General features: G+C 35.6%; 1 protein-coding gene and 1 long non-coding RNA gene across 2 annotated transcripts; one reads left to right on the forward strand and one right to left on the reverse strand.

Annotated features, from left to right (window-relative positions):
- Positions 1 to 60010: 60010 nt before the first annotated feature.
- Positions 60011 to 209519, forward strand: LOC133102562 (uncharacterized). The gene is made up of 3 exons (XR_009702991.1): positions 60011 to 60128; positions 164166 to 164310; positions 209454 to 209519. It is a non-coding gene; the product is annotated as an uncharacterized LOC133102562 (long non-coding RNA).
- Positions 99691 to 100033, reverse strand: LOC133102080 (metallothionein-1E). Its single transcript, XM_061207028.1, has one exon. It carries the CDS (start codon positions 99967 to 99969, stop codon positions 99784 to 99786), a length of 186 nt encoding a protein of 61 aa, XP_061063011.1. The 5' UTR covers positions 99970 to 100033; the 3' UTR covers positions 99691 to 99783.
- Positions 209520 to 288358: the final 78839 nt, after the last annotated feature.

Raw genomic sequence — 288358 nt, forward strand, 5'->3', positions numbered from 1 at the left:
GTTTTTCTATGCAAGCACCATTATTAAACATGAAAAAGTTAAAGTTACTTGAATCAAAAATAATCTTTTCTCACTTGTTATATCAATTTTATGAAGTTAAAATGAGAATTATTCTTTATTCCACGCAAAGTTTGAAGAGAAGCCATTATTGCTCTTGCTATCTCAGACCTGGAAAAAGTTTATTATGATAAAAACTTTAAATTAAAGCAAGAGAATACAATGACCCATAAGTAGATAAAAATGGTGTCCCTTAGCTTATTCTTAAAGTTATTCTTAGGAATTTATTGGAATTATATATATATATATGTATACATATTTATACATTTCTTTTAATTAGTGATGTTATCAGATTTAACTATAACTTTTATTATGGAAATGACTGCAATATTATATGGCAGATGATATTACCTTTTTACAAGAAATGATTACAGGATTTGAATATAACAGACTCTGAGATGACTTGCCAGAGTGCAAGTGCATAAAGATGATATTCTCCCAAATAATACAGTGCCTTAAAACAGCTTTCCTAAGACCATGCAAGTGTTTAGCTATCTAGTGACTAGGGATTTAACAAGAAAAGGGTAACGTCTTTGATTCCAAACTGGTTTGGATTTAACTTAATTGAGTTGTTTAATAATGTTTTCTTTTAAATAGGAGGAGACATTTTCTCTGCAAATTCTAATCCTTTGGCTCTGCTATCATGTAGGATCTGCTATTAAGCTAGCTTGACATTTCACTTCTAATTCCTGGGCAAAGATTGCAGCAGTTTAGCTTGTGCAGAAAGGCACATGTTTTTTCGCTGTTGACATTTCACTTGATCATTTACTATCTCTTTGAAAAAGTGACCTCCCAGCTTTGCTCTTTATCTCTTCTCTCTGTCAATTTTTGCCTCTCTCAGTCTCTGTCCTCTGGAAACCCTTTCATAAACAAGTGCAGCCCTGCCCAGCTACCGAGCTAATTCTAATCTGAGCAAGAAATGCATTAAAGCTTATAAATCCACCAAGCCTGGAATTATTCCTGCTATTATCTGGGGCTTCAAACTAAACTGCACAATCTTTGCCCCAGAGGGAGGCATTACCTTTATTATTCTGGTCAGGAAACAAATCTGCCCCTGCCCCGGAGACACTAACTTCCTGAGTGCTCAGTAAATTGAATGGAGCTTGTCCTTACAGATGGACTTAATTCGTACAACTGATTTTCTGCTTAGATTTTCCTGTCTAGGATAAATTTCTGCCCCAAGCATACTCTCCTTGACTGGAGCCCTTACATCTTACCTAATTTTGCTAATCTCCTTCACCAAGATGCTAGTCTTTTCCTTTCTCCCAATCATCCCTGCCTTATGTCCTGTTGTGAATGGGCTGATGACATGGACCCCAGACCCCAAGGACTGCATTTGAATCAGACTTAGATATGAATATATGCAAACATGCACCAAGTACAACTTCATCACACCTCTTTGGGCTTTTGTCAGACTGTCCAGTAAACCTCACAATCTATTTTATTTAGATTTTTTCCTCAGATACCGTTGCTGGGGGGCAATTCTTCATAGCATTTCTATATGACTGTGACAGCTTTTGTTTCACGCTATCTTTTAAAGGTTGTTTGTATATCAAACAGTCTTAGAAGATAAAGTCTCAATATACCCTATAGAGGTAGAGGGCAGATTTGTTTCCTGAACAGGATAGTAAAAATTTTATCTCCCTCTTGGACAAACAATGACACTGTTATCTGGCATCACTCTTTATAAGACTGAAGATTTTCCTGAACTCGAGGTTCAACAAACACAACTGTCTGCCCAGCATCCACCAGGGCCTCTCTACACCACCCTATGGTGTTTGGGGGTGGGGGGAGAACTGACTTAAACATGAAACTCATACTGCTTGCTGTGCTGTGAGTGAAAAAGCCCTTTGTCTTTGACCCAGGAGTCTCATGTCTTCTGCTAGCATGTGTGAAACTGAGAAAGGCTAAAATCTCAGACTCTTCACAGGTTTTGCACCTATTCACCCCTTTTTCTGTGGAGTGGAAAGAATGCAGACTTTAGAGTAAATTGTACCAGAATTCAAATTCAGTCACTTACCTGCTTTGTGATCGCATACAAATTAATAAGCCCTGTCAGTCTCCTCATTCATAACATGAGCTAACGTTGTTAAGGATTAGAAAGTGCATGTATATAGAAATGTATATGTGTATACAGCTTTGCATATTTCACGGCTCATAGAGGTAAGGATTGAAGCCAGGACATCTGGTTCTCAAAGCCACGTTCTTTCCACTGTGCCACATGGATGTGATAGGAAATACCATTTGCTATATGGACTAACCCTCTTTTCTTTCTCCTGTTTCACTAATTTCAGACATAACTATTAAAAATACACTTCACTGTTTCTAGTTAATTTTTCACTAGATATTTTCAGAGAAAAGGAGGTATTTATATTAATTTGGAAGTATTGGTTGAATTGAGGATCTTGCTTCCTGGAAAATGACATTTTGCATACATTATACATTTCCCCTTAAAATTTAAAGAACTGTAATCCTTTAAAAACTTCGCCTCTTCCTCTTCTGTTGTATTACAGATGATATCCAGACAGATTTTGCATTTAACTTTTACTGGTTGAAATTTTCAAAGTACTGTTCTGCTCTTGCCAAAATATTCCCACTTTGCAATCATTCACTTAGCCCTAAAACCTCCTCAAACCTACAAAGCTGATCAGATATGTTGTGTGACTAATTGAACCTCTTAAAACATAGTAATATTTTTAGAGAAAACTCTTGCACTTCTTCTCAGGAAGTCATGTATTCCATACAGTTGCATATCATTAGTATGATGCCATTTTAGAGACATGTGAAAAAATTAATTAGATTGTTCATTCTACATTAAGGTATATCATACCTATAATAAAGATCAAATTAGAAGTGTTTATATCATCTATTTTATTTAACATGGGTCTCCTTTAGAGTCCTGTTCAGTTAGTACCCTCCCTGCATCTCAGTCTTCTCTTTCAATGAAAGTTATGAAGGCAGCATTTGCCTTTCCTTAAATTATTAAACTCCTTTCTTTATTCAAGGAATTTTTGTAATCTCATTTCCTTGTCTGGCTACGACTTGGGAAAGTAAGTATGTTTCCTTAGTTTGTCCCTAACTAAATATGCAATTTCTTATGATTTCTGTAACTATCCTACCATATACATTTAGATATGAAAAATACAGATATATTTATCTGTCAATTCACATAATGATTCTGTTTCAATAATTTGCATAATGCTTAGCTCCATTATATCACTACTCTTTTGAATTTAATTATTGCTAAGTGGCTGAAATAATGTTCATTTAATTTCATCTGTTTATTTATTTGCAAACTGCCTATTCCAAAACATGACTAATGTTATCTATAAAAATATATATACTATAACTAAATATTAAATAAATAATAAATAAGAAAATTGGGGCAAACAGAAAAGAGCCACATATCTGGCTATAAGGTTTCACGCAAACAAAGCAAATTGAGCATTAGGATTCCTGTTCAATTAACTGTCCATGAAATAATAAAAAAATTATTTTCTCCTCATTACAAAAGTAATTTTTTCTTCTTAAATATGAACTGTACAATGTAATTAACAATGTTCTCAGCCAAATATTTATGCCAACTGTCTTAGTCTTCTCTGGATGCCATAACAAAATGCAACATACTGGGTGGCTTAAACAACAGGAATTTATTTCTCAGTTATGGAGGGTGGGAAGTCCAAGATGAAGGTGCTGATTCAGTTCCGGGGGAAGATTCTCTTCCTGGCTTACACAGGGCTGCCTTCTTGCTGTGTCCTCTCTTAGAGAGAGTTCTGGTGTCTCTTCCTCTTCTTTTAGGGTCACTATTGGATTAGGGTCCTACCCTTATGACCTCATTTAACGTTTATCATCTTCTAACAGGCTTTGTCTACAAATATAGTCATACTGGGAGGTTGGGGCTTCAACATACGAATTTTGGAGGGACACAGACATTCAGGACACAACAGCTATAGCAATATTTCATAAGACCATTTCTTATAAAATCCTTAAGTATAGGCCAAAGACAGTATCCCAAGTACATTTGGGTACATGTACAACTGGTGTTCATTTTGATAATAGCTAAATCTAAATTTGAAAACAACATAAATATTTACTAGCAGGATATGAACTAAAGAAATTTTGATATTTTCATACAATAACTTTTATGTAATTATTAAGACTCTATCTTCAGAGAATCCTTAATTAGGTGGGTAATCATGAAATGAATGTTAGTGAAAGAGTGAGGATGCAATCTGTTTCTGTCTTCCATATCCCAACTGTAGTAATGTGTAGAGGAAACACAAGAACAAAAGATTAACAGTGATTAACTCTGGGAAGAGAAATCTGAAGTGATTTTATTTTCTTCTTTATACTTAAAAAAAAGTTCCCACTTACAGTGATTACACATAATGTTTATATAATCAGTGATGGAAAACAGTAGATGTTAAAAAACAAATCATCTGACTTCTGACCATGAAAGAAATCCAACTACTGGCACAACATTTAAGGCACCATGACCTATTCCTAATCATCCTTTCTGCCTTTCCTTTCTCTTCATAGATCCCATCCCCTGGTCAAACTAAATTTCTTGCTGTTAGATGAATAGGTATTCATGCTTCTTTAACCTCTGTGCTCATGCTGTTAAGCTCTGCTTCCACCACTAACTCTGCCCCTCACCTCTAACTGTTAAATTCTATCTAGTGATAATCTCCTCACTCTTCAGCAACTGAATGAATTGTCTTTACTTCCCTAAACTCCCCTTGAACACATCCTTCCTACAAACTTCCAGGTTACTTTTGGCTTTTTATAGCAGTAATCAACTTACAAGAAAACAGTATTCATATAAGTGAGTTTTTTCTCCCTTTAAACTCATAGTTCCTTAAGATCAATCTTTTCCTCCTCACTTTGTGTCCTTCATGGTGGTGCTCAGCATAGATATAGCAGATGTTTCAATTATCTACTGCGCTGCATAACAAACCATCCAAAACTTAGTGACTTAATAGCAGCAACTGTTTTATTTCTTTAGGACTTACCTGATCAGTTCTACTGCTCCACATGATGTTGGCTAGGACTACAGTCACCTGAGGGTTCAAATGGGCTGGAACAGACAAGATGGCTCACTCAAAACCTGGTCATTGATCCTGGCTGTAGGCTGAAAGCTCAGCAGGGCTGGTCTACCCGAATATCCTGGGCTCCTAACAGCATTGTGGCTGGATTGCAAGAGGAAGCATGCCAAGAACAAGAATTAATGCTCTGAGTCAGAAAACAAAAACTGCCAGTCCTCTTAAAGGCCAGGTCTGGAATTGTCACAGTGCATTTCTGCCACGTTCTATTGGTTGAGGTAGTCAGAGATCCAGCCTAGATCCAAGGAAAGGAGAAATAAGTGCTACCTCTCAATGAAATAAGTGACCAAGAATTTGCAGCCATTTTGAATGACCGCAGCAGGTAAACATGTTCATTTATTCAGCCAATATTATGGAACACCTATTATGAACATTATTTTAGGCACTGAGTTTAGAGCAATAAGAGAAAAAAAAAAAAAAAAGAGAGAAAAACCAAACAGGCATAACTCCCTGCTCATTGTGAGTTTTTACCAAGAAAAGAAAGGAAATAAAAAGTAAAATATATAATACATTAGAAGATGATAAGTACTATGAGTGAGGTGACCATGTTACAGTGTACCCATTGCCTATTTGTCCCCGTGTAAATATTAATAGCATCATTTTCCACTCTCAAAAGTATCTTGATTTGGGCAAAATTTTATTTGGCCATCCTAACTGTGGTGAAAAATGAAGCAGAGAAAGGCATAGGGAGTGTAGGGTATTGGAGTCTACGTTTACAAATAAGATGATCAATAAAAACATAACTGGGAAAGTGACATATGAGTAAAGATCTAAAAGAGGTAGGGAAGCAAAGTGTGTGAATATATTTATGTGCTTAAGCCCAGTGAAAATTTGCAATTTATAATGCAAATGAAGAAAAATTTTTTGTTGTACTTTGTAGGTAAAATTTTCAGGCTTTTGCTTCTTCTAAATTAGTATGTTCTGCAACTAATTTGATTAATCCAAGGTACTCAAGTCCCCCTAATTCTTATTTGTTTCTGGAAGTAAATTTGCATGTTACATAAAACTCACTTTGGTATTGGAACAGCTTCTGAAATGAATTAAATTCAATTTGGGCACATGCTTCCTTAACCAAAAATGAAAAAAGAGACCAAAGGAGCTACTTCTAAAAGCCACTTATAGATTTTGCAGCGTATGCTATTTGGAGAAAATTATGAAATATTAATGTTGTTCACCAGGGGGTGCTATAGTCATCTGAAATGAAGTACAGCAGCACAGCCCAACCTTCAGGTATTCCCAAGAGCTTAGACTTTGGAAACATAATTTTAAAAATGTTCTCCTTTTTTCATTTTTCTTTCCTTCTTTTCCATTCTCCTCATATTACCTCCAACTCCACAAAATGTATCACTTTAATGATGCTTTATGTCAGCCAATATTAAAATCAGTTGAGATCACTTGAGCCATAACTACTGATAGCAACCATGAATCATAAGCACATAAGTAATTCACAAAATGATGCAGGTATATCTAAGCAAGTATGATGTGCTGAAATACATTTCCTGCCTAAAACTTACCTTCACGTTTTTACCATGGAAAACACTAATATCTGGTTATTACACAATGTCCTCTAAATGAATAAATACATAATTATACAAATAAACAGATTTATGATGATGATAGTGTGCCTTTTGTCCATGGGGCTCAAAGTTTATATTCAAATGGGAGAATAAAAAGAACCGTTGCACCATAAATTACGGTAAATTATGAACCAGTTAAGTTACCTTTTCCCATAAGCCAGGATGACCTGGTTTTACTGCCCATAAATGTAAACAATAATAGTACTTATCTCAATAGGTTGTTTTGTGGATTATATAGGTAATCCACGTGAGACCTCTAACACGGTGCCCGGCACATGGTAAGTCATTATTGTTGGTTTTTGCAGATCTAGAGTTGGACTATCTGGGTTCAAATCCTGCTATACCACTTAATATCTGAGTAACACTGCATAGGTTATTTAATCCTTGTGTACCTCTTTTTTAAAAAAATTAAAATAGTGATAACCATAGCATTTATCTCAGATTTATTGAGATATTTAAATGAAACAATACACATAAAGCGTTTATCACAGGGCCTTTCTCAGTAAACACTCCATGATTATTATTACCAACTGTCTGTACCATTTGATCAACTACAACATCTTCTGTATTTCCCAGATTTTTCTGTTCCTTTAAAATACCCAGCCATGTTCTGTTTGATTTCTCTGATGCTGACTTTTCTTTCCTTGGTCTAAATTGTCTTTTCTTTGGTCTAAATTGTCTTTTCTTTGCTTACCCACATTTGGGTTCCCTTTCCAACCAAGTGATATGCTATCTGCCACTTGATCTTTAGGCATGGATGTTACCCAAGTGTCCTTGGACAGCTTCAGCAGTCCTTTCATGTGGTACTGAAATGTCTTCATTTCAATTCTTTACTGCCCTTTTCCCTAATTATCAAAGAAGTCATTTCCATTAAAAAAAATGATTTGGAAAGCTCACAGATGCACAATTGAGTAGAAAAAAAGGCAACCATTATATTAAGAGCATGCGTGGATTTGGCTCTGCCACTTGCTCACTGTAAGGTTTTGGATCACATGCTCTTTGGAAAGCCCGGGGCCCTTCCCAAGTGTCATGGTCACTTCAGGCTCCATCCAGCTTACCACCTTCAGCAGATTCTCATTTGAAGTTCTTCTTTGTATCTATCCGAACTTTGACCCATAGGTGAAATCAGTATCTGTCTTTGTGTTTCTCCCAAATACCCTTCTCTTATAAGAACTCTGCTTGTGTGAGACTCTAAGTGAAGGTCTTAGAGGACCAAACCGAGTTTACTTCGGCAAAGCTAAAGTAAATCCTAAAATTGAATATTAGAAATTCTTATTCTTTAAAGTTTCTGGGTGATTTCCTTATGTTATTTGGCTCTTTCTCCTACTACTTTTCCCCCCTTCTCTTCTAAATCTTATTTCTCCCATGAGAGAAAGAAAACAAGTTCTCCCACTCTCTCCGGCAGAATAACTTGACTCTCATCAAACATATTGAGTTTTCTATTTCACACTACTTTTCCCATATAAATAAAAAACCTTGTGAACAACATGTTAATGGCTACATATTATTCCATAATATTGAAATACATAATTTTCTTAATCAGCAATGGTTTGGACATGAAAATGTTTCATGTTTTTTTTACTAGTATGAATTAATCTGAAGTTAACACTTCTTTGTGAATACATTTTTGCTCACATCTCAGATTATTTCGAGAATACTTAGTTTAGTGTTTACTCATTAAAAGCTTGATAAAAATAATTTTTTTGCTGAAGAAATATTCTTAATTTAATAAAATACAATTATTAAAAACTTGGAAAAATTTCAGAGCATTTTATTATTTTTTTCTTACCTTTCATTTCAAAATCAGTTCCCACCTGTGCTGGTATTTCCTGAAAAATTGGCTTATTTTATATGTCATCTGTGGAAGTTTGCACTACCTGTGGTGATCATAAAACAGTAGGTACTATTAGCATATACAAAACACTGTATTTGTATTGTTTTCCTATCTTCCTTGCATATTATTATCTTGCCTTTTTTGGGATAATACATATTTCAACCCACAACTCATTTAGTCCCCCAGTCAAGAATTCCCCATCCCCCAGCTCTGTCTCCAGGCACAAGAAAGCCTTTCCCACTGTCCTTCACCAAGGGCTGCAGTAGCAGTGGACTTACTGGACAGGACACTTCCCTTTCCTCTTCCACAGGAGCACAAGGAAGGGTATTTACACCCAGTAGTAGTAATGGAGCATCATTGCGTGGCTGGGGCAGGCTGTGAGTGGAGGACAGGGGGAGGGGCCTCCTACCTGCTAACACTGCATTCCTGTTAATGCTCAAGAGGACTGGGGATAGTGGTAGAATTCTACTTGAAGTGACTGGAAAGTTCCCTATTCTAGTTTGCAGAAGTTGGTAGAGTTGAACACTCTTGCATTGTCTTTGGGGAATAATTTCCCCTGATTGACAATAGCCTGATATCTAGAAGATGATTCTTTCCAACTGTCACAGTATAGGGTAAAAATGGCACTGAAATGGCAAAAGGTAAATTATACTAATAATTAAGGTGTGATACAAGTGAAGTTGTTTCTATCTGTTGGCAAATAGCCTGTTTCACTTCTATTGCCCTTTCTTTCCATTCTGTACCCTGTATTTAAAGAAATAAGTAAGAAGGCAGTAGAAAATAATTCTAATTTCCAATCCAAATGTAGTACCACATAAGGGCTGCTATGAATACATGCTTTTTGCATTCTCCTTAGGCACACAGAAGGAGTCATTCTTCCTTGTACTCCATTTTGTCTAGGTGGTACATAGAATGTTAAAAAGACCAGGGATTCAGATCCCTGAAGACCTTCTACATTAAATTAATTGTGTACACTGGAATGAGCACATGAGAAGAATAACATGATTTTTCAGATCTTTCACAGTATGTGTAGATGAATGGTGTTTAATAGGCAATACTGTTAACTTCTCAACAACTCCCCCAAGAGTCTCTTCTGTGCTGGCCTTTTCCATCTGTCAGAATCAATGTGTTGCCAGACAAAGAACCCTGATTCATTTAGTGTATGCTGGTCACTCATTATACTGGCAATGAAGACTCTGGTTAGAAAGTTTATTAGATTTAGAGATTGATGATTGTTGAGGGCTGGAGTCTGAGTTTTATGAATGCTTTGTAGCTTTCAGCTTTAATGACTAACAAGGGAAGTATTCCTTAGGCCCCTGCTGTTAGATGACACAGGCATCAAAAAGAGACTCCTAATTAAAAAGAACCAGAACCATTTTGCTCTGAATTCTGGGGATTGGTTCACACAGTTTGGGAATGAACAGACTTTTTGCTTGAATCAAATCCAATAATTTTGTTTAGATTTGGAAGACCTCTTGGAATTTCTCTTCCAATCCTTAGTGGGCAAGTTAGAAACATTAGTAACATTTATCGGGGGGGGGGGGCCTCTTCCATTAGCTGAAGTGTGGGCTAGTGTTGGGAGCCAACATTCAGCAACCACAGGGGCTTTCTGGTACAGATCAGTGGTTGCCTGCCCCCGTAGCAGTGTCTGGCATTGCTATCTGCTAAATCAGAATTATATCTCCAACACTTGTCTGAAGTCTTCCTAAGAGCTACCCCATTTATAAGAATAAGAATAAGAGTAATGAAGATTCTAGAACAATGAGCACCTATTCTGTACCAGGCAATGCTCAGTTCTTTAAATATATAATCTTACTTTAATCTTCAATACATGCCACAAGATAACTAATAATATTATTTTTATTTTTTTATAGAGGGAGAAACAGAGATTTAGAGAGGTTTAAAAATGTATCCCAAGTTACTTAATAGGAGACAAAGTGAGGATTCCATTTTAAGTCTCTGATTCCAAAGCCCGTGCTTTTAGCTCCTGTGTTATATTACTTAAGTTTACCTAAATTGGTTGTATGATGAACTATAGTAATTGAAAGATTGAAGTTCCTGAAACTTCACATTAGTTATAGATTTAAATGTTTGCCTCCATGTGAATTTTCAAAACCTCTAGGACATTCACCTGAGTGTCAGCCTGTCTTGCTTCCGTGTTTCAGTGTTCCAAATCTGAGCAGAGGGAAATAGCTGAAGGCCAGTGTGATGCTCAAACTGGATAAACCTGCTGCATTGGCCTCTGGCTGAAGGCTTGAGAGAATAACAACACTGACAATTTTTGTTTTATAATGAGTATAATTATAATTTTAATAAACTTCAAGTGACTAAAATATCTTTCCTAGGGATCATAGCATCATTTAAAAATAATCTCTTTTTTTTTGTAGCATAATGTCTGTAGCTTTCACATATCTTTTTTCCTTATTATTCTTAGTGCTTTTATGGTCACAGAGGGTACATTACCACAGTGCCTTCTGAGGACAGAAGAGATCAGAAGAGTTTGGTTTTGACACTGATGCCAATTTAACCAAATAGGTTGAATACCCAACCTCTAAATTTGAAAATATAAACTGAAAAGTGTATAGTGTAGTGTGAGAATGTAGTGTGCAAAGTATATCTAACTTTTCTTATATTTGTCTTTGATGTACCTAATTAACAAAGTAAGAGAGCCTTACTCCTGGGAGGGCTTCTGAGGGTGTCATTGAATTTCACTTTTGGGCATTTTCAAAAATATAGGGAAAAGATCACCTAAAAGAAATGATTCATTCTTGTTGGATTGCATTATGGCATTACTTATATCTTGCTGTCAGTGCCATTTTAAAGTTTAGACCCTTCGATTGCTTGGATTACTAAGGTTAGCTAACAAGCTATTAGAAATGTAAACTTAAGAGAGAGTCATTTCCTAGGTTGTGAAAAAGGAAACTCTTTACCACCCTCTTCTTTTTCCATCTAGATTTTTGCTCTATTTAAAGGGTTGCATGTATATTATTTTACAAGGAAATGACAATGCCAAATGTCCTTCTTATATCAATTAAAGTCAACAAATTCATCTGGGACATTGACCTTGTACCAGACATTGAATGAGGTACAATGTCTACATTGGCTCCTGTCTCTTCTATCACTAGGATTAATAATCCTTTTCTATAGTTTTAGTCCCACCTCAGATTCCTGTTATAAGAGAGGAAGAAATGAAGAGTTTTCTTTGTTTTCTCTGAACCTAGTACCTTGGTACATATGTACCTGTCATACCCTCAAGTTTCCAAGTGCTAGGCTTTCTTTCTATGAGTTCCTTGTATTCTATGTGGGTTGCCCTTTACTGGGGCCTCTACCCACTAGCAGCCTCATACCTTGCACAGATCATCCAAGTTTGTGTGGGTTCTGGAGAGGATCTCATTTCCCTTCTGTTCCTTCCTCTCTGGGCTTACCTCTTGGTTAATTGAATGTACTTTCTTGACTTGCACTCTATAAAAACATTCATATTTGGTACCAAGTCTTCTGGCAGCAGCACTGAATACCTGTACTCCCAAATTTAGTTGTCCAAAATCTAAATTATAAATCTCCTAAGCCTTTGCTATTTTATTCTGCACTTACAAAGATTTCTATTTTTTAAAAAATCTGAACAAAACAGTATAATTTGTCCTTCAGTTAGATTGTAAATACTCTTCAGTAGTCTTCATTTCTTTAGTTAATTGTTTGCCACTTTTTGATCAAAGTTAAATGGAATGCTGAGTCTAAGTGTAATCATGTGTAATCATGATAAAATCCTTCGGTTTTGGTTATAATGATTTTACAGCACTCTTCTTCAACATGAAGTAAAATGAGGACTCTATTCCTAATTAGGACTTTAGGAAAATTTTGTGCAAGAACCTAGGAATTATTTTGAATCTTAGCCCTTCTTCTTTCTAATCATCTTTGTCTTAATCACACTGTTTCTTCTGTGTTATTTTCCTATTGCTTTGAATTTTCTGGAGAAACAAAAATTGCTTATGTGAAGGGATAACTATTTGGAGGGAAGTTTACTCAGTGGATCCAATGATCAATTTTGGGGTGGCATTAATTGCTTATATCTTAGTGATACAGAGGGGGTCTTGGTGGCAAGGCAACTTCTCGAGGGTGACAGATTGTCTTACAAAGATTGAGATCTAAAAATTAATGAAAAAATTTAAAATAACACATTAAGTATGTAGCAGAGGAAAAATTCTTCTCTACCTTCTTTGGGTCTCTGGCTATGCCAAAGAATTAAACTGACATAAGACAAATTAACAGGGCAAAATTATACAAATGTTATTGAATTTTTACATGCACATGGGAGCCTTCAAAAGAGAAAGCCTGAAGAAGTGACCAGAGCAGGAAGCTTTTACATCTTTTAGACAAAGAAGCAATACATTTGTGAAGAATTGACAAGACAAAGGGGTTTGAAGAAATAACCAGGAAGATAAGGGTTAGTTTAACAGCCTTTACAGCCCTAAATTTCCTGTCTCTGGTGATAAGGTTGTCTTCTATTCTCTGGGCACAGGGAGGGTGCCTTTCTCATAGAATATTTATCTCCTGTTTTCAGGAGTACAAAGGAAGGTCAGAATGACCTTCATGCACTGGCTGTTTCTTACGTACCTTTAATTCAAAATAATCAGTATACCAAAGTGACATATTTGGGGTTGCCATATTCTGAACCCCTTCGAGTATATTCTGTGCTCTGAGAACTCCAGTATTAAATTAAGTGGAGAGCTCTCTGTTGGAATAAAGGGAGATAAATGTGTTCTACACCCTGACCTCTGATCCACATGCATGACAATAAAGTTAGTCCTTGCCCTTTATTTGAATGCATTGAAATTATATATCTAAGAGTGGGTCTGCCAGTTAGCTCCTGGCAACAGGACAGGGATTCATGTGCTGCATGAGGAGATGAAGTACACGTGCTGAGCTCTGCGGACTCCTTCAGTCCTTTTGGCAGCAGGAACCAGGTCAGTGATACAACCATGCTGAACAATTGCTACTGCACAATTGAATATCCTGCTCTATACTTCCTGCATCATCTGTGGTCATTCACAGTAAGTCATATGGCCAAGTGTGATGTCAATGAGGCAGGAAAATATTATACTGCATTCACTGGCAAGCACTGCAGGTCACATGGCCTGCCTCTTAATTCTTGAAAACTAGTATTTCATGATCAGATATTTTATAGACTTTGGTTTCATTGTCTTTTAACAGTTATAGTATGAAAGAAAGCATACATCTATTGTTTAGTGTTCCCTTTCCTTTATAAAATATAGTATATATATATATCTCCATAAACAATGTATTTTAGTTTCACTTGTTCCTAAACTTCATAAAAATGGTTTCATACTGAATCACTAAATGTAGTTCTCTGTGGCTTAATGTCATATTTGGCTCAATATTATGTTATAAGTTATGTAATTTTGGTTTATTTTGGGCTCTTCATAATGTTTATGTGAATAGGTATGTCTGTTTCTCCTCCAATACAACCCTGTTTTAACTACTAATAAATGATAATAACTCAATGTTTTCCAGGACAAGAGTCCCCCCCCACCTTATTCTTCAGAAGTGTCTTGGTTAATCTTTGGGCTTTGCTTGTCCATATAAATTTTATAATCAGCTTGAAAAATTCTATGAAGAACTTTGTTGGGGTTTTGATAGGAATTGTATTAATTTTGCAAGTCTCTTTTTGTAAATTTGACATTTTTTGGAATATTGAAGCTTCCTCTCCACTAGCAAGTGATTAATAAATACAGTAAATGGGGAATTTTTTGTTTATGTCTTCATTAATGTTTTATAGTGCTCTATATAGAGTTATTGTACACTTTCTTAGGTATATTCTGAGATACCTTATATTTTATGCGTATCTATTTGTGTGTGTATTTAGATATAAAAAACATGTAGTATATATTTTATATAAATATAAACATATAAATATAGATTTAAATATATGTAATATATAAATATATTTTTGTGTTATACATAAAATATTTAAATTGTATCCACATAGTATAATTTAATTAATACTAATATATTGATTTTAAATCTGGCCAGTTTGCTAAGTGCTTATATTATTTAAAACAATTTTCTGGTAGATTATTTTGGGTTTTCTTTGGAGATAAAAGAATCAAATAATGTTTGAATAATAAAAATTTGTTTCTTACTCTTAAATCTTACTTTATCTTCATCTTTTCTTAATAAGCTTGCTAGGACGTCAACTCTAATGTTCAATGCTTTGTCTTTGATTTCAATCAAAGTTATGCTGCTAATTGCCATTAAAATATTTACTTTCGTTCTTTAAAGAAAACACTTTACTGAGGTATAACTTACATATGATAAAATCACACTTTAATAAGTATGATTTTTAGGTTTTAGAGTTGTGTAAATGTCTCCACAGTCTAGTTTTGGAACATTTCCATCAACCCAAAAGTTCCTTTGTTCACATTTGCAGTCAATCCCCACTCCCACCTTCACTACTAGGCAACCACTGATCTGTTTTTGTTGTCATAAATTTGTTTTTTCATACCATTTCACATAAATGGAATTATACAATATATAGTTCTTTTGTGTCTGGGTTTTTTATTCAACAATGTTTTTGAGGTTCATCCATGTGTAGCATGTTTTATTGCTGAATAGTATTTCATTGTATGAGAATACCACACTTAGTTTATCCATTCTTCAGTTGATGGACAATTGAATTATTTCTAGTTTTTGCTACTATAAATAATGTTGCTATGGACATTTGTGTATATGTATCTTTGTGTACATAATTTTTTATTTCTCTTGGGTAGATTCCTAGAAGTGGAATGGCTGGGTTGCATAAGTTTATGTTTAATATTTTAGGAAACTGCCAAACTAGTTTCGAAAGTGGTTGTACTATTTCACATTCACAAGTAATATATGAAGTTTCCAGTCTCTCCACATGCTTGCCAATACTTAGGTAAACTGGACTTCACCAAAATTAAAAACTTTGAGCTTCAAAGGATATTAACTCTTACAACTCAACAGTAAAATAAAAATAACCCATTTGAAAATGGGCAAAGAATTTGAATAAACATTTCTCTAAAGGAAATATACAAAGGCCAATAGGAACATGAAAAGATGGTCATATAATTATCCATTAAGGTAATGCAAATCAAGACCACAGTGAGATACTCCTTCAAATTCACTAGGATAACTGTAATAAAGACATACAGTAACGAGTGTTGGTAGGGATTTTGAAAATTGGAATCCTCATCCATTGCTGATGGGAATGTAAAATGATGTAGCAACTTTGGAAAACAGTTTGGCAGTTCATCAAAAAGTTAAGCATACAGTTACCTTAATATGCAGCAATTACACTCCTAAGTATATACTCAAGAGAAATGAAAACTTATTTTCACACAAAACTTGTACACAAATATTGATAGAATTATTCATGATAACCCAAAGTGGAAACAACCTAAATATCCAAAACCAGAATGGATAAAATATGGCATATTCATACAATGGAATATTTTCAGCAATGGAAAGAAATGAAGTACTGATACATCCTACAACATGGATGAACCTTGAAAATACCATGTGAAGTGAAAGAAGCCAGTCACTAAAGACCACATGTTGTATGATTGCGTTTATATGAAGTGTCCAGAAGAGGCAAATCTCTAGAGACCAAAAGTAGATTAGTGGTTGCCTAGGGCTGGAGAGAGTTGGGGATTACATAGGTAGTGATTTTTAGTACGTGTGGGTTTCTTTTTGGGCTAACGAACATGTTTTAAAATTAGATAATGCTAATGGTCACATAACTCTGTGAATATACTGAAAATCATGGAATTGCACACTTTAAAAGGATAAATTTAATAGTATGTGAATTATGGCTCAATAAAGCTATTATAAAAATCAATGGTTTATAAATATAAGGGTTTATTTCTGGACTGTCAATTCAGACCCATTGTATGCCTATCCCTGGGCTAATACCATACTTATATGATTACTGGTGCTTTATAGTAAGTTTTGAAACCAAATAGTTTTCCAACTGTGTTGTTCTTTTTCACAACTGTTTTTGGATATTCTATGTCATTTGCATTTCCATACAGATTTTAGGATTAGATTGTCAATTTCTACAAAAATGCCTACTACAGTTGATAAGGGGTGCATTGAATTTATAGATCAATTGGCAGTTACCATGTTGACAATACTAAGTCATCCAATTCATGGACATGGAATGTACCTTCATTTATTTAGATCTCTAATTATCTCAGCAATATGATATGATTTTCAGTATGCACGTCTTATACTGCTTTTGTTAAATTTATTCCTAGGTATTTTATTATATTAAATGCTATCATGAATGGTAATGTTTCCTTAATTTATTTTCAGTATTTTCATTGCTAGTATACTGAAATACAATTGACTTTTATTTATTGATCTTGTAGCAATAAAATGTGACCTTCCTTAACTTATTTATTAGTTCTAGTAGATTTTATATGTGTGGATTTTTTTGAGATTTTCTACAAACAAGACTATGTCATCTATGAATAAAACAGTTTTATACTTTTTCTTTTCCAATTTGGTTGCCCTTAATTTATTATTATCACCACTATCACCACCATCATGATCATGATCATGATCATGATCATGATCATCATCTAGTCTTAGAACCTCCAATGCAATGTTGAATAAAAGCAACAAGATCAGACAATATTGCCTTGTCCCCAGCCTTAGGAGGAAAGCACTCAGTCTTTCACTAAGAATGATGTTAGATGTGAAATTCTGTGTATGATTCCCCTTTATCAGGTTGAGAAATTTTCCTTCTGTACCCAATTTGTTGAGAGTTTTTATTATGAGTGGATGTTAGATTTATCTAATAATTTTTCTGTATCTATTGTGATCATAAGTTTTTAATCTTTCATTTTATTAATGAAGTATATTATATTAATTGATTTTCAATGTTAATGCATCCTTGCACCACTAGGATAAGTCCTTTTTATTATGCTGTTTCTTTTTATATATTGTATTTGTTTTGCCAATATTTTATTAAGGAGTTTTGGATCTTTCTTTATGAGTGATATTGGTCTGTAGTTTTCTTTCCTTGTGATGTCTTTGTCTTCATGCTTTGGTTTCAGAGTAATTGTTGTCAGAGTACCAATAACTATTGGTAGGTCTTCCCTTGGCTTGTATTTTCTGAGGAAGAATTGGTATTATCTATTTTTCAAATAGTTGATAAAGTTTCACCTGTGAAGTGGTCAAGCAGTCAAGCAGCAGTGCAGTGGCTAATCAGGCCACAAGTATTACTACTGCAGTTGTTAGGTTGACTTTTCACACATATTTCCATAAATTAGTCATATAAGAAGACAACAGCCCAAATGAATTCAGAGAGTTTATTACTTACACAGAAAACAAAAGTATGATCAGCAGAGTCTAGTCTCAACTCCCCACATCGCTAGTGCCATAGGATGACACAGAACCATAGTCCAGATGGCAGACAACACATGCAGTGTTGTCACTCAGTCATGGAGAAGTGGTCTCTAAAATATGAGCAAGCAGTTTTTTAAACTTCTGTAGAAGCCTGCAGCTATATCCTAAGGAAGGGCTGGGAGGGCAAGTTGGAAAGTTCTGTACTCAGCTGAAACCAGAGAGATGGATGAAAATGCCTGTGGCAGTGTTCCACAAGATAGGAATGAGAAATTGCCTTGTGACAACTCCTCAACAGACTTACCTCCTCTTGTTCCAGAAGAAATCATAGGACATTCCACCAAGACTTGGGTTAGACTGCAGTCAAGCCTTGCCTATGAGGCCTCCTACATGGCCTACATGGAAGCGTGTAAGGTTACTAGAGTGCTTTGGCAGAGCCTTTCTTATACAAAAATCCTAGTACTGGGCTTTTCTTTGTGGAAATATTTTTAATTACTAATTCAATTTCTTTGCTTATTTTAGGCCTATTCATAATTTCTATTTCCTCTTCAGTTAGAAAAAATATTTATTCAGTTAGTTTCGGTAATTTATGTCTTTCTAGGAATTTGTTCATTTCATCTAAGCTATCTAATTTGTTGGTTTAGCATTAATTTATAATCATTTTATTTCTGTAAGATTGGTAATAATGCCTCTCTTTCATTCCTGATACTGGTAATTAGCATCTGCTCTTTTTTTCTAGTTCAGTGTAGCAACAAGTTTGTCAATTTTGTTAATCTTTTCAAAGAACCAACTTTTTATTTCATTGTATTTTTTCCATTTTTCAGTTTTCTGTTTCAGTGATTTTTTTCTCCAATTATTATTACTTCTTTATGTTTATTTTGCTTCATTTATCTGGTATCTTTAGGTGGAAGCTTACGTTATTGATGTGAAATCTTTTTTCTTCTTTGATAAAAGCATTAAATGCTCTAAGCACAGCTTTAGCTGCATGCCATAAATTTTTATATGTTGTATTTTAATTTTATTGAATCTTGATTATTATCTTTAATGAGTGAAGTCTGATATTGGTTTTTATTTCCAGGGCAAGGCTAAAGATATCTGAAAGTACATTTTTGTGTGTAAGGTTTGGATTGATTGGGTCAAATGTTTGTGAGTGGCAAGGTTTTTGATACTCCCAGCTCGATTTTTAATCTTTATCCTGCTTTTCAATCAGAGCTAACAGACTGGAATGTTTCTGAGTGCCAAGAGCAGAAGAGTACAAGGTTTCTGCAGAACTTTGGAAAAGATGATTAACTACTTGACAAGAAATTTTTCTCATTCCAAACAATTGGATTGGATTAACTAGCACTTTGGTGAAGCTGTTCTGAGAAACCACTTTTCTTTTCCATTTTCTCCTGCTGCCACACATCTGAAGAGCGCAAAGTGTTCTAAGGCTATACATAGCCATGTGGGATAGTATTGTAATTAATACTGAGTTCTGAAGACCCTACTTTTGCTATTGAAATGATATCATATAGGAGAATAATGAACGTGCATTAAAAGGAGTGCAGTTACATTTGTTTTTGCCAATTTTCTTGATTTTTTTAGCAGATGCAGACTTGCTTCTATGGTGCTATAATATTTTAATGGTAAATATAAGCCTCGTGCTTGAGATCTGGCACAATACACCTTTGGAGGTGTTGCAGATACTACTCTTGTCTCAATGAAGAAGAACCTAGACCATAATCCTGCCTTCAACTATTGGGGCCACTTTGCTGAGACTAAACAGGGAAAGAGAGAAATCAGGGAATAGAGAAGATTTTGGACATTAAAACAAATTTTAATGGCACCATGAAAATATGAGAAGATAGATTTAATTTGTTGGAGAATGACTTCCTCTTGGCAATGGAGGAGATTTACGGCAGCAAACTCTAAGTGTTTTATATTGCTGATGTTGGCTAGGGGGTGAGTTGGTGAATGAGGTCACAGTGTGGTCCTTCAGTAAGATTAAAAAGAAAATAAACACTAGTATCTGTTGAACCCTTAATAAGGGTCAGGACTCCCCTAAGTGGTTCTTTAACCTGGTCTCTTTGCTGACTTCCCTCAATGAATGTTGTTTTACTTCTGTATCAGCACTTTTCACATTGAAACTCATATTTTAGTTATTTCTATGTGTAGTGTTTCCCCCCAGTATCACATCTTTAAGGGTAAGGGCCGGCTGTATTCACCTTTCGTCTCTCACAGTGTCAAGGACAATGCTTTGCATATAGCAAGTACTTAGTACATTCCTGTTAAATTGAATTGAAATAAACAAGACATCATAAGCTTGAATGACACATTTCAGATAGATATAAGCAGAAAACCATAAAAAAATGACATAGCAGAATTGCCAAGTGTTGTAGAGCAGCTCAAAATGTGGTATACTCAAACAAATGAACAAATAAACAAACAGTGCCTTAAAGTGTGTTCCAGGAATGAGGATAGCTTTAAAAGGATGACCCTCTTCTAGGTGAGAATATTGTCTCAGATAAAGCTATTTATGCTATCACCACATTGTATGATGTACATTGAATTTGTGAACCAAAATCCCTTAATTTCTAAAATGTCATGTTGTTCTGGAAATTGGAGCTGCCTAGATGATTAGTTGAATAACTAGTATTTTTGATAAGAAATTTCTATCTCCTATTCCAGGGTATATATACTATAGTAACTTTCCCACATGGACTTTATCATGCGGCCTCAAATTTGTGTCCTAGAGTTTGGAGCCTTGTAAAACATAGGAGAACCAAGCATTTAGCTTTTTTGTGTGTAATAATTCAGTTTTTGTTTTTACTTACCATGTTTTTTTTAACACAGAGATTAGATTTATAAAAATTTAAAGAGAAATTTTGTTCAACTATTTCTTTATGTGATACAAAGACAACTTGGTCTTTCTCTCTCTCTCTCTTTCTTTCTTTCCCCTTCCTTCCTTCCTTCCTTCCATCTTCCTTCCTTCCTACATTCCTTCCTTCCTTTCAGGCAGGGCTCAAGAGAAGTGTTGCTGTGTGGTATAGACAGAAAGAGCAAAGACCTGAGAGAAGATGTGAGTTTGAACTTGAGTTAAATGAATTATGGCAAATCGTATGTCCCTTCAGCTCCAGGATTTCGGTTTTCTCACTTGTAAAACAAGAGGGATTGAGCTAGAGACTCTTCTAGTTTGATTTTCTTTATTTTTAAGTAGGTGAACTTATAACACACTTCTGCAAATGATGGATCATGAACTCTGTGAAGATAACGTACATTTAGGCTAAAATATAAATGTACTGGTCTAAAATGTAAATGTATTGGAGTGTTCTTTAGGTTTTAAATTGTGAGCTTTTCCTTAAGTCATTGATTTGCTTTCTTTGCACTCAGTGTCCTCAACGTACATGATTTTTGTAACTGTTTCCCTTTTTCAGAAATAAAAAAACAAGATTGTTCCTAGTATCTTCAGGGATGATTAAATGTTCTGTGAAAAGAGTTTTGAAGGTGAAAAGCACTATGTAAATGCAAAATTTTATTATTATTCTTTGACTGTCAACAATGCTTTTCCCAAGTGCTTTTCTGGACTCAAAACATATTTATTGCACTTCTGTTGTCCAGTTCCTGCTCTGAAAAACTATTATTTTTAGCTGGCTAATAGCTTTTTATTCTTTAGCATAAAATTGTTTAGCTCAATAAAGTCTCAGCCAAGAAACCTGCGAAACAGCCAAATGTTTCCAAGTGGGGAACTTGTCACTATCTTGGCCATTCTTCACAATTTTTAAGTAATGTTATTTCATTGTTGATATAATAATGCTACATGAAAAAATTAAGCAAAATAGAAAACAACAAAAAAGCAAAATATCACCCCAAGGTTTTATAAACTCGAAATAACTACCATTAGCTTTAGGTAAATATTATTTCAGACAATTCTCTGTACTTGTGTGCCAATAGAGAGATATACATTCACTAACACACATACGCACAGGTAGTGATAATTTTTATAAAATGGGATCATATAATAATGCTAGTTTATATATGTCAATCCCAGTCTCCTAATTCATCCCACCCACCCCCTTTCCCCATTGGTATCCATACGTTTGTTCTCTACGTCTGTATCTCTATTTCTGCTTTGTAAATGAGATTGTCCATACCAATTTTTTCAGATTCCACATATATGCATTAATATATGATATTTGACATATATACACTACTGATACTATGTATAAAATAGATAGCTGGTGAGAACTCACTGTATAGCACAGGGAACTCTACTCAATGCTCTGTGGTGACTTAAATGAGAAGGAAATCCAAACAAGAGGGGATATATATACGTATAGCTGATCCACTTTGCCGTACAGTATAAACTAACACAATATTGTAAAGCAACTACACTCCAATAAAAAAAAAAATGGTAGTTTAGCAGTACTAAAATTAACTAAGGTTTTAACACAAAGAAAAATTAAATAAACGAATTAGTTTAAATAAATATTCTTTACCACAAGAGTTCAGAAAGATCCCACTGAAATTAAGAACAAGAGATTATAAAAGCATCAGTGTGGTGTCAAAATCTCTGTTTAATTTTTATATAGCATTATGTGACCTCTTATGTGAAAATAAGAAAGTGAGTTCTTCTATTGCCTCCATCCTCCTTATTTGATCTTCAGTGTTTTTATTATTTATATTATTCCTTTTTCTTTGTCAAATCTTCTAAAGCATTCTTTTTCTATAACATAAATCTCACTGATGTTTAGTTTTGTTTTTCCTGCATGTGGGGGTATTCAGTGCCCACCAAATACCATGATCATTTCCACTGAGATCTTTCTTTTGATTTGTCTTTTGGTTGGTTGGGCTTTTTACTTTTCTGGAAAGGCTCATAGGTGTTATATTCCATGACTTCTTAAATGTTTCAACTTGCCATTGTGATTGTTTCATTACTGTAGAAAATATTTATATTTTGTCTTTGAACATATTTTTTTGTGCCATTTGTTGCATATGCCATGCCACGTATACTGATTTCCTTGGCCTGGATCATCTTTTCCTTCTACGTGTATCACGTTCTCTCTACTTGGTTAAACTCTTAATCTATTTCCTTTACATACACTTGATAATCTCATGACTATTTGTATGTCTGTGGCTTGATGTTTATAATTTATTTTTGGTTTGCAAATGGTGTTTGAACTCTCTGTTTCTCTGGCTCTGGAGTTTCTCTTTTTATTTCATTTGATTGTTTATCTTAGCTTTGAGCTCTTATATTATTGAATTTATGTTCTTATTAAGTTCTTTTATAGCATGATGTATTTGTAGAGAATGATCTTCTTTTCATTGGGTTTGTTTGATTATTTGTTTTTCTAAAATAAATTCTTCATCTGGTTTTGCATGCCATGATCTTCCCTGACTTTTTTTTCCTTTATTTTTTTTTGGTGTAGTGTGCGTGTGTGTGTGTGTGTGTGTGTGTGTGTAATACTTTTCATTTAGCTTATGCTAAATAGCAGCAGCTCTGAACAGACCGTCTATTGGAACTGATTCAGGGAGTGGGTGGTTGTAATTTGCCTTTAACTACCATATTTGAGAACTATTCCTCCCAGAGAGCTGAGTTTTAGAGCCATGTCGTGGGAGGTCTAGCCACTTTTTCAGAGCCTGCTGGTGAGGATGGGCCAGGAAAGAGGTGATCTTGTTAAGGCCTGAATCCACTCTGTGTTGGATGGCCCTGGCCTCTGTTTTCTATTCGTAGATTTTGTCCTGTATCTAGTTATAGTTGTACTCTTAGTCCTGTGTCAGTATATTCTGGGATGTCAGATCATTTTCCCAATTCAGAGTGAAGCCCTATCAGATGGTGAGCCCTGAAGTTTCTTTTGCGTTTGCTCAGAGCCCAAGACCTAGTCTCTAATAATTTGGGCCTCTGTTCTTGAGGATTTTACCACAACTTCTTCCTAGTTTCTTTTGTCTCTATAGATTATGTGGTATTGGTGAGATTTGTCAGAAGTTGATTTTCCTTTTTCCACCAATACAGCTTCTGAGGCCCTGGTTAGGAGCCTTGCTCTTCTAGCCAGAATCCCATTTCTCTCCTTGGCCGTCATTTTCAAAGTTCATGGAATGAAGTTGGGTTTCTTTCACCATATGGTTACTACTGGTGAATTTCAAGGCACTTTTTCCCCTGTTGTGCATTTCATCAATTTTTGACAGATGATCAGTCTGCAATCTGACTTCACTCTCCCATCTATACCTCAGAATCTCCATTTTTTACATTTCAATCATCAATTAGATTTCTGAACACGCTAATAAAAACAATTACATTTTTGCCTGTTTCTAGAGACAAAAGCTGACTGTAGACCTTTACACAAATCTCCAAAGAACTGGCTAATTTTCCCCTTTACCTGCACTAATAGAGATTCGTTCTCTGGGGTCTGCTACTTCTTTATTTTTGGATTGTAAAGACTAATCTTCTCTTGTATAAACAATTACATTTCATATCAGATTAATATGCACATTGACTTTCCATGAACACCTACCTGATTAATTTGGTTAATATTTTAAACAATATCAATAATCTAGGACTTTCAATATCAATAATCTAGGACCTTATTGGGCCAAACCCTTAAATATACATGTTGCACAAGAAAATCTTTTCTATGGTTGCTATAGAAGAAACTTTATTGAATTCAGAATTAAAATTTAGATATGATTTGCTCTTTTATATTATTATGCTTATGCTGTTACTACCTATTTTGATATTTCAGAATAAGGATATTATTTTTGTTTTTAACTTTTAAAGTATCAGTTTAAGACTATGACAAAATGTTCTTTTTTTAGCTGATATTTGGTTTCTATTGTCTAGCAAGTTTGTAAGAGAATTTTTAGATTAAAACAAGTTCTACTCTGTTTAATAGGAGTGGTCCACAGTTATTATTGTTTAACTGGTCATTTCTGGTTTGGGCTGCATCTATGCTTTTACTTTTGAGGTTCTGTTACTTATATATATATTCAGATTGCAGAGGAAAACCGTTTATAACTCAAACATGTTTTGTATTTTTATTTGTTTACCTGAAATACTGAGAATTTCCAGAGCTTAGAGATACCCACACGTTGATATATGCCCCAAAAAATACATTCCAAAGGCAGCTACAGGTTTGGGTTCATTTGGTTGTATTTTAGAGAAACTGAGATTTATGACATGGTATAATAAAATCCTTCTACATCTTTGGGGAAGAATGTATGTGTGTGTGTAATTTCTCCCTTTGTGTATGTTACAGATTATGAGGAGACAAATAGCATGAACAATGTTTTTATTTTCATGATTTACATACTCCATTAAGATGTACATAGCCCTCCTCTTTACTTCTGCTACCATAGAACCTGTGTGGAAGGAACCTGACAAGACTGACAACCATATTCCCACCCAGTTCTACTTGCCTTATGTTACACTCTCATTAGCCATTACCATCTCTCTCCCTGCTGTACTCATATCACTTCTCTCTCACAAGTGTTTCTTCCATCTTTCTCTTTGCAATTAGCAATTACTCATACTCTGTTCCCCACATGTCTAAATAACCCCATTTCTGTACTTGCTTGTCTTATGTTTAAGAACAAATTTCCTCTTTTGATTATTATGTGTACCATTTTTTTCCCATCATCAGTATTTTTACACAGCAGTTGAATTCTTTCAAGTTCAGGTTAAAAATGTCAAAAGTCACTATTTGCCTAGTTAACATATAGTCTATATGATATTCCATAGTCAGTATATGATTATTGACTTTTTATTTTCTTTTATGATATCTTTGAAAGGTTGAGCAAATAAAAATATTTCTTCTTTCAGTTCCGTTAGGTCTGGATAAGACATGTTGAAATACTTATAGTCAAAAACCTTGCAGTGAAGCCACTATTTCTTTTTCTTAATCTTTTCCACTACCTGATAATGATATTTCAACAGTAAAGTCATTCCTTGAGTGCTCTCTCTAACCTTTATGCTTTTGAGCAGTCTTATGTAACAAGACAGGAAAGAAAACAGCAGCAGTTACGTTGTGAAAAAAAAAAATCACTATGCATGAAAGAATTTAAGCAGTGTTTATATTAACTTCTATTCCTATTTTTAAAGTAAGCATGGTGTTAGCACAATTTTAAATATCCAAATGCAAACAAAGTCAGTTCTTTTCTTTCTAAGTTTAGTGGAAATCCTTCCTAATACAGGATGGCTACTGTGACAACCTCATAAACTGGATTATACCTGCAGGTTATTATTTATATTTTACTGTGGTATTTCATAGATATTAGCATGTTGGTACTACTAGTAATAAGAATTGTTACAGAGTTCTGATATCTTTTATTTCAAATTGAAGAAACGTGGTCACTCATTGGCAGAAGAGATATAATGCAAAAGTAGTGATTAATCTTCTCATGAAACTCTAAATGAGACTGGCAATTATTACAATTAAGGATGAATAGATAAATCCTTAGTTGAATCCTTAGGATGTTAGTTATGTCTTCCACATCCCAGGTTCTATTTTTCCACTTTCTTGGGAGTAGAAATATATGTTATTGTCCAGAGGATCCTATCACTAGTGGTAGATGAAGGATAGACAGCCCTTGGTGCAGTGGCAGTACAGTTGTTAAAACATTCACAGTGGTGAACTAGGATACACTGGAATGTATACTGGCAAAAGGGAATTCATTAACAGGCTCACTGTATTAGGAATTTAGAAATATGAGAGGAATAGTAACTGTAATGACAAACTTGGTTGATGCTCTAGACAAAGATAAAGTGGAGAGTGGAGAGCAAGTATTCAACAATTCAAAGCTAAATATGAAAGCTAGGCAACCTCCTTGGGAGCATATAAAGAGACTATCATCACCTGCAATAAGAGGAAAGAGTAAGCTTAGGACCAAGACCAGGAATTAATTGTCAGAGTAGTTGAACACCAATGAAATTAAATTTCCTAGTAAAGCAGACTTGCTATGTGAACACTGAAGTACTAGTTGGGAAATGATGGGATACTGATAAATGTGGTGGGGAGATCTGAGCTGATGTCCTTGTAAATCTGGAAAGGCATGATTCCCCTGAACCCTCTGGACCCGTGTAAGTGACCTCCCTATAAGAAGCTGGGACTTCCTTCTTGCTTGGAAAGGAAGCCTAGACTTCGCCCCTGCAAGGCAACAGGTGTCAGCCTTAGGATCTTCCCTTTCCTTCTCTTGGGAATAGATAGTGCTTGATCAAGGTAGCTAGAAAATAAAGTTGGATAAGGGAGAGTTTACCAATTTGGGACTACTTTCCCAGGATACAGAATTTAACAGTCTGGCAAATATCCTTCTAGGAGGATGGCTTCTAGAAGCATAGAAAAAGCAATGGCCTATACCAGGAGATAGAAAACTTTTGCTGCTAGAGAGTGATAGTAGATATTTTAGGCTTTGCAGGCCAGACGGTCTCTGTTGCAACTGTTCAAATCTGTCATTGTCATGAAAAAGCAGCCATAAAACAATACATAAATGAATGAGTGGCTGTGTGTGTTTTCCAATAAAACTTGATTTACCAACACGGTAACAGGATGGTTTAGGTCTATTGTTTGCTGACCTCTGGCCTACATTAAGTGAGGTTCAGATGCCAGAATTTTCATGGCAGACTGTGGAAAATGTATGGTAAAAATTCAGACAAGTGTTTGTGATAGAGTGAATAAACTATGTTAAGCCCAGAAGACCCACCATAGGAATATGTCCATGGAAAAGTCCAGTGGTGGCCATCAGGAATGTGCTGGTGAGAGGGGCACCTGCATCACTTAGTAATTCAGTGGTGGCTTCTTTTAGCAGGCCAGGACTGAAGATAGGAATGCCACTGCGGAACACAGAGCACTGAGGATGAGGGGCATACTGAAACAATGAAGGCCAGGTGATAACATTTATGAATCAGGAACCAGGTATATGTAATTATCATAATGAGTGGCAAGGTTGGAGAGACAGCCTGGGTGCCTGAGCATGGAGATGCTTAGTAGAACTGGTATCTCTGACATTAAAAAAAAGGATAACCACCAGTTTACTGCTTGATCTGTACAAAGGTTTCAAGGGTAGATGATCAGGAAGCTAAGAGCAGTTGCTTCAGTTAAAAGTCATTATCCCTGGCCCTCAAGCAATTTCACACCTGGATTCCATTGACTGAAAGAGAGGCCAGATTCCATGGAGGAAGGACCCGGTAACACCATGGCAATGTACATGGTAATGTGTACCCAATTCTTTCCCCAAGGGGACCTATGGACACTTAATCAGGCAACTATAAAATATGGAAAAGGGAATGCCCAAACATTTTGGGAACTAGATACAGGGTCCAGGTTGCCATCATGATGCCCTGTTACAGTGGGAACATATGAAAGCCAGGCAATAAAATGCAATGGGCTTAGGCCTGGGTCCACAGATCTACTTAGTGGTCATTTCTTCAGTTTCTCATTGTGTAATTGGAATAAACATACTTGATAATTGGTACATTCCCCACATTGTCTCCATGAGCCTATAGTAGTAGAAAAGGTCAAATAGAATCGTTTAACTCTGTCTGCCATCCCCTGAACAAATAGTAAATTGTTCATAATATTTCATCTGAGGAGGACTCACGGTGATTAGCACCACCCTTAAAGACATAAAACCCCAGGATGGTGGTTCCCATTATATTTTGATTTACCTTACCAGTCTTATACCTGCTAAAACCTGGTGGATCCTTGAGGATGTTAGATTACCACAGACTCAATCAGGTAGTAGCCCCAGTTTTAGCTGCTGTGCCAGGTGTGATATTGTTGCCAGAGTACATTTTTACAACGTTGGGCACATTGTTTGTGGTGATTAATCTGGGAAATGCATTCCTTCCAGTCTTAACAGAAAAGAGGATCAGAAGGTTTACATCCACGTAAAACAGATTACAGAATACTTTTACCTTTTCCCCCAAGAGATGTAAACTCTCCTGCCCTGTGGCAAAACTCTTCTACTCTCTGCTAACCACACTCAGCCTGCTCAGCACTTCTCCATGTGCATTTCAGCCTCTTTAATCTATTCTCAACCTCTTAGCACCTTAACTTCTGTTACTTTTTAGCACTGTGACCTTCTGTATGATAGATGCATAACTTCTTCAGGCTTCATTTCTTCCTTAATAAATGGGAATAATAATTATGCTTCATAAATAAATGAGATCAGTTTTGTGTTAAAAGTTAGGTGAACATGGATAAGACTTAGTGACTCAGACTTTGTGAAATGTAATCAGGGTCTGTTTTAGTCAGCTTGGGCTGCTATAACAAAATGCCACAAACTGAATACCTTGTCAACAACACAAAATTCATTTCTCACAGCTCCGGAGGCTAAAAGTCCCACATCAGGGTGCCGGCATGGCTGGTTTCTGGTGAGAGCCCACTTCAGGGTTGCAGACTGCTGACTTCGTGTTGTATCCTCACATGGTGGAAAAGAAGAGCAAGCTAGCTCTCTAAACTCTTCTTATAAGGGCGCTAATCCCATTCATGAGGGCTCTACCCTCATGATCTAATTACCTCCCAAAAGCCTACCTCCAGATAGTATCACACTGGGATTAGGGGTTCAACACATGAATTTTGGGGGATCACAGTTAGTTCATAGCAGAATCTAACCAGGAAAAGAGAATGCACTTTAAGTAGCTACAGCAGAGGAAATTTAATGCAGGGAATTATTTACATAGGTAATGCTGGAGATGAGAACCAAACAAGGAATGCTGAGGATCCAGAAATTGGCAGCAGCAAAAGTGTTCATCACCACTAGCCTTGAAAGACAAAGGAATGAGATAAACTGATGCTCTTAGAGCTCAGGGGTTAGGTTGACTTAATGGAAACTGGAACCATGGTGGGCTTGTCTGGTGGGAGCTGAAGCCAAAGAGGAAATTCAGTCTATTTCAAAAGAGCTGACAAAAGCAAAGGATGGAGAGATGGAGAGAGAAATACTAGGGTTACTCCATTTCCCCTACCTTCCAGTATCTTGTCTCTCAGTGGCCAGAAGTCAGTTGACATTGAGCCAGGGAAACACCACCTGCAGAGGTCAGCCCAGAGCACAGGAAATATGTGAAGCCAACAGTGTTTTCATCTTTAGGAGGTCATGACATAAGGCTGCATCCTTGTGGGTAGGAGTGGGTGTGGGGTGTCCCATAGATGTGCTACTATTGCCACTATCAGCTCTTCTGGAATTAAGTTAATTCTGATTTAGGAAGGTGAGGAATTGAAAAAGAAAACTAATGGAATACTAATCAATAGGGAATGAATTTCAAATGCATTATGCTAAGTGAAAGATGCTAGACATAAAGAATATGTATACTGAGTGATTCCATTTATATAAAATTCTAGAAAAGGCAAAACAATAGTGATGGAAAGCAAATCAGTAGTTTCAAGGGGCCAGGGTATAGAGGGAGAGGAGTAACTGTAAAGGGGCGCAAGGAAAATTTTTTAGGATAATGAAAATGTTCTTTATCATAATTGTGGTGCTGGTTGTATAACGGCATATATTTCTCAAAATTTATCTAATAGCACATTTAAAATTGGTGAATTTTATTTTGTGTAAATTATAACTCAATAATGCTGACCAAAACAAATGAAATCAAATAGTTATATACATATATTCTTAATACATATATATTTTAAAGGGACATTAACTGATTTCTCAAACATGAAAACGTCTCCAAATTTATTATCATTTACTATTATGTTCTGTTCTTACAAACTCAGCGGATGGATTGCTATCATGTGGGAGACTAATTTTCTAACCCATCCTTTGATTATGTTAGAGAAATCAAAGGCCATTTTTTCTAAAGTCACATTTAGAACTTTGGTTCTAAAATATATACTCATCTGAATGGTTGAGAAGATCTTCCACTTTCCAACGAGCATTTTGTCATGGAAGCCCAGTTAGAGTATATGGTCCATATGAGCCACACATTTAGCATTTGACATCAGGTGCTTTAATTTTCTACACCATCTAAACAAGGCAAGTTAGAGGGAAAATGACTCTGTCAAGAACTCTGGATTCCACATGAAAGGCTTGTTTCATGAAATTATTTTCAGAATCAAACTACGTAACTCCATGACCTCCCTGGAGGGAAAACTTGAAGTACTCTTGCCTAAAATAGCGAAGTTGGACTTCTAAATGACAAACACATTGAAAATCTGGAAGAAACTGCTTGGGAGATTAAAACAAACATCACAAAGTACAGTGCATAGAAAAGAGCTGATTAAATTCAATATCATTATGAAAAAGATGGGTGGTACAATTTCAAAGCCTAATAATGTCGTGGACTGACTGGAATTTTTGGAAACATTACTTAATGGAATTTTGGCGAGGCTGATGGAGGAGTTGATTACAACTTAATGTCACATGGAACTTACTTTCAAATACCAGTACTGTAGGTAAGAGCCATAACATGGTATTAAAGAAACTCTGTGACTAGAGAAAACTCATTGTAGGGAGAGATTTGAACTCCTGATGTGGGAGAGGCTCTTTTGTCAGAAGGAAAATCCTGTCTCCTTGGGGCTAAGCCTGTAGACACAGAGAAGGAAGGGGAGCTGTTTGAAATATCAAAAAGGGCATAGTTATTGTTTCCTGTATAATTGTCAGTGACCCAACAAGAGCAACTTATCTGCTTTGACATATTGAAGGTACACAAAGACTGCTGGGGAGTCTTTTGACATCACTCAGACTCTGATCTTGCCTCTGAAATAAATTCAGAGGAACTTTTATGTTTCCTAGAACTGGAGAATTGGTATGAAGGTGCATGCTAACCATACTTTATCTATTTGGAATTGTTCTATCTTTCAGGAGTCTTCATGCTCTTCCATAATTTATTTCAGTCATAATGGGCATAATCAGCAGTTTGTCTTTTTGTAGATTTTTACCAATTTAAAATATATCATTAAATGTTATAATAAATATGAAGGGAGAGCTTTCTGAATTAATAGTGCTCAATAATATATTTTTTAATTGCACCTGAGTTTCCGGCATTATGAAAATATTTTCCAATGTCACTTCGGGGTCGTAAAGCTGTACTTAATCAGGAGAGTTAGGTCTTTGCCAATGGAGTTCGTAGAACTTTGTTATAATATCAGCGTGGTATTACAGTGGAGAGGTAAAATGTCATTTTTCAAGCTGTAATACAGAAACTTGATAGGCATGAAATTTTATCATTCTGAAACATGTTTTTGTTTAATCAGACTGTGACTTTAATCTAAGTGCCACAGTAATAGAATTTTAAATCAGTAAGTTATTCATCACTCACAAAAGGTCTATTGCTTAGGGAAAATATATAGGAAATCTTACTCACTGGATCCTTATTTCAAAACCTTTCTGTCATTGGATTGCGATTTTAAGTGCATTATGTTTTATGTCTTTGTATTCTATACAGCTCTGTTTTCTTTGAACACATAGCTGTTGTAGATGAGGCTGTCAGACTGAAAGGTAGAATGGATCTTGGGAGGTATTGGGGGAAAACCTGCACTGGGAAGCTGAACAGATGTACGGAATGTGTTTTAATCCCTCAAGTCTCTTCAGATGTCAATTGGTTTATGTTTCTGGACGCTATCTGTCAGATCACATTGAACTATCTCAGTTTTATATTCCCAGGGATTGATTTTATTAATGAAGAACATGCCAGAACCTGGGGTTATCTGCAATGAAAGATGATTTCTTCAGGCCTTGTGAGCTGAAAGATGACTGGATGACCATTTCTTCTCAAATGGAAGAAATTAAAGCTTGAGGCCGTAGTGTGAATACTTTTAACAGCAAGCTGAAAAAACAACTGGACACACTTCAGAACTTGCTGGCAAGTGTTTACAATCAACTGGAACAATTTCAGGGCACATTAGGAAAAGAAGGAGGAGGCCTGGACTGCTGCTGTGAGAAACTGGTGCACAGAGTTCTCATCTTACAGCAATTAAATGCCAAACATTCCCCCATCTATAGGGAGAATGATGTTGGGTTGAGTGAATGCTTAGAGTAAAATATGCATTACAGAAATAACAAACAGCAGATATGACTAGGAAGTAGGACGTATTCTGACCTGGCTTGTGAACTTTATGTTCAAACCTCTTACTGCTTTGTGTGCTGAAGGCAGTCAGACTTTAAATCCATCTATGACGTTAGAATTTAATTTCCAAGTTATACTCAGAAAACAAATGATTCATGTAGATTCAAAATCGGAATCACTGCTTATTTAAATAGAGACGAAGAGCATTTAATACACTGCCTGATGTCTGAATCACAACTGTTTTAGCCTATAGCTATTTCCCAAGGTTTCTTAATGCTTTAGTATTGGGGCAGGCTTTCTGTTGGAGCAGACAGCTTTGGTCAAGTGATCTTCTGCAGCCACGTGTGCTATGAGAATCCTACAGACACTCCAGGAACACCTAAACTCACAAGAATGAAGTTTTTATATACTTTTCTATAAATTATTAAATATTACTCGGTAAAGAGCCATTATTCTGTTATTCCCATTAAGCAAAGAAGGGTATTTCACTGAATCTAGAATAAGCTTATTTTTGTTTTTGTTGTCTTCTATTTTGTTTTCTGGTATAACTTAAGAATGATGTGTATCTGCCGTACACTCATAAACTCTATTAAAGTTAATTTACCACTTTCTCTAAAGCTGACATTTTTATCTAACTTGGACTTTTGACTCATTTTTATTCCAAAACATTTGAGAACAAAGGATGCTTTCCAAAAGAAAAATCTAGACTCCAATTCTGTTGAATAGTTTGCAGTTTACTTGCATTTTAATGTATAGGTTGAATTTTGTTCATTCCATAGCTTGTGTCTGCTGGAAATTAAAAAAAAAGAAAGCCTCCAAAACTTCAGATATGTTTTCTATTTATGTATAAAGAATCAAAACATCTTTCCTGAGTATCAGATATTTTAGAAAATACTCTACTTAAATCATTATGTATTGCTTTATTGAGCAGTCTGAACTGTGGGAAATTACCATGAGGCTTTCATTTGTTTCTCAATCACTGCCTGCAACCATGTGCCGTTGACTGTCCCATCTTTATTGTTACTTTCCAGCATAAAAAGCTGTCATCTTCTTAATTCTCATCTTTTTCTTTTGTTTACTCATCTCTTGAAGATTTGTCCCAAGAGACTTAAATCGGAGAAGAAATGTTTGTCTTTTCACTCTCTCCTCTTTCTTTTCTGTGTGTATGTGTGTGTGTGTTTCCTTTCCTTTGTTAAAAGAAAGGAGGAAGAAGATGGAGAGGGCTGAATGTCTATAACGGAACTCGAATTGTTTGACCTTTTGCCTTTTGATGCTCTTCTGGATAAGAGAGTTTGATGCCAATTCTCCTTTAGGGTGTATGTCTGAATTTCTTGGTGTGCCTTGTGTTTGGGAGTGGAGTCTGCCCATTTCAAGGTTCCCTGATGTGAGGGACCAAATCCCATTTTATTTTTTCCTAATTACTTCTTAGAGTCTGTTCCTGAATGTTCAGTGCAATAGGCCTATGTTGCCACCTTGGGCTTGGAACGTTCAACAGGGCTCAAGACTAGCTATCTTCCATGAGATCCACTTGACCTGCCTCCTTTCTGTTCCTCATGGTGGTAGTTCAGACTTTCCACAGCTGCCCCCTCTTCTGTTCTACCCTCTTCCCCCACGCCCCATTCTCCTTTTCCTTTGTTCAATACGATAATGAAAAAGATCAACAAGTCCACTTCATAAGCTAATGTCCAGCTAGGAATAAAATACCAGTTTCCTTGTTCTCTTTTTTTGCAGGCACCTCTTATGAATAATTGTCTTGAGTACCCTCTCCCCAAAATTGGCAATGGGAAAGGGAGGAAGAAAACAACAACCGTTCCCTACAATTCCAGCAATTTTATTCCAATTCCCCCTACTTTCCCCATCCCTGCTCATGCAACTAGAGGGAGGCGCTTGCGGAGATTACTAAGAACAGTGGGTTCAGCCACCACTTAGTAACTCCTGGAGGAAGGATTCCATTGTTTGCAGTTCTCTTTAGGTTGATTAGTATAGGATATCTCTTTGTAGCTCAGACCTGAATCTTAGTCACTAATTCCAGGGCAACAAAAACATCCCATTCATCATGTTGCTACACTTATAACATAGCAAAACAATTTTGTAGTATAGCTCTATATACCTAAGACATTATAAGTATACCTGTGATTGGTTGTGCTTATGTTCACTAGCAATCTCATATTGTTAATGAAAAATGACTGTAAACTTTTAAAGGTTATCCAGGGATGTGATTTTTTTTTTTTAAGCAGCTCTGATTTTTTTCTCCATCAGTCCACAATCCCCTCCACATCTGACACTAATGGCTGTTAACCATATTCTCAATGAAACGCCTCCTGTTCATTGTTCTGAGCATCCAGATGTAATACCTTTCAAATATTCTTTCAGTTGTTCGCCTGTACCCACTCTTTAACAAAAAAATGGATATGCCTTCTTCCTCGCTGTTATGGCTTACCATTCTTGACTGCTCTCTTTTAACTTAAGTTGCTGTAACACTGTGACTCCAGTTTGATTCAAACACATGTGTATTAGCCAGACTAATCCAGCTAATCTAATCTAAAAGGAACTTTCACAGAGCTTTCACCAACTTTAGAACACTGTCCTTTTTCAACGTTTACCTTAAAGACAAACTCTGCAACAACACTTTCAAGACTTCAACAGAGCTGTCATTTTCTATCTTTCCAATTTTTTTCCAGCCCTCTTTGCCTCTCAAGCTTTGCTTCAGGCATATGTGTATTCTCTTGTCTTCAGTGTCTCAGGTACACACACCTGTTCCTGTCTCTGTGTTTTAGCAAATACTTCCCCTCCTAATCAGAAAGCCTCCTAACTTCACTCACCTGCCCAAATAATGAGTTTTAAATATTATGCTCTGTCATGAGATATTTCTGGAAGGCTCTAGCTCATCGAGATCCTTTCTCAATTTCTACATATAGTAGGTAGACTTCATTTTGCTTGACTTTTCTTTCAATATGTTTCCTTCTATGTTTGTTCCTCCTTGGATTTGAGTGTTTTGACTCACTAAAACATTAATACTTACTAAGATTGGTGACCATATCTTATATTTCTTTGATAAATATACAATATAGTGCAGCAGAAAGAGCTCTTGGCCAGCCCTCAGAATAGCAACGTAGCCTTGGGAAATACTGCTTTACCTCTTAAACCTCAGTTCTCTGGTCTGTAAAGTAGGAAAGTAATGTCCTTTCTGTCTACTTTGAAAGATTATTAGAAGTTGCAAATAGGATGTGAAGAGCTTTTAAATCTGAAAACAATGTTTTGCCTATTATTTTAGATGCATTTGGAAAAGTCTGTCTAATCTTACCCTAAGTTCAATATAAAGAAAACTACAGTAGTTGGATGGAAATGGGGATTTTTGGTTTTGCACACTCAGAAGGACAAGTTGATTATATATTTCCAATGGAAAAAATTTCAGATTTGTTTGGAGAAATAAATTTATTTTATCTGTTTAGTAGACAAGGGTGTTGAAGCACACAGAAAAATTTTGTGTCTTATATAAGACCAATGGCAGAACTAGAAATACATAAATCTTGTAACTCTTGGGGATCTGATCATCTACTTAAATTTTTTATATGGTTGGAAAATGAAGAAAGCAACTAAAAGTCTGAAAAAAATTAGTTTTGAAATGTGGGGTTTTATACTTCATTAAATCTAAAATCTGTAATTTTTCTGAATTTAAAAATAATGTCCTCTATAGTTTTGTTTACCATGATTTGAAGACAAAGAGGGAGTTGATGATAATAAAAAAATTGTACAATATTCTGCCCTAATATTTCCTTATGGATTCTCATTTGTCTGGCATTATTTAAGGATGTTCCAGAGTTACATTTAGGGAGATCAACTTCTAATGGGACTTCCAGGTTTATAACTTACGAAAATTGACTGAAACATTTGAAGGGAATTAGGTATACTTTCTTCTCCTGTGACTAATAATTCAACTTAAAATGTGGAGAGCAGTGCACACCCAGAACTGTAACTACATAAATTTAGATCAAGTTGAATATTTATTTTCTTAACATTCTGCCTTGTTCTACTGAGGCTTGTGATACAATTCTCAGCAGAGAAACAAACAAATGCCAGGATATCCATACAGTATCATATCAGAATGGGAAAGAATGTGCTTTGTTTCACAACCTCTCCATAGTGGTAAAGTAACACTGTGACCAGGGTAAGGAAATGCTGACTCAGTGTTTCCCATCCTAGAATTTTAACAGCAATACCACAGACCTTCCTACACCCTTGCCAGGGAAAACTGCCTTTATTTGGCATAAATAATTGAAGTATATCTTATTGCTAAATTAGTATTCACTTCTAAATTCCTGAACATGTTTACCACAAACACTTTGTTCCTTCCAGCTTAAATAATATATTACTCTAGGGACTAATTCTGTGGCTTTTACTTAGGAAATATAGTCCCAGAAGTAAGTCAGTTCTATGCTGTAAATTTATTCTAGTTCCATCATTTTTTTTCCAAATTCTAATGCTGCTCTCAGATCATGTTGATAATGAAGATTTGTTGGAAGGCTACTGGATGTGATTATTGTTTGTATGTTTGAAATGGGATTTCGAGTTTAGATTGTTAACATAATTTTTTCATTAGTTTCCTGAATACATTTTTCTTAACACCTTTTAAAACAGACTTCTTTTACAGTAACTGACAGGTTTTTTTTATACTGAGAAGTAAAAATTGGTGAACAACTTTCTATATAAATTATTTCCCTTGCTCTAATCTGAGTACCTTTTATTTATTTATTTTTACTTTATTTTATTTTTTTAACATCTTTATTGGACTATAATTGCTTTACAATGGTGTGTTAGTTTCTGCTTTATAACAAAGTGAATCAGCTATACATATACATATATCTCCATATCACTTCCCTCTTGCGTTTCCCTCCCCCCACCCTCCATACCCCACCCCTCTAGGTGGTCACAAAGCACTGAGCTGATCTACCTGTGCTATGCAGCTGCTTTCCACTAGCTATCGGTTTTACCTGTGGTAGTGTATATATGTCCATGTCACTCTCTCAACTGGTCGCAGCTTACCCTTCCCTCTCCCCGTGTCCTCAAGTCCATTCTCCAGTAGGTCTGTGTCTTTATTCCCGTCCTGCCCCTAGGTTCTTCAAGACCATTTTTTTTTTTTTTTTTTAGTTTCCATATATATGTGTTAGCATATGGTATTTTTCTCTTTCTGACTTACTTCACTCTGTATGACAGACTGTAGGTCCATCCACCTCACTACAAATACCTCAATTTCGTTTCTTTTTATGGCTGAGTAATATTCCATTGTATATATGTGCCACATCTTCTTTATCCATTCATCTGTCAATGGACACTTAGGTTGCTTCCATGTCCTGGATACAGTAAATAGAGCTGCAATGAACATTGTGGTACATGACTCTTTTTGAATTATGGTTTTCTCAGGGTATATGTCCAGTAGTGGGATTGCTGGGTCGTATGGTAGTTCTATTTTTACTTTTTTAAAGAACCTCCATACTGTTCTCCATAGTGGCTGTATCAATTTACATTCCCACCAACAGTGCAAGAGGGTTCCCTTTTCTCTACACCCTCTCCAGCATTTATTGTTTGTAGATTTTTTGATGATGGCCATTCTGACTGGTGTGAGATGATATCTCATTGTAGTTTTGATTTGCATTTCTCTAATGATTAATGATGTTGAGCATTCTTTCACGTGTTTGTTGGCAATCTGTATACCTTCTTTGAAAATTTGTCTATTTAGGTCTTCTGCCCATTTTTGGATTGGGTTGTTTGTTTTTTTGATGTTGAGCTGCATGAGCTGCTTGTAAATTTTGGAGATTAATCCTTTGTCAGTTGCTTTGTTTGCAAATATTTTCTCCCATTCTGAGGGTTGTCTTTTTGTCTTGTTTATGGTTTCCTTTGCTGTGTGAAAGCTTTTAAGTTTCATTAGGTCTCATTTGTTTATTTTTGTTTTTATTTCCATTTCTCTAGGAGGTGAGTCAAAAAGGATCTTACTGTGATTTATGTCATAGAGTGTTATGCCTAAGTTTTCCTCTAAGAGTTTTATAGTGTCTGGCCTTACATTTACGTCTTTAATCCATTCTGAGTTTATTTTTGTGTATGGAGTTAGGGAGTGATCTAATTTCATTCTTTTACATGTAGCTGTCCAGTTTTCCCAGCACCACTTATTGAAGAGGCTGTCTTTTCTCCATTGTATATTCTTGCCTCCTTTATCAAAAATAAGGTGACCACATGTGTGTGGGTTTATCTCTGGGCTTTCTATCCTGTTCCATTGATCTATATTTCTCTTTTTGTGCCAGTACCATGCTGTCTTGATTACTGTAGCTTTGTAGTATAGTCTGAAGTCAGGGAGCGTTATTCCTCCAGCTCAGTTTTTCTTTCTCAAGATTGTTTTGGCTATTCAGGGTCTTTTGTGTTTCCATACAAATTGTGAAATTTTTTCTTCTAGTTCTGGAAAAATGCCATTGGTAGTTTGATAGGGATTGCACTGAATCTGTTGATTGCTTTTGGTAGTATAATCATTTTCACAATGTTGATTCTTCCAATCCAAGAACATGGTATATCTCTCCATCTATTTGTATCATCTTTAATTTCTTTCATCAGTGTCTTATAGTTTTCTGCCTGCAGGCTTTTGTCTCCTTAGCTGGGTTTATTTCTAGGTATTTTAGTCTTTTTCTTGCAATGGTAAATGGGATTGTTTCCTTAATTTCTGTTTCAGATGTTTCATCATTAGTGTATAGGAATGCAAGAGATTTCTGTGCATTAATTTTGTATCCTGCTACTTTACCAAATTCATTGATTAGCTCTAGTAGTTTTCTTGTAGCATCTTTAGGATTCTCAATGTATAGTATCATGTCATCTGCAAACAGTGACAACTTTACTTCTTCTTTTCCGATTTGGATTCCTTTTATTTCTTTTTCTTCTCTGATTGCTGTGGCTAAAACTTCCAAAACAATGTTGAATAATAGTGGTGAGAGTGAGCAACCTTGTCTTGTTCCTGATCTTAGTGGAAATGGTTTCAGTTTTTCACCATTGAGGATGATGTTGGATGTGGGTTTGTCATATATGTCCTTTATTATGTTGAGGTAAGTTCCCTCTATGCCTACTATCTGGAGGGTTTTTATCATAAATGGGTGTTGAATTTTGTCAGAAGCTTTTTCTGCATCTATTGTGATGATCATATGGTTTTTCTCCTTCAATTTGTTAATATGGTTTATCACACTGATTGATTTGCGTATATTGAAGAATCCTTGCATCCTGGGATAAACACCACTTGATCATGGTGTATGATCCTTTTAATGTGCTGTTGGATTCTGTTTGCTAGAATTTTGTTGAGAATTTTTGCATCTATGTTCATCAGTGATATTGGCCTGTAGTTTTCTTTCTTTGTGATCTCTCTGTCTGGTTTTGGTATCAGGGTGATGGTGGCCTTGTAGAATGAGTTTGGGAGTGTTCCTCCCTCTGCTATATTTTGGAAGAGTTTGAGAAGGACAGGTGTTAACTCTTCTCTAAATGTTTGCTAGAATTTGCCTGTGAAGCCATCTGGTACAGGGCTTTTGTTTGTGGAAGATTTTTAATCACAGTCTCAATTTCAGTGCTTGTTATTGGTCTGTTTATATTTTCTAATTCTTCCTGATTCAGTCTTGGAAGGTTGTGCTTTTCTAACAATTTGTCCATTTCTTCCAGGTTGTCCATTTTATTGGCATATAGTTGCTTGTAGTAATCTCTCATGATGCTTTATATTTCTGCGGTGTCAGTTGTTACTTCTCCTTTTTCATTTCTAATTCTATTGATTTGAGTCTTCTCCCTTATTTTCTTGATGAGTCTGGCTAATGGTTTATCATTTTTGTTTATCTTCTGAAAGAACCAACTTTTAGTTTTATTGATCTTTGCTATCGTTTCCTTCATTTCTTTTTCATTTATTTCTGATCTGATCTTTATGATTTCTTTCCTTCTGCTAACTTTGGGGTTTCTTTGTTCTTCTTTCTCTAATTGCTTTTGGTGTAAGGTTAGGTTGTTTATTTGAGATGTTTCTTGTTTCTCGAGGTAGGATTGTTTTGCTATAACCTTCCCTCTTAGAACTGCTTTTGCTGCGTCCCATAGGTTTTGGGTTGTCGTGTTTTCCTTGTCATTTGTTCCTAGCTATTTTTTGATTTCCTCTTTGATTTCTTCAGTGATCTCTTGGTTATTAAGTAATGTATTGTTTAACTTCCATGTGTTCTTATTTTTTACAGACTTTTTCCTGTAATTGATATGTAGTCTCATAGCTTTGTGGTCAGAAAGGATTCTTGATATGATTTCAATTTTCTTAAATTTACCAAGGCTTGATTTGTGACCCAAGATATGATGTATACTGGAGAAGGTTCCATGAGCACTTGAGAAGAAAGTGTATTCTGTTGTTTTTGGATGGAATGTTCTATAAGTATCAATTAAGTCCATCTTGTTTAATGTGTCATTTAAAGCTTGTGTTTCCTTATTTATTTTCATTTTGGATGATCTGTCCATTGATGAAAGTGGGGTGTTAAAGTCCCCTACTATGATTGTGTTACTGTCGATTTCTCCTTTTATGGCTGTTAGCATCTGCCTTATATATTGAGGTACTCTTATGTTGGGTGCATAAATATTTACAATTGTTAAATCTTCTTCTTGGATTCATCCCTTGATCATTATGTAGTGTCCTTCTTTGTCTCTTGTAATAGTCTTTATTTTAAAGTCTATTTTGTCTCATATGAGAATTGCTACTCCAGCTTTCTTTTGATTTCCATTTGCATGGAATATCTTTTTCCATCCCCTCACTTTCAGTCTGTATGTGTCCCTAGGTCTGAAGTGGGTCTCTTGTAGACAGCATATATACGGGTCTTGTTTTTGTATCCATTCAGCCAGTCTGTGTCTTTGGGTTGGAGCATTTAATCCATTTACATTTAAGGTAATTATCAATATGTATGTTCCTATTCCCATTTTCTTAATTGTTTTGGGTTTGTTATTGTTGGTCTTTTCCTCGTCTTGTGTTTCCTGCCTAGAGAAGTTTCTTTAGCATTTGTTGTAAAGCTGGTTTGGTGGTGCTGAACTCTCGCAGCTTTTGCTTGTCTGTAAAGTTTTTAATTTCTCCGTCAAACCTGAGTGAGATCCTTGCTGGTAGAGTTATCTTGGTTGTAGGTTTTTCCCTTTCATCACTTTAAATGTGTCCTGCCACTCCCTTCTGGCTTGCAGAGTTTCTGCTGAAAGATCAGCTGTTAACCTTATGGGGATACCCTTGTATGTTATTTGTTGTTTTTCCCTTGCTGCTTTTAAATTTTTTTCTTTGTATTTAATTTTTGATAGTTTGATTAATATGTGTCTTGGTGTGTTTCTCCTTGGATTTATCCTTTATGGGACTCTCTGCACTTCCTGGACTTGATTAACTATTTCCTTTCCCATATTAGGGAAGTTTTCAACTATAATTTCTTCAAATATTTTCTCAGTCCCTTTCTTTTTCTTTTCTTCTTCTGGGACCCCTATAATTCAAATGTTGGTGCATTTAATGTTGTCCCAGAGGTCCCTGAGACTGTCCTCAATTCTTTTCATTCTTTTTTCTTTATTCTGCTCTGCAGTAGTTATTTCCACTATTTTATCTTCCAGGTCACTTATCCATTCTTCTGCCTCAGTTATTCTGCTATTGATTCCTTGTAGAGAATTTTTAATTTCATTTATTGTGTTGTTCGTCATTGTTTGTTTGCTCTTTGGTTCTTCTAGGTGCTTGTTAAAAGTTTCTTGTACTTTCTCCATTCTACTTCCAAGATTTTGGATCATCTTTACTGTCATTATTCTGAATTATTTTTCAGGTAGACTGCCTGTTTCCTCTTCATTTGTTTGGTCTGGTGGGTTTTTACCTTGCTCCTTCATCTGCTATGTGTTTCTTTGTCTTCTCATTTTGCTTAACTTACTGTGTTTGGGGGTCTCCTTTTCACAGGCTGCAGGTTCGTAGTTCCTGTTGTTTTTGGTGTCTGCCCCTAGTGGCTAACGTTGGTTCAGTGGGTTGTGTAGGCTTCCTCGTTGAGAGGACTAGTTCCTGTGTTCTGGTGGATGAGGCTGGATCTTGTGTTTCTGGTGGGCAGATCCACGTCTGGTGGTGTGCTTTGGGGTGTCTGTGACCTTTTTATGATTTTAGGCAGTCTCTCTGTTAATGGGTGTGGTTGTGTTCCTGTCTTGCTAGTTGTTTGGCAAAGGGTGTCCAGCAGTGTAGCTTGCTAGTTGCTGAGCAGAGCTGGGTCTTGGTGTTGAGATGGAGATCTCTGGGAGAGCTTTTGCCATTTGATATTACATGGAGCTGGGAGGTATCTGGTGGACCAGTGTCCTGAACTCGGCTCTTCCACCTCAGAGGCACAGGCCTGACGCCTGGCCAGAGCACCAAGACCCTGTCATCCACACGGCTCAGAACAAAAGGGAGAAAAAAAGAAAGAAAGAAAGAAAAAATAAAATAAAGTTATTAAAATAAAAAATAATTATTAAAAATAAAAAAAATTTTAAAAAGTAATAAAAAAGAAAGGATGAAAGAAAGAAGAGCAACCAGACCAAAAAACAAATCCACCAATGATAACAAGCGCTAAAAACTATACTAAAAAAAAAAAAAAAAAAATGGACAGACAGAACCCTAGTACAAATGGTAAAAGCAAAGGTACGCAGACAAAATCACACACAGAGTCATACACATACACACTCACAAAAAGTGAAAAAGGGAAAAAATATATATATATTGTTTCTCCCAAAGTCCACCGCCACAGTTTGGGATGATTTGTTGTGTATTCAGGTATTCCACAGATGCAGGCACATCAAGTTGTTTGTGGAGATTTAATCCGCTGCTCCTGAGGCTGCTGGGAGAGATTTCCCTTTCTCTTCTTTGTTCGCACAGCTCCTGGGGTTCAGCTTTGGGTTTGGCCCCACCTCTGCGTGTAGGTCGCCTGAGGGCATCTGTTCTTGGCTCAGACAGGACGGGGTTAAAGGAGCAGCTGATTCGGGGGCTCTGGCTCGCTCAGGCCAGGGGGAGGGAGGGGTACGGATGCGGGGCGAGCCTGTAGCGGCAGAGGCCGGCGTGATGTTGCACCAGCCTGAGGCGCGCCGTGCGTTCTCCTGGGGAAGTTGTCCCTGGATCACGGGACCCTGGCAGTGGTGGGCTGCACAGGCTCCCGGGAGGGGCGGTGTGGATAGTGACCTGTGCTTGCACACAGGCTTCTTGGTGGTGGCAGCAGCAGCCTTAGCATCTCATGCCCATCTCTGGGGTCCGCGCTGATAGCCGCGGCTTGCGCCCGTGTCTGGAGCTCCTTTAAGCGGCGCTCTTAATCCCCTCTCCTCACGCACTGCAAAACAAAGAGGCAAGAAAAAGTCTCTTGCCTCTTCGGCAGCTCCAGACTTTTCCCGGACTCCCTCCCGGCAGCTGTGGCGCACTAGCCCCCTTAAGGTTGTGTTCACGCAGCCAACCCCAGTCCTCTCCCTGGGATCCGACCGAAGCCCGAGCCTCAGCTCCCAGTCCAAGCCCACCCCGGCGGGTGAGCAGACAAGCCTCTCGAGCTGGTGAGTGCTGGTCGGCACCGGTCCTCTGCGCGGGAATCTCTCCACTTTGCCCTGTTGCTGTGCTCTCCTCCGTGGCTCTGAAGCTACCCCCCTTTGCCACCCGCAGTCTCCGCCCGCAAAGGGCCTTCCTAGTGTGTGGAAACCTTTCCTCCTTTACAGCTCCCTCCCACTGGTGCAGGTCTCGTCCCTATGCTTTTGTCTCTGTTTTTTCTTTTTTCTTTTGGCCTACCCAGGTACGTGGGGGAGTTTCTTGGCTTTTGGGAGGTCTGAGTTCTTCTGCCAGCGTTCAGTAGGTGTTCTGTAGGAGTTGTTCCACATGTAGATGTATTTCTGACGTATTTGTGGGTTGGAAGGTGATTTCCACGTCTTACTCTTCCACCATCTTGAAGCTCCTCCTGAGTACCTTTTAAAAAACAAGTTAAACCCATTGGAAAGTTAGTTAAAAGCACTTTCTACTTTGGAAAAAACTCAAAACTTTATCAAGACTTTAGGTGCATAGGTGATCTTTGCATTTTGTGTTTTGTTTTTCCCCATCTGTATCCAAGATATGTCCATGTCCTGTAGTTACTGCTTTGACCCACATTATTCTTTCTGTACCCTCAGCCACTCTCCTGACTCAGGTCCTCATTGTCTCTTTCATGTTGAATTTCATCAGTTGGTAGACTGGTCTTCTTATGTCTAGTCTCATTTTTTAAAAAAGTTATTAGTCATAAATATTTGTGCTCTTCAGCAGTATTTTCAATTCTCCTCCTTCCAGCACAAGGTAAAGCTGCACTGTTTTGTCCCTGTGTGAAATGTGAGATGTGACATGTGTCACTTCTTGTTGGGAACCTATCAGGACAAGGGCTCAAGTCACTTGTCCCCTACCCTCTTTTGCTATTATTGCCGGTGATGCTCACGTGTGAAGGCTCTGCCAGCCAGCGTCCTTGAATGAGGATGAAATGGAATAGCACCCTTGTCTCCACCCTAAACCTGAGACAAACCAAGAAATAAATTTTAGTTGTTTTAAGCCACTGAGAATTTTAGATGTTTGACTGCAACATAACATAGACTTTCTTTACTGATAGACCATTCTACTCACAAAATAAATCTTTGAAGAGTAGTCTTTCAGTATGCAAATCTTGTGCTGTTACCACTGTGCTCAAAATTCTTTTTGCGGGACCCCAAGATAGATAAATAAAAACAAAATTCCTAACTCTGGTACCCAAGGCCCTTTAGGAACTGGCTTCTAATTATTAAAACTAATAAAAGAATTTATTAAGGTGACAAATTTTAAAAATATGAAAATATATAGATTTCCTATATATAATATAATTGGAGTGAAAAAATTTTCAGTTATATTATCAGCTTTCCCCCTTTCTCACTATACTCTTTAACTGTGCCATTTATAGTACACATTTAAATAATACCCGTTTCTAGGTCTTTGCCAAATTTAACTCAATATGGATTTTCCTTTAACAGATGACTATAATCTTCTTTCATCCTAAACTTTTAGTATTCACAACAATCAGTGGGAAAAGTACATTTATTGTGACAAATGAGAGGAGCTTGTGTTTGGGGGTCATAGAGAGGTGGGTGGGGAATCCTGCCTGGGGCATTTACTAGTTGCATCACCTGAGACCTGATTTCTAACTGCTTTGAATTTCAGACCCCTCCTTTACAGAATTAGGATGACAATCCCTACCATAGACAATTGTGAGGTTTAAATTAAATCATGCATTTAAAGGGCTTTCTAGGAAAGAGTTTCTACTCTTTTCCAGGTTTTGGCCTTCCAGGCTTTGTACATTCAAAACTGATTTAAATTTCCTTTTTCCTTCCAGATTGTCACTTCCTTTCGTTCCTTTTCTTTATTCTTCAATATCTATGAACCCTGCTGTGGCTGGGGGAGAGGAGGCTGCACAGAGACAAGACTGACATCACAAGAGCCCTCGAAGCCTTCTTGGAATCATATGGAATCCTCAGGTGGTGATTTGGAAAGTACTGCTAGAAGCATCTCTCATCACTTCTAAAAGGTATATATCCTTCAGTCTATCCCTGACAAGTGCTTTAGGGAAGCAATTTCTTGTGACTACAGGTAAAAAAACCTGCAAATTAAGGCTCATAAACATGTGGAGGATTCTTTCTCGTAATGGTGATGTCTCAAGGCAATATATCAGGGCAGCTTGGGATTTGTTGGTAACTCAGAAAAATAAAGAACCCAGATACTTCTTAATATTACTGTCATTATATTGTCAATTGTCTTTTTCTAACACCAGAGATTTTAAAGAGGTAGGAATTAGAATGTCTATTATGTCATATATTCAATAGCTTTTGGAATGTAGAAAATATCCTTATTGCTTGGAGAATCATTTATTCCTCTTGAAAAAAGAAATGTCAGCATTTTTAGTGGTGAAACTCCCAAATTTCATTCAATTCTTTACCATATGTAAACTATTATGCCATAATAAAAATTATGTTTAAAAAACCCAACAATGTAAAAGCATAGGAAAATGGTAATCTCAAGTTAGGTAGAGTAAACATGTTAAAAAAAAAATATGCAATATAAGCATGATTTATAAGAAAAAAACCAATCTGTAGATATTTACATGGAAACACAGCAAGATATTAATAGTGGACACCTCTGCAGAGTAATGTTAGGTGATCTTTAGTTTCTATTTCTTAATTTACTGTATTTTCTAAAGTTTGTACAATGACCCACATATTTTATTGCTATTATAAATGTAATTACTCACATATATGTATATATATGAAATTTATCTATTTTGCATATTTCTGAAATTGGTCACATTACAGCGCTCTTATTAATTCTTGTTAGTGCTATCAGTTGACTTACTAGTTAGCAGCCCAGAAACATGTTAAATAATAGTCAATAACCATGTGTTAGTTGTGATTTTAAAAGAAATTCTCTACTATGTTATTATAGGTATGCTAGCTCTCATTTTTACATAAATATTATTTATTAAGTTACAGAAACCCCATTTTTAGACTTATGTCTCAAATGCCTATTTGGCATCCTGCTTGAGTGTCGTGCCAGCCTGTTAGAGACAGTTCATTTTTCACTGTTATGCCTTCTCCTCTTCTTCCTTTTAATAATAGACTCCCCTAAGGTGCAGCTGAGCATATGGCTGTCCTCCTAGAGGCCATGTGAGGTGTAAGTAAGCTTTGTCTAATGTGATGGGAGCAGAAGTGATGTCTTCAACTTCTGGATCATGTTATTATAAGGAAGTGGTTTGCATTCCACTCTCTTCCCTTTCCCCTGGCTGGAATTAGGCAACAACCGTGTCTACTGCCTCAGATCTATGTTGCCGCTTCTGAGGATGTAGCAACAACTAATCCTATTACGAGTGTCTAGCCTATGTGTCCAAAGCAGCATAGTTCAAATCTTAATCTCTCCTGCCCCTTTCTTCACATCTTCTCTTCCCTGAAATGCCCCATTGTTATGATTTATCACACCTACTCCATTCAGCAAATCTGTCCCCATATTTTCAAAATATATCTCCAACTGAACCACTCCTTAACATTTTTCTCCCTGGGCTAGACTAGTCTGATGATATTCTCCTAACTGTTCTTCTATTCTTGTGGCTTATAATATGTTCCCCACATAGCAGAGTGCCTTTTTAAAAATGGAAATCAGGTTACATCACTTCTGCTTAAAACTCTCCAATTGGCATCTGTTAACACTTAAAATAAAATTCTAGCAAGAAAGTTTCTTTGAGATCTGGCCTCTGTCTTCTTCTCTGGCTACATCTCTTACCATTTTCTTCCTACCCAACTCTTATCTATCAACACTGGCTTTCTTACTGCCCCCAAGACATACGATCCTTATTCTCACCTTGGGGACTTTATATTTGTTATTTCTCTGCCTTCAAAGTTCTTCTTTCAAATATTGTCTTAGCAAACTCTTCTCTGCATCATCCAAACTTATCTGAGCAGTTTTTTCCCACTTGCCTTCTAAAACAGCTGTTTCTTTCTAAATGACACATTTCCTTCCTTCATAAGGTGATCTAACACCTTAGTATTACCTGAAATTATATTATTTATTCTTTTAAAAAAATATTTAATATATTTTTCTGTCACTATAATATAAATTCCATGATGGTATGGATGTTGTATTGCTTACCCTATATTTCCAGAACTTAAACAGTGCCTGGAACAGAATGGGTACTCAAAATATATTTGTTTAATAAATCAATATTTAGTATTACATAAAATGATCAATTTTATATTTTATCTGTTGATATACTTAATTTATTAATGTATTTTCTACTATACTTTTATTTCTAGACTAAACTCTTCTTGATCATGCTCCCTTTAATTTGATGTTAGATAATTTTTTCCTAGTATTTTTATTGATATTTATAGATGAGACTAATCAATAGATTTTGGGGTTATCTTTAAAAGCTTCATAAAATGAACTGCAGTCTTCTACCTTTTTTTATGCCTCAACATATTCTAAGAAATATTATCTGTTCCTTGTTAATATGAAAGAAAGCACCCATGAAATTGCTAAAACCAGGATAGTTAAATAATTCTTTTATTACTTTAAAAATCCTTTAATGATTAACAGTATAACTAGGTATTTGATTTCTTCTTTTTCATTAATAATTCATTTTTTCCTAGAAAAATATTAATCTTATTGAAATTTTCAAGTTTAATACCAATGACATTTTATACAATTTTATGATGATTTTAATACCTATCTTCAGTAGTCTTATCTCCTTCTCATTCACAGGTGTGTGTGTGTGTGTGTGTGTGTGTGTGTGTGTGTGTGTGTTTGGTAGTTTAGATTAGCCAAAAGTTACTTCTGCCTGAAAAAAACACATTTTTTCTCAAGTTACCTCTCTTCCTTTCCTCCTTGAATGGATACCTCCTACTTATTCTTTATGACTCAATTTAAACAGAACTTCCTTAGGAAAGTCACACTGATTGCCTCATTTCAGTGAGGTTCCAACTGCAGTCCACCATACCTCAATGTATAGTTAACTTCGGCTAACTATAAGCAGTTATTGAAAAAAATAAGCAAGATAAAACACAGTACCTATATATATATGTGGCTTGGAAGGGACCTGTGTAGGGTTTCTGGAGAGCTGGAAATTTTCTATTTCTTAATTTGGTGATGTTAAATGGATTGTTACTTAGTGATAATTTACTGAATTGTATAATTGTTTTTATACATGCTGAAGATTTCTGATGTTATATTTCACAATAAATGGTTTTTAAAACTTGATACACTATTCTTATTTTTCTCTTTTTTTCTGGTGAGAACTTCACCACAGAGTTGACCATTGTCTAAAGACAGAATTTGGGCACTGTTGATGTGACAATTTGGAGTTAGCAAAAGATTTAATGTAGGAAACTCACCATAAAATTAGAAGAACAAACCTAGAAGTAGGGAAACAAGTTATGAAGCCATTTCAATAGTTCCTCTGAGACTTTGCTTCTGGAAAAGATGGAGTTACAGTAACTAGATTTACCTTCACACCTGACTCAACCAGATCATGAACAAAATGCATGAGGTAATAGTTTTAAAGGCATTGTATATCAAGCAATAAAGGACAGTGATTCTTTTTTTTTTTTAACATCTTTATTGGAGTATAATTGCTTTACAATGGTGTGTTAGTTTCTGCTTTATAACAAAGTGAATCAGCTATACATATACATATATCCCCATATCTCCTCCCTCTTGCATCTCCTTCCCACCCTCCCTATCCCACCCTCCCTATCCCACCCCTCTAGGTGGACACAAAGCACGGAGCTGTTCTCCCTGTGCTATGCGGCTGCTTCCCACTAGCTATCTATTTTACATTTGGGAGTGTATATATGTCCATGCCACTCTCTCACTTCATCCCAGCTTACCCTTCCCAATCCTGATGTCCTCAAGTCTATTCTCTAAGTCTGCGTCTTTATTCCTGTCCTGCCCCTAGGTCCTTCAGAACGTTTTTTTTTTTAGATTCCATATACATGTGTTAGCATATGGTATTTATTTTTCTCTTTCTGACTTACTTCACTCTGTATGACAGTCTCTAGGTCCATCCACCTCACTACAAATAACTCAATTTTGTTTCTTTTTATGGCTGAGTAATATTCCATTGTATATATGTGTCACATCTTCTTTATCTATTCATCTGTCAGTGGGCACTTAGGTTGCTTCCATGTCCTGGCTATTGTAAGTAGTGCTGCAATGAACGTTGTGGTACATGACTCTTTTTGAATTATGGTTTTCTCAGGGTATATGTCCAGTAGTGGGATTGCTGGGTGTATGGTAGTTCTATTTTTAGTTTTTTAAGGAACCTCCATACTGTTCTCCATAGTGGCTGTATCAATTTACATTCTCACCAACAGTGCAAGAGGGTTCCCTTTTCTCCACACCCTCTCCAGCATTTATTGTTTGTAGATTTTTCGATGATGGCCATTCTGACTGGTGTGAGGTGATATCTCATTGTAGTTTTGATTTGCCTTCCTCTAATGATTAGTGATGTTGAGCATCTTTTCATGTGTTTGTTGGCAATCTAGGACAGTGATTCTTGAGACACTGGAAACAAATGAGGTGAGGCCTACAGTTCTCCAAGTGAATTTCTTGACAGTGAGTCCAAGCCCTTGTGTAGGGAGGAAGAATCCAGGCAGAGCCCAACAGACTCCTTAAGTAGACGAGATGGAGCTGACCATCTGGGGAGATGAAGGCAGTTAGAGTTCACAGGACAGAGTGTTGGAGAGGAGAGAGCTACACAGAAAGAGAACTTCTAAGATAGGCAGAGTCACCCTCTAGTATTCAGCTGATTACTTATCAGCTCATTCATGTAAGGAAATTATCTAGGACAATCCAAAAAGATTAGACAGAGCAATGTCTAAGATTCATACAAGAACTGGAATAGTGCCTGTTCCTACCAGTCAGACTGGAAAAGCTTATGATACATGAGGCTTTAGGTAGAGCACCCAAGAGAGTCTTGGTTCATTAGTGGGAAATAATTAGCCTAAAGGTTGCTCTGGTTCTGCCTAACAAAGCTTAAAAACAAGATCTAATAGGATCTGTTTCTAAAAAACTTAGCTGCATTCCAGAACAAAATTCAAGAATATTTATAGTAATACAAAAATATCTAGTGCCCAATAAGGTAAAATTCATAGTGTCTGGCATCTAATGAAAATTATTTGACTTTCAGAAAAGATGGACAATATGACCCATAATAAGTAGAAAAACAATCAATTAAAATATACCTAGAATTTAAACAGATGCTAGAATTAGCAGACAAGGACATCAAAAGTTATAACTGTATATATTTTATGTGTTCAAAATGTTTTGCAGAGACATAAAAGCTTTAAAAAATACAAACAAACTCCCCCAAACAAAAACTGCAATGTCTGAAATGAAAAATACACTGGATGGGATTAATAGTTGACTGGATTTTGAAGAAGAAAAGATCAAGAAAATATTGAATTTGAATACACAGCAATATGAACTTTCTGGAGATAAAAAGCAAAAAAATGCACAGAACATCAGTGATTTATGAAACAATTTCAAGAGAACGACTATATGTGTAATTGGAGTCCCCAAAGGAGAAGAGAGAGAGAGTAGGAGACAGGAAGAAAAAATTGAGGAAATAATGGCTGAAAATTTTCCAAATTTTAAGAAAAACTATAAACCCACAGATACAAGAAGCTCAACAAATCTCAAGCACAGAAACATGAAAAGAAATATAACAAGGCATACAGTAATTAAAATAATAATAATCTGCTAGAAAAATCTTTAAAGGATCCAGTGAAAAAATACATATGTACAAATGTCTTAGAACAAAGTCAAGAGTGATAGCAAATTTTTCTTCAAAAAGTATGTAAGAAGACAGTAGAACATCTTTAAAATACTAGGAAAAAACTCTAAAACTAGAATACTATACCAAATAAAAATATCTTTCAAAAAAGAAGGTAAAATATTTTTTATACATATAAGAGCTGGAAGAATCCAACACCAGAAGAACCACACTAAAAACATATTTTAAAAAGTTCTTCAGGTAGAAAGAAAATGATAGCTCTCCATTTATTTAAGTCTTCTTTGCTTTCTTTAATCAGTGTTCTGCAGTTTTCAGCATATGAATATTTCATATATTTTATTATATTTACACCCAATTATTCATATGTGTGGTGCTATTATAAATGACACCAGTTTTTAAAATGTTTAATTTTTAATTTTTCATTGCTAGTATATAGAAATGCAATTGATTTTTGTATGTAGATCTTGTATCCTACAGTCTTGCAGTAATCTGTGGGTATGGTGAATTACATTAATTAATTTTCAAATGGAACTAGAGCTTGCCCCCCAATATTAATGGGCCAGAGAGCAAGGCCAAACAACAGAGTCTGATCCAAGGATGTCAGTCTCAGTCAAGGTTGCTTTTGCCTTATTTTTCTATAGAATCAAGAAATAAACTACATGAAATATAAACCAGATATCAAGAACAAGACAGCATGAGAAAGTATACCCCTCACAAACTCACTTATACCTAAGAGAGCATGCTGTCAGTTCAGTGGTCGTAGCAGTCAGTGTGGATAGAGGATCCATAACTCTGGGTGATTCCTATCTTTTATTCTTCTTTATCACTTTTTTATCTGAGAGGGTACTCTTTCAGTTCACTTCAAGTTATTTCATCCTAATGTTTGCATCTGGGTTATCTTTCTTGCTGCAATACAGGTTTACAACCTACACTATTTTGTTGTTCACACTCAGTGCTGCACCACGGAGCCTGCTACTCAAGGTTTCAATACAGGCCTAGCCATGACATACCATAATAAGCTTATGATCAGTATGTGCAAAGAAATTCTGGTAATCATACAAAAAGGAGTTAAACAACATTTCAGAAATATATATATTTTCCTGACGGATGAAAGAAGTGTGTAAATAATCACAAATTTTAAAATGGTATATGCACACCAGAAAACTACTAGAGCTCATCAATGAATTCAGTAAAGTTTCAGGATACAAAATTAATATATAGAAATTTGTTGCATTTCTATACACTAACAATGAAATATCAGAAAGAGAAATTAAGAAAGCAATCACATTTAGCATCACATCAAAAAGAATAAAATACGTAGGAATAAACCTACTTAAGGAGGTAAAAGGCCTATACTCCGAAAACTCTAAGATGCTGACGAAAGAAATTGAGGACAACACAAACAGATGGAAAGATAAAGGGAACCCTCCTACATTTTTGGTGAGATGTAAATTGGTGCAGCCACTATGGAGAACAGTATGGAGGTTCCTTTAAAAACTAAAAATAGAGCTACCATATTATCCAACAATGCCACTCCTGGGCATATATCTGGAAAAGACAAAAACTCTAATTTGAAAAGATACATGCACCACAGCGTTCATAGCAGCACTATTTACAATAGCCAAGACATGGAAGCAACCTAAGTGTCCATTGACAGATGAATGGATAAAGAAGATGTGGTATGTACACACAATAGAATATTACTCAGTCATAAAAAAGAATGAATGCCATTTGTAGCAACATGGATGGACCTAGAGATTATCATATTAAATGAAGTAACTCAGACAGAGAAAGATAAATTATATCACTTATAAGTGGAATCTAAAACAGTGATACAAATGAACTTATTTACAAAACAGAAATAGACTGACAGACATAGAAAACAAACTTACAGTTACCAAAGGGTAAGTGCAGGGAGAGATAAATTAGGAGATTGGGATTAACAGATATACACTACTATATATAAAAGAGATAAACAACAAAGGTCCTACTGTATAGCACAAAGAACTATATTCAATATCCTGTAATAAACCATAATGGAAAAGAATATTAAAAAGTTATATATATGTACTTCCCTAGTGTCGCAGTGGTTAAGAATCTGCCTGCCAATGCAGGGGACACGGGTTCCATCCCTGGTCCGGGAAGATCCCCCATGCCATGGAGCAACTAAGCCCGTGCACCACAACTACTGAGGCCCGTGCACCCTAGAGCCTGCGCGCCACAACTACTGAGCCCACATGCTGCAACTATTGAAACCCACGCGCCTAGAGCCTGTGCTCTGCAACAAGAGAAGCCACCGCAATGAGAAGCCCGCGCACCGTGATGAAGAGTAGCCCTGGCTCGCGGCAACTAGCGAAAGCCCGCGAGCAGCAATGAAGACCCAACGCAGTGGAAAAAAAAAATGTTTATATATATATATATATATATATATATATATGTAAATCACTTTGCTGTATACCTGAATCTAACACAACATTGTAAATCAACTATACTTCAATTTAAAAATGCTATATGCAATAAACATGATATAAGTTGAAAAGAGAAAAAACTGGAGCAATTTTTCCTGGAAAAGGATATTATAATAATTGTCTTTAAATATTGAGAGGATTGCTGCATAGGAGAATTAATTTTGTTATATTTAAGTAGAAAACTAAGACTAATGGGTGGAAATATTAAGAAAGGGAGATTTAAAAGTCAATGTAAGGAATAACTTTAGAGCAATTAGAGCTGCTAAAAAATTGAATGACCCATTTTTTAGGTGATGAGTTCCCTCTTATTGGTAATGTCAGACAGAGGTAGAAGCGACGTATGTCAGAACTGCTGTCAGTAAAATTTCTGAACTGGTGAGAGATTGTAAAAAAAGGGATTTCTAATTTTTTTTCCCTAAAGAGCCCAATTAAAGTAGGCCAACAAAAATAATTTTAGAAGGGAGAAAACACTACCTTGGAGACAGAAACATTTAAATCTCTTTCAGACTGAAGAGGCACAAGGACTTTATGTCCAAACAAGCATTTTGAAAAATCTCAGTCCTGTTCATGAAGAAAAATTCTATAAAACCCCACTTAATTAGAATATTAGGATCAGGCTATTTTGTGTCTCTGAGAATAATGGAGATGTACTCTCTCTTCTTGTCCCTTCGTAGTATTTCAGAATGTTTGTTCAAAGAATAGCTGTTTACCAAAATTAGCATATTGCTTTTCTGTCCCTTGTAAATTAGCATCCCTAAGTGGCTAAAAGATTTTTCTAGGCTTCCAAGGGTCTCTATAGCATTCATCAGAGTAACTGAAGCTGAATACATTTTTTTGCTTGCACAAATTTGTTGCTAAGAAGAAAATTTGGTACATCTACTTATGTAATGCTGCTTATCCTTCTCCCTAGGAAACACCCCAATTTTCACAATGTTAGAGATCCCCAAACTTAGCCAAAGCATGCTTTGTGTTTCTTTCGGGATACTGGGCAACAGGGTAGTCTATGGGATAAAAAAAATTCATTACCTCTGTCATTAGAAGACTGAACCTAAACAAAAGCCCTTTAAAAATAAGCAATGTCTGTCATGAAGTGTTTAATGGTGCCAGTTTCAAATAAGTCTTTATTTTAAAGGACATGAATTGTATTTTCCGCTAATCTAGGGTGCTGATAAAACTTATATTCAAGAATTCAGAATACTTAGAAATGGCATCTCAAATGAGATTCTTAAACTAACACTATACCGACTTTGCCACAAATGTAGGTCCTTCAAATTTTGTGACAGGCTTAATAGAGTATGTATTTCTGGTCTCCTTAGCCATCCTATTTGTTCTTGGGTCTGGAACTGACACTTCCAGGTGGAGTTCACCCGTGACAAGCTACAGGTCATCATCTAGCTTGCCTCTGCTTTCTTCTGGCATAGTCATGATGGGATTACAGACATCTTCTGTTTCTTTCTGTTAGCACTCTCATCTTCCTGACCAGCAGTCTGATTCCTAGCCAGCCAATTGGATAATAATGCTTTTTTTGTCTTTATTATTGATCGTAACTTAGTACTTTCTCATCTCTAACATGAATTTTTTTGTGGAAAGATTTATGTCAGTTTCTAAGAAGAGACCTTGAACTCCCTGCTTTGTATTTCTCAGACTCTTAAACCATGTGTTTAATATCTTCTTTGTTACAAATTATTTTAATATTGTCATTTTGCCTATACTTATCTAAGCAGCATACATTTAAAAAATGCTATTAGCATTAATGTAAAAAATTAATTTGTGTGTCTGTGAATTCAAGTTTGTCAACAAGTTCTTATCTGTGTTTAATGCCTTCTTATATTCGTAAATCTGAGTAAAGGCATTAGGCTAGTTAACTGAGTTAGTGGTATATATTTGTGTGTGTTGGGGGGTGGAGGGGATTGATATTTTATGCCTAGTCTAGTAGTTATTATGTCACCATCAGCCCCAATATCAGAGAACATTAAGTAAGTATGACATCCAAGGTGTACCAAGAGGTAAAGCTAGTCTTCTTATTCTTCCTGACATTCTTTGGGTTCTTGAGCTTGAACTTGGCAACCAAATGATTGACCTTTGATTTGTCAAACTCTTCTCCACCAAAATGGGTCTCCGGGTTTAGACTTGACTTCAAAGTTTCCATTCTGAATAGGGAACTTGGTAATATCAAAAAAGTCTCTTCCAAGGACCAAATCATTATTTGACTCTATACAGCAATATTCTTGTCCAAAGAATAAGAACTAGCACAACGAGTTGGCCCTTTCCTGATTCAAGGTCTTATTAAATAAAAGATCACTTTCTTTTCTCTGTAAAGGAAAAAAACAATTTTAGTATAAATCATAAATTACAAGGAGGTGTGCTTCAATATTTAAAGTGGAATGAATGATATAAAATTTTAAATTGTGAAGAATTAGGATTGATTCTTTTTCATGGTATAATTTTGACCCTCCCAAGTGTTTAATGGTCATGTAATTAAACAGTTTTTCTGCTTTCCCTTACTTATCCACATTTGGATTAATGTGGATAATCCAAATCAGTATCTGTATCTGGATACTGATCAAGTTCTTTATTTTCTAGCTCTAAATTTTCCTATATACAGATCCAATGCCTTAGTAATAAGAAATTAAATGTTAAATGGAAACTCAATTGAAGGTCATTTTGTCTTGTTCCATTACAGCAGAACCACAAAATAACCACACTTAGTGAGATCTGACTTTCCGTATAATTTTCTACCCAATGATATAATATCTTTATAATTTGCTTCTTTTCTGAGCCAGTTTCTTTATTAGCAAAATGTCTATTTGGCAGTAATATTTTTGTCCTTTTTAAAATGTGGGAAAAAAACCCTCCACCTGCATTTCAATTATCAGTGGATTTAGAGTTTTGGTCTTTGTTTGACTCACCTACTATTTGTCCTACTAAGAGACCTTAGCAGGTGTAGGGAAATGTAGTGGGTTTTGAAGGACATGCAGATAGAAAAAGGAAAAAATATCAAATTCAAGGACAATAGGTGAACAATCACCAACTTTCTCACGGTGGTAATTTATTACATCCGGAAATGCTGGGCTCTTCAATTTTTTTATTTCATTGTGGAAATTGTGAGGAGAGAACAGGATATAATATGCCAGAAGTATGTCAAAAAAAATGAGATGAAAACAGAAAATAATGAGACAAACTCTTTTCATTTTCTGCATGAAACAGCAAAGGAAGATGTGTCTTTTCATTTTGTCCAAATGTCATATTCCATTATTTCCTTTTGGAAGTTTTTTCAAAAAAATCTGGATTCTTTGCTCTGGACTTCTTTGTAGCAATGAGTGTTACAGTTAAGGTTTTTGACATCTATTGGGGATTATCAATGTCAACAAGATTTGAGGACCAGAAATTGTAGGCAGTAAACAATGAATTGATATGAGAAAATTCTGAAAAGTATAATGTTTTGTACAATGTAAATTATTGCATCTATTATTAGTGATAACATTAAATGCCTTTTGTAATTTACTTGAATGTTATGATTTATTTTTATTATTTTCATGTTTGTTATGATTTATTTTTATTATTTTCATGTTTTATTATTTTCATGTTCATATTTTTATTATTTTCATGTTTGTTTATTATTTTCATGTTAAATGTAAGGGTTTACATTTAAGGGAAGTGCTAAGGTGTTCAATCTTTCTAACATTTTATTAAATATTAAAATTGGGGTTTTTTTGGATGTAATTTTATTTACTCCTTAGCTGATTTGATGCTTGAACCTGAATTATATTCACCCAGGTACAAGTGAGGGGAAAATTGGGTAGGGATTTATTTTCTCTCATGTTTAACTGGTTTTTTGTACTGTCTTGAAATATACATGCTACTTTTCTGGCATTTAATCATTACTGCATAGCTCAATACACATTTTTTAATAGAAATCTGGCCTATTTATTTTCAAAGAAGATTGTGTTTTTGAAATATTATGAACATTTGAATCCTTGAGATCAGATTACATGTGAACAGGAATAATAATAGTAAAAAAATACAGAGGAGCAATGACACAGTAATATAGACAAAATTTATATTTGGTTTTGAGTTATGTTTTGAGCTAGAGTTGAACAATGTCATAATTGATATTCTATGAGCTAAAGTACTTCCAACAAAATAATGTATCAAGATGTGTTAGAAACAGCTTAATTCCCAGTTCAATATCTTATTATTTATAATTTTGTGGGGAATGCTTAAATTGGTTGCATTTGTGAACTTAATTTAAAATGTCTCTTTGCTCCCTCTCATCTTACTATTATATCATATCATTTTGTGTTTCTTTGGGACTAGGAAAATAAATGTTTATAATTTTTAAAAGATGTAGTTTAGCAACTGAACTGCTGGCTAAATGTAGAACAAGTAGATACAGATAAGGTTAATATCAATAAGAACCATTGCAAAGAGAAGAGATAATCACCTAGTAGGAAAAACTTGGAATATATAGTCAAGAGATCTGGATTTACCCATGGATTTACAACTAATTTTCTATTTCTTCTTTTTCCAATTAACCTCTCTGAGTCTTAGTTTTCTTATCTGCAAAATGTGGCTTAGAACTTCTATTACTTCAAATGTTTGCAAAAGGAAGTGAGACATCAACTACAATGCAACAGCCACAATAAAAAGATAACCTTTTCCATAGGTAGCTTACTGGGTTGTTGTATGAATCAAGTTAATAATATAGAGCTTTATAAACTTTAAACTAAACAAATACTATTTTTAACAAAACGATAACTGGGTAATGCTGAGAGAGAGCATTGAATGTTAGTTTGGACTGTAAACTCCAGTGAAGAGAATTGTGACTATAAGCTTGTGTTTGTTGAGGTACAATGAGGAGGATTTGGTGAGAGAATGAGAGACCTATTTAGACAAGACAGGGTTGGGTACAACTGGATACCATTTTTTAGGGTTAGTCTTTGATTTATACCAGCATAATCATGTACTTCAAAAAGTGAAAACTTTTTGCATAAACATTACAATTTTATTTGCCTTATCTTTACAAAGGAAGATACATTACAACCTAAATGACAGATGAAGAAAGTGAGAGACTCAGTGGTTAAATGCCTTAGCCAAGGTCATAAAACTAAGGAATGTCAGGGCCAGTATCAAACCCTGGGATTCTTAACTGCTAAGGTGGTGTGGTTTCTGCCACATTGTCAGTGATGGTTTGGATATGGGATGATGAAGTAATGAATATGGATAAAAGTTTAAAATGCTTGGACCCAATATCTGTTTTTTGAATCCATCATTTTCTGCCAGGAGAGTGCTGAAGCCAGGAAACTGCTCCCTCAGTGAGAATTAGAGGAAGAAACCACTTGAATCACATATGAAACATTCAGCCCAATCAAAGCAACCTTCAAGAGCTGAAAAGTAACCACAGCTTTGAGAGTCCATGCAAGTAAGCCAATAAATCATATTTATTAAATGTCCCATTAAAGTGACATTGAGATCTAGTCCTTTGCCTACATGATTTCAAAGTTGCCAAATTTAAAGATGGTAACAAATAGCAAAATACCCGGAACTTCTAGGAAGGACAAGGGAAGGAGGTGAACCACTCTTTCCCTGGGGAAAAAAATGTGCTATTGATATATTTATGCAGTTAAATCCTATCAGGAAGATATGACAAAGAAAATTCTTGGATAATGACAGAGATTTTGAGGTTCCTAAAATATGTACTATTTCAGGAAATATTTAATGTTATAACATCATTGTTTAACAGAATAATTTGGACACCTTTAGAGAGTGTTTCTGTGATTTGATCTGCTTATTAAAATACTTGTATTTGAAGGGTTTAGGTTTATTTTATACTTTCTATCTTTTCCCTTTCTCATGTTTTTTTCATATGTAGATATCCTTTGAACATTTATTGACCATGTTTTAGTAACTATGAGTACATCAATTTATCACATTACAATTTATATTCGATAATTATTTATATAAAAAAGAATCACTTACCTAGCATAGAAAATAACTAATTTCACTTAAATGAGGTTTTGAAATAAATTATGGTGGGTAGAAGAGGATCCAGGTCCATAGGCTCTGCTTCTTATGGTAGTATTTTGTAGATATGTAGTAGAATCTCAATAAATGTTACCTGAATCATTGAAAAAATAGATGGGATTATCTCTGAGCCTTACTTTCCTCATATATAAAAGGAAGATAAAAATACCTATGATAGTGTTGTTTTTAATGAGGAAATTTATATCTAATTTCTATTGTAGTGACTGGAACAAAACAGCTGCTTAAAAATCATAGGTGTTACATAAATATCAGTTTCCTCTCCCACTTCCTGTTCTTTTTCCTTTGATTCATTTTAGGTGGAAATCTTTCTAAAATGTTGCCCATACTTTTCAAAAAATAAAGGTGTCTAAAGTAATTTTAATGAAGACTAAGAGCATAGTAATAACGAGCATTAATTGAGTTTTACTATGTTCTAAGAGCCATAGGAATTATTATTCTCTTCTTAAATATGAGGAAATCAAAGCTCAGATAGGAAAAACAATATCCCCAAAGCCATGTAGTCATTAAAAGAAGGAGTCAGAGTTTGAATCTAAGCTTTTGGACTGCCAAATTCCTGTGCTTAGCCCTAATGCCATACTGTCATGGTTATGAATAGTGATTCTCATATTGGGCTTGAATACAGGGAAACAGTTAGAAATTACTAATGCTTGTTTGTCCTACACTGAATATTCTAAGTAGACTAATACTAATGTGCTTTTTAAAGTTCAGGCTGTTTTTGATGATTTTTTGTTCTTAAGCCTATTAACTTAAGTCATTTTTTCCTTCATAGTCCAAGAGAGAGTGGTTTTATTTCGCTGCACTGCTGTTTTGTAGGTTGAGAAATCATATAACAATATGTTTAAGAATCTGGATAAGACAAAAGTAAATATGCCTGAGGACTTCTTCTTTTACTAAAAGATATAAAATTTAGTGCGTGAACTTCTAAGGTGAACTCATTACTAATCAAACTAATGCTTATTAAGTGTTGGGCATTAGGTGGCACACAAAAATGGGAAAGACTTGTCCCTTACCCATAGACTTTACAATGAAGTCATACAAGGTACAATATTATATACAGTTAAAAAGCTACAAGATAGGTTGTATGTTTAAATCGGAGAATACTCATTTTTAAGTTGGGGAGAAGACAATATAAAAATTGTGAGCATACCTGGAGCAGAGAGTATCAGTAGATTTTCCTTAAGTTGAATTGAACTCTTTAAGTTGAATTCCAAGATCCTAAAGGTCTTAATGAATATAAAGAGCAAATAATAAAAGGCAGCAAATACATGGACAAAAATTAAACAGTAGGAAAGCTTATGTTCTGAATAATGTCTTCTGAGTAAGTGTATTTTAACTAAATTCTTGAGTTGGAATATAAAGATGAAATGAGTTGTTTTTGTGTGTACCCCTTCCCTTACCCAACACCTGTTCCATTTCTGTGCTGTGCTGAAATTGACTGGTAGCTATTTCTGTAGCATTTACTAGTATGGAAGATTGTATTTTCCAAAAATGGCTGCAACAATATTTGCCATCACATATGCTCTTCAGCAAAGCAACAATAGAACATATTTCTGGACAGCAGAAAGCAGATGGAAGTGAATGTATGATTAAACAGAGCAAAAGAAATTATGGTCCAGATCACTCTATGTAAGGGCTGCAGGGGAGGGAGGAGCCAATCTCTCAGTGAAAATCTTGGGGGTAAGGAGTAGAGTTGAAATCAAGATCATTGAAGATATCTCTTATAAAATTGCTTCTTCTGGTCTTACCCCTCCCACCTGCACATGCCTATGTGCTAAACAGGCAGCTGGGATTTACCCACATGCAAAAAAATTCAGCAAAGGGCTTTCTCTAGAACAATTGAAAAATTTTTCTGAGGAAGAGCTAAGGTTGCCTGAGGTGGATTTTAGTGTCTAGAGAAAACCCTATTTATGTTGACATCTGGGGACCTAAACCTCCGGGTAGACCTCTTATCTGTACTCTCCAGCTTGAAACTTGCCCTTTGACAAGCTCTACCCAATTACTCAGATCTCTGTCTTCCTTCCCTTCCAAATGCATAAATGCAACAGCAGAGGAAACCACCCAACCACCTTGAATCATCAGCCTATTCATTTATTATTAAAAGTAAAGGGACCTCTAGATGTCATTAGACATGTGAGTATAACCAGCGGCATAGAAGAGAAAGATCATAATTAACAAAACAACAAAACCCAGGGCAAGCAGAGATAATTTGGGAAAGAAAGAGAATATTAAAAATGATAATTTCTATATTTAGGGAAATTCAAAAGTTATTATATTCCCATAAACAGAAGAAAATAATTTAAAAAATGAATGATCAGAGAAAACAGGAGGTTTTGGATATTTAAAAAAGAGAATTGCCAAAATATGTTTAATGAAAGAGCTAGAAGGTGAAATCGATCAAGCCTTCTAATATGTAGGAAGAAAAAAAGATAGAAAATATGAAAAAATGATAAGAGAAATAGAGGATTCCTCCAAAACGCCCAATTTCTGAACATCTCACTGTATAGGAGTCTCAAAAGAGAGAACAGAATATGTGAAAGGGAGCAAATAATCACATAAATAATAAAAGCAAAATTTCCCAAAGCTGAAAAAGGAAATTTCTTCTGACTAGAAATGCTTACCTTAGCCTGACCAGGATACATGAAAATTACATCATTATGAACTTTCCACATACAAAGTATAAAGACAAGATTCCGAAATTTACCAGAAAGATGATGAGGAGAGTATAAGAATATAAATAATAGGAGGAGAATATATGAATATAAAGAATAGGAGGAGAATATAGAGGCAAAGAAGGAGGAGGAACCCTGCTTTCACTCAGTGGGGTGGGAGTAGAGGGGTGGTGAGAAAACAGTAGATGCTTCTGAAGTTCTGAGGGAAAAAGGTTTTGAATTTATGATTTTATACTCAGCTAAAATTGTCAGCTAAAAAGTCCAACTAGAAATATTTTCAAACATGCAAAGATTGAGAAGTCTTACCATCTATGCATTTTTTTTCCTTGAGAAATTGTTTAAGGTGTTACTTTAGTAGCGTGTGGGAGAAAACCATGAAAGTGGAAGATCTGAGATCCAAGAAAGCATCCAACTCAGGAATCAGGGAAGGGAAGTGTTTGCATGTAAGCTGTGCAGACAATCTAGAACATAACTGGTTCAGGTTGGAGGAGGGGACTGGTGTGCTCAGGGAGAGTATGTGTCCAGGAAAAAAAAGAAAGATTCCATGCAGTAAATGACCAGATTAAGACAATGGAAAACTCTAGAATATTGTGAACACAGATTATTCTTTTGCCAAAAGGGAAGAGAGCTGAAACTCTAGGGGGAAAAATATTATATGAATCTGTCATGATTAAAATATTAAGCAAAGTAGACTGTGGTATAAAGTATTAGAAAATAGAGTTGATTTTGATGATAGCAACATTTCTCTTTGAGTGACACAGGGTATAGGACACTGGACCTGTGAAGAGGAAATATAATTCTAGCACACAGTTTTGAAATATAAATGATTCATAGGCACAATAACAAAGCACTGTATTTAGGGGTTCAGCTATTAGAATGAACCAATAGAAAAACATGCGGACCATTTTTCACTATCTTTACTCTGCGAGTTTCTAGCACCGTGACATGTCATATTTATTGAACTAATTGAGCAATGACATCATGACCAAAATGAAAAAAAAGTCAAATGTGTCAAAAAAGGCATTTTTGTTTTAACAAAATGCCTTTTGGTTAGTCTACATAGAGAGGATATTAAGTGATCTTAAGACATAAATAATATCACTCCTAATATAAATTATTTCAGTGATTTCTGGTTGTACTTAGAATAAATTCTAAAACTTTTACTCAAGATCCTGTATGTCTAGCTTCCTTTCAACGTTTGCTTATAGGGTTTCAGGGTGCATTCTCAGCAACTCCCCTACCTAAAGGCAGTTCCTACCATTATCATCCATCCACACCACCCTGCAACATCACTCTCTATTTCAGCTCAGTGTTTGTTATATCATCTCATTCTACTCATTACGGGTACCACAATTATTTCATTTTAAGCTGGTGTTTACTTTTTGTTTCCCACTAGAAGGTAAGTTCAAGGAGCAAGAATGATGTCTGTCTTGTTCACTGCGGTTTCCTTGCTCTTTGTTCTACGAGTTTTAGTACATATGAAATCTACATTCTCAGTGACATCTTGATGAGTGTCTTAACAACATCTAAAACAGTGACTTTGCTAAAGATCATAAAATTTGAAGGGACCTTGCTATCTTTTGAAAAAATTCTCCAACTAGGACCATCTTGAAAGCACAGGTATAATACTTCAGCTTGGACAAGCTCAGGTCCATGAGGAAGTGGCTAGGTTGTAGCAGAATATTGAATAGGCGAGGTGTCTCACATTTAAAAAGCCAAAACAGGTTATTAAGAATGCTTTATAAAATTAATAAGAAAGGGTGGTGTGGAATTCTTACAGTAGAATTACAGCCAGGCTCATTTTATGAATTTTAAAATGAGCAGGATGCTACTCTGGCAGTGCACTCCTCATTTTATTATACCCCAAAATTGCTGAGAGAAAGTGTTTTGAAGAGGATAAAGGCAATGATCTCATCAAGTATGCTGCCAAAATGTATTATTAATTAAACAATAAAAATGGTCATTGAGTGTGTATGAGATGCCTGGCACTGTGCTGAGCCAGCAACATACATGACATCATTTAATTTTCCTAAAGAAACTTTGATCTCATCCCCATTGTACAGATGATACCCATGTTCAGGGATGTTAAATAACCAAAGTCACCAATTTAGTAAGTGACAGAGCCAGGCTTCTAATCTAGAGTATGATGTTATAAAGGTCAAAATCAGAAAGCAATGAAAAATCAAGGCAATTTAAGTGAAGGAGGAGATGATCTTTCCTAAAATATTTATTCTGTTTAATCAAAATATTCTGCATTCACAGTTAAAAATTACAGTGTTTTTCATGGTTCCTAGAGTAAAGTAGCAAATTCTATGCTAAAGGCATAAAAAACAAAGTGCCATAGCGTTAAATGGATTTGATGATGAGTTTTATAATAAAGATATCCAAGAGTTTTAAGAAATCCTTTCCCCTATAGAATGAAGATTCTTTTTTTAATCAAACAAGTAAAGAATGCTTTTGCTGAACAGGATTGTTGCTGTGAGAATAGGATTTAATGCCATTAAATGTCCTGGAAAAACCTGTGAAGAGGTAACACTTGTGTATGAGGTCCTAAAATTCAAAGGGAAGCTTGGTCATTCATCTGTAATCACACCTCTTTTCCATCTTATTGAAGACATTTATACTAACAGACCCTCACGTTAGGATATGTGTAAAATTCTTTGCTTACCCAAAAAACCCAAAAAACCATCATAGTAGTAGGTTTACACAGAACAGGTATTCAATATTTGTTGAATATATTAATTAATGAATAAAGGATACTATCAGTAAATATTTACCATATATTTTGCATAATATCTTGTGTTTTAATATACTGTGTCTCATCTAATTTCTAAATAACCCTGTAAATTATTATTATTTACATTTAGTTTACATTTAATTTTTGTACAATTCAATTTTTACTATTTGAAATAGAATTTTAAAATGTTATTTTTGGTCAATACATCGCATACATATGATTAAGATGCATGCACAATCATGAATTGGGAATAATTTGGTTCAAAGCTTAAATCTAGCTTTGAAGGACTTTGCAACAGGTCAGGAAATATTAAGTACATTTTATAAATTTGCAAAACAAGGCTAAGGCAGAAACGTACCCCATATCAAACACCTTAACTGTTTGGAACCCAACTCTTCTGACCTCAAAATCACCTATTTTTCCATAATAAACTGTCTCAATGTCTATATTTTTGTTGAGAGCTTTGCTCATTGGGTTGTCTGAAGAAGATGAGATGTAAAGAACATGTGTATGTCTCTCTTTTTCCAAGAATCACACTGAGTATATATACCTCACTGGCTTTCAAGTATTAAACAGGGCTGGAGGTCTTTAATTTTCAGCCAGCCTTTGGCAGCTCAGACATTCTGTAATATTGACAGAAGGAAAATCATAAAAAAGTTCTTAAAAGAAAATTGAAGGTATATTGAGTTTTAATGAAATGCTCTTTTAAGATACATATTGCTTGTCTTTTCTGGACTCAGTTTCCTTATTTCTAAAGAGAAGACAATTGGATTATATGGTATCCATGCTCCTGCCAAGAGCAGGACTATTTTCAGTATGATGAAGAAAGTGCTTGTATTTGTTTCCAGCTATTAGCAGCTCATTTCTTTCTTTCTTTTCATCACTCTATTTGTAGATAATTTTTCCAGCATGATACATTAATATATGATGGCTGATGGAGATGGTTTCCAGGACGCTTGTAAGATTATACATCTTCTTGTCTAATGACACTAATTTTGTTAAATGCTATTAGAAATTTGGGAGTATGGGATTATAAAACCAAGTATCATTAGCTATTCTACAGTCTGCTTCATACTGATATGTCATTTTTAGGTGTTCATGCTTATCTCTTTCTGAAGTGGATAGGAATTATATTCTCTTATTTGTATCTCCCAAACATGTCACCTCACAGTGAAAGTCGTGTTGGTGATATCTTGCTGACAGGAAGAATGGTCTGTGCCAGTGATAACAACCACGTTCTTATTCCCTGACCCTGCTATTTATCTTCTGGGTGCCACCTTTCATACCTTCTATAGGCTTTCTGGGCAAATTTTAAAATGACCATGCTGTCAACCTTTTCATGTGATGAGGACATCCAGACTGCCACCCTTGCCAAATACAGAAATTGGCACTTGCAATAGCCCAGAGGTCACCTCTGTTCTGACTCAGCTGTGACCAATGACACAGACTAAAACACGTGAGAGAACTGCTGCTTGTCCTGGGAAGATACACATACACGTTTTCTAAAGAAAGAAAACTATTTTGGAATTTCTGGATGTGACAACATTTCTTGTTCACACTCAGTGAACACATTAGCTGGATTCTTCTGATTGTCAATCAGCAATGTTTTTTTTTTGCCAGGAATACTGGCATTGATGCTGTTCTTAGCATTGAAAAATCCTGTGGGAGAAATGAGGAATTTAGTTGTAGGTGTTATGATTCCCAAGTGTCTGACAGTCTTCTAGAACTATTATAACTAATGAACTTTTCAATCAGAAAGACTGACTCTTTTGCTGTTAGGTTTCAAGAGGAGTTTCTCTGAAAAACAAGGGCTCGGATTTAATCTACTTTCGGAGGCAAGTCACATCTCACATTATTGAGAACTTGGACTGAAGAGCTCACAGGGCAAATGAGGCCAAGGTCAGGAGTCTTCAGACATCAGCAGCCAAGTGCTGTCTTGTAAGAAATGATTCTGTCCCTCAGTTACAGTTCTGCCCCTGGCCCTGACGTGCTCTCTCAGCAAGAGGTGGTGGTTGTACCTGACACAAGGGAGGCCAAGAAAGAGATCGTGAATGGCAGTGAAAATCATCATGATACTGAAATAGAGCAGAGAGCTAGACTGGATATGGATTTGTAGCTTCCCCTTTGCATTAAGCTGAGCCACACAAAACTGCCAGTTTTGTTAGTCCAAAAAAGTAAAATAAGAACAATTTTATACTGTTCAAAAACTTAAATTTTTCTGACGATAATATAGAAAGGAGAATTTAGAGAATTCTGTTAGGTCAGCAAGTCTGATTCTTTTTCATGCAAATACAACTTTCTCAAGTTAAATGATCAGACTTATATTTTAAATATATGGTATTCTAAAATAAAATTTTAGTAGAAACAAGGTTATACAATCTAATAAATAAACTATTTCTCTTACTTAAGCCCAGTAAATTATGGGGGCAATATTATGTGATTATGACTACCTCCTGAAGCCAGGATGCAAGGTTCAAATTGCAGCTCAGATATATAGTACCTTCACCTTGAGCAGGTTACTTACTCCATCCGTGACTCAGTTTCCTTACCTTTAAAATGGGAATGATAATAGTACCTATCTTGTTAGGTTGCTGCAAAGATTAAATGAGTTAATCTACATAAAACATTTAGAATGGTACTCAGTAAATATTAACTATTATAAACATTGTTACTGATAATTGCCAATCACCAAATGAAGCCATGGAAGAAAACTAATTAAATATGCAAATCCCTGTTGCTGTCATTGTTGCTGTTGTTTTCAAAATAGATTTTTGGTCTAGAGCAACTGATCTTAGAGCCCAGTACTATATTTTAGGACTGGCTATTGGTGTTAGGCAAAGCTCACGTGCATGTTGGGTGATAACATTGTCAAAGATGACTGAAACATTTCACATGATGAGCTTTAGAAGAGCCAAGAACTCCAGTGAGCTCTAAAGATAGATCATCAGCCTGCACAGAATTAATCTCTGCTGGTTTACAGATCAGAAGTGCAGTGACCTCACAGTGAGTCTTTCAGAGGATAAGTTCGATGGGATGAGGACAATGTTAGTGACTTGGTCAACATGCTCTAGCCCCTGTCAAATCTTTGGTGTCTGAAATTTTGTCACACTGATTCCTGTCACCGGGAAAAAGGGAGCCAACTCTCTCTTGTTCAGGAATTGTGTGAGGTTCAACAAATACATAGCAACCAAGTTTTTATTTGAGCAGGGTGGCAGACAAGTTCTCAATATGCTACTAGAAGAAGAAATACCTGAGATAGCAGTGTTTATGGTCAGATGACTGCTGAAAATAGAAGAAGGTGGAATCTAAAAGCCAAGAGGAATTTTCAGGGCAGCGGAGCACTACATTTCCCTTCTTCCACTGAAAACTGCGAGGTCATGGACACATAGCCATAAACTCTGGAAAAAAACGAGTTCCTTTCATACTGTATTTAGCAGTGGATTTGAAGCAAAAGGTCCTTGGTAATTGTTTTACTCTGATGATCTTAGGGAGAGAGGATGGTTGTGAAAACACTCGACCTCCCTGCTTCTCTCTCACTCTGTCATATTTCTTTGTTTTGACAATTCCAGAACCCTGATTAACTATCCAATTACTGCTAGTTAAAGTAATTGAATATTGCTGGGGTAGAAATTCACAACTCAGGTAAATGGTTTTATTTTAAATTCACAATATTTCTCAAATGGGCACTCAATACTCCCCTACAACCCTATGAAATTTCCCCAGAGTGTTCACTTTTCCTATACCCAACACCAATATTTCATGTTCTGTCCCATCCTCTTCTCTTGGGTTCATCTGCTGACTTTCCTCATGCTTCACAAAGAAAACCAAAGCCCTCTGATGGGATTACCTTTTTCTTCTCACCAGCAAATCAGGAACCCACCTGTGTCTTTGCCCATACTCTCTGCTTTTCCTCCCAACCTGTCTGCTCATACTGGTTCTGTTCAAGGGCGTAGGTCAGCCCTGTTTCTTTTACATCACTAATGTATTCCTCTCTAATGGATGCTTCCCATTGGAATTATAACCTTAAAAAAATGTATTGATCCTCGTATCTACAATCCACTAACACATTTTTTCCTTCCCTTTACAGTAAAACCTATTGAAAGAGTTGTTTATGTTCTCTATCTCAACTTCTTCTCCTTGACCCACTCCAATAAGACTCCCCTCTCCAGCCCTCCCCTAAAAATGCTCTTGTCAAGGTCAACAGTGACTTTTGTGTAGACACATTCAATGGTACCTACCCTCTCAGTTACATTTGATAGAAAAGACCCCTGTCTTCATCTCCATATATCTCCTTGTTTTCCTATGACCTCAGTGCCCATGCCCTCTCAGTTTCCTTTGCCAGCTTAACTTCTTCTTCTACCTTTCAATGCTGGTGTACTTTAGTATTCAGTCCTGTGGCTCCTTCTCTTTTCCATGTATTACATTCAGTCTCCAGGTAATCTCGGTTATGGCTTTACATGCTGATAAATCCCACACTTATAGCTCTTGCCCTGGACTACACCACAGATCTCTGGACTCATATACCCAATTGTAGACTTGTCATACGCACTTGGCAAGTAAACTTTCAGTGTTCTAAACAGTGCTATTAATGTATGTTTTCTCCTTTCCCACATATCTGTTTCTTCCCTATTCTAGTAAATACCATAATTTACCCAAGTAGCACAAAACAAAATTATATGTCAACCTGTTCCCTTTGTTTTTTCACTCTTCATATCCAATCCACCAGCAAATACTGTCGAGTGTTCTCTCTATATTTTCCAAAGGAATTTGTACCAGATTAGTGATATTTCTTCCTTAAATATTTGATAGATTTTACCAGTGAAACTAATAGCCAGGACTTTTCTTTGGGGGAGGTTTTTGATAACAGTTTTACTTTATTTGAAAGATGGCTATTCAAATTGTCTGTTCTATCTCTTAACAGTTTTGGCAAGGTATTTTCAAGCAATTTGTCAATTTCATTGAAGTTGTCAAATTTGTTGGCATAAAATTGTCCATAATATTTTTTGTTATCATTGTCTGACTTGTAGAATCTGTTGTGATGAATCCCTTTCATTATTGATTTTGGTAATGTATATTCTTTTTCCCCTTTTTTTGGTTTATCAATCTAGCTAGGGGTTTATCAATTTTGTTGACCTTTTCAAAGAGCTGTCTTTATTGGCTTCATTAAATTTCTCTGTGTTTGTTTTCTCTTATCTCTATTAAATAATTTTTGTCAAGTTATTTTAAGTTTACTTTGATCTTTTTTTTTTCTGACTTCTTAAGGTAGAAGCTCAGGTCATTGATTTTTAGAGGTTCTTAAACTTTTTGGTCTCAGAACATATTTGCACTCTTAAAAAAAACTATGGAGACCCCAAAGAACTTTTCTTTTATGGGTTATATCTATTGACTACCTATGATTATATACCATATAATAATTGAAACAGAACTGTTATAAATAATTAATTTTTTAAAATGTCAATAATAAACCCATTACATGTTAACAAAGTAACATATTTATGAAAAGTAACTATATTTTCAAAAACAAAAACAATAGTGAGAAGTGACATTACTTTAAATTTCTGCATATCTCTTTATCATCTGGCTTTATAGAAGATAGCTGAATTCTCATTTCTGCTTTTGTATTCTGTCCTTTGAAATGTATTGTTTTGATTGGAGTTTATGAAGAAAATTCAGCCTCACACAAATATGTAGTTGGAAAAGGGGGTTTTATTTTAATAATTTCTTCAGATAATGGAGGATATTCTCCCTTAATATTACACCAAAACTAGACAATTGTTTTTCAAAGGTTACTTTCAGTGTGGAATCTGAAACCATGCCTGTGAACTTTTCATACTCTTATTTTAAAATCTACTCATCTACCTTGAACTTTGAATGGAACTTTGAATCTCTTATCAGTCTTTTTGTTTGTTTTCTGTAGTAACAGCATGCCTTGTTCATCAGAAGATTATCAATTCACAGAGTTACACAAATCTTCCAAAGATTGACACATTTCATTATACAATATGAAAAAAATCTCATTTGTTAATATCATCACTGATCTCCATTGATAAGTTTTTAAACATTTGGTATTTGCAGTGGCAGATACCAGTTTCCCAAAATTATGTTCCCTATGAAAGCTTAAATTCTTTATTATTGGTAACAGTGTCGATTGTTTTCCTTGAAGTGACAAGCTCACTTCATTTATTTTTGACAAAATGTCTTCACAAGTCTGATTAACCATTCCTTGTCTATCAGTCATTATTTCAAATAAAAACAATTCCATGAAAAATGTGACTAGGTCATCTCACAACACAAACAATCACATAGGTGCTTTTCCTCAAGACTATCATTACATTTTGGATTTTGGTATGCACCAGAAGTGCTTTCTGTGTGATCTCATTTTGTCACACAAAATAATAAAAACCTGTATACACCAGGTTTTAGATTTAATAAAGCTAATATTTTTACTGGTTTATCAATGATATTCTCAAGTAAAACTGGCATTTTTTTTTCCTTTACTGCAAGTGATGATGCAGAATATAACGACTGCTACTATTGTTCGGTGCCATTTCTTGACTTGTGCTAAAGCACCAGCAGTTTTACCCACTATTGCTTTTGCACCACCAATGTAAATGTAAACACCATGAAAAAAGCAAAGAATAACTTATCATTATTATCAATATATTTTTCTCAAAGTCTCTTGAGTGATCCCCAGGTTTTTATGGACCACACTTTGAGAATCTCTGGCCTAGATTAATAAGAACAGGTGTATATATATATATATATATACACGTTCCAAAATGCTTTTTCTACTAAAAATTTATTCTTTAATAAACAGTATTTTTTTAATTTATTGGATATAAACTTAGATATATAATATGAGCAAGATATAAAATGATTCAAATATCTAGAGAAAATTCAAGAACTTTTCTTAGGAGTCTTAATTCTTTAATCACTCTGTAACCTAACTTCTTCTTTATGGTTGTTTTGCATGTGTGCTTTGGACAATAGATCCTCAAAGGTAAGCTTTTTACTAGCTATTTTCACTGATTGTAATAATAGTACCTGCTGTATATTAAGCTATTAGTGTATGCCTGGCACTGTATTAAGTACTTTAGATTCGCTAATTCATTTGGTTCTTACAATAATGCTATGATGTGGGAATTGTGATTCCCATCAAATAGACGAATGCCTGATAACTATGCAGCAAAACTGTGTTGAATGAATAATTCACTGCGTAAGGTTCCTCCCTCCTATAGTCACCTCCCCTACTACCACTCAATAAGTGGTAGAACCAAGACTCAAACCTGGCTATCCATGAAGCCTAGTCTTGTTCCCTATCAGATGCTGTTAGGTGTCCTGATAGAGCAAATGCACTGTTTGGCTTCTTAACTCAGCAAATTAGTTTTGAAGGTTAATTTTCTGGCTTTTTTTAAAGCAGAGAGGGGTAACTAAGTAGTTGTCCTCTGAAAAACCACTTCCTCTGCAAAAGCCCAAAGCCATTGTAGCCCAGCCCTGTATCCATGACATCACAACCCCAGGTAGAAGAAACTTCCTTTAGTAACTCCACCGGCTCACTTTCCAGCTTACTACTCTAATCATCCCAGCTGATTAGCTTAATAAATATGTTTAATAAAATGACTAATGGTTTTTTAGAGTTGTATTTTTGGAGCTAGATGTCATTTTCAAAGATTTTTTATTATTTTCCCTTTTATTATTTCCCTTCTTCTATTCTCTTCCCTTATCCATAGTCTACACTGAGCATCTTGAAACATACAATGAACACAACTGAAGGAATTTTAAAACAAACTTAGAAAACATTTTATTCAGGGACCTAAACACACATAACATTGTTGGAGGAAAAAGTGCCATTAAGTTTGCTTTGACTTTTAAAGTGCCTAGGGGCTCATGGGGGAGAAATACTCAAAGCATGCAAATAAAAAGAAGCTTTTATCCTAAGATACCTGAAAAGCCTTTAGTAATATATTGCATTTATTTTCTCTCCTACTTTTCCATATGGCAAAAAAACACAACCCCACACTGTAATAAATACTTAATTTTTTCCTCTTTCCTCTGATCAAAGTCCAAGACACTTACAAAGAAATTCTCCTGCCCAGCTAAAAGAAGAGCAAAATTCTCAAAGATGGAGAACATAAAATTTGATAACCTTATATCTCCCAGTAGACTGAAATTTATTTTGAAACCTAAATATGATAATGTGACTGAAAATTCAACCTACTAAAACTAATGACACTCCAATATTCCTGAATGTCTAACTTTAGCATTTGGCTGGTGCCTATGAACTCACCATTTCAATAAAAACAAACTAGTTAAATCTCCTTGTCCAAGAAACTTAAGATTTAAGTGTGTTTCCTGCACATCTTTACTATGATATTTAACAAGCTAAAAGTGTAGTCCATTGTTGGGAAATAAACTAAGAAGAAGTCACATAAAAGCTGTTTGAAGTCTGAAAAATGTGATACTTTTGAGCCCATCAGAGGAAAAGTGACAATTTTTACTGCCCCATCAAGACTTCTGGTAACTTAAGTCTGTTTCTCGTTATTTTTTTCTCCATTATGCTTTAAGGCGTATTTCTTTCCTCTTCTTTCCCTTTCTGAATGAGATTACTACAGACATTACCTGCCTTAGAAACAGTGGGGGGGTATATCAGGGCTGACCAGATCCTGAAGTTTATGGCATAGCTTATTCTGAATGTTCTTCAACAAAAAGGCATTTAATATTCAGCACTTTGAATATAAGGAATTGTGTTTCCTTCCTTGTGATTGATCATATTCTTATTTGCCATTGAAAAGGTGTATTGTTTTCACTTGTCAACCAAAAAAAAAAATCCCTGATGTATATGAGATTTACCTTATAGTTGTCATCCTGTTGGAAAATTTAAAGGTTATAAGTAAAATTAATGTGAACATAAATCAAACCCAAGCATTTTAATCAGTTTTGTGTTTTTATCAAGAGTATTAGTTTTTTGAAATGACATTGGTTTAATGATGAATTAAAACAAATCTAATTTATATATTTTCAAATTGTTTGTCACTCCACCTGATCATTCACCCTGATCCTGCACTCCCTGTAGGTCACTATTTAATTTCTCCTAAGGTCATCATTTGTGAGAGAGGCTTTCTTTGATCAAAAAGACCCGCTATCTTGACTATTTATATTTCTACAGGGCCTGTTTTCTCAAAAAAATTGCATATTTGACATATATACTTCCTAGAATTTTATAATTGTGTGAAGATTTTTTTCCATATACATTTTAATTTTTTGTATCAGAAGGTTAAATTCCCTGGTCAGAATTTAAATGTTTATAACCATTTAATCGACCCTACTCTACTCAAATTTTCCCCACTGTGTAAATAAAGCAAACATTCTTATTCTGTGTTTCACTTTGATAATTAGGCATAGAGGGTCAATGTTGGCTCATCTATGAAAGCAAGTATGTTTAAAATAAGTGAAAAAAATTTTATGGGGCCTGGAGAGTATTTGGTTATCAACATTCATGGAGACAAGTAACATGGCTAAATTTAAATGTAACCAAAGTTATTTTAACAGCCCCTTTTTGTCTGAAGATAAACAACCATCAGGACACAGATAGTCCTCTGATCACTCTGAGAGATTTTAGTTAGTGAATCAAAATCATCAAGGTACAGAGTTTTCCCTTGTCTCAGAGAGTACATCAAAAATTTGTTTCACAAGACAGAAAGAACTCTGGATTTTTAGCAAAAATATAATATGTATTGCTATTCAAACAAATTAACACAAAATGGAAGAAATGTTTTAATTTTATTTTCTAAAGTTACATGGAGAATAAAGAGATAAATAGGAAAAGAGAAGAGTTCTGTGCTTCACTTGCTGTTGCCAGTAAAACTACTGAAAAAAAAAGGGTTAATGGGAACCTGGGGTTATAGAAATTAAATTAGTTATGCATTACTTGGAGTACAGACTGATAATGTAACAAATATACCTAAAATACAGTGGCTCGAACAAGAAGGAGGTTTATTTCTTTCTAACACAACAGTTCAAAGGTATGTGGGTGGTTCAAGGTCTCTAGGTGGCTCTGCCCCAGTAGGTCTCCCAAGAATCCAAGTGTCCTTTGTCTTGTTGCTCTATCCTTTTCTAGGATGTTGACCTTGTCCATATGGTAGAAACTGGCTCATGGTTAAGTGCATTCTAGACAGAGTATGTGGTTTAAGAGAATACTTAGATCAGAGAAAGGAACAGTGAAAGACTGGGCTAATATGATATGGGGCATAATGATACGAAAGAGTATGTGGATAGAAGGGGGATGTAGGGATAGAAAGAGAAAGGGAATTCAAAGATTCTGAACAATTTTAGGAAAAAAGTTTTAGAATAGAACTATAAAAATAAGGTGATCTTATTAAATAATGGACAAGGCAGACTTTAGCAGTTATCCTGAAGATGACTCAAGATGAGGTAGTATGGAAGGTGAGATTTCTAGAGAGAAAAATAGTGCCATCTGGATGGCAGTTTTGTACATCATAAGTTGCTGAATAAATATTAATGATGTGCAGTGGCATTGGGATGAGTAGCCACTTTCTAGCCACTGGGTGCCATGTAGCTCCCCCTGAGAAGGAAAGAGCAACATGGCTCTGAATATACTTAGGCTCTTATTATTGAATTTCTGAGAAGCACACTATTTCCAGGTATCTGCAAGAAGAAAGGGCTGGAGAAGGAAGTACTCAGGCCCCTCAATTAGTAAGATTGAGTGGAAAACAATCCTTTGAAACAGGGGTCACCAAACTTTTTCTGTGAAGGGCCAGATAATAAGTATTTTAGGATTTGTGTACCACACAGTCTCTGTCACAACTACTCAGTTCTGCCATTGTAGGGCAAAAGTAGCCATGGGCAATATGCAAAGAAACAAGCATAGCTGTGTTCCAATAAAACTTTACTTATAAATAAAAGGTAGAGGGCTAGATTAGGCCTACAAGCCATACTTTATTGGCCTCTGTTCTAAAACAATGAAATGGGAGTAATCAGGTAAATTAGGCAAAGGTTTTTTGAATTGTAAGCTTATAAAAGTTTATAAATAAGTTTCACTCTACTAGATACAAACTATTTAGAGAGACGGTGGAGAATAACTTAGAAATAGAATAAACATAGGAGTAGAATCAACAGTAGGTAATGAAGAAGATATTAATACCCTCAGAGGGTGCAGACACTTTGGAGTAGAGGATAATAAATGTTATTTTCATTATATATAAATATTGTTGCCTCTGTAAATGTTTGGATCCTAAAACAATACTGATAAACCAGCATAGGTTTTATGTAAAAAACTATAAAACATTAAAATTATATTTAAAATAATTTAAAGCAAACATAAACAAAAGAACAATTATTACATATTTCATTCTAAGTGTTTCTTCTTTCCCTCACTCCTTCCCTCTTCCTTTCTTTCTTCCTTTCTTCCTTCCTTCCTTTCTTTCTTTCTTTCTTTCTCTTTCTTTCTTTCTTTCTTTCTTTCTTTCTTTCTTTCTTTCTTTCTTTCTTTCTTTCTTTCTTTCTTTCTTTCTTTCTTTCTTTCTTTCTTCCTTCCTTCCTTCCTTCCTTCCTTCCTTTCTTTTTTGTTTGTTAAAATTAATTTCGTCAGTCAGTCCTTCTAAAAAGGACTCATCTGGTAGAGATACAGTGATTCTAAATCTGATTCCAGAACTTCAAAATGCCTTCATAATATAAAAAGTTATATCAGGGAAAGGTACAGAATTCCAGGTAGAATAAAAACTGAAAGCTATTATTCCCTCCAAAGGATTTTAAACATAAATGTTTTTTATTTATACAACACAGTAGAGCCTAAGAACATAAAATAAATACTATTTTAAAATATTACATTAGAAAAAAGTTTCCTATGTAATAATGCTTGAGACTCAAACAGTATTTTTTATAATAAGTACCACCACATATTTTTCTCTCAGGTAATAAATGTCATCAGATATAATTGCCTTAACTACTTTGGAAAGTGACAGTCAAGTGAATAATAGCAATTATCTCAACATTTCAGTCTAGGCTGAAAATGGTAAAATTTTCTCTGTGAAAAGATCTGCTTGCCTGAAAGTCCTGCTCTTGGTGTGTTAGCCACTCTGATTCTTGAAACTCTTAGGCAGGAGAGTTTTCGATCATGGTTGCTTCTTCTAAACAATGGATTGATAGTAAGTGTCCCTCTGTACTGGAGCTATTATTTCTCACCAGTGAAGAATCCAATTTGGAGATCTTCAGAAAGTTGAGTGGCACTCTGTGATAATGATGGCCTACACTTGAGGTGCTTTACACTTTATAAAATATTATTACCTAAATGGTTGAATTTCAGACTTCAGACCACTCTTTGGGGTGGACAGGGAAAAGGATGTGGTTCTTATTTTCTAAAGGAAAAAATAAATTCAAGGAGTTGAAGAAAACTGCAGTCCATAGCTATTAGAAAGAGCTGAAACAAAGACAAGATCCCAAGTTTTCTGAGACTGCCTGTCTAGTTCTCTTCTCTGTTTCAAGCCTGTCAATTTTTCTATCCCAATATATCCAAAGTCCACGCCCCTTCTCTACTTGCCACTGAGAACTGTGAGATGAACTTTATAATAGTTAAACTGGGGGAAAAAATCACGACCACAGCTAAGCATATCAAAAAGTGAAACGGCAACTATATGAAGCGTCCCATTACCAAACCTCACTATCAGCCAAGAAACTGGAGTTCTTGGCTCTGTTACTCTGACTATTAATTGTGTGTCCTTGGACAAATCAAACAACCTGTCTGGCACTCAGCTTCCTTATCTATTAGATGAAAGGATTATATAAGATCCTTCTACACATAAACATTTGAAACATTAGTAAAGTGATACACATTCCAAAAAAAAATTGTGCTGTGTTGCTCCCTCTTAGAATTGCTGGAATGAACTTCAGACTGCAATATTAGAGCTGCCAATTCTTTAACAATTTGGACTGTGTAGCACTAACTTAAATCCACCTGTGGGAATAGAGTTGGAGGCAATATACCATTTCAACTTGCTCTGTTTGTATTTTCAAAACCATTAAGGGAAGTTGGGCTGAAACTGGTTTTGGAAAAATACAGAAACTCTATATCAAACTTGACAAGAAAGCTAACTCTATGCCATATTAATGACTTTTGATTGTATTAATAATTTCCTACTGCATTGCTTTGAGATTCAGTTATGTTGGCACAAAATAAAAAACAATATGGTTACAATTTAATTTAATATTAAGACTCCAACATGGGACACAGGTGCATGCTATTTGAATGTATTTAACTAGTACAGTTTAAAATTTACATAATTGATAAATTGCATGCTTGATTAGACTGACATCAATAGAAGTGTCTGAATAATCTGCATTTTATGAATCTCTCTGGGGACTCATCTTTCCTCTCTTATCTTTGCTTATCACCAGGCCCGGATTTTAGTTTGAAGAACTTCCAAAGATAAAATGGTCAGTTTCAATAATCAACATCATCAACTCCATGCCTCTAATTTCCTCTCTCCTCTTCTCCTACTTTTTGACTTTTGAAAAGATGATTATAAGAAGGACAAACTTCCCAACAGTATCCAGCACTGCTGCCCACAAATATAGCTTTGGATCCAGCAGACAGGCCTGTGGTCAGCTCCTATTTTGCCATTCCTTTATAACATAAGGTCATCTGGTTCAATTCAGAGGCTAGATGCTGAACTGCTACTTCTCTAATTCCAGGAAGTAGCTTGCCATCCAAACACATAATTAAAGAGGGCAGCAGCATGTGTTCCAGAATAGTGATGCAATATTTCGGGGAAGAGTGTGTTGGTGAAATCAGTAGCACGCCCACATAGCCACTACCATGTTTGTCTAACAGAAGGCTATTTTTCTTACTCTGTGAACATTTACGGTCAAGTCTATTAATTGTTTCCATATAGTATGAGTTCAAGATTTGTCCATATCAAGATTAATCATATATAATCTAATGAATACCAAACTGTGTGGACTGTCAGAGAACTCATGTGTCAGTTTCCCTGGTGTGAAGAACTTTCCAGTGACCTTTATCAAGTTATTCAATCTCTCTTTGCTTTAGAATTTTGGACTCTAATCTGTAAAATGTAATGCATACCTCTTACTTTACATGGAATCATAATTAAACATTTTTAATGAATCTTAAGCCTGTTAGGAAGAAGTTGTGTATATATACGTGATATCTTCCCACTAATTCACCTCCTATAATTTGTCAATTCTACCAGTTAATTTTCCCTCTATGTTTTAATTAAATCTTTAGAAATGTAAGTCTCTAAAGTGCTTTATTTAAAGAAATGTCTTAACAGTCCCCACTACCAAGCCCCTTTCTTAAAGCATATCTGGAATTTACATAAGAACAATAGAGATTGTCAACCAGAAACTGGCAAGAAATTTTTGCCTTCTTTGTATCTTAATAGGGAGTGTATTTAAATACCTAAGTGTAATTTTATTTATTGTGGAAGCCGAAAGCAATTTTTTACTGAAGAACTTTCAAAATCAGTTACTGATGCACGAATGAAACATTGTGCATCCTCCCTTTGCCCCCGCCTCCAAATGCCATGTCTCTTTCCTGGAAAGCACAACATAAATAGGGAAAATGGAAATTTAACTCCTTTTATGCACTTCTTAATTACAGGGTTACATTAGTATTACTAAGAAATTCTGTTTTTTTAAAATTATGATTCCAAAGAAAAGCAAACCCAGGAGCAGATGAGTAACAGATCAGGTTCAGTTGGAAACTTTCATGTGTGTTACTTTTTAAGAAATTCTGAAAGCCTTCTCTGTACTAATGCTGCTGGTAGAGGGGACCCAAAAGAAGAAGACAAGAATGTGATGGGCTGATCTCTTATACTATCTGTAGTTGTAAGCATCCCTGGTTCTTCGGGAATATCTCTGGCAAGAGTATTTTGAATCATACCACCTCCTTCCCTGTCTGCAGTGCTTCAGGAAGTTAAAGTACTTTTTAAAAAATCTTGGGAGAATTGAGACCATCTAAACCTATCTTTCTAGACTTTTCTACACATCTAGTAGAATGAACTCCCAGCAGACTAGTCTTTTCTGAAAAGAATAGAACTTGTTATTTGCTGACAGAAGCTGAAGGACAAACTTTCCCACCCTTTCTCTAAGTCTAGATAGAAAAAATGTAGTGGAGAACTAATAAAATTCACATGATTCTGTTGAAGCCTCTTTGGAAACTGTAAAAATGGATTTTGGCATCTCTGCATGAAAATCATCTTTGACATGTCCCTGAAATGAAAGAGATGATTAGAAAGGAAAAAGGGCAGGGAAGTGGTTGGAGGGGGAAGGAAGAAGTTGCATGGCTGAGATACCATTTCAGAGAGACCTGTCTCCCCAGAGAGTATCTTAACTTTCTACTTTATTTTGCCTGTGTAAATACAGCCTCTGCAAGCTTCTCTTCTTCTCCTTTCTTCTCCTTCTCCCCCCTGGAAAGAAATTCTCATTTCGCTGTAGCTGCATTTCTGAATGTAGCAATTTGAAAATTCATTTTATTATATATTCAAATTACGCAACTTATTACATTGGTTCTATTTATCTGAATTTTCATTTTGGTAAATGTGAAGCAAACCATATGAAGATTCAAGCACAGGTAAAATGAAGGGACAACTTTTCAACACTTAACCGTCCTCAAAAAGAGAGAACTTCATAAAAGCATTTCATTGCCTTCATCTGGAATGTTTCTTTTTGTTAGGATCAAAGATTTGACAGAGAGGAAAGACCTGCCCCCCCCACCCCGCAATTTTACACAGAAATATGTATCAACCAGGAAAAACTCCTTAAGTGAAAACATTCCTATAATAGCCTTCTTTATTTCCATCTCTTTATCTAATAAATTTTCTGAGACACCTTAAAAAATGAAATGGAAGAAAGGAAATGTTCTTTGTAGGCGGTTCATATTATGACTGCATTCAACAAGCAGATTAAAAAATACAGTCAACACAGCTCTTTTTTAAAAATCTGCAAGTTTGTGTCATATACACCAAAAATTCAGATGACTAAGAAATATTCCATTGTTATTAAGATATTTGGCACCATGCTGAAATAAAATCGCACATAATTTATTATTCAGACAGCTGAGTAGAAAGGTAAATTTGAAATATGCTTTAGATTCCTTTAAAGGCCCCAGTGACTTTCCTGTACCACTGAGGACAAGCCATATGCGCATTCCAACTCTGATCTAAACAGAAAATACATCCTTTATTTTTTCACACATATGGATAGTTCTGTGTCATATAGAGTAAAACATGTATATTGTCGGTATCTCATTAGCAGGGAACACTTACAAACTCATATTTGCTTTATTTTTCTTACAATAATAAAAATTTATTTTTATTGTAGAAAACAGTATATAGAGTTACAAAAAGGAAGAAATGAAGTATCACTTACAACCCCCTGTCCTCCACCACTCAGAGATATTCACCTGCTGCTGCCCTGAAGTAGGGGGAGATGCTATTGATGTGGGTTTGGGTTTAGTGTCCATGCGAGGACTGAAGAGGGCCTTGAATCTTTAAGAGAAGGGAGATTTGAATAGAAATCATCTATTAAAGCCTAGATTATTTACATATTTCTACACAGCAAATGAAACAGTTAACAAAATGAAAAGGCAAACTACAGAATGGGAGAAATATTTGCAAACCATATAGCCAATAAAGGGTTAATATCCAAAATATATAAGGGGCTCAATAGCAAAAAACCAAATAAACTGATTATAGAGTAGGCAAAAGACTTGAACAGATAATTTTCTAACAAGACATACAAATTGCCAACAGATATATGAAAACATGCTCAACAATATTAATCTTTAGGGAAATGCAAATTAAAACCACAATGAGATATCACCTCAAGCTTGTTAGGATGGCTATTATGAAAAAGTAAAAAATAACAAATGTTGGCAAGGATGTGGAGAAATGGGAACTTTATATACTGTTCGTGGGATCGTAAATTGGTATAGGCATTATGGAAAAGAGTATGGAAGTGACTCAAGAAATTAAAAATACAACTACTGTATGATCTAGCAATCCTACTTCTGGCTATATATTCAAAGGAAATAAAATCACTATCTTGAACTCCCATGTTCATTCACGTTAACCAAGATAACAAAAACAACCTAAGTGTCTGATGACAGATGTATGAATACAGAAAATGTGATGTGAGATATATATATAATATACATATATATATAATGGAATGTTATTCAGCCTTTAAAAAGAAGGAAATGCTTTCATTTGAGACAATATGGATGAACCTGGAGGACATTATGCTAAGTGAAATAAGCCAAATAGAGAAAGACAAGCACCATATAATCTCACTTACATGTGGAATCTAAAGAAGTTGAACTCGTAGAACCGGACAGTAGAATTCTAGTTACCAAGGGCTGGGGTGGGGTGGGGGAGATGCCGGTCAAAGGGAACAAACATTTAGAATAAGATGAATAACTTCTAGAGAACTTATGTACAGCATAGTGACTATAGTTAATAACAAGGTAGTATATACTTGAAATTTTCTAAAAGAGTAGATCTCAAGTGCTCTTACCACGCACACACAGAATAGTAACTATGTGAGGTTATGGGTATGTGGGCATGTTAATTGATTTGATTGTGGTAATCATTTCACAATATATGTGTATATAAAACCTTACATTGTATACCTTAAATATAAACAATTTTTGTCCATTATACCTCGATAAAGCTGGGAAAAAAAAAACTTAGTTTCTCAAAAGTTTTCATATTAACAGAAAATTTAAAAATAAAACAAAACAACTGCACAGAAAACATTTGTTTCTGTCTGGGCTCAGGGTTAGGGGCCTCCCCTGAGGAAAATAAAATCCCTGAGTTATCTTCTCCATGAATTTGAGGTTTGGGATCCCCAAAAGAGAAACTAAAAAAATTAATATTTGTTTGGGCCACTTGGAAGAAGCAAATACACCACCCATTTTGGAAGAGCTCTCCCATGGTAGAGTTAAAGAGTATCAAGAACTTCTGCTCTTAGGAAAACAGTGAAAGATAATATAAAAATGTATGTTTACAATGATTAAGTACCAGAATAAGGAACAAAACATAAAGAGAACAATAGCAAACTATGAAGAAAAATAGGCTCGTTTGGAAAAGAACCAAATAAAAATTCTAGAAGTATTTCCTCTGCTTCCCAGAGACCTCTTCATATTGGAGACTCCTCAAGACTTAGCTCTCAACTCTCTTCTCCATCTTTCCTCATGCTTTTTATTATCTCTTTCCCTAAACTTCAGGCTCCTTCAATACCTTCCCTTGAATATCTAACAGACATCTCAAACTTAATATGTCCACAACTGAACCGGATCTTACCCCCAAATCTGCTTCACCCACAATCATTCCCATCTCAGTTAATGGCTCCACACTTTTTGTCACATCCACATGGTCAGTTGTTAAATCCAGTTGGCTTTACTCTCAGGCTCTTCTCTCAGCATAGAATTGTGCCACTTCTCACCACCTCTATTAATCTCACCCTGTTCTGAGCCCCAACATCACATCTCTCTTAGATTACTGGTCTCTTGGCTTCCATCCTTGAGCCCTATAGACTGCCCTCAACATAGTAGTCACAAGTTAATCAGATCTTGCCATTGTTTGCACAGAATCTTTTGGTGCCTCCTTGTCACACTCAGAATATAAACCAAAGTTCTTTAAAGTTCCTACGAAGTTCTACTCATTCTGGCCACCATTATTTTCTAAGCTCATCTCAGGCTAATCTCTCCTCACTCCCTCTGGTCCAGCCACACTAGCCTCCTCTCTGTTTCTCAGAACTCTGGATCCTTTTATTAGCTGTTTCTTTTACCTAGAATCTCTTCTGCCAGGTGTCCTCATGGCTTCTCTCTCACCTTTTTCAAATATTGGCTTACATACTAACCTCTCCATGAACCCTTTCCAGAACACCCTGTTAAAATTGCTCCCTCTTTCCAACACTCGATATCCCTTGTCCTTCTTTATTTTTCTTTTCAGAAGCTATTCTTTCCAATCTACTATAATTTACTGATTTGTTTATTGTCTCCCCAAGTGGAATATAAGCTCCATATAGGTGAGGCTTTTGTATGTTTTGCTCATTGCTAATGGCAATTTTTAATTTATATTTTTTTCATATAATTTATATCAATTCACATGGTATCATGAACATTTTTCCATTATAAGTAGTGTTCAAAATATTAATGGCTACATAATATTTAATAGTTTCTTTATTTCATAATTGTACATTTATGCTGACTCCATGTTTTCACTATTATAAACATTCTTTTATGTTAAGTTTTGACACAATTAAAATCATTCTTTAGAATATATTATTGGAAGTAGAATTACTGGGTCACTGAGAAAGAACATTTTTGTTTTTGTTTTGATTTTTTGGCCTTGATTTTTTTTTTTTGTATTGAGATACAGTTGATTTACAATATTGTATGTTTCAGGTATACAACATGGTGAGCTTTAAAGGTTATACTCCATTTATAGTTATTATAAAATATTGACTATATTCCATGTGCTTTATAATATATCCTTGTAGCTTATTTATTTTATAACTAGTAGTTTATACCTCTTAAAAAACCCTTGATGGGCTTGCCCCTAACAGTCTTAAAGACATGGCTCTCTGGGATCAATGAAAAAAGAACACAATATTTTAAATAAAGTTTCTTACACAGAGTTGCACTTGAAGAAATATTTTCAAAAAACAGTATTCTGTTAGATAAAGAATGATGAAAAATAAAAAGAAATGAAAGATAGTTTAATATTTTAAACTAGAAAACTGGAGCAGAGAAGTTTACTGATAAAGGTGGAAATACTGGGAATAGCTGTTACTTTGAGTTTGAAGATGGCAACTTTGTTCTTTATTTTGGACACGTTGTCTTTCAGGTATTTAAAACAAAATGTTTTGAAAGCAATTTGGTCTTAGATTGAAACTCCTCTCTTTTTCTCAGATTTGCTATAAAAATGTCTCAAGTTTAAAGGTAGTTTTTTTTTTTTTAATTGTATACATTTTATAAAAACATTTGGACGCTAGGGACCTTGGGAAAAATGAGTCTCTCCCAACTCCTTCAAAATTAAATTTTAAATGCTTTCAGTTTAGCTTTTCCCTTGTCTGTTGTGAAATGTTCTTTTTATCACAGGACAAAGGAATAAAAATCTGATAGATTTTTAATGGAAGTAACACTCTCAGTCATAAAAGTAAGTTAAACAAAGAAAAATTTTTGAGGGAAGTTTTTAAGGATGGGCATTTAAATTTAAAGCCTTTATTATTCTTTTGTTGATCTTTTTCAGTTCAATATATAGTCTTTAATTTTGTGCCAAAAGACTTCTATTTTTGCTTTACTAAGAAGTTGCTTGATGGATGATGATATCATCCATATTCTGGCTAGTGATCCGTCTCAACACTGTTCTGGTGAATTTTGTACAAATAATTTTACAAAGGCTCATTCTGTTTCTTAACACCTCCCATGGGACCTTAGGTTTGGCAGCCTTCTATTAGTGATTATAACATTTAGCGTGAGTTGAATCAGGATACAGACTGTGATGTATTCTATTTAAAAATCCATTTGTGGGGCATTAGTAGAAGGTTTATGAGAGTATTGTAATAATACTCTTTAACAGAAGGTAGGAATGTCTTTAGCTATGTGAATAAATAGAATTTGATTAGATTTCAAGAAGTGGTTTAAGGTTCATTATTTCCTTATATATTTGAAAAGGCAACCAATACTTTAGTATTAGAAAAATTCAGGTATTAACTTTTGAAAACTAGTTAGAGGTATATTCTTATGGGTTCTATGTACATGAGGCAGAAATATATCCCTAAATAGGTAAAATTTCTTCCCACTTTTTTTGGGAGGGTTTGGGGTGGGGCTGGCTTTTGTTTTAGAGTGGCTCAAGCAAGGCTCAGTCCTTTGGCCTCTTCGCTTAGGTAGCTGTACTAATTCCCTTTTGCTCTCATCCAGTCTCAAGACATTAAATATACTGATGACACTAAAATTTTTATCTCCAGTGCAGAACTCTTTCTGAACTCAGAAACATGTCCCATGACCTATATGCAATCGCTCCTTATTATTTCATAGGCTTATTAACCTCAGTATATCCAAAACTTAGTTCCTTATTCCAACTGCGCCACCTCCAATCAAACTCCTCCTATAATCTTTCCGACTCATTAAATGGTAGGATATCTATATACCTGTTTTACCTATTTCTCAGCATAATTATTAATAGCATCCTCTTTAACTTTCAAAAGTACCTACTTTAAGTTTCAAAAGTGAAGATATATTATATGCTTACAGATGTTAATGATAATTTTATTTTCCATGTTGTTTAGACCCCCAGGGAATAGCTATAATGCCTTTCTGTCTCCCATATCCCACAACTATTTTATCAGCAAATCCTATGGGGCTTACTGTGAAAATATATACAGAATTTGACCATTACTCACATGCCCATTGTCACCTTGCTTATTCAAGCCAGCATCATCTTTTAGCTGGGTGATTGCAGTAGTTTCCTAAACTGGTCTTGCTGGCATCCAGTGTTCCCTATTAAAATGAATGTTGCATGATGTTACTGCTCAGCTCCAGAACCTCAGCTAAGTGACTAAAGTCTTGTTACTTTTTGATAGACTTCCCTGAAGTCAACATTTTACAGCCTGCTTAGACTTAGGAGATGTATCCCCTCTACCACAATTAAGTTCTCCATCACTATAGTTTTCTTACCTATTGGAACAACTACCACCTCTATCTTGCTCACTTGCCCAGACTGCAAACTACTACTTGATTCCTGGTCACCAAAGTTACCAGACTGGACTTTGGATCCTATACTTAGCATCCACAGCTGTGTCTACCCTCTTCCTTTGCTCTTGTTCGGCCCAGCATGTTGGGTAGGCTTTGAAGGGCCCTAATAATTCCCAGTACAGTCCATCTTGCTTTAGGTAACAAGGCCAGATCCATTTGGTTGCTTAAGACCACCAAGATCTTGAAGTAAAGGAGAAAGCCAAGTTCATTAAAAGGGTGAACTACTTTGAGTACCAATAGTAGAAGTGATAATGATATTTTGCTCAAATGTATCTACTGCAAAATTACTTGTCCTTTGAATTTATTTGAAGAAAATATCTAGACTTGCATTTCGAATTTACACTATAATTTTATTATTTTCAAACACCAGGGCTACCTTTTAGGTAAATGTTTCTTGGGATGGTGAATTTCCACAAAGATTTTAAAGAAATTTAAAAAGTGAACTTGGGGAAATTACATAAATATTTCATCAAAATAATCAGTCCAAGAGAAATATAGTCTTTTAAAAATGATAGTAGGTAGTTTACTAGAACCTGAAATTTTTATTCAATCCCCCTTCCTAATAAAACAGTTATGATGGCTTTTGCAAGAAATGATGTGACATGCCTTTTTTTCCAATCATGCCAAATTTTTGTTCTAATATTCAAAATAAAACAAAAAATAGAAAAATTTGATATGCCTTTGATCTCTGAGTATTTACTTAGTAGATTCAAGTTCCCCAGTTCTTGAGATTTTTATTTTACATCCTGATAAATACGTTTAAATTAATTGCATATAATCTATTTAAGATATATCTTGATTTTACACATAATGTTTCTAAACATGAATCAGTGAAGAGATTTGATTAAGCTTGCGTTTCTTCAAAATCACAGTGCCAAAACTTTTTTTGCGTTTTTGGAAGGGAGTACTAATGTGCATATTTAGTACTGTCCTATAAATCATCATACATGGAAATAGAAGTTAAGCTGAATGACATCAAATTTAACTCAAATAAATGAGGTCACTTTCTTAACCCTTTGGTAAAGTGAGCAATTTGTAAAAGTTTAAAAATATACCTAGAAAATTTTATAACAAAGAATGAGGCCTGATTTTACTCAGATTCTGGGACATTTTACAATAGAATTAATCAATGAAGGACTAACCTTCAATCCATCATGATGAAATAGTGATTTAACTACTTTTTATGTTTTGATGTAGTCAATAAAACTTGAATGCTGAAATCTTAACCAAGTCTTCTAACCTCATCATAAAGATTAGTTTTATTTATGGTATTAGAAATAATCCATTCCTCTTGTAAATCTACCCCGTATTCCAATTACATAGCAGAAATTTTAGATCAATCCCCATGTATCTATCAGAAGCACTTCTTTATAGATCATCCTACACAGGAAAAGAATTCATTACTCATATTCAAATCCTTAAAATGTTATCAATAAAATGCTCTGTTTTTACTCCTTTTATGAATTAGCTAAGGCATCTAATAATTGGGAAACATGTTTCCTGTGACCTTAAGGAGTGGGAAGAAGCATCACAGGAGCCTACTGTAATATCTTCAGTTTCTCACAGGATTTCAAATCAAGATGCAAAACATTCTGTCACCAAAAGTGTCCGTCACGTGCCCTCTTACAGTCATACCCTCTTCTCTCCCCTTTCTTCGTACTTAATCCCTGCAGCCATTAATCTTGTCTCTAAATCTACAATTTTGTCATCTCAATAATGTCATATAAATGAAATCATACAGTGTTTAACTTTTTGAAATTGGATTTTCCCACTCATTATATCAAAAGTTTGTTCTTTTTATAGCTGAGTAGTATTCTGTGTTCTGTGTACAATAACTTTTTAACCATTCACCTGTTGAAGGGTATATGGAGTGTTTCTAGTTGTTGGTTATTACAAATAAAGCTGCCAGGAACATTCATATGCAGGTTTCTGGGATAAATGACCAGGAATGCAATAGCTAGGTTGATTGGTAATTGTATGTTTAGTTAAAATCTTTTTAAAGAAATTGCCTGTTTTCTAGAGTGGCTGTATCATTTTACATTTCCAACAGCAATGTGCAAGTGATTCAGTTTCTCCACATATTTGTCAGCAGTTGGTGTTGTCGTATTTTAAAATTTTAGCCATTTTTCTAGGTATATAGCGATATCTCATTGCAATTTTAATTTGCATTACCCTAGTGGGTAATGATATTGAACATCTTTTATTGTACTTATTTGCCAAACTTATTCTTTGATAAAATGTCTGTTCATATTTTTTGTCCATTTTCTATTTGGATTATTTATTTTTTAGCTGCTGGGTTTTGAGGGTTCTTCATATATTCTAGATAATAGTCCTATTAGACATGTAGTTTGCAAATATTTTCTCCCATTCTGTAGCTTAGCTTTCCTAACCTTAACAGGGTCTTTCACAGAGCAAATATTTTTTCATTTAATGAAGACCAGTTTATCAGTTTTCATTTTTATGAATTGTCCTTTTGGTGTCAAGTCTAAGTAAGAATTCTTAGCCTAGTCCTCAATTCCAAATATTTTCTCTTATTTTTTTCTAAAAGACTTCTAGTTTAGCATTTTGCATTTGTGTCCATGGTTAATTTTGAGTCAATTTTTTATTATATAAGTTGTGACAGTTAAGTCGAGGTTCATTTTTTTTTTTTTTTTGCCAGTGGCAGTCCGCTTGTTCCAGCATCATTTATTGAAAAGGTTATTCTTCCTTCATTGGATTGCCTTTGCATCTTTGACAAAAAGCAGTTTAGCATATACATATTGGACTATTTCTGAGTTCTCTATTCTGTTCCACTAATCTATGTGTCTACCCCTCTGGCAATACTGTATAGTTTTTATCATACCTATATAACCAGTCTTGAAATTGGGTAGACTGATTCCTCCCACTTTATTCTTCTTTTTCAAAATAGTTTTTACCTGTTCTAATTTCTTTGCCTTTCCATATAAATTTTATAATAATCTTCTCTTTATCTAAAAAAAAAGTCTTGCTGGGATTTTGATACATAGAACACTAAACCTGTATATCAATTTGGAGAGAATTAAAACTTTAACTATTTTGAGTCTCCCAAACCATGAACATGTTATGTTGTCTTTCTATTTGTTTAGATCTTCTTTGGTTTTGTTCATCACTGTTTTGGGTTTTTTGTTTGTTTGTTTTTTGGTTTTCAGATAGCATGTTACCTGAAGTACTGTATTTTTGTTAGATTTACACCAAAGTATTCAATTTTTTGAGTGATTATAAATGGTATTGTGTTTAAAATTTTAGTGCCCACATGTTCATTGCTACTATATAGAAATCCAATTAAGTTTTGTGTGCTTATCTTGTATCCTGAAATCTTGCTGAACTCATTTATTAGTTTTAAGAGGTGTATTGTGTGTTCCTTGGGATTTTTTACATAGACAATGATATCACAAGCCTATGGTGACTGTTTTATTTCTTCCTTTCCAAGTTATCTGACTTAGATTTCCTTTTCTTAAATTAATGACTGGCTAGAACTTCCAGCACTGTGTTGAACAAGAGTGGTGGAAGCAGACATCCTTCATTGAATTTCATTCTGTTTCTCTCTCTAGTTTATTGAATTTACTTCCATCTTCAAATTTTATTTAATCTTTGAGCGTTCTGACCAATGATCGCTATTACTCTTGTGTGTTAATTTGCACACAAGGCTGCTGACTTGTAAGATAAACAAGCATGCCTTCTATTCCTTTCAGTTCCTAAAGACAATATTAAACATTACTACAAAAATATGACTTGAGAAACACCAGTTTTAAGCTCTCTTGTCTTGGCATAGACAATACTGAATCCTTTCTGTATAAGATCATTGATATAACAGTAATAAAATAGTCAAACAGGAAAATTCCAATGGAGCCATAAGTGAACAAGTCAACTGCTTCTATAAAGTGAGGTAGGAAAGGGAAGTAGGAAGAAATTTGATAGTATAAAGCAGAGAATAACTACAGAACGAAGGTCTTACTAGTAATGACAGGAAACTCTTTAGGGTTTATGGGGCCTAGAAATTATAAAATAAACAGGCTGGGACCCAGAGGTTATTTATACTTTAGCTCCATCAATAACTAGTATACAACCTGGGCACACGTCTTTACTTCTTGAAGTCTTGCTTGATGTCTTTAATTTTAATGTAAGGATAAAACTATCTACCTCAGAGAGTTAGTTTATGAATTAAATGAGATAAAGTATAATAGTTATATGATGTAATTAGTCTGGTACATAGTATCCAGTAATGATTTCATTTTCCTTTTTCTCCCATTGTTCTGCTAACCCAAAATGTTTTATAAAACTTTGCTAGTACAAAGAAACAGAGAAGGTGGCATCTTGTAGAAGGTACTTGACATCATGTGAAATGAACATAGTAATGCTGTTCAGTAGAAAGTACAAACACAAATACCTATTGATATACACATATTTGAGATATTATATTTTAAATATATGTACTGAACATCTTTATTTATTTAAATATATCTACTGAACATATATATTTAAATATATATACTGAACATCTTTAGACTGATATTTCTTACACAATGAGGAAACAATCTAATATTGAGGGTGAGGAACCATGAAATAAGAGAAGGACCAACTGGTAACTAAATGAGCAAAACCAGGAGACAGACAATTGAAACCATAGTGACTCTAAGATTTACTCTAATGAAGAAAAATTGGTAGTTTAATCCAGAACTGCACTAAAATTATTCTTAATAAAACCGGTAGCTGACTATTCATTGTTAGGCTATAGCCTTATTGTTCCTGGATCTTGATAAATGGCAGATACTGATAAAGGAGAGATATTTTATTATATTTTATTTTTTATTTTAATTTTGAAAGCTTTTATGAGTTATGTTCTCTCTTTGTGATGAGGACCTGTACCCTTTTGGGTGTGACACTGGTTATATGATTGTGTTGGGTTTATTAAAAACTAAGCCATACAGGAAAGACTCAAAATTATTGCAAATGTATGGTGGTGGGATGAACTGGGAGATTGGAATTGACATATATACACTAATATGTATATAATAGATACCTAATAAGAACCTGCTGTATAAAAAAATAAATAAAATTACATTAAAAATGTTAAAAAAATTATTGCAAATGTCAAAGAAGATTAGAGTTGAAGTTTACCCCTGAGCAGTATTAGTCTGTCATAAAAAAGTATTCATATTTGCTGACTGAAATTATTGCTTCAAAAACAAGGCTGAAAGAGTGCATTTTTCTGGGTGGTTTAATAGCTGATCTTTGACTCTCACCTCTTCCAAATTTTATAAAATATTTTTGAATATTCCCGATAAAGAACTAGGTTGCAAATCAAGATGCTCCATCTCACTGTTGCCCTTTTAGTTGGCAGGGGCTGATGAGCTGTGTAATTAGATGAGTGTTCCCACCAATAAAAGGGGCGCATTAATGTTTTTCATCTTTTCCATTATCGTACACTTAACTATGAAGCATACACTCATTTGGCATTCTAAGCACTTTTGACTGATTTACAATGTCAGTAAAATTTAAAGATTATGCATTCCAAAAGATAAGAGGGAATTAATGTCTTAGGAAAAGTTTTTAGCATAGCCCCTCTTGCCAACATTAATTTTTTTAGCATTAGTGTGTCTCAGTGTACAGAAGCAAGTAAACATGGATAAATATAATCCAAATTAAACTGCTGAGAATATTATTTTCCATTTGTTTTGCTCTGGGTTTATAAGTAATAGTTCTTGATGTATACTTTGAAGTATGTCCTGACTTTTATTAGCAATGCCAAAATAATGTTCAAAATGCTCCATTACATGTTGTCACATGTTCACTTCGGACATGCTAGTTTTTTCTTCCCTGCAACACATAAAGATTTAAACCAAATGAAAATCAATAAAAAACAATAAAAGAAGTATAATATGAATTTCAAAGGTGGAACATCAGAGTACCTCTTACATATCAGGAGAAAAATAATAAATGTTATTTAGAGTGTGTTATATATTATTGAAAGTAAAAATCAATATTTTAAAGTTAAGGTTTATATAAGCTTGGCAGGACTTTGCTTTACAAAATAATTAAATTTGGCTTTTAAATCATTCTTTCATTCATGATTTATAAAAGGCAAATCTGCTATTTTAGGGGTTAGGTGAGTTTTTAAAATAAATATTTAGAATCTTAGAAAGGCATTTTTAGCTGTCAGGGAAGAAATCAGATTTTTAGCTAACAAGGGATCTTCAAGGCCTGAGTAACTTTTTAGTCAGGTTGCATTTTGAGTAAACACAGACAGAATTGCTTCATGGAAATTTAGCGTGAAGAGTGGGTGTGTTTGATGCAGACACATATCACTCGGCTTTCGGAGAAAATGAGTATCCACATAGGATTAGGACACAGACATTCCTAGTTAAGGAGTCAATGAGCAGAGATTGTTAGGTGGCAAGTTTTTATTATGCCAAACTATAACCAAAGGTGATTTTTCTCCTTGGGAATGTAGCTGGCTATTTATTTGACTCTTGAAAACTCTCACATACTGGATGAGAAGAGAATTTTCTTGGTTTTATTTGTTGCTTTCATTTTGATTCATTTTGAGTCATTATTTTAAGTTCATTTCTCATCAGATCTGGAGGAATCATTTAACCTTTGATTTTAGAATCTCAAGATGTAATTATTCATATTTTCCTTAATAAAAGTCCAGACAGAAAAACCATTAAAGAATTGGTTAATGAAGAAGCCACAAAGATTTTACACTTGCCAGGAATTATTCAGGTATATTATGAACTAGACCAGTGTTTAAGTGTTCTGTTAAAGCTCTGGGAATTGATGAAGCTTCCCCAAATACCCTTGTGAAGGAGGGGTGTTTGGGTTAAGGGGTGGAGACAAAGTGGACAGTAATGGTGTGGATCCCCTGCTTCATTCAGAATAATTCCGCCTTTATCTTTTACATATTCATCTTCTGTGTAGGCTGTCATTTAAGAAAAAGTTCAGGTGAAATTTAAATACTACTGGCTGAATTCTCAAATTTGTATGCTTTAAGAAAAAGAAGATATTGACTAGAATTTTATTCAATGCAGTTCATCAACAAATCTATCAATTGATTGTCTCCTATGTGCCTAGTGTTTTTCTGAGTATTTTAAATTATTCAAAGAAATAAAACCATAAAGTATATTCTATGATTTAATAGTTTTTTTTTTTAAAAAGGAACAAAGGAAAAATTGTAACTGTAGAGTTGTCCACTGAATTCTCCTTAAGTAGAGAAAAACCTTTGTTTAGAAACAAACTCAAATGGACATGTGTGCTAAATCCTATGAGGCCCTTGTTGATTTGCTTTTCTTAACTAATAGAGGACTAGTAAATAGTTAAACCATCCTAAGAAATAAAGAGGAATTTAGGGTTGGGGGAGTAGTTAGAGAAGAGGGGAAAAGAAGTACTCAAGGTTATAATTCGGAGAAAGAAAATACAAATTCAAGAGAGAAGAGATGTAGGAAACAAGGAACAGTTCTGAATAAACAGTTAATACATCTGAGTAGAATGTATTAAGTTAAAGTAAGCTATGACACATAATAAAAAATTTCTATCTGAATTTTAAGAAATAAAATTTCTTAATTTTGTGTGCAATGCTGTGAGGAAGCCCAGGTCACATGCAGAGAAATGAGAAAGAATGCCCAAGTGGCAAAGATATGGAGATAAATAACGGATTATGTTTTTGTGAAAAAATTCGCAAAGCAGACCAAGTGTAGAATATTGAGGGGACAATGTCACAAAGAAGGAATATAGCACACAACATTTCAATATATTTGAATATTTTATTATGTAAACGGTTATCTGATTTCAATATCATGAATAGAAATCATAAGTCAATGAATATACTTGAATTCAATTATTCAGTGGTCATTCAGACTACACAGCACAGGGTCAGAGGCTCACAGTGGCTTTCCACCAAAGCAGGGAATTGAATGATTTTCTTTTCACTCTAAATTGAGGCTCTATTTTAAGCTACCTCAGCACCTCCTCCTTTTTCCATCCTATACTCTAACTTTTCTTAGTGCTAATACAACCCTCCAGTAAGCACACACAAAAATAAATGTTGATGAGTGAACCTCTCTAGCACAATGACAGGTGCTCTCTTAGGTGCTAAGATTACACACTTGAATAAGAAATGATTCTTATCCACAGGAAACCACATTTCAGCAGACTACATCAAAATATCCCACTCTTTCACCTGAATCTATTTTGAGGATTTTGTCTTTTTCTCAGTTGACTTTTTATCTCTTTCAACTCTTTCGTTGACATTATTTCAACATTCATGACAACACAGTTTTCACACAAAAAAGTCTCATAGAGGGACAGACAAAGATTTCTCTAAAATCAACTTCATAAACTTATGAAAAGATTATTTATTTCCCTTCACACAGATATTCTTGGATATTGGATGGTTAATATCTTACGTATTTTATATTTTCATACAAATGAAGTATCTTTTGAAGTACCTATTCCATTGTAGCAAATAAGAAAATGAGTGATATAATCATTAAGATTTATTAATAGTAATTCTTTATGACATAAGTGAGAACATCACTATAAAAAAAATTCAGATTACAAGATTTTAGCCTTCTGTGATCATGTTCATACATGAGTGAAAAACTTATTTTAACCTGTACCATATTAAAATGGTCAAGAAATGTAAAACCCAGGTGTAAAGGAAAATACTTCATTTTTACTGCTTTCAAAGCTTTCGTCCAAGCAATCCTAGAGTATAATGGTTTATCTTCATATGAAACATGATTTAGAAAGTTAGAAAAATGAAAAATCTTTCAAAATAACAAGTTTGTGTTTTTTAGACTCTTTATAAATATAATATGGAAATAATCTCCTCAGAGTGGATGGGCTTTAAGCATGAACTTTCCCTGTGGTAAAATACCACTGCTTTGTTTTTTGCAGAAAACACAAAGTATAAAATGTTCAATAAATTGTTTTAAAACGTATTCCCATGCTGTAGAATGATGAAACAGATTTGTAAGTTCACTCAGAGTAACAGCCTGTGTTATGAATTTGATCACGGAGTCAGAACAGTCTAGACTTCTGCCAGGTATCAGCTGAGGATCTTGAGCAATTACTAAACCTCTCTGTAAATGGGATAATCACACGACTTACCCTATGGGGTAGTCATGAAGATTAAATGAGTTAATATATGTGAAGCCCTTAAAACAATGTCTGACACATTGAAAGTGGTATTAAGAATAGTTTTTTGTTTATGCTTATTGTGATATATTAAAACAAAATGTAAGTACCATTGATTTGCTACATAGAAATCTCATTTCTACACCTCCTCCAGAAAGATGTTAAGAGTTTTGTACACAAGGTTTTTTTTCTTTTTAAATTTTTAATCTTTTCCCCCAGCTATAGGTACAGCTCTCCCTCTCTCTGTCTCTCTGTCTGCCTCTGTCTCTCTTTCTCTTTCTGTCTCTCTCTCTCTCTTTCTCAACAGGGAAATGTGCTGTAACATCCTCTTTATCTATTAATTTATTATGGCTATGTATGCTCCATAATATTACACCTAAATATTTGTAGACGACCTTTTAACTTGGTTTGCAATATTTGTTGGAAATATTTTCCTAGTTTGTCAAGGTTTTTTCCTAATTTATAAGATTTTTGACATACAGCCCTTTTGTAACTGATTTTCTTAACATATTCTTGAAGGAAAGCGTGAAAGTGATGAAATTTTGGTTGCCATAATCTCCAAATATGGTGTTACTCTTATCATTCTACCATTTTCTCTGAGATATCCTTTGGGGGAAAATATGGTCAATTATTCCTAAATACATTTAAATTGCTGGAGGTATACAACTTTTCAGTCTTGCTTATCTGGCTGTATGAGGCCACATGTGAAGATCGGGGAGCCAGAAAATATTCATGGGCGGGCTTTGGTCTCTCTTTGTCACATTCTTTCCCATTGATGGTGAGCAATGTTATGAAAAATGTAAAGTTTAGGTCACTCCTATGAGGTGGCTGTGCTATAATTTGTATGTGTGTATGTGTGTACACAAACCAGTTTTTTCTTATGATAAATATCTGTGCAGGAACTTATCAAAATTTTTGATTATCTCCTTATGATGGATTATAAAACTTGTGTCAAAGGTAACACATGTAAAGGGACTTGTTGTATCTGTTCAACACCTATTGTTTGGACTGTGCAGCACCTCCCTGCTGCATCTTTTGGCAACAGTGCATCATCCTTTTCTAATCATGTGATTCCCAAAGAACCTTCCATGTGCTTATTTAACTCTTCTCTTGCAGCCACTGTTCATTGGCTAGGGCCAACAATTTACCCAGTATAGGTCATTGAGTATCTTCCCTGCATTTATGGACAAGGGGCTAAGGTGGAGCCAGGTTAGTACAAAATGTAAACACCAAAGCTACTGGAGGCCCTCATTTCCACAATGCAGAGCAAGTCAAAGTGACTTGTATTGAGTCATAAAAACAAACTGTTGTTCAGAAACCTGTAACAATTAACTCCCACTAGAGCAGAAGATGAGGGCGTCCTGATGGAGTGTTTTATTTCTCTCAATTTAATGGTAATTCCATTTTTAATTTTTTGAGGAACCACCAGACAGTCTTCCACAATGCCTGTACCATTTTACAATCCCACCAACACTGCTCAGGGTTCCAATTTCTAGGCAAAGCACTGTGTTTGGCAAATATTAGGTACTGTAGCAATGAATATGTGAATCAAGGGCTTTCTTTGTAAACTTGGAGATTTCTGAGTAGTCTTTTTGGCATTCAATTCACTTTTCCCTTCAGAGTTTGTGAAAGTTTGTGAAAAACCCTATAGGCTTCCCAGAACAGCATTAACATCATGCTCTAGGAAACAAATCCTCTTTGCTCATATGGAAACTATCTCCTCCTGACCTCTTTATTTACTGAAACCTAATAGGGCTACATCACATCTTAGGCTGCTCTTTGTAAACTGGCTGATTTTAATCTATTGGGTTGCAGAGTGCAACCTAAAGTGTTTTCATAGCTCACACTGAGAACATTTTTACTGAATTCTTATATAACATGAGCCATATAATAGGTCCTACGAGTTCATCAAGAGGTTGCTGCTACCTTCATGTCATTATTATTATTATTATTATTTTGCTTTTTGGTGCATATTGTGGGTGAGTTCTATACATGAGCTATAGTTATTTACTCCTGACATTTTACAAAATAATGCTTAAGTGATGGAACTTGCACTTTAAAGTCAGACCACACGGGTTCAAAATTCAGCTCAGCCACTTACCAGGTCTTTGATTTTATACAAATCACTTTATTTTCTAAGAATCCATTTCCCCATATAGAAAACAGGGATATATCAGGATAGTTGGGAGGATTAAATAATATGGTTTATATTAAATATGTAGCCCAGTGTACATTAAAGAGTAATCAGTGATTAATATCAAACTATTGTTTTATTATTAAATATAACATTTATTTTTCCCTGCTTAGCTTACTTTTAGATACTTAACTAATGTATAACATTCAAAGTGAGAATTCAATGACAAAGTTATCTCTATTTTTCTTGAGATCCAGACATCATCATCTAAACAGAATTAATTTTGGTTATTATTGTTAAATCACATGTTAGTACTTTCAAACTTGAAAACTACTCAGCTTGACTTAGATATATATTTAATTCTGATTTAACTTTTTTTTTTTTTTTTTTTTTTTTTTTTTTTTTAAAGTCAACAACTTTTATTACAACTCACATATTTGATAGAAAAAGGAATGTAGCGTCAGGTCCGGTTGTATGAAAATCGGTAAAATGCAGGTTCGTCCTGGTTGCTCTGTTGACAGCCGGGGCAGGCTCTCGGCGACATCAGGCACAGCAGCTGCACTTGTCCGAGGCCCCTTTGCAGACGCAGCCCTGGGCACACTTGGCGCAGCCCACGGGGCAGCAGGAGCAGCAGCTCTTCTTGCAGGAGGTGCATCTGCAGGCTTTGCAGGTGCAGGAGCCAGCGCAGCTGCAGGAGCCGCCAGTGGGGCAGGAGCACTTGGGGTCCATCTGGAGGAGAAGTGAGGCCCGAGGTCCAAAGCAAGGGGCGCAGCCGCTTCACTGGTCCGGTGGGGGGCGTGTCCTGATTTAACTTTTATTCCAAGTTCAAGCATACATGTTTCATTTAGGGAAGACAACTAGACAAGGATTACTTTCGGTAGATTTTTAAAAGAATTTTTCATGAAGAAAGAACAAAATAACGTCTGGATATCTGGTATAATTCTAAGCCTACAAACACATAATTTAAACATTTTTTTTTTCCTACAGAGAACTATAAAATTGCCACACACCCTCAATCCTCCCATTTCTCATGCATAATATATCAGTAACTTTCTTAAGATCTATTGCATTAAGGACAGAATTAGTGAACATAATGTACTTAAAAAAAGGCTATGCTTTTCTTTTTCCTTAGAACCCTCCACACATACTCCAAACAGGTTTACCCTTTTATGCTTCTAGAAAATCACTAAGACATGGGTTAAGATTTGGGGATCATGTATCCTTGGCTGTGGTTGGGTGAGAAAACATAAGAAGGAATTGTTGGTGAGGGATATGCAATCTATAAGTAAGTACTTCTACTAGAGATAGAGGAATCCTAAGTATTGTAAGCTATAAGATCCTAGTCTGTGGATTGCACTGGGCAGGGAAAGTCTAAATAAAATCAATATAAAGAGTTCTTTGACAATTTTATTATTTTGATTAACTTGTTTTTATCATTTGTTTATGTTAATCGTTAAAGTTTCACTTCCAAAATCAGTGTACTTCGAGTGGTGATGTTGCAGATGGATCTGGCATAAGGATGGCAGAAGCAGGATGTCTCTTCATTGAGAGATGGGTATCAGCTGTGACTTGGTACCAGGAATCCAGTGCCAGTAACCAACATTTACATCTCCTGTTTTGCCTTCCTTACCTATCTTCCTTTCCTGTCTTCCAACTCTACTCTAATATCATTGTTTCCAACCACTTGTGGGAACCACACATTATTCACCTTCACTTTTGCCTCTGCATTGTAGATTCTCTATCTTAGGTACCAGTCCCTCTTGCTAGGTCTATAAATATACTAGCATCTTTCACATCCCTTCACTCTGACTTCTGCTCAACCAATTTCATCATTCTCTTCCATTTTGATTTAAATTTCTTGATTAAGTAGTCCATATACTCTGTCTCCACTTTCCTTCTTCCCATTTATGCACACACCATTAAAATTCAGTAGCTCTTCTCATCTTTTTAATGAAATTGTTCTCTTAACAGTTCAGTAAAATATCCTAAATATAGTAACTAGTTAACTCATTATAATATAGTTAGTATGTATGTTCATCTCTGTGCCCAAACTGTGAGCTACTTGAGTCCAGGAACTGTGTCTTTTTGATTTTTGCGACCCAGGCACCTAGAACTGTGTCTGGCACATGATAAAAACTCAATAATTATTTGTTGAATTAAATATTCAAACTTCTTGATAAATAAAAACTTCTGACATTTTAGTGGGGAAGAAAACCAAATCTGAAGTTACCTTTTAAAATCCTCAATAGATCTTGTGGAATAAGTTAACTACCATTATTTCTGTTAAGAAGTGAAAAAATTTGTTAAAAGTAAATTAATATTTCTTGAGTGCTTTTTCCAGGCACTACTTTATGGGATTTACACGCATTGTCCCATTTATTCTCTCAACAATCCTGGGTGTTCAGAATTATGATTTTCATTTTTACTATTAGAAACCTGAGACTCACAGTTTAAGTAATGTACTTAAGATCACACAAGTTATGAGCATTAACAGGAGGATTTCAGCCAATATCTGATTGATTCTAAAGTTGATATTCTTTCCACTCTCCTTTCCCAACATGTTTAGTAACATATGTCAGCAGCCTTCCAACTTGGGCATGCATACTCCTGGGATATCTGAAGACTTTCCAAGGGATTCATTGCTCTGGAGAGTCTTAGGGACTCAATTTCTAGTCAGGGATGTCATGTGGGTTCTGCTTTCTCTCTTTCCTTTCACATCTACCATTCTTCCCGCTTTAAAAAGAAAAACATCCTAATCTCTAATCTCACCGTGGAATATTGTCCCAGAGAGTAAAAAAAAAAGCAACTTCATGGTGACAAATAAAAAAAAAGACAGTTGATAGTCCTAAATATCAGTGAGTGTCTAGGAAGTGTTCTTTCTTTATTAAGGTGCCATCCGTGTCTCAGTTATATTTTTTTCATGGAAAAGGAGCTAACATGTTTCAAATCTACTGATGAATCAGTATTAAATCTGCAAGTGTAAGAAAAATAAGTTAAATGAATAATTTATAAAAGTTAACATTATAATATAAAATAATATTCTATATTTTCTTCAACACTATTTCCTACTTGTAGATAAAACTATTTCTTCACTATTTTTTCTTAACATGGGCAAAAGTCTTCTGTCCACTGTCACTCCTCACCACTTTTTCCTCATTTATCAATTCATGTTAGATTTTGATCAATTTAATATGATGTGTGTTATATAAGACTTAAAAACAATGACTAATACACCTTTGGCAAGCCACGCCCTAAAGTGGCCAAATACTTTCTCTTCTTTACTCTATTTTTACTGAATCCTTACTCACTCTAGCAACAAGAAATATTTATTCATGAACGCATCAACCAGTTGGAAGAAATCTCCATCCATTTTATTATTAAACAACGTATTCCTCATAAAATTGTACTTTATTATAATAACTATCAATGTTTAGATTATACTTATATTGTTTTGGTCAATTGTACACCTATAATATTCGAAAAAAATAAATCTTAAAAAAATGTTTTAACTCACAACCTGAAGTAATAGAAAGTTAAATGAAAAACATTCAAATATATGTTACAGCAAAGTAGGTTAGAGTGATTTTAAGCATAAAGAAATGTTACAATAGAATAAAATTATGTGGGGGAAAGTGGGATGGAAATATGAGTTCAAAGAGAGAGAGGGAAGAGGTCAAAATAGTAACTTAAAAAAATTTGCTCATGTCTTTTAAAAATGAGCAATGATTGGTGTTAAAACGCTGCAATATATGTTACATTGGATAGATTAAAGTGAAAAAAGTTTATTTTAAAATGTCTATATTTAAACTGCATCAGAAATTACCACATTTATAACTATTTAAGCTTTGAAAAAATACAGATGTTAACTTATAAATGTGCCAGGGAATAGAAGTGTTTTTGGAATTCTTTTAAGAGTTACGCAAGCCAAAATTATGAAGACGACTTTGTAAAAGTGATAGAATGTGGTGGGGAGTGCCCTGAACATACACAGAAAACTCTTGAAGTCTCTGGCAACTTCCACCTTCCCTAAGGACTCACTAATCCTGTGAACTTGGGCAAGTTACTTAACTCTTCTGGGTTTCGTTATCCTCATCTACAAAGTGGGGATTAACACACCCGCCTCACAGGTTGTTGGAAGAAGAAGGGAGCTCATCTATGTAATGCAATTAGCACAGTCCTGGCTCACAGAAGCACCTCAGTAAATAATCACTACTCGTACTTTTACTGGTATTATTGTTATATTTTAACAACCAGGCTCTAATGGCTCTGGTATCAATTTGCAGTGAATTTGCAGGCACTTAGGAAGGGCAGGCCTGTATCAGTTCTCCATATCCAAATTTCCTTCACTTAGTGGGGGTACAAATGGTCACATTTTGCTTAAGTGTAAATCTGTTTCTTGTTTAAAATTCTTCTGGCCTTTCCTGTAACTGCCTCTTCAGTGCTCTTCCTTCCTCTCCCCAAACATTGGCCCTAGGCCCACTCTAAAGTTTCTCTCTTCATTTTTATCCAGAACTGCTGGTCTCAGCATGACCTCCCTACCATGTTGACTGCCTTCATCTCTCCCCATGCTCAGTCCTGCTCCCCTCCAACACAATTTAGCTTCCTTCCAACTTTGCCCCTTGGGCAAGTGGAGCCCTCATTCCATCTTGAGCAAACTCCTCATTTTTATGGAGTAACTCTATGCAAAAGTATTCTGAAACTAAAGGTTATGCATCATTATGCATCATGTTTTAATTCGTTAAAATGTTAAAGTTGTCAAAAGAAAATGCTGATAAACAGGCTGAGTTTTAAGTCAGCTTCTCAGCAAAAATGCATTATGTCAATCAAACAGCAGGAAACCAGTAGAGGCTATTGTACACTTTTTTCACTTTTGGTCACTTTAGTTGTGAGCTATATCTTACACTCAGTCATGTGATGAAGCAGTAATGTCTAGAAATATGGTAAGGGATTGGTAAAGAAGGAGTCTCAAATTTCTGAGAAGTGTAGAAAATATAACAACACACTTCTTTTACAGCTTTATTCATAATTTATCTGAATAAATTTATATCATATTATTAAGTCCACAAGGACAGCTGCAAAATGTTAACAGAGAAGTAGAGGAGCTAGCTGTACCAGAAACATGGGATAAGAGTTTTCTTCCATTAAACAGAAATGTAGGCACCTTCCCTTCACTTGGCAATTTGACATGCCAATCCTTCCTCTCCAGCCCTTGCCCACTTAAGACACCTTATTTTATATTTGATACATACAAATAAATATACATGCTATATATGTAAGTTATGAAGCACAATGATGATGATAAAACCTTTGTGAATTCACCACCTAACTTTAAATAATAGAGTATTATTTATTCTGTGTTATCTCCCTGTGCCCTACCCAACTTTTCCTATACTTTCCGCCTTATCTCTTGCCATTCTCTATTTGCTTGAGTCAGAAATGATTTATGTAGCCTCATCCAAATGTTTCTACTCATTCTATTTTTTTCATCACTTCTCTTGCTCTTTATCTTTTCAAATCTATCCCATTCATCATAGGCCATGTCAAATGCTAGCTCTTCCATTACAATCTTCGGTACCACACTCGCTCAGAGCAGTATTCCTTCTGTGTAGCAGTATTCCTTCTGTGTACCTGCTACTTTCCTTCCTGAAACAGTAACTCATGTTAGCTAATTCTTGGGTGCTTTCTGTTCATTCCTTCAACAACTTACTGAGCACTCACCGGGTGTCGGCGTTGGTTGGTCTGTGTGCATGCGATTAGGCAAGAGCTGTGCGTGCTCCTTAATAGGCATCATCTCCAGCCCTCCTTACGGTCATCCATCCTGTGTGCCAGCCCTGGTGTTATCCGCAGTTTACACATGAGGACACTGCGACCTGGAGAAGTTAAGTGACTTGCTGAAAGTCACACAGTGAGTAAATACGTGGGGAAACTGAGACTAGCTTCAGAGCCCACGTACTCTTAATGCCAGACTCTTCACCACCACAGTGACCCGGCTGGCTGAAAAGTCACAGCTTAGACTATTAGACACATAGACACATAGCTGTCTTTTGGTCTGAAGATAATTCCTAAGCCTCCTAGGTACAATCTGTTCTTGGTCAGAGTTCTTTTGAGTCTTTCCTTTCTCTGTCCAGGCAGCAGTTTTCTTCCCATTTGGGTAGTGCTGGTCGTTTGTTGAATGACACTGCTTTAAAACGCTCACATTTTCTTTGATCCCTGTGGTCTAAATGGCTGCATTTTACAGACTCAGAAGCATTTAGTGTCTGTTAAGAAAAAAGATAATAACCTTCAACTGCCTTTCCCAAATTATTTACAGATTTCTGTTACCAACTGAAAAGAGGGCCTTCATTCGAATATGAATAAAAGAAGTGATGTAGCATTTACTCAACGTTTCATTTTTTCTTCTTGGTTCTTTTTACCTCTCAGCTGTTCAGTGTCCTTTCTCTTATGTCCCCACTGTATAGCAGCCTTACCAGTCTTGGCAGAGGAGAGATGTCTATCCCAATAGGAAAATTGGACTCTCTCCCGTCATTTGCTTACAATTCACCTACCCTAAGCTCTGTTTCCAAGGATACTGGCCTTTCCATGCTGAAATGACTGTAAGTGCTAGAGGGCTCATGCATTTTCTCTTTGAGACACATCAGTACATTAAAAATACGTTCCATTTATAGCTTATTCTGATTATAAGAATAATATGCATTAACTAAAGAAAGTTTGGAAAATTTGGGGAGCATAATTTCCTTCCTCCTTATCTTTCTGTTTGTTTTATTTTTACAGAATTAGAATTATATTGTTTATATAGTTTATATATATTTTATACATGAACTATATTTTCTATTTAATATTTTAGTAAGAATGTTAAAATAATAAGGTAGAATCCTGTAGGAAAATATTAATAAATTTGGCCATATGAAATTGAAATTCTTTCAATAGAAAAAATGTTATAGATATGTTAAAAAAGACAAACATCAGAAAAATCTGAAATCTATAATAGATAAAAGAACTGTAAACCAAATAAAGAGCTCCCACAAACAGATAAAAGAGATGAACAAACTAATTAAAAACAAAGAATGTAAGCCATCAATTCATAGTAGAACCGCACCCTAACAGCACTGTATGTTTCCAATCTTTAAATCATTTTCAATCAGGCTTTTAAAAAAGGTACATTATTATTTAATTTGTAATTCTTTCATTATTAGTATTAGGTCACTTTTTAATATAACATTTACAAAAGGAGTTGTGGTCATGACTGGAATTTCAGAATAAAGGCAGAGAAACTATTTGTCATTGGTAACTTGCAGTTATACCATGTAGGTAGCTAACTGCTTGCCTACTGGTCTGCAAGTTCCTTGATGTCAGCGACCATTTCTTTTTTCTTCAGCATCTGATTTTAGAGCATGGGGATAATATACTCCAGCACATATTTTTGGAAGAAAACACAGAAAACTGATGTTATCAAGGTTTTATTATATAAAGTATGCATTGTCTAAAATTAATTGGTAATGGTGTCACCATGGAAATAGTTGCTGTTTTACTCTTTGTTCAAAGAAATTTAATATTTCAACTTCAGCACATGAGGCATAGGGGTGTGATCAGCAATCCATAGAAATAGGGCACGATCAACATGATGTTGCTTAAGGTTTATCTGGTTAGATTTTTTGCTAAGTCATTATAAATGACCTGTAAAAGGAGACTTGGGAATAAGATGATTATGAAATAAGGCAGAGTACGAAAAGAATAGTGGAAAGAGAGGATGACCAGAAATTAATTGAAAAGTAGGGGAAATTTTAGCAAACTAAGCAAAAGAACTAAAGACAAGGAAGAGCACCTATTGAGTTATACAATTTTGGCATCTATTCTGCTTTATAGACTCATTCAGTACATTCATGTCTATTTGGGCCCAGATCCTGGGGTCATGGCTGCTCTTAGAAGCCATGTGGGTGGAAGCTGAGAGAGTACCCAACTATGACAGCATTGGCTGACGTGTTGTTATTTCTGTGTCAAAGGTGATGGCATGCTGAGGTGCTACCATTACGTTGCTGCAGCTTTCCTAGGAAATTTGTGATTAAATTTTAGAATGATTTTTTAGATTTTAGTAAACAAAACATAACTCCTCACTCCTTTAAGTGTGTGCTGTACATAGTGACTTTTTTTTCAAAACAGTTTGAAAAGGGAGAAAAAGAGTAAGTTTATAGTGGAGAAACTTGACAAACTCTACCTCAGCTATATAATCAAGGTTAACATCTAAGGTGGTAAGTCATGTTGATAGTATGAACTCTTGATATGATGTGGTGAAAAGTGTACTTTGCCTTTCTGTTCTTCCTCCTAATCCCAGTCTAAACATGGAGAAAATATCAGACAAATCTCAACTGAAAGACATTCTAAAAATGGTGCAGTACTTCTCAAAACGATCAAGGTCATCAAAAACAAGGAAACATAGTTTCACCGTTAGGGGTTGGCAGTCTTGCTGCTGAAAAGGAGGGTTAATTGGGACATTACATTAAAAATCAAATTTTGAAAATCGTAAAAAATAAATTTTTTTTAATAAAAAATCAAACCGGGAGTCACTTTTACAAACAGGGAATTGCTAACAATTTCAGAGTTGTGTTAACCTTTTTTGTTATTTAACATGATCTGATCCCAATTTTTATTTGTCAGTAAAAGATGCCTTTAAATATCACACGTATTGTCAGTTATACTTTTCTTTTTCTAGCTGAATTATATTTTCTTGTACTTTATAATTCTAGAAGACAACACAGATTTTACTTAAACTGGCAATTTAAAAACAAATTCTTTATAAATAAAGAACAAGCATAAGTTTAATTTTCTCAGAGTAAGTTTTCTGTTAACAAATTTTTTAAAGAAAGAAACTTCTCATACACGTTCTTCCTCTCACTGTACCTCTGGGTCTACTAAAAACACTCCCTAATGAAAACCTGCAGTTTTCTTTTTCATTCTGCAATGTTATGTGGAGAAGCCATTAATCAGACCACTGCCGTGGTGTAATTTATCACTACAAACCTGTGCTGTGGTCCCCTTTCCTGTTGTTTCCTGGATGTTTCCTTGCCTGTGACAGCACGATGATTGATTTTTTACTTTCTCCAGTGTAAAAAATTGGTAGACACATGTTTTTGTTGCCTATGCTTTTGTATTTTATGGACAATATTAAGAATGAACACTAGGCTAACACAAACTTGAAAAAACATTGTTTTGTAAAAATGTTAAGAAATCAAAAATAATTTGTGATACAATCTCCTAATATATTTCATCATTGTCCTTGAAATTGAAGTCATCAATTGGAAAGCCAAATCACCATTTCTGTTCTTCTATTGCTATGTATATGTTTAACATAGAAGGAACATAGAAAACAGATTAATCCCATTGGTTTTATTAATTGGTAATCCCAAATACATATACTTGTGGTACCAATTGGGATACCAATTTTTATCTTATAGGTCTATATTTTAAAATGAATATTCTGGAGCTCATTTTAAATTTGGTAAGAGCTCCTGTTGGGACTAAAATGAAAATCAATGGTATTTGATAAAAATGTAATGAATAATGAATTAAAACAATGTCATAAAAGCAGTTAGAAAAAATCCTTAACATTATCTTGCAGTAAAAAACAATAATAAGGTTTAAAGGTGCATAATAGTATTTTTGGACAATAGAAAGGACATATAGGAAGCTAGCAAAATACAGAAATAATTTTGTTCACCATGTTAAGTTGACAACATGTTGACACTCCATGAAAGCATAGACTTCCAAGATCTCAAGGACTGGAAGGAAATCCCAAGGTCAACCACTGCATCAACTCAAGCAGGGCTTGAGACATGGCCATCCATTCTTTACTTGAACTCTTCCGGTGAAAAGGCTGGTGACATGCTTATCAACAGTTCTTCTGTCTTGAACATCATGATGGATAGAAATTCATTACATTAAATAAAAATCTGTCTCCTTGCAATTTCTATCAGTTTTTCCAGGTTCTGCCTAAAGTGGCTAAATTTTCCAACCACAACACTGTGAGAATCATATGGATTAATGTGTAAATTGCTGGGTAAATTGTTTCTCTTGCTCCTTTTTCCTTTCTTTTTTGAAACACAGCTTTGATTATATCATTCTGCAATACAAACATTTCCAATGGCTGCCCCATTCCCTATGGAATGTAATCCAACTTCTTTGATTTCTACAATTGATAGTGACCAATATCTATCCCAAACATCTGCATTGTTTTTTTTATTGCTATCTTCCTTGCGGCATTGATCTCTTTCTCCCTTGTATGTCAGTTATTTACACATATGTCAGTTCTCTCTTACTCTACTGTGACATCCTTGAAAGTAGGATCTCTGCTTGATATAATTTTGTACTCCTATGATCTCAATCTTACATGATACATTGTAGCTACTCAATAATAAAAGAATAAATCATGACCTCAAAAAATGGACATGATCCATATGGCTTTGATCAAAACAGAACACAATAGAACCATCTCTTCTCTTGTCCTTGACACTGGACTATTATTAATGAAGCTTAAAATTGTTTTTACTATTTTAGCAGCTAAATCATGCTACAAGTTCATTCTGACCTTGCAGTCAACTCTAACTGCCAAATCCTTTCACATGAATTGCTGCTAATCCTGTATGTGTGAGGTTAATTTTTTTTTTAAAACAGAAATGTAGAACTTCATGTTTCTAGCTCTTAAATTTCTCCTTGTTTTTTCTGACCCATGCTGTCAGCCTGTTGAGAATATTTTGAGTCCTGATTACAACATCTCTCCTATTAACTCTCTCTTCTAGTCTTGTGTCATCTATAACCTTGATAGTCATGTCTTCACCTTCTTCATCCAAGTGTTAATCAAATGTTGAACATTTGCCTGGCCAAGGATGGAGGTATGGGCACTGTAGCAGACAGACAGATAGCCTTCCAGATGGCAGCAGGCCAGTCTTCAATGTTTGGTACAATCAGTCAATCAGATATGACTATGTCTAAGTACTATCACCAAGTTCAAGAATTTTTCACCTTTCATCAAATATCAGGAGAGATTTTATTAAATGCCTTGTAGAAGTCACAATGTACTACATAATAAATTGTAGTTCTTTGAATACCTATTTATTAAAGTCCTTGAAATTATTGTATTTATTAAACACCTATTGAGTTTGAGGCACTCTACTAGACATGGCGTAAAATTTACCTTTTTGAATACTATTAGTTCTAGACATTATTATCCTGATTTCAAAGATGAGAAAACAGAGTCTCAGAATGGTAAAATACTTATCAGTGATTTCACAGCTGTCAGTTGTCAGGACTAGGCTTCCAACCTAAGGTCCAGCTAATGCAATGCCAGGTCTACACTTAACTGTTCTCTTTGTCTTAGTCCTCATACCCAATCCATCAGCAGCAAGTTCTGCCAGCCCCACCTCCAATATCTATATCCCAGATTCAATCTCTCCTTTCATCTTCACATACTATTCTGGTCCTAGAGGACCATCATCTCTTCCCTGGATCTTGCAATAATTTCCATCTGGTCTCTCTGTTTGCATTATTGCCCACTTATAGCCAATTATCTACAGAACAACCAAAATAATCTTTTAATGCTAAATCAGATTATGTCATTCCTCCACTTAGACACTTCCAATGGCCTTTCATTGCATTAGTAAAAATTTTAAACATATTTTTATGAACTATATGTCCCTAAAAATATTAGCTTCTGATTAACTCTCAACTCATTGCTACATTGCTTTCCATTTCTCATATTGTGGCCACACTGAGTCTTTTTGACATTCCTTACATATCAAAAAGCTTACTTCTTCATCCTAGAAAGTTTTTCTAGCATATTCTTTTGCAGCTGGTTTTATCTTATATCATGTGCTCAGTTCAAATATCTCTTCTTTAGAGAAGACTTCTCTCATCTCCCTATTTTTCTCCTCCCAGTTGATCTTTGTTATTTTGGTCTGTATTATTTTTTTCACTTCTCATGTACTTAGTTAAAATTATTGTATTTATTGATATTTTTATAAAGACAGTTTTCCCCTCTTAAGTATAAGCTCCATGGTGGTAGAGAATTCTACTGTATTTTTCACTAATATATTCCCCCAAATCTAGCTGATAGTAGACTCTTGGGAAATACTAGTTAAATTAATAAAAATAATTTTCTGATTTCATAAGAAACAAACTAAAGTAAAAAGTCTTTCTCCTAAAAATATCAAGCATTTTATTAGCCATGTATGTAGCAACTTAGATTAGAAAGAAGGGGAAAGAAAAAATGAGTGGGACATAATTTAAAAAAAAAGAAAGAAAAAAGGAAGCGCACATTTTATACCAATGATTCAGGAATACAAATGAAAATAAAACCACATTGAGAAGGAATGTACTTTCACACATCCTGACAGTATTTTTCAATTTCAGGATGTATTATTTCTGGCACACAAATCAGGGAAAATAAATGCAAGTGCAGTGATGGGTAAGAGAAGAAACACAGACAAAGGGAGGGGGATATTGCTTTATTTCTTATAAGCCAACATTTAAAATCTTTCTTCAATAAATTACACAAATTGATCTGTAAAGCTAAGGTTGTATAATAACTTAACAGGCATTAACATCAGTGACAATAGCTCTCGAGTGTTTTTTCTATTTAAAATAATTTTTAAAACTTTTACACTTAACAAAATCATGTTCTATAACTACAGGAATTAAGAAGAAAACTATGATTATTGTACATCTAAAAGGCTTAAATATATGTAAATATGCATAAATCTTAGACATAATTTTATAGCAAATTATTTATTAAACTTCTACACATTACTTTGTATGTTATTTATACCTAAGAATTTATGCTGGTAAAAAGAGAGAGAGAGAGAATACCAAAGTACGAATATTAGGAATGAGAGAATGAACATCATTTCAGTTCTTACAAACATGAAAAGGTTAAATGGGGAATATTATGACCAAGACTATGATCATAGATTTGACAAATTATATGACATGGGAAATTTTCCATAAAATCTACCAAAGCTCACTCAGATGTGCTCTTCTTTGGTTTTGGCCTTATTTTCTCCTATCACAGAAGGGCTTCCATCATAGGGTGGTAGTGCCGAGTATTTGTTTCTCTTCTTCTTTTTTCCTGAAAGACAGCTTTTTTGTATGTCCATAATACCTCCCCCCAAAAAAAAAAATCCCAGAGAAAAATGCTGATTAACTTTTTTTGGTCAGGTACCTAACTTTTGGCAATTACAGTGACAATTACTTCTGACAATTACAATTACAATTCCTGGGTCACAATATTCACCCCTTTGGCCAGCAGTCTGCATACTGTGATTGGAAGATTCTCAGAGCCACAAGGAGTGGGGCAGGGCATTGCCTCCAGAAAAGGGACAGGTGTCATCAGAGGAAAGGAGCGGGGTGTTTAGCTGGCAAAAATCAACATATGTTCCAAGGAGATCTATAATTAAGGAACTTCTGTGGGAAAGTTTGGGATACTCTACAAAGATCAATTCTGAGCAATATCAGTTTGAAATTCACTGGTTTGCCTGGGAGTCAGACAAGACCATATTTTGTTTCTCTAGTGAATAGAACTGAAAAAGCAAGCTTACTTCCCTCAGGTTAGATAAGGGTGAATCATTAATAAAGTAAAAGTCTTTGCTTTATTTATCATAATAAATAATTGGGGACAAAACAAAACAAAACAAAAATTAAAAAAAAAAAACTTACACGGCCCCTGAAAGGGTTATAAAAACATCATTTTAATGATTATAATGTACATAAGTAGAATAATGATTATCATACCACCGTCCCTTGACATTTCTGTCATCTACTAATGCCTGGGTCACTTGTTGCCTTTCTTAGTGATTTTTAGTTCCTGATTCACTGCTACTTTCCCCAGTACTAATACTATTTCAATTATTGGCCATTTCAATAAACATGACAGTAATCCCTTCAATACCTCACATCTTGGATATCTGAGCCAAGATTTAATGGGTGCCAACTACAATATCCACTGAACATATTTCCTCAATGTCACTTTAAAAAATTCTCCTGCATCCAGATAAGGGGTAAGCTCTTCTGCTACAGCTCCTTCTGAAAGCATCATTGTAGTATCCATTCATGAGATGACTTTCTGAGTTTCGGAGGTCTCAGAAGTTGTGCTTCTCTAAAGATGTTGAGGAATTGCTAATGTATCAGTAATTAATCGACCATAACTCCTAACATAAGAAAATCACATGCATTTATGTAGCATGAACAGGTTACAAGGAATTTTCATGATCTCTTTCCACAAATGATGAAATGGAAGCTTAGAGAGTAAGTGACTTTGTTTAGATCAGCTTTCCTTAATCTCAGCACCATTGACATTTGGGCCCAGATAATTTTTTGTTGTAGGGGGCTTTCCTGTGCCCTGTAGGATGTTTAGCAGGTTCCCTGGCCTCTACCCACTAGTGCCACACCACTTGTGAAAAGCAAAACTGTGTTGGTCATTGCCAACATTGCTAAATCGCCCCCAATTGAGAACCACTGGTCTAGAAGCTGGCAGAGCTGTGACCCAAATTATCTTTTAGCTGTTTATTAGTAGGAACTTAAATGTATCTTATAAAAATTATTTTCTGAACATGAAATAAATTTGATGCACTTACACATACAGATACAGAAACTAGGTATTTCTTAGGAACACTCCAGGAGGGAGGTCTCTGAAAGTGCTGATATAATGCTATGGCCCAAAGTTTCAATAAATTTATTGAAGTCCTGGATCCAAATATGTGTGTGTGTTGACTCAATAAACAATAGAAAAGCATCTTTAAACAAATTATTTAAAGCTTTGTACACTTAGTCCAATGACAAGTTAGATTCTCCCCAAGACTTAAAAAAAAAAAAATGTATTTCTTTAGTGAAAGAAATAGAAAAGGAAAGAATCACGAGAGAAAATGCAATTACCGGACCAGTCGGCCCAGCCCAAATAAATATTTCCTCTCCTTTTCTAAAACAAACACAACTCAACCAAAAGTTTATCTTTTCTTCATTTGGAATTCTATTGTGGTGCTCACATCGCACAGAAAATGTGAAATGTTAGTGAACAAGCATGCCTTGGTAGGGGAACATAAGGCATTTATTACAAACGAATTCCAAATAATTAGTGGAGGAGATCATGAAATGTTCAGAGAGGAAAAAAAGGGCTGAATTTCAAACCAGAGGGGGTCTGAGCCATTAATGGGTAATCTGCACGACTTTTGTTAATCCCCTGGGGCTCCTGTTACAGGTGGTTCATATTTCTAAGCAGTGAGGAATGTGAGAGGAATGGAAAATTTCTCCTTAACATTTTCCACTACCAGCCTTAGCATGAAAAACTGTAGAGCAGATCGGGCGGCTGGTTTATGATAACTTCTAATTCAGAGATGAATCACCACCCAGTATGCCTAACACTTGGTACTCACCAGAGATGTTCCTTTCTACATTTCTCTGGTGTAGAATTTCTTTTAGAGAAAGTTTGCAGTTAATTTTTAATATAGACTAGAAATGTTATTTAGGTTTGAAAAGACTGGAGTACTTGAGTCCATGTTCATATTTGTTAGGTCTGAGAAGGAGATTTCATGTTTTAAAAGAAAAAGTTTACATGTATTTTACATATGAAATGGCTCAAACCTCTGACAATAGTTGCAGTGGAGATGAATTAGAAAGATATGGATTACTTTTCCTATCAATATCATCTGAGTTTTAAAAGTCCTGAAGAAGTATGTAGTGAAATGAGTTTTTAATTTTATCAAAAAAATTACAAAAAATAATTTAGATGAGGTAGATCGATGAATGTGTGAACACATACAGAATCAAGAACTAAAACAAATCAAAACACAAGAGGTGTTTTGCTTGCCCCTGAACTAGGAAAAGAAAAATGTTACATTGGCACTTTCATCTTTCATATTCAAATTATGCTTATATTTATTCCCGTGAGCACCAACTACAGTCTCCAATTCTAGTGAAGCTGGTCTTCTTATTTTATGAAAATTCCATGTTTCTTTCTCTGCCAGTGCCATTTTACTTTTCCTTTCCAGAGGCCTCTCACTCTCCCTTCAGCACAACTTGCCTTACACAACTTTCCTGATATGAATTAATCAAAAGCTATTTGCTGTCAGTTTCTAAATATACGTAGACCTACAGCTTTGCTCCATTCTCTGGAGACTGAAACGAGCTACAGCCTGGGCTCTAAGCCTGGAATCATTAGAGGAGACCTTAAGGAGCTGAGAGGCAAATAGGACTTTAAAGATATGGGGGGTACTTTAATAGGAAAGGAAGAATATAAACAGCATTGTTGTATCTGTTTTTATGTTGTTTCTCTCCCTTTTTTTTGTAATATCAATTTTGAACTTTTTAAGTTTTATATTAAAAACTTGGAAAACACAGTCAAATGCTTCCTTAGTGCTGTTAATATATGATCGTGGTAGCAATTTGTGAACTATTATCTCCATCTCCTATCTCTTTTCTTCTAGTGATTCCTTCTCTCCATTGCCACTAAAATTCTTTTGCTGATATGCACATTGTATTACATCACTCCTCTGCCTTAAGGATTTCATTGGCTCTCCTTTCCCTGCAGAATAGAGTCCAAACTCCTTAGCATGTTATGCAATTAAGCTTGTTCACCGTTTGATCCCCACTCACTCTTCAGCCTCATTTTCTGCAACTCCCCAGCTCTTTCTCTGCACTCAAGGGCCCAAATATTTGCAGGTCCTCAAATACATCCTGATATTTTACATACCTCTATAATAATAGCTAATGCAGTTCTAAGTACTTTCTGTAGATTATCAAGCAACTCTTTGAAGTAAATACTATTATACACATTTTGTAGAAGTAAGAGAACTGAGCCACAGAATAATTGAGTAACTCAAAGAAGGTCACTCAGATAGTACGCATCAAGGTAGAGCCAAGATTCAAATCCAGGTACTTTAGTCCTGAAGTTAGTGTTTTTCCTCTTCCTTCCACCCATGTCCTCCTGACACAGTTAAATTTATTCTTTAAGATCTAGCTTCAGTTCCATTGTTTCCTTAAATTTGATTTGACACTCCCCACCCTAGACTAAGTTAATTATTGTCCTCTGGGCCACTACTGTTCTTTAAATACTTTTCAGATATCACAATTATCTTACTTGTTTTTTTTTTTTAACTCAATATGTAGCACTATGTTTTTACATGATGAATAAATGAATAAATAAATAGCTAAATGAACATTCTTAATTTAGTTAATGGTAGGTACATAGCTCTTTGTTGAATTCAAGGCCGTTATAAACCTCCTAGAATATCGGGGTGGCAGAATGATGGGTGATTTTAATTTTTTTTTTTTTTGGCCTATCTGCATGCAGTCTCAATTTTTTGGGGAAAAAAAATATCGTGGACTGCTTAATTTTTTAGATTTTGGGGATCTAAAATAATAATAATAAATCTTTGTGCATATAAAGCATTGTCCTGAATTAAGGAAGATGTTTAAATTTTTTTTTAATTAAAAAAAATTTATAACAATCAAGATGTACAAATATTAAAATGTGAATTAAATACACCAAAGTGTTTTACTTTATTTAACTTAGAACACATGAAATGTTATGTTATGGAAGAGTTATACCTTTATCTTCTACATTAGACCATCCAGTCAACAGTGAACTAAAAGTGCAGCTGAATTTCCCAGGTAATGACAACTTCATGGCCTTGACTGAGACAGGTACTGACTTTGAATTATGATGCTAACAGCTCCAACAACAGTTCCCTGTTTCATCTTGCCCACTGTGGGTGATTTTAGGATAAATAGTGTCTGGCTTAAAATGTATACAGCTTCATAGCTCAAAGGCAACCCTTTGAACTGCATCCAGAAACACCCTGGTAGCCAGTGCAAGCCGTAGTACACTGATGTTAATATGATCCATCTGGCTGGGACCCTTAAGCAAGCAAGCTGCTGCTGTATTTTGTAGTAGCTGAAATGATCTAGTAGTTTTCATGATAACCCCCACCGGATCCTACTCTTGTAATATGCTGGAAAACACAAATTTATGGGTGAGCCAGTTCTGAAGAAAAAGGGAAGTCATAATGTCTATGTAAATCAGTGAAAAAAGATATTCTGGGTTTTTGTTATTACATTGACTTGCAGGTATTACAGGATTTAACATTAAATCATGTGATGCGTGTTCAACATGTGTTTAGGCATCAAAAAGTGGTTCATAGTCTAAGAAGGAAACTGCATTTCTTTCTTGAGCTAAATTTTTGACATTTGGTATTATAGGCAAACAATTTTTTCCAAAGTGTAGTTAACATTCACCACAGAAATTTAGCTGTGCAGCTTAAATATTATGACATTTCTAAACTAATAAAAAATAAATTATTACTCTTTTAGTAGATAGGCCCAGAATACTACATGGGTGTTCAGAAATCAATTAAAAGTAAAATGCAACCTATTTTAGGATTCCAGTTCCTCCCACCAAAAATAATTTATTTGGGATTGCATAATATATTGTTTTCATCATACAAGTGTGTCAAGTTTTTCTGAGTTAAAAAGGGATATTTTTAAATGGGAAATATAAGTAAACACTTTAAAAATATGTTATTTTTTGTAGAATTTCCTCAAGTGAAATTTCTCCAACTTCTTTCCCCTTCTCTTTACCAAGCTACTAAAGAGAATTAGGAAACTTGTCTGGTGGAGAAGAAGAATTTAATACTGTTCTATGAGTTTTTAAATACATGGATATACAAATCAATGCTCAAAAACAAGAAAAAGGCAATGTATTTTTACTAGTTTTCAAAAAGACAGAAAAGAAAATGTCTTTTAAAATTTTTATGCTTTTTTAAAGTTACCATATTTTAAAAGAACCATTAAAGAAGAATGAAGGACTTGAGCACAAGGGTGGTTCTCAATTCATTGAGGGGGGTGGGTGGAACACACGAGAACTGTCAGCCTTCACTAGAATTTTCTCAAATTCTCCAGGCCTTCACCGTGCTTGCCACCCATCCCGCATCACCTCAGTGATGTGAACAACTGAGATCTCCTGGGAAATTAGACTAAGAGAAAGAGGTTTCATTCCCCAAAGGCAGGAGGCAAAGGAGAGTTTCTATTATTGGGTGTGCCCTGGAGACCAAAGCACCAGTACCTTCTCTTGCTTTCATTCCAATGCTTCTTTAGGCTGAATTTTTCTCCATACACCAACTCAAAGTCAAATTCCAGTTCTAGGGTTGGATGAAAAAAACTCTAAGTCCCTAGCACTGTATGCAAATAAAGTTCCTAGAGGAATTGGTGTTTCTTGTTCAGCTGGAATAATGTTTACTGGGCAGGAACCTTTTCCTCCTACTGTTGCTTCTGTCTAGAATGTTATTCCTTTTCTCTTCATCCTAGTAATGTCTGTTTATTCTTTAAAGCCTCAACTCCATATACCTCCTTTCTGAAACTTTCCCTTACTTTCCAAGACTTAGTTTACCACTCCCACTGTTGAGTTTGTTTTAACGGTGTGGAAGCTCTAATACCCTGATATAGTTGTCCACCCGTTCTCTTAAGGTGTGAGCAGCTAGAAAGCAGGATTGCTCCTTATTCATGTATCTTCAGCACCCGTCTGGGTCAGAGTAGAAGACTCCTTGATAACTTGTTAGATTGTATTTACCTATATGGAATAAATGTGCTATCCCTCCATGCTCATGTGTGTTTATGTACAAATTCTCATGGATTTTCCACTGTTTTTTCACGACTGGAAAATCTTGAAGAAAAATGAACATTTGTAGCATTAGCAGTATGGGTCCACTGTGTAGTGTTCAATTGACAAACTTGACCTTAGCACTATGTTGTGTCATTTTTTTTTTTTAGCACATACATTTCACAGCATATTTCATATAGAGTGTATATTGGTGTTGTTCTAAATGTTGAGATCATTAAAATGGTTCCAAGGCAATACTTAACAGTATAGCTCAAGTATGGTCAAGTGACTTTTGTCCCAGTAAACCCCAGAAACAGTTAATGGAATCTTGCTCTTTAGCTAGTCTGTAGTCTAGGAACTCTAGCAACTTTGACCAAAGCATCAGATACCTTTTTAATCCCACCTGAGGGTCTCTTGGCCACTGGTTCCTCCCCAGGTAATATTATGGTGACTAACTCTGTGTGGGCTCCAATCAACTGCTGGTTTACCTGTGGCTTTTAGTGTGAGGTGCTGCAGACATGCTCAGAGTCAGGGCACGTGCAGCTTGGAAGTCCAGGGGATTTACTGGCTTATGGGGCCATTGACCTTTGGCCAGTGAGAGAGAGGAGATTTTGAAAAAATTAGCTTCTTTTCTTCCCCCTGGAAGGACGGTCCTATGATGCAGTTGTTCATATGATCTTTCTGAAGGCAATTCTATAAGATCAAACAATTAGTGCTGTTTTAGCACTAATTAGCAGTGGCCAGCTAGGTCATGCATGCTTTATATTTGTTCTCTCCTTCCCTGCCTCACTCCTCATTTTCTGCATTCATTCCTGCTTCCCTGGGAAGCAACCCCAATGAAGTATTAACACATAATATTTTGCATCAGACTATTTTTTCCTACATAATCGAGGCTAAAATAGTGGATCATATTTATTAAACACTTACTGGGAACTAGACAGTGTGTTGAATGCTTTAAGGGATACAACATGAATAAGGCACAATGTCTCCTCTTAAGGAAAAAATAATCAGGTGGTGAAGTAGCACAGCTTGACATAGATATATAAAAGAATCATAAGACTGTTGTAATTGCCTGTAGGGTTCCAAGGAGAAAGAAAATTATCACGAGAAATCCAACTAGCTACTCAGTGTCATCTGGGTCTTAATAAAGACTTCCTAAATCTTCATTTCTTTTCCTCCTCTCCTGAGACCCATGCATTTTAATCCAGATACCTGAAGGTAGAAGGGCCTTTTTCTTTCCCTAACAACAAAAAAGAAGTTTACATAGAGACAGGGAGCAAGGAAGTCTGTCTCCAAGCCTTAGAATTTTGGTGTTTTCCCAGCAAGGACACTCAGTGTGAATGATAATCTGCTCAGGTTGGAATTGTCCTCCATGAATACCTGGTCTATAATGACATCAGCACCCTAGTGTCATCTTAGCAAATACCGATTGACCACTAAGGCTTCCCCATAGAGCCAGGGAAGCCTTGGGATTGTACCCAGGGAAACACTGTCTACTCATTATTTCAGCCCCAGGTTGGTCTCTGTCTCAATTTTTCACTTGCGCTGAGATTGGTGAGAAGAGCCATATTGTCAGCTGGAGAAAAAGAACATACCCAATAAAGAAACAGAAATATATTGCACATTCTTCATAGATAAGGAGTTGTGTAAACACAGAAAGAAAGTAAAAGAAGGTAAGATTTGGTCCTACCCTCAAATGGCTTTTTCTTTACTTTCCAGATACATCTCAACACTTTTATATAGAAATTCATTTTTGTGTTGTTGCTCTTTTTTACTATTTAGCTGCAGGCTGCTTTCGTACCATGAGCCTAAGCTGTTCTTTTCAAGTAGTGTGTTTTACAGTGTGATTTCTCCTCCCTTTGTTACTGAAAAAAAGCACAGGGGTTTCTAGCTCAGAGTCATTCAGTGATAATGCAGGCAGGTTTTGCCCAGAAAAGCCCTGTATTAGGTTAATACCACCTTCCCTAAAGAGTAAAATCTTTAGGCAAGCTTAAGATTGAGAGGGAGAGGTGTAGGGAAGGGGCTATACTATAATTTTATTCAGTCTATCCTGGATTTCACATGAGTGAAACTTAAAGGGAATGGTGAAATCAGAAAGAATATAAATCTAAGGCTTTTATTTATTAAATGTGAAAGAGACAAAGTGTCCTGTTTAAAGACAAATGGCTTTAGCTGACAGTTATTCCAAATATCCAAACTAAAATATGAAAAAAATCGCTCTTCTGGTTTGTCGACCTCTCTTTTTTTTTTTTAAATTAATTAATTAATTAATTTATTTATTTATTTTTGGCTGTGTTGGGTCTTCGCTTCTGCGTGAGGGCTTTCTCTAGTTGCGGCGGGCGGGGGCCACTCTTCATCGCGGTGCGCGGGCCTCTCACTGTCGCGGTCTCTCTTGTTGCGGAGCACAGGCTCCAGACGCGCAGGCTCAGTAGTTTTGGCTCACGGGCCCAGTTGCTCCGCGGCATGTGGGATCTTCCCAGACCAGGGCTCGAACCCGCGTCCCCTGCATTGGCAGGCAGATTCTCAACCACTGCGCCACCAGGGAAGCCCTGTCACCCTCTCTTGATGTAGGATCGCTTTGCCCCTTTCCTCCCTAATTTGCTGGAACACACTCCATTGGCTGTTGCAACCCTGGGACATTAGAGGATAAAGGATGCAGGTGGAAGAGAGAGCTCACCTTTCCGGAGCATCGTATGATTAATGCGATGAAATGTTACCATGACAGCCCATAACACATCTATTTATGGGGTTGGACTTGTCCTTAAATATTTAAACATTTTTATTTAGAGCACAGAAAGGTTTATGACTGGAAATGATTAACAACATCTAGGCCCCTGTATCTGCACCTAGAGGAACAAGAACAGGCTTTTTTTGATGTCACTTTTAAAATATCCTCTGTGTCTCCTCCATGGGAGCTGCAAACACTATGTCCCAGGTCTGATGCAGAGATCAGAAAGAGTTACCCTACCTGGTCCTGTCTGAAGGAGGAATTGACATGATTCATGATGGGTTAGTGAGCAAGGGGGATCCTTCACTTCAGTAATGTGCTTGTAGCCCTGGGTCCTAAGGAAATTGTCCTTAACTAGCAGCTCAGCTGTTCAATTTAGACTCGGTCTAGAAAAAGAAGGAGGAGAACAATGATGACGATGATGATTCAGAGGAGGAGGTAAAGGAGGAGGATTCTAGAAATCAGTGCTATGCGACAGGGCCAGCTCTGTGCTTCTCAGGGTGACTTCGCCTCCTCTGCTCCTGGTGACTGTCAAGGTATGCATCGTAGAGTTATGCTTCCATTAGAAGGTAGGCAGGTATAGTGCAAAGGCCCAACCTTGGAGCCTGGAGCACCTCCAAATCCCCTGCCATTGCCTCCTGACTAGTTGATTAAAGCAAATTCCTTCATGTTCTTGAACCTCAGTTTTTTGACCCAAACTTTGCAGAATCATTGAGATGATCAAATGCTATATTACTTATAAAAATGATTCACAATCCAAAAAGCATTGACTACATATAATTATACTACTAACTTTAGGAAGGATTCACATAGATGACTTCAATGCATTTGATAAAAGTACTTTGAGGTTATTTCTTGACTCCCCAGAAAAATGCAAAAACGTTACCTTTCTGTGATTTGTGACCTAAGAGTCTTGGGGGCATTGCACAAGATAAAGAATAATTCTCCTTCCTGCAAGATTGGGCCCTTAAGGTTAGAAAAACAAAGACACTTCTAAATTGCAGCTGATAGGTACTGGGAAGAGAAACTAATCCCATTTTAGATTTATAGTCCTGTTATAACAATATTATGACTGAAATACCAAAAATTTTAACATGAAATGTTTATGCTTTTGAAATTCTTAATGATCTTTCCTGTATAAAATGGAAAGGATATCAGCTCAGAGAAAAATAACAAAATGTCCAAATAGGAAAGTGTGAAATATTTGGTGCAGGTGCAGGGTTCATGATGCTTCCTGTCATTCATCCAAATATTTCTCACTGAGAGATCCTCAGTGAATAATAGATGTCAGTGAAGAACGGTAGATGACAGTCCTAGCTTCCTCACTTCACCCTGGATCAGGAGGAGGTTGAGTCTCCGTTATTGAAAGTTTACAGATTAAGAAAAGAGCATAGGAGATGTTTAAAAGGTAAAACTGACTCTTCTTTCCTCCAGGCCTTCACCAAGACTCGGAGATATCCATGTAATCCCCAAGTCTTATATTTTTGTATTCAAATGGTTTTAAAATGTTATCAATAATCTCATTTCCTATTGATGATGCTTTCCTGAAGACGTCCTAAGAATATCAACGAAACTCTTTTCTTGAGAGTGTTCTCTTGCCTTAGAAAACTTAGTCTGACCCATTGTAGGCCACACCAGTCACCCCCTCTATGGTGAGGGGTGAGGGAGTACCACAAACACGGAAGGTCTGTTCTGTGGGTATGGACTGGGTAGTGAGAGCAAGCTGGTCTCATTTGTCTTTGTATCTTCCCTCAGTCTTTTCAGAATCCTTCTCCCACAACTCCCAAACCCAGTGGCCACATTACTCTGGCTGCCCACCCCCTCTTGCCCCTTCTGTCTTCACTCTCTGTCTCCCCACTACCCTGTCCATTGACCTGGGCTCTGAGCTTGCGTTTGACTGTTATTTACACTGCCTTCCGCCCTTGTGGGCTCTCCCACTCAGTAAACTGAAAAGCCAATAATTGCTTTTTGTCAATTATCGAAAAAAGTTTTTTACCATTGGACAAGAGAAATATTAGGAGAAAACTCCATAATGTGTAGCAAATCTTGTTTGGAAGAATTGCAGGCAATTAGAGAGTTTAAGGACGGTATTAATTTGAGTCTTTGAAATGACACTGCTTGGGTGACCATGGAAGGCAGGAAGGGCTGCCAGAGCAAGGAACTGGAGGTGGGGGATGCATGTTGGCTGTTGGATTTTGCATGTTCTGGCCTGTGCCACTCAGGCCAATTTTAAAGGAAACTTTCCCTGGTGTGGGAAAGTCTACAAATGAGGAAGGAAAAAAAAACAGATTTCATTTGGAATTTAATTTTCTGTTTGTAGTCCTAGCTCACACATGATGTGAGAAGTAGTGCCTGATACAAAGACCTCCTACCCAGAGGCCAGGTGCTTTTAGAAACCAGCCCTCCAGAGGACTGGCTACATCGGCAGTTCTCAAAGGTGGTCCCAAGCCAGCAGCATCGGCATCACAGGGGGACTTCAGAGAGATGCGGATTCTTGGGCCTCACCTCAGACTGCCTGAATCAGAAACTCTGGGGATGGGGCCCGGCAATCTATGTTCTGACAAGACCTCCAGGTTACTATGGTACATGTTAAAGTTTGAGAACCACTGGTGGAGAGGTACAGCCTTGCACTTTGTGTAAGAAGATATGATGAAAATCACAGCTGCACCACAATTCATACCCCTAATCATTTTAGAAAGATTCTAAGGTGGCTATCCTCACTTTCAACTACCTGTGTGACCTGAAGCGCCTTAGGTAACTACGTGAATCTCTTTAATTTGATGTCATGAAATAGAACACATGACATCAAATTGAGAGTTGTAAGGAAATGGGCAGTAGTATATCTGAAAAGTAAAAGAAATGTGAGGTAATATGTGTGAAAAGACTATTTGAAACTATAAAGCAATATGAAAATTTGGGATAAATAAAGACCTTCCGTCTCTTTCTTTCTCCTTCTTTCCTTCTCCCTCTCTTGTCCTCTTCTTCTTCTCTCTATCTCCCTTCCTTTCTCCATCTTTCCATTCCATCTTTCCTTCTTCCCTTTCTTCCTTACCTCTGTGTTTTTGCTATACATGTGTGTTACTGATAGTTCCTTGGTTTTAAACTAATCCTAAATGCTTGAAGTACTGAATTAATTTACCATCTGTTAATCACTGTATTTGTGAAAAAAATCAAAATGCTTTATTCAGTCCTCAAAAATATTTTTATTCATCTTAGCCCTTACCAAAGAAAAAAATTTTTGGTGAGCCTGAGCATAAATGAACCAGAACTATTTGGATTAAATACCCCTATTATCTTTTAAACAAAACATGGTTTTTAAATTATGGAAAAAATTCCTTGGGAAAATGAATTTCAGATTTGGGAAAAAATGTTGGATGTTCCAGTCCCAAACAATTTTGAGTTTATATCACTGCTAATGTAAAATATTTAGTGCTTTATTGATACAAATAATATGAGTGAATATCCATAAACTGCTTCATTTTGTTTATGAAAAAGGTAATGCCTGTTTGATACCTTAAGACCCACTGTTATGTCCAACCTAAAAGGAATAGACTAAACAATAATAAATGAATCCCCAAAATAAGTTTTAACTGTATAAGTAAATAAAATGCTACAATTTGGCAATTAGTATCTTATTTGACGTGTCTTTCTTTTCTTTCAGAAAGACACTGTAATATAATGAAAAGAATATGTGGTTTGGAATTTAAAAGGCCTGCATGTGAATGTGTGAATGTGGCCACGTTTGTGGGCAAGTTATTTAACCTTGATGGTCACCAGTTTTCTCATAAATTATAAGAATGGTAATATGACTCTATAAAACTGTAGTAAAGATTAAATTTTATAAAACTGTGAATTATTGTGGCAGCTGCATATTAATTTATGATTTCCTTTTATGTTTGATAAAATTCAATCCTCCTCCTGATAAATGGAATAGACATAGGTTCAGATGAAGCCCCAATACATGTCAGGATGGGGGAGTCACACATATGAAATACTATTCTTCTGTAGTATTGCTAAGTATTTATATAGATTTGTTTTGATTCCTAGAAAATACCAAAAATGCTGATAGAGAAATGAAAATACTGATGAGAAAATTGGCATTTTTGTTCTTTAAATGTCAAGAAATTTACTTCTCTGAATAAAGAAATTATTCAGTAGAATACATATGCCATGCATGTACATTTCATGAATAAAACAGAAATGACCCATTGGAATATTGCTTGCCTAGCTAGATTATACTTTAAATTATAGCATATATAGGAAAGAAAGAATTCAGTTTCAAAAATATATAAAGCAATTAAATCAGTTATAAGTAATGTCATCAAATTATATTGATGTTGAATGCCCCAATGAACTGAGTTAAGGAGCTGTATCCAGTCATATGAAAGAGATTTTCATTTAAATTACTGAGTTGTTCTTACCATGGCAAAGCAATCTTTCTCGTGGTTTAATTGGCTCAATTCTTACTTGAGAAATGAAGGTACAAGTCTCTAATCCTGTTTTTTTATCCTTAGCCTACCATTAAATTCTCATTCCCCTGCCTCATCTTCCTGTGCTTCCTGCCTCTTGACTTCTTCTCTACTGTCTCTACCACTTGAAATCCTCTTGAAAGACTTCTCCAAGAAACTCTTTTCTATGATCCCCTCACCCCCTTAAATTGAGCAGAATCTCTCTGACCTTTGAATCCCCATGAACTTCGTAAATTATGCTTTACTTTTATTTTGTTTTGTAACTATTTATGCCTGGCACCCTGTGAGCCCTCTGGGAAATCTTTCCTTGGTATCATCTTCTGTATCTAGAACAGAATTCTAGTACCTGCCACATAAAAGCGTGCAGAGTTAAATTGTTCTAGTGGAGCTGGGATGTGTTATGGGCAGTATGACATGGGTTGGGATAATTTTTAGAGCAAGAGCCAGATTCAGCTCACATGTTTGACTGAGTAAGCCATTTTGGCTATAAAGATATAGCCACACATGCAAACAATTTGCTTAATCACAGATCTATTTCATTTGTCCCATGTATACTTATGCAAAACCTACGCACTTCCTTCCCAGTTTTATTTTTTTTTATTTTTTTTAAAGTTAGGGCCAAATATACACTGGCCTGGGAAGTATATCATTCATGTGATCAGTTTTTTTCTGGAATGGACGTACTGATACATTACAAAAAGGGTAACTAATAAGATCCAACCCATAAAACATGGCGTTTTTAAAATGCCTAAATAGAGCAATACCACTTTTAAAATGTGTACCCTTATAATTAGTTTAGTTTTTTTATTCCTATACTTATGAGACAATCCTAGAATGCAATGCTTAATTAATGCAATAATCTAATATCTTTTTCACAATAGGTGTTATTTCATTATAACATAGACATGAAATATTTTGAAAAATAGTAGTCTTACAACCTGGGTATGAGGAGTGCTTGTTGCTATTATGTTGGTCATTGTTTCCCTTGCTTCCCTATTTCCTTCTTTCCTTCCTTCCTTCCTTCATTCCTTCTTTCCTTCCTTCCTTCCTCTCTTCCCCTCCCACCTTCCCTTCTTTTCTTTCTTTTTAAAGAGAAACTAAATATTGAATTCTTACCAAAAATTAATTATTTGCTTTCCCTTTCTTCATAAATTTATATGTAACTATAATTAAGAATATTTCAGAAGGTGGGGACCCACCTGGAATCACCTCCACACTGCTGTCGAGCTTCCTCTGGCAGTGACCTCCTGAGCCAGTGCCTTGGCCAGGGCAGAGAGCAGCCATGGCAGCAGAGCCTCCTGGAGTGGGCTGCAGCACACCACCCCATGCGAAAGCCATGTGGCTGATGGGGTCTTGGTGCTCCAGCCTGGTGTCAGGCCTGAGCCTCTGAGGTGGGAGAGCTGAGTTCAGGATACTGGTCCACCAGAGACCTTCAGGCCCCACATAATATCAATCGACAAGACATCTCCCAGAGATCTCGGTCTCAATGCTAAGACCCAACTCCACTCAACGACCAGCAACCTCCAGTGCTGCACATGCCATGCCATGCAACTAGCAAGACAAGAACACAACACCATCCATTAGCAGAAAGGATGCCTAAAATCATAATAAGTTCACAGATACCCTAAAACACACCACTGGATGCGGTCCTGCCCACCAGAAAGACAAGATCCAGCCTCATCCACCAGAACATGGACACCAGTCCCCTCCACAGGAAGCCTACACAACCAACTGAACCAACCTTACCCACTGGGGGCAGACACCAAAAACACCAGGAACTACGAAAATGCAGCCTGCAAAAAAGGAGACGCCAAACACGGTAAGTTAAGCAAAATGAGAAGACAGAGAAACACACAGCAGATGAAGGAGCAAGGTAAAAACCCACCAGAACAAACAAATGAAGAGGAAATAGTCAGTCTACCTGAAAAACAATTCAGAGTAATGATAGTAAAGATGATCCAAAATCTTCGAAATAGAATGGAGAAAATACAAGAAACATTTAACAAGGACCTAGAAGAACTAAAGAGGAAACAAACAATGCTGAGCAACACAATAAATGAAACTAAAAATTCTCTAGAAGGAATCAATAGCAGAATAACTGAGGCAGAAGAACGGATAAGTGACCTGGAAGATAAAATAGTGGAAATAACTACCACAGAGCAGAATAAATTTTAAAAAATGAAAAGAATTGAGGACAGTCTCAGAGACCTCTGGGACAACATTAAACTCACCAACATTTGAATTATAGGGGTCCCAGAAGAAGAAGAGAAAAAGAAAGGGACTGAGAAAATATTTGAAGAGATTATAGTTGAAAACTTCCTGATATGGGAAAGGAAATAGTCAAGTCCAGAAAACTCAGAGTCCTATATAGGATAAATCCAAGGAGAAACACGCCGAGACACATATTAATCAAACTACAAAAATTAAATACAAAGAAAAAGTACTAAAAGCCACAAGGGAAAAGCAACAAATAACATAAAAGGGAATCCCCATAAGGTTAACAGCTGATCTTTCAGCAGAAACTCTGCAAGCCAAAAGAGAGTGGCAGGACATATTTAAAGTGATCTAAGGGAAAACCTACAACCAAGATTACTCTACCCAGCAAGGATCTCATTCAGATTTGATAGAGAAATTAAAACCTTTGTAGACAAGCAAAAGCTAAGAGAATTCAGCACCACCAAACCAGCTTTACAACAAATGCTAAAAGAGCTTCTCTAGGCAGGAAACACAAGAGAAGGAAAAGACCTACAATAATAAACCCAAAACAATTAAGAAAATGGTAATAGGAACATACATTTCTATAATTACCTTAAATGTAAATGGATTAAATACTCCAACCTAAAGACATAGACTAGCTGAATGGATACAAAAACAAGACCTGTATATATGCTGTCTAAAAGAGACCCACTTCAGACCTAGGGGCACATACAGACTGAAAGTGAGGGGATGGAAAAACATATTCCATGAAAATAGAAATCAAAAGAAAGCTAGAGTAGCAATTCTCATATCAGACAAAATAGACTTTAAAACAAAGACTATTACAAGAGACAAAGAAGGACACTACATAATGATCAAGGAATCAATCCAAGAAGAAGATATTACAATAGTAAATATTTATGCACCCAACATAGGAGCACCTCAGTACATAAGGAAAATACGAACAGCCATAAAAGGGGAAATTGATAGTAACACAATCATAGTAGGGGACTTTAACACCCCACTTTCACCAATGGACAGATCATCCAAAATGAAAATAAATAAGGAAACATAAGCTTTAAATAACACATTAAAGAAGATGGACCTAATTGATATTTATAGGACATTCCATCCAAAAACAACAGAATATACTTTCTTCTCAAGTGCTCATGGAACATTCTCCAGGATAGATCATATCTTGGGTCACAAATCAAGCCTTGGTAAATTTAAGAAAATTGAAATCGTATCAAGTATCTTTTCCGACCACAATGCTACGAGACTAGATATCAATTACAGGAAAAAATCTGTAAAAAATACCAACACATGGAGGTTAAACAATATACTATGTAATAACCAAGAGATCACTGAAGAAATCAAAGAGGAAATCAAAAGATACCTAGAAACAAATGACAATGATGAAAACACGATGACCCAAAGCCTATGGGATGCAGCAAAAGCAGTTCTAAGAGGGAAGGTTATAGCAATACAATCCTACCTCAAGAAACAAGAAAAACCTCAAATAAACAACCTAACCTTATACCTAAAGCAACTAGAGAAAGAAGAACAAAAAAACCCCAAAGTTAGCAAAAGGAAAGAAATCATAAAGATCAGATCAGAAATAAATGAAAAAGAAATGAAGGGAATGATAGCAAAGATCAATAAAACTAAAAGCTGGTTCTTTGAGAAGATAAATAAAATTGATAGACCATTAGCCAGACTCATCAAGAAAGAAAGGGAGAAGACTCAAGTCAACAGAATTAGAAATGAAAAAGGAGAAGTAACAACTGATACTGTAGAAATACAAAGGATCATGAGAGATTACTACAAGCAAGTATATGCCAATAAAATGGACACCCTGGAAGAAATGGACACATTCTTAGAAAAGCACAACCTTCCGAGGAAGAAGTACAAAATATAAACAGACCAATCGCAAGCACTGAAATTGAGACTGTGATTAAAAATCTTTCAACAAACAAAAGTGCAGCACCAGATGGCTTCACAGGCGAATTCTAGCAAACATTTAGAGAAGAGCTAACACCTATCCTTCTCAAGCTCTTCCAAGATATAGCAGAGGGAGGAACACTCCCAAACTCATTCTACGAGGCCACCATCACCCTGATACCAAAACCAGGCAAAGATGTCACAAAGAAAGAAAACTACAGGCCAATATCACAGATGAACATAGATGCAAAAATCCTCAACAAAACACTAGCAAACAGAATCCAACAGCACATTAAAAGGATCATACACCATGATCAAGTGGGGTTTATCCCAGGAATGCAAGGATTCTTCAATATATGCAAATCAATCAATGTGATACACCATATTAACAAATTGAAGGAGAAAAACCATATGATCATTTCAACAGATGCAGGAAATATTTTTGACAAAATTCAACACTCATTTATGACTAAAACCTTCCAGAAAGTAAGCATAGAGGGAACTTACTGCAACATAATAAAGGCTATATATGACAAACCCACAGCCAACATCATTCTCAATGGTGAAAAACTGAAACCATTTCCTCTAAGATCAGGAGCACAAGGTTGTCCACTGTCACCACTATTATTCAACATTGTTTTGGAAGTTTTAGCCACAACAATCAGAGAAGAAAAAGAAACAAAGGGAATCCAAATTGGAAAAGAAGTAGTAAAGCTGTCATTGTTTGCAGATGACATGATACTATACATAGAGAATCCTAAGATGCTACCGGAAAACTACTAGCGCTAATCAATGTATTTGGCAAAGTAGCAGGATACAAAATTAATGCACTGAAATCTCTTGCATTCCTATATACTAGTGATGAAAAATCTGAAAGAGAAATTAAGGAAACACTCCCATTTACCACTGCAACAAGAAGAATGAAATACTTAGGAATAAAACTACCTAAGCAGACAAAAGACCTGTATGCAGAAAACTCTAAGATGCTGATGAAAGAAATTAAAGATGATACAAACAGATGGAGAGATATACCATGTTCTTAGATTAGAAGAATCAACATTGTGAAAATGACTATACTACCCAAAGCAATCTTCACATTCAGTGCAATCCGTATCAAACTACCAATGGCACTTTTCACAGAACTAGAAGAAAAAATTTCACAATTTGTATGGAAACACAAAAGACCCCAAATAGCCAAAGCAATCTTGAGAAAGAAAAACGGAGCTGGAGGAATCAGGTTCCCTGACTTCAGACTATACTACAAAGCTACAGTAATCAAGACAATATGGTACTGGCACAAAAACAGTAATATAGATCAATGGAACAGGATAGAAATCCCAGAAATAAACTCACACACATATGGTCACCTTATTTTTGATAAAGGAGGCAAGAATATACAATGGAGAAAAGACAGCCTCTTCAATTAGTGGTTTTGGGAAAACTGGACAGCTACATGTAAAAGAATGAAATTAGAACACTCCCTAACACCATACACAAAAATAAACTCCAAATGGATTAAAGACCTAAATGTAAGGCCAGACACTATAAAACTCTTAGAGGAAAACATATGCACAACACTCTATGACATAAATCACAGCAAGATCCTTTTTGACCCACCTCCTAGAGAAATGGAAATAAAAACAAAAATAAACAAATGATACCTAATGAAACTTAAAAGCTTTTGCACAGCAAAGGAAACCATAAACAAGACCAAAAGACAACCCTCAGAATGGGAGAAAATATGTGCAAACAAAGCAACTGACAAAGAATTAATCTCCAAAATTTACAAGCAGCTCATGAAGCTCAATATCAAAAAAACAAACAACCCAATCCAAAAATGGGCAGAAGACCTAAATAGACATTTCTCCAAAGAAGATATACAGATCGTCAATAAACACATGAAAGGATGCTCAACATCATTAATCATTAGAGAAATGCAAATCAAAACTACAATGAGGTATCACCTCACACCACTCAGAATGGCCATCATCAAAAAATCTACAAACAATAAATGCTGGAGAGGGTGTGGAGGAAAGGGAACTCTCTTGCACTTTTGGTGGGAATGTAAATTTATTCAGCCACTATGCAGAACAGTATGGAGGTTCCTTAAAAAACGAAAAGTAGAACTACCATACAACCCAGCAATCCCACTACTGGGCATATACCCTGAGAAAACCGTAATTCAAAAAGAGTCATGTACCACAAAGTTCATTGCAGCACTATTTACAATAGCCAGGACATGGAAGCAACCTAAGTGTCCACTGACAGATGAATGGATAAAGAAGTGGCACATATATACAATGGACTATTACTCAGCCATTAAAAAAAAAGAAATTGAGTTATTTGTAGTGAGGTGGATAGACCTAGAGTCTGTCATACAGAGTGAAGTAAGTCAGAAAGAGAAAAACAAATACCATATGCTAACACATATATATTGAATATAAAAAAAAAAAAAGGTTCTGAAGAACCTAGGGGCAGGAGAGGAATAAACACTCAGACATTGAGAATTTACTTGAGGACAAGGGGAGGGGGAAGGGTAAGCTGAGATAAAGTGAGAGAGTGGCATTGACATATATACACTACCAAATGTAAAATAGATAGCTAGTGGGAAGCAGGCACATAGCACAGGTAGATCAGCTCGGTGCTTTGTGAACACCTAGAGGGGTGGGATAGGGAGGGTGGGAGGGAGACGCAAGAGGGAGGGGATATGGTGATATATGTATACGTACAGCTGATTCACTTTGTTATACAGCAGAAACTAACACAACATTGTAAAGCAATAATACTCCAATACAGATGTTAAAAAAATTTTTTTAAAAAAGAATATTTTAGAATAACAATATAAAATATTATTATGATATAATTATCAAAACCAAAAAAAGTGGTCTTCACAGAGCAAATTGTTAATTATTTTTCAAGCTGTTGATTTGAATCAAATCCAATTCATCATCTGAGTAACTTTTAGTTGCTTTTAACCATGAAAGTCTGAATAAAATTCTCACCTAATTTACATTTAGCTAATTTACACTTAGCTAACAAAATTTTTAGGCTACGAATTCCTCAAAACATCATAAAACAAAGTCTCAAATCTGATGCAAATATGTAGTTAAGTGATATTACCTAAATACTTACGAATGCAACCAAAGAGGAAAGAAAAAAACCTTCAAAAAATGTTCTTGTTTTCTATCTAAATCATAATTTGATTTTCTATATCTATTTGACTTCAAAGTTATGAAACTAATGAAAGTAGGCATACATTAAACATGATTCTTGTGCTGTGGTCCTCACTCAGGTGTGTTTCATTTGCTCTACCAACCCTGCTGCCAGTGTTTCTGGGGGCAGCAGGGTCTGGTGAGAATGAGCAGGGTCTACAAGAAAAATGGGCAGAGTTGCTCAAAGAACAAAAGGGCAAGAGAAAGAAATTAATATGTCATGTTGTTTATTATTTGTATAGCAGAGTTTACAGATTTATTTTTTGTTTTGCTTTTCTCCAAAATTATAGGAAATATTGCAATAGCCTTTGAATATATTTAATCAGTTCTGCAAAGGAAAAGCTAGATTCATGGCAGAGAAAGACGCTGATCTTTTATACAGTTTCACAAAATACATCACAAAAGAAGATGAATAGGAAATTATTTTCAAGTATGAATTGAATTTACCAAATAAAAATTACCAGAACACTATCTTTAAAAATCTTTTTCCTTTTTATTTTTAAAATTTTTCTTCCAATTTTTCATTCTTGCTTATCCTGAAGGCATTACAATAATTAACTACAGAAAGATATTGTAGGGTTTCAGATGAGATGCTCTTTTAAAAAGGTCTAACATAGAGAAAATTCTCTGAGCAGTAAATGGGAGCGTCGTGACCCTGATTTTTCATGTTACTAAAGTATGGTTTGTTGTTGAGAGATTTACAAGAGTGAACAAGAGATCAAAGATTTCTTCTGAATGTCTGAGGTTCAGTAAACACCTAATTATTACTTTCCAAACAAATTTCTATTTTTTAAAAAAGCCCTTAAGATTAGAAAGTGAAATTTAATCTATGTTTGAATTATTGTCATTTGTGTCAGCAAAACATTATTTTGCAAACTAGTTCACGTTCTTGAAGCAATTTCAGTTGTAGTATGGGGAAAGAAGAAAGGATGGGAGGAGAGGCTTAACACTGAAAATTTAAAATAATGTTTAAATAGTTTAACAAATGAAAACCAAAAAACAATAATTTAATACTATTCTTAATGCAACACCTTTATTAAATAAATGCAAATAATATTAGTTACATTTCACACTACTTTATTTCACAAAGTATAAATGTATCCCCTAAGAAAAACGATTAAAATAGGTTCTCTTTGCTTCTGTAAATTGATGATAAAAGGCTAAATATTTAGAATAATATCAAGGAATCAGTTTTTGTGTGTTCCTTGATTACTGTTTTGAGTCATTGATAAAGGCATATTGTCTTGGAGTAATAAACTTTAATTTTGGTAAATTTGAGATACATTGATGACTCTGTCACTCATCTTTATTTAGCAGATGAACAGCAATGTCTGTGCATCTAACAACTGCAGAGATGTGATATTGGATTACCAATATGTGAGGTTGTGTTTTTACACTGCAAAAATCAGTGCCAAATCAGGAACATCACTTTCACCACCAATTTTTCTCAAACTTTATTGAAACCAAACAAGACACTGCAATTAAAAGCATTCATGCTATTCAATGAATCAGTGCTTCATTTAAATTAATACTGGTGTTGGACAACTTCATCTACCATGCTCTGCTTTATAACTGTTCTCGTTACATAATGTAACTATATATATATATATATATATATATACACACACACACACACACATATATACACATATATGTATGTATATAGTATACCTCTCTATTCCCATTCACACATAGACTTTTTTTTTCTTAATGAGCAAAGATTTTTCTTTTCTTTTGTTGACAGGAAGACTGGACAGTTCTTTTGGACTAGCTTTTCTTGCAAAATGCCACTGCCCTTTTGGAAATACAGTGCCCAAAGTAAACATAAACATTTCATCCATTTGTGATCTTCATATTTTTACATCTTATTTCTTGGATTGTTACCTGAACTGCTACCTAATTTGATTCACTCTAGGTATAAATCTTAGAATTATTAATTTTCAAAGACCACAGTGAGAGTCAACTATTGAGCTGGGATTACAGCTATGGCATTTCTTGGCTCCTCTCAGATTGCATTATCTTCCAAATAAATTAATGAAAATGAAAGAAACCAGTTTTGTGAAAGGTCAGACTAAAACCAATAAAAGCAAGGAAATGCCAGTTACATTTCAGTGGGTAATGTAGTACATGTGTCATATAACTCATAATATTTCCAGAAGAAGACACTTTCCACAGGATGAGCTGCAGGTTTCATTCAAAATTTCAGACTTCGTCTAAAAACATGTTCTGAATATGATACTTTCAACTTAATACTTAAGTATTAGGAATTCAAAGAGGTATATCAAGGTCCCAGGTTAGGGTAAGTAGAATCTGGATTATAATAATGTTATAGTCTGCTAATGAAATATTTATGTGCTAGGAAAATAGCAGCATCTCATCGCAAGGAGGAGATAAGCAAATCCCGGCAAGATGGACATTTCCTCTATCCATCTATCAAGAGCTTGTTAATAATACTGATGCCTCAGTGTTAATAACAGCAACTACCTTTTGTTGAGCAAGTGCCATGTGGCAGGCACTGTGTTACATACATTTTATTTTCTCTAATTCTGACAAAAGCATAGTGAGGTAGTTACTATTATGTCTACTTTATAGCTGACTAAACTTGAGAACTAAATGCGTTACATTATTTGCCCAAGGCAAACACCTTTTAACACTTGAATACAGCTGTGTTTAGGCCAAAAGATACTTTACCATGACATAGTTTAAGAACTCAAGTTTTAGAGGCAGACTGGCCTCATTGTTTATTTATTGAGTTGATTAACCTCTCTGTGTCGTGTTTTTCTTTTAACAAGTGGAGGTGTTGATAATGCCTGCTTCACTGATTATCAACCCTTGAATCAAAGTTGAAATCAAAGGGGAACTTTTAAACAAAAGCGATGTTTGGGACCCATTCTTTTGTCAACTGAACAAGAATCTCTTGTTTAAAAGATTCTCAGGTAATTCTAAGGTTTAGAAAAAATTAGGAACACTTGATATGCCTCACTGGCTTGTTAAGACTATTAAGTAAGATTTATATATTCAAAACACTTATTATAGTGCCTGTCACCTAGTAGCCACCCAATAGGAATTTGCTATTGATTTTTATGATATGTTTGTTGAGAAATACCTGTGTTCTCTCAACGAGAACTATAACTTCAAGTTTCTGGCATACAAGGCACAATTACTAAACAAATAAGTAGAACTCAAACAAGCATTGACCCCATCTGGACCATGGCAATATACTCAATGCTACGAGGGCCAAACCTTGAAATGAGGGACTTGACCCTTGACCTCAAAAAACTTATCCAGTTGGGAAGACAGAACATGTGCATTTGATGACAGTGAGCTTGAATTAACTGAGGATTTGCAGTAATGAAGGCAACCATTCACATTGTTTTTACTGGTACTAGATAATGATTCTTTTAGGATTTTAAAATTTATTTTAATTGTTCTAATAATACATTCCCATTAAAAGTAATACCAAAAAGCAATTGTATCCTTTTTCTCTATGTCCAATCTAGTCTCCTCCCCAGAAGGGACTACATCCTGATAAAGTTCTTCTTAACTCTCCAGGCCCTTCTAGACTCTTCAATTCATTTATATACATATATATGTAATTTAGCTTTTGATTAAATTTTACATAAATTATATAATATAATGTATGTTCTATAACTGGCTTTTTACACTCAGTATCATTGACGATACAGATGGGACTGCCTCATTCTTTTTAACTTCCACATATTTCATACATGCATAAACCATAGTTTATTTAATCATTGTCTTGTTGATGAACATTTTTGCTGTTCCTAGGCAAAGGTGGCAATAAGGCTAGTCAAAGTGTTAATATGTTTTGCATGTAAAAACATAAACAATGGAAAACGTTAAATAAAAACATCAAATTAGGTTAAACAATTTTTCTTAAAATAATATAAAGTAAACCTTAAAACAAAGTTGTATGAGGCCATTATTTTAACTGGCACACAGCTAATAAAAACAGAACTTTTAAAAGTTCTGGGTCACAGTGGGGTGACTGATGGCACTTGAATTTACTACTGGCTTTCAATGAGGAGCTTGCAAATGTATCCCATGTGTTGGCCTTTGTGAGGATAAGTCTTTGAGGAGAACTGAAGATGGGTTCCCTTTCAATTAATTCTGTAGTAATGGAAAAAAATCTTTAAATGACCTAGTCTTTATTTTTGCCATTAACCCAGTTTATATATTAAGTTTGGGACTGTAAAACATGTAAAAGGGGAAAAATAGGTACAGACCTATAATGAAGCAGTGTTACCAGAATAAGTTTCAAGAGAATTTTCCATGACACAAAGCCATACTCAATGTTTATTTCAAAGAACAATAGACATATCATTTGTTATTTTCTTTGTTTCAAATAGTTGTGTGCCAGGAATTTGCAGTAGTGCCTTGAGTTGAAAACCCAACATCTTTTGAAATTCCTGACATTTCTAATTATTCATTTATCCTCTCTCTTCCTCTCTCCCTATCCCCCTCCCACCACCTGCCTTTTTCTGCTGCACTTCTTTTATTATCATGACAGAAAACATGAGCACTGTCAACTCCCAAATTATAATGAACCCATCTGGTTTTGATCATCTCAGTATCCCTTCTTTGGTTGTATGTCTGACCCTCTCCCGTTCCACATGATTTATCTAGAATGGCAATCACAGGACTGGCTTTATTCCCCATCTCTCATCCCACCTTACAGTGGTTAATGTGTTATTAAAAGCTAAGGCAATTACACTTTCAATGTAGAAATGTATGTCCTGAGGGGAGACAATGAAGAAGGAAGGTGATGGGCTCTGAGTGACCCAATTGCAGCACAATAAAGAGATGGTCTGTCCCTAAGGTCTTGATACTAGATCCAAAGATTCAAGTTTATATGTTTCCCAAAGTTTGTTCACCTGTCCCTATGCTTCTGTTATGTCCTCAGTATCTTTCTAGTAAATTTTGTTCTTAATAGAACGATTTCAGTTGTTTGCAAAGGACTCTTGATGGTACATGACTTTTACATCTTATAGACCAGGCACTGAGAAAAGATTCCTGTTTATTTCTTCTCCACCTCCATCTAAAATACTTAGCACAAGAACACAGCGCATCTCAGAGCAGAAGATGACTAGACTTATCAATTGGGACTAAGGAGTGGAGTTACACTGCAACCGTGCTGAAAGGGAAGAATATACAGAGAAGGAGTACACAGACATACAAAGAATTATCATCCACACTAAGGCTCCTCGCTCCTGCCTAGACCGTCTACAACCTCCTTGCCTTTCACCATAACCTTGCCACACACACACACTGTTCTGTTTTGTTTGTATGGCATGCTCTTGTTTTTTCTTCTGGCTGGCATATGCATTTCCTCTCCAACTATCAAATTCACTTCATTTTTGGGCCCTACATCCTGATAAAGTTCTTCTTAACTCTCCAAGCCATATCACTGTACTAAACTGTCAGCATCTTATCTCACTGAAGACTAGAGGCAAGAAAAGATTTAGAAGTCAGAAAAAGAAAGGAACACGTGGAACGCAAGAGGAATAAAAATTTAGTATTTCTAGAGACCCCCCATTACACTAGTGTCTTGGTTACATGCTCAGAGCTTTAATTTGATTTGAGTGCCTTAGAAAGCTCTTTTGGCCCCAGTCTTTCATTTCTTTGCTGTGGATGGATGGAGGGTCATTCTAATCTCTATATTCTTCTTCCTCATAGGAAAATGAAAATAAGATATTAAATGTCAGCAGCTAATAGGCTACTTGCAAGGCAGTGGCTGAGGACTTTACTGCTTATACATGAACGCTGATTATTCTTCAGCTCATATCAGGACCCTCAAGATGTATCAAACAGTGCTTGCTCTGCCTTCAAGGGAAGATATAGATTTTCTGTCCTTCTCTAATGAAAGAGAGGTGGGAAAGGAACAGTATTCCAGTTCACCCTTTGCCTGCTTTCAGGGAGAAGAATATATTGGTTCGTAAGAAAATATTCTCCAGCTTTTAATTCAGTTCAATCTGATGCAGTATTTCCCCTCATTTTCTATTGCTTTCCTTATCTCTGGTAAAATAAAAGTCTAAACTTCCACTGACATTGCTGTAAATTCTGAGGCTTCTAGCAAAGCGTGAGAAGGAGTCACCGTTGCTCTCAGAACCATTTTTCTGGGGGCTATCAGGAAAATTGAATATGCCGTTATGAACTCAGATGCTGGAGAAGCTGCTGCAGCTGAAGTTGGCTTAGGTTTATTCTTGTGCTGCTACAGGCACTGGGGGCAAGGTGTTTGTTTGACTCTGCAATTCAGTGAATTATTGGGTTGGCCTAAAGTTCCTTCAGTTTTCCATAAGATGTTACGGAAAAATCCGAACGAAATTTTTGGCCAACCCAATAGTTTTCTTTGTGCCCTGAGGATACCTGATCCCACCCTGTCTTCTGTTCTTGCTTCTCTTGATTGGTACAAGTTGAAGATTACAACTTTGATCTTGTTTGCCTGTCTCCTTTGTGATGCATAATGCCTTACATATGTTAAAGTAGAATATTTATGATAAAACCACCTGGTTTCTCTAAGAACACTAGAAAGAATGACTCATTTCCCCCTAATTAGAGTGCATAGCATCGCCTTTTTTTGTTTTGTTTTTGTTTAGCAGTAGGTCTGCTAGTGTGACAAATTTTATAAGGTACTGTGTACCAGGCTAGATGTCACAATCATCACAAATAACCATTACTAAGAATATAAAGAAAAATAATTAAAAATAAAACCTCTCAAGAGAACAGAAATCCTTCAAGGAAAGGAAAATGAAATGTAAAATATTAATTCGGCAAGCAGATGCACCTGAAACCTCTCTCAGGAAAGTGGAAAACACAGCAAACATCTGGGAGTCTTCAGCTGTGAAGTAAAATCACAATCATTGTTTACAGAGACTTTTCTTGCCCCTTGCTTGTAAACAGACAAGTCCATGGAACAACATATAAATAGGAGGAATCATCAAATCCCAAACTAAATATCCCTTGTCAGGATAAAAGAGTAAGTTTTGGGCAGAAATTCAGGAAACTACTGAAAAAAATCTAAGTTTCCAAAATATGAACTTTGGAATACAACTCAGAAATCAGCTTCTGCCTACCTTTCTCTCTGTTATCCTACAACCGTCCTGCGTGGCCTCTCCTGCTGAGAGAGCACAAGTACTTCGCATTCTGGGCACCTCCCGCCTGGATGCTCTTTGTCTGAATATAAATGTGGCTTCTCCCTTAATTCCTTCAGATGTCACTTTCTCCAGATGTCACTTCCTCACCTTAACCTGAAGTAGTTTTCTGCATAACACCAGTACTTTCCTGACATATTGAGTATTTGTTTATTGTTTGTCTTTCATTTTCTAAAATGTTAGCTTCTTCAAGACAAGGACTTTGCTTTGTTCATTGTGAAATTCCCAGAACTTGAGAATGTGGTTGGCACATGGAAAACACACATTAATATTTGTTGAATAAGGGAACGAAAAGTATAAAAGAAAGAATGACAAATGCAGCATGAGTGGTGGAGGTGAAGATGCACCACCCGGATTCCCCCTTCGGTCTTCAGCCCCTCCAGGATCACCTCAGCTTGCAGACACCCCCTTGTGGGTAGTCCACAGAAACTCTATTAGGCTGGTATTATCATTATCATTATTATTATTATACAGATAATACAACCAAGATAATTCTCCAGAATCCCAGTTAGCAGGCAGGAAAAGCAGAAATTCAACCCCAAAACTCCAATACAGATCTAACACTCGTGACTTTTTGTGTTCCATGGAAACTGCTCCTTACTGTGTTAGTAGATATTCCTTCCTATATGGAATTCAGAGTATATGTTAAAAAAGAATTGACTTTATCATTTTGGAGCGATAAATATTTTTCTATGCCAATATTCAGCTTTACTATTTTGCAAAATGGAAAGGAATATATTCCTCATTAAAATAATTTATAAATCAGTGGGAACACTGTGTGTTTTTTATACATTGTTTCTATTAGTAATCTCAGAAACTTGAAATCATAATCAGTTATTCCTGAGGATACAATGGAAATTTTCCTAGATTTCTTCCAACAATAAAACCTGGGAATGAAGCAAAAAACTAGTTAGTAATCGATGAGATAAAACTAAGGCACAAGAAAATAGAAAATATACTCTTACAAGATTTAAAAGTAGATCAGAGCACACAACAAATGGCGAAATATTATACGTACAAATGTTCATTTAATACACAGAGAACCGAAATATTTTCATGACCCTAGTTCATGGTTCTCCAACATCAGAGTGACTGGTATAATTTTCCATTGAGTGAGATATTGTATCATTTACAGTGTTTTTTAGATTTTCATCCTCACTATCACAGATGGAATCACACAGCAACTGGACGCTAAAGTTTCAGTCTCATTTCCAGACTTTTGTGCTTACTTTCCTATGTTTGCCTGAAATTTATTGCCAGAGGAAAGATGCTTCAAACTATGACTGCCCATATCTGATGTTTTTGAAAGTATGAGTAAACACAGCAAATTTTTGCTTGCTGTAAGCCAAGAGCATTTGTTTGTTTTACAACAATTTACAAGCTACATATTATTTTAGAGATGATGAAACTGAGGCTTAGAGAGGTGAAGTACATTGTCCTGGGTCACACAGCTCTTAAGTCACAGAGGATTCAAGCCCAAGCTGCTTTAAATTCCATGTCTTGCACTCATAAACACTATCTTAAATTGAAGATAAACTAAGTTCTTATGTGAATACTCATTAGCAGCCTTTATTTTTCAACTATGATTTCTACCTTTTGGCTTAACAGAACTTCTGTCAGGAAAAAATCTAGTAGGGTTTGCCCAGTTATCATGATCCATGAGAGCTCTAGCAACTTATCTTTATATTACTACTCAGCTTGGATTTTTTTTTTTTTATAAAGCAAATACAATCTGCAATAATAAATACATCTGCAATACATGCTAAATATCATTAAATTATTATCTAATTTAGGCAGTAAACATGGTCTATTTTTGCTTCTTTCCAATAGAATACATTTGATAACTTTTTTTTATTTTTTAAACAGCACGTTCTTATTAGTCATCAATTTTATACACGTCAGTGTATACATGTCAATCCCAATCGCCAATTCAGCACACCCCCACCCCCACCCCCCCCGCGGCTTTCCCCCCTTGGTGTCCATACGTTTGTTCTCTACATATGTGTCTCAATTTCTGCCCTGCAAACCGGATCATCTGTACCATTTTTCTAGGTTCCACATATATGCGTTAATATACGATATTTGTTTTTCTCTTTCTGACTTACTTCACTCTGTATGACAGTCTCTAGATCCATCCATGTCTCAACAAATAACTCAATTTCGTTTCTTTTTATGGCTGAGTAATATTCCATTGTATATATGTACCACAACTTCTTTATCCATTCATCTGTCGATGGGCATTTAGGTTGCTTCCATGACCTGGCTATTGTAAATAGTGCTGCAATGAACATTGGGGTGCATGTGTCTTTTTGAATCGTGGTTTTCTCTGGGTATATGCCCAATAGTGGGATTGTTGGATCATATGGTAATTCTATTTTTAGTTTTTTAAGGAACCTCCATACTGTTCTCCATAGTGGCTGTATCAGTGTACATTCCCACCAACAGTGCAAGAGGGTTCCCTTTTCTCCACACCCTCTCCAGCATTTGTTGTTTGTAGATTTTCTGATGATGCCCATTCTAACTGGTGTGAGGTGATACCTCATTGTAGTTTTGATTTGCATTTCTCTAATAATTAGTGATGTTGAGCAGCTTTTCATGTGCTTCTTGGCCTTCTGTATGTCTTCTTTGGAGAAATGTCTATATAGGTCTTCTGCCCATTTTTGGATAGGGTTGTTTGTTTTTTTAATATCAACCTGCATGAGCTGTTTATATATTTTGGAGATTAATCCTTTGTCCGTTGATTCGTTTGCAAATATTTTCTCCCATTCTGAGGGTTTCCTTTTCGTCTTGTTTATGGTTTCCTTTGCTGTGGAAAAGTGTTGAAGTTTCATTAGGTCCCATTTGTTTATTTTTGTTTTTATTTCCATTGCTCTAGGAGGTGGATCAAAAAAGATCTTGCTGTGATTTATGTCAAAGAGTGTTCTTCCTATCTTTTCCTCTAAGAGCTTTATAGTGTCTGGTCTTACATTTAGGTCTCTAATCCATTTGGAGTTTATTTTTGTGTATGGTGTTAGGGAGTGTTCTAATTTCATTCTTTTACATGTAGCTGTCCAGTTTTCCCAGCACCACTTATTGAAGAGACTGTCTTTTCTACATTATATATCCTTGCCTCCTTTGTCATAGATTAGTTGACCATAGGTGCGTGGGTTTACCTCTGGGCTTTCTATCTTGTTCCATTGATCTACGTTTCTGTTTTTGTGCCAGTACCATATTGTCTTGATTACTGTAGCTTTGTAGTATAGCCTGAAATAAGGGAGTCTGATTCCTCCAGCTCCGTTATTTTCCCTCAAGACTGCTTTGGCTATTCGGGGTCTTTTGTGTCTCCATACAAATTTTAAGATTTTTTGTTCTAGTTCTGTAAAAAATGCCATTGGTAATTTGATAGGGATTGCATTGAATCTGTAGATTGCTTTGGGTAGTACAGTCATTTTCACAATATTGATTCTTTGAATCCAAGAACATGGTATATCTCTCCATCTATTGGTATCATCTTTAATTTCTTTGGTCAGTGTCTTATAGTTTTCTGCATACAGGTCTTTTGTCTCCCTAGGTAGGTTTATTCCTAGGTATTTTATTCTTTTTGCTGCAATGGTAAATGGGAGTGTTTCCTTAATTTCTCTTTCAGATTTTTCATCATTAGTGTATAGGAATGCAAGAGATTTCTGTGCATTAATTTTGTATCCTGTTACTTTACCAAATTCATTGATTAGCTCTAGTAGTTTTCTGGTGGCATCTTTAGGATTCTCTATGTATAGAGAAACATCTGCAAACAGTGAAAGTTTTACTTCTTCTTTTCCAATTTGTATTTCTTTTTCTTCTCTGATTGCCGAGGCTAGGACTTCCAAAACTATGTTGAATAATAGCGGTGAGAGTGGACATCCTTGTCTTGTTCCTGATCTTAGAGGAAATGGTTTCAGTTTTTCACCATTGAGAATGATGTTTGCTGTGGGTTTGTCATATATGGCCTTTATTATGTTGAGGTAGGTTCCCTCTATGCCCACTTTCTGGAGAGTTTGTATCATAAATAGGTGTTGAATTTTGTCAAAAGCTTTTTCTGCGTCTATTGAGATGATCATATGGTTTTTTTTCTTCAATTTGTTAATATGGTGTATCACATTGATTGAGTTGCATATATTGAAGAATTCTTGCATCCCTGGGATAAATCCCACTTGATCGTGGTGTATGATCCTTTTAATATGTTGTTGGATTCTGTTTGCTTGTATTTTGTTGAGGATTTTTGCATCTATATTCATTAGTGATATTGGTCTGTAATTTTATTTTTTTGTAGTATCTTTGTCTGGTTTTGGTATCAGGGTGATGGTGGCCTCATGGAATGAGTTTGGGAGTGTTCCTTCCTCTGCAATTTTCTGGAAGAGTTTGAGAAGGATGGGTGTTAGCTCTTCTCTAAATGTTTGATAGAATTCACCTGTGAAGCCATCTGGTCCTGGACTTTTGTTTTTTGGAAGATTTTTAATCACAGTTTCAATTTCATTACTTGTGATTGGTCTGTTCATATTTTCTATTTCTTCCTGGTTCAGCCTTGGAAGGTTATACCTTTCTAAGAATTTGTCCATTTCTTCCAGGTTGTCCATTTTATTGGCATAGAGTTGCTTGTAGTAGTCTCTTAGGATGCTTTGTATTTCTGTGGTGTCTGTTGTAACTTCTCCTTTTTCATTTCTAATTTTATTGATTTGAGTCCTCTCCCTCTTTTTCTTGATGAGTCTGGCTAATGGTTTATCAATTTTGTTTATCTTCTCAAAGAACCAGCTTTTAGTTTTATTGATCTTTGCTATTGTTTTCTTTGTTTCTATTTCAGTTATTTCTGCTCTGATCTTTATGATTTCTTTCCTTCTGCTATCTTTGGGTTTTGTTTGTTCTTATTTCTCTAGTTCCTTTAGGTGTAAGGTTAGATTATTTATTTGAGATTTTTCTTGTTTCTTGAGGTAGGCTTGTATAGCTATAAACTTCCCTCTTAAAAGTGCTTTTGCTGTATCCCATAGGTTTTGGATTGTCGTGTTTTCATTGTCACTTGTCTCGAGGTATTTTTTGATTTCCTCTTTGATTTCTTCAGTGATCTCTTGGTTATTTAGTAACGTAGTGTTTAGCCTCCATGTGTTTGTGTTTTTTACGTTTTTTCCCCTGTAATTCATTTCTAATCTCATAGTGTTGTGGTCAGAAAAGATGCTTGATATGATTTCAATTTTCTTAAATTTACTGAGGCTTGATTTGTGACCCAAGATGTGATCTATCCTGGAGAATGTTCCGTGAGCACTTGAGAAGAAAGTGTAATCTGCTGTTTTTGGATAGAATGTCCTATAAATATCAATTACATCTATCTGGTGTACTGTGTCTTTTAAAGCTTCTGTTTCCTTATTTATTTTCATTTTGGATGATCTGTCCATTGGTGTAAGTGAGGTGTTAAAGTCCCCCACTATTATTGTGTTACTGTCGATTTCCTCTTTTACAGCTGTTAGCAGTTGCCTTATGTATTGAGGTGCTCCTATGTTGGGTGCATATATATTTATAATTGTTATATTTTCTTCTTAGATTGATCCCTTGATCATTATGTAGTGTCCTTCCTTGTCTCTTGTAACATTCTTTATTTGAAAGTCTATTTTATCTGATATGAGTATTGCTACGCCAGCTTTCTTTTGATTTCCATTTGCATGGAATATCTTTTTCCATCCCCTCACTTTCAGTCTGTAGGTGTCCCTAGGTCTGAAGTGGGTCTCTTGTAGACAACATGTATATGGGTCTTGTTTTTGTATCCATTCATCACACCTGTGTCTTTTGGTTGGAGTATTTAATCCATTCATGTTTAAGGTAATTATCAATATGTATGTTCCTATGACCATTTTCTTAATTGTTTTGGGTTTGTTTTTGTAGGTCCTTTTCTTCTCTTGTGTTTCCCACTTAGAGAAGTTCCTTTAGCATTTGTTGTAGAGCTGGTTTGGTGGTGCTGAATTCTCTTAGCTTTTGCTTGTCTGTAAAACTTTTGATTTCTCCATCAAATCTGAATGAGATCCTTGCCAGGTAGAGTAATGTTGGCTGTAGGTTCTTCCCTTTCATCACTTTAAGTATATCATGCCACTCCCTTCTGGCTTGTAGAGTTTCTGCTGAGAAATCAGCTGTTAACCTTATGGGAGTTCCCTTGTATGTTATTTGTCATTTTTCCCTTGCTGCTTTCAATAATTTTTCTTTGTCTTTAATTTTTGCCAATTTGATTACTATGTGTCTCGGCATGTTTCTCCTTGGGTTTATCCTGTATGGGACTCACTGCACTTCCTCGACTTGGGTGGCTATTTCCTTTCCCATGTTAGGGAAGTTTTCAACTCTAATCTCTTCAAATATTTTCTCGGGTCCTTTCTCTCTCTCTTCTCCTTCTGGGACCCCTATAATGCGAAAGTTATTGCATTTAATGTTGTCCCAGAGGTCTCTTAGGCTGTCTTCATTTCTTTTCATTCTTTTTTCTTTAGTCTGTTCCGCAGCAGTGAATTCCACCATTCTGTCTTCCAGGTCACTTATCCGTTCTTCTGCCTCAGTTATTCTCCTACTGATTCCTTCTAGTGTAGTTTTCATTTCAGTTATTGTATTGTTCATCTCTGTTTGTTTGTTCTTTAATTCTTCTAGGTCTTTGTTAAACATTTCTTTCATCTTCTCGATCTTTGCCTCCATTGTTTTTCCGAGGTCCTGGATCATCTTCACTATCATTATTCTGAATTCTTTTTCTGGAAGGTTGCCTATCTCCACTTCATTTAGTTGTTTTTATGGGGCTTTATCTTGTTCCTTCATCTGGTACATAGCCCTCTGCCTTTTCATCTTGTCAATCTTTCTGTGAATGTGGTTTTTGTTCCACAGGCTGCAGAAGTGTAGTTCTTCTTGCTTCTGCTGTCTGCCCTCTGATGGATCTCTGCTTGGATTTTAAATTCCACAAGCTTGGGCCATTCTTTCTATGTGAGGGTCTCTTAGAATTTACCTCTTACTGAGTTGTATGTTTCATGATTTAACTAGTAATTGGCTTAACTGCACTGTTATTTTAGTTTTATATCTTTTTCTGTGCCCATCTCTTAATTGTGAATGTGTCCTTGACTTAATATTCTGTAAGACAAAATACTCTAGCTACCCTGTTTAAAAATAGCTTTATTAAGGTATAATTTACATACCATACAATTCTCCCCTTTGAAGCATACAATTCACTGGTTTTTAGTATATTCACAGAGTCATGAATCCATCACCACAATCAGTTTTAGAACATTTACATTACCCCCAAATTAACCTGTACTCCTTAACTGTCATTCCCTAACTGCCCCACATCCTCCATTCCAAGGCAACTATGAATCTACTTTCTGTTTCTATAGATGTGTCTATTCTGGATATTTCATATAAATGGAATCACACAATGTATGATTATTTTTGTGTCTGGTTTCTTTCATTTAGTGCAAAACTTCTTCCCAGGTTCATTTATGTTGTAGCATATATCAGTACTTCATTTCTTTTACTGTAGAGAAATATTCCACTGCATGTACATACCACATTTTATTTATCCATTCATTAGTTGATGGATGGGCATTTGAGTTGTGTCCACTTTTTGGCTCTTTGGAATACTGCTACTGTGAACATTTGTGTATGTTTTTGTGTGTCCACATGACTTCATTTCTCTTGGTGCATACCTAGGAGTGGAATTGCTAGATCATATCATAGCTATATATTTAACTGAGAAACTACTAGAATGTTTTCCAAAGCAGCTGTACCATTTTACTTTTCCACAACCAATGTATAAGGGTCCTGATTTCTCCACATCCTTGTCAATACTTGTTATTATCTGCCTTTGTGATCATAGCCATCTTAATGGGTGTCAAGCAGTATCTCATTGTGGTTTTGATTTTCATCTTTTTTTAAACATAACTTCCTAAAAGTACTTATTAAAAGAAGTTCAAAATGTCTACAAAGGGTATATGGCAACTAACCATTAGAAACTGAAGGAAAAAATTGCATGATGGCAAATGCAACCATGTTTTCAAAACCTACCTTTTAAAATTTAGAATGAAAAACATGTAGTAGAAAATTTATATTTAAAGTATACTCAAACTTAAAGGAAAAAATCTTACAGGATAATCTGTGTGATAATGATGATGATTCTCTGAATGAACAATATGCTAAGCATTCACTAGTCTGTATAAGACCCTTTGCCAGAAAGAATACAAGAGACACTGTCAAGTGAATTTTGATAAGTAATTCCAAGCAAACTTTAGCCTATTTCTAAAGCCCTTGGTCAATGTTTTGAACACCCATAATACTCTCACAAATCAGCAGTATTACAATGTTCATTATTCCTATTATGTCTTCCTAATGCATGTAGGACAGCGTATGTATAATGTACTTGTGGTAAATGTAAGATAGATTAATTGCAAAACTGAGAGCTGGATATAGCAGATGATCCCTTTGCCAGGGAGCATTTGAAGTGAAAGACAAGAAAGAATCATGAAGGAGTGGGCTTTGAGTAATAGGAAGGTATCCACCATGCAGCATTTGACCCAACCATAGTGTTTTCATTTCTTCTCCCAAAACCCTACAGGCTTATAATGAGTGCTTATATATCCTGATTTGCTTGTGCAGCCCTGGGTTATGCTTATTATCCTGGTGTCATCATTAATATCTTTCCCTTCCACTCTCAAAAGTCATCTGGAAAAATATTAAATTACATTTTCATCCTATTTATAAAAGACCTCCTATTGCAGTGAGAAATATGTGAAGAAGATACAGTGCCTGAGGAAAGGAAAATGTCAGGAATTAGGCAGGTCTTCAAATGAGGACTCTGTTTTAGATGGATAGACTAAAGAACTAAGGAGAGAAAAACCTAAGCTGATGCCTTATTCTGAATGGTGTCAGATTTCCCTTGAATGGGCTTTCTTTGTGTGCCTATGACTCCATCCCAGGTATGCTCGGAAACAGAGGTATATCCACCTGAGAGATCATGTGGAGGTGGTACATCGGAGCACAAGCATCCTGATGGGACCACTGGAATCTGTATTTTGAAACCTATTTCCAAGCTCTATTTGACAGAAGTGAAGAGATTGTTAAAATCTATCTCTATTAAGATCTTTCTCAAAACTATAGTAGACCTGGATATACAGGTAGTTCCTTGGATTGGGCTCTAAAGAATTGGGGTGGCTGAAGCAGCAACTGACCTTGTTCTTTCCTCCTCAGGCTACTTTAGGAGGTAATTAATTAGGAGGGGGCGCTGGTGGGCAGGACATGGATTTTTTCTTCTCCCAAATCAGTGGGAATTAGAACTAATCCAAGATCCTCAGGCCTGGTTTGTTATCATGGTTAGTGGCAGGTTCTTGGTTGTAATTTTCAACAACTTCCAAGATTTACTCTAAAAAATTGTAGTTGTGGGCCATGAATCAAGTAGAGAATTTACTTTTTTAGAGCTTTGCTGTCTGCTGCTTAGATAATTAGCGAGATCCTATTATACGTCACACATTTAGTCACCTGGTATATAAGCTGGAAATAATTGTTGCACATATTTTAACTTCACTTTGAATTACTTTCATGAATTGCATTTGCTAATTTGCTAGATGATTAGAGAGTATGTGTCTAGCAAAGAAGTTATTCCTAAACGAAAACAAGCACATTAAGAATCCCATCTCTCACTTTCAGAATTTTCACATATGTAAAATTAAACAGATTCCCCCTATATATTTGACTTTGGATTTAGTAAAAATATCACCTTTTAGGAGTAATAAGAATAAAGTAGGGGGGAAAATGACTAGTCTCTCAGTCAATGATTTTAAAACCATGAGCCATGTGTCCTGCATGAATGGACGGTTGCTATTGCTACTCTCTCTGGAATGACATAGGCACACTCTTCAATGAGATTTTTCACTAAAGGACCAAGATTTTCAAATATATACTAAGTTTTTAGCTGTTATTAAAAAAAAAAAAAACTTCAGAGATTTAATGGCGGAAAAACTCTTCTGCCTATATATTAGGGAGTTGTTATCTGAATTTGAGACTTTGAAAATGGACTTCTATCACCCTGGTCGTGTGTCCTGGAAAATGGCAAATACTATGCTTTTATGGAAAATTGTATGTGCATTCTAAATTTTAAAATTGCCTTATGACTCATTTGTGGTTAACAATAAAACAATGAGAATAAATGGAGTATCTTACTTTCTCAGAGTTAATATTCTGCACTGCTTGTTACTGTTGTCTCTGTAAAAGTGTGTATGCTTCAATATCTCATTCAGTTTTGGATGCCTGAGGATTGGAGAAGCTCACCATAATAGAGAGAAAGCAAGAAGTAGGAACATGTTCATACTGGTTCATACTGTATTATTCTGATTTCATCTGTCACTTGCAAATGAATATCATCTAAATGGGTCTAAAGCTTCTGCCAATGTAGGGTTAAAAAAGGCACAGAACACAAATTCAACAGCATAGATGGCAAATAGAGCATAAAACTTAATTCTGAGATAAACAGAAAAGTGAAATAGAAAGAGTCACATTTTCCATGTCTTCTGATCAAATAATGGAAAGAGAAGGGGTCATCAAATAAGATCTTGGAAACAGAAGATGCTGAGTGTGAACTATTTTGAAATCCTATCCAAACCCCAATATACATGTACAGAGAACAAGTATCTGTGTGTTCTATTAAATGGTTGTGTGGTTTCAGGATTTGCTCCAGTTGCTGCAGTCAACAGTTCTGAGTTCTATCCTCATCCTGTGCCAAAAGGACATCTTTGTGGAGACTTGCAATGTGCCCTCAGCACGAGTCTCTGTCTTTAGTCCCCAAATCACTTTCAATGCCACGTATATCCTTAGGGCAGCACACCCCTTCTGAAAGCACTTTTCTCCAGTGCTTTTGTTATGTTATTACCATCAGTATCTTAGTTATGGTGGATTCTGGTTCTTTGGGAGACTCTAGTTTGACTCATGGAAAAATGCTGGGATATGGGTAGCGAAGAAAGCCACATTCTGAAACCCTAAATGGTCACGTGGTCTCAAATTAAAGTCAAACCTGGGTTTTCAGTGCTTTTAGTTTCTTCTAAGTTTAAAAGATGGAAGATATCAGGATAAAAGTTGACTATTATGATTGGAAATATTTTCTAATATGATTAATTTTGCTGTTGATTATCACTAAGTTCCTTAATTTGGTGTATATTTTTAAAAATATTCTCACATTTTATATAAACTTGTATGAGTCTAAAAACAATAACAACAAAATACCTGGATCTATTGTAATCTGCCTGATAACTTATTACCTTAAATGAGAAGGTAGACTATCCTTCCACCAGTACCTACTTCATAAATATTTAAGTCCCTTGCTTGAAGATGAACACTGCACTTAAATGCTATGAAGGATAAAACTATGAGTCCATTTGAATTTAATATTTAGAGGTGATCTAATAGAGAAATAACTTATGTCTTGGGCACAAATACAAACCAAACATGGCTTAATTCTTAATAATGAAAAAATGGGAGAATATTCATTGCGTTGGTTCTGTTTTGTTCAGCCTAATTGCTGTAAATCTAAAAGTCATGACTATACTTATTTTAGTTCTTGAGCTATAGGTCGGTATTGATGGGAAATGTCTAGTAGCAAAATGAGTTCATTTTATATATCATGCTTTTGTGAGAGCAAATCAAGCTTCTGTAATAATCATCAAATAATTCCAACTCTCTGTTGTTAAGAAGAAAGGAACAAAATAGCCTTAACTTAGTATTTCCTCTTTCATTATTTTTACTTAAGCCTACATGTGAGCATTTCCTTCTCCCAAACCTTTACATCAGCAGTTTCCCAACTTGCCTTGCCATATTGATTTTATACTTTCGTCATTAATCATATCTGTCAGATTTTTTTCCCAATGGATGGACAACATTGCAGATTGATTTCCATCTCCAAAGTGTCAAATTTCCTTCCATTCCCAGGGTTCAGTTCACAGTGGTGTTCACTGAAAAATGCTATGTCAAAATTCTGGGCAAATTGATTGATCTTTTTGAATCTCAATCTTCTCATCTGTTAAGAAAAAAAAGAAAAAACCAAGAAGATCAAAACAGACTATATCTACACTCCCCATAGCTATAAGTAAGTATGTATAACATGTGACTAATGTAAATGAATATAACAAATCGCTCAGTAGGATTTACAATCCCACAAGTTTTTACTACTTGTGGGAGGTAGTCAATAATATAATTTAGTCAGTAGATGGCACTGTTTATTATAGTATTAAGATTAAGAAAGCAGTCACTGAATGTCAATTACCTCCCCTGATTAGGGTCCAGGTAGGAGAGGAGGAGGTTCTGTTCTTAGAGAAGAGAAGACATAGATTCTTTAAAGGTTAGAGTGACCTTGAGAAGGAATCTAGTCTGTCTTCCTGGCTCATTAGACCTTTACAAGGAAAATTCTATTTCAGATATTTTTCAAAGTGGTTGATATTTTTAACATACTTCATTTATCCCTTTCAAATTTGAAACACTCAAGAAATCTTCTATCCAAATTGCATCTTTTTTTTTTTTTTTCTTCATGTCTTTGTATTTGGTCCTGAGTAAAATTAGGAACAATTCCTCTCATTCTTTTCCTGTAAGATCCCTCCAGGCGTATAGGGAACACTATTATTTTATGCATGTACTTTTTCTTTCTTGGGGTCCTCAGTCTGAAAAACACATCAAATTTGGGGGAAACGACTATCCACAGTCTAATGTATGAATTCTAATATTACAGTACTATCTTGAATTATAACATACCATTATATAACATGTAAAATCTAGTATCTATAGAAGCATTTAGTTATAAAATAATCAAAATATGTAAATGTTTATAGGACACAACATTATATACATTGCATTTCCATTAGCTGTAACCAAATCAAATCTTTTGGAGAAATTTATAGATCAAAAAAACAGATTATAATTCATAACTATCAGGTACAGAATGTTGCTTTCAACTACCATCTCTTAATCTTTCCCTCATTTTGCTATTTCTTCATGAATTTAAAATTTTCTAAGTTAGAATAAATTAGTAATTAAGTACCATATAAGTGAACACTATTAAATAAATATTCAGAATAGTTTTATTATAAGTTCAGAGGGTTAACCATCTTGGACAATAAAATATTACTTTTTTTCTTTAAACATATCAAGGAAATATCAGTGTACTTAACTTTTTATAATTCTTTTTCTCTCTACTGTATTTTAAGTCTCTTAAAGTCAGGGAATATGTTTCACTTATCCATGAATCCAAAGAACCTTGAAAGTACTAGCTTAATAAACATATACAGTGGTACATAGTAAATATTGGTTGAATGAATACTTTCACCCAAGTTAATTCAATTGTTCAGGAGAATTATCAACTACACTGAAAGTATAGTTTCAGTAACTATTATGTCAACATTTGATTTCCCTGTGATAAGTCTACTTATCATTGTGTATTAATACTTTTTAGTAGCTATCTTTGTGTTGTTAATAAAAAGGAAACACAAGGATAAAGAAAGGCACTTAAAAATTAATCCTGTATAGAAATGTAATTAGATTAAATAATTATCTTTTATCATCTTCTGGTTATTATGAATATATTCATTGTATCATATTATTCTGTACAAAATGCTTTTTTCAGACAAAATATTGTTTTACACATTTTCTTTGTGTTCTCTTACAATTATATGCTTACTTATTATTTTAAATTATTTGGAAAACATTGAGGGTTTAATTTTTTCATTTGTTTCATTTTGTTTGGGGAATTTCATATTACTTGTACATTTTACTGTTTTGAAAGTGTTTCTTAAATTTCACCAATAGTCATTAATTATAGGATTGTATATGCACTGTAATCTTTATTCTATACAATTCCTGAGATTATGTCACAAAGGACCCTCTGCAGGAAACCTAATATATCTGATTAATAAATGTACTTATTACTTAAAGAAATCACTTGGTATCCTGTGATATCATTTGGTATCCTATGAATATAGTTAAAATAAATAGACTTAGCCTCTTTGAGGAGATATACAGATGGCAACAAATATATGAAAATGTGTTCAATATCATTAGCATTAGCAAAATGCTAATGATGCCATGATGAGGCGGCACCACACACCTATTAGAACAGTTAAAGTAAAAATAGTAAAAATAGTGACAATACAAAATTCAGGCGAGGATGCAGAGGAACTGGATCTCACACACATTACTGGTGAGAATGTAAAATGGTACAGCCACTCTGAAAAACAGTTTAGTTTTCTTAGAAAGTAAACATACACTTATCATACAACCCAGCACTTGCAGTCCTGCACATTTATTCCAATAAAAAGGAATGAACTATTCATAATACAACAACTTGGATGAATCTCAAGGGCATTATTCTGAGTGAAAAACAATGTCTAAACATCACATACTGTATGATTTCATTGATATAACATTCTTGAGATGACAAAATTATAGAGATGGGGAACAAATTAGTGGTTGTCAGAGATTACGGATGGTGGTAGGAGAGTGCTATAAAAGGGTAGTGAGAGGAAAGAGATCTTTGTAATGATGACATAGTTCTGTATTTTGATTATGTTGGTCATTACCCAAATCTACACATGTGATAAAATGTCATAGAACTATACACACACATTATACTAATGTCAATTTTTCTGTTTTTGATATAATGCTACAGTTATGTAAGATGTAACTATTGGAGAAATTGAGTGAAGAAGACATGGTACTTCTTTCTATTGTCTTCCCAACTTCCCAACGAATGTATAATTCTCAAGGTAAACAACTTTAAAAAGTCATTTGCCATCTTGTTTTAAATTCCAGAACAGACAACATAATATTTTTCCTTTCTTTCCTCAATACTATTTTTAATTATTTTATACTTTAAAATGATTCTCTTCTGGTGGGTTTGTTTCAATACTTGCTAGATTAAGCTATCTTGGCAGTCTCTTCTGCTTTTGAAATAGTGGTAAATATTAAGGGTATGTGGGAGAAATTTTGCAATTTCTCTACTCAACAGCAAGGATGGCTAATACACAGAGTATGCTGAAGTTCATTGGGAAAGAAACATGCTCATGTAGGAGTGCTTATTTCTAAGATAAAAATTTTAAATGTTTTCTCTACTAGCTGAAAGAGTGATGACTGTCCTTTTTTGGAAATATAGACCATTGCTTTTGATGATTGTAAGCAGGACACTATAAAACTAGAACTTCCTTCCCATTCCATGTTATATAGTCAAGTGTGAACAGAGAAAGAAAACATTAGGAATAAATCTTCCATTTATTCCTCAGTCAAATTATGTACAGTACAGTGAAATTCTTTTCATTTCTATTTGGCTCACAGATGTGTCTGGAAGGAACCTGACTTGCAGTTCAGGATGTCTAGCCATAAATTATTCTCTTCCTGATAGTGTGATACAAAGGATATGGATTTTAACTACTGATTCTACTGCTAAGGACCCTTGAAAAACACTATTCTGTCTGAAGAACTTTTGAAGTAAAAATGTGAGATACTTATCTGTCACTCACAGATACATAGCTTAGGTCACAAGTTTGGAAAATGCTATCAATTGTATGCCATTAGATCTGCAATAATTTGTGATTATTCCTTACTATCATCCCTTAACTGGTTGAAGTTATTCCTGCAGTCACTCACAAAAACTAAAATAACATCATCTTCGGCCCAAATTATAATAAAATACTCACTTTATTAAATATATTTGTCCATGAATATTTGGCCTAAAACTATTTTTATATTTCTCTATAAACATATGTAAAATAACTTTATGAGCTAAAATATACTTTTAAAAAACTGTCTTACAAGCCTTTTGCAAAACCTGTTGATGCCTCTTTCTATATGTTGAAGCAATTCTCTATACTTTCACTCTTTTCTTCTTCACTTATTACTGAAGTCCAGAAGTGAGTGTATATTTCAACAAATACTTCTTCCAGCTTCAGGTCTATTATATACTTTACATGAGCCAAGGGTATGGTATTGTACTTGTACCTGTCTAGGTCTCGGTCTTTATTTCCATAATGTTCTACATTTCCTAGTGAGCTCCCTGAGGACAAAGCTCAGGAGCACTGTCTATAGCCCTGAGTATGAAGTGACCTGCATGGTGGGTATTCAAGATGAATGTGGTAGTTATAATTCTGCACTTAGAAATTTAATTTATTTCAACTGAATACTTCTAAAGGAATTTAATTTATTTTAATTAAATTCTTTTAGAAGTATTAGTTCAATACATGAAAGGAGAAGCTGTGTAACGTGCAACAATACTCTACTAGAGACCAAAATGACCTAAGAAGCATGGCCAGGAGGCCAGAGTGGCTCAGCCTTCCTCACCTTGGCTCAGCCTTTCTCACTGTAACTGCAATACGGCGTACACTGCAACAATCTGTGCTCCATCTCCACTCACCTTTGTAGACTAGAAAATAACTGGACTTAATCCTATGCCCGTATAAAATAGGAAATGTGTTTCTCAACTCTTTAGCCCATGTCTCCTTTCAATAGGTTGAAAAATCTCATCCCTTTCTTTGAAGTTAATTGAAATACCCAAATAAATTAAGACAACACACCCACACAAACTCTAAAGTCATTAAACTGCTAAATATGATGTTTCAAAGTTGTCCACGACCACTAGTCTTGATTCTCATATACACACATTGATGTAAAAGACTCTAAGTTCACATCTCCATAAACCAACCCTCACTGGCATCAATGACTGAGAATAGGTGTTGAGTTGGAGTGTTGGTTTGAAGTGCTGTTGCTATGGTGTTTTTCAGAATATCTTAAAATGTGAATAGTGAATACACATGTGAATACTGTTATATGACAAATGCCCCAGGGCTCCAAAAAAGAGGCAGAGTGTGAAGTATAATAAAACCTGGATGGTTTTTCAGTTCAGTCAATCAAAAAGGGGTCCGACTAGTTCTGCAGGTCATCAGTTTTCTCATTGCCCTCTTCTAGGCTATACCATGAAGCTCACAGGGTTTGCCAACATTCATTGACCAAAGAATTCAATAAAATACTCATTATATTTGTTATATTATAATTATTATAATATATAATTATTATAATAATACTTTCTCTATTATAATTATACTTTATAATATACTTTCTCTATTATAATTATTATAATATATAATTATTTTAATAATTCTAAAATTTATATGGAACCACAAAAGACCCTGAAGAGCCAAAGCACTTTTGAGAAAAAAGAATAAAGCTAGAGGTATAACACTCCATGACTTCATACTGTACTGCAAAACTACAGTAATCAAAACAGTATGGTACAGGTACAAAAACAGACACATAGATCAATGGTACATAATAGAGAGCACAGAAATAAAATCACTAACCTATGGTCAATTAATCTATGACAAAGGAGGCAAGGAAATATAACAGAGAAAAGACAGTCTCTTCAATAAGTGGTGCTGGGAAAACTGGACAGCTACACGTAAAAAATGAAATTAGAACATTTTCTCACACCATATACAAAAATAAGCTCAAAATAGATTAAAGGCCTAAATGTAAGGCCTAAATGTAAGAACTTAAAATAGATTAAAGGCCTAAATGTAAAGGCCTAAATGTAATAGATTAAAGGCCTAAATGTAAGAAACCATAAATCTCCTAGAAGAAAACATAGGCAGAACACTCTTTGACATAAATCGTAGCATATTTTTTTGAATCTGTCTGCTAAAGCAAAAGAAACAAAAGCAAAAATAAACAAATGGAACTTAATTAAACATGAAAGCTTTTGCACAGCAAAGGAAACCATCAACAAAATGAAAAGACAACCTACTGAATGGGAGAAAATATTTGCCATTCATATGACTGGTAAGGGGTTAATATCCAACATCTATAAATAGCTCATACAACCCAACATCAAAAACAAACAAACAACCCTATTAAAAAATGAGCAGAAGAACTGAATAGACATTTTTCCAAAGAGGAAATGCAGTGGTCAACAGGTACATGAAAAGATGCTCAACAATGCTAATCATCAGGTAAATGCAAATCAAACCCACAATGAGATATCACCTCACACTGATTAGAATTGCTATAATCAAAAAGAACACGAATAACAAATGTTGGCAAGGATGTGGAGAAAAGGGGATCCTTGTACACTGGTGGTGGAAATGTAAATTGGTACAAACACTATGGAAAACAATATGGAGGTTCCTCAAAAAATTAAAAATAGAATTGCCGTATAAATCCAGCAATTCCACTTCTGGGTATTTATCCAAAGACAATGAAAACACTATTTGAAAAGAGGTATACATCCCCATGTTCATTGTAGCATTATTTACAATAGCCAAGATATGGAAACTACCTGTGTCCATTGATGGATAAATGGATAAAAAAATTGTGGAACATATATACAATGGAATCTTATTCAGCCATAAAAAAGAATGAAATCATTCCTTTTGCAACAACATGGGTGAACTTTGAGAACATTATGTTAAGCGAAATAAGTCAGAAAGAGAAAGACAAATACTATATGATTTCTCTTGTATGTGGAATCTAAAAAAAAAACAAAAACAAAAAAAGAAGCTCATAGATACAGAGAATAGATCGTTGGTTGCAAGAAGCAGGGAGTGAGGGATGGGAGAAATGAGTGAACTGGGTTTTTTGTTTTTGTTTTTGGTTTTTGGTTTTCAGCTTTGTGTTTTTTTAGTTTAAATAAATTAAATAAAAATTTAAAAGAAAAAATATTTATATAATTTTCTGAGTTTTAGTACAACATGTTCCTCTTAAGAATGCAATGAGGTTGATGTTTCCAAAAGCTCTTAAATTCTGAAATATAGGAAGAATGCTTTTCAGCATTGAAACCCAAAGGCCACCTAGACACAATGTGGTGAGCAGACAAATGATAATCTCTTATGACAAATCTAAAATATGCTTTGCCCAACCATATTAATCTGTTGGAAGAGTCACGTGATCTGGCTACTTGAAGCAAAACCTACACTGTGTTATGCTACTTTTCTTAGGTGGAAGTCATGCCACGTTGCAGGAAGGTGTGTTTAATGTTTCATTTCTAATTACACCCCTGAAAAAGTTATTCCATACATATCATGCAAGAATCTAACTGCAAAAGAAAAAGAATTCTGACTTAAGAAGGCTGGATAACATTTACCTGTTTAGGTATGCATTTCACCACACCCCATACCTTCTTATTTCCTCTTTCTTCTAATATAGAGCATGTGCTTTCATTTCCCATTTTTGACTTATGACAATAATAATTCATTACATTTACTTAGAATGAGAAATTCTTCTAATGACTCATGTGTAAAGGGATGCTTACAAAATAAAAATCAGTGAGCATGTTGTACCATCCAAGTGTTTCCAGAGTTACTTAGACTTGTCCTAACTAATGCTGTAAACTTTGAAATAAAGGAGAATGCAGAACTTCTGTGGTTTGTGACCCCTTCCAAAATATGGCAGAATTTATAGTCATTGCATGTGAAAAAATATATAATTATCATTATCATTATAATTTTTTCTTGTAACTAAAATTCTGAATGAGCCCAAACATAGACTTGTGAGTTCATTTTTCTATAATAAAAGAAAAAATAAGAATTTTTGAAGGATAAAGTTGTATACAATTTCTGATTGTGTATCTTAGTGCTTAAAAGACTCTTGACTTTTAAAAGAAGGGTAAAAATGCTACTATCTACTATAGACATTTTTCTTGACAACTTGGCTTTCGGGGCCTATCAATCTGAAGACAACTATCTATTTTGAATACTAACAAATCTGAATTTGGGATATATCTTACAATGAAGATATGTTAGTGCCCTATTATAATTTAATTGGTAGTTTTTTTCATGTCTTACAACTGATGGTGTCTTAACTTTGGTGAAATATTGCAGTTGTTAAGATGGATGAATTGATCTGACTTATTAATCCCTTTACATTTATGTTTCTGGTAAACTTCTTTCACTTTCTGTCCTGTATCATCCTCTGGCCTCAGCCCATTGTACCTTACCTCTGGGCCACAATTCTCTTGCCTATAAAATAAAGGCGATGGAGCAAGTAGTTTCCAATGTCCCTACATTTTGAATTGTTCTGATTTACTTCTTTACTGACTACCTAATATCTTTGTCTTTCCTGAAGAGGGCATCCACAAGGGCACAATGGATCCCTCCAGTTCCTTAACTGAACACAAAGAAAAGGTAGTAATACAAAATGTGATGGAGGTAGGTGGGAATAATTAAGGGGTAGGCTCTCACTTAAGTAAAATACAGCTTAGATCAGGAAACACAACATATTTGCTTACATTTAGGTCTGATAGTCTTAAAGGATAATCCCTTTACGTGATCCAGAATTCTGGGAAGATCTATGGGAATTTGTGAGGAAGTCAAAAACTATTCTTATTCTTTTTAGGTCAATGGAGAAAATATTAAAGAGCTAATGACCTTTTCTTGTTCCTTGGTTTCTTTGAGAAAGGACCTGAGGGTCACCACCAAGCTCTGAGAATGAAGGAGGTGAGGACTAGTGTAAGTGTCATTCTACACCACAGTCGGGTAATATGGAACTCGTCTTATAGACTGTTGCCGATTTGTGTTACTCAAGCCAGAAATTGGATTCCTCCCTCCTTGTTTGTAACTCCTCACATCAAATCAATTAGAAATCCTATTGATTCTAATTAACAAACATCTCCCAAAGCTTTCTACCTTTCCCCATCACCACCGTCACTACCCTGATTCACACTACATCATCTCTCATCTGGGTTATTACAACAACCTTCCAAAAGGTCTCCATGTATCTAATCTTGCTTCCTCTTGTTCATTACAATGAGGCTATTGTATCTGAAAGCTTTTTAAAGCATGAAACATATGTAAAGTACTTCCTGGAATAAAACCTCAAAGCCACCTAGATACAGTGTGGTGAGCAGAATTATGGACAAATCTCTAATGCCCTTTGGGTTTTATAAAGTTCAATGATTCTTTATTGCTTTTAGAAGAAAGTCCAGGTTTTTTTAACCTGGCTTCCAACATTTTTAATGTTACAACACATTAAAATCATAATATTTAAGTGGCTCACAGGGATACCCTGAAGTGGAGGGATTTGAAGAGTCTACATTGATACTGGACTTTTTAAAAAAATCATTACATTTTATCTAGGTCACATAATTACAATAAGAAAAATAAAATACAAAGTGTTAGGGAAGAAACTAAATAATTTTACTTGTATAAATCTTTCAAATAAAATATTTTAAATTTTTTCTACTAAAATTTTAAAATCTGTAAACAGATTACAACTTTTATATTAAAATTTATGTCTCAAGTGGCTTCACCAAATTTCTAATCAAGACTTTTTAATGATGACCTCTCTGAAATCTTGACAGATCAATCTGTAAGAAACATTGGTCTCACAAAAAGTAGCTAATGACAGAGCTGTGTTAATCACTCTTTTTATATTGATGAAAATGACTTTCTCATCATTAACCAGAATTTGGATAACTTGAGCTACTTACATGGTCCTTATTATACGCAATTCTTCTTAAATCTAACAGCTCTTTCTTTTCTTTCATTGATCAGTATCACCTCAAAATTTCTGATGGTAATGCAAAATGATTTCTAATTCAATAAGACTTTTCATTTCAAAATTTCAAAATAATCATGAAATGTTTCCTCAAGTTGCTCTAACAGCCTGTACTAGTCAGGGTTCTCCAGAGAAACAGAACAGAACCAACAAGATATTATACATATATGGAGAAGGAGAGAGAGAGAGAGAGAGAGAGGGAGAGAGAGAGATTTTTTTAAGGAACTGGCTCATGTGACTCTGGAGGCTTGGTGAGTGCAAAATCTGATGGGGGAGGAAAGCAGCCTGGAAACTCAGGAAGGACTTGTGGTTCAAGTCCAAAGGCAGTTTGCTGTAAAATCAGAAAGGTAATTTGCTGATTACATTGCAAATGTAATGGGTGGAGGTCATGGGGTGGAGGTCACACTTTTGTTCGAGTCAAGGCTTCAACTGATTGAATGAAACCCACCTACATAATGAAGGGCAACCTGCTTTACTCAAAGTCCACATTTTTTAATGTAAATATCATACAAAAACACCCTCACAGAAACACCCAGAGTAATGTTTGACCAAATATCTGGGCACTGAGGCTCAGGCGAGTTGACACATAAAATTAACTACCACAACAGTCTTAATTAGTCTTAGAATTCAAATTATGATTCTGACTAAATATTGCTGATGAGCAACTTCCCCTTCCAAAAGAAAATTTTTGCTCTGAATTTGTAAACTTTATGAGTACATATTAATAGAATATTTATATGGTCCTAGAAAGTTTTAAGTTTATTTAAGTGCTTACAAAGTTCAGTTAAGTAACTTTTTTTTTGGAGCCAATAACTTGCATTTTATTTTACTTTTGTTATTGCTCATGAGTATCAAATATAATCCAGGACTAAACAGTACAGTGAGGTAAAAAGTTGAGAAATTCTCAAATATGGAGTAAAATATCCTAAATTTAAATCCCATGCACAAAATTCAGAATCACAACAAGATTTATGGTTAGACCCTGCTTTACAATGTGATTGAGGTTCAGAAAAGTTAATTAAGAGACAAATGTAGAGTCAGAAGGGCAAACCACAGGGATGAAGAATATGGGCTTTGCAGTCACACAGTTTGGGACCAAAACTTTTTTTGGAGCCAAAGTTTCTTCTTCTGCATGATGCAAATAGTAATACCTGCCTCACAGGCCTGAAATAAAAAGTAAATAAGAAAAAAATACACAGTCCTCAGCACAGTGACTGATGCAAAGTAAGTGTTCAACAAATAGAAGCTGGTATAATTTTTGTTTATATATTTTTTTCATTTTGTTTATCATTATCTTTATTATTACCCTAATTAAGGAGCTGGGATTTGATCCTGGGAATGCTTTTGCTAAAGCTCATTTTCAGTAAACTATTTCTCAAGCTGGTATTTCTGTAGAACTGATCAGGAACTAAATACTACCCGAGGAGAATAAAAAAGGAAGTGAATAAAAAAATTAATACTAAGAAAATAAATACTGCAGTCCATATCAATCACCTCATAAAAGCCTCTTATCACCAAGATAAGAGTGGGTGGAGACACTTCACTAAATTACTATCAAAGCATTGTGGTAGCATTTGTCTTAAGTGTGCCAGAAAAGGAAAATCTTTTTCCCCCTGTACATTCATCTCATTCATCTCTACAGCTGTGGAAAAAATATTAATAAATCTGTTCTTGAAGGGCTGAGGTGAGTGTTTAAGCTCCTTTTAGCACCAGCTACAGTTCAGAAACCCTCCATCAGCAACACCAAGTGACTCTTTTCTCTCTTCTGACCATTTCTCTTCTTGGCCTCTGTTTAGATTTTTCTTTATCACAAGTGCTGGGCTATTATGAGTGCAAGACCTATCATATTTTGCTCAAATCTTGTGGTGGTTACAGTGGTTCTTGCTCCTGTTGCTGAAATTGCATTTCTGATAACTCAAATTAGACCTCTGGGCATGGCTCATTCTGACCGCAGCTAGTTGTCATTTCATATTTCTATCTGTGAGAGGTAACTGTCTGCTGTCTTCAAAACCAACAATCAAATAAAATTCTTTCCCTTTCTTTTAGATGTTTCTGGTATATTCCTGGAAACTGTGGAGAAATGAAACATGAAAGACAGGACAAAGTCCCTTCTCTCAAAGGGCTTTATTCTAGAGCACACAGGATAACAATTGCATGAAGCCAAGGACAGACGTGTCCCTACATTCATCAGGTTGGTAGTAGTTCCTTACAAGGTGGAAGGCATTGCAGCAGAAGCTGTGAATAACAAAAAGCTCTGTTATAAATGTTTCCTGCTGTCTAAGCCTGAGAATCAAATAAGGTCACTCACTGCAGAAAATGGTACATACACTAAGCCTTGAATTATAGGTTCAACGTCAATCAGTGATGATTATTGGGGAAAAAAATCTCTCATGGAGGGAAATACAGGGTAAGAAAGAACAATGCAGAACCAGGGAACTCTTAATAACAGTTTTATTATAATACAGTGGAAGAATTAAAATTATCAAAAATAAGTCTATAAACATGAGTTGATAAATTCTACAAAAGGTATTGAGTTTGTATTTGGGAGAATTTTTAAAGTGTTTTTTAAAAAAGAATTGGCATAATCAAAGAAATGTGCCACATTTATAGAAAGATTAATGTAGTATTAATGGCAACAAAATTTTGGAAGCATAGATTTGGAATGAGAAGTTGTTCCATCTATGAGCAATTGCCCAGTCTTGAATGCTTACAGTTTTGAACTAGTAAGTTGAGAATTTAAAAGAGAACATGAGTGTGATAGACATTAAGATCCTCCAGGACCTAGTGACTTTTATAGGTGAAAACAAAGAGTGAAAGTCACCTCTGATAATTCATGAATGATCAAAATATAGCCAGTACCATAAAAAGTCAGAGGACTTGCACAGAAGTTGTGAGGAGTGGTATGTGGACAAGGGCAAGGAAAGGAAGAATTGAGGTTTAACAGCTGGTCCAGGTAGGAACAGAGGAGTAAATCTAAGGAGAAAAAGTCAGTAGAAGACAGAAATGTAAGGCTCATCTATGTGGAATTGATTATTAAAGCCATGAGCACAGATGGTATCACTGGGAAAAGAAGAGCATATGAGAACAAAAAGAACTTACATTATTTGATCACTTTGTTTGTTTGTTTGTTTGATCACTTTTTATATATTAGAACCTGGGTTTGGTATTTCATATATAGCATTTCATTTATCTAGTGTAAAAAATCTTGGAAAATGTCCAAAACAGGCATGGAAAAAGAGGAAAAGGGCATTGAAGGAGAAAGAATAGTGGGAGGAGAAAGGAATAAAGGAAAACAAAATCAATACGTTGTCATATTATCTAAAGCAAAAGGAAGGAAGAGAGGCAGAGGCTGCTCTGCATTGTCAAATTCTGAGTGGGGGGCAAGGGGAGGGGAGCATTGAAGATGAAACCCAAGAATAGGTTGATTTTTAATGATCTTTGAGATTCATGGCATAAATTGTGGGGACGAAAACAAGATTTCCAGGCCTTAAGAATGAGTTTGTAAAATGTTCATGGTAGCATGTGAGTGACTAGTGTCTTTTCCTTATAGTCCCTTAGCACTACAGAAAACAATGCAATGTTCCCTGTACTTTATCCCTTGCATCTTCTTCCTTGTGGTCTTTGGTCTAATTTTCGTCTGTTCTTGTGTCTGTGAAAAAGATGACTCTAGGTACACTGGACCTTTCATTAAAGAAATGATCATAGAACTCCGTTTATAAACTTGATACTAAAAATACACCAGTGAATTATTTTTCTTCCTAATGGTTTTGAGCATCTTCTCTGTGTCAGTACTGTTGCTTTGTGTGTACTCTCTAATTTATTTTCATAATGACCTTATTGCATCATTGTTATTATTTTCATTTGTCAGTGAGGCAAACAGAGGCACAGACAGGTTATTTTTCTGATACAAAAAACCCTTCAAATAGAAACTGGAAGCAGTTTTGTATGTAATGGATTATGTGTCTTTTGCATTTGTGATTTAGATGGATCACTAGTATGATCCATGATCTTAACTGCCATTTTATGCTTCATTCTATTTGTTTCCAACAAACATCAGTGAATACTTTTCACGTATGCCCCACATGGAGAAGATATGATAGCTTTCTTTATACTGAGAGTGAGCACCTTCAAAAGTGAATAAAAATGGAAAAAAGTAAATGAAACAAATTTACAAAATTAGTAATTTAGGAAAACAAAATATAAATTATTTTAATTAAATATGAAAAAAATTAAGTTCAAGGCAATTAATAATTCTTATATTGTGAGCTTTCTGTCAGTGTATATTATTGTAGTAATTGAGGTGTTTTGGGGTTTCATATAAGATGCTCTTTCAAAGGTATTATATTCGGTTTCTCTCTCCTTTTATACATTTATTTAATGAGGTTTGCATTTAACATTTTTCATACATGGGTATATTTCACATTGATGTATTAAATATTGTTGAGATTTTTCTTTCTGTATTTTTATAATCTAGTAGGTTATAGGTTTTTATATCTTTCTTAATTGGTTCTATTGCAAAACTGTTTTAAAAAACTGGCTAAATAAAAATAATATTGTAATAAGGGTGGAGTGAATCTATTGTTTTTATAAAAATCTTTCCAAGTTGTTCTCTTCACTTTTGTTTTGATATTCAGGCACAGAAACTAAGTAAACGAAACCTCTCTAGGGATAATAGGAATGTAAAATATACAGACATGCGTGCACACACACACACACACACACACACACACAATGTTCATCTCCATATAAGACACATTTAGAATATTAGACAGGTGAAGAAAAGTCTTAAGGACAAATACTGATTTTCCCATTTCGGTCTTGGAGAGTCAGGCAGAGATATCTCTTGTTTGTTTTTAGGATGCCCAAGTGTTCCATTAGTTCAGTCAAAGATTTAATCAATCATCCAGATGTTTGAACAATTGTCCAAATGTTTTTGTCAACTTTGTGTGAAATAACTGAACGGCCTGAACTGACTTGAATTGTTATCTTAATGCATGGCAGAGTTCAACTGAGGAAAGTATTAAATGGATCCCAACCAATGGCCTTAACAGAGAAGTAGAAACTGGTACTCCCACATTCCCATTAAATCCTGGGGTCATGCCTATTCACTTTGGTAAAACTGAACTCAAAATTTAGAGAAGTTCTGCCCCAAGAATCTAAAGACCTAGTCTGAAGGGATCTTTTGAATATTTCTTTAGTTGTATAAAATTTGAAAAAAAAATCAAATTGGTTACTACCTTTTATATCTGTCTCACTTTAGATCAAGTTCAAAGTTGGAAATGTCACTTTAGTTTCCTTAAAATAAATTTTTTTCGAATGAAATTATTAGGATTTCTTAGATTACCAAATGTTGCAAAATGGTGCATGGAATGATAGTGGAAAGAAAGGACGAACTTTAGAAATAAACACATCTGGTTTTGAATCTTAGCTCTGCTATTATAAATAACTTGATGTTGAGTAAGTTATTTGATTTAACTAATCTTCAATTTTCTCATCTGTAAATTTCAATATTATTGTAAAGTTTAGCTATAATGAACATAAAACGGCTAGAACATTATAACTCATAGCTATTATGATTTTCTTAATCATAATAGATACATTTCTTTAAGATGGAGTGTGTCATATCTATATGGAATTTTAACTTTATATTAGTGCTTAGAATCTTTGTATACTCAGTTTTCAACCTGCAGCTACTTGGGGCTAGTATTCATTCATCCATTCAACAAATTTTTTGACACTAACTATATTCCTGGTACTGTCTCAGCAATGGGGAAACAGTGAGGAAAAAATAGAAAAAAAAAAAAAAGAAAATAGACATAGTCTCTGTCCAATTAGAATTTGAAATTAATTTGGAAGAAAAACCAAAAAGGTAAATAATCAGATTTTTAAAATATATGATTCTGGAGTGTACTCTACTCAAAAAAGTACAGTAAAAGAAAAAAAAAAGTACAGGTACTGTAAGAAAGTAGAACTGAATGGCCCGATTTAATTTGAATTGTTTAAGAAGGGTCTGAGTAAGTGCTATTCAACCTGATTCCTGAAGGGTAAGTGTGGTCAGTAGGTAAATCATGGGGAAAATGGTAATTCCATGCAGAGAAAACTGATGTGTAAAAGTCCTGAGTCAGGAAAGAGCTTTCTGCATTGAGAAACTAAAACAAGATTGGTGGGGTTGGAAAGTTGGGACAAGGGGTGGCATGATCAGAGGGGAGTCTGGGGTAATAGAAGGAAAAGACAATGAAAAGCATTTTAGAGTCACTCTTAAGCTTAGTCTCAAGAGGAAAGAACTGAACACTTGCTTTATTTAGCCTCTTTTCACACCTCTTCCACCAAAATCCATGCGGAAGTTAGAAAAGAACATTTTACAGGCTGAATTCTCAAAACCAAGAAAGAGAACTCTCAAGGGACTAGAACATGGAAGGAAACCCTGACAGCAGAAGGTCAAATTGAAAAGAGAAAAAAGAATGCAAAGTGTGCAAGAGAAAGTTCTGCCTTAGAAGGTGAGAAAGAGCAAGGCATCTTCATGACGTCAGTAAGTGACACCAGGGGCCACAGAACCCAGGGCAACCAACACAATGGTGAGCTGAAGTAGCACAAAGGGGAATGTATAAAGCAAATACTGGTAGCCCCACAAAGGAAAATGGGCAAATTCATAATCACAGCGAGAGGCTGAACACCTCTCTCTCAGCAACCAACCGAGAAACCACCCGCTAATAAGGAGGGATATGGAGGAGTCGTGTAATGCACTTAACAAGCCTGATTGAATAGCTACACAAAGAAGCCTGCACCATACCCAGAAAACTGCATGTCATTTTCAAGCACACAGACTACAGCCACAAAAATTTACCATGCGCTAGACCACAATGGGAATGTCAGCAAATTCCATAAAGGTGATATTATACAGGCTCCATTTACTTATGCATCAACAATTACAAGAAATTCCACTATTCAAAAAAAAAATCCCCATATACCAGGAAATTAAGCACACACACATATACACACAACTGCAAATAATTATTAAAGTGAAAATCAATGTGGAACTTATAAACTATTTGGAGCTGAATAAACAAATGAAAAGTGCTATGTAACAAAACTAGTGGAATATGACTGAAGCAAAACTGAGAAGAAAAGATACAAACTTAAATGTATCTATTTGAAAAGAAGATTGAAAATAAATGATCTTTGCTTTTAAGACAAGAATCTAGGAAAACAAAACAAACATAAAACAGAAGAAAGTGATTAATACAAATGAAAGCACAAAACAACTAACTATAAAATTTAAAAATGTATAAGTAAAAACAAAACCCAGTACTTTGAAAAGAATAATAAGTTACTTTAGCAAATATAACTAAGATTTTAAAAATACAAATAATTGTCAGAAATGAAAAGTGGAACAAGAACAACACAGAGGAGACTAAAAAATTGTAAGAAAGCAATAAACTGCAGAGCAGTACATTTGTAAACCTAAATTAAACCGATAATTAATTTCCAAAAAATAAATTTCAAATGTATATACTTTTCTGAAGCTTATTATAGTTCAAAAATAGGTTTAAAATTAATGGTAATTAAAATATATTCTCCAGGAGAATAAAAAAAAAAAGACAGGAGAGGAGGAATCTAGCTAAAATGTTCCAGGTGAGTAAAAGTTGTGGGACAAAAGAAGTGGTTCCTTTAGGGCATGTTTAGGACTGTAGTATTCTGTGCCAGGCAAGTTTTCAGGGAGAGATGGTAGGAATATGTAATTTAATATTATTTATTAATATTGGTCATTACTGAAACCTCTAAGTCCTAAACAGTCATTCTGCTTTTTTTTCTGTTCTGGCCCAAATCTCAGAATCTAGGCTATTATGAGGGTATTTAATTTGAAGCCCTTGGAAGCTCTATCAGACCTCCAAGAGTCAAAGAAAATAAGAATGGCTTCTAATAGTTCCCTCCCACCCCAATGAGTGCTCAGAATTCAAAAATAATTCTAATAATAATTTATACAATTTTCTAGGCTATATATACTTTCTTAAAATATTTATTTTCCTGGCCCAGGCCCCTCTGACAACTGATATTAATGTTTTAGAAAAGTGCATACAGTCTCAAAAATTGTATGAATTATCATTCATAATTGAGTTGGAAAAGGGCGAGACCATCTGATCTCTTTTCCCCACTAAATAAATGCTTTCTCATGATGATGTGAACTTTATTTGTTATTTGAACTTTTTAGGGGACAAATATGTTTTTTTTTTTTCTACCATCAGGGCTGAGAATGTGCATCTAGAGGTGAATGCATCACTGGTGACTCTGAGCACCCTTCCTCTGTGACTGGGTTAAGTTTACTCAGTGTGTTGGTGGCCCAGGTAGTGCCATCGTGCACCTGCTTTCTCACCCTTCGATTTTGGCTTTTAGATATTGTGCCCTTTTTACAAAGGATTACTTGAAAAATACAAGGCATAAATAAAATAGAAGTAAATATGATGAAAAATCATGTGAGAAATGCACATACTTCAGGGTGGATGAGTTTGGTAGGTCTGCCATAACAAAGTACAACAGACTGGGTGGCTTAAACAATAGAAATTTCTTTTCTCACAGTTCTGGAGGCTGGAAGTCTGAAATCAAAGTGTCAACAGAGTTGGTTTCCTTCTGAAACCTCTCTCCTTGGCTTGCAGGAAGCCACCGTCTCCTGTGTCTTCACATGGTCTTCCCTCTGTACCCATCTGTGTCCAAATTTCCTCTTCTTATAAAGACACCAGTCATATCAGATTAGAATCCATCCTATTGACCTCATTTTAACTTAATTACATCTTTAGAGACCCCGCCTCTAAATACAGTCACATTCTGAGGTACTGGGGGTTTGGGCTTCCATATGAATATGTGAGAGGGACACAGTGCAGCCCATAACAGGGGATTTTTGTAGAATATAAAAATAAAAGGGGGAAAAATGAAAAATATGGCATAAAGATAGCTAATAAGACCGTTGTGTGAGCAATGAAAGAAAAATGATTTGAGAAGAATTTAAAACGCTCACATGGAACTTCCCTGGCAGTCCAGTGGTTAAGACTCCTCGCTCCCAATGCAGGGGACATGGGTTCGATCCCTGGTCGGGGAATTAAGATCCCGCATGCCACAAGGTGCATCCAAAAAAAAAAAAAAAAAAGGGCTCACAAACTTGGCCAAATACTAGTTAAGCAGTTGAAATTAACTTCTACTTTGCCGCTGACATAACTCCACAGTACTTTGTTGTTTCCTGTAGCGCGTTGCATTAACTGAGTTAGTTGTGTGAAAAGCTTTTAGAAATTACCCTGCGCGCCACAAGGACTTAGCAAGTATCAGCCATCTTGGTCGTCCTCATTGTTAGCTTGCGTTCTAGCACTCATCACAGTCTGCCTTTAATGCGGTCCACTCATGTGTCTAGTCTCCCCAACAATCGTGAATTCCCAAAAGTCAGAGAGACTCACTTCTGTTTCTCTGTTTCAGGTTACAATGTAGCCACGTAGTGCTTGACACCTAGAATGTGCTAAATCAAAGTTAAACTTCAGAGGAAAAATAAAAACAAAAAACGGATTTGCCATTTCTTAATATTTTTTTTCCCTTAAAATCCTGGGCTAGACAAATGCTCTAATACATGCTGAATAAAATACAAATAATATTTGTTTAAGTATGGAAATAAAATTTATCTTTTTTTGAGAACAAACAAAAGGAAAACCACTTACTGAGGTATTTTAGAGGCTCATGAGAAAAGCAGGCAGGAGCTAAGTTTTAAAACACTAAAGAATTTTAATTTGGTAGTGTTTGTAAAATGCTTTAAAGATGCAGAGTGATGCATGTGCTTTTTTTTGAACTTGGCAAAAAGGAAAAGGACACTTAAATACTTAAGACCAGATGGAGTGTGAAAAACATGAAGAAAAAAAAGTGAAAACTAAGTCAGCAAAAATATAGTTTTTCAGAGATAATTGATATTTTGCTGTCATCTGGAATGACCAAACCTCCAACTTTAATAAGAGAAAATATAATTTTTAAAATATCCAACTTGTAAATGTATTTTTATTTTGAAGAAATTTAATTAGAGAGGTATGAAAAATTTTATCATTCTGTTTTCTCCTAGAAAGTAAAAATGGGATATCTATATAAACATGAGCTGAACAGGAAAGCTCTGCTTGGTCTGAACACCTCATGCTTCGGAGTGTGAGATTGGTGTTTTGGTGTGGGCTGCAGGCCCTGTATGTAGCTTCCTTGTTGTATATTGTTTCCAGTGGTGGTGATGTATTTTGCTCTCCTACTTTATAGAACTCTATCACAAAACACCTGGTGCAATTTAATAGTCGTTTTTGTACTGCTGTTCCATCACTTTATGGTCACATTTAAATTTTTTGAAGTAATTCAAAAATGTTAGCCTGGCATGGTTTGAAGAACTCTGAATCAGGACCTGGCTGGCATTAATGCTCTGCTCAGCTGTGCATTTAGATGTAAACAATGGGTAAGTCACTTAATTTCTCTAATCCTCTATTTTCTTATTTGAAAGAGGAGGAAAATACTATCTATTCTCGCTATCTAATGTAGTTGTAATAAGGATCATATGAGAATATGTGTCTAAAAGTGCTGCTTAAATGAAATGGGCTTACCTTATTATTATTTGTTAAACAGAACTCATAATTGACTTCTGTCAAATCACCAGCTCCCATACTTCAGATAATATCACCTACAAGAGATGCCTGTTTTCTACATATATTGCTCAGAGAAATTGTAGCAGGCAGCTTCTATGACAGAAGTTGGTATATGATAAGACATAACCAAAATTTAGAGTTGCAAAAATGCTCAAAGATATCTAATTAGGTTTCCATGTGAATTTGTAAATAAGAAGACTGAAACCCAGAAATGGTTAATAATTTTCTTAAGATCAGTGTGCTCTGATAGTTAATTTAGTGCTTACTATGGCTCATACATGATGCTATTGGAAATGATTGCTGGATTAGACAGGGCCTTGCTCAGTCTTTTAGATCAGGGGTCAGCAAACTACAGCTCATGGGCTAAATCTGGGCCACCACTTGTTTTTGTAAATAAAGTTTTATTGGAACACATCCACATCTATTTATTTACATACTGTCTATGGCTGCTTTCATGTTACAGTGAAGTAAGTCAGAAAGAAAAACAAATACCATATGCTAACACAAATATATGGAATCTTAAAAAAAAAAAAAAATGGTTCTGATGAACCTAGGGGCAGGACAGGAATAAAGATGCAGAGGTAGAGAATGGACTTGAGGACATGGGGAGGGGAAAGGGTAAACTGGGACGAAGTGAAAGAGTAGCATTGACATATATACACTACCAAATGTAAAATAGATAGCTAGTGGGAAGCAGCCGCATAGCACAGGGAGATCATCTCAGTGCTTTGTGACCACCTAGAGGGGTGGGATAGGGAGGGTGGGAGGGAGACGCAAGAGGGAAGGGACATGGGGATATATGTACACATATAGCTGATTCACTTTGCTGTACAGCAGAGGCTAACACAACATTGTAAGGCGATTATACTCCAATAAAGATGTTAAAAATAAATAAATTTTAAAAAGCACCATTATTAAAAAAAAAAAAAGAAAGTAAATTCCATAAAAGCTAACTTCCTTGACAAAAGTAAAAGATTTATTTCCCTCCTTGTAAAGTAAGAAGATATGAACCTCATGGTGTGCACATAGAATGAGCTTCTGAGACAAAGAACAAAAACTCTCAGTAAACAATAGGTTTTCACACAATAAACAACAGAAAGCAATGGATACTTCTGTAACTCTCTCCATCCTTCTTTCCTACAGGTTTACAGACCAGGGGTTGCCTTGACAGGGAAGTGACTATACTGTCTTACTGAAAGATTGTTCTCAAGTCACTAAACAAGAATTAATTGCACAGGCTTCTATCATGTTACTTTTAAAGCAGGTTATTGTAAGACAGTGCTAGCCTATGAATTCTCAAGAGAAGTGTGTCCTGAGAAAGTAAGCATAGAAAGTTTACCTATTTCCTTATATTCATGTTTCGTCCCTTGCCTTTTGCCTGGTGAGGTAATGCAATAACAGAACCTTCAGCTTATTGTTTTAAGCAGAGTTCATCTAGTTCACTTTGGGTTCCTGGGTGGTGAAATGCTTGAAGACCTCCCATGGATAGAAAACCTTTGCATTGTAATCTTATTACACAACAGGGAAGGTCAGTGGAACGAGCCTTTTTTTCCCCCTCATTTTAGTTTGTCTCTACCACATAAAAATGTGACACAGAATAAAGAAGACCCAAGTCTCTGCGTGTGATATTAACTTGGAACTGCTTTTTGTCTGTCATCATTGACCATGTCACCACTTTGTCACCTGCCTCCTAGATTTTGTCAACTGTAGCTGGGTGTCTAAGATCACTTTCATCCTTGTGGAATGTGCCTGCGGCATTTGCATGAGGGCTAGTCCACTCAGATAAGGCTATTGCTGCTGGGGAAGTTGTTTTGTTTGCATTCCCTGGATTTGTGAGATTAATAGAGAGCCCTCCAAGGTGGGATGAGGAGGACTTCAAAAATGTCAAGGGAGGAAACACGCCCTCTAGCTATTTAATTGTGAGATTGATTTGACGAAAATGACATGTGTAGTGACCCCTTTACACACAGCTTTTTATTTCATCCAGTATTGTGGCTGAGCTTTCTTCATTCCAGTTTTTCTTTCATTCAAAACAGAAAAAAAGAAGTTGTATCAAACCCCAGAACTCAATCTCCCAGCATCTGTTTACACTTCATGGAATGACTGAATATGTGTGAGAAGAAAATGGCAGAAACTGGGAGGATAAGTGAGGAATGGCCCCCTTCCTAAACTCTTCTGAGGGTATTTGGTTTCTTCCCGCCTTCGTTCCCCTCCTCTTCAGTTCCTCCTTCCCCACAAACAACTTTACTCTTTTTGTGCAAAAGTTTGCCATTTGGTGCTCAAGGTTAATTTTAATACCTAGATATTTCAGCTGCTAGTTCTTCAATAGACTTCAGGATTCCCCCAGCACTTTTGGTGACTGTATAATAGGCATGGCATAAACAGTAGGATTTGTTTTCATCTACAATCACAACCACAGAGTTTTGTATTTGCTTTAGAGCAGTAGCTCTCAAAATGGAAACTTTGAAAATATTTTATTTATTTGGTTAAAACCATTGGGTCATATCAAAAAACACGACTGAACAAAGAAATATGGAGACGAAGTGTGGGGAAAGGAAGGACTCAGAGTTCTGTTGGAGGACCAATAAAGGGAATAAAAACCATCATTTTAATATCTTATACATTTCCCTTTTCTATTTAAAAGAAAATCTCAATAAGCAGGCTAGCCTGTAACATCATTCTTCCAGGCTTCTCTGTTCCTATTTAGCTACATTAAAACCTGTCTGTAAGCCCCCCACTGGGAGAAGGAAAACATTCCCTTTGCTGGCAGGTGGTCTTTTGCAAGCACTTCCCAATTGAAAGCATATGTTCCTGGGTGTGAGGAGGCTTCTGGTAAGTGGGGAGGAAGCTCATGTGGAGAATGATTGAATTATGTAGGCAAATTCAAGGTAAACATGCTTAGTCCTCCCTTCCTTCCAAAATAAAGGTAGAGGCTTTTGATATCACATAGAAGGTCTCTATCCTCACCTTCACCTCCAAGTTGAAAGTCTTCCTTCACTGTCCTACAACACAGTTCAGTGTTCACATCCTCTTTCATATTAGCGTTAAGCTAAGACCCCCTTGTTTCTTTTCCTTTTCCTGGTCTTTCTTTGCCACCAAGACCAGTTAAGCTACCAATAACATGAGATTGATCTTCTTAAGGATAAGATCCCTTTCTCAGAACTCAGATTTCTTCACAGTTAATGGAAGAAAGGAGAGAGGCAATGAAGAACCAAAAGAATATCCTTTTCCTATTCAAAGAGGGGGAAAGTCTTTTAGCAAAGATCTTTTTAAAATGAGAAATTTGATGCAGGAAGAGCAGTATGCGAATGACCATTTCAAAGGAAATCAATGAGAAAAGTTCAAGAAAATGATCATAATGAAATATGTCTTAGCAATACATCTTTTACTAAACATCAGACATCTATTATGTGCCTTTCCCTGTCTGAACACATTTTCGTAAAGGCTCAACGTAGCTAATTCTGTTGCATTTCCTGGAATGAAGAAAGAGTGAATTTGCTTCACAAAAATTAGAATTTAATTGAATTTTGTGAAGTACAAAACCCCAAAAAACATTTTCCCCAGTATCCCAAACTCTAAAAATAATTGAGGACTGCACAGAGGCAGTGAAAAACTGCATAATATTGGAAAATGTTCTTTACCTCAACCCAAAAGCACTTTATAAATGAGTACAGTATCTCATGGTGAAAAGAGGAGGTCAGATTGATGCTGTTTTAAGCAACGGGTTATTTAGTTAAGATTTGCTGCATCAGCTTCCAAGTGCTCCCCCAAATGTCAATGCTCTATAATGAACATTCTATTGCTTGAAAGATCAAAGTTTTCTTTACTGGTCAGAAAAAGTGGCATCACATTTTTGCTTTTCCCCAATAACTGATTTTTGTACATTTACTATAGAAAGTGAATCTAACCATATTGAAGGGGATAGTCAGGTTACTTAGCTTGGAAAATATTGAAAATGAGGCAAATGCCTCTCATTTTCTTTTTAACAGAAATATCCTACGCTGTACTTGCAAACCATTAGTTTATGAGTGAACTAGTTTACAATGTATGTAGTATTATATGTGCACGTTAGCACTTCTAAGAGCTGCTTGAGTAACCCGGAAAAAAGGGTCAAGAAAATATTGGACTGTCCTTCAGTTATTACAGGCTATTTAGAAACTGGAAAACAAGCTAATTCTGATTTAAGAAAAACATAACGATACTTTGTTTTTATATAGTACTTTTCAGACATGACCTCATTATTTATCAGAACATTCTTCTGAGCGTAGGTAGCAAGGGCTTTCTTTAGTTTACAGAGGCATAAACTTGGGCATAAAAAGATTAATTGATTTCTGCTGGGCACAGAAAATCTATGCCAAAGGGAAAGAGAGACCAACTTTCTACAAAGGACTCGGGAGCCTGCTCTTCCTCCAGTAAATAGAAATCACATCATCATTAACCTTTGTAACAACTTCTTAGAATCTTTGCTACACCATCAGTATTAACCATCTCCGTGGTATTGATTTAAGAAGATTTGGGGGTTTTGCTCGTTTATTGCTTTATGCTAACACACTGCACTCACATAGAACATAGTCATTGGTTGAACAGCATTGCTTACATGTAATAGAGAAAAGATGACAATCAGTAATGACACTCGATTCCTAATTCAAGAGTGCACAAAGGGTACAGCTAAGAGTTGTCATTACTCGCTCCCAGCAAGTACTATTTAAGGCCAGAAAATCACATAATTAGAGGAACTTTTAAAGCTCCTGATTTCAAGATAACTTTCAAACATAATTATCACATTTTTGACTGGAGACATATCAAGGCCACAGACATTAGTTTCTGCAAAAATTCCCCAGTCAATAATGTGTTATAATACCCTTATAACAATATATCTTGGAAATTACTTTGCTTATGTAGTTTTTTGGGGCTGAATGAAGTAGAAGAGCGACACAATCAATTCACATTTTTGTAAGTTCACTTTGGCCTATAACATGGAGAATGTAGAGGTCGATGAGATGGAAGACAGGGTGATTAGTTAGGAGGTTTTGGTGAGAATGAAGGTAAAAAATAATGGCGGCATTAATTAGAGTGGTGTTAGTGGTGATGGAAAGAAGTAGGTGGACATACACATACCTACTGGATAAAATAGATGTTTGGTTGGTTTTGGGGGCTGAAAGAAAGGAGTTAAAAATATCTCCCAGGTTTTGTTTGTTTGTTTGTTTTCAATGAAGTGGATGCTGATGCCATTCAGTGAGATTAGGATTAGCAGAGGGTCACAGGTTTAGTCTGGGGAAATGAAGCACCAGCTTTTGACATGATGAGTTTGAGATGCCTGGGAGATATCTAGGTAAAACCATGGGCAGTTGAATGTATGGCTCAGAGTTCAGCCTCAGTGGATATCCTCTATGAAATCTTCCATAATCACTTTAATGGAAAGCCATGTCTAAATTCTGGATGCCTCTTCATGGCTAAGATTTGAGGAGTTATCTTGATTTATCTCACAGTATCTTAATATATAGTTTAACAAAAATATTACCTAATTTCTTCAGTTACTTGTAGTCTAAAAGCTCAAATTTATAGAGTAAATTTAAAAGCAATGATCTTTTCTGAATTCATAGAATATTTGAATTATATCCCTTAATTCTGCTTCAGGCAGGTATTATATTCATATGCACAAACCCAACATTCTTCTTGGAATTCAGTATTTTCTTGGTATTATGAAATAAGACTTCTATTTTTATAAGCAGCAGGTGTTTGACCGGGGAGATGATTCCTACGCTTTTAAATCCAGAGCTCTAATGAATGTTCTAGATTTTCAGATATGAATTTATAACCTGTCATTCATTCATTCAGCAGGCACTATCCTAGGTGCTTTGATTTGCCTGTTTGATAAACATCTCTTTCCTTGGAGAGATTATAATCAATGGAGAAGACAGTAAAGAAAAGATATAGTATATAGAATATAGTATAATATATAGTATATTAAATGGTTATTAGTTATTTGGAGAAAAATTAAAGTTGAGAAGATGAAAAGGGAACACTTAAAGACAAGTGTTTTCAGCTTTCAATGAGGTAGTCAGGGGAAGCTTCACTAGGAAGGTGGAATTTGAGACTAGACTTAAAGGAGATGAGGGAGGATGTCAAGCCACTATATGGGGGAAGAATGCACCCTCAGCAGAGGGGACAGAAAGTGCAAGGGCTCTATGTAGTCACAGCCTCCAGAGTAAGGACACCAAAGTGATTAGAGTGGAGTAAGCAACAGGGAAAGTTGTAGTAGATGAAGCTGAAGAGGGAAGGAAGTAGGGGTTTCAGATTGTTTGTACCTTTTAGGCCAAGACAGGAATGAATTCATGGAGAGTTTTAGGCAGATGAGTGACATGCTCTGATGCATTCTTAAAGGATCACTGCTTGTTATGTTAAAAATAGGCAGTCAAGTGTCAGAATGAAAGCAGGGAAAGTTAGAATAATTTAGGAGAAAATTAATGGGGGTTTGCTGTGATGATTAATTCCAGCAGGCCTGAAATTGGCCTGAGCTGTTTGGCTGAAGTAAGAGATGTATCTGTATGAGTACGCCTCGCTAACCGATTGTGCCACTGGATAGTTTAAAAAATAATAATAATAAGAGATGTATCTGGATGTACTAATCTCTAGACAAGGCATAAAATATACTGAATAATAATGTTGCTTTGTAACCATGATTCCCATGCAAGTTTTAGGATGGTTTTTACCAGTTTGTCAACATTATTTATTTTGTTTATCTACAACAGTGAGATTGCTGATTTGTACCTGGTCTCAGTGAGACTCCTAGAGGGTTCTGACACTGGGGCTGCTTATCTACCAAAAACTATGCCTGCATGACCAGCAAAGTATAAAATATCCTGGTCAAAAATTCATTTTGGGTTTCCTGATTCCAGGGTGTTCTGTGAGGTACACACATCTGTGGTCCCTGATCTTTGAGAGAAAACAACAGAGCCCTGCAGGGGAGGATGATTGGGGTGCATGCTCAGCCTCTCTAGGGTTCTTGCTATGAGACCGGCTTTGGCTAGAATGCCACCTGCCCTTAACTGTTGTTTTATCATATGCTTTCCCAATAATAGACCTTAGATTTATAATCACTTTCACTTTGAGTTCTGAGAGTCTTCTTTAACAATTGAACCCTGACTGCCACCACCAGTGCAGGAGCTTAGACTGGACTGGTAACAGTAGAAGTGATGAGTCAGCCAGTTGGATCCTGGATAACATTTAAAGATAGAATTGACATGATTTGCTGTTGGGTTAGATGTGGGGTGTGAGAGATAGAGCTGAGTCAAAGATGACTCCCAGTATTATCAGCCTGGGCAACTGGTAGAATAGAGTTTAGAATGATGATTGAGATGAAGCCAAATTAGCATTGGTTTAACAACAAAAAGAAAGTAACTGAAGATATATTGTATAGACAACTCTTCTGGGGATATCGCAGAAGCAGAGAAAAGGGGGCTTTGTTAAAAGAAAAACAGAGTGTCAAATATTTAAGAGAAATGGTGATATAGGCATAAAAGGAAAAATTATTTTGTTTTTAAATCTTTTGAAAATTTCTTTGGAGAAATGATTTCCTGTCTCCAAACTAGCTATTTAAAATTTATCTAACAACAACAACAAATAAACAAACAACATGGGAGTAAATACCAGTGTAGCACTTAATTCTATTATAGGACTTATAAAGTATGCCATTCTATCTCTAGGATATTTCATTCCAAAATGATATTTCACTTAACAACTAAAATAAAAGCATAATAAAATCATAAGCTGAAATCCAGGGAAAATGTAGAATATTGACTCAGTTTTAGCCAAATATTATTCCCTGTGATTCTGGACCCAATATTAATCCTAGAATTATGTGGATTTTATACAAGCTTAAGAAAAGATCATCATTTCTAAGCTAAAATGAATTAAAGCTGCCATTAATTTGCTATTGACCTTTAATATTTATTCTGTTCTGTGTTTTTACATTTCATCTGGAAGTCTTTTTCAGAAAATCTGGGATGACTTTTACCTGGTTACAAAGTGAGAAACTTTGGAAAGTTTCTAACCTCTACATAGTAGGTGCTGAATAAATATTTGTTAAATAGATGAATACATACATGAATGAATATATGAGTGAATGAAGAGTCACATGAATGGTTTATGAATAAACATATGAATTTATAGTAGCATGTATAATGCAAAAAACACATTATATAAACAGAGAGGAAATCATGAATCTTTTGTGATTCCCTTTGTTAACAGGAACAACTTTGAGACATACTTGCAGAGTCAGGGCAGTGGAAGAGAGCATCATTTTTGACCATTCTAGAGCAAACTGGGAGATGGAATACAAGGGCAGAGTGAGGGGCAAGGCTCATAGCTAATTCAGGTGGTTTCAATAAACAACGACTGTGTGTTTAAGTGCATCCTAGGCCCTGACAATGGAGGTTGAGGTTAGAGTTAGGGCAATAAAGAAGCTGCTCAAGAGAGAAAGTATCACTCCAGGGTAGAACTGTCTCATCAGAGAAAAGGATGGAAGTTATTTCTTTCCTCTTCTGAGTCATGAACTCATGACCTCCCTCCCTCCCCTGCATACCTCCCAAGGCATCTGTGAATTGAAAGATTTATATGAACTCTCACAAAGAATGTGACTGTTCTCATAGGTGTTTGCAGACAAGCAGTTTCTCCACGCACTCATCTCCCAAGGAGGTTCCTTAACCAGGTAGCAAATTGAGGCATGGGATTGAGACAAATGCTGAAAAGTCATTTTAGAGAGGTTAACCTCAGAATGATTTAGGAAATAAAAAGAAAATAATTCCAAATTCCTGTATCCTTATATGTATGCATAGATAGATTGATAGACAGACAGACATAGCAAACTCTCTGTTATAGAAAAGGCTTCCAACACTAGTTCTTTTTTACTTTTAGGCTATTTAAAAAATTCTTTCTACTTCCTTTTTTTCCCATCTTAGTAAATATGTGCCAATTCTCACAGAATTGTGCTTAAAAAAAAAAAAAGATAAAGTGTATATATTAGTGCAATTTGGTAGAAATTAATTAAAGAAACTAGCTCTTTTAAAGCCGAGCAACTCCACCACCCACTAGCCCACTAAGCAATGCAAACAAGTGGGAATTTGCATTCAAACGGTAGTTGCAAAATATTCTTTGATATTTCAGATTCTCTGTTGATGGTAGGGCTTGTCTCTTCAGTCAAATAGAATATTTCTGTCATTCTAATGAAAAGAAAATTAAATTAAATTTAAAAAGAAGGCAGTCTGTTATTTGTCTTCAGACAATAGACACTAGACACCAGGAGAGTAATGCAAAGAGAAAAGATGTAGATCAGACGTTCCCCAGTTTTTCCCACAGATCTCTAGTCCAACCAGATGCTCTGAGAAAATTGTATTCCATGGCAGAACATGTTTCTGCAGTGCTCCATATGCTGTCCTCTCTAGGGGAGGCACGAGGCTTATTAAAATAGTAAAGACCCCCAAATCCTGAAATAAAGAAATCTATTTGGCTTCCTTTAATCCAGTGTTTCTAAAATTTACAAGTCCACAAAGGCTTCTTAATTGTAACATGCATCAAGATCCTGTAGAGTCAGTGATATGGAATATGCTTGGTGTATGCCTGTAGCAGACTATGCAAACATACTCAAGTGTACACAGAGCCGGGCCGCAGGGAAATGGAATCACTTAGAGGTAATCACAACCTTTGTAGAAAAACATAACATTCTGATGCTCAGAGTATAGAAAAAAGAAATTAAATAGGTTGGGAACCACACATCACCCCACTCAGGGATATTTTGGGGATTAGAAAAAATTAAAAAGAAACCAAGAAATGGGAAACAAAAGCCTAATAATTAAATCCACTAAACTGTGTTTTTACTTAATCCTTCTGGTAGTTGTGGACAAAACTTTTCTCAGATGAGGAATATTAAGAGCACAGTTTTTTTCACTAAAACAGTGCCTTCTGAACTCTGAGTTCCACTTGCCTTTGGAAAGCCCCACTTCCCAGGGGTTCTAATGGGTCTTGGAGGAGGAGAGTAGAGGTTTTCAAACGCTCATAAAAAGGCTCACAAGGCTTCTTGGACATCAGATTCCTCTTACAAAACAATAATTTGTTGAATTAAGTGCCAGTGAACCAGATGGATTACATTTCCCTCACAATGTGCACAAATTAAAAAATTAAAAGAGAAAAGCACTTGGTAAAACCAAATTTGTATTTTGCTGGACCTAAAACATTTAGAAAAATGGTTTGAGATGTTTGGCTAAAGCCCAGTGCCACCAGGCCTGCCTGGCTCTAAACACCAGCCTCATTGACTGAAATATTCTATTAAGCAAGCAGATGGGTGATGGTTTGTTACTGACTTTTCCACAAAAGTGAACTATGAAATGTAATATTTCTGGAAGGATAAAGTACTTGTGCTTCATACTTTTACAAAAGTGGGTTGACCATCTCAAGGATACTTCAGAAATAATATAAGCTCTGGGAATTAATTTTTTAAAAAGGCTAACTGTATCAGTATAAGATCATTGAGAAAGGGAGAAAGAACTACCTAAAGAAAACAAGTAAACTAGAAAAATTGGGAGTATGAGTTTTATGAATAGCTTGAATTTCTGCCACTATGAATATAATTATTGGGATGCTTTTTAGAGTAACATGTAATTTCATGAAACATGCATTATGCTTTTTTTAGTTAATAAACTTTAATTTTTAGAGCAGCTTTAGGTTCACAGCAAAACTGAGTGGAAAGTACAGAGAGTTCCCATACACCCTCTGTTCACTCTACACACACATCCCCCACTACCAATATCTCATAACAGAGTGGTACACTTGTTACAATCAATGAACCTACACTGACATATCACTGTCGCCTGAAGTCCATAGTTTACATTAGGGTTCACTCTGTGTGTGCTTTTAGCAAGGAGGTATCTTGGTATAATGGATTATTTACTTGTCAAATAACCAACAGTGCTGCTTATAATATATTATTAGTGCATATTTGAGGATTAAGGTTTATCCTTAATCCTGGAACTAAGGCTCTTGCTTGTTTTGAAAGAAACAATTTATAATCACACATTAGTTCATTTGATTTCAAGAAGAAATAAATTATGAGAATGGAAGTTTTACATACTTAAGTCACCACTATAAACAGACAAGCCTCATACATTATCAAGTGCCATTTCTAATTTGCAATGTAGAAATAATATGTTTTGCTTTGTGTAACCCATTCTTTCTTAAGACAGCCACCTTTGGAAAGACATATCACAGAAAATTAGCTTTATGACAGTGCTTTACATAGAAAATTATTGTAATAGCAAAACAAAACCCATATTCATTTCTAATAAACCTATTTTAAGTGCTTCCTTTTCACTATCATGTTGAAACCTTTCATGCACCAACTATGTGCCTCCCTTTTTTTACAAGGATGGAGAAATATATTTTGACTCCACAGATTGAATTTCTGTTTCTTGACCTAAGCTACACCCCATGATCCACTCACTGAACAGATTAAAATTCCCAAAGGAGAGATTAGAAACACCAAGATCAATTTAGAGTCTCACAGTGTTCTTGCCAAAGGCCTGATGTACACATTTCTGGCATTAACTCTGGTCCAGATATATTCCTGAGGAGGGTGACTAGTGCATGACCTTGCCTCATACCCAAAGAATCACTATTGTATTCAGCAATGCACAGAAGCCCTGGATGTACATGGCTTTTAGTGAATTAACTGAGCTCAGAATTCACTCATATGGAGCATCTTATCTGGAGTCCAAGCTTTCTGTATATAATAGCACTTTGGGTATTATTACTAGTTTAATTTGCTATTAACTTTGCACTCCACAGTAAGAATAAAGCAAATACTTTAGTTTAGTTTTCACATCAGAGAATATAAATCTAAAAAAAGAACAAAATGAAATTCAGCCGCAATCTCCAACTACTCAGTAAAAGCTGCCCTTTTGTTTTCTTATCTTTCTTTTCTCTTTCTTTTTTTAAATCATGCCCTCCCAAATTCATTTTCCCTTATCCTTAAAGCAACCTTCATCCTCCAACTTTGGCTCAGATATCCACATTCCTTTAACTTTGGCCTGGAGTTCCAGGGTTAGAGCACTTGGGCCAGACTTGGCCAATCAAGCACCTTAATGTCTCCCTTCACCTGTCCATCACCCCCCATACCCATCCATCCATAGTGATAAGTTGGGGTGTGTGATCAAAATTTGCCCAAACTGGACTTTCAGTTGTGCAAGCCATTACACAGTCTTTTCTGCTTAAGCTGAGTTGAATTGGTTTTCTTCTCATTTGAAACAATCAAACAAAATAGTTCTGGTATACCCTTTCAGACATTTTTCTGATGCTACTCATACACATATTTTTATTTAATGGAGTTATTTCTATGAAGTAAATTTTCCAACAACTAAGTGCGAGAACTTTAGTTTGGTGATTTTAATTCTGTGATAAAATTCAAAGACTCAAAATGAACTTTAATTAGCACTGCAATAAGAACTCAAGAATTACTTAATAGCTTTCTTAGGTTAATTGATTTTTCTAAAATGCCTGCAATTTTGGGGTGCTTTCAATAGATTTTGCTGCTTTGATGTCTAACATTGCAATGCAGAGAACATTCTTTGCTTTTTTTTTTTTTATGCTGTTTTTTTTCTCTGTCCTCTTAATTGCTTCTCATATTTGACTGGCCTTTATTTAGAATATAACTCACCAATATTAGACTCAATTTCTCATTAAAATGATCTTGGCTTAATTAGGAGGACAAATGCCCATGAATTGCAAAAAACACACATCCTGTTTTAAAAGTGTTTGGTCTATAAATTTACAATTTCTCCTTGATTCTGTGTTGAAACCATACCTTCCTACTTTCTGCTTCAACTAGAGAGGTGAGCAAGAATTTCTAATCAAGCCATTGTAGGTGTGAAATCTGGTAATACTCAGAGAGTAGCTTTCTAGAGATTAAGGTTTAAATAAACATGAACTTGAAGACTTTCCAAGCTCTCCCCTTAGTCCTCTCCTTTTACCCACCTTACCCATGCTGGAGTGATAGGACTAGTGATAGAGCCTGGGAAAAGGAGTGAGATATAACTTTCTGGCTTCTTTTTCTTTAAAATTCATGTTACTGTACTGACCATTTATTGTTTGAAAGCGCTTAATCTTTAACAGGGATAAAACCAGGTCTTGTTCACTTTCAGGAAATAAGAATGACTTAATCAAGAGAATCCACATAGACATAGTGAAAGGAAGCTTAGCAAAAACTAGAGTCTTCTATAATCAGAATTTTATCTTGACTGAAATGTTTTCAAAGATTATTATTTTAAAATTTACTTTAATATAAAAACAACATTGATTACAATGTGAGAATATGAGTAAATATTTGTTAATTGCATGTGAGTAGGTGAAGAAAATTAGTGACAAATAATTCTAATTTTGTATTAGTTTTAACATATTCTCTAGAGAGAAAAACTGCCTTTACCATTTAGCATTTATAAATAGTATTTATAATATAATACTTGAGCTTGTTTTGGGCAGACTCTGGGGCAATCTAGGAGGCTGGTGGGCTGGGTCAAACATTCTAGAATACAGAATGAAATTTCCCCAAATCTGTTAGTGATCAGAAAATAAAGTCTCATTAAAGGAGAGGGAACTGCCTCAAGTGCATGGTTAGTCTCCCTTATAAACCTTTTCCCAGAATTTGAAATTTGCATGGAGTGGAAATCTAAAGATTGTTCAGTTACTTATTTTGCATCTACATAATGAAAAGTTGTCCAATATGAAATAAAAACAAAATTTCAACCCAAACTACTGAAATGTATTCCTATTTATCATTTGAGGAGTTACTCGGTTTTCTTCCTTTCTTTGCCTCAACACTGTTGATTGACATGCCATGAATATGTTTACATGAGTCCAATTCTCCTTAACATTTATAGAGTTTATAGAGTGACAGACTAAAATCTGTGAGAATACAAGACTGTAATATCTTTACTGTGTGCTTGTCATCTGAGGGCAAGGTTTTAAATCCACATTAAGTGAGGTAATAAGTTTTAGTTTTTTAATCTACACATTTACATGTAATTCTATATATTTGTCATATATCAATTTCAAACTGCCTGACTCAAATTAACATAGCCAGACATTATTAACGTGAATGATTGAATCAGTCATTTATTTATTTAAGTGTTTTTTTCTCTTTTAAGTGTATGACTCCAAATTTTGTTCTTTTCTACTTAATTCCAGATGGCTGGATATACGTAAGTCTATTTAAGTAAATTTTTATTGTAATTAAATAATTGCTGATAACAAGAAAAGCTCCTATTAACAAAGATATAAACAGCGTCATCTTTGTATAGAAAGGGAAGTAGAAATACAAATAACAGCTTTTCCACTAGATGATGTAAACAAACATCAACAATAGCAAATGATCTCCTTTATCATGAACATATTTCAAAGGTTAAAATGAGTTTAATATAATTAAATGGTAGAAAAGTCTAAAACCCTTTTTCAGAAAGGTTCAGAGTTTTTTCCTTAAAAAGAGATGGAGTAATCTGTACCCACTTTCTGTAAGCTGCTTTGCCATTTTAAAATACTGTAAATATCTTCCTAGTCAATGCACTCACACACGTGCACACACAAACACAACCAACATTATTATTAATTGATACCTATATATCTTAGTATTACTGAGGTATAATTAATTTGGTCAATCCTGTATTTTAGGAAATTTATGTTTCTCAGATTTGTCATATTTCCAATTTGTTAAATTATAAATCATACTATGATTAATACACTTAGAATGAAATATTTTCCTAGATCCATGATGATCTTAGGGCAAATTACTTAGAGGTTGGAGTATGTGCATCTTAGTGAATAAGTTTGTTTTAAACATATGTTGACTAAACAAGATTATTATATTACCTTATACTGTAACCAACAAAGATTATTAAACTTTTTTATATATACATGTAAATATTTTTTCTCAGCTTATCATTTTATTTTTAATTTTTTAATGTTAGTTTTTAATTTGCAAAGATCTAGTTTTATTTGGAGAGAGAAAGAGGTTGAGAACTGAATCTTCCCACCTTTATTCTATGACTTATGCCTTTTATATTATGCTTAGAAAGGTCTTTCTTACTGAAATATGTATATTCACCTAAATCTTATTTTGATACTAATACGGTATTATTTCTGACAATTAATCACACTCAAGAACATGGCCTGTATGTTCCTATGTATAAAATATTCTCTTTTGCCCCTCCATAAGGATTTGCATTTAGGTCATATAACTTTCTCAGCAAGTCTGTTACATAGTCATTTATATTTTTGATTGCTATTATGAATGGAATCTTCTTATCATAGTTTTTAAATAATTTTTTCTGGTACTTATGAAATCCGTACATATTTTTGTACATTTTTCTTTTTTTTTTCCATTGACCGTTACAAAATGTTTTCATTGGTTATAACAGCTTCTTAGTTGTTTCTCTTGGAATTCTTTTGGATTTTCTTATTGAAAAATCATTATGTGCATTAGACACAGATTTAACCAAATGTATAAAATGCCTACTGGGTGTTTGGTACCATCCTAAGTGCAACCAGAAAGTGACTAAAATATAGTGAATATAGTTATTGTCTACAGCCAAGGAAAACTAAATATCACTCAGCAGGAATAATCAAGTGGCACTTCCAAAGTAGCATATTAATAGGCACATGCCCACATAGTATAGTATATGTAGTAATGGAATTCAGAAGTACTGAGAGAGATGAGGACAGCAGTTCTTGGCAAGCATAGATCAGATGAGGTTAATTATAGAATATTCATAAAAGGAGATGATGTTTTGGGTAATAGTCATAGACTAACAAGAGAACAGTAGTGTTAGACAGATTCTGGGAAGAAGGCAGCAGCATAGCTTTTAATCTCTCTGAATCCCCATAAAAAAATAGAGAAACTAAATACAAAAATGAAAACCTCTGGGCAACACTAATAACGAAACTAGTTTACAAGATATCCCCAAGAACCACAAAATACAAGCTGCAGGGAGCAAATTTATTTCAGCTAAAAGACTTGGATTGTATCAGCATCTTGATGAAAAGAAGCAGAAGTAGCCAACTGAACATTCGATGGACCTGAGTCCAGGAGAATCTCTAAATAGCCAAGAGTATTCATTTTGAAGGACAGTGGGCCAACTTGAGAGTAGCAAATTCAATTAGTAGCTGAATACAAAGCCTCTGTATAAATACGTTTTTCTATAGCTGCTGTAACAAATTACCACAAATTTAGTAGCTTAAATAGCACAAATTTATTGTTATACTCCTGTAGGTCAGAATTCTTATAGGTTCAGATGGTTTCTCTGCCTCAGGTCCCACAAAGTCTAAATCAAGGGTTATTGGTTATTCTCTAGAATAACCACTATCAATCACTTTTTAGTAAAATAATGAACTGTGAAGAAAATGAGAAAATGACAACACATAGGGAAAAATAACATCATTAAAAGGAAAAAATAGATTTTCGTCAGATTTTTTGACAGCGATGCTTCATGCCATAAGAAAATAGAACAACATATTTAAGGAAATGAAGGAAAGACAATGTATCTTTAAATAAATATTTACTTGGAGAACCAAAATTAAATGAGAGTTAGAGAGAGCATTTGTAATAGCTAGATTCTCTGACAATGTAAATATAGTACAACGATTTTTAAAAAGTAGTAGATGACCGGGGACAGCATATGTAAAACAATTACCTATTCTCATGAATCATACGGAATATTGTTATTCTGAGGATGTTCTGTGTGTAGAAAAAAACAATTTAATTATTATGAGATATACTAATTCTATCATCCCCTGTGTCCTTAAGAACAGAACATTTGGTGTGGAATACTGAAGAAATGAGTCTACTTAGAAGAGGTTAAGTAAAAACTCATTAGTATTAAATATGCATTGAAAGAATCAGTATTAAGTCATGAGATTTTATGTACATACATTTAAATATATGTGTAAATACATATACATACATTTTCCAGTCCTGTCCATTGAAAAGGCCTAGAAAAAAAAATCACAAGCTTTTGGCACCCAGATTATTCTTTTGAAATATCATTTCCCACTTAAAGAAACCAGTGTTTCAAAGAGAAATAGTTAATTACAGGTTTGAAGGAGGAAATGTAGAGGATGAATCTGGAACTATCAAAGACTACTAATATCATGCCAAAGAATTTAGGAAACAACCGGTCAAGTTTCCATGAATCAGTTTGAGCTTCAAAAAGGATAATACTTGCAATTCATTATCCTGAAAACTGGTGCATAAAAGGGAAACAAACAAGCCTTATTTGTATAAACTATACCACTGGGGGAACAAATAGTATATGAGAGGAAACATAGCTTTTTTAAAGTATTTAAACCAATACATGAAAATAAAATTATAGAATTTGAATAAATACAATTTAATGATGTGAATTAATGGATCTAGGCTTTGAGCATCAATGGCTGGATAACATCCAGAAAGAGAGACAACCAGACAATGATGAACAAACCCAACACTAACTATAGTCGTGCCAAAAGGGTAAACATTCTGATTGAGCATCTGGATCCAGCTGCCAATTTGCAGGAAACACAGAGGACAGGGGAAACTATATTGACTCCACCCTGAGTGTCCAGTCAATGAAATTCATACTGTGGGAAATTTCCAGTGTGAATTACTTGGATTCTTCAACAGAAAGAAAGAGAAAGGAATAGAGGAGGGAACTAGTAGATTAATAGAGACTTAAAATATATATTGCTTAAAAAATGGATAAAATGCAATTATAGGGTCTAGAGATGGACACTTGGTGATAAAACTATAAAGAAAGCCAAGCAAGTGATCACCATAAAAATTAGAGTAGTGGTTAGTTTTAGGGGGCCACAAAAGGTTATGATTGGGATGGGTACATAGAGGAGCTTCTGGGGTATCTGGTAAAGCTCTATTTCTTGATCTGGGTGGTGTTTACAAGGATGTTTATAACGACACGTTAAGTTATACACTGATTTTGTGAGGTTTTATTTATTTGTGTTTCATTTTATAATAAAAAAAGTTAAGAGAAAATGGTGGGCATTGAAGGCATTTGCTTTCTTTTTTTATTTAATTTTTATTTTATATTGGAGTATAGTTGATTTACAATGTTGTGCTAGTTTTAGGTGTACAGCAAAGTGATTCAGTTATACATATACATATGACTATTGTTTTTCAGATTCTTTTCCCACATAGGTTATTACAGAGTATTGAGTAGAGTTCCCTGTGCTGTACAGTAGGTCCTTGTTGATTATCTATATTATATATAGTAGTGCGTATAGGTTAATCCCAACCTCCTAATTTCTCCCTCCCCCACATCTTTCCCCTTTGGTAACAATAAATTTGTTTTTGAAGGCTGTGAGTCTGTTTCTGTTTTGTAAATAAGTTCATTTGTATCATCTTTTTAGATTCCACATGGAAGTGATATCATATGATATTTGCCTTTCTCTGACTTACTTCACTTAGTATGATGATCTCTAGGTCCATCCATGTTACTGCAAATGGCATTATTTCGTTGTTTTTTATGACTGAGTAATATTCCATTGTATATATGTACCACATCTTCTTTACCCATTCATCTGTCAGTGGACATTTAGGTGGATTCCATTTCTTGGCTATTGTAAATAGTGCTGCAATGAACATTGGGGTGCATGTGTCTTTTCAAATTATGATTTTCTCTGGATATATGCCCAGGAGTGGGATTGCTGGATCATATGGTAGCTCTACTTTTATTTTTTAAGACCCTCCATACTGTTCCCCATAGTGGATGTACCAATTTACATTCCCACCAACAGTGCAAGAGGGTTCCCTTTTCTCCACACCCTCTCCAGCACTTATTTTTTGTAGATTTTTTGGTGATGGCCATTCTGACCAGTGTGAGGTGATACCTCATTGTAGTTTTGATTTGCATTTCTCTAATACTTAGTGATATTGAGCATCTTTTTTTTTTTTTTTAAAGATTTTTTGATATGGACCATTTTTAAAGTCTTTATTGAGTTTGTTACAATATTGCTTCTGTTTCATGTTTTGGTTTGTTGGCTCCAAGGCATATGGAAATCTTAGCTCCCCAACCAAGGATTGAACCTGTACCCTCTGCATTGGAAGGCGAAGTCTCAACCACTGGACCACCAGGGAAGTCCCAATGTTGAGCATCTTTTCATGTGCTTTTTGGCCATCTATATGTTGAAAGCATTTGCTTTCTATTTTAACACATATATACACACCTTAAATAAGAGTTTCTCACATTTATGGTACTTTATGGTTTACAAATCACTTGCATATACTTATCTCATGTGATTTTTATAATAATCTGCTGACTCTTATAGAGAACTTGTTATTACCCACTTTTTTTTCAATTTTTGAATTTATTTAATTTATTTTTTTATACAGCAGGTTCTTATTAGTCATCAATTTTATACACGTCAGTGTATACATGTCAATTCCAACCGCCCAATTCATCACACCACCACCCGCACTCCCCCGCTGCTTTCCCCCTTGGTGTCTATATGTTTGTTTTCTACATTTGTGTTTCAATTTCTGTCCTGCAAACCAGTTCATCTGAACCATTTTTCTAGGTTCCACATATATGCATTAATATACGATATTTGTTTTTCTCTTTCTGACTTACTTCACTCTGTATGACAGTCTCTAGATCCATCCACATCTCAACAAATGACCCAATTTCATTCCTTTTTATGGGTGAGTAATATTCCATTGTATATATGTACCACATCTTCTTTATCCATTCATCTGTTGATGGGCATTAAGTTGTTTCCATGACCTGGCTATTGTAAGTAGTGCTGCAATGAACATTTGGATGCATGTGTCTTTTTGAGTTATGGTTTTCTCTGGGTATATGCCCAGTAGTGGGATTGCTGGATCATATGGTAATTCTATTTTTAGTTTTTTAAGGAACCTCCATACTGTTCTCCATAGTGGTTGTATCAATTTACATTCCCACCAACAGTGCAAGAGGGTTCCTTTTAATCCACACCCTCTCCAGCATTTATTGTTTGTAGACTTTTTGATGATGGCCATTCTGACTGGTGTGAGGTGATACCTCATTGTAGTTGAGATTTGCATTTCTCTAATGATTAGTGATTTTGAGCGCCCTTTCATGAGTTTGTTGGCAATCTGTATATGTTCTTTGGAGAAATGTCTATTTAGGTATTCTGCCCACTTTTGGATTGAGTTGTTTGTTTTTTTGATATTGAGCTTCATGAGCTGCTTGTAAATTTTAGAGATTAATCCTTTGTCAGTTGCATCATTTGCAAATATTTTCTCCCATTCTGAGGGTTGTCTTTTCGTCTTGTTTATGGTTTCCTTTGCTGTGCAAAAGCTTTGAAGTTTCATTAGGTCCCATTTGTTTATTTTTGTTTTTATTTCCATTACTCTAGGAGGTGGATCAAAAAAGATCTTGCTGTGACTTATGTCAAAGAGTGTTCTTCCTATGTTTTCCTCTAAGAGTTTTATAGTGTCCGGTCTTACATTTAGGTCTCTAATCCATTTTGAGATTATTTTTGTGTATGGTGTTAGGGAGTGTTCTAATTTCATTCTTCTACATGTAGCTGTCCAGTTTTCCCAGCACCACTTATTGAAGACACTGTCTTTTCTCCATTGTATATCCTTGCCTCCTTTGTCATAGATTAGTTGACCATAGGTGTGTGGTTTATCTCTGGGCTTTCTATCTTGTTCCATTGATCTATGTTTCTGCTTTTGTGCCAGTACCATATTGTCTTGATTAATGTAGCTTTGTAGTATAGCCTGAAATCAGGGAGTCTGATTCCTCCAGCTCCATTTTTTTCCCTCAAGACTGCTTTGGCTATTTGGGATCTTGTGTGTCTCCATGCAAATTTTAAGATTTTTTTGTTCTAGTTCCGTAAAAAATGCCATTGGTAATTTAATAGGGATTGCATTGAATCTGTAGATTACTTTGGATAGTACAGTCATTTTCACAATATTGATTCTTTCAATCCAAGAACATGGTATATCTATCCATCTGTTGGTATCATCTTTAATTTCTTTCATCAGTGTCTTATAGTTTTCTGCATACAGGTCTTTTGTCTCCCTAGGTAGGTTTATTCCTAGATATTTTATTCTTTTTGTTGCAATGGTAAATGGGAGTGTATCCATAATTTCTCTTTCAGATTTTTCATCATTGGTGTATAGGAATGCAAGAGATTTCTGTGCATTAATTTTGTATCCTGCAACTTTACCAAATTCATTCATTAGCTCTAGTAGTTTTCTGGTGGCATTTTTAGGATTCTCTATGTATAGTATCATGTCATCTGCAAACAGTGAAAGTTTTACTTCTTCTTTTCCAATTTGTATCCCTTTTATTTCTTTTTCTTCTCTGACTGCTGTGGCTAGGACTTCCAAAAGTATGTTGAATAATAGTGGCGAGAGTGAACATCCTTGTCTTGTTCCTGATCTTAGAGGAAATGCGTTCAGTTTTTCACCATTGAGAATGATGTTTGCTGTGCATTTGTCGTACATGGCCTTTATTACGTTGAGGTAGGTTCCCTCTATGCTCACTTTCTGGAGAGTTTTTATCATAAATGGGTGTTGAATTTTGTCAAAAGCTTTTTCTGAATCTATTGAGATGATCATATGGTTTTTATTCTTCAATTTTTTAATATGGTGTATCACATTGATTGATTTGAGTGTACTGAAGAATCCTTGCATCCCTAGGATAAATCCCACTTGATCATGGTCTATGATCCTTTTAATGTGTTGTTGGATTCTGTTTGCTAGTATTTTGTTGAGGATTTTTGCATCTATATTCATCAGTGATATTGGTCTGTAATTTTCATTTTTGGAATATCTTTGTCTGGTTTTGGTATCAGGGTGATGGTGGCCTCATAAAATGAGTTTGGGAGTGTTCCTTCCTCTGCAATTTTTTTGGAAGAGTTTGAAAAGGATGGGTGTTAGCTCTTCTCTGAACGTTTGATAGAATTCACCTGTGAAGCCATCTGGTCCTGGACTTTTGTTTGTTGGAAGATTTTTAATCACAGTTTCAATTTCATTACTTGTGATTGGTCTGTTCACATTATCTATTTCTTCCTGTTTCAGTCTTGGACGGTTATAGCTTTCTAAGAATTTGTCCATTTCTTCCAGGTTGTCCATTTTATCGGCATAGAGTTGCTTGTAGTAGTCTCTTAGGATGCTTTGTATTTCTGTGGTGTTTGTTATAACTTCTCCTTTTTCATTTCTAATTTTATTGATTTGAGTCCTCTCCCTCTTTTTCTTGATGAGTCTGGCTAATGGTATATCAATTTTGTTTATCTTCTCAAAGAACCAGCTTTTAGTTTTATTGATCTTTGCTATTGTTTTCTTTGTTTCTATTTCAGTTATTTCTGCTCTGATCTTTATGATTTCTTTCCTTCTGCTAACTTTGGGTTTTGTTTGTTCTTCTTTCTCTAGTTCCTTTAGGTGTAAGGTTAGATTGTTTATTTGAGATTTTTCTTATTTTTTGAGGTAGGTTTGTATAGCTATAAACTTCCCTCTTAGAACTGCTTTTGCTGCATCCCATAGATTTTGGATCGTTGTGTTTTCATTGTCACTTTTCTCTAGGTATTTTTTGATTTACTCTTTGATTTCTTCAGTGATCTCTTGCTTATCTAGTAACGTATTGTTTAGCTTCCATGTGTTTGTGTTTTTACGTTTTTTTCCCTGTAATTTATTTCTAATCTCATAGCATTGTGGTCAGAAAAGATGCTCGATATGAGTTCAATTTTCTTAAATTTACTGAGGTTTGATTTGTGACCCAAGATGTGATCCATCTTGGGAATGTTCCGTGTGCACTTGAGAAGAAAGTGTAACCTGATCTTTTTGGATGGAATGTCCTATAAACATCAATTAAATTTAACTGGTCTATTGTGTCATTTAAAGCTTTTGTTTCCTTATTTATTTTCATTATGGATGATCTGTCCATTGGTGTAAGGGAGGTGTTAAAGTCCCCCACTATTATTGTGTTACAATTCGATTTCATCTTTTATAGCTGTTAGCAGTTGCCTTATGTATTGAGGTGCCCCTATGTTGGGCACATATATATTTATAATTGTTATATCTTCTTCTTGGATTGATCCCTTGATCATTATGTAGTGTCCTTCCTTGTCTCTTGTAACATTCTTTATTTGAAAGTCTATTTTATCTGATGAGTACTGCTACTCCAGCTTTCTTTTGATTTCCATTTGCATGGAATATCTTTTTCCATCCCATCACTTTCAGTCTGTGTGTGTCTCTAAGTCTGAAGTGGGTCTCTTGTAGACAGCATATATATGGGTCGTGTTTTTGTATCCATTCAGCAAGCCTGTGTCTCTTGGTTGGAGCATTTAATCCATTCATGTTTAAGGTAATTATCGATATGTATGTTTCTATGACAATTTTCTTAATTGTTTTGGGTTTGGTTTTGTAGGTCCTTTTCTTCTCTTGTGTTTCCCACTTAGAGAAGATCATTTGGCATTTGTTGTAGAGCTGATTTGGTGGTGCTGAATTCTCTTAGCTTTTGCTTGTCAGTAAAGCTTTTGATTTCTCCATCGAACCTGAATGAGATCCTTGCTGGGTAGAGTAATCTTGGTTGTAGGTTCTTCCCTTTCATCACTTTAAGTATATCATGCCACTCCCTTCTGGCTTGTAGAGTTTCTGCTGAGAAATCAGCTGTTAACCTTATGGGAGTTCTCTTGTATGTTATTTGTCGTTTTTGCCTTGCTGCTTTCAATAATTTTTGTTTGTCTTTAATTTTTGCCAATTTGATTACTATGTGTCTTGGCATGTTTCTCCTTGGGTTTATCCTGTATGGGACTCTGTGCACTTCCTGGACTTGGGTAGCTATTTCCTTTCCCATGTTAGGGAAGTTTTAGACTATAATCTCTTCAAATATTTTCTCAGGTCTTTCTCTCTCTCTTCTCCTTCTGGGATCCCTATAATGTAAATGTTGTTGCATTTAATGTTGTCCCAGAGGTCTCTTAGGCTGTCTTCATTTCTTTTCATTCTTTTTTCTTTATTCTGTTCCACAGCAGTGAATTCCACCATTCTGTCTTCCAGGTCACTTATCCGTTCTTCCGCCTCAGTTATTCTGCTGTTCATTCCTTCTAGTGTAGTTTTCATTTCAGTTATTGTATTGTTCATCTGTTTGTTTGTTCTTTAATTCTTCTAGGTTTTTGTTAAACATTTCTTGCATCTTCTCAATCTTTGCCTCCATTGTTTTTCCGAGGTCCTGGATCATCTTCACTATCATTATTTTGAATTCTTTTTCTAGAACGTTGCCTATCTCCACTTCTTTTAGTTGTTTTTCTGGGGTTTTATCTCGTTCCTTCATCTGGTACATAGCTCTTTGCCTTTTCATCTTGTCTACCTTTCTGTGATTGTGGTTTTTGTTCCACAGGCTGCAGGATTGTAGTTCTTCTTGCTTCTGCTGTCTGCACTTTGGTGGATGAGGCTATCTAAGAGGCTTGTGCAAGTTTCCTGATGGGAGGGACTGGTGGTGGGTAGAGCTGCCTGTTGCTCTGGTGGGCAGCGCTCAGTAAAACTTTAATCTGCTTTACTGCTGATGGGTGGGGCTGGGTTCCCTCCCTGTTGATTGTTTTGGCCTGAGGTAACCCAACACTGGAGCCTACCTGGGCTCTTTGGTGGAGCTAATGGCAGACTCTGGGAGGGCTCACGCCAAGGAGCTCTTCCCAAACCTCTGCTGCCAGTGTCCTTGTCCTCACGGTGAGCCACAGCCACTTCCCGCCTCTGCAGGAGACCCTCCAACACTAGCAAGTAGGTCTGGTTCAGTCTCCTCGGTGTCACTGCTCCTTCCCCTGGGTCCCAAAGTGCACACTACTTTGTGTGTGCCCTCCAAGAGTGGAGTCTCTGTTTCCCCCAGTCCTGTCGAAGTCCTGCAGTCAAATCCTGCTAGCCTTCAAAGCCTGATTCTCTAGGAATTCCCCCTCCCATTGCCAGACCCCCAGGTTTGGAAGCCTGACATGGGACTCAGAAATTACCCACTTTTAAATATGAGGAAACCACAATTAAGAGTCTAGATCACAGAACAAGTGAGTGTCACTTTGAGTCCTAAACCCTAGCAATTCACCTACACAGCTACATCTCCACACACCTACACCATACACATATATTCTCACATACACACTCACAAATTGGTAAATATAGGCAGATAGAAAATTCAGCAATCACACCCACCTCACCTCCCATCCCAGGGTTTCTATTGATAGTAAAGGAAATAACATCTGCCTTTTTGTCTACCTTACGGACACTACACGTTATCCTACATAAGTGAGAGAGTTACTGTTTCTAAAGGATGTTTTCAAGGATCTTTCATGACATAAGTTATATACATTTTCACTGCTGTTCTAATCCTCTTGCTCAGCTTTTTACAAATCAGCCTCATTTTAGATAGTCTGAGGTAGAGACCTAAGATCATTATAATTTATTTGGCCTCTGTCCTTAACCCTATTTTATACATGATAACACTGTAGCTAAAGGAGTTTAAGAAACTTGTCCTTTTAGCAAAAATAGTGCAGAAATAGAATTTTAACCTGGGATTGTGTGAGGACAAATCTCCACTTCTACCCTGATGACTCCTCTGGGGTCTTTAATCCTTGATAAATGATAGAAAAAGAAAGGTTGTGCCATGAATGCTAACAGTGTAAGAACACCATTGCCATCTCTTTATGATAGAAGATCAGGGAGAATGCTCTTTGACATAAATCACAGCAAGATCTTTTTTGACCCAACTCCTAGAGTAATGGAAATAAAAACAAAAATAAACAAATGAGACCAAATGCAACTTAAAAGCTTTTGCACAGCAAAGGAAACTGTAAACAAGACAAAAATACAACCCTCAGAATGGGGGAAACTATTTGCAAATGAATCAAAAGACAGAGGGTTAATCTCCAAAATATATAAACAGCTCATGCAGCTCAATATTAAAAAAACAAACAACCCAATCCAAAAATGGGCAGAAGACCTAAATAGGCATTTCTCCAAAGAAGACATACAGATGGCCAAGAGGCACATGAAAAGATGCTCAGCATCACTAATTATTAGAGAAATGCAAATCAAAACTACAATGAGGTATCACCTCACACCGTTTAGAATGGGCATCATCAGAAAATCTACAAACAACAAATGCTGGAGGGGGTGTAGAGTAAAGGGAACCCTCTTGCACTGTTGGTGGGAATGTAAATTGATACAGCCACTATGGAGAACAGTATGGAGGTTCCTCAAAAAACTAAAAATAGAATTACCATATGACCCAGCAACCCCACTACTGGGCGTACACCCAGAGAAAACCATAATTCAAAATACACATACACCCCAATGTTCATTGCAACACTATTTACAATAGCCAGGTCATGGAAGCAACCTAAATACCCATCGACAGACGAATGGATAAAGAAGTGGTGGTACATATATACAATGGAATATTACTCAGCCATAAAAAGGAATGAAATTGGGTCATTTGTTGAGATGTGGATGGACCTAGAGACTGTCATACAGAGTGAAGTAAGTCAGAAAGAGAAAAACAAATATCGTATATTAATGCATATTTGTGGAATCTAGAAAAATGGTACTGATGAACCAGTTTGCAAGGCAGAAACAGAGACAGAGATGTACAGAACAAACATATGGACACCAAAGGGGGAAAGCAAGGGGGGTGGTGGGGTGGTGGTGGGATGAAATGGGAGACTGGGATTGACATATATACACTAATATGTATAAAATAGATAACTAATAAGAACCTGCTGTATAAAAAATAAAATAAAATTCAAATTAAAAAAGAAGCAAATGACACAAAGAAGTCTGCTAACAAGGCAACAAAATTATAATTAAATAACTACCTTTGTGATTGTTTGGGGAGACTTAATTGACATTGCATGTTACATAAATAGGGATAATAAATGGCCTGGGGATTTTTTCCTCCTGGTTTCTTATTCAAGGATCAAAAAATATTTTCAATAATTTACATTCTTATGTATCATTAAGAGGAAAAGAGAAATGAGCGAAACAGGATTGGAGATTGCATGTTTTTCTTCCTCTGTTAACTCTGATGAGTAATTTTCTCTGGTCTGAAATCCATTAATAAAGAAATTTGCAGATAATAAAAAAAAATAAGATCAGCATTATGGCAGAGTGTTGCATAAAGGTGACGGCCATCGAAAATATAATTCTAGGAATTATAGAAGCATCCCAAGAAGTAATGTGAATTATTTTCCAGGAACTCTAAACTTGGGTCTTATATGAAACTTGAAAACAAAATTTGTTTTGTAGTTACGAGCTGTGAGTGGATACACAAAACACTCACAAGTTGTGCAATCGTCCTTGACTAGCCAGTTTCAGCAAGCTCACCTTATGTAACATATCTGCAAGAGCATTGCTAAATCAAGTAGGGAAGAAAACCTTCATTTACAAGCCTCGACCACAACACAAAAGATGAGAAGGAACAGGGTCATTGCAACAGCTGCTTTATAATTTATTACAAGCAAGTAGACACAAGATTCAAGCAAAGACTGACTGCAATATATATAACATCATACCTTTGGAAAATCTTTCTCTCGATAATAGTCAATGAGTTACAACATGATGGAGAACAATCTCTTTAGGATGCCGCTTATTATATTAAGGATTTTTTTTTTCTTTTAAACAACTATTTCTGCTACAATCCTCTTGAAGAAAATGTTATATTGAAACCAAACACTACTTTGCTGGCTTTTCATTTTACAAAGAATTCCAAACTAACAACTTGAGTGAAGGATCATCTTATGTTTAACAATATTGATTAAGCCCATAAAATTTTATGTTTAAATAAATTAAAGCCATAATAACAGAAGGTTTCCAAGATCACATGGTATTATTGTTGGAGAGGCAAATCTTAGATATTCTCTCACCAAAACTATATTTACATGAGGCAAATGTTTTTTAACCACACTGTATTATTTGGCCCCAAATATCTTTTTTCAACCTCACTGAGACTTGTCTTGGCAAACAAGAAGGCAAAACAAGGAAGCCAAATGGTATATCAGGATACCCTCAAAAGTACACAATACCAGGAATTATAAAGGACAGTGCCTGTAATTTTGGTACTGCAATTTTCCCCAGTAAATCCAGATGACAACCCTATTTTTCATTAGTATCTGTATTTTTAAACTCCAAATTAAGTCTTCTTAGTTGAAAAATTAATGATAATCTCATCTATTAAAAAATTAGATGATAGTATAAGTAGGCCTAAATGCACATACAATCACACATAGAATCACAAATAACTATGAAAGAGAGCGAACCCATTTTTTCTGATGAAAAACTTCCTGATGTGCAAATTTTCATTAATGTCCACATGTATTAAAAATTATAAGTCATCTTAGTAGGATTAATTCATGACTGATACATAAAGTCTTCAATAGGATTAAAATTATTTCAAGGCCACTAAGTCACTAAAAGGAAAACCAGGATGGTTAGTGAATTAAACAATACCAAATTTTTCTGAAACAAATAAAGGATACTGTATCACATAATCTCCTCGTTCCCTTTGATAATTGGCCTGTAATTTTACCTAGGAATTTTGCTGAAAATTATAGAGGAACCAAAAACTGGACTTTGACATTCAAATTCAGATTTGAGTATGCTCAAAAGAGAGCATATGCTATTATTCACTACATTTGAGAAACTTTTTAAAAAATAATGACTTTGAAAATTCTCATGATGAATCCAAAAAGCAAACTGTCCTTTTTCTCTTTCTGTTTTTATATTCTACTAAAATGTAAGTGCATATATATTCAATACATTATTTGTGGTAGTTAAAAAAGGAAACAGAAAACCTAAAACAGTTAAAGAAAGCAATAAAATCACACTTACTAGTATTATCTACAACACTCAATGTTTTGAGCAAGTCAAGGTGAAGACATTGGGAAATGTGAATGCTGACTTTTTAGAGAATCAAAAATTAAAGAAAAGAATGAGCTGGAAAGGCAGAGACACAGTCATGCCACAGAGACTTTTCAGGATGCCAGGTGAGACAAACAAAGCCCATGGCATCTAAGACACAAGGAAAAAAGTCCATTTAAACTCAGCCACCCACAGTGAATACAGCAACTGACACTGGATTATCAGAAGAGATGTTCATTAACCTGCTAACTAGGAAAATTATATTTTGCTATATTGAAAACAGGAAAGTATACTGTTAGAACTTGTGACAGTTTGACCCACCAGTTTGTGAAATAAATACTTATATACATTTCTCATTTTTATTGAAGTCTAAGCATGTTACCATAGGGGGGTAAAAAGGGTTATGTCACTAATGCTGTTTTTGCAAAGAGAAACTTCCTAGCTTTTATTAAAATAACTACATATTTTCATTCCATCCCAAACTATATACTTTAAATGTGACTTAGAAAGAAAAAGTTAGAAATCTCTGGGTACCTCAATGAACTACAGTATAATCTCCAAATCTTTACTCAAAATAGAATCATATGTATGAAGAAATTCACCATTTGAAGTTACTATCTCTTTGGCAATCAAAAGTCACCAATTTCATGAGGTAAAAACTCAATCAGTTTGGATAAATTAGCACTTTCTTATAGCTAGATATATTCACTTGTGATTCCCCCTGTCATGACAAAATATTGGAAAATAGTACAGTAATGCAAAATCGGGATACAGTATGACAAAGCCTAATATTGCTTCTCTCTTTGCTTTTCTTTTTAAAAGTAAATAAACCCCTCCCCATATAAATAGAAGTTAAAATATGGTGTATAGCATAGAGTCCTCAAAGAAATTTTGGATTTTCTTGGACTTGGGGTGGTGTGGGAAGATTTCCACTGTTCTTCTAAGCACTCAGGCTCTCGCCTCTTAACTTTTTATTGTGTGTCCCTTTTCACTTAATGAAAGATGACACTCTTCCTGTATTACTTGTCCCAGGTACTGAGTGACACATAAATTTATTTACAGCATAATATTTTACAAAAGTAAAAGATAAAATTTTATTATAACTCAAGTGACAAACTTGGGGATCAACTCAAGCAGGGCTATTTTTTTTTAAAAGAGAGCAGCCTGTGCAAATGCCCAGATGACAAAGGGAAACATATTTTTTATTTTGTTTGCTTCTTTGACCATGAAGCTTTAAATTTATTTATTTATTTATTTATTTTTGGCTGTGTTGGGTCTTCGTTTCTGTGCGAGGGCTTTCTCCAGTTGTGGCGAGTGGGTGCCACTCTTCATCGCGGTGCGCGGGCCTCTCACTGTCGCGGCCTCTCTTGTTGCGGAGCACAGGCTCCAGACGTGCAGGCTCAGCAGTTGTGGCTCACGGGCCCGACCGCTCCGCGGCATGTGGGATCCTCCCAGACCAGGGCTCGAACCCGTACCCCCTGAATTGGCAGGCAGATTCTCAACCACTGCGCCACCAGGGAAGCCCAAGCAGGGCTATTTTAAAGATGGGTCAATTTAAGTAATAAATGAAAGTAGTAGTAATAAAAACAACCTTATTTTTGGATTGTGCTGTCAATTTTACATAGTGTCTTCATGAATAAAGAACTCCCATCAGATACTGTTTTAAATAGTTTGAAGTAACATGTAAGAAAGTTTAATTCAATTGATATCTGTACTCTCTTATAAAAAGCAAAACAAAACCAAAACTAAAACCAAAAAGCAAAAGTTAGTGATAAATAGTACAAAGATACTCATAAAATATTTTTTGAAATCTATTAATTATTTTAAAAAATTTTTGTGAATAATTAACATGCCACTAACATAATGCAAATAGCCTCTAATTTTCTGTTCTTATAATCGGTTTCACCAACAAAATTTTTGAAAATAAGTGTTATATATTTACACCTAAAAATAAGGTAACAAATGGTAAGATTAATTTTCATAAATACATACATAATAAAAGTTTGGATTACAAAAAATACAGAAGGATGAATGAAGGATCAGTCAGTACAGAGTTAAGAGTATTTGAATTTAATCTTATGGTGGCAATTACTATAATTCCCAAATGCATACTGATGTCATAGTCAGAAGTGGAATTGTCTGTAGAGCACAAATCTGAGCTAATCTCAGTATTGAGTATATTGTACTTTGGTCTTTACCTTTTTAATCTGATTAAAGGTGATTCAAAACATTTTTATTTCATGAAATAAACCTAGATTTATTAATTTTTAAAATTTTCAAGCACAAAAATTTCTGCCTTGAACTCTAGGTAGTATATTCAGACACATCTCATCTAGTGGCAGATATATTAGCAAAAACTAAAGTTCAGCAATTAAACGTCATAGGAAAAAATTATTTTCAGGATGGGTTATTACCCAATGACGTGTGGTTTAACAATTTCTAGAGGTGTTCTCTTATAATTTATACAAATAAAAGTCTGTAAATGGGCTATCTATTGTTTTCTTTAATTCTAACAAGATATAACTTCATATACCAAATAGGTGAATTGAATTTAGACCAAGCACAAAATCCCATTATTTTAGATGTCTAGATATTCTTCTGTATATTTACATAACTCAACTCAAGTATAAATTGACAATGAGAGAACTCCAAATCTTTTCCCATAAATAGAGATTTGGAGAAAACAACTAAACCAGCTACTAGGAAAAAAGAATATTATCTTGGGTTCACCGACATTTTCTTACATGATTTATTGAAATTATGGCAATTAGGCTAAATGTCAAGTATTCCATATTGACTCTTTTCAGAGTCCAAGGTAAGTAGGAATATTCATATTTTGACATTTTCACTCATATTTTGGAATGGTTTGACTAAATGGAAAGATTCAGCACTAGAGAAAATTCACCTGTTCACACAGACTGTGCAAAAGCAGTGTACTAACAAGTAGCTAATGTCTGTTTCACTGACACAAATTTTTAAATGATTCTTCTTAGACCAGCGATGTTGATACAACAGCAAAACAGAAATTAAAAGGAAGAAAATCTTTATTATTTGGTCCCATGGGAAAAAAGAAGTAGTGGAAATTTAAAATGTTGTCCACCCTCTCTGGGTTCTACCATTTTGAGTGCCAACAAAGACAACTCCAGCTTTTTAAGGCTGTAAATGGTGCTTAAGTTATATGCTATCAATAAATAATTAGCAATCCTCTCAAAAGATGTCACTGATTATTTTATATTGGATATTGATTTGGGTATTGTTTCTTTCTGAAGGCTCTAGAAGAGAATCAGTTTCCTTGACTTTTCCCTTCTAGCAGTTGCCTGCATTCCCTGGCTCATGACCCCTTTTCTTTATCTTTGAAGCAAGCAATGATTGGTCAAGTCCTTCTCACAGTGCATCTCTCTAACTTGTCTTCCATTATTGTGTCTCTTTGACTCAGCTGGGAAAGGTTCTCTGCTTTTAAGGACTCATGTGATTAGATTGGGCTCACCCAGATAATCTAGGATAGTCTCCCCAGCTATATATAGGTCTTAGTCACATGAGCAAGGTCACTTTTGCTATGTGAGATAACACATTTACGGGGTCTAGGGGTTAGGGTGTGGACATTTTGGGGAGGCTTTTTTTCTGCCTATAACACCTTTTACATAAAATTTCTAGAAAAAGCAAAAATGTAGAGACAGAATCTGTATCAGTGGTACCTGGGTCAGGGAGTGGGAGCAGGTTTCACTGAAAACAGACACGAGAGATCTTCTTAGAGTGAGGGAAGTTATCTAAAAAAAACTGAACTATGATGATATTTGCACAATTCTAAATTTTACTAAAAATCATCAGGCTGCATACTTTCAATGGGTGAATTTTATTATATAAATTTTAGTCCAATAAAGGTGTTAAGTGTTTTAAAAATTAATAGAAAAAAGCAAAGGAAAATAGTTTATTAGTTTATTAAATTAGTTAATATGATTTAAATAAGCACTGATTAACATGGAGGTCTTATTTGGGATTTTGATGCCTGATGAATTTCTATTTTCCCCCAGTCACTTGAATGGTATTTTGGCTTCTGTCAATAACACATTGTATTTACATTTAATGTCTCAGCTGCTGATCTTAAACATATTCTTATCATTATAGCACCTGGTAGGAATGAAAAATATTATTGCGTACAGTGTGAGCTTCCGAACTCAAAGAAAGGGCAAAACAAAGGCCTTTCTCTGAACACCTTCATTGAATTATGAACATGTGGACAGAAACACTGGGATTGCATCTCTAACTGCTTCATCCCATCAGACACATAAAACTGTGATTATTATTAAGAATCACAAAAAAGTCTGCTTGTCAATTAATTTTTCTTCATAAATATATGAAAAATCATTTCTTTACAGTTTTTGGGAAGTAGTAACCCAGAACTCTGAAAATTTCTTGTCTTCCCTAAGTACGTATATTATTATTGATGGTCTTAGTAATTCAGAAGACTAAATAGTTGATATACATTTACTCCAGAAGTACTCAGGAGCGTTATTTTACCCCAGTGAGGAAAAAAGGGACATACTCTGCCCATTTGTTAATGATGACTCATTAATTTATTCTGATGAGCCTTAAGGTTTTGACTGAGTCAGCTGGCTGAATTGTGTGAAACGGTGGATAGTACAGCCGGAAGTCTGAGGCTGACATAGTTAACTGTAGATGTTAACGCCTCACTGTGGATATTTCCATGATCACATCCATTCTGATTTTACTTTGTGCCTCAAGATCTCCTAGAACTGGAGGCGTAATGTTTATACATTGTTTTGAGATGAAAAGTATATCCAAAGAGAAGATACTACTGTACCACAGAAGCATCCACCTGAAGCTTGCCAAACAATGTGGACAAGACTGAGGGAGGTCCTAAATGGTTATGCCAACATTATCTCACCTTGAAGTATGAGCATGTAAGAATCCACACTTGATCCCCTAAACACTTCCTTCGATAAATTAAGAAAGCTTGACAGTTTAGCTAATTTATTTTCTTTTATTATTTCTTTATTCCAATTTTAACTGTACCATTTTTACTATGTTGGACTTTTCAAAAATCTTTTAACATTACTTATCAGATACTTTTAATTTAGAAAGCCCTGGTATCTTTTCCTTTGTATCAATTGTGTTCACAAAAAAACTCTCAGGAGCTAAATGGCTATTTCCCTGAGAAATGCAATTTTAGAGACATATGCCAATATTTATATCTAATTTTTCATCAAGTACATTTAGATGCAGAAAATTTTTTCCTTCTATCTATAACCATAAAAGATTAAAGATATATTCATTTTGAATCAAGATGCATGAATAAAGATACAGATCCTTCATTTTACTAGGCTTTGTTGGACTGGTTCATTAATAGATTTTTGAATTTTAAAGTTCTTACCAAAGCAATTTTTATCCCTTAAAAAAAAATAGACACTGAGTTTAATAACAGGTTAGATCAGTTTCTGTTACCAAAATGACTTTGGAGTTCCACGTAAGTGGAATCAGACAAACTGTATGTTCTTTAACCCATTTCAGGGGTGCTATTAAAATATGCCATGGCAACATCAAGATTGTACTTTCGACCTGTTTCTCAGAGAGTTTTTCTATCCACAGTCCAGTATTTGAGATAATTCCACACGGACGCTCTGGTCTTCAGAAGAAACAAGCCTAGATAGAGGAGAATTTTTTTTCTTGAGAAGTGCCTGAGATCAAGAGAGACTGAGAGGACTCTTGTTTTCTTTCTCTCATTGTCTCGATTTGTCAGGCATTATGTCTCCTCATGAAATTTACCAGCTGGGTTCCAGTGTTTCCTTTGCTGGTTATTATCAGAAATATTTATTTAAGAAATGCTCAGCTATTATTTATATACAATATTGCATCTTAAAACCAGAATAAGAAGATGTAATGGAAAAGAATCAGAAAAAGAATATATATATGTATAACTAAATCTTTGCTGTACACCTGAAATGTGAATCAGCTATAGTTCAATTAAAAAATAAATTAAAAAAAGAAGGAATAAGTGAAGGTAAAATTTTTTTTTAAAAAAAGATGTGGCAAAAAGAACACTGATGGGAGTCTGGAAACCTCTTCCCATTTGGTTTCCACTGAAACAAATTGTGTGATTCAGAAAAGATCCTCACAACCTTAGCATAAATTAATGGAATTGACTAGATAAATTCCAGTGAAACTAAGCTCTAAAACCCTATTCCAGAACTAAAAGGTTAACAATAAATCAATAAGCAGATGGGCTGAAAAGTCACTCTTGAAATTTAGAAACTAAATTTCAAATTACAGGGCTGTTCTTGAAATCACAGATATACTGGATGGTATAAAGTAAGGGAGGAGCAAGGAGAACCATGTAAAATTTTCTCAAGGGTAAGACCTGACAGAAATGTGCATAATTCTTGCATTTCCCACAGCTAAGATTTTGGTCAATTAGAAAGACTATGGTCAAAAGGGGCATGTAGCTTAGATATTAGCACTCATTTAATTAAAGAGAGAAATGGGAAAAAATGAATTCTAAAAATGAGGCAAAAACTTTAACTTTCCCCTTGCTCCATCAGCCCCAGTGATGCCACACCAAACATTTTTAAAAAATTAATTAGAAGTAAATAGTTGTAGTTATTAGACAGATGTCCCTGAGGAGGATTTCATGGTACAATCTCAGTAGACAAAAACCTAAAGGACCTTGCTAGTATTTTATCCTAATCAGTCTTAATGGTCTCTTAACCTTCTTTCAATGGCCTTAGTTCAGAAGCCAAACATCTAAATGACAGAACCATGAAGAATTAGTGAAATGTTCATTGGATTAAAAACTAGAGGGAAAAAAAAAAGCTGTTAACATTTTTCAGAAAAAAAAAAAGAGCCATTTTAGGTCAGTGGCTTTGAAATGAGTATTTGCTCCTGTTAGGGGCTGTCTTGGTAGTCATTGCCAGATCCCATACCGGGCACAGTGTTTGGTGCATGGGAAAAACCGAGTAAATGTTTGATTGATGAACAGACATGCTAAATAGGCTTTATTTGAGTCAATTTCTTCCCTGCTTTCTGGGCAAGTGGTCATTAATGTAAATGACAAACAGGGGTCTGGGGAATAGTTTATTTAATCTCTTGCTATAGCTCTTTCTCCAGCCTCTCAACAAGCTCTGATGTTGGTCTCTGCACCTTCCCTGACCATACATTCCTGGAGTCTCTATATCACCAATATTACTCAGGAGATAAAATATCTAAAATAATAAGTCCTTTGACCAGAATGTCTCTTATCTGACCTACAACTTGAGCTAAATAATCAAACCTCAAAGCCCATGGAATTTAAAACTTTAGGGTTGCTGGTGTTGAATATTTTGTGATTGTTTTTTCCTTTCTTGCACTTAAAAAAAATTCTATGTACAGGTACAAATAAATATTCCATAGATACTTGCTGGATAAATGACTTTACAGTGCATACTTAAGCTGTTTGAGGAAAGATTTTATGAAATTTGGTTGGTTGCCACAAAGCCTAAATGTTTTGTGATTCATTCAAACTTTTACCTTGTGCCATATCAGATAAAGTTTTATGAGTTTATCTACAGAAGGAAGAGCTTCTTGTCAAACACAAAAATAGGGAGCAGAGAGAAAGAGGTGGAGTTTCCTTACTGAAATCAGATGTCAACATGCTGTGTTCATTATGAACCCTCACATTCAATAAAGTTGAGAATGCCAGGGTACTGGAGCAGAGTTTTACTGAAGATCAAAACAACCTGCTTTAACAGACTTTGTGTTCTGTCTTTTCATTTCCTGTAGGTGGTTAGCTCCTGAATTGAACCAAATACCAAAGTCTCTGATTAGAGGTAACTGGTTTCCTTCCTGACACTGAAAATGTCAAAAGGTAAGCTGCCTCTGAATGGACCTAACTTTGAAGCTTATTTGTGATGATTCCAGTTAGTTCTAAGGTGGTAAGAATTAGAATATATTATATTTTGTTTTACAGATTCTTTGAAGTTTCTTGCTGGAGCTTATTTTTAAATATCCTCAGTCTTTTGTTTTATATTCATAAGCAAATTGATTTCTTCACTCCTGATTCTATCTTACCAATTTTTAAATTATTTATAGTTACCTGTTACAATTAACAAGAAAATTGTACCTGATCTAGTCATAATTTTACGGAAAACTTTGTTTCATCATTCTATGATCTTCTAACTAAATTGCAAAATTTAAATTGGTCATAAAATGTTTTTTTATCTTGAAGAAGTTTAGAAAGAAGAAGCATGTATGAAGAAGCTACTGATACTTTATCTTTTCTTTTCAGATAGAGTGATCATGTATATACAATTTTTATCCTGTGCAACTCCAACGATAAAATTCCTAGGATTGATAGGGATTTGGGAAGAAATAGTGGATAAGACTTACAATCATTTGGAATTTAATAAAGTCACATTTTCAGCAGGTGTTCTAAATAAATACAATAACAGTAATAAATATTATTAGCATGCAAGATAGTGCCTGACTAGAGGCGGTAAACATTAGATAGGGTTTGAATAAAGGACTATAAGCTTGGTATCACAGAACTTTAGATAGGAAAGTTACCTAAAAAACGTTCTAGTCCAATTCCTGAGTTTTACAAGTGAGAAAATTCAGTTTCAAGGGAAGAAACTCTTTCAGGTTAAACGGTCTATTAGTGGCATATTTGAGGCAACATTCTATATCTTCTACTTCTGATTCACTACCTTTAGCCTCTGTTTTTTCTAAATATACCAACTGAAAAACAAAAGTGACTACATGTATTGAACTATCCATATAATTATTAATTTAAATAGTACAAGTTAAACCTTGATCTACAAAGTTATACCTGAACGTATTTTGAATAGTGTTGTGAATTTTGTAGATCATTTTCAATTATTTATCACTTACTCAAAACTTGTTTCTGTTGTACAAGCCAAGTTATGACAATATAGAAAGTAGAAAAAGAAATGAAGAACATCCACAATTTCTACCATTACAGTACACACTATGCAGTTTTTACTCCTAGTACTTATTCATGCTTACATATTTTCTGAAGTTGTAATGATGAGGTAATATGATCTTTGTTATGTTTTATTTAATTAACATTATATCATGACATTTTCATGTTATTACATAATGTTCATAATGACTACTTTAGCAACTGCATAGTATTTCATTGACTTGCTTTGATATTTATTCAGCCATTTCCCTCTTGTTGAACAATTAAGTCACCTCCAATGTAACTATTAATAACACTGCAGTGAATTTCTTCATTCACATTGCTTGTGTATGTTGTTTTTCTTTAAATTATTTTTCTGTGGGTAAATTATAAACTATTGAATTTTAGCTGTATATGAGTATTTAGGTATCAGCAGGGCTTATAACACATTTTGCTAATAGTTTTCCAAAAAGGTTACATCATATAACTAAAGAATAAAGTCATCTAGGCTGTTGATTAAATAGCACAGCCCCACTTTTACCAGATATGGACTATGGAAACAACAGAGAAGCCACAGTTAGGACTGGCCTTGTGTGCAGAAGGGTGTCCAGAAGTCTGCACAGATAATGTACATGACAGTCCCTAAAAATGAAGCCCAGTAGTTTTCCTGAAATTTCCAACAATGTAAATTCTCAGTTAGTGCCTTCTTTTTTTTTTTTAATAGCTGAGGCTGACAGTTTTATTTATTTATTTATTTATTTATTTATTTATTTATTTATTTATTTATTTATTTATTCTTGGCTGTGTTGGGTCTTCATTTCTGTGCTAGGGCTTTCTCTAGTTGTGGCAAGCGGGGGCCACTCCTCACCGCCATGCGCGGACCTCTCACTGTCGCGGCCTCTCCTGCTGCGGAGCACAGGCTCCAGACGCACAGGCTCAGTAATTGTGGCTCATGGGCCCAGTTGCTCCGCGGCATGTGGGATCTTCCCAGACCAGGGCTCGAACCCGTGTACCCTGCATTGGCAGGCAGATTCTCAACCACTGCGCCACCAGGGAAGCCCTAGTGCCTTCTTAAGGAACTAGATTTTTAATAAAGTCAAGACATTTCTAGACCAAAGAAGGGTAAAGAATTAGCTAACACGTGTGCAGAGTCTAGTTGACATGATTAACTCCCATTACCAATCATGTACACTTGGAGAAAATAGACTTAATGCTTCAAATAAGTACTAAGAAGGAAGAAGTTGAGCACATGAGACTCTTTTTGCCTGTTGAGTGAAAGAAAATAGATAATTGGACTTAAATCTCTCATCCATCATAAACATGTATTCCCTATACACACACCCCACCCCACCCTTCATCCGACACACACACACACACACACACACACACACACACACACACACTGGTCAATGAAAAGACCATGCTTTTCTTTTTTTTTTTCCACAGACTTACTGTTTGTTTTCCTCCAAATGGCAAAGGCAGAAGTAGATTGAGTTACTTAGGCAGAGTTCTGTGTTCGAACTGTGAACCACCATTTCATCCTACTTTTTTAATGAAAGGGTTGCTTATGTTTCAATTCAATCTCTGTGGCTATTGCTATTGAGTAAACCTCTTTACTCCAACCTTCTGGGTGAAAAAAGACCATGCTTTTTAAATTTCATAAGTTCTTTAGGACTCAGACCCAGGACTCCCAGGGCTGTGGTGATTGACTTGCTCATTATTGCTCAGTATTTTTTTTCCTGGTATATGGAGCTACACAGCTACCATTTATTGAAAAGCTGCTATGTCCCAGCCACTTTCTTGGATGCTTTTTGTTCAAGATCTCATTTAATTCTCACAACAACTCTATATAGTACCATTTATTTCTCTCTATTACATATGTGGAAATCAAGGCCCAGAATCTTTAAGCAATTTGCGTGAAAACACAAGTTCTGAATTATGAGGTGGCAGAGCCAAGATTCACCCTTCTCTGATTGATGCTGTTCTGTGAAGTACCTCTCAGTGCAGCACAGACAAAGTGAGGGGGGCATTTCTACCTTAATATGTTAACATTTCTGGGATATTTTGGTTGTCTTGAGATTTTTCTATTCATAAAACTTGAAAAACCTCTCAGTTACTTCTTTTTCTCAGAATGTCGGTCATACTGGATATTTACTCTGCTATTAAATGTATGTCCAGAAGAATACAAATGGGAACCAAAATAGTGGCCCAAAATTAACTCTGTAATGTTTAATGAAATGTTATAATATTTTGCGTTCAATCTTCATGACTAAAGTCACGACAGATATTCCAAATCAGCAGTTGTGTTGCCAGTGGAATCTCAACAATATTAATTCAGATTTGAACAACCACTCTTGATTTATCTCTTTAGATTCAAGTCCCATAAAAACTAAGGATGAAGTCTCCTGATTGAAGTCTTTAAATTTAATTTCTAAAAAGCAATTAAATCTGATAAAGTGTTTGGGTCTAAGAAATTTTGGCGAAGACAAAGAACGAAACAGGAATATACCTGTGTCATAACACAGCTACCTTATTAACAATTCTCCTCCTCAGGTAGTTAAGCTGATCTCTCAGCAAATCCATTAAAATTACTCACAAGAATTTAAGTATGTACTATTAGTCAGAATGATCTTGGTACAGGGTTAAAAAATATTATTCCTTTCCCTGCTTTGAAATTTTCACCCAAAGAAGGATTAGATGAATTCTAAGCTTTTTAAGTTTGTAGAAGAATTCTACCACAGATTTAAACTCAAGAGGAAAACACTTTAGATGTATGATTAATATATTATTAGTGAATATTTGGGATAAAAAAGTTTCATATTTAGAAATGCCAAAGAAAACCAGTTTATGTCTATTATAGGTGGAAAGATACTGGCCATAAATATATCTTGAACTTTTAACTGTGACAAAAGAAATTTTACTGCATATTCTGCCTGCCCTTACATAGGTAGTTAAACTCTATATAATTATATAGTTAGAAACACAGTTATATAACAAATTAAGTCCTGGGAAAGGGAAAAAACATGATTCCATGTAGATACACACAGCCCTCAAAATTTGCTTGCAAATGGTTTGGCTCTTAAACATAATTTCTCACAGAAAAATATTTCAAATTATAGCCCCTCTCCACCTGAAACCCACTGAATGCATAATTAAGTTGAACTGTGGTTATTATATTTGAGACAGAGCTCTTTCAGGGAGGAAGGAGGCAGAGAACACACATTTACTTCTTTCCTTTAGGGCTGGCTATGAATAAAATATTGCCATAGACAGTGTTTATTAGGAATCTTTTATATTCTTTCATCTGTCACCCGAATTTTGCCTGCTGCTCAGTTTTTGGTGTGTGCTATACTCACTTCCTGTTTTAAACTACGCTTATTGGCACACTACCCAGGACCAGCCTACCTCCCAAAGGACTTTGTGCCTCAAAATGATCTCCCTTCCCTCTTGTCCCTACTGCAGTGCCTTCCATGTAGAAGGCACTCAATAATTACTCATTGAAGGAATGAATGAAATAAGAAACATACAAAGTAAAAGAGAAAAGATGTGGTTTTGATCCATTATAGCCTCTTCACTTTCCCTATATTTACATTGTTTTCCAAGTTTCATCCGGTTGTTGTTTTGCACAATGGCTCCCTTGGAGGTGAGAGCTTGAGTTCCAACAAGTGTGGTAAGGGTAGGGTGGAGGACAGCCGGGTACATGTTTTATGCAGATTTTTAGATTCAGTGTTAATGGAAGGCTCACCTTATTTTTAAATGATGAGGCTATTATAAATAGCAAGGCTACAAAGCTCAAGAGAATATGGTGAATCACGATGACAAAAGGTAAGCACACAGTGGTAATGTGGTGTAGAGATTCCAGACTTGCTTCACGTGTGTTCCAAGTAGTGATGGCATCTTAAAGCAGCCACATCTCTGTCCTATCCAACACATAGAGAGGCACGATAGAACAGTGCAGCTACAGTGCTTCTGCTTTGCAACAGCGGTTCACAGCCAACGATGCTCAATGCTCAGTGTGGCTCCCATGGTAACTCATGGGCGAGGTGCCTCCTTAGGCCCTTCCTGTGCCGCATACCTATCTCATTGCTAAGCTGCTTCTGGTTGAAATCCCATGCACATGCTCTTGTATGGTCAAAAAGAGACTTCCTCTGTACAGAACTCACTCAAAGCCCGACATGGGCACATGGCAGGCTGCTGGCCAAAATGTGCCCGCTAAGCCGCTAACAAATGAATCATGAATCTGGGTGACTGGAGAGACAAATGTTTACCATGGAATGGTAACAAAAAGTCTGGGCTTTTTGCCATTTAGGAAAGAAAAAAAAGTATATAAACTTTCTATCCTTTCCTGGATGGAGGTCTAAGGAGGTACAGGGCACTCAGTTCAGTCTTTAGACAGCAAACAAAGTGACAAAAAATGAGACTTTTTAGAGATTCACAGTGAAATACACATGCATATATATATATATATATATATATATATATATATACATATACATATATAATTTTCTTTTTTTGTGTTGACTGGTTTGCTTTACCATAAAACAGAGTAGGATGTTGTTATTACAATTTAGCTCTTTCTTATTCCAGTCCTTCATTGTTTAAGGCTATAGGGAAAGCAGGTTGTGCTATTACTCATTGAACACCAAGAATGAGGGCAGAATAAGATAATGTTTATGAGTATAGGCTTTGTAGTCAGACAGAGTGGATTTCAATTCCAGACCTGCCACAATCTGGCTGTGTGACTTTTAGGAGGTTACTTAACATCTTCCTCTCTGTAACGGTCAGTGCAGGTAGGCAATATGTGTTAAGCACTTAGAACAGTGCCTGGGACAGATTAAGTGCTCAATAAATGTTACTTGAAGATTATTTGCTTACTGATAGTATTCCTAAAATTAGTATTAGGAAAATTTTGCACCAAAAGCGTTATGGCCAAAGAGCCAAATATACACACCAATAACATTATGCCCCACTAGACTAAGTTTGCTAATTCCTCTAAGGAAAGTTATTTGAGTAGAAGTATTTTAAATTAACTATTTGCATATTGTTTACTTTTTCTTTTCTGTGTTTTATCAGTCCTTATCACTGTGCCTGGTGAATAAATTATTTCAGAAATGGAGATAAGACAAACAAGAGATCTAAGACAATGGAATGTCTAGTATGTTAACATACTCTATTCCGGAGGGAGAAAATTAAGAAAAATGGTTTCCAGCATATTTATGAACAACTTATTATTGATATTCTGTGGTGCATACATACATGCATACATATATAGCTGAGCTCAGTCTTTGGGACGGGAATGTGTGATCCAGATGTGCTCGTCTTTCCGTTTGGCCTTTTGCTCCCTTTTCCGAGTGGCCTGCCGTGCCTCCATTTCTGCTGTCAGTGGCCCTGGCACCTGGAGGACTTCCGGGAAGGTATAAGCGGACCTGAGCTTTGCTGTAATCATAAGCATCTGGATTCTTCTCCATGAATCTCCGGAACTCATTACGTGCTGACTTGTCAGCTGCAACTGTGCATGGTGGCCAGGTCTGGGAGTCCCTAGCTGCGAAAACCCAAAAATGGGTTCAGCTTGCCTCCTGCTCCTCCCAACATCACCCAAGCAGACCAAGGGAAATACTGTCAAGTAGCCAGTGCCAAGATCATCGTCCATGTACCCCACAAGGGGTCGGCACAAAGACCCTTACTTACTGCACAGGAGTCTGTCCCTGCCTCTGAGGCCAACCACTGAGCCTCTCCCAGCTGCGGCTGCTGTGCACAGGAGGGTGAAGCCACCAGAGCCCAAGGGGGCACTGAGCAGAGACAGAACTCCAGGGTCTAAGGGGCTGGTAGCTAGCCGGAGCTTCAGCATCCCCGTATCTCCAGCTCAGCAAGCAGCCAGAAGCACGTCCCAGAGCTCTGGCTGACCAGGGGACTTGGCCTCATCTGGGGAAGGCCCCAAAGGGGCTGACTGTGAAAAGGTCTCATCTTCTTGAGGTTGCTGGGAGAGAGTCATTTGCACCCCAGCCTCCAGGTCTCGGGTTTTCTCCCTCTTATTCCTTTTTCTCCTCCTCTGCTTGGGCAATACCTCAAATTCATGAAGATCCAGCGTCCCCAGTGTCACCTCTACTAGCTCCAACTCTACCTGGGGGCCATCCTCTCCCTCTGACTCTGAACCTAGGGAAAAATTTGCTATGTTAGATCCATCTAAGGAATAAGCAGAGGGTAGAAGGGCGTGAGCTGCACCAGATGCACAAGAATGTACATAGAGAGATAATCCAGATCACTTGAAATAAAATTGTCACCCCAAAACAAAAATTTCTCCTTCAGCTGCATTTTGCTTCTCTTTGTCTCTCTGGCAAGCTGGCAAACTGTTTGATGATCCCATGTTCAGCACACAGACATTGCAGGTTCTCCAATATCTTCATTTGACTATTCAGGGAGAAGCTGAGAACATCAAACTATTTTCAGTTATGCTAGAAACGCACCAGGAAGTTTCCTACTGTGTAGCAGAGTGGAAGTGATTTATTTTAAATGAGAAAATGAACCATTGGTCAATGGAAAGTTGACAGCTAATAAAATATCTGCAGCTGGGACTCATCTCTCCATGCAAAAGAGATCTGAAAAAGAGGCAAGGGGAATTGAGGTGATTTGGACTACTTATGACATGAACTTCTGACACTCATTCTGTAAAACTATTAATATGAAATATGGTTTTCCAACTTCAAGGCTGAGTGATGAAGGAAAGAAAAGATGTGAAATGTTAGAAACTTACTTCACGGGAGACTTATTTCAGATACTCTAAAAATATCTGTAGAACCTCATGTAAAATTTCCTTGTGAGGCCCCCTTCCTTTAGAACTTTTCTTTGCAATCCAAACCTCCAGTTCAAGTACAGTGTGAACTAGAGAAGAGAAAGGTAGGAAAGGAAGATTGGGAGTTGGCTCTATCAAAAACATTCTTTAATAACATACCTGTATCTAATAACTGCTTGACATTTTAGAGAACTTTTGTTATTATTTATAGAATTATTAATGCTTTGAATGGAAACATCAGCAAGATGGCAGAATAAGAAGCCTCAAACCCTCCTTTCCCCATGGAGATATCAATTCAACAATGATACAAGATCAATTCCCTTTGTGAGAAATCCAGACACCAATTAATAGGCTGCTTCACCACAGGCAAGCCTGAAACCAGCTTCATCAAAGCTGGTAGAAAAATTCATAGCATTCACTCATCAGAATCCCTCCCACCAGCACAATGCAGCACACTGCAGCATGATCCAAAGGAAATTCCCAACTCCTGGAATCTCCAGGGAGGGGGGAAGGAGGGACAAAAGACTGGAATATACATATAACATTCTGACTTTTGTGGGGGGCTAACAGAGGAATTGGTTTCTTTCTTGCTTGAATCTAAACACTGACAGGAAAGAACTCCAGGTTGGGGGCTGTTAAGAACAAAGGTGAAAGTTTGAACTAGCATTGACACTCCTCCTGTCTCAGAATACAGCAAAAGGGAGAAAACCCCCAACTCCTGGCTTCTCCCTGGAGAGGGAAAGAGTTGAATCATGTGTCCAACGGCTGGCTTCTTTTGGGGGTGGGGGACATGCCAGAGGAATTGGTTTTCATCTTATTTGACTTGGAGTGCTGACAGGACCTGGGATACTCTAGATGCCTGGGGGTCTTTGAGAACAAAAAAAGAGCTGGGTGGCTTATGGCAGCTCCAGAGAACCTGCAGTACCACAAACAGACACCAGAGGGAAAAAGAGATTATGAACCCTTGAAGAAAGAGCCTGCAAAACCTCTCTGATTGGAAATTTATATGCACAAGCCCAGCGACGATACATCCACAGAAAAGGTTTGAGAGGCCCCCAGAATCTCTATTCAGGCTAATGAGTGAAGGTCTCCTCTGTATGAAGCTAGTCCATAAAGACTGGGAGAAGTGGATGTTGTTTTCAATGTGCAGATTACAACACAAAGTAACCAGTCACATGAAGAAATAGAAAAACATGGCCCAACCAAGGGAACAAAATAAATCTCCAGGTACTGACCCTAAAGAATTGAAAGTATATAAATTACCTGGCAATTTAAGATAATCATCATAAAGATGCTAAAAGCTCAGGAAAATCATGCTTGGACAAAATGGTAACAACCACAAAGAGATAGAAAAATAGACTTCAAGTCAGAAATTGTCACAAGAGACAAAGAAAGACATTACATAGTGATAAAAGGATCAATTCACTGGGGAGATAGCAATTACAAATATACATGCATCAAACATCACAGCACTCAAATTTAGGAAGCAAACAATGACAGAACTGAAGATAGAAACAGATAGCAACACAATAATAGTAGGAGGTTTCAATACCCCACTTTCAATAATGGATAGAGCAACCAGATGGAGATCAATATGGAAAGAGAAAACTTGAACAACAGTATAGACCAATGGACCTAACAGACATATACAAAACACCCCACCCAACAGCAGCAGAATACTTATTCTTTTCCAGGAACATTATCCAGGATAGATCACTTGTTAGGTCACAAAACAAGTCTTTACAAATTTAAGAAGTTTGAAATCATACCAAGTATGTTTTCTAACCATAAGAAAATGTAACTAGAAATCAATAGCAGAAGGAAAACTGGAAAACTCACAGATATGTGGAAATTAAACAGCACACTCCTGACAACCAATGAGTTAAGGAAGCAATCAAAGGAGAAGTTAAAAGATATCTTAAGACAAACAAAAATATAACATAATAAAACTTATGGGATGCAGCTAAAGCAGTAATAAGAGGGAAGTTTATGGTGGTAAATACCTGTATTAAGAAGGGATGACCTCAAATACACCTCAAGAAACTAGAAAAAGAAGAACAAACAAAGCCCAAAGTTAGCAGAAGGAAATAATAAAGATTAGAGAATAAATAAACAAAACAGAGATTAGTAAAAAAATAGGAAAAGTCAATCAAACTAAGAGTTAGTTGTTTGCGAAGATCAATGAAATTGACAAATAATTAGATTAATTAAGAAAAAGAGAGAAAAGTCTCAAATCATAAAACCAGAAATGAAAGAAAACACATTACAATTGATGAAACAGAAATTAAAAATATTATAAGAAACTACTATGAACAATTAAATGTCAACAAATTGGATAAGCTAGAAGAAATGGATACATTTCTAGAAACATGCAAACTACCAAGACTGAATCATGAAGAAGTAGAAAATCTGTACAGACCTATAACTTGTAAGGAGATTGAATCACAATAAAAAGTCTCCCAACAGTAGAAGTCCAGGACCAGATGGCTTCACTAGACAATTCTACAAAATAATTAGAAAAGAATCAATGTCAATCATTCTCAAATCCTTCCAAATAATTGAAGAGGAGAGAACACTTCCAAACTCATTTTTATAAGGCCAGCATTACTCTGATGCCAAAGCCAAAGACATTACAAGAAAAGAAAACTGCAGACCAATATCCCTGATGATAACAGATGCAAAAATCCTTAACAAAATAGTAGCAAACCAATTCAATAGCACATTGAAAGCATCATAAACCATGATCAAGTGAGATTTTTTTCCCTTGGGATGCAAAGATAGTTCAATATACAAAAATCAATCAATGTAATATACCACATTAACAAGAGTGAAGGATAAAAATCACATGATAATCTCAATAGATCCAGAAAAGGTGTTTGACAAAATTCAACACCTTTTCATAATAAAACACTCAACAAACTAGGAATAGAAGAACATTACCTCAACAAAATAGAGGCTATATATGAAAACCCCACAGCAAACATCATAGTCAACAGTGAAAAACTGAAAGCTTTTCTGCTAAGATCAGGAACAAGGCAACTGTAAAACAACTACCATAATGTATATTTCTATCTCAAAATTTTGAGATCAGAATAAATCACTTACAATCAATATCCATTGGAAGTTTGACTTTGATCAAGTCATAGCTATAGCTAAAAACATAGTAAACAGAGATAACTAAACATTATAAATATTTTAGATTAAGCAATAGTTTAGAGGAATAATTTTTGGAAATTCATAAAGTAATAATAATGACCACATCCCAGGCACTTTGCATACAATGCATCTGTTCTTTCAACAGTCATATAAAGAAATTATTTTATCCCCACTTTAGAGATGAGATTGAAACTTAAGGAGGTTAGGTTATTTGTCAAAAGCCAACTGTCTAGTAAATTGCAAGGCTAGAATCCAAAACTACTTCTGTCTACAGGAAGAGATTACCAGCTCAATTTCAACAAAACTCAATGAGATAATACAAATCTGTGAATCTAGTAGATGTAATGCAATAGGAAATATAAAGTTCTGTGGATGGATATCTCTGCATGATTATTTCCATGTGACTTTACATTTCTTTACATTTCCAAGTAAAAGAATGAATGGTGGTTTCCAGCTAAAGGTGGCATATTAAACATATAAACGTTTCTTCAGTCATTTAAAAACTTACTAAAATAACAAAATAAACCTTACTAAATGAAATCTACAAGGTCAAAAAGAAATGGAAATGATATGTGAGTAAGAAACCTTGGTAAGCTCAAAAGCAGAGTAAGTGGTAATTGACACCTTTAGGCTGAGAAAACAGACTTTTAAGACAATAGTGGGGAAAACAAAAAGCAACTCAATTTACACTGTAATGCCTCAAATGACTCAGTAAAGTGATATTGGGTACCTGTGGAAGTGAATTGAAGGTGGAGCTGAAAAGAATATTGTTTAAAGGTTTGTTTAGGAAACTATTAGACTTCCTAGATCCTCTCTTTCATTCCATGCAACTACACTTCTCCCACTCGTTATTTTTCCTCTGGAAAAGATAAAGCAGAAATTCTTTGGGAGATATCAAGAAGAGCTGAGATTTAGGGATCATTACAGATAGAAGAATTCAATGTAAGTTTTTAAACTGAATGTTGAGGCACCAGTTTTCTTCTGCTACATGGCTTCCAGAATACTAGGAGGCAGACTATTACCTCCCAAGCAGAAGATTGTAGAATTACTTTTTTGGGAGTTTGATCAGCCTAAGAGAAAAACCCCATACATATACAGCCTTCCCCCAATGAAATGGCCTAGTCAGATCACACAAAGAGTAAAGTGCACAGGGAGAACTAAGTTTAGAATCAGTTTATTTGTGTCACAACCTTAACTGTTTAGTAGGAGACAGTAAATGATTGTCAACATTTGAAGAAATCTGCTAGCATAAAAGGCATAAATATTCCAAAAGAAATGGGATAAAAGCAACTTGGATATCCAGAGTCTTCACAGGGAGAAGAAAAGTTTTTTAAAAAGAGAGAATAATTACTGTCATAAGAGATATGAGAATATGTAGCATTTATCAAATAAGAATAGGGGACTATCAAATAGCAAATGGATTAATAGAAATTTCCTACCCTAAAATTATCCTAAAAACAGAATAAAAACAAAAAAAGTTTCTGAAACTAAAAGATATGTTTGTAGAAATTTAAAATCCAATAGAATGAATGAAAGATAAAGATGAGAGGGGAAAAAAAAAACCCAGGAAGTATGTAGAAAGATAAAAAAAATAGAATAAAGGGAAAAAAGAAAAGATAATTGTAATATTGATCCAGAAGTTTCAACATTTGAAAAACAACACTTAAGAAAAAAACAGAAAATCAAGTGGAAGAGATCATAAAATAAATAATTCAAGATAATTTTTCAAAATTGAAAGGTCCCAGAAAGAACCCAGAACAGTGCTGATAACGGGCTCCACCAAAACACACCATTGTGAAATTCAAAACATTAAGAACAAAAAGGAGATCCTATAAGCATCCAGAAAGAAAACAAAACAGATTACAAAAAAAAAAAAAAAAAGGATCCAGAATCACAATGGCTGAGAACTCTTCACTGCAACACTAGAAACTAGATGACAATGGAGTAAAGCCTTTGAAATTCTGAGTGACTATGATAATCAACCTGGAATTCCATATGCAAACAAATGATCAATTTATTAGATGTGAGAGCATGAAGATGTTTTCAAACTTGAAAGATATCAAAAATGTCCTTCATGTATACCTTCTCAGGAAGTTATCGAGAAGACGTCTGCACCAAAATGAGGGGATAAACCCATAAAGAGGAAGGGATGGAATCCAGAAAATAGCAGATCCAGTCAAAAGGGAAACAAAGGGACTCCCCAGGATAATGGTGAAGAGAAAGACCACGATCACAGCCATGGACTGGGAAACCAGGCCAGACTAGGGCAGATCAAAAATCTACAAGAGGAATGTATCCACAAAATAAATTGATAAAACACTTGATGTATTTGAACATTTAAAAAGCAGACATAGGTGACTGGGAGAGAGTTTGAGAATGAATTAGTGATAAGTACATAGAAAACTAAACAAATGAAAAATAAGAAAAAATTTACACTCTAGGGAAATAGAAAGTTATGCAAATGGTGAAAAGTAATTGCATTTTCCTATATAGTTTATTTGTAAACACCATTATACATGTATATGCTATTCATAATAATGTGAATACTACTTATTATTTAATTAACCAAAGTTATGATACAGCTGCATTGAAAGGTTGAGGAAACAGAAAGTGAATAAGGAAAATGTAGTGACACAAGCTAAATTTTCTTTTTCCATAGTAGAAAGTCAGTATATAATGTCTAAAATTAAAACAACGAAATTAACACTAGATGTGTTATTTAAAGAAACAGAGATAAGTAGCAAAGGAAATAGCCATAAGAATACAAAGAAGGTACTTCTGGGAAAGGAAAACTGGTTTGCGTTGAGGTAGACAGTGTACCTCCATTCAATAAAAATAATATAGAACTGTTAACCTATATGCCTGTGTTATTTTGATTTAGAAAAAATAAATAGTTAAAATAAAAATAACAGGGCACTAATTTTATTGAAAGATTAATTGGATTAATAGATATTCTCTACCCTAAGATAAAACATTGTGTACAGCAGTGTCAAGCTGTGGCCTAGTTGAAAGGAAATAAACAAGATATGAACTTCCTGAAAAAGTAAATAAAGAGAAATAAAGAAATATTTCTTTATCTTCTACTGGAGCAGTGATGCTGGTTTGTTTGAATCTTTTTTTTTTTTTTTTTTTTTTAATAACAGTACTGCTTGCTTTCCTGGCCGAGTACTGCTTTTGCTGTGGAAGGAAAAGTTATTCCAAGCTGAGTGCTAAAGTCAAAGAGCGGCAGCCCCAAGCCTGCTGTTTTCAATTAGCGTGCCAGTCCCAATGTCACGTCCGGCAGACAGTGTTTTATTAGGGGTTGGTCATCTCCTCCTCCGATCCACGTGAACAGCCTGCGGTTCTACATGCTTCCCTTGACCTTCCGGTCCCTCTAGAGTTGTGTGACCGCTGGAAGCTGAAACCACAGCTGTCTGCCACTTGACTCCCAAAGCTCAATCTTCTCTGCTCTTTCCCCTGGGGACAGAGAGGGAAAGCAAGTTGATGGAAAGAGTGTCTCTTCCCTGAGATAAGACAGTGCCTCTTCCTTGAACCAGTTTGAGAACTAAGCAGAGATGTGGAAGGGTGGTCGTGTGAATGCTCGGCAGGGGTCAAGTGGGAAATGCTGCTTCTGTCGGCACAGGGTCCTGTTCTGGGCTGGAGGAGAGTGGCCCTTTATGGGTTCAGAGGAGGGCACGGTACTTAAAGGCTTGGCACCTAAGACTCTAAAGAAGGGTGAGTGGACCTGGAATTTAGCCTAAAGAAGAGAATTTAAGGGTGATTTTAAAAGGAACTCTGGAGCAGGAAATATCATTAAATTAGGAATGGGGACCAGATGTTCTCAGTAATAAGAGCACAGAGCAGGGAGAAAGAATGACCTTATAGAATAAGGCAGAGCTTCATGATGGTTGTTAAACACTGGAATGGGGTGTCCATGGAGTCTGTGGAATTCTCCACAAAAATAAGACCTTTGTCTAATATGAGCATTTGTGTGTAGCTTTGCCTACAGCAGAAGGTATTAAGGAAACTGGGGAGTTTGTCCATGAGCATTCTTTGTATCAGAGACTTTCAGATAAATAAGGTAAAAGGCCCCTTGGAAACCCCATTTATACGCATCCCTGGGCCCCATAGCTATAAGGACCTGAATGAACAGTACAAAGTTGAATTTTCTTCTTTTTCTCCTCTATTCTCTTTTCAGATATGTTTATAAACATATCGGCTATAGCGATAACAGGGGAACAACAATCCCTCAATTGCACCCTTTTACTCATTGATTTGTGTTAGAGATAGAAAATTATTTACCTTGATACCATAGTCCTTGAGATAGGCTGAAATTCTATTTTGGCACTTTTAAGATTTTCAACGAGATGACAGCTGATAAGGAGTAATTTTTAGGCTTGAATAAAAATGTTCCTTTTATTTTTTAATTTTTTCCAGCTTTTTGGAGGTATAATTGAAAAGTAAAATCACAAGATATGTAAAGTGTAACATCGTGGTGATTTGATATAGTATACATATAGGATTCCCAACATCTAGTTAATTAACATATCCACCACCTCACTTTTTTATCTTTTTTAATGAGAACACTTAAGTTCTAATCTCTTAGCAAATTTCAATTATATAATATAGTGTTATAAGCCATAGTCCCCATGTTTTACATTAGATCCTCATACATTATTCATCTAGCTGAATGTTTGTATCATTTTACCAACCTCTTCCTATATCTCCCAGCGCTTGGCAATCATTTTTCTACTCTCTCTTTCTACGAGCTTGACTTTTTAAAAAAAAGATTCCATATATTTAAAAAATACCATGCAGTATTTATTTTTCTCTGTCTGGTTTTTTTCGCTTTGCATAACACCCTCAAGTTTCATCCCTGTTGTTGCAAATTGTAGGATTTCTTCTTTCCCATGGCTGAATAATATTCCATTGCACATGTACACCACATCTTCTTTATACACTCAGCTGTTGATGGGCACCTAGGTTATTTCCATATTTTGGCTATTGTGAATCATGCTGCAATGAACATGGGAGTGCAGATATCTCTTTATATCTGCTTTTATTTTCTTTAGGTATATACCCTGAAGTGAGATTGCTGGATCATACGGTAGTTCTATTTTTAATTTTTTGAGGAACTCCCATTCTGTTTTCCCTAGTGGCTACACCAATTGTTATCCCCACTAATAGTGCACAAGGGTTTACTTTTCTCCATATCTTTGCCAACATTTATCTCTTGTCTCTTTGATGATAGTCATTCTAACAGATGTGAGATAATATCTCATTGCAGTTTTGATTTGCATTTGCCTGATGATTAGTGATGTTGAGCACCTTTTCATGAACCTGTTGGCCACTTACATGTCTTTTTTTGAAAAATGTCTATTTGGTTCCTCTGCACATTTTTTAATCGGATTTTTAAATTTTTTTTCGCTATTGAGTTGTATGAGTTCTTTATATATTTTGGATATTAAGCCCTTTTTAGATATATGCTTTGCAAAGATTTTCTCCCATTCTGAAGGTTGCCTTTTCATTTTGTCAACGGTTTCCTTTGTTGAGCAAAAACTTTCCTTTTTATATTTTAAAATGAGATGACGGTAAGATCTAAATGTATTTTTTAATTCTTTGATTTAACACTTACTTGATAAGTAATTTTACATTCAGGTCCTATAAGATGGAAATATCCACATGAACTGTATGTCATCTCATAGAAATTATAACAAGCAAACCAAGAATGGGTGGGTCACTGTAATCTGTAGTTAGAATAAGTACTTTTTAATTTATATTTCCTATGCTCCAAATTTAAGCTAACATTATAATTAGTAAAATGACCATGAAAAAGAGGCTGATGGCTAATTACTACTGATTATTCCACTGTTAGATGATTAATGAGTTCAGTTAGTAAGATAGCCATGCATTTTGATCAGTTAAACTCATCTGTGCATCTTTTAATCAACTAAATTATACAGGTGTGTTTAATAATCTGGCACAATTTTGGTGAAGTTTTTATATTACTTGACAAATAAATGTTATTCAAAGAAAAGCAAAGTCTATGAATATGTAAAGAAAACTGGTATGTATAAGTTTTATACAGCTATCTTCTCCTCATATACTTATTGTAATGACATTTTCCTTGATGCTCATCTTTCACATAGCTGCACCAACACAGACTCACTGCACTTACTTATCAAATAATTTTTTAAAAAATAAATAAATGGTTAAGCAAAATTTTTAGGAATGAAGAGATCTTGAAATCTATCCATTTTATTCATCCTCTACCTCTGACAAGATTGAATTTGAAGCTGTCTCATAAGATGGCTGGCTCTCCTGCTGGCCAGCAGCAGTAAAAGCAATGAGGAGGCAAAGTTAGAGAAAGGAGTGAATGGCTAATATCTCATTATTTGTGTTATAGGACCACCAGGTAATGAATCATGGATGCCAGTTAACTTGTTACTCACAATATCGGAAACTGTGCTGCCCCCAAGTACAAAATCAGTCCCAGAAACCAGGACAAGAAATATGGTACCTAGAGAGCTCCTTTAAGGCCATAACCAAAGTAGGTGCTGCAGAATGGGTTCAAATATTTTGTGTACTTTGATAATTTTATACCTATAAATTAAAAAAAAAAAATATATATATATATATATATAATATTCTAGTCTTATCAGGCTGCTGATAATCCAGAGTAGGAATGATTATTTTGGCAACAGGTAGATATATCTACCTTCAAACTTTGTAAAGAGTAATGAGACCAAACTTGTCATACCTCAGTTTCTATTCAGAGTGATCTTTATACTAGTGGAGTTAAAATATAAGAATAAAAATATTTATACTCTAAAGCAACTCTCTTTTTATGCATCCTACTGTAGAAAATATAGCATATCAGAGAACTACGTCAAAGGAAAGAAGTTAGTTATTTGATGATAAACTGAGTGAAGTGGATATGAGGAAGGAAAGACAGAGGAAAGAAGATGACTTCAATACATGTAAAAGTATGAAATTAGAACACTCCCTGACACCATACACAAAAATAAACTCAAAATGGATTAAAGACCTAAGTGTAAGGCCAGACACTATCAAACTCTTAGAGGAAAACATAGGCAGAACACTCTATGACATAAATCACAGCAAGATTCTTTTTGACCCAGCTCCTAGAGAAATGGAAATAAAAACACAAATAAACAAATGGGACCTAATGAAACTTAAAAGCTTTTGCACAGCAAAGGAAACCATAAACAAGACCAAAAGACAACCCTCAGAATGGGAGAAAATATTTGCAAATGAAGCAACTGACAAAGGATTAATCTCCAAGATTTACAAGCAGCTCATGCAGCTCAATAACAAAAAAAATGAACAACCCAATCCAAAAATGGGCAGAAGACCTAAATAGACATTTCTCCAAAGAAGATATACAGATTGCCAACAGACACATGAAAGAATGCTCAACATCATTAATCATTAGAGAAATGCAAATCAAAACTACAATGAGATATCACCTCACACCGGTCAGAATGGCCATCATCAAAAAATCTAGAAACAATAAATGCTGGAGAGGGTGTGGAGGAAAGGGAACACTCTTGCACTGTTGGTGGGAATGTAAATTGATACAGCCACTAGGGAGAACAGTATGGAGGTTCCTTAAAAAACTACAAATAGAACTACCATATGACCCAGCAATCCCACTACTGGGCATATACCCTGAGAAAACCATAGTTCAAAAAGAGTCATGTACCAAAATGTTCATTGCAGCTCTATTTACAATAGCCAGGACATGGAAGCAACCTAAGTGTCCAGCATCGGATGAATGGATAAAGAAGATGTGGCACATATATACAATGGAATATTACTCAGCCATAAAAAGAAATGAAATGGATGTATTTGTAATGAGGTGGATGGAGTTAGAGTTTGTCATACAGAGTGAAGTAAGTCAGAAAGAGAAAAACAAATACAGTATGCTAACACATATATATGGAATCTAAGGAAAAAAAAAAAAAGGCCATGAAGAACCTAGTGGCAAGACGGGAATAAAGACACAGACCTACTAGAGAATGGACTTGAGGATATGGGGAGGGGGAAGGGTGAGATGTGACAGGGTGAGAGAGTGTCATGGACATATATACACTACCAAATGTAAAATAGATAGCTAGTGGGAAGCAGCCGCATAGCACAGGGAGATCAGCTCGGTGCTTTGTGACCACCTAGAGAGGTGGGATGGGGAGGGTGGGAGGGAGGGAGATGCAAGAGGGAAGAGATATGGGAACATATGTATATGTATAACTGATTCACTTTGTTATAAAGCAGAAACTAACACACCATTGTAAAGCAGTTATACTTCAATAAAGATGTTTAAAAAAAAAATTTAAAAATAAAAAATAAATAAATAAATTAATTAATTAAAAAAAAAAAAAAAAAAAAAAGAAGACGATGACTTCAATGTTCCTGGATTGAGAGACTGAAAACAGACACAGTGCCCCTGAATGCAGCCTGAAGTTGGAGAGGAAGTCAGCCTGAGGGAAAAGCAAAGAGTTTTGCTTATAACTGTTGAGTTTTAGATGATGATATAGCTTTCCCCAAAAAAATATCATCTCAGGAAGTACAAAATAAGGATTAAACCACAGGGGTGAGGAGAACATCCAGGTTAGAAATTTATCCACTGAAGATATACCGTGTGTGAAAGTTCTAGATTAGAGTACATAGAAACTTTCTGAATTAACACACACATGGAGAGGCTGGGAAAATATTCATAAGTATACTGTTGGGAAAACAAGAGGTAGAGGTGAGAGAAATGGAAAAGGTAAGGAAATGCAAGAATGAGAAGCTTTATTTCCATAATATTCCATGTATTTCTGTACTTATGTGTACTTATGTGTCTCTCCATTAAAATTTTTCCCTAAAATTATCTTGTAAAAGAAGATTGGACAAAAATATATGATATATGATAATATAATACTGCAAATTGATGAGGGCATTTAAATTTTTAAGAAGTTATTATTTTAAAAAAAGTTATATTCCTTCTGTGAAAGCATCATGGAAAAATTGCAAGGATGAGAAAGTCTAAACTATTCAGAAATATCTGTTTGTGATTGTCCCATATGAAATCAGAACTCATAGTAGTTGGACTCTGAAAGCGCCTAAATTATTTTGTATATATTTTTCATAAGAAATATAGCTAAAAATAGAAACAGTTACTCATGAATTTTTATCAAATCTGTGATTTTTATCAGAAGTTTCCACTGGCTTAGCTTCAATTCAAGAAGAAAACATTTCTCTGACAAACTTAATTCTCTCAATGCAATACTTCAACCTGATTATTTAACTTTTTTCTCTTCCTCTTTTAAACCATTCCTATTTACTTTCTAAGTTAGCCAGGTAGGCATAACTTTGTCATCCGTTCATTTTATTTAATTGCATTTGACAACTTTCAATCATTTGTCACTATTTGAGACAAATTTTAGCAGTTTTTAGTTAAATAGAACCAGGAAAAATTCCATTACAAAAAATGAAATAGGGTGAAATTTTCCTTCAGTATAGTTTAATAATTTTGACCATGTTCTCAGTGGCTTTTAAACCATCTGACAATTCAGGGGTGAAGTTTTGGCTGATGATACTCAGTTAAGTTCTTATGGGAAACATGTGCTGCTCAATAGTTTCTAAGACTTTTGACCCTAAAATTCAGTTAAATTTTAATTTTCTCGAGGTTCTCTTTTTCTTAGAAATGAAATACAAATCCGTATTTGCATGTTTTGAAGATTTTCCTGGGTGTATTTTATGGTATTAAAATACCATTATATACAGAATTAACTAAAGGACTTCCTATAGCTAACATGTTTCACAAATCCCCAGATAGCTTCAAAACATTTTAAGTTGGCATTTGGATTTTTTTCCATGATTCACGTGTAATTCTATAAGCGACTCACTCCGTGAAGCCTCCATTGAGAACAATGATGTGCTCAGAATTTGTCTCTGAACTTAAAGGGCAATTTGGGAAATTACATTTAATTCAATTATTTAGAGATTGATTGATTAATGCTAGTTTGTGGAGGCAAACACTGAGACAACACATTTGTGAACTTTTATGATTTCTACAGATTATCAAAAAGTCGACATTTGGAAGACATTTGCTGTCTGAAACAAAGTAACCAATGGACACTACTTTATGTACCAAGAGTACCTCTGCCTCTCACCACTCAGCTCTGTAACAGTGCTCACTGTTAACAGGGGGGAAGATGGCTCTTCGGTGTTCCTAATGTTGCCTTCCACATGGAAGAATCCCACTAATGTGATACTCTTAGCTTCTCTCCATCCCTTATTTATTCCTCCTTAAGGAGACAAAAGATTCCATTTAATGGGTGAATCTAGAAGAAACTAGCTATGTATAAACTAGCCCTGTTCTACTCCCATTATCTTTTTGGAAAAAAGTGTCTGGTGGTCCAGCACTGCTTGTCCCTGTATAGATTATGTTTATCTAATTCTGAGGGTCAGTATTAAGAAATCCATTTGCCCACACATTTAAGCCATATGCTCCTTTATCAGCTTTTCATGAATTATTTTGCTCTCCATCTGTCTTGTTCTTTTGTCCTACTTTTCAGTTGGTTCATGAACCAAGCAGAGTACAGAGGTATCATTCACTGAGCACCTCAGACCCCAATACTCCACTCCTGGCCAACAGTCAATCATTCATATTTTTTATACAGCAAATACTTATGAAGTCTTTGCTACATGCTGGGTACTGTGCTAGGTGCAGGTGGTGGTGAAAGGGTTGACTCAGTCCCTTCTGTAATGGGTTTAATGTCTAGCCTCTGAGTTAATTACAGGATCAGCACCAAACCCAGGTAAATGTTACCATATTGGCTGTGCAGCTGGAGAAATTAGGTAAGGAAGGAAAGGGAGCCTGAACTCTAATTCTGCTTAACTTAGCTCCTATTCCAAAAACTGACAAAAGATAGCTCTATTAAAATATAAACGATTCAGTTCAGACTATTTAACAGTAAACATTTTGGACATTATTTTTTATTTAACATCTTTATTGGGATATAATTGCTTTACAATGGTGTGTTAGTTTCTGCTTTATAACAAAGTGGATCAGCTATACATATACATATACCCCCATATCTCCTCCCTCTTGCGTCTCCCTCCCACCCTCCCTATCCCACCCCTCTAGGTGGTCACAAAGCACCGAGCTGATCTGCCTGTGCTATGTGGCTGCTTCCCACTAGCTATCTATTTTACATTTGGTAGTGTATATATGTCCATGCCACTCTCTCACTTTGTCCCAGCTTACCCTTCCCCCTCCCCATGTCCTCAAGTCCATTGTAAGAATTTATTTGAAATTAAGTGTCTTTGAACTAAATTTATAATATTTTACACTTTTAAATGAGGTATGCAGAATATATTATTTGCTCCCAAATGTTGGATATGCCTTATATTTTTTCATAAATCCATTTGAGTTCTTTTTCTTCATTGTAATTTGGTTTGTCTGTAAGCTCTTTCCTCTTCCCCCTTGCTCCCATAATTGCAGTGATAGGGAATTGACAGTTTTATCCTTGTTTCTTAGTCTATTCACTATGTAATTAATAAATGACCCATTATGAATCTATACCTCATTTGCAATTGCATCTCCAAAATATCTTTCCTCTGCCGCTTCACTGAATTTTCTTGAACTGCTTTATAGAATTCAGGAAAAAAAAAAAAATGAAAGGAGAATGAATAGATCCTGGAACTTTCCTTATACTAGGCCTAGAACTGCACAAAAAGAATGTCTTTGGAGAATATACTGTTAACTCAGCTGTGGAAAAGGAGTGGAGACATTTCCAAAACCCACCCAGAGTTATTCCCACCTGGAACCCACATCATATCATCATCTCGCCTGAGAAGCAGCCTGTTCCGAATTCCTCTTTCACTCTCTTTTTTTAAATAAATTCATTTATTTATGTTTATTTTTGGCTGCGTTGGGTCTTTGTTGCTGCACATGGGCTTTCTCTAGTTGCAGCGAGTGGGGGCTACTCTTCATTGCGGTGCGTGGGCTTCTCATTGCGGTGGCTTCTCTTGTTGCAGAGCAAGGGCTCTAGGCATGCGGGCTTCCGTAGTTGTGGCACGCAAGCTCAGTAGTTGTGGCTCACGGGCTCTAGAACACAGGCTCAGTAGTTGTGGCTCACGGGCTTATTTGCTCCGCGGCATGTGGGATCTCCCCGGACCAGGGGTTGAACCCGTGTCCCCAGCATTGGCAGGCGGATTCTTAACCCCTGCGCCACCAGGGAAGCCCTCCTCTTTCACTCTTAATCTACTACCAGGCCAAGGTCTATCCAGGCCTGAGTCTGTCACCCCTAATAAGCTGGATAACGTCAGTGTATTGGGATGGATTTTTGCTTTCTCAAAGATACTCTGTTCCAAGAAATATAATGCCTTTTTTTAATTAATTTTTGAACAGTAAATGTATGTACTGTTCATAGGACATGCCAAAATAGTTTAAAAATGACACTATGGAAAATCATTAGCCAAGCCCTTTACAACGTTTAAAGACAGAATTTAAATGCAGTTTCAAGAACTCTCATAAAAACAATCTTTATCTGACTGTGACTGATTTTGACTCTGTCAGGAAAATCTCAGGGTGGAAATTTCCTGAGCCGACGGCAGGTCATGCTAAATTAGAGCCACCACTCTTGGGAGGTGGCAGGAGTTAAAGAATGTAACTAGATTTATTTCTCATTAGTTATATACCCAAAAGAGCATTGAAGAGTAACTTTCTAATTCCCTTGTTTTAAAAATAGTGGATCAGTTTTTCCATTCAGCTTCCCATAGCAGAATGGAAGCAAAAGACACCTAAAACACAGCTTCAACTCACTTGCAGCACGTTTTAGAAACATTTTTTTCCCCCAAGAGAAGAAAATTGTCTTTTTCTTTTAGTTTTTTCCAAGTCCATATTATCTTTTCCAAGGCACGTGATTAGGATATCAAAAGCAGACATATTGTACTCTATAAATGGATCTCTAGCATTTAAACCTAGTTGAGATGCACACAGGATTTCATTGGAAAGGGCGATTCATGTAAACTGAACCACAGACAATCTGTGCCTACCTTCCATCCCCTAATTTACCCTTTCTTTTTAAAGAAAAGTAAAATCTTCCTTAGCTTCTAGGTATCTTTTATTCACTACTCACATTAGTAAATCCCTAAAAACTAACATTTTAGTATGGCAAGATGACAATTCATTTAACCCATTATCTGAGAGGAAGTCAGGAATTGAAGGCAAAGGGGACTGTGGTTCTTTTTAATAAGATTTCTATTTCTTTATCAACATTTAAAAAGGTTGTGCTCCTTTCCTGACATCACCCTTAACTTTATTTTTTCTTATCTCTTCTTTTGATATTAATTCCCCCCCATATTTAATGTAACTATGTAAATCAGCTATAGCTACTATAATGCTGCATAACAAACCACTCAGAAAAGTTCAGTGCCTTGTGGCCACAAGTGTTTATTTTTCTTCTTGCAGGTCTGTGGTTGGTCCCAGGCTTCAGGTTGGCTGCAGGTAGGCTCTGTCTGTGCCACATACTAATTAGGACCAGGAGCTACCCAAGCCATGGGCTCCTCATAGTGGCTCACAGAAGGCCAAGAAGGTAAGAAGAAATATATGATGTCTCTGAAGGCTTTGACTCAGAATTCCATATGCATTGGCCAAAAACTTCACATGGTCAACCCCAGCATGAATGAAGTGGGAAAATATACTCCACCCCTGCACATGCACTGCCAGACATATGGCAGGAGGGGGAGTTGAGAACAATCATCAACTCCGCTGTAGGGACCAATAGGAAGGGATAGGATTGGGTAAAACATCCCACTGTGTTTCTTGACTCCACCTCAGGCTGTAAATTAGTCTGATATAACTTGCCACTGCTGTTATATATTACAAAGGGTACCATTAAAAAAACTGATGTTTTATTTAATTTAAGAAAGTTATTTGTGGGCTTCCCTGGTGGCGCAGTGGTTGAGAATCTGCCTGCCAATGCAGGGGACACGGGTTCGAGCCCTGGTCTGGGAAGATCCCACATGCCACGGAGCAACTGGGCCCGTGAGCCACAACTACTGAGCCTGCGCATCTGGAGCCTGTGCTCCGCAACAAGAGAGGCTGCGATAGTGAGAGACCCGCGCACCATGATGAAGAGTAGCCCCCGCTCGCCGCAACTAGAGAAAGCCCTCGCACAGAAACGAAGACCCAACACAGCCAAAAATAAATAAATAAATAAATAAATTTATTTTAAAAAAACAAGAAAGTTATTTGTATGCATTTTATCAACCCCATGTTATAATGCTAATTGTAGATAAACATAGGATTTCACAGCCAGTCACACAGATGGGCAAACATTTACACAAACATTTGTCATTCTCTCATATTCATTCAAATATAATTATATTTCTCAAGTCTGAGTATATCCTTGGTTATTGCAATGACTTTCCTTTATTCCATTTATCTCACTGGGTTTTAGGTAAAGCATAGAATTAGACAAGTTGTTCAAAAAGACAGCTTAAAAAAAAGGAAATGAGAAAAGGAAAAATGCATAAGAAAATGTGGGTGCAGGTACATAGGGTGAATCAGCTCTGGTGATACCCATGGTGAGCCTGTTCAGACTGAAGAGACTGGAGTCTGAGATCGGTATCCAGTGAGCCTCATAGAACGGCACACTTAGATGGATCCCACCATCATCCTAAACCTGAAATTTTAAATGTGTAGGAAAAGCTGGCAATGACAAAGTCCCACTGACTTCATGATTTTACTTCAATGGTTTTAGTTCCTTGGTTGTTCAATTTGCATCCACAACAGGATGAGGCTACAAAGGAAAATATAATAGTTTTTACTTATAGGTTAATTAGTAGAGATATATTTCCCAAAACAAGGGAGGCAGTTTTGCTCTTGATCAGTCAGCTAACATATGGAATACTGTGTTAAGTTCACGTTATCAAGTTTTAACATTTTAAGAAAAGTACTGAAAGATTAGGCTGTGCACAGAAGAGGACACCCAGAAGGGTAACATAACTAGAAATTAGGTTACATGCAGAAAAGCTGAAGGAACCAGTGGCTTTATCTTAAATAAGAGAAAAATGATTATATAATGTTTCTTAATAAGTGTTTAAAAGGTTTCTGTGGTAAAGATATTATCTTTGCTATTATAGAGGTTAAAATTTGGGATAAAAACAGAACTGATTGCCTTTAGTAAAGGTATAAATATAATTATCAATGTATTTAAACAAGGGAATAGATGCCTATACAGTTGATGTCTCTTTCCTGGAAATATTCAGGAAATGTTGACTGGTACTCACAATTATTTGCAAATTTAATATGTCAGGATAGAATTCTGTGCCCCCAATTTTCCAAAGGAATATGCTTATATCCTGACCCAAGCATTTATTCATTTATTTACTTTTTCATTCAACAAATATTCTTTGAGAATCTACAAATGTTGTGTACTAATTTTGGCACCAGGAATACAGCAATAAACAAGACAAACAAAATCCTTGTCCTTATGGGCCTTACATTCTAGTAAGTGAAACAGATGACAAATTTGTAAACAAGGAAGTAATCTCAGATTGTGATAAGTTCTCTTAAGAAAACAAGTGTCTTTAAAATTACTTGTTTCAAGAATGTCAAAAATGCATGTTTTGTTTGTGCCCTTTCCCCCATTCCAGCTCTATCACTTTCAATCTCCTTTCATTTCCATGCTCATATCTAAATGTTTATGTCACGATATGGTATAGAAGAAGAAGGAATATAAATATGAACTAGACAGACTTGGATTCATCCTTGGCTTGACCATTTACTAGTTATGTGATCTTAAACAATTTACTTAGCCACATTGACCCTCACTTTTCCTATTTATAAAATGTGGAAAAGAGATAATATTAGTAAAAGGATAAACTGTGATGACATGTGAAATATTTACCTGTGCTGTTAGTTCTCCATTTGCATCCTCCTCCATACTGCCCCCGTGAACCCCTTCACAGTTCTATTTCTCCCTTCCCCTGCCTGAGTCTGTGGCCAGAGGCTGACCCCCAAGGACTGCATCTCCTGGTTTCTCTTGTTGATTGGTTTCTAGTTAAGTTTAGCCAGTGGAAGCACTGGCAGGAGATTGGAGAGTTCAAGGAGAGAGAGATCAGAGTATTTCTTCCCTGATGCTTCCATGCCTTGGCAGGTATATTCAGCACTAGCTGTGTCTCTCCAAGTTCAAAACTTCAGCCAGGTGGTCCCTTTTTCATAATTCTAGCTCTCTATGGGCTTAAGGAACTTCATTTCCTCCTTGGCCTTTTGGTCCTAGGAGTGGTATGTTTTCCTGCTGATGTGCTATCATCACTAACATAACTATTGGTCCTCACTATCCCTTCACCCTACACACACATCCATAGGTAGCCCTTTGTTGAAATCTCTTCATTTGAACCATCTGGGGAGAATTCTGTTTCCTGTAGGGATTCTGACTGATCTAGTACTGGACATCAGAAGTAGCCACACAAAGTAGATCCTCAGTATGGTATTCTGGAACTGATTTGTTAACATATTTGATGAAAACATGGTCTTCCTGGGGGAAAATGAGAAACCGGTAATGGCGTGTCATGGCATCATAATTACTCAGTGCTGATGTGGGATGAAGAGCCAGATATCAAATGGCTGTTGCATTTTGTTTTTATGACAATAATGATTACAAAGGGTATGGAGTAGACTAGCTGTTTCTGACTATCCTGGGAGCTTACAAAAACAAAAAAGATAAGTACAGGACTTAAATTTCAAACTCAAAGCACTAGTGGAGAACTAAAAACTTCTGTGGTAACCTAAAAAGAACCCCTTCTCTCTAGTAACTACAGGGCAGACATGCCTGAGGATTGGGCCAAAAATATGATTGTTTAGGTTGCAGAATTGCTACACTGTATAAATACACAGCATCACCACAACCATTATGTTAAGGTTAGAGCACTGGTTGAGAAGCTAGACTCTGAGACTTGGGATGAGCATATATGGACAGACCCATTTGAAGGTGTGAACTTCGATTCCTCAAATCACCCTGAGATTCTTTGGTGTGAAGAAGTAGCCTCCCTCCCCTTGTATGAGAAAAATAATCTTTCCATGCATAAAGACCTTTCAGTGACTTCATCCATGCTTTTGCCTCACAATGGGATATCAGTTCTTCTTAATACCCATCCCCATCATCTCTCATTGCCTCTATATCCATAACTAGAGCTAGATCCCAGAATTGCTCAGGTGGAAAAATTGATAAGCTTGTTTTAGAAGAGACAGAGTATGCATCCTAAGACTTAGAAAATCTTTTAAAATTATATCAGTAGGAATCTGACGAGCTGTGTTGGGATGGTGTCTAAGAGTGTTTTGCTGAAGCAGACAAAATATAAGAGTGAGTTATCTATTCATCTGTTGATGGACACTTAGGTTGCTTCCATGTCCTGGCTATTGTAAATAGAGCTGCAATGAACACTTTGGTACATGACTCTTTTTGAATTATGGTTTTCTCAGGGTATATGCCCAGTAGTGCGATTGCTGGGTTGTATGGTAGTTCTATTTTTAGTTTTTTAAGGAACCTCCATACTGTTCTCCATAGTGGCTGTATCAATTTACATTCCCACCAACAGTGCAAGAGGGTTCCCTTTTCTCCACACCCTCTCCAGCATTTATTGTCTATAGATTTTTTGATGATGGCCATCCTGACCGGTGTGAGATGATATCTCATTGTAGTTTTGATTTTCATTTCTCTAATGATTAATGATGTTGAGCACAATGGAATATTACTCAGCCATAAAAAGAAACGAAATTGAGTTATTTGTAGTGAGGTGGATGGACCTAGAGTCTGTCATACAGAGTGAAGTAAGTCAGAAAGAGAAAAACAAATACCGTATGCTAACACATATATATGGAATCTAAAAAAAAAAAAAAAAAAAAAAGGTCATGAAGAACCTAGGGGCAAGACAGGAATAAAGACACAGACCTACTAGAGAGTGGACTTGAGGATATGGGGAGGGGGAAAGGTAAGCTGGGACAAAGTGAGAGAGTGGTATGGACATATATACACTACCAAACGTAAAATAGATAGCTATTGGGAAGCAGCTGCATAGCACAGGGAGATCAGCTCAGTGCTTTGTGACCACCTAGAGGGTTGGGATAGGGAGGGTGGGAGGGAGGGAGGGAGATGCAAGAGGGAAGAGATATGGGGACATATGTATATGTATAACTGATTCACTTTGTTATAAAGCAGAAACTAACACACCATTGTAAAGCAATTATACTCCAATAAAGATGTGTAAAAAAAAAAAAGAGTGAATTATCTATAGACATGTGCTTACCTAGCATTTTGAATTTAGTGTGCCAGCCAAGCAGCTTTAACTATGTTTAGTAGTTTCTTCTGTTAACTACTGAAGCCTAGATTCAATGAAAATCAGCAGTTCATGTTGTCGAGATGCCAGAACTTCCTTGCGATACGTGCAGGAAGGAATCTAAAGGTTTAGAGAATTGAGACACTTGAGGTAGATTTATTATATACAGCCTACACACCTTCCTTCTATGTCCATCAGGAGATGTCAGAGAACATCCTTTCCATCAAGGCAATAAGAAGTTTTAAAAATTCACTAAGAAGAGAACGGTGTCCTTGAGAAGTTCCATGGTATCTGTCTTTGGCAAACTGAAAATAAAGGTGAAGGATGTGGCCATTGTATTAGGGTCTCTCATCTGTTGGGATCTCTCATTTCAATGGGAATAACACAGTCCTGGAGTGGGAAAGACAATGTGGTAGTGCTTAACCCTCAGAGAAAAGGTGGTTGCAATTATCATAATCAGCCACAGAGACTGAGTGACAACCAGTGTTTTAACCTACAGAAATGTGTGGCGGTGGCGACAATGCTCTCTAGTATAAAGTGGATGGGCAGCGAACAATGTATTACTTGATCTCTATAACTGGAGAGAGTGTATGTCTGGTAAACAAAAATCTAATTTCAGTCACCAAAGGGGGACTTCATTCCTTCTTATAATCTCCCACTCAATTTCCAGACCTAGGAAGTTCTTGAAGAAGGACTTGGGAAATCAGCTTCTGGGAAGATGGTTAGATGGACCTTGGAGAATGACTGGATTATCAAAAACTTAATCTGATTGTAGCTGCCATTCCAGAAGTGATATCTTTGCTGGAGAAAATTAACACAGTCCCAGCTTCCTAGGATAGCAACTATTCACCTGGCAAAAATATTTTTCTCAATCCCCAGATATGCTGCATAAAGCCTTTGGCACAGAGAGGACAGACCCATAGAATTTGGGGGCAAAGCAACTATTTCTCCATTTGAAAAGCATCTCTTAGGAAAATGGCTAAAATCTCTTCTTTTTGTTTTTGGACACATTAATGTCTAGTTAGAGATCATCTATCTCAGCCTCCCTTGTAGCTACATATGGCTAGTTGACTACATTCTAGAAACTGGAATGTGAGAATCTATGGTGTATGCAATGCTTACTGCATTTACAAAGGAAGTTGCTTGCCCCCCTCTCTTTCCCCTTTGGTAACCATAAATTTGTTTTCTTTGTGAGTCTGTTTCTGTTTTGTATGTAGATTCATTTGTATTTTTTTTTAGATTTTGCATATAAGTGATATCATATAATATCTGTCTGACTTACTTCACTAAGTGTAATATTCTCTAGATCCATCCATGTTGCTGCAAATGGCAATATTTCATTCTTTCTTATGGCTGAGTAATATTTCATTGTATATACATACACCACATCTTCTTAAGCCAATTGTCTGTTGATGGGCACTTGGGCTGTTTCCATGTCCTGACTATAGTAAACTGTGCTGCAGTGAACATTGGGGTGCATGTATCTTTTTGAATTAGAGTTTTTGGGTTTTTTTCTGGATACATACCCAGGAATGGGATTGCAGGATCATATGGTAGCTTTATTTTTAGTTTTTTAAGAAACCTCCATACTGTTTTCCATGGTGGCTGCCCCAATTTACATTCCCAACAGTGTACAAGGGTTCCCTTTTCTCCACACCCTCTCCAGCATTTATTATTTGTACGCTTTTTGGTGATAGCCATTCTGACCAATATGAGGTGATACCTCATTGTGATTTTGATTTGCATTTCTCTCATAATTAGCTATGTTGAGTATATTTTCATGTGGCTGTTTGCCATCCATATGTCTTCTTTGGAGAAATGTCTAAGTCTTCTGCTCATTTTTTGTTTGGGTTGTTTATTTTTTCGATATTGAGTTGTATGATTGTTTGTATATTTTGGATATTAACCCCCGTCAGCTGCAGCATTTGCAAATTTTTTTTCCCATTTCTTAGGTTGTCTTTTCATTTTGTTGATGGTTTCTTTTGCTGTGCAAAAGCTTTTAAGTTTGTTTAGGTCTCATTTGTTTATTTTTGCTTTTACTTCTTTTGCCTTGGGAGACTGATCTAAGAAAACATTCCTATGATTTATTTACTTTTTTAAAAGTAAGTTTATAATATACCTCCTGAAAACTGTTACACATTTTAGGAAAAGCTTGTCATTATTATTTGCTAACGTGACCTCAAATTTTCAAATGTAAATGATGTTTTCCTAAGGTAAAGTGTTAATTCATCTAAAAAAAAAATCTAAAATTTTCAAATCTAAGGGGAAATTTTAGAAACAGAAAATGTCTAATTGATGTGGTGAATCATTCTGAATTCATTTTTGATTCAATTAACATTAGGAATAGAAAGAATTCAAAGTCCAGAAGCTTCTTGGTGTTCACATTAAATATTCTAAAAGTCATATTAGGAACAGTGGCAACTTTCAAGCTTAGACTCCCTAAAATCCTCCCCTGGATAAACTTTGCCAGTTTTCAGTCCAAAGCATCACATGTATAGACTCCAAATAAAGGAATTATTAGCATACTAACAAAATTTCTACGTTTGCCTCTCCTTGGTTAGCACTTTAGCACTTTAGTCCTCCTAAAACTTGAGGAAGGTAAGAAGGTCACAGAATTCTCCTTCATCTTGTATTACTTAAAGGGTTACACTTAAACCTGGAGGACTTCATCTCAACAGTCTCAACAAGGGACTAGTTATGAAATATTTTAATGTGGCTACAAATCAGATATTTTCCTTTCCTTTATAGTTCACAAGACTGATCCTTATCAAGTGTTACTTTTAAGAGCAATGTTTACACATCTCATGAATCAATGTTTCTCTTGCTTCAGAGGGTGATTAAGATTTTTTTCACACTTCTGTTCTCAGCTTGGATGTGGTGCATTTTCCAGGGAGTGCCCTTGGCTTTGAAGTTGCCTTTCCAATTCTGTCTCCTTTTTCTTATGGGAGGATTGAAAGGACCTGCTTTTCCAGTTTGACTTATTCAAATAAGAAAAATATTTCATATGCATTTATTTGAACTTTCTGTTTTTTTTAATCACTGGATATTGGCATGAGTTCGTTTTGGCTGTGGTTTTCTTGCATGTAAACTATGGCATAAAACAGTGGTTTTGAAGTGTGGTGCTTGACCAGCAGCATCTGTATCATTTAGGAACTTGTTAAAAGTACAGATTTTCACCCCATCTCAGACTTACTGAATCAGAAACTTTTGGTATTGGACCTAGCAATCTGTGTTTTAATAAGCTCTGATGCACACTTGAGAACCCATGGCATAAAATAATGTGAAAGCGGCTTTGTATTTGAATATGTTGAAAGTAGAACTGAGCAAATATACCTGAAAAATGGGATATTGTGTTGAGCTGGATTCTGACACATAGTATGGAGTCACCAGAAAAAGTGCTCTAAGTTTTAATGCTATTGGCCCCTGGTGAGGAGGGGCAGGAATAGGGACCAAAGTGGTTCATTTCTTACTCTTTTGTTTAAGGTACTGCTTTAGCAGGAAGTACTTGAGCCTTGGTACTTCAGGTGTGATCTGAGGACTAGCATCTTCAGAATTTCATGGGAGCTTGTTGGAAATTCCTCCAACAATTTTTATTTTAAGTAGACCTCCTTGTGCTTATATTCACACAATATAAGAGGAAATGAGAGGAGCCACTGACTTAGTTGAGTACCTGGTGGTGATAACCAGGGTCAGAACAATTAAATCATGTGTCCACTAAGTCAAATGTAGGTAATCAATGACATATAAACAAATTAAAGTTCAAGTACAACTCAAATATCCATGTATTTTCTAGTTTTCACTATTTCTCTTTTCAGACAATAAGAAAAAGAAAAGTGAGGAATAAAAAATATTGGATTCAAAAAGTTAAAAGAGAGAATGAAGAGCTAAAACTATCATGGGTAAAAATGTCTAGAAAATATTATGAGTTAAAGCACTAGCTGTGTCATGTGAGAAATAAAAATAAAGGGGACATTCAGGTTATATCTTCATGTTATCATAACTGGTTGAATATGAAGTAAACAAAAAATGAGTTGATACTTTCATTTGAACAATATCAAAATATTTTTACAAAACTAAACTTAAAACATTTTTTCACTCAATAAAGTAAAAGTTGTTGCTTTGGTGTAATAATAGTATTAACAGTAATGATATTTATCAAGTTTCTACTATATGCCAGACATGACTGAAGGTACTTTAGATATACTAACTAATTTAATCCTTATATCAGTCCTATGAGAAAAGTACTATTATATCCCTATTATACAGATGAAGAAACTGAGTCTCAGAGAGGTTAATTAACGTGCCTAAGGTCACACAACAGTCAGCTGTAGAGCTAGGATTCAAATCTAGGTAGGGTGGTTCCAGACCCAGCCCTCTTAAACACTACACTATAATGCTACCTCTGTAAAGATCATTTTAAATAAGATTCTTAAGTGGTCTTAGTTAGGAACAACAACAACAAAATAATCAAAAACTGTTAATTTGAAAAATGAGGGGAATTCCCTGGTGGTCTAGGGGTTAGGACTCCGGGCTTCCACTGCAGAGGGCACAGGTTCCATCCCTGGTCGAGGAACTAAGATCCCGCAAACCACGCGGTGCACCCCAAAAAAAAAAAAAAAAAAAAAGAAAGAAAGAAAAATGAAGGTACTTAATTTTCAGAATATGAAATTTTATTTTTCCTGATTTGTTCAACCTGTGATAGAATTCAAGAAGAGAGAAATTACCTTCCCTCATCACCTCATTTCCCTTCGTTACTGCCAGGCAATTATTCTTCGATAAAACACATATTTGTAATTCATGCCATGCACTCTTTACTCTTACTTGTTGCTCTTATCTACCAGGGCTCTGGTAGATGAGATAGGAGAAATTTGGCCCATCCACAAGGTAGATGGAAATGTGTAACAGCAGACAGAGTATTGCCCAGTAGTGCCGTGGGTCCAACTGGAGTTACAGACAATGAAATTGTGAACGTAACCAGACCAATTCAAGTTTCAATTGTTAAAACATGATTTATTGTCACTGGAAAATCTAGTCAGATTTATACAAAGAATAAGTGTATTCAGAAAAATCCCAAATAATGTTAATAAAAATTAATTTTAAATAACAAATAATAAAAATAAAATTTCCAAGAATAAGAATATTTTGATTGTGGTATTTGAGAAAATACCACACGGTGCTTGATGAATTGCTAGACATTTAAAAATTCTCTTTAATAAGTGAAGTAAGCCAGACAGAGAACGGCAAATATCATGTGATATCGCTTATATGTGGAATCTAAAAAAAATGATACAAATGAACTTATTTACAAAACAGAAATAGACCCATAGACATAGAAAACAAACTTACAGTTACCAGAGGGGAAAAAGGGGGAGGGATAAATTAAGAGTTTAGGATTAAAATATACACACTACTGTATATAAAATAGATAACCAGCAAGGACCTGCTGTATTGCACAGGGGACTATACTCAATATCTTTTAATAACCTATAATGGAAGAGAATGTAAAAAAAGAATATATATATTTATATATATATGTATAATTTAATCACTCTGCTGTACACCTGAAACTAACACATTTTAAATCAACTATATTTCAATAAAAAAATTTAAAAAATAGAAGGCAAGAAAAAGAAAAAAAACAGTAGATGGATTAATTTTTAAAATTCTCTTTAATACTCTATTAATTCTAGAAAGTTTAACTTTATAAATGTAAAAATGAAATCATAACATACTATGAAAATATATAGGAGAATCATTTCTTTCTTTTTTCGCTGCACCACGTGGCATGTGGGATCTTAGTTCCCCAACCAGGCATTGAACCCATGCCCACTGCACTGGAAGGCAGAATATTAACCACTGGACCACCTGGGAAGTCCCCAGGAGAATCATTTTCAAATCTTAGACCAAGAAAAACTATTTAAGCCAACTTCAAAGGCTGAAATCATTTTTTAAAATGTCTACATATACGTTTAAAAATGTGGATAAAACACTACTGTATATCATTTTTTCACATATTTATAAAATGGACAAATATTCCTAACAGAAATAACTAACAAAGTTTCTTAATATACAAATATGTCTTATTTGTCTTTCTTACTAAACTATAAAATAATTGAGAATAGGGACCTATGCTATCTGGCATTGGATAACATTGCCAAAACTTCTTGAGTACGTAAATTAATGAATAAATGTCAGAAAATCAATATAAAATCAACCCAGGCAAATACCGTAACATTCTGAGATGTTTCTCTGGTTGAAGAGTTTTATTTTTACTTCAGACTGCAGACTATTGGCAAATATAGTTGTTTTTACATGAGACTGGGTATACGATTATTCAGTGACAGATACATGAAATATTTTTTTAAATGATGCTAACAACCTTTAACAGTATGTAAAGAATGATTGTGGGCTTGGGCCTTGATGGCTCCTTGATTTATAATTGTCTAAGCTAGATTTCTTATAATTAAATAGCTGCTTTGAACTCAGTGTCATGAATGGGCATGTTGTCTTAGGAAAGCAAGTTTTTTTCATAAGTTGAATGTTCTAAATGTTTTCTTACATTTCATTATGCTGAGCTTTGGAATGAAGTATAAGTAGCCAGTCATAAAAACAGTGCCACTCATGCTAGTTTGGTGGTGAGCCATCTTCTCGTCTATGTCATCTATTGTCCTCTTTTATTGGGTTTTGCTCTTAGTCTCTATCCTCACAAATGCAAGTCTGCCCACTGACCTGATGATGAATTGTATGTAAAATGGCACCACACCAATTTGCCATGTAACTTTGAGCAAGAGACTTAATTTCTTGCCATGTCATGTATGTTGCCACCCATAAGAGTACATTTTTAGTATATTTATTTCATACCACACTGGAAGTGTTAACCTAGTCACAGGATCTTAAATTCAATACAACAATATAGAAAGAGGCCAACAGAGAATTCTTTAAATTATAGCCTTTTCTCCCCCAGAAGATTTATTTCTACTCACCAAAAGGAAATATTTACAATGGCTCAGCTATCTTTATAATCAACCCAATGGTATAAAAACTGGCTACCCATAGGGCATTTAAGGTGATGGGATTTGCCCATAGACCCTGCTCTCTGATGTTAAGCAAGTACATAGGGAAGGAGCCATGTATGTCCTAACTTGCTACAGCTTTACCAATCTGCTTTATTCCTACAGGCTTTGTTAAAGGTTCTTTGTAAAGAGGTTTCCTTCTCCAAGTCTGCCATTGCCCCAGTGTGCTCCAGCATCCACTCCATTTGGAAAAATGTTAATTAGCCCTTTCACTTTGGACACAGTACCTGCAATCCACCTATTCCTGCAGTCTTAAAAGTTTCACAGTTCTTGCTTCCTGAGACTAATGAGCCTAAAATACAAAATCCCTTTGTTCCAAACCCACATTCATAGGCCAACCTCACACTCTTCTAATACATACACACACACACGCAGAGAAATCTATAACAACCACGATGACAAAGAGTGGCATTTCTAATTACCTCCTCACTCCCCTATTGGAAAGCCATGTAATGAGTGGGTCCAGTGCATTGATTCTACTGAAGAAAGGATATTTCTTAGGTATGGTCACAAGGTGAGAGATCAGACAATGAATATCAAAAAGATGCTTGAAAGAGGAAGCCAAGTCAAGGCAGAAGGGGTTGTGGATTGATGGATTATCAAACAAAAAGGGCAGCCTGCAAACATTAAGAGCTACAACAGACAGGCTAGTTTCTTTCCTCTCTGTGTCTATTCTTACCCCTTCCAATCTATTCTGCACTATAGCCTGAGTTAGCTATTTAAAACACAAATCTAAATAACTAGTTCCCCAGTTAAAACCTTTTTAATAATGTCTTCTTTTTAATCTTGGAATAGAGTCCAAAATCATTAAAAAGACCTAACAAGAACCTGCATGATTTGACCTCCTAAATGGTCTCACTGCCTTCACTCTCTTACTCTCAAGCAAATTTAGATTATGTCACAACCCTGCTAAAAAAATCTATGATGGCTGCCTGTTACCTGTAGAATTTGAAGCCCAGCTTCCCTGTTTTTACATTAACTCAAATTTATTCCCCATTATTTCCTTTTATATCCTTTCATTTGGTGACCCACACTGCCCTTGCCTGCTTGGCCTCTCATTTCCCACGTTCTCCCACCCCTCAAACTCTGCAAGTCTAAATTCTTTCTATTAGACCTTAAATCCCATTTTACCCTTGTGTCTTCTCTTAATTCCCCCTGTTAAGAAATAATCTCTTCACTGTCTGCATTGTTGTAACATTTTACCCTCGCTTCTTTGGATTGTAGATAGCTCTGTCCCAGTCTCATTTCCCCTTCTTGCCTGAACAGTCCTTCACATGTAAACAAGGAGCTACATCTGATTCATCAGTTGTTTTCAAAACATCCAGCAGTGTCAGGAACCTTAGTTGGTACTCACACAACAAATATTTGTGCAGTGCATGACTGTCTTCAACCTTCAGAAATCAATCTCTCCAAGAATCTACACAAACCAAACTACTACTGACTTCCTTTGTCTACTGCTGCCTGAGGAGAGAGGGCCAAACAGTCCTAGAATAAACGAATTAAGGTCCAAAAGATGCAGAAGCACAAAGCAAAGAGAATAAGAAGGAGATGATCACACCATGTGCTGATTGTTTTGCCCAGAAGGCTTCAAGGCCTTTAATTAAACAGTTTAACCATGGGATGCAAAAGATGGAATGTGCTCCTAATTAATGCTTTAAACTCATTATACTCCCAGGCCAGAAAATATAATAACTGCATAAAAATTTGGAAATTATTTCTGCAGAGATCATGGCAGTTTTCTTTGATAAATCTCAGTCACTGAGCTTCAAAGAAGCCTGTGCTATTAGCTGAGGTGATATCATGAACAAAAATGGGTCAGGATTTGAAGATGGAAGTTTGATTTACAAATATTGAGATGAAAGACATCACCACACTCAAGTCTCTTTTTTTCTCTCTGTCTTAAAATTTCATAAAAATAGTGCCTGGTGTGGTTGCAATATTATTCAGTGACTAGATTCTAAAGACATTTATAGGGAAAGAATTGTTTATGTCAAAATTAACTTTGAATGTCCTTTAAATTTTACATGAGATAGAGTAAACATGGTTTGGGTATCATTCCATCTCTCAAGAAGTTCACTACAGTAAATCATTTTTCCCTAGAGTAGGGATAGATTACTGTTTCTTTGCACATCAGAGGAAGTAATTCGTTTATAGCTAAGGGCCTTGTTTTGTGAAAGCCACTTTTCTTCTTTTTTCCCTTAACTTATAAAGTTGAATTTACAAATTCAAATGTACCTAAAATGGAATATGACTACATGTCTCCAACTTAATCTAAATTCATTTGCTCTTAGGAATTTTAGTACACTTCCACAAAAATACAGTTGAATTCCATAATTACAAGTGGCAGCAACCTAAGGATTAATACAAATCATTTTCCCTAGTTAAATTATTAATTCTATAATTTTTAAAGTGATTTGAATTTTAAAAATTGTTTTAAAAGAAAATCTTTAATTTTCTGATTATTCTTCAATTAAGTTATTCAAATGAATTAGAGTGTTTTTGTCCTTTTTATCCATTCTCCTTACCACACTCTTGAAAAATTTGTATGGGTGGAGTGTTTGGGATTTGGCCACACATCCCACAAATCTTATTCTCTCAATTTTATTCTATAATGTTCAGAAGATTTTGATAAAGCAGAAAATATTAGGCAATCAAAATCAGCTGGTTATATCTCTTATCATGGGTCTTTACAATGCTAGTTAGTGTACCACTTCTGATTCAGTGCTGAGATTTCTTCTGTTTAATAGATAATAAAAGGTACTGTGATAAATATTTTCTATTTTTATGGATTTATCACATTTCATATGGAAGTCTTGTTCCCTATACCATATATAATATTTTTAGAGCAACTGCAATTCAATAAATAATATTTTTAATAGATATTATATGAAAGACACTAGTTTGAGTTCTGCAGGGAACACAAAGATAATCAATATCTAGCCAGCTTTATTTCTGAGCTCAAGTTTTTACAGTCTTTACAATTTTTAGGAGAACTGTGATAGCTAGGTATCAAAATAGCTCTTAATGTCACCTTCTGGTATTTCCCACCTTTGTATAGTCCCTTCCCACACTGAATTAGGGCTGGCCAGTAGAACACTATGGAAATGATGATGTGTAGCTTTCTCAGCTAGGTCAAAAAGTCACCTCAGCTTCTGTCTTGGTCTGTTGGATCATTCACTCTGGGGGACGCCAGCTGCCTGTCAAGAACTGTGAAAGAGCTGAGATTTTATCCTTCTTGCAAGCTAAGTTGCCCTGCCACAGTTCCATAGATGGTTGTAGAAGACATGAGGCTCCTGGGTCATACTCAAAGGACAGTTTATTACTGAATACAATGAAAGTAGCCAAAGTATCAGCATTGTGCCAGTTCCTTGAGCCCCACTTCCATAGGCCATTGCAAAATGGGCCAAGTGATAGCTATCCATGCAATGGATTGCATTAAAGGAGATGAACCCCAAATTTAGGGAACCTGATTTTTTAATAATGGGCAATAAACCTTTCTGATCTTTACCTTAAGGAGATATTACCTTTATTATATGGGAGAAGAAAAATAAACTTCCCCCTGCTCTGGAGGGAGACTATCTATCTTCCAAGGTTGTTTGCTATACAAACACCCTTAGAAAGATAGTTCAGAACATGGCAAGTCATTTTCTCTGCTCACAAGATGTGAGACAGCCCTAGAAAATTGTCTCCCAATATGGCCAAGCCATGAGCTACTCATGCAGCCCTAGCAAGAGACCCACATGGTGATGATCTGAAGCCTCTCCCAGCAACAAGAGCCACCCTGCCAGCTCAGCAGCTGAAGCACCTTGAAAGAGGATCCTTCACCCCAGTGCAGCCTTCAGGTGACTGCTTTCCTAGCTGAAATATAGGAAATATAATTTTATGAATGACCTCAAGCCAGAGCCATCTGGGAAGTTGCTCCCAAATTCCTAATCCACAGAAATTATGAAGGTTCATAAGATTGTTTTAAGCCACTAAGATTTGAGGTGATCTCTTCCACAGTAATACATAAACAATATAAATTTTGTGCTTGGAAGTAGCGTGCTATCACTACAAATGTCTTAAAACATAACAGTGGCTCGGGGATGAGGTAGTAGGAAAGATCTGGGGGTACCTAAGGAGACTGTTAGGAAAAATATAAGAGGCCTTAAAGAGACTTTCAGCAAAGCCTGACCATCTTTAAAGAGCAAAGCAAAGTGAGGAAATGTTGAATACTGGGGATCTGTGTTGTGTAGCAGCAGAAAGTTAGCGACACTGGTGCCTGTAGTAACATGGAAGGTGAAATATACCCGAGGAACTGGCTCATCCAGCGAAGATTTCTAGGCAGTATCAAAGGTCCCATCTGGCTTCTTGCTGCTTAGAGTAAAATGAGATAGGTAGCCTTTTTGGTGATCCTTGAAGAATATATAATGTGTTATATTGTAGGCAATATAAGTTTTATAAATAATTCACCATTTGTGCATATTGCATTTTCAGAAAATAAATCATTATTTTCTACATAAAAAATAGTTCCCTATTTTAACATTATGAACAAACAACATCTTCCAAGAAAAATTAAACTGGTTAGAGAGAGAAAGGGAACATAAAAACTTTTGTTTTAGTTGCCTTTTATTAAGTGGCTTTGAAGGTGAACTTTAAAAAATGTAGTGAGAAATAATACTTTCAGTGTTAGTGTCCTAGAGGTTTAAATCACTGTATCATGTAGTACTGGAAGTCAACTATTATGGGCCAAAGTAAGATGAGGGAAGTTTCCAGGAAGACAAGTGTTGAGGCATAGCTGCATATTCATCAGTATATAAGAGAAATAGGAGGTATCAAAATGGAACATGATTCTTAGAGCAACAGTGTTAAAAACTTATTTTCACAAGCAAGTGTTTTTCCATCTTCAATAGTTATTCTTTCTTACTTTGAAAAATTTTAAACAATAACTAAGCACTTGGTCAAAAAGATTCAATAAGCTTTCAAGATGCCAGCTTCAGTTTGGCAGTGATACTAAGCCAGTCTTTGAAAGCTGAACACATTGGACTGATTCAAATGATGAATAATTGGGAGGCCCATGCAAAATAGTTTCTAAACACTTTCTTAATCACCTGCTGCTACAGTCAACAATTACGAACCTTGCAAAGTCTGCTGAATATGCCCTGCTTTAAATCTTATAACTTTATTTTTTAACACATAAAATCAAACAGTCATAGAGTGAATCCATTTTAGAACATAAAAATTACATTAGGGATATTTGTCTTAATTTTTCTTTTTTTATTTGTGATCCAAATACTTGAAGATAGTTTCACTTAGTTTGTATGCACACACAAGCGTGCACACACACACACACAGAAACTAAATTGAAATACAGGTCACTGAAAAAAAACTATAACAGCAGTTCTCTTTCTTATTTTGCTTTTGCAGGAGTATTTGCCTTCAAAAAGATATTGTCAACTTCTAGCAGAAATTCATCAAAATGATAAAATTATTGGGGAAAGATGTTTCTTTCCTAAGAATTGAGCTTCTGGTTCTCTTCAAAAGACAGTAAAATATTCCTTTCACCTTACTCTTATTTAGAGTGAGCAGTCATGTGATTCTAAGCTCAGGAGAGGCACTGCCATTATTTCCAAAGGAAAGTTAGTGTGCCATCCACTCTAGTCTCCTCAGCTTCAGTCCAGATACCTCTCTCTTTTTAACTCTAGAGGCCAGAGACACTGATATGAAATGGAGACAAGTATACCACCCAGAAACTACATGAAATGTGCTGTAGTGTAATGTGCATAGTGCTGGGAGTTGGGAAAACTGAGTCTTCACCATGCTTTGCTCAAAACTTGCTGTGTAGTCACTTGCTATCATTAAACCTAAGCTTCCTCATCCATGAAGTAACATAGTTACATTGAGTGATCTAAGTTCCCCTACAACTCAGCCAGTCTCTGATCCTAAAGTTCCTTCCTTTCAGATGGCTACAACCTGATATCAAATTATGAAGTCTGGCTTTATTTATTTTTTTTTTTTAATTTTATTTATTTATTTATTTTTGGCTGTGTTGGGTCTTCGTTTCTGTGCGAGGGCTTTCTCTAGTTGCGGCAAGTGGGGGCCACTCTTCATCGCGGTGCGCAGGCCTCTCACTATTGCGGCCTCTCTTGTTGCGGAGCACCGGCTCCAGACGCGCAGGCTCAGTAGTTGTGGTGCACGGGCTTAGTTGCTCCGCGGCATGTGGGATCTTCCCAGACCAGGGCTCGAACCCGTGTCCCCTGCATTGGCAGGCAGATTCTCAACCACTGCGCCACCAGGGAAGCCCGAAGTCTGGCTTTATTGAGCAGTATCATTTGTAGGGAATTTTTTCCCTTGTGATATATTTTGCCTTGAAGTTAATGTCCAGTTATTTTGAAAGTTAAACACTGTTTGAAATGCACCATTAGTCATTATAATTTAATGACATTGTCTGAGAGTAGTGAAAACTCCATGACCTTGGTATTGTTGACAAGGTCTTGGTGGTGATTTATTTTACATACGTGATGAGTTGTGTGACATCCTTGTCACTAAAATATAAGCTTGTGCAACTTTTCGTGAAGTTATTCTTCAGGAAAGTTGATCTCTGTCACTGAACATATGTTCTTTCACCGGATAACTGCTTTGATTAATTGATTCCATCACAAGTCATGATAGACTTGGCATGACAAAGGCTGTCTGTTCTGTATTCAGAGGATCATTTCTTTAAATGAAAATATAAATTGTATTTTGTGTCAGATGGTTTTCTGCCTCAAAGGAAGATAGCGAGGAACAGGACAGCCATGAGGCTGGCTTCTGGCTTTCTACTAAGATCAAACACATTCAGTCAGTGGATAACTTCACAACACAGGGAGGCAAATGAACAGCTCTAAATTCCCTAGAATAAAATGAGGTTTTAATTTCAAATATTTTAAGTGCATGCAGCATATTGGGCAGGGGGGTGAACTATTGTGCATGAAGAAAAGTATTTTGATATTGAAAAAAGTTTTATATGTTTTCTTAAAAACACATATTTTCATATGAAAATATCAGATTAGCAATCTTCTCCAAATGTCAGAACTCTACAATACTATTGTTAGTTTTCTGGCTTTTCACATAAATTTTTAAATGTCTCCCCAAAAGAAAACAAAAGTGAGGAAGTTTTTTGAAGTGGAACATTTGAACAGTTGTTCACCCATACGACTTTTATGGTCCTCTCCTTTTTTATTCTTAACTTACAGAAAAATTATACTTTAAAAAAAACCCTACCAAGTAAACAAACTTGAGTAAGAAATCTAAAAACATCTGAACAGGAGCCAGACGTGTAGGTGAAATTCATCTTAAACCATTTGATTCACACGTGTTCTTTCTCTGACAAGACAAGACAAGCCAAACAGCATTCCTCAGTTTTTCCTTTTGTTGTTTGCCAGTTAATTTTTATTCACTGGAAATGCCAATTTTCCACATGCTATTCAATGTGGTGTGCTTGTTTGAAAAGAAGCAAAGCAAAAGAACTACAGATGCTGAGGACTTAACTCATTCCTCCCTTCTTTGCTCTCCTCCTCCCCAACAAGTCCTCTTTCTTCCCAACTTAGTGAGAAACAAAAGCAGGCTCATTCAACTTCAAAACTTGAACCCATGCCAGGTGAAATATTTTAGCAAGGCTTATCCTGCGCTGGGTCACACTGTATAGGTGGGCCTCATTAAATGGTTTTTGTTGGCTAGTCGTTTATTATGACTTTGCAGTCACACCCTCGGTGCCAAAGTGCAGCTCTGCAAAGTGTGTGTGTGTGGGGTTGGGGGGAGTTGTGTGTGCTTTGTTTCAGAATGCAGAGCTAAAGAAAATATGTAGTTTTAGAAGTTTGGGAAACTCATTATTTCAGAATACATTTAATCTACAATGAACCCTTACTCACATTGGTCTTTACCATGTACACCTGAGAGTCAGCAGATTTTGCACTCCCTTCATTTTTTCCTAATAGGTAAACTGGGCAGGGGCTGGGGAGAGCTCGACCACTTGCTTCAGTACAGGTTAGAAAGTCAAGAAAAAAAAAAAAAAGAGTACAAACAAAACTTGCATCTTGAATTCTTTTGCCTTGAATTCTTTTACCAGACAAGTTCCTGCCTGGGGAAACATGGCAAAGTAATGCAAATACTGCATCCAAAAATTCTTACAGGAGGTGCAACATCTCTCTAGAGTGACTTAACCTACAGGGAAGGATCCCTTTACTCAGATTTGGCACAGAGTAGGAGCAGCGATCAGAATGCATTAAACCAATACAATTCAGCTCATTTGTTAATGAAAAGAGCCTAAATAAAACTGTGGAATCCAAACCATCTTGTGACTTGTAGATGATTAATAGCAGGTGAAATCCAAATATATTGGGATATAAACATGTTCCATAGATTTCTAGTGGTGTTATGTTGATAGGGAAGAATAATGCTTGGTTATTGCCATCATATACTCTGTAGCATTTTAGAACTGGAACATGTCTTCAGGATTAGCTGGTTCACTCCTTCATTTTACAGATGAAGAAACTGAGGCCCAGGAGGATTAAGTGATTTATCAAAAATCAATCACATGGCTAGTTAACAGTAAGAGTGGGTTTTGCATGGTTCTCTGGACAGTCAACTCACCAAATGTTAGGGTCTCCCTTTTATATGAAAAGGACTTTTATTACCGATGTAAGAAAAGAGAAGATATATGTCCTTACCTTTAAAGATAGAAAAATGAAGGAGTTAGACAAGTACAAAGCTAACTGTAATGCAAAACAAATGAAGTATAAACTTCAGTGGGGTTCAAAGGATAGGGAGGAGAAATTATTAACAATTTTTTGCTATTCTACACAGTAATCATTCCTTTTTCACAATTATAATAGGACAATGACCTGAAAAGGACCTCAGAAAATCCACTGAGTTCATCAGGTCGCTATCCAAATAAAGGGCGACCAACTTATGCCTTAGGATGTACAATTCTTCTGATTATGGGATATACTCCTTGAAGCAAGAGGGTTAAAATTGATATTACAATAAAAGAGTACTCCGTTTTAAAGTATTTTGTTAAAAATATGAAATGAGAACAATGTGAAGAAATATCACTACTTTCAAAGCAACAAATAATTTTTTTTCTCTTAGCAATAAAAAATACTGCATGATATAGCTCTTTGGTGATTCTACACTCTATTTTTATTTATTATATTGGTTACCTTTGGACTAAATCTTATGACTTATGACCTTAAAAATATCTTACATACATTAACATAATATAATCCCTGAGACTTTTATAGGGTCATTTTTGCAAAGTATTACGACCAGTTTACATCTACCTGTTTTTTTTACCCCTGTAAATTTAGAATTCTCTGCATATTTCATAAGAAAATCCCAAACTCTGTACTTGAAGTCATCAACAAAGATGGTGAATGGAAATCATCTTTATAGGAAAGTATCTTTCCTAAGAAGAACATCATTAGTGAATCCTACAAAATTTAATACTGGATAGTTCATCTTTAGGTAAGATACTTGATTTAAACATTTATCCGAATAAAAGGACTATGGTTAAGAACACTTTTCCTGACCTGGTTTTAAAAGCATGTCTTAATTATATATTGAATACTCATTGAAGATCTAGCCCTCCAAGCACTAGAAAGTATATAGAATAGTTGAGAAGGAAAACACTAATGTCATCCTTAAAAATTTTTTTACCTAATGGAGAAGATATTACAATGAATGTATAATCAATATGAGTCATGTGCAAGAGTTGACCCAAACATTGTTAGAAGTTGGAAATACCTGGGAAGAGGTTAGTCAGTCCTGTCCAGATACAGATCAACATTAAGGACCAATAAAAACCAAGGTAATCAGTTGGAAAGGGAAGAAAATAATCCACTATTATTAATACAAATGTGAAATGAACTTCAACAAACATCAATTTAAACATTCACAAAGTTAGTTAGTAGAGATATATCCTTAATCTTGTACATTAAGTAATGTCAAGAAGGGCTTCATCTTTTTGTGTTTAGTATTCTTCTTCTTCGCATGTCAAAGTACTGTGAACAATGCAAACTCCTAACAAAAAATAACTTCTCACAAAAGGGGCTTAAAATGCATCTGCCACCACTGAGGTGAGAGCAAGCATCTCACCCGAGGGAAGATACAGCCACCAAAGCGAACGTGTGGAAAGGGCACAGGCTACATTGTGCAAAGCACATTAGAGGGAAGCAAGCTCTTCAAGAAATCAAATGGCAAAGATGCCATCCTCAAACACTGTATGTTGAAGAAAACCTAGAAAGAAGTAGGAATTCGGTAATACAAGCCAGAAGCAAAATTTGGGCATCTCAGCATGAATTGGCCAATACAGAATAATGTACAACCCACATTCAAAGGACTCATATTAGATTCTATGACACTGTTCTTGGCCATACTGATTCTGGGTAAAAGTTCTCGCTCATTCCTTAGAAAAGAAGAACAGGCATTGGAATTCTGGTGCCCATCATGCATAATTAAAATAACTAACATAATGAAATTCCAGTTGGTTTATAACGTGTCACCTTTTTCTCTAGGACTTAGTATCATTTGACCATGTGGCTTACTAAGGTGGATAAAAGTAAAGCCTCTAAGACAGCACTAGTTGAGCTTTTTAGTAAAATGTAGTGTTAAAGAGAGGGTAGTTCCATTACTCGTGAAATAATTACTTTTTGAGAATTTGACACGCATGCCTCATTGGAAATTATCCCACTCCCAGGGTTGAACCCTGTTTGGTCTAAGGGTGGGTATGTGACCTAAAAAGTTTCAATCTGGGTGAATCTCAGAACTCTCGCTTCAAATGCCAGGATAGAAGACTCGTATCTTCCTCTGGACCTTATGGTATGTACAAAGGAATCCAAGGGCAGTGACATTTATTTTGCCCCCATGAGACATTTTTATAGTCCAAGATTGGACGCAACACATAGAGGAAAGCAAACTTCAGGAAATCACAGGAGCTTCTGGATTTAGCTAACCCTGAAGCCAACCCTATCATGGATTTACAGTTAAGCCAGTCCATTTCTTTCTTTTGAAGCCATTTACTATACTTGCAACTGGCATTCTGAATAATACAGCCCTACAACTTTGTGTGAAGTGTAAACTTTGTAGCCTTGCTCCAGGCTTTGGAACCTTGTTCCTTTCTATTTCTCTTGCTTCCTGACCAGTCACCTTCTCATACTCACCCTTTTCTCCAGCTATAAAGTACCCCTGGCAGTTCTCTTAACACATCATGCTATTTCAGATCTTTGCATCTTTGTATCTGTCCCTCTCCTAGGGATGTCCTTGTCCCCTTTCTTGGCCTATCTAATTCTATTTATTCTCCAAAACATTTCTCCTATGTGATGCCTCTAAGAAGATTTTTCTGGACCATCTCCCACCTGACTTAGATGCCCCTCCTATGTGTGTACATGGTTTACCTTTACCATGGTACTTATATTGTAATTGCTTCCTCCCAACTGGACTAGAAACTTCCCTAAAAGGAAAATTCGTGTATTATTTTCTTTTTTCTTTTATTTTTTCATCATCAGTACCTAAACTGAAACTTGATGTTCAAATGTTGGCTGAATTAATAAATGTGTCAGACAACAAAAGATAAACAACAAACCTAATTCCAGCTTAGGACAATGTTATTGTCTTTTATTTTTGTTTACTTTTTGTTTTGTTTTAGATTTTTAGGTAAGAGCCAGCAAACCTAATGAATTTTAATTACTTGGAATGTTTTCTAGTCTTTGCTACAGTTGATTAACCCACTATTAGATAGGTAACCAGATAGCAAACCTAACTGCACATGAGTTACCTTCTCTGGTTACTCACCATTAGTCACCAGAGAGAAATAAGCAAGAGAGATCCAATGGATCAGTAAAAATCCACCATCACTACTTGAAAATTCTCATGATTTACATGATGATGTCATGCTTATTTAGACTGAGTACCCAGATGTAAAATGAGAAGAAGAGGAATTTGAAGGGTAATTATGGTAAATAGCTTTGTATTCATTGGTATGGTAAATGGTTTTGTATTCGTAGACCTTTTTAAGGTTTCTAGAAAAGATTGCCTTCACTAAAAGCTTCCAAAGCATCATCCTATATTGCAGACATGACCTGGAGATTTGGCAGCACTCATGGATAACATCAGTATCATTTCAGAAATGGTTGGAGCTCAAAACTTATGTTCTCTTAGATGATTCAGTGATTTCTTTTCAGAAAAGATACAAAATAGAGGAAAATTCTTAGTGAACTTTTTTTTTCTCAAACAGGGAAGCTTGCCAAATTTGTCTCTGCATATTCTAAAGTTGGTTTTGGCATGTTTGTTATCAGACATCTAAGTGTCAGTCAGGGTCTTTCCTCACAGGAAACAGATGGCCCACTTACATCAGAGTAACTTAAGGAAGGTTCATTTACAAAGGGACTAATGACCAAGGTGTGAATGGAATTTATTAAACAACTGGATCATGCAGGGACCTGGGACCACCCACAACAGAGCTCTTACTCCCCTCCCCTACCCCATGCATGTCCTGAGACCTAAGAGGAGGACTCACCAAGGAAGTGATGAGAACAGAAGACCACCTGGGGAGGAGCAGGATTTTCCACTGAGAGTATAGCCAGCCCTACGTAACTTCGCCAGAAAGAAGCCAAGTAAGTTCCCTGCCATCACCCTCTTCCCTACTTCCTACCTTATGCTAGGCTCCCCATTGCCCTGAAGTCAGAGGGTATGAGAGGCTTTTTGTTGTAGTACAAAAAGAGTCAGCCCTTTTTGCCTCTCGGCACCCAGTGTTGTCTTTGTCTGGGTGGAAAGCCTTTATCTGCAAGAGAACAAAATCTCATCAGCTATTGCATCATCATGGGGTAACATTAATTGTCATATTCCTTCTCAAAGTCTAAAATTTTAGCTATTTCTGCTATTCTTCATATAAGGAACTAATGGGGAAAAGAGTAGAAAAAAAGGAATACCATAAGATGCAGCATCTGAATTTTCCCTCTGAAGCCGGTCACTAGGCATAAACTGATTATCGTAACTGCCTACTTTCACCATCCAATTCCATGTTCCACTGGAGGGTATGAGTGTGAAGAGAGTCAATATTTGCTGTGAGGTAAGTGTTCAAGAGAATTTGGAGATTCATAGTTCTTAACTTCATCATTATCTTCCAAAATATCACATCCAATGCAGCATGGTTCTGTTGTTGCCTGATAATTGCCTTTCTCTTAGCATAATAGAGATGGAGAGTCTGATTTATAATTAGTGCTGTGACTCTACGACCTTTACAATCAGGTTGTGAGCTTGGTTGTCAGCTATATCTTCTGAGTGACTATAGGAGAGAAGGGTTCCTTCAAAGCGACTCAGGAAACCTTCTGACTCTCTGTACACATCTGTAATTACATGTTCATAGTTTTAATTATCTTTTTCCCTATCGATATTGTCAGTGAAAAAAAATGTTGCCTGCCATATCAGTAAACAAGGGATGTTGCAACCATCAAGCTATCACAATACAGCCACTCCTAACGATACATCCTGAGGAGACTCAGGACGAGAAAGCACAGGATACTGGCCCCAGATAGCTGAGGTGCATATCAAAGGAATGATTTCAGTGAACCCAGGCTCTTGCATCTTCCCATGCATAGAAAAGTGCTAAATTCCTTAACTTGAGATATCTGGTTTTCTTTAAATAACAGTAACCCTTTAAAAAAAAAAAATTTTTAGGGACTTCCCTGGTGGTCCAGTGGGTAAGACTCCACACTCTCGATGCAGGGGGCCTGAGTTCGATCCCTGGTCAGGGAACTAGATCCTGCATGTGTGCCACAACTAAGAGTTCGCATGCCACAACTAAGAAGGCCGCATGCTGCAACTAAAGATCCCACATACTGCAACTAAGACCCAGCGCAACTATGGAGAACAGTATGGAGGTTCCTTAAAAAACTAAAACTAGAACTACCATATGACCCAGCAATCCCACTACTAGGCATATACCCTGAGAAAACCATAATTCAAAGAGTCATGTACCACAATGTTCATTGCAGCACTATTTACAATAGCCAGGACATGGAAACAACCTAAACGTTCATCGACGGATGAATGGATAAAGAAGATGTGACACATATATACAATGGAATATTACTCAGCCATAAAAAGGAACGAAACTGAGTTATTTGTAGTGAGGTGGATGGACCTAGAGACTGTCATACAGAGTGAAGTAAGTCAGAAAGAGAAAAACAAATACCATATGCTAACACACATATATGGAACCTACAAAAATGGTACTGATGAACCTACTGGCAGAACAGGAATAAAGACGCAGATGTAGAGAACGGACTTGAGGACACGGGGGTGGGGGGAAGCTGGGACAAAGTGAGAGAGTAGCATTGACATATATACACTACCAAATGTAAAATGGATGGCTAGTGGGAAGCTGCTGCATAGCACAGGGAGATCAGCTCGATGCTTTGTGATGACCTAGAGGGGTGGGATAGGGAGAGTAGGAGGGAGGCTCAACAGAGAGGAGATATGGAGATATATGTATACATATAGCTGATTCACTTTGTTGTACAGCAGAAACTAACACAACATTGTAAAGGAATTATACTCCAATAAAGATGTAAAAACACACACACACACACACACACAAATATACCACACAAGTATTGCAAATCATTAAAATACAAACCAACAGAAAAAATAAAAATAAAAAAGACCTGGTGCAGCCAAAATGAATAAATAAATAAATAAATATTTTTAAAAATAAATAAAAAAATTTTTATTGGAGTATAGTTGATTTATAGTGTTGTGTTAGTTTCATGTGTACAGCAAAGTGAATCAGTTATACATATACATCTATCCACTCTTTTTTAGATTCTTTTCCCATATAGGCCATTACAGAGTATTGAGTAGAGTTCCCTGTGCTATACAGTAGGTCCTTATTGGTTATCTATTTTATGTATAGTGGTGTGTATATGTCAACCCCAGTCTCCCAGTTTATCCCTCCCACCCAACCCCGGTAACCATAAGTTTGTTTTCTACATCTGTAACTCTATTTCTGTTTTATAAATAAGTTAATTTGTACCCTTTTTTAGATAACAGTAACCTTTTGACGTTCCGACTACCTGGTCTTTGTTGCAAAAACTCTGGTGTGTCCCGGCTCCTCCCTTACTTCTTCGGAACAGTCCCTCAGAGCTATTTGAGAGGCTGTGTCCTGGGCTTCAGGCCTCAGTTTTGTCTGCTGAATAAAACATAACTCTCAACTTTTAGGTTGTGCTTTTTTTTTTCAGTCGACAATATTCTCTAGGACTGTAGAAAGAAGCTAAATGACGCTAAAATCTTAATTGGCAGAGCAGCTATGTGTTACAGCCACTTGATCTCTGCCAGCTCTTCATCTCATGCAACTGCAGTGGTTACCTGAATATTTATGAGGCTACAGTATGCCAAGCGTTACCCCTACCCAATTCCTCACAGCCCCAGCAAAGAGGTTATCCCAGTATGCCTCAAATATATGATGTGCTAATCCCAGAGTCTTAGTTCAAGGAGTCTGTTTCCTGGGGCCATTTCTAGTACCAACTAATGGATCAGCCAAGTTCCCAACAGAAGAGAGATCATTAGATGAGTATTTATTTACAAAGTGACAGATTATAAAAGTTTGTCTGGAGTAGAAGTGGATCACCACAAACAGGGCAGGAATGGAGGCCAGAAGCAGTGAGGTGTTACTACTCTTAATGCCAAAGGGCTGAGGAATGAAGCCTGGAAGAAATAAAGTCTCAAACTTATCCAGAAGCCAGAGTACACCAGGGTCCTTTGATGGGGTCAATGTGGTCCCATTTTTGAGGCAGAAGGGAGATGGAAATAAAGGGAAAATGGCTCTGGAGGATCACACAGAGGTATGTGACACATGGTATTTCTTTGCTTCCTTTCTGCTAAGTCACTTTCCTACTCTCCTCCTAAACCATGCAATCTCACCTTTTCCTTGAACTATCTGGCTTAATGAACTCGTTGTCTCCAGCTTCCCATATGTTTACATTTCTGTGACAGTATATGAAAACACACCCTTATACTTGTGTTTCCTAAAATGTGCTCTGATATTTACATATCCATCTTCATACTCTTGTACATGTACAGGCAAATATACACATTCACTTATTTCTCCCATTTGGAGATAAGCAGTCACAATATCTTGTGTGTCATTAGATAATACCATAGACATGTACACAACTGATATTGTATACGTATTAATGACTTCTTAAGTTTAAAAGATGAGAATTAGTAACTGTAGTTGGAATTAAGAATAGTTCTAAGGAACAAACGTATGGACACCAAGGGGGGAAAGCGGGGGGCGGGGGGCATGGAGGGAATGAACTGGGAGATTGAGATTGACAGATATACACTAATATGTATAAAATAGATAACTAATAAAAAAAAAACACGTGAAGTATGATTCCACTTTTGATCGGGAAAAGCCTATATTTGTGTTTTTAAAAACAGAAAAAAAAAAAAAGAATAGTTCTAGGGACTAATATGTTTCCCTTTCCTCTTCCTCTCTAGCATAAGCATTCTTTCTTTGATTTAAAAAATTCAGGTTTCATTTTGCTTCATCCTCTGGAAGTGCTGGCTTTGAAATTGTAATTTATGAAAACATAGCTTTCAAAAAGTGGCAAGAGATATTAATATTTTTAGGTTTTTTTCATCTCATTTCAGTAATGAATTCTGATTTTCTTAATAGGAATGAGTTGTTCTATAAAAAATCCCTTTTAATTACCTCAGTCTTTAATTTAAAAAGGAGTGGGCCTGTCTAAATAATTCTCCAAAAAGAGCTCATAACAGACCACAGCCAAACTATCTGAAAAGCCAGGGACATATATTGATCATCTTGATGTCTAGTTCCAGATAATTTTACCTCTGAACATTTTAAGTGTAACAATAATAAACTAGAAAGTAAACGCCCTAAAAAAACTATCTTGAAAACATCACTTTATATTTGTAAAATGTTACTGATGTACAGGGATAGGGAATAATTTCATAGTAATGGCATTCTAAGTCTGTTCTTATTCCATAATGACTTAAAACTCAGATGGCAATGGTATTATCAAGGTTTCCAGACTCATAAATCATCATCAGGCATTTCTACCATTGCTTACTGTTTGTTTTCCAAGGATCTCAAGTTGATCCTTAGATAGACCATTATTATTTGGGACATAGAGTGTCTATATCATTTTACAATGTGAAAAGTAAAGTATGAACACATTCTTGAAGGTGAGACAACTTACCTCAAGTCATATCCCATGTCTATGAGAAAAAAATAAATGGAAACTTAGAAATTGTGATTCTCCTTTCTCTACTGTGGCCATTTTAGGCTCCCTATATTTCTACTTCATATTTCAGTGGGATGGATACCTTATTAATAACTTTACTGACTCTCCTCAGACCTCTTTATTGGCTTAGCAGTTATTGCAGACTTGCCTTTTATCTACCAGTTAGGTTTTGTGAGCATGGTTTAAATAATGCTCATTCCAAATCTACATTTGTCAGGTTTCTGCCACTCTCTGGAAGCTGAGATAAAAATCAAAGTATATGTGAAAACTTAAGTTCATTCCTATTTCCAGTTTTGAGAAAATGAGGACAGATGGGTAGAATGATTTTATTTTCCGTGATTAAAAAGAAAGAAAAGGAAAGAAAAATCTTACTGCTAGCATGTCAGTACCTAAATAATCAACAGGGGACCCACCAATAGCTTTAGGACCAAAGTTTTTCTTTCTCGGCAAAAATGTGATTGATGTAAGCCTCAGTAGATACAAAGATGATTTTCAAACTCTCTACATAAGCTTGGCTGAAGATAATTTTATGTAGTAAGAATATATCTGACGTTAAAATAGCATTAAATATGAGTTGGAATTTGTTAGTGACAAAGGGCATTTTAATGATGAATCTGGACAGGAAACGGTCATTTAAATGTTATCATGTGCTTCTAATTGTGATGTAGTAACACACTCTATTCTGAAAGGCAATGTGAACAACTAAAGAAGATTGAGCAATAAAGGAATGGAAAAAGAATTAATAGCAGACAGGACAGTTTGGAACTTTTTGAGGACTCTCAGGAGAAAACATCTTTTAACCTGTTTTTGTACTCTTAACCTAGAGGAACTCTGATAGAAAGTCAGTGAAATAAAAATGTGGCAGAAGTGGTTCCAGAAGTGATGGGAAAGAGCCAGGATATGAGACGATGGCTTTGCCGGCCACACTGGCCGAAACGTAGGTCCAGAAAAGAGGCCTCACATTCCAAAGGCCCGCCCTCGACTCCCAGGCTCACACTTTTTCCACTGCACCATGCATGTCCAGTAAGTGTTGCCTAAGAAAACATTGGCTAATAGGTCAGTTTGGACTAGGAACTGGTTAGTCTGAAGCTGGAGTTCACAGTTTTTACCACATGATTCTCGTGCTCAAAAACCCTTTCAGTGGCTTTCCTTTTAAATGTGCTGTGGTAACAAAGCTCATCATTCTTTTGGCATTCCACTGAGCTCATTCCGTCTTGCCAGTTTCATCTCCCACTGCTTCCTACAGGAAGGCTCCTCTGCATCCAAATCAGTCCATTGTTCAGCCTTTGTGCTCTTCTACTTCTGTATACGTTTGGTCAAGTTGTTCCTCCATCTGGGACCCCCACTTCTGATCTCTGTTTATTTCAATCCTATCCAACATCCGATGCTGAAGTCAAAAACCCACCTCATTGTACATGTTCCCTGAAGAGCCCAGTCAGTCCCTGGTTCTCATTTCCTTCTCTGGACACCTACAGTACACTCCCAAGACCACTTACTGGGCCTTTATCAGATTCTACTTGGTGTTATGTGCTGTCTTTCTTGGAAAGCCTCTGCAATGCTGCAGAGCCCCAAATCACACCACAGTGCCTCCATCATGAAGGATTAATTAAATAAGGTCTCATACGATGCCACGTGTAACATATGTATGTACTACACAGCTTATAGAGGGCTTTCACATATTTTATCTTATCTCTCACTGTGACACTTTAAATAAACAAACTTTCAAACCCTCAAACTATAAAGTTTACAGAAGACTTTCACATATATCTTATTTCACAATCATTCCTTTGGAGGAAGGCCTGACAGATGTTATGATCTTTATTTTACAGATGAGGAAGCTAGACTAGGGAATCATGAGTGGTTCACACAAGGTCTCACTGAGAAGGCAACAGAGGGATTTAGAGACATCTTTTCTGATTTGCTAATGCTCATTTGGCTTAATAGCTTTCTTTTTTCCATACTTGATCATTTCAATTTTATAGTTTTAAACTGGTGATTTGGAGTTTGGATACATTATTAACATGCTGCAGAAAAAATGACTCAATAGTAAGAGGTCACAGAGATACAAAACTAATAAACATAATAAAGGCAGATGATTAGTACTTTAAGTGACTTGGCAATTGATATAAAGCAAGAAAAAGCGTGAGAGAGCTCTTGATGTGGAATTAAATCATAAAGACTAAGCAAGTGTGGCATAAAGAACAGTAAGATGAAAGTCTAGGAACAATGGTTTTGAATTAAGTATGTTTTAAGTTTTTCTTATACTTTCAATCATGTACTGCAAGATGAAAAGAAATGTTATACAAAACCCATTAAAATTAGAAAAGAATATATTCATAAGTTATGGATTCCGTTGACTAACTAACTGTTCCAGTGTTGAATTGCTAATGTTTCTTAAATGCAAACTCTGAGCAGGCATAGTCCCAGACGTTTCGTGGATCATTTACTGTCCCTTACAACGGAACTCAGAAGCATTATTACCCCAACTTTTCAGAGAAACTGAGGCAAAGAACAACTGTTGATACAGACGAGATCATCAGCATAAGCTGCCTAACTCCTAAGCCCAAGCTAAACTCTGTATATCACTCCTGTGATCAGGAAAATCTGAATCCACTGATTCTAGTACATTTTAAGTTAAAGTAAATACGTTTGGACTTCATTGTGTTTCTTAATAATTGTCCATTAGTTTAAAAATTATTAAAACCTCTTGTGTTCTTGCTAGAAATGTGTATAACTTCAATGACTTAGTATTTCCCCAGAGAACTTAAACGTCAAGTTTGGGACAAAATAATCTCCAACACAAGCTCCTCTGTACTTTGCAGTGACTGCACATCTGTTTGCTGCCACATATGTAACAAATGAACACATGTGGCCCAGTTAGGATTGCCAAGTGTCTCTGATTCTGAAAGGCGACATTTATTTTAGGAGGACATCTTGGTCTCAGTGGTCTCCAGCCTTGTTAAATTTAACCATAAATGCATAGATTAACAATTTTCATGGAATGTAACAGTTTTTTCCTCCCTTAAAAAAAGTGGTGGTTACCATTATGGATGATCCATCTTCAAGCATGTTTGTGTTTGTGACCTCCCTTGCAGTATTGGCAGTAAATAGTAAGAGCTAACAAATGACCATTGGAATCAGACAGATCCGGGCTTGAATCTCAATCTTTCTTTTACTGTGTGGTATGGAGTTTTTACTGAGCTTCTCTGAACTTCAGTTTCCTCAAGTGTAAAATATGGTACCTAATTTGTAGGATTTGAACAAGGATAAAACAAAGTTATACGCAGACAATCTAGAGGTATCATGGCCAACACATGCTCCATAAATATTAACTTAACAAATAAATGCTGAGAAAACACAAAGTACATATATAGAAAATAGATTTTTCCAGACAGACATGTACAACTAAATCAATATAGTTATTGGAGAATATAAAATCATGGATGCTTTTTTTCCTTTTTTATTCTAATTTTCTGTATCTTCCAGGATTTTCATTAAAAAATAAAGCAGGATTGTGCCACAGTCAGTGGCTGAGGAAATATGCCATGTTACTGGCAGTAACAGGAATTTCAGCACACAGGGGTTGACATTGGTGTCCACCTCGGTTCACTTGGAAGAAATCAGACATTATCTCATGAGTTTTGATATTAAATTCATTTTATAAACCAATTTTATTTTCTCCAGTTAGTTCTGTGAACATATTTCCAATGGTCCAGCCTCTCACAATCTCCTAGAGGCATTTTTATGTGTAAAGATGTTGAGTGTTTCAGTGAAGAGTTAGTAAGTTAAAGGACATACAAGCTTAAGCTGGTGCACTGAAAACTGAACTTGGAAAAGATGCTTCTAGCACAGTCCAAGGAAACGCTGAGGCTGTAATTTTCAATAGGCAATCCAAGCCCTTTGGTTAACAGTGGTCTCGGATGAAGATTATTTCACCTGGCAACACCTGAGTGCAAGGATTGTCATTCTTGCACCTGAGTGCAAGGATTGTCATTGTAATTGGTAGCCTTAAGGGAAACTGGTTCTTTGTCAGGAAATCCACTCACAGCACCTGCTGTAGGGCCCTGTGAATCCCAGCTATTCCTGGCATGAATTTCACTGTAATATGATTAAAACAATCCTTACCTAGATGGGTCGTTTCTCAACAGAGGTACCCAGCATGAGGTAACAAGCTGGGACAAAATGAACACAGGTACAGTTCCCTGCCAGGTGAGCCCCCTCAGGAAAAAAATTATAAAATGGGATACTCTGAACCATATTTAGGGATTCCCTTTTGTAATTAGTCCAGTGCAATTTATTGAACACTAGTAGGTGCTTAAAAATTCTTCAGTTGTGGAATCATTGATTCTGGTATAACCCAGGCTTATATGGGTTGAGCCCATGTGAGTCAGTGCTTCCCCTAAAACCCTAAAGAGCTGACAATTGAAGTTATAGATGTTTAAAACTAAGGCTCAAAGGTCATAAGAGGCTTAGCAAATGTGCTAAGCCTACAGTGAATCCACAACAAAGCACATGCCAGTTTGCACTAAATTGAATGATAAATCATGAGTCACCTACTTTCTTACCCTTTTACTCTTGTTTCTTCTATTCTAAATCTTCCACTTATAACCTTTGTGACCTAGAAGAGAGCTGGGTGCTGAACTTTTTGGACTGGTGCTTTCCATGGCACTTCTAGTTAGCAAAAGGTGCAATTCAACGTGGCTCTTCTTCCACTGCTTCTCCTACTTCTCTCTGCTCTCCCTGATTGTTCTGTTACTAGTGGTTTCTCTCCAGGCAGCAGGTCCTGTGTTTCAGGAGATAGGTGTTACAAACACCTAGCAGATAGGTGTTTCCTGGGACAACACATCTAGTGCTACATCTAATGCCCTCTAAAATCCTTAGTTTGGCTCTGGGTCCCTTTGAGGCTGAAATGCTAGTGTGATCAACACTATGGGGCAGTTTATAACATTTATGACCTTCTTTAACATACAGTGAACACCAACAATGTTGTAAGCATTTCAGATAACAGTAGTGAATACTCCGGATGGGATTTCTTTGAGAGGAAACATACTGTGGCGTAAGGAGAGGCACTTACTCTGTGAAGTTCTCTAGACAAGCATGTTCAGCACTCCCCCTAGTAGCATCAGGAAGTTGACCTGTGCATCATATTCTCTTCAGATAACTCTGCCCTGGACTCCACATTCCCTTAGAGTGGCTCCCATGACTAGTAATGATGCCAGAATGCTCAAGCCTCAGGCGTGCCAGTGTAAAGTCAGTCACTCTCCCCTAGGCAGGTCCAAACTCAGGTCACCAGAGGAGGTGGTGATTCTTCTTCATGTGCCTCAGGATACATGGCACATACAGAAAGGAAATGCTGATGTACCTTTGGCTTTCCTTTAGTTTCCCAAGATATGCAAAATGAACTAATTGGCTTTTCAAAAATGATGAGCACTTAACCTGTGTTTCAACCTTCTTTATGAGTCCTACCCAATGCAACCAAAAATAAAAACCTGTAAAAGAGATAATTCAGTAATGTTTCTCTCTGTTGCTTGACAATTTACATCTTGAGTAGAGAGAGGCAAACAAAGTGGAGAAGGAATGTTATCCAAGCCCTTTGAGTCAATTACATTTCAATGGGTTTACTGTAGATTCTATGGCTTAAACCTGAGTTACTTGGGTCAAAGTAGTGCTATTGTCAATTGTCTCCATATAAACAAAATTAACACATTATAATTGTGTTGTCATATTCCTGATCTTCTTCTAAAACTCTAATAATTTATAAAAAATAATGCACATATTCTGAAGCAAGCATATAAATTCAAACAGATTATATATTAAAACAATTCTTCATGGAGTACCAAAATGATTTTCTTCATATTACATTGTACATCACTGCTTATCATTCTAGCTTTGTTTGTTTGCAATATATATTGATAGCTCTAATGTTTTATATGCATTGCTTACTTCACAGAAGGTGGCTGATTGGCAGATAGATAGGTAGATGGAACTAGTGGCACACACATCAAACTACATTCTGCAGAACATTTTAAAGTATCATTTTATAAGGTAATAATTACAAGGAAGACATCCAGACTAAGTATGGGAGCCTACATTATGCTAATATCAAAAAGCAATAAAATAAAACTTTCCAAAGCTTTTAGTTTTGGAACTCTTAATGTGGTCAACTAAAAATGACTTCCTGTTTCCAAGAAGTTTTTTTCCAACAAGAAATCCTCTCTCTGGAAGTATCAGCTGTCTTCATAGTTATTTGATATTACTGCCCAGAAAAGTCTGGGGAGAAAAAGAAAAGAAAGAAAGTGGGAAAGGCCAATAGAGTGGAGGAAACCCCTCTTGGAATTTCAAGGCAGAGAAATGTGGAATAAATTAGCTATGCCAACACATTTTATATAGAAAGCCTGAAGAACTGAGTAAAGAAGAGAAATATTCGTATGAAGGACCATGTAACCCTTATACATGTAACTTCATATTAAATAAATTAAGCTGAAAAAAAGAGAAAAGAAAGCAATTAAAACCTCTTATAAGAGACGTTTAGGAAATATTTAGTACATATAAATGGATGAGTAATTAGAAGACAGGGATCAATGGAGTAGTCACTCAAGTATGCTCCTAAAATGTTACAGCTCTTGCTATTGCTGCTCTACTTAATTTTTTTTATATTAAAGGTAGTTGTATTAGGGTTCTCCAGAGAAACAGAACCAATAGGAGATATATATTTACATATATACATTAAAATATATTATACAATTTTAATAATTTAAAAATTCTGTAACTAATACTAGAATAGAAGAAAATAATGTAATATAACAGAAGATCAAGAAACAATGCTGTATATACAAAATTTTAATATATGACAGAGGAACCATATCAAATGATTAAGAAAGAAAAGTTTACTTAGTAAAAGAGCTAGCTAACTACTTGGGAATAAAAAATATCCCTACCTCATGCCACATAGCAAAATAAATTACTAATTTACTAAAATTGAATATTAAAAATTGAGACCTTGAGATGCTAGAAGAAATATAATGGCTATATAATTTTGAGGTGAGAGATAGTACTTTAAAACGTAAGTAATATATTTATGAAAATTAGTCATACTTTCTGAAACAAACACAAATTTAGTGAGAAGAGTAGCATTGTTTCACATTTTTGGAAATCCCTTTAATGTTTGGCTTAATAGAAAACATCTGGATTCTTATATCTGCTTCTGCATTCATCTGTGGTGATATCATATGTCATGTAGCTTCTGGAAAGCTCCACTGTAAAATTGTGAAGGGATAAAAGTGAAAAAGGCAGATATATCTTAGTATTATTATGAAAATAGTTTTGACCTTTTAGGCCTCCAGAAAAGGTCTGTGGGACTACAAGAGGACTCTGACTCATACTTTCAGAACTCTTGTTACGGATTAATGTTAATCTTTATATTGATAATATCTCTAAGGGACAATTTCATTTGCATTGCTCTGGAAAAGATTTATCTGCATTACCTGTATTTTCCTACAAGTTATCAGTTTCCTACCCCTCTGGAGTTGCAAAATAGCCCAAGCAATCAAAGATGTACACTCTTAAAGAACTGGATAATCCCTTAAAAGGTATGAAAGGACACTTATAATCCTATAATCTCTTCTGTCCATTTCTCAGTCTATCCTTCCCCCTGCCACCTTGCATCACTAGCTTCCACCACATTAAAATGCTGATATGCAAAAATTAGTTGGGGAAATTTCTGGACGGTAATAAAATGAGAAGAAAGGAAAATTGGAACTCCTTCCAATGTAGTTAATGTAGCTGCTTCCACACTTAGATTCTCAAAAAATTCCTTCCTTTCCAATCCTCTTTTTAAAAAATTACATTTTCCTAAAGGAATACTTCTTTATCTTCCTATTTCAGTCCTTTGCCCTTGTTTGGGAAATCTTACCACTTTCTTCAGCATGTAGAAATTTCTTGGGGGTGGTGTCAAGATGGTGGTGTGGGAAGATGTGGAGTTCATGTCTCCCCACAACTAGGGGGCCTGCTGTATGCTGGTGGGGGACTCTGACACCCAAGGAGATGGGAGGAACCCCCAAGTAAACCAGTAGGACGTGGGGGGGGCTGAGGGGGAAGCAGAAGTGGAGGCCAGACAGGACCGATGCCCCCGAGGGGTGGCTGAGTGGGGGAGGGGATCCCACACCTGGAGGGACACTTGGGGGCTCAGATCAGGGAGGAGCATGAGCCCTGCCCAATCAGCTGGGGAAGTCTCCTGCTCTCAGCCTGGATCCTACTCCCAAAGAGGCCCCTTCTGGGCAGTCTTGGTCATGGGGGCGTAGGAGAGAGGCTGAGGGGGAACAAGAGAGACAGGTGAGAGGAGCCCTCCAGGGCTGGAGGAGTGGGAGAGGAACAGAGGTGTTGGCCCTACCCGCTCGAGCCCAGGAAAGCTACTGAGCTCCCAGGCTGGTCCTCCGCCCTCCAAAGCCCCCTCCAGGCTGCGTGGGTCCTGGGGACATAGGAGGGAGGCCGGGGAAATCAGGAGAGGCAGGCAGGAGGAACCCTCCGGCTTGCGGGATCTTCGTTCATGAGCCGGGCGTCAGGTGGAAGCTCCTGTGGTGGGAGCTCCGAGCACAAACCACTGGACTAACAGAGAACCTCAGACCTCAGGGAATATTCATCAGAGTGAGGTCTCCCAGAAGTCTTCATCTTGGCACCAAGACCCAGCTCTACACAACAGCCTACAAACTCCAGTGTTGGAAACATCAGGCCAAACAACCAGTAAGACAGGAACACAATCACATTCATCAAAAAAAAAAAAAAAGGAGATGGCAAAAAATATGTCACAGATGAAGGAGCAAAGTAAAAACCTACAAGACCAAATAAACAAAGAGGAAATAGGCATCTACCTGAAAAAGAATTCAGAATAATGATAGCAAAGATCATCCAAAATCTCAATAATAGAATGGAAGCACAGATTGAGAAAATACAAGAAATGTTTAACAAAGATCTAGAAGAACTAAAAAACAAGCAAACAGAAATGAATAACACAATAACCAAAATGAAAAATACACTAGAAGGAATCAATAACAGAATAACTGAAGCAGAAGAACAAATAAGTGATCTGGAAGACAAAATGGTGGAAGTAACTTCTGAGGAGCAGAATAAAGAAAAAAGAATGAAAAGAATTGAAGACAATCTCAGAGACCTCTGAGACAACACTAAACGCACCAACATTTTAACTACAGGGGTCCAAAGAAGAAGAGAAAAAGAAAGGGTCTGAGAAAATATTTGAGGAGATTATAGTGGAAAAATTCCCTGACATGAGAAAGGAAATAGTCACCCAATACAGGAAGTGCAGAGAGTCCCATACAGGATAAACCCTAGGAGAAATACACCAAAACATATATTAATCAAACTAACAAAAATTAAATTCAAAGAAAAAATATTAAAAGCAACAAGGGAAAAACAAAAAATAACATACAAAGGAATCCCCATAACGTTATCAGCTGATTTTTCAGCAGAAACTCTGCGGGCCAGAAGGGTGTGGCAGGATACACTTAAAGTGATGCAAGAGAAAAACCTACAACCAAGGTTACTCTACCAAGCAAAGATCTCATTCAGATTCGACGGAGAAATCTAAAGCTTTTCAGACAAGCAAAAGCTAAGAGAATTCAGCACCACCAAACCAGCTTTACAACAAATGCTAAAGAAAGTTCTCTAGGCGGGAAACACAAGAGGAGAAAAAGGCCCATAAAAACAAACCCAAAACAATTAAGAAAATGGTAATAGGAATATACATATTGATAATAACCTTGAATGTAAATGGATTAAATGCCCCAACCAAAAGAAGACTGGCTGAATGGATACAAAAACAAGACCCGTATAAGCTGTCTACAAGAGAACCCCTTCAGACCTAGGGACACATACAGACTGAAAGTGAAGGGATGGAAAAAGATACTGCATGCAAATGAAAATCAAAAGAAAGCTGGAGCCACAATACTGGTATCAGATAAAATAGATTTTAAAATAAAGACTGTTACAAGAGATAAGGAAGGACAGTACATAATGATCAAGGGATCAATCCAAGAAGAAGATGTAACAATTATAAATGTTTATGCATCCAACATAGGAGCACCTCAGTTCATAAGGTAAATGCTAACAGCCATGAAAGGGGAAATCGACAGGAACAAAATCATAGTAGGGGACGTTAGCACCCCACTTACACCAATGGACAGATCATCCAAACAGAAAATAAATAAGGAAACACAAGCTTTTAATGACACAAGAGACTAGATTTAATTGATATTTATAGAACGTTCCACCCGAAAGTGGCAGAATACACTTTCTTCTCAAGTGCACACAGTACATTCACCAGGATAGATCATATCTTGGGTCACAAATCAAACCTTGAAAAATTTAAGAAAACTGAAATCATATCAAGCATCTTTTTTGACAACAATGCTATGAGATTGGAAATCAATTACAGGAAAAAAACTGTAAAAACCACAAATACATGGAGGCTAAACAGTGTACACTAAATAAGCAAGAGATCACTGAAGAAATCAAAGAAGAAATAAAAAAGTGCCTAGAAACAAATGACAAAGAAAACATGATGACCCAAAACCTATGGGACACGGCAAAAGCAGTTCTAAGAGGGAAGCTTATAACAATTCAGTCTCACCTTAAGAAACATGAAAAACCTCAAATAAACAATCTGGCCTACACCTAAAGCAACTAGAGAAAGAAGAACAGAGAAAACCCAAAGTCAGTAGAGGAAAGAAATCATAAAGATCAGAGCAGAAATAAATGAAATAGAAGCGAAGAAAACAATAGTAAAGATAAATAAAACTAAAAACTGGTTCTTTGAGAAGATAAACAAAATTGATAAACCCTTAGCCAGACTCATCAAGAAAAAAAGGGAGAGGAAACAAATCAATAAAATTAGAAATGAAAAAGGAGAAATCGCAACTGACAATTCAGAAATACAAAGGATTATAAGAGACTGTTACAAACAACTATATGCCAATAAAATGGACAACCACAAAGAAATGGACAAATTCTGGGAAAGGTACAACTTTCTAAGACTGAACCAGGAGGAATTAGAAAATATAAACAGACCTATGACAAGTAATGAAATTGAAACTGTAATTAAAAATCTTCCAACAAACAAAAGTCCAGGACCAAATGGCTTCACAGGTGAATTCTATCAAACATTTAGAGAAAAGTTAACACCAATCCTTCTCAAACTCTTCCAAAAAATTGCAGAAGGAAGAACACTCCAAATTCATTCTACAAAGCCACCATCACCCTGATACCAAAACCAGAAAAAGATATCACAAAAAAAGAAAATTATAGACCAATATCACTGATGAATATAGATGCAAAAATCGTGAACAAAATCCTAGCAAACATAATCCAACAACATATTAAAAGGATGATACACCATGATCAAGTGGGATTTATCCCAGGGATGCAAGGATTCTTCAATATACGCAAATCAATCAATGTGATACACCGTATTAACAAATTTAGGAATAAAAACCATAATCATCTCAATCGATGCAGAAAAAGCTTTTGACAAAATTCAACACCCATTTATGATAAAAACTCTCCAGAAAATGGGCATAGAGGGAACTACCTCAACATAATAAAGGCCATATATGACAAACCCACAGCAAACATCATACTCAATGGTGAAAAACTGAAAGCATTTCCTCTAAGATCAGGAACAAGACAAGGATGTCCACTCTCACCACTCTTATTCAACATAGTTTTGGAAGTCCTAGCCATGGCAATTAGAGAAGAAAAAGAAATAAAAGGAATACAAATTGGAAAAGAAGTAAAACTGTCACTGTTAGCAGATGACATGACACTATACATAGAAAATCCTAAAGATGCCACCAGAAAACTTCAAGAACTAATCAATGAATTTGGTAAGGTTGCAGGATACAAGATTATTGCACAGAAATCTCTGGCATTCCTATACACTAACAAAGAAAAATCAGAAAGAGAAATTAAGGAAACACTCCCATTTACCATTGCAACAAAAAGAATAAAATACCTAGGAATAAACTTACTTAAGTAGGTAAAAGACTTGTACTCAGAAAACTATAAAACAAGGATAAAGGAAATCAAAGATGATACAAACAGATGGAGAAATATACCATGTTCTTGGCTTGGAAGAATCAACATTGTGAAAATGACTATACTACCTAAAGCAATCTACAGATTCAATGCAATCCCTATCAAACTACCAATGGCGTTCTTTACAGAATTAGAACAAAAAATTTTACAATTCGTATGGAAACACAAAAGACCCTGAATAGCCAAAGCAATCTTGAGAAAGAAAAACGGAGCTGGAGGAATCAGGCTCCCTGACTTCAAACTACACTACAAAGCTACAGTAATCAAGACAGTATGGTACAGGCACAAAAACAGAAATATAGATCAATGATACAGGATAGAAAGCCCAGAGATAAACCCATGCACATATGGTCACCTAATTCATGACAAAGGAGGCAAGAACATACAATGGAGAAAAGACAGCCTCTTCAATAAGTGGTGCTGGGAAAACTGGACAGTTACATGTAAAAGAATGAAATTGGAACACTCCCTAACACCATACACAAAAATAAACTCAAAATGGATTAAAGACCTAAATGTAAGGCCAGACACCATAAAACTCTTAGAGGAAAACATAGGCAGAACACTCTATGACATAAATCACAGCAAGATCCTTTTTGACCCACCTCCTAGAGAAATGGAAATAGAAACAAAAATAAACAAATGGGACCTAATGAAACTTCAAAGCTTTTGCACAGCAAAGGAAACCATAAACAAGATGAAAAGACAACCCCCAGAAGAGGAGAAAATATTTGCAAATGAAGCAACTGACAAAGGATTAATCTCCAAAACATACAAGCAACCCATGCAGCTCAATATCAAAAAAACAAACATTTCAATTAAAAAATGGACAGAAGACCTAAATAGACATTTCACCAAAGAAGACATACAAATGGCCAAGAGGCACATGAAAAGATGATCGGACTTCCCTGGTGGCGCAGTGGTTAAGAATCCGCCTGCCAGTGCAGGGGACACGGGTTCGAGCCCTGGTCCGGAAAGATCCCACATGCTGTGGAGCAACTAAGTCCCTGTGCCACAACTACTGAGCCTGTGCTCTAGAGCCCATGAACCACAACTACTGAGCCCGCATGCCACAACTACTGAAGCCCATGTGCCTAGAGCCCCTGTTCTGCAACAAGAGAAGCCACCACAATGAGAAGCAACGAAGAGTAGCCCCCACTCACTGCAACTAGAGAAAGCCCATGCACAGCAACAAAGACCCAACACAGCCAAAAATAAATAAATTAAATAAATAAATAAATAATAAAAATAAAAATTACCTTAAAAAAAAAAAAAGATACTCAACATCACTAATTATTAGAGAAATGCAAATCAAAACTACAATGAGGTATCACCTCACACCTGTCAGAATGGCCATTAACAAATCTAGAAACAATAAATGCTGGAAAGGGTGTGGTGAAAAGGGAACCCTTTTGCACTGTTAGTGGGAATGTAAATTGATACAACCACTATGGAGAACAGTATGGAGGTTCCTTAAAAAACTAAAAATAGAGCTACAATATGATCCAGCAATCCCACTACTGGGCATATACCCTGAGAAAACCATAATTCAAAAAGAGACATGTACCAAAATGTCCATTGCAGCACTATTTAGATTAGCCAGGACATGGAATCAACCTAAATGTAAATCGACAGATGAATGGATAAAAAAGATGTGGCACATATATACAATAGAATATTACCCAGCCATAAAAAGAAACGAAATTGAGTTATTTGTAGCTAGGTGGATGGACCTAGAGTCTATCATACAGAGTGAAGTAAGTCAGAAAGAGAAAAACAAATACCATATGCTAATGCATATATATGGAATCTGAGAAAAAAAAAAAAGGTACTGATGAACCTAGTGTCAGGGCGGGAATAAAGACGTAGACATAAAGAATGGACTTGAGGACACGGGGTGGGGAGGGGGAAGCTGGGGCAAAGTGAGAGTAGCATCGACATATATACACTACCAAATGTAAAATTGATAGCTAGTGGGAAGCAGCAGCATAGCACAGGGAGATCAGCTCAGTGCTTTGTGACCACCTAGAGGGGTGGGATAGGGACAGTGGGGAGAAGCTCCAGAGGGAGGGGATATGGGGACATATGTATGCATATGGCTGATTCACTTTGTTGTACAACAGAAACTAACACAGTATTGTGAAGCAATTATACTCTAATAAAGACCTATTAAAAAAAAAGAAATTTCTCTTTTTGGTCTCTTTTATATCTGGCAACTTGAATGGCATCTCCAACTTTAGTCAAATGTTTATAAGAATCTCTTTTGCTCAGGAAGTTAGGATGCATTCCCGTTACATGATTAAAAGTAAATATGGGAACTTTCCTCGTGGCACAGTGGTTAAGACTCCTAGCTCCCAATGCAGAGGGCCCGGGTTTGACCCCTGGTCAGGGAACTAGATCCCATATGAACTAAGAGTTCACACGCCACAACTAAGGAGCCCGCCTGCCACAACTAAGACCTGATGCAACCAAATAAATTAATAAATAAATTAAAATAAATTAAAAAATAAAAAGTAAATATGACCGTGTCTATTCTAGTTCAGTACGTACTCCAGAAGAAAACATGGCTTCTTTTCCCACTAGATCACCTAGTAGATAATGCTCATCATGGTGGACAATAAGATTACAAAACCAAATCTCAAATCCAAAATACATTCATTTATACATACATACATGTATGTGTGTGTACGTCTGTGTGTGTGTGTGTGTGTGGTGTGTGAAAAATAAAAGGCTATTTTTAAACCTTTTTTCTTTATTTTGGCCTGTTCTTCTCAGAACAATAGACTCCACCATTCTTATTCTCAGAGGCATTTGACCCTTTCATGTCCCAACTGAGTGTGGTATTATTACAAAAGACATCATATTAAGTACAAGTGGCTTAGCCTTAGTTTCCCTTCCTAAGAAGTAGTAAATTCAATTAAATTTTTTAAAGATTTCCCTTTCTAAAAGTATGTGTTTGAAAAGGGAGGAATTGCAGGTAGGGAGAGCTCCAGTTTGTATATAATACATGTGCAAAAAACTTACACCAACTGTGTGAGCAGGAGTAAGACTGAACAGACATTTGAAAATTTACCAACATTGCACTACCTTATCTTGTGATTTATATTAAGGTAAGGAAAGCAAGTCAGTGCTTATTCTCATTACCAACAATCCTAAAAAGTTATTAATCCTAAATCTGACCTTAGGACTAAAGGAGCTACTTCTTCTTTCATGCTGTCAGTACAAAGCTGGAGTCATGAGGAAGTCTAAGTGTGATTCTAGAGATAGAAAATTGGCTAACTTTGACCACAAGAAACAGACTTTAGTGAACTGTACTGTAAAATCCCTTCTCCTTTTCCTTCTCTCTCTCCTTCTCCTTCTCCCTTTCCTTCTTCTTCTTCAGGAACAGAGGCAGAAATGGCAGTGATATGAAGCTTTTAGTTTAAATAAGGATTGGCAAACTCTGATCCATGAATCAGATCTGACCCTCTGCCTATTTTCGTATAGTCTGTGAGCTAAGAATGTTTTTAAATGGTTGAGATTAATCCAAAAGAATAATGACATTTCATGACACATGAAATTCAAATTTCAGTATTTATAAATAAAGTAATATTGGAACAGCCACATTCATTTGTTTATATATCATATATCATTGCTTTCATGCTATATTGGCAAAGTTAAGTAGCTGCAACAGAGACCGTATATAATACTCTCATCACTTCACACGCCTGCTCTGTGCACTACAAATCACAGTGATGTAATTATAACTCAACAGCATTTCAAATGCCATGCAAATTGCTGTACCACGACATGATTTTTATGAATTGCCAGTGTGTATCATGTCAACACACGAAGAGAAAACTGCACTTTGAAAATTATACTTTTAAGGCACAATGGAGTATGGATTATTTTATTATTGAATTAGATGCTGAAGAATGGTGTTTATTATGAAGTGACACTATAGCTGTACTAAAATAATACAATATACATCAACATTACCAGACCAAGCATTCTATACACATATAGTGTATAGTTGGACAAATTTACCAAGCTTGTGAAAGTTTCTTGAACAAGAAGAACTGCCCTCAATCAGTATTATTGAATACTGAATAGCTTTGGATGGTAGCTTTTGCTGCAGCCTTGATAACGTCTCTTAATGAATTAAATCTAAAGTTACAAGGCAATACAGAGTTTATACGTGAAACTTACACTGCAGCAAAGACATTTGGACAACTAATGTTTTCTTGAGTGACAAATAATTTTAAGCTGCCTTATACACATCATGTGTTGGCAAAAGCTAAAACAAGAGTCAAGATTTTTATCCCCATACAAATTTACAGTGAGTACATTTTTGGGGCTCAAACTACAGTTCCAGCAGCATTTTTCAGACGTTGATTGATGCAAGTGGAAAAGAAATTTCATCATTTCAAAACCATCTAACTGTACAATTGAGAAGATTTCACCTAACCGTCAATTGGAAGTGATTAATCTGAAGTGTATTGACATACTAAAAGGCAAATATCAGAAGAGGAATCTCACAGAATCTTGTTAATGTATTTCAAATTTTAAATATGATTAAAATCATATGCTGGTGGATTGATAACAGTATTTGGCAGTATTATCTCTGTGAAAAGACATTTTGAAAGATGAAATACTTTATAAAATCTCATTACAGATAACATTAACAGATGAATATTTATAATTGATTCTGATGACTGGGGACACTAACTTCAAACTCCAATGAAGCAAAAGCTTATACCCCTTCCTCAAAAAAGAGAATTCCATTTTTTTATTTACAGTCCTGTATTACAAAATATTATTTTGTAGTTCTCAAAATAATTTGACTACTGGAGTACTCAATTACAATCATAATATGCATTTCATCAATTTAAAAATATGTAGACATTTGTTTTCTTTCTTATTATATAAGTACCTACACACTATCCTTAATTTTTCACTTGGCTCACAAACTTTAAAATATTTATTATCTGGGCCTTTACAGAAAAATTTGCTGACCTCTGATCTAAATGAAGTAAATCTGAATTCTGGTTCCACCAGCAGAACATAGAAGAAACTGATGGCAGGAAGAAGGTTCTGGAGGCCACTGACCCCTGGGGTTGGGATGATTCCTGTCTTAAGGACTGCAGGGAAAGAGATTGGCTGCAAGGGTCATATCTGAGATTTTCTTCTCTCAAAGAGAGCAGAGGCTAGCATAAGGATTAATTCTCCTGTTGTCAGAATTAGCCAGGTGTCTTTGAGAATCTGACCACAAGACCTTTAGGAAAGACTGGACCAAGGTTAAATTTTTTAATTTGCACAAATAAAGAAATAAAACATTGTTTTATTTCCCAGTGTTGCTAAAACCAGACCCTGCTTATGCATACATAGAGAAAATTCTGAAGAGTACCCACCAACATGTTAATATTGGTTCTCTCTGGGTCACAGGCTTATAGGTTATTTTACTATTTTCTTTTCTCTAATCTTTTTTTCCCCTGATCTTTCTACAGTGGATATTTGTTAGTTTACTCTTTCACTTGTCTTTTATATTTCTTCCTTGATGTTTCCACAGTGATTATATTTTATTTTAAAATTCATACTTTAAAAAATTACTCCACTTTAAAGGTATTTTCTTATTTATTAATGTTCCAAAATCATCCTGGGAGAGGACAAATTTTTACTATTTATTTTCAGATTATTTATGAGGAAAAAAGATTGTAGTTGAAAGAAAGATCAGTAAGCTAGCTAAGTGTTTCCTCTGTAAACACTTTCATTTTTTTCTTCAAGAAAACAAAATTAAAAAAAAAAAAATTAAAGGAATGCCCACATACAGAATAGGAAATAATGTTCCTAAGTAACTGCATATACTCATATCATTAACGAACACAGAAGGCACCATTGTTGCTAAAAGAAGTACGAGCTTTTTATTCTTAAAAAAATAAAGTATACGTAAGGCAGTATAGAGAAAAGGAATGAACAGGTTTCTTGTCATGACGTTGAAAAAAAAAAAGAAAACTTTTTAAATAGAATGCAAAATTACGTTTTTGTGCATCGGTAAAAATTGTCTTATATTTTTAAAAAATCTAATCCTTTTACATTATCTCAAGTTATTCACAGCCCCGACCATTATGAACTCCTCTCAGACTGTGATTTCATGATGTGCTAAATGCCTTTAACATGCTAAGTGTGAGCCTGAGAAAGCATCAGGTTCTGGAAGAAGTTAGTTGTCCTAGACACCCAGCAGCAGGGCCAGGTTAATCACACTGTCACACCCCAGAATACTGAGATACTATCACTGTTCCTGCCAATGACTTTCTGTTTGTTTCCATAGAGTTATGTATTTATAGGAAAACTGTATGTTTTTCTAAACAGATGTTTGTGTTTGTTTACTCTGTTGACATAGAGAACACTTAGAAATTTTGGATAATTTCTATGATAAGAGATGACATTGACCAATGTGAGTATCATTAAAGCCCACTATAGCTGCCTAATAAATTGCATGTATAAAATCACAAGTTTACTTTTTCTGAAACTAATGTCAACTCTTCATGTCTTCTTACTAGCCTCTAACATTTTCAAAAAGAAATAAGGAAGATCTAGAGAAAATCAGAACAGGGACTATTAAAATATTTTTTCACTTCATTTTCCAACGTTTCAGGAAAAAATAAAAAAGAAAGAAAGACTCTGTACAGACCAGTGTGAAAAAATTATGTCTTGTCTGAACATAACCAGGCCAGGAAAATAACCACTTTAATTTAGTATTGATACTTGTTTGCAAGTTCAATATCAAAAAGATGATATTTACCATTCCTAGGTTCTTCAAACATATAGAGGATAAAGGAAGAGTTTTTATAATAATGTCTTTAGAAAATATTTTCATGTGAAGGGAGCATAGAATCACCAGTGGTTCTTTTTGTCAGCATACCTCTGGGAGGTACATTAGGATTAAGTCTACTCTAATCACCATTTTTTAGCTGACAAAGGTGGGTTTTGAACTAATGTGTTCAAACATGAAGTTTGCTCACGTATGAAAAAAGAAAAAGACAAGATCAAGTCAAACTAGTCTTTATCACTAGTCTGGCAATCAATCACATGCCTTCCATGGAAAGCTGTTAGTTTTCCATACAAAGTATTTGCTTTGATATACCTTATAGAAATACAAGATGTGCGTTGAAAACAGCCTGTCTTCCTTCATTTTCTTGGGTTCATAACTTTTAAAAAGTAGCTCACTTTTTTAAAAAGTGTGATTTCTTTATCACATTTTATGTCATTATTGTACAAATTAAGTCTTTCCTTTCTGTTGTAAGGTACAAAAATAAAAATCAAATAATAGTCACAGAAAGGAGGTTCCCCTGAGGATAAGAAATATACCAAATTCTATTTGCTTATTAAATATTTTGCTGTGCTTCATAAAATACCTAAAGAATTTTAGCTTATCCAATTATTATTTCTTTAAAGGGTACCTTCTGGAATATGGAGTTTAAATAGTTATTTACACTAAATAGTAAAAAGAAGGTTACATACCTTAAGTAGGTTTAGCTTACAATTTAAAATCATCACTCTTAAAGAATTTAAACACCAAATTTGCCATGGTGGGAGCAGCATCCCCAGGTAGCATGAAAGACAAGGCTGTAAAAAAAAAAGTGAGAGGGAAGGACATATGACAGTAGGTACAGGACAGAGGAATCCCTTTCTTAGGGCACTTTTGTTCAGTGAAGTCAAGGGGGAAAGGGCTACAAAGCTGATGATCTGGATCCCTGGTAGCAGAAATTCACTTGGCAAAGTTTTTATTAAAACCAGAATTGGTAAAGGCTTCCACTTTATTGCTCCCAATATCCAACCAACTACTAAATCCTGGTGGCTCTTCATTAAAAATTTCTCTTGGACACATTGACTAAATATATAAATGTATTATTTAATACATGGATAAATGAATGAACAAACGAATGAATGAGGTACAGCAGTGAAAGGTCTTTTCACTTATTATCTCTCAAGTGAGATGCTGCATCCTGATTCCTGGGAGATCTCTCCAAACACAACAAAGTCATTGGATGAACCCAAAAATCATCATGCAATTCTGCAAAAGGGAGATGGAATCAAGCTCAGTATCAAGACCTTCATTTAAAGGACAGGAAGGTATTTTGAAAAGTTAAGATAGAAGAGAATGTTGAAATTCACAACCTAGTTAGTAACTCCAGCTTATCCTTGGCACACAAAACATCATGTCTTGCTGGTGACATGACTCCATTGTAAGGGCCACCCCCAGAGGGCGAGTGGCACTGAGCTTCCTAAAAAACTTCCTAGGCAACCAGGATTATGTCTGTGGGCCTGCATGTGGCCACAGGCGGATAGAGTGGCAGGAGGGCGGAGAAGGAAAAAGCAGGAGATTCAAGGCAGAAACCAACCAAATTCATCTAACTTCAGCCACTCTTCTCATTTTTCAATGTAGCTTAAGCTATATTTTAAAATTATTATGCCATTATTATTACTATGTTTTATAGTTTGTTAAGTGCCTACGGAATTTATGTTGGCATATAAAAGTCTTTTTTTTCCTTTTGACGCACAACTAATTTGTTGACCATTTGACCACACACAAGCTGCTAAGTAACAATCTTCTTTTAAAGATCTTGAGCTATCTTCTACTCAGCTGAAAGCAAGAAGAAATAGGGAATCTTCTGAAAACTTCATAATACTTTCACATGAGTTGGAGACCTAAGGGGTTTATATAATTCAGATATATGCACAGACGTGGGTGCTTGTCATATTCAAGCCTTTTCAGTTTTTCTCTTTAGTTTTTATGGTATCAGTTACAGAAAACTGTTTAACCTCCAGGCAGGACCTGGATATTTCATATTTCTCTCAGCTGGAAATTAGAAAAAGGAAAACATTCCATATGAAAGACATTTTTGAAAGACAAGTATACAGAAATATTTTCTCTAATAATATCTGTTTTATATAGAAAATATCCTTAAGAAAGGTAAAGCAAGTTTTGTTGAGACACCTAGTATGACATGCATGATAATGTTCTTTCTGGTTTATTTCACAATGCTGTGCTTTGCTAAAACAATGTTTACCTTGATTTTGGGTTTCTCATCTTGTCTTCCTCTTCCTGGCTTGGCTTTAGCTTTTAAACTAAAAATAAAAATAAATGAAGGCAGAGAAAAATTTTTACAAGCAAGTGTCTTACAAGAAATAACTGTAGTCTCATAAAGTTTTATCTTTCTTGATTTGTTGCAATTTGAGATGTAATAAAAACGTAAGGCAAGCTTTAACATCATGTCCTTTAATCTAAATGCAGTACTTTCTTGCCTACCATATCAGTGGAACTTACACATTTTAAAATTTTAGGACATGAAAGTTTTTTTAAATCTTAGTACTGCCAGTCTCTGCTAGGATTCCACTTATAAGTTTTTCAGAGGGAGAGAGACACGTAGGAAGCTTGGCATCACTTCTAATGTTACCAAATTAGATAGTGTGTGACAATGTCCAATTTTTCAATAAATACCATTTCAACAAACACCAAACTTGAAGATAATTGCACTGAAATCTGAAGTACAATATTCCATATCAGGTCAGAAATTGTACATAGAGTCTTGGTATTAAAAAAATGTAACATTTCAGTTTCAAATATATTTTAAGGCTAAGATTTAAACATACTCTGAGTACTTAATATCAAATTATGGAAAACAGCATGCTAAGTTTCAATTTTTCCAAGTAAGCATGTACTCTGGAAACACTAAACAAGAATATTTTGTTTCCTTGAAATGTATTATGATTTTAAATCAAAGACTCATTTTTAACAAAAATGATACTCTGCTCCTGACAGTAGAGGGGAGGGTGTTTAATAGTCACTCTTCTGTGGGAAACATTAAGACAAAAATATTAGAAATTGCTTAACATGCCAAGATAATGTTTAGTAGTTTTCTGAAAGGTCTGTGAAGCATCTACAAATATTTCTATAAACAAACTAATTTTTAAATTGAAAAAATCTTGCTTGCATACTAGGGAGAATTTGAATGGTCTATGAAACTTGTTAGGTCTTTGGAAACTAGCTGTTTCTTGGCTAAAAAACAATAGGCCCCTCGAGGTCATTTCTTCCAACTGAGTCACTAACTCAAGGGCAAAGCATGATGTTTAAATGCTAGTGGAGACATAGCCCTCTGACTGTGATCCTTATTTTCATGATGCAGTATCATGTTTTGGATACTCCTCTTTTAATGATATTCAAATCATGTTTACTTATCACAATCTGGGAGCTTCTTATTTGCAAACACTACATCTAATTTCAGCCTTATATCTCCCCAAGGATCGCCATACAGCAGAGGCTAATCCAATGTTTATCAGTTGAATTCATCTAAGATGGGTTTTCTTCTTTCCTAATAATTTCACATTGTGACTTCTACCTGTTTTCTTTGTGGTGCGTCTGCATTAGACCACTGCTTACTGATTTTTGCACCACGTAAGAGGAGCAAGATAGTACCACAATTGCCTACTCGATTCTGAGCCTGAAGTGAATAAACAGTAAAATTTTGGTAAGCTCCAGGAAGGGATAGGAGTCAGAAGGAATGTGCTGTCAGGCATTTTTCTGTCTACTGGGGGATTTGGTGCAATAGAAGAAAACACCGGTGTAGAGGTAAAATGGGTTCATTTTCAAACTGCCGCCATTCCCTAAAAGTGATAACTTTTCACTGGGCTTTGGTTTGTCACCTGTAAAATGGGAAGAGTAAGATTTACCCATTGGGGTATTGGGAAGATAAAATGTTACATGGAAAGCATTCAAGATAATGCTATACTCACAAATGGTAACTATTAAAATGTGAGCTAGAAAGATTATGGTGCTACAAAATAAGAAATTTTCTTTTTTAGGTCACATTCCTAGCTAGAAGTGGCTCAACCTGTCAAAAGAGGTTTCCAAGTGCTCCCTCTTACTTCATCAATATGTGCAGAAGGCTGACCCCATCCAGAGAATTCAGTTGCCATTGAGAAGACAGCTGAGAGCTCAATCATTGCATATAGTACCTCCCTGCCCTTCCCAGGTTGGTGAGCCATGTCCGAAGCTGCATTTCTGGTAAACATGTTAGAAACAAGCAGCATCCCTTTGAGTCAATCAATAAAGATAAAGTCCTTAGAAATCTCTCTGACAAAAGAGTCACACATTGGCCTACAAAATAAAATTCGATCATAAAAGCAGGTGTGCTTCCTTGTATACAACTCCTTGAATATAGTTCCTCTCAATTGAAGATCTATGAAGTAAGGAGACAAATTATATACCCCCGGTACTAATCAGGGTTCTCATGAGAAACAGAACCAATAGGATCTTATGTGTATATATGTATATGCTCAGGAGCTCCAGAGGCCTGTCTTAATTATATACTGTCTTTACCTTGTAGTTGAAGCTGATACAACAACTTTTAAAACTTTATGGTCTTTCTTCTTATTAATTCAATTTCCACTCAGATAAAACCCAGACCAACATATTTCTTTGAGACAGTCCCTCTCAGTCTTGGGCTCCCTGGGCTGGAGATTAAGTTTGTGAATCATCAATGTAATAGATTGTAATTGAAGCTATGGGTGTGGATGAAACTGCTTGGAGTGACAGAATAGAGATTAGAAGAGTGCTTATGATCAAACCTATGCTGTCCAAAAAAAAAAAAAAAAAATTTAACAAAAGTAAAAAGTAAAGACAAACTAGGTCATTTGTTTTTGCAATGACTATGATAGGCTAAGATTTGACGGCCTTAATACATAAAATATTCTTATAAATAAAATTTAAATTATTAACATATCAGAAGAAAAATGGTCAAAAGGATAGATAAATAGATAGACAGATAGATGATAGATCGCCAGACAATGAAATGCAAAGTCCCTTAACAAGCTATCAATGACTCGCAAATAAATTTTTTAAAAAACTTAAAAAAAAATCAAATTGAAGATTGGGATTGACATATACACACTACTATATATAAAATAGATAACTAATGAGGACCTACTCAATAGCACAGGGAACTCTACTCAATACTCTGCAATGGCCTATATGGGAAAAGAATCTAAACAAGAGTGGATAGATGTATATGTATAACTGATTCACTTTGCTGTATACCTGAAACTAACACAACCTTGTAAATCAACTATATCCCAGTAAAAATTTTTAAAAATTAAAAAAAATCAAGTTGGAAAAGATTCTTTTGAAGTATTGAACTCAAAGTTAGGACGGGTGAGAATAGATTGACACACATATACTACTAGGGGGGTTGTATTTTGATACAAGAGGGCAATATCTGAGCAATACGTAGACATTTAGAAAGTTTATTTACTTAGTAATTTCTAGGAAATAAATTTTAAAAGGTAGTTAAATATTTATGTGTGAGAATGTTCATTGAAGCACCATTTTTGTACAAGAATGATAGATGAATTATCAATTTTAACAACAAAAAAAATCAGGAACAATCAACATTTCCAACAATAGAGGAATGATTAAGTATATTGTGAGACATACATAGGATTAAGAATTTAAAAGCTAATAACAATTATGCTTTAATGAAATAGAAGCATGATCACAATATGATGATAATTGAGGAAAGCAAGACATAAAACTGTAAAATATGATTCCAATTTAATTTAAAATATATACATGTTAAAATTCAGAAGGAGATATATCAAAATGTTAACACCATTTATCTGTGTGATGCAGTTATGAATGCTTTCTATTTTCTCCTTTATTCTATCTAGTTTTCTCTTTCATTTTCCCACAATAAGCATAAATTACTTTACTAAACAGAAAACAGTAAAAACAATAAAAATGAACCCAAAACATGTGATATTTAAAGGCTTTTCTTTGCCCAATTGCACAAGCAGAAACTAAGTGCTTAGCAGTAAAGGCCCTATAGAAAAAGTAGACATCCTAACACAGATGGCGGGATAAAAATGCAATATGGCGAGCGCAGAAAGAGATTCAGACTGAATCAAAACAGAGACAATTCCCGTAGGGGGGTGATTTTCCAAAAGTTTGGCACAGAAACCACTTATCTGTACTAGATCTTGCCCAGAAG

This window comes from Eubalaena glacialis, chromosome 12 (genome assembly GCF_028564815.1).
Source record: "Eubalaena glacialis isolate mEubGla1 chromosome 12, mEubGla1.1.hap2.+ XY, whole genome shotgun sequence".
NCBI classification, from domain to species: Eukaryota; Metazoa; Chordata; class Mammalia; order Artiodactyla; family Balaenidae; genus Eubalaena; species Eubalaena glacialis.

What these genes read in the sequence shown, in the direction of transcription:
- LOC133102080 (XM_061207028.1), bottom strand. Translation starts at nt 99,969, where the DNA reads ATGGACCCCAAGTGCTCCTGCCCCACTGGCGGCTCCTGCAGCTGCGCT.